The 252,040-nt window shown below is 37.6% G+C and overlaps 2 protein-coding genes across 6 annotated transcripts; both read left to right on the forward strand.

Annotated features, from left to right (window-relative positions):
* The first annotated feature begins 12,907 nt into the window (after positions 1–12,907).
* On the forward strand, positions 12,908–34,437 carry LOC114647612 (cytochrome b5 domain-containing protein 1-like). The gene is made up of 4 exons (XM_028796219.1): positions 12,908–13,028; positions 26,984–27,060; positions 30,187–30,405; positions 34,420–34,437. The coding sequence occupies exons 1-4, from the start codon at positions 12,908–12,910 to the stop codon at positions 34,435–34,437; spliced, it is 435 nt and encodes a 144-aa protein (XP_028652052.1).
* Positions 34,438–54,081: 19,644 nt separating this feature from the next.
* chd3 (chromodomain helicase DNA binding protein 3) lies at positions 54,082–235,136 on the forward strand. Of its 5 annotated transcripts, none has more exons than XM_028798343.2 (40): positions 54,082–54,631; positions 87,415–87,536; positions 88,806–88,979; positions 89,066–89,187; positions 90,814–91,064; positions 96,705–96,826; positions 105,113–105,272; positions 115,505–115,683; positions 116,132–116,368; positions 118,067–118,270; positions 121,224–121,435; positions 121,859–121,990; positions 122,116–122,206; positions 123,330–123,521; positions 124,675–124,875; positions 129,366–129,503; positions 129,592–129,713; positions 129,909–130,082; positions 130,478–130,619; positions 130,715–130,846; positions 130,972–131,089; positions 131,580–131,704; positions 165,189–165,420; positions 167,524–167,690; positions 170,250–170,427; positions 173,529–173,615; positions 176,158–176,243; positions 186,446–186,579; positions 186,890–187,034; positions 197,028–197,193; positions 197,300–197,415; positions 200,014–200,212; positions 200,337–200,423; positions 200,508–200,660; positions 212,615–212,723; positions 213,862–213,994; positions 215,229–215,424; positions 222,745–222,908; positions 223,517–223,643; positions 228,917–230,975. In XM_028798343.2, the coding sequence occupies exons 1-40, from the start codon at positions 54,469–54,471 to the stop codon at positions 229,120–229,122; spliced, it is 6,198 nt and encodes a 2,065-aa protein (XP_028654176.1). In that variant the 5' UTR covers positions 54,082–54,468; the 3' UTR covers positions 229,123–230,975. The 5 variants fall into 5 exon arrangements, with proteins under 5 accessions (XP_028654176.1, XP_028654179.1, XP_028654180.1 ...); XM_028798346.2 differs by lacking the exon at positions 228,917–230,975 and adding an exon at positions 232,803–235,136 and having other exon boundaries at positions 54,083–54,631; positions 87,412–87,536; XM_028798347.2 differs by lacking the exon at positions 228,917–230,975 and adding an exon at positions 232,803–235,136 and having other exon boundaries at positions 54,083–54,631; positions 87,412–87,536; positions 173,550–173,615.
* Positions 235,137–252,040: the final 16,904 nt, after the last annotated feature.

A 252,040-nucleotide genomic window follows, 5' to 3' on the forward strand; every position in this document is an offset into this window, starting at 1 on the left:
AACCTTTCAGGATGAAATTCTTCAATAAGATTTGGACATAATAAGTCTTCTTTTATTTGGAACTTAAAGTGAGGAAAACGTAAAAATGTACAAGAGCTGAGAGTGCAGGAACTGTGTTTGACAAAAGCATTCACACAAATGAGAGGTGAGAGGACCGTGGGCATGGTTGAATATGGTTGAGAGGAGGGCGGGACTTGAAAAAATCTCTTGGCTATAAAGATTTTCTTTTATAACAGAGAGATATATTACAGTATTATGGATGGGTGGAAGAAACATTCTTAGCCCTTGCAAAGTGTTGGTGTGCCAGCCTCGTCTCCCTCTTTATTCTGGTAGCGTACAAAGTAAATAGACACTTGATGGCACTCTGTACGTTGTATATAGAACAATGAACCTTTTGATTTGATTTCATTTATTTTTGATAGACTTGACCCTTCAGGAAATGTTATCAGAACATGCACAGAGTTTTGGATGAGGATGTAATTGTAAATAAATACATATGTCAGTAACATCAGTGCACAATTGATGGAAACATCACTAAGTGGTCATTATCAATGTCATCTCAACAAAGAAGACATCCCCAACCCCACTCAAGGCAAGTGTTGTGCTGAATTGCCAGGGATTGTAATATCTAGTGCTTTTAAACAAACTGAACAATAATGCTTCCAATTATTATGGAAGTCTTTATAGGTCTGCCGGGTGCTTGAACAGATTTTAGGGGGCCCCATCTCCTTGTCTCGACACAGAGAGCTAAAGGTACAACATAACTAAAGGAACAAAGCATATCAGAAAAGAACATTTTAAACATTTATTAAGGTAATGCATAAGGAAAAGCAAATAAAATGATTAAATAAAAGGGCAAGTAACATGTTAGTTTAGGTACTGCAAAAATGCCTTTATTGTTTATTTACTCTTATGTAACAAGACCTTAATAAAGGCTTCTTGTGGTCTTTATAACATTTATAATATCAATAGATCAGTTATTCACCTCTGTGTAGTGTGGCATGGTTAGTTGATGGTAAAATGACTTGTTAATATGAATGATTCTCAGCTCTTATACTAAATATTAGTTAAGCCAACTCAGACCACTCCAAAGTGAAGTTCTGTTAGCAGGTCACATTTTTCTAACGCTTTGAGGGTGTTATGAACCGTTTGTTAAGATCTTGTTACATATTAGTAAATGAATAATAGATGCATTTTAACAGTACCCAAAGTAAAGCGTTACCAAAAGAGAACATGCCTGAGCCAGGGACCAAACATAACAAGCACTTTAGTCGTTAGCATACACCAGGGACGTGTGGTCAGGGGAAAGTAAAAAAAAAATACTAATAATGATAACATAAAATAAACGTGTCCACTGATCTGTGCTATAAATTTGTTTTCTGTATGATTCCAATAATTTTGATCATTTTTATAGTCAAAATCACTGAATTGGTGCATTTCCAGTTCAAATACAGGGGAGAAACGTGAGATGCGGCACCTTCGAGCCTCACCTCACCTCGGACTGCGCTCTCGCTCACACACTGGGTTGATGCATGCAATTGGCGCGTGCCTGTTGCTGTCTCTCTGTATGTCGCCAATATAATGTTTGCAGACACATTTATTATACACCCTGACATTTCATAGTCTGGCTAATATCTTAGGCTTGCTTGATCGGCCATAAAACCGCAGTGAAAAGGCACAAGGTGAGGCAGACAGTACTGTGCCACACAGAAGGGGGCGCATGTGAGCCCAACAGATGCTCGTTGCTGCTGTTCTTCTACGCAGAGGCGCAAATAAGTTAGCAATATCAGAAAGTCAAGTGTACTGCAGCGGTCTGTTTATTTGTATTTTTTGTTCCGAATGTCTGCCAAAATGGAAGATTAAGATTTTTAAAAGTAAAGGAAAATAAGGAGGACTTTTACAAGAAAGCGACGGAGATTTTTGTGGAGATGGATAGGCACATGGACATCATTTACAATTAAAGGTAAGACCATAAACGGTTTTCAGTTTTATAAAAAATGGGATCAGACTAAGAAAAAAATGATCCAATTCTTAAAACCTAAATAAATTTTGACCTTAAATAAACTATTCTTTTGCTTTTCTTGTTACAATCTGTATTAAAATTGATTCAGGCATCAGAATTAAAAGCTTTTAAAAGCAACTAAATATTTCAATTAAGGTCAAAATTGAAATCCGTTTTTTTTGTACATCACTCTATACTTTCATTTGTATTGAATGATATGAATTGTGGAATTGCAACGGCAAATTTAGAACACATGGAGGGTGCAGAGCAAATGTGCTCTCTCCGCGCTCTCTCGTCACTATAAATGTAACGTTCTTTCTTCGCCAATATGTACATCACCTATCTGTGTGTAAAGAATGCTGATGAGATATGAAACATAACCAGTAGTCAATGTGCATGCTGGCTGCCAATTAAATAGTGAATAAGCTACTCTTTAGGGGTTCATATATTTGTAAATCTGACTCTGAAGGACTCAGTGTCTCACCAGCCATGAACCTCACTGCACGTCACTGGCGTACACTTCACACGTTTTTCCCAACAGAGATGTTGTCACGTCACTCAAGTCAAAGTTTATCAACTCTGTTGGCCCAGGCATCTTCACGTGATTGTAAATTCTGTGTGTGATTTTGGTAAAGACTGACTGCAGGGGGTGGAGTGTACCATGCTGGGACACAAAGGGTGTCCAGCTTGCTATAATTTTGTCATTATGTGTATTCTTGATATTATAGAAGAGAAGATTTTTGGAATTATACTTTAAATTCTTTATTCATGCAAACAAACTGTTAACAAAATCAAAGACAGTGATAAACAGTTTGTAAATCGCCACCACACCTCCCAGAATAACAGGCTGTGGTTAAGTCCTCCTCCCACTAAACACCAGGAGCTGCCAAATCTACCCAGTCTCACTGTGGCTCTAGGACGTGCCATCTGAGGTGTGTTGACATCACACATGCAATAGCTCTGAGGGGATTAGTTGTCTGTTTGAGGTAATTATTCTAGTCCTTGTTATTTTTCTATATGTTACATTTTCAATCAACCTATAATTTATATTGCACTATGTCAATAAGTTTGGTGGTATCTTTGAAAGTTATAAACCTATATGTAATTTCAGTTAATACTTTTAAATGTTTTTATGGTGCAGATTATTTTTTCAAAAAAGGACATACACACTTAATTTAAGAAGATGAAACCAGACTTAACTGGGTGTGATGGTCTTACAAGTCATCAAAAAGGATATCAGTGCTTAATACTGAGAATCTCCATATGCAGGACATTTAACTATAACTCTTAAATATCTGTACAGACTGTTAAGGGTGGCACAGGCGGTCTCTTGTAGTTTACCATGGTCACTGTCTGCATGTTATGTCACTGTCCATGTGCACTTTCTGGTTTCATCTTGCATCTCCATCCCTATGACTTGCAGGATAGTTTGACAGTTAACTCGAAATTCATTCCTGTATGACTGAGCAAGTCTGCATGGATTTGTGTGCATGGTATCCCATCCAAGACTGGTTTCTACCTTGTGCCTAATGCTATTGGGATAGGCTATGGTTTTTGATAAAGCTATTGTCACATTTAGTTAATAGGCAATACTAATTGTACATCTTTATTTTTATCACATGACTGAAGTCGTTCAGCATAAAGTTGCCCTCAGACTCCTTGCAAGAATGCGAAATCCCACATAAATGGTATACAGGTACACCACTGAAGTGAAGGCGGACATCTGGCCATTGCTTTAGTAAAAGGATAATTGTCTGTGTGTTTGTTCGGTTGCTATGTCTCTGTCATTCCAAACATTTTTAGTAGTAAAATGCATTGCATTTGTCATTCCAACAGATGGTCCACCACAAACAATAACACTGCTTTTATAAATCCCATATTGAATGGAATATAACAGACAAATGCATTGTATGGTGCACTAAAAAAACATTAATGCTGAGGCCTACTTTGATCATTTAGATTTCAACCCATCAATCCACTGATGCTTTTGGTCTACATTGATTACACAGATTTCAACCCATCTTAAATGGGTAGCACAGCTAGATAAATACTGTATCTAAAAGAAGATTGTTTTGGAGAGGGTGAGTATATTGGCAATAGGGTTTGCATGACTCACTATGTCTTTAAATTCTGATATTTGTACACTGTACACTGTAACGTGATAACCAGTCAAAATTTTTAGAACACCAGTTTTTCCTTGAAATTTAATCAGTTGAAATGCAATGAAATTCCTAAAATAATGGAAAGGTAAGCAGTAAACTGCGAGAGGTTTAAATTTAAAGGTTAGGTTAGCAAAAACTGAAAAATGGGAAATTTCAGAATATTACAAATGGACCCTTTCAGGGAAGAACTAATAGGTTACAACCTATAGATATTCTGCAGCGATTAAAGTAAATCAAGCATTGCAAGTTGAAGCAAACAATTTGCACAGGTGTCCCAACTTCTGCGGACTACTTAAAAAGCCTTGGTCTGCCTTAAAGCAGAGTTGGAACAGTTGTTACAACACCCTCTGAAGTACTTCTTGGACAATATTACACTTTAAAAAGGTGTAATGTCCATTGATAATGGCAAGAAAACAGCAATTAACAAATTAAATGTGAGAGAGCATTATTACCCTTAGAAGTGTAGTCCTTTCATTTCCAGAAACTGAAAAACAACAAAAAATAAAGTGTCCGTGAGTACCGTAGTGTACTGATGCTGGGGGATCACAAGTTTCCATTGTTTATAATGGTAGTGAGTCGTGGCTGGTGGCGAGGGAGTTGCGACTCTCATGCTCGAATTGCCAAGGGGGACCTCCCCTCACATCCTAGTGGGCCGTGAAGACATAAATGGGAAAAACTGGGTTATGACACCAAAGAGGTTAAGAAACACCACTGTAGAGGAAAATATTAAAATTTTGTAATATACGACATAAACCTGGCGGCACGGTGGTGCAGTGGTAGCGCTGCTGTTCACAGTTAGGAGACCCAGGTTCGCTTCCTGCCTCCCTGCGTAGAGTTTGCATGTTCTCCCCGTGTCTGCGTGGGTTTCCTCCGGGTACTCCGGTTTCCTCCCACAGTCCAAAGACATGCAGGTTAGGTGCATTGGCGATTCTAAATTGTCCCAAATGTGTGCTTGGTGTGTGTGTGCCCTGTGGTGGGTTGGCGCCCTGCCCCGGGGTTTGTTTCCTGCCTTGTGCCCTGTGTTGGCTGGGATTGGCTCCAGCAGACCCCTGTGACCCTGTAGTTAGGATACAGCGGGTTGGATGGATGGACAATATAAACCAAACGACTGCCCACAGAAAAGAGAAATATAATCCTAGAGGAAAAAAGACCTTTTTTGGTCTACTAACCATCATAAACCCACCGATTAAAGAGCTTTGAGCTGTTCTGGTTAATAATGCATAAAGAAAACTGATGGCTTCTTCATGAAAATGACTGAGAAACTCTATGTTCACACTACAATGATCACAACTATGATATATAATTCTATATAGTCAAAGTGGTTTACAAGATTGCAAGAAAAAAAAATTAGAAATAAATACAGTAAATACATACACAGTCAAAGACTAAAATATAATAAATAAGAATAAAGCAATACACACATAATGCAGAGAAACAAGTAACTTAATTCCTTAAATTCTTAATTCTGCATTAAACTGCACAATTCACCTCTTCCCTTCCACTCCATGTGTGGTAATGTCACACTACTAGAGGATTTTTGGACAAATGATGAAGTGGTGCAGAAGAGACAGAACATAGAACAGTTAAAGCCAATGGATGTAACCTTAACTATAATCTGCTTTCTTGTCCATTTTTTGAAATCACTTGCCCCAAAAAAGATTGCAGTGAGCAGGAGCCTATCTCAGTAGCATCAGGTACAATGGAGGATCCAACCCTTCACCTACATAGTATGTATAGATATGCTAGTTCACTCCATCTGGGCATATTAGTGGGGGAATTATGGAAAACTCTTATGGAGACAGAAGCTGAATCCACGTACACAGTGATTTCAGGCTGTGGTTTTGGAGCAACAGTCCCAACTTCTGTAACACCATGCCTTTAAATAATTAACTACATACTGTATATAAAATTTACACTTGACTCTGTAAAAGCAATATACTATTTGTGGTCCCATCTAGAGTGATGGATGGTCTCAATAGTATACGTGAACCTTCAACCTTTAACCACTAATTAACCTTCAGTAATACTGATGGTTTCCTCTTTGTGATTATATAACATTATTTCTATTTATTATGTGTATTTTATTTTATGTTCATATATTTTATTTCTATTTATGTTTTATGTTAATTGTTTTGTTTTTCTTATATTCTATCATTGTAAAGCATTTTGGCCACAGCATTACTATGTTGTTTTAAATGTGCTATATAAATAAATTGACAGTGAAAGTGTTTGGAAATAAGTATACCCTTGAGAGATGTGATTCAGCGACCCTCATACTCCCTCTCTACATGTTTTTCTTCATGAACAGAGCATTCTCCATTGTTTTTTTCTTAGTAGATGTGTTTTGTGGAAAAAGCCTATGATTAATAGACTCTCAGAATCTGAACAAAATGTGTGTGTCATTTTATTTTGTGATATGCCAGGACTAAAAAAGTGGAGCAAGAATGTGGTGTCAGTGCGATCTTATAGCTATGTATAGTGCCTAGCATCAGTACTTTGACCCTTTGGATTGCTTTTAAGCATTTTAAAATTAATAATAAAGCCTTTGCCATTAAGTGTGATATACTGTATATGAGGAGTGAACAACATTTTGAGCCTGACCTATTAAAAGAAACACCTTTAAACCAAACAAATTTCATTTTTAAACATAATCCCTTTTTTAATGTTCACAAAGCTTTTCTGTGCAATCAAATAAAATGTTTTATCTTGACATCTTCATCATTGGTAAAGCACATTCCATGTAGGAACAGTGAATTCAGAAAGTATTCAGACTCCTGCACTTTTTACACATTTTGTTGTGTTGCAGATTTGGGCTAAAATCATCCAAATTAATTTGTTCCCCTCGTCGAACAAATCTCAATGCCCAGATTGGCAAAGTGAAAACAGGATTTTTAGAATGTTATTTACAAATCTTAAACTGAAATATCCCATTGACACAAGTATTCAGATCCTTTTTTCAGTACTTAGCTGAAGCTCACCCTTTGGCAATGATTACAGCTTGGGGTCTTTTTGGGTAAGACTTGACAAGCTACACACGACTGGATTTGGGATTTGCTGTCATTCTTCTCTGCGGATCCTCTCAGTCTCTGTCGGGCTGGATGAAGCCTGTCAGTGGACGACTATTTTCAGGTCTCCTCAGAGATGTTCAATTCAAGTCCGTGCTTTGGCTGGGAAACTCAAAGACATTCCCAGAGTTGCCCCTAAGCCACTCCTGTGTTGTCTTTGCTTTGTCCCGTTGTAAGGAGAACCTGAGGCTCAGTCTGAACTCCTTAGCACTCTGTACCAGGTTTTCATTAAGGACTAGGGGGCCCCGCCTGCTGCTTGCTTTGCTCGTCCACCCCCAGATTTGGTTTACCGTATATACAATTTAAAGAGATTGTTGTTTTCATGAGAATTGTTACATATGCATTATTTTTACTTTTACTTTAAAACTTTTGTAAAAACAATATTTGGAATTAACTGTCCTTCAAGATCGCATTGAATTTTGATTCAGTGATTGGACTTACATCGTGACAACACATATCTGCCTGTGAGTGAATATCGTTTCTTTCTCTCTAATAAATAAAACAACTTTCTCGTATGTTTGTCCATGCTCTTTCTTCTTCGCTTTGTCGTTGACTTGTCATCTAGAACATATAAAATTATTGTCCTGATAAAATTTATAACAGCTGAGAGCGTAGGAATTGTGTCTGACAAAAGCATTCACACGACTGAGGTTAGATGACCGTGGTCTTGTTTGAAAATAGTTGTAAGTGGGGCGTGACTTGAAAGAATCTCATGTTAAAAGTCTCCGTCTCACGGGACTTCATACCACGCCGTTTTTGGAATCTTTTAATTCTCGCTGGCAACACGAATTAGACGATCTTCCATTCTCCTGCTTAAAGTTTAAATACGAACAATATATTCGATCTTTTTTCGCTGTTCCTTTTTTTCTCCAAGTAATAATTTCCATTTGTTTGCGCTAATGCGATCTTTCCTATCCTTTTTTTGAGTCTTTTGCATTTTTGTACTTCCATTATCTCTAACCTGCTGTGCATGTGTACCGCGCCAACATTTTTGAATTGTTTATGAATTTCCACTTTGTCATCTACTCTTTGTCCTTTATTTCCGGGTGTGTTTAAATCTCTTTCTTGCAGGACGTATAACACTGCTCGCATTGTGAATGCACGCTAAGGAGATGCGGTCGGATCAGCTGCTGGCTTGCTGCTGCTGGCGAGCTGAGTGTTCTGCTTGTTGCGCTGCGCGTCGATCATTTAAAAGCCTGTACAGCAGCTGTCCTTTTGTCTCACTGCCTTGTCTCGCGTGACGTCAAAATGTCTTCCAAGAAGATCACGTCTTGTCTCCCTCGTCTCCCTCCCAAGATTTTTTTTTATAATAGAGAGATATCTTTGTACTTTGCTCTTTTCAGTTTTCTCTTGGTCGTGTTTAGTCTCCCAGTCACTGTTGCTAAAAAAAAACAACCCCACAGTATGATGCTACCATGACCATCCATCAGCAATGGAATGTTATTGCACAGGTGATGATGAATGGTTCCCTCCAGACATGACACTAATCTTGGTTTCATCAGACCAGAGAATCTTGTTTCTCACAGTCTTAGAGTCCTTTAGGTACTTTTTTGCAAACTCTCAAGTGGGCCTCTTTGTGTTTTTAACCGAGAAGAGGATTTTGTCTGACCACTCTGTCAAAAAAGCCCAGATTGATGAAGTGTTACAGTAATGTTTGTCATTCTGGAAGTTTCTCCCATCTCCGCACAGGTTCTGTGTAGCTCAGCCAGAGTAACCTTCAAATTCTTGTTCACCTCTGTTACCAAGGCCCTTCTCCCATGATGGCTCAGTTTGACCAGGTGGCCAGGTCTAGCAAGAGTTGTGGTTCCTCCAGACTACTTAAATTTAAGAATTGTGAAGACAAATGTGCTCTTGGGAACCTTCTGCACATACACTGCAGGGATGTTGTTTTAATCATGTGCCTCAACACACCTGTCTCAATTCCTTTGACCTTGTGGCTTGGTTTTTGCTCAACTGTTTGACCTTCTGTAAACAGGTTTGTGTCTTTCCTAATCATGTCCAGTCAATTGAATTGACTCCAGGTGCACTCCAAACAAGGCGTACAAACATTTCGATGATGATCAATAGAATGGGATGTGCTGGAGTCAAATTCTAGTCATCGTAGCAAACGGTCTGAATTCTTGTGTCAATGGGATATTTTTTCATTTTTCATAAATTTGCAAAAAGTTGTAAAATACTGTTTTTGCTTTGTCATTCTGGGGTATTGAGTGTTGCTTGATGTGGGAAAAAATTAATTTCATACAGTTCTAATTAGGCATAATCTTAAGCCGCTTACAAAATAAACACCAGAGAATAGTTCTTTAAGGTTCAAGATCAATGATTTTTGTTCACTACTCATAATAGGAATGAACACAACCCTCATCAATCCTATCTGAATCATATTAGCAGAAACATCCCAATATCAAGACACTTCATTTTGGGAGAGTGGAACTCTTGTCAGGAAGGTGAAATGGACACTGAAAAGAACAGGTAAGGGCTACAAGAAATTCAAAATCAGGCTCTTATAAAAATGCAGTTATGAAGAAAAATCTGTAAGACTGCAAAGTACGGGCTACTTAGGTGCATCTATTACTCAGGCTCTGTTATTTAACAATATAATTTATCAAGGGCTTTTTTGGGTCTTGTGATGATTAAAAGCATGCAACTCATAATAGAAGCTGCTCATATTATTATCATCATCATTGTAAATATTACAGGTATAACAGATATTTTCTTGATTTAGTCACGTTAGCTGGTTGCCTCCTAAATCAATTCCCATTGCTCTACATGGTCCCGGACGTCCATTGGTGTGAGACCCATTGTTTTCATATTATCTGACATGAACCCTAGCCATGTTTTCTTTGGCCTGACACTGGGCATTACCCCCTACACCTCCGTCTTAGTGCACCTCTTCACCCAGTCATGCCTGTTCACCCTACATGCCCTAAGCTCCTTAGTCTGTTCCTGTTTAGCACAAAACCTGTTACCTCCACACCAAGACCTTCTCTTAAGTCAGAATTCATCTTCCTCACATTCACTGACCCTCCATACTTCCACCTGCTCATTCTCAATTTTGTCCTTTGTAACTTTGCTTCATGTTCTACCTTCCTCTGTATTTACATCTACAATCCCCATACTACCGAAGAAGCAGAACTTCCCTACTTTCTCTACAGCCACTTGATTGTTAATTTCAGAATCTGCACTTACTACACTGGCATTCTGCACTTCCTCACACACTTTTTGCAAAGGCTGCACATGCTGCCTGCAGACAACCCTACACACCACTATATATTTTAAGCATCCACTTCTGACAAACCGTGAATTGGACTGAGGTTTTCCCAACACTTTTACCACACACCTGTCCCCTTGTCTGTAACCATCATCTTGGTCTTTCCTGCATTTACCTTGATGCCTTTCCCTTCCAAACTAGCTTTCTATTTAAGTTTTGTCTCTTTCTATTGCACTAAAATATTTTTCCATTAATACAAGATTATCAGCATTCAATGGCAATTCTTTACACACTTCTCTCATTCCAATGCCCATCGCACTAACCTCTCAGGGCACCCTGTCCAGTAAATGCCTGCTTCAACTTCTCTAAAGCATGATGAAGATTTTTTCACTTTGGCAGATGCTTTTCCTGAAATTTCCAGACAACAAAGATCACATGTACCGTTCCCTTCCCAGGAGGTTCTCTCAACTGCACTCGGATCCCAATCTGGGTGGTTCGTCGTGTGGTGGGTGCAGCAATGAGCTGTTATCAGTGTACTATCCCAACCTCACTCTCTCAACCACACTCACTACCTGCTCCAAAAGCTTGATTGCTCAATTGTATCAATTCTCAACTGGATCCTTTGTAAACTGAAATGAGCATGCTTCTTTTCTAATCTTCTTCCACATACATAGTGTTGTACAGGTCTATCAAGCATTCAGTTCCAAGACCTTCCACTGTCTTCAACATTTCCAGCACCATTCCAGTTGTACAACTTGCTTCACTTATTTTCATTTTTTTCCAATGTTTTTGCAACCTATTCCTTTAAAAACATACAGCTTGGTCCTTCTATTATCTCACAATGAACATCACTAACCAACACATTTTCCTTAGTCAACCACCTCTCCATGTACTTCTTGCAAGTATCATTCTATCAAGCATGATTTTCCCTTCAGCAAGTTTCAACACACCTATTACTGTATATCCTGTCCTCCTTTTGACTTTGGTGATCCTAAACACTGTGAACACTAGGGGTCACTGTTGCCCCTTGAACCCTAACAGACAGATGCTCAGGCCACAAAATAAAAGCACCAAGAAGCATTTTAATACTTTCTCTTCTTGAAAACAGTGCCCAAAGCACCACAGCCATAATAAACAGGCATTTAAATACAATCAACAAGACAATTCTCTCTCCTTCTATCTCCTCCACGCTTCCCAGAAAGCGTTGTCTACTACCTCCTGACTCCGGCTCACTTGCTGGGTTCCCATCAGTCCTTTATATAGTCTTCGACCCGGAAGTGCTTCTCTCGTTCCGCCCACATGACTGGCTAGCACTTCCGGGTCTAATGAAGAACTGGCTTTTTTCTTCAGCCCGGAAGTACTTTCGGGGCTTCCATCCTCGTTACTACCTCGTACGTCTGGGCTATAGGGAAAGGATGAGTCCCCAGGTTCTTTGACATCTCCCCCTGGAGGCACCCACAGCACCCAACAGGGCTGAGAAGTCAAACTCCAAGTTCCAGGATGTCCTGCTGGAATCTGGGGCACCACTACACTGCGGAGGAGCTGTCATCTAGCATTTTGGGGGAGGCAGTGTCCAAAAATATCTGCCTTCCCCCATCTTCCCTCCATTTGGGCGTCCCTCACAGCACACTCCTCTTTCTTTCCTCATTCTGCTGTTCACTTGTTGACTTCAGTCTCTTGGCTTCTTGCACTCTCCCAACTGCTCTTCTAATATGGCAGCTTCCTTCCTTATTGATCACCCTGTCACTTTCCACCCTTATATTCTGCCACTTCTTACGGCATGTCCTCTTCTCAATTTCCATCTCTATCTCAGTACTCTCGACAGTCCCTGCATGAACAAGCCAAAGTCATGTCCGGTCAGAACAGAAATTGGGATAGATTGACCCAAAAGGACAGAGAATTATCTTTCTAATAAATGATGATTTGAGGTTTCAGAATGCTGGGACAAGGAGCAGGTTTCCGCAGATATTTTCTCTGTTTTAATTGGTAAAAAAACTAATTCTACTTGTAAAATAAATATAACTCAGAGGAAAAAAATGACAGAAATATGAATAGTGAATTCATTTTTTAATCTGAAAATTTAAAAAAATCTGTAGATTTCAGAACTTTTTCTTGGCACTATGCCTTGGGTGATTTTATTAGTGACAGTCCACATCCAATGGTAATGCCAGGAAAGTGTGCATTGTAGGCTCCAGGTGGCAATGAAATAATCCTCTATGTTTATGTTAATAGAATATTGATGAATTAAAGATCCATAAAGATTATCTATTTACAGTTAGGTGCAGCCAGTCTACGCTCCTACCTGCAGACATACAACGGGGATGAGCTGCTTCATCGCAGGGTAACCAAACAATTCCTTTGCAGCTGCTCAAGGCATTTTTTTTGGTGATCACCTGAACCTTTGCAGTAGTGACTGGCATAGAAAAAATAAAGTCAATTAAAAAATTGAGAGAGCCCAGAGGAGTCAAAAATGGGACTCCCCAAATATTATACACCAAGGGAGGTGTCAAGTCACAGTTGCATCAATGATGTTTGGGTGTCATATCTGGGTGAAGTGCATGATCTAACATCTCTGGTACAGGAGAATAAAGGTAAGATGGGTGTGGGGATGGATGTAGGGAATCGTACAGTGAGTTGTGGAAGTATTCATCCCCCTCAGTGTTTGTCCCATTTTGTCGCATTACAACCTAGAATTAAAATGGATTTTTGCAGCACTATTTGATTTACGCAACATGCCTACCACTTGGCAAAATATTTATGTGACAGAAACAGTAATTAAGACAAAAAACAGAAATCATGAGTGTGCATAGGTATGCGTCCCCTCAAAGTCAGTCATTTGTAGAGCCACCTTTTGCCTCAGTTCCAGCTGAAAGTCTCTTGGAGAATGTTTCAATGAGCTCAGCAAATCGAGCCACTGAGATTTTTACCCATTCCTCAAGGCAAAACTGCTCCAACTCCTTCATGTTAGAGTTGATGTGCAGCAATCTTAAAGTCATGATACAGATTCTCAATTGGATTGATAACTAGGCCATTAGAAGACATTTAAATGTTTTATTTTAAACCACTCCAGTGTAGCTTTAGCAGTATGTTTAGAGTTATTGTCTTGTTGGAAGGTGAACCTTCATCCCAGTCTGAAATCTCTGACAGACTGAAACAGGTTTTCCTTAGGAATTGCCCTGTATTTAGTGCCCTCCATATTTCCTTCAATTCTGACCAGTTTTCTTGTCCCTGTCAATGAAAAATGAAAAAAATAATTGAAAAATGAAAAACATTGCCACAGCATGATACCACCCCACCATACTTCATTGTGTGAATATTGTTTTCAGGGTGATGGCATTTCCCATGATGGCCAAAAAGTCAAGTTTTAGTCTCAATTGACCAGAGAACCTTCTTTCATGTGTCTGAGGATGATGTTGGGCAAAGTCCAAATGTGTTTTCTTATTTGTTCTTTAAGCATTGGTGTTTTTCTGGCCATGCTTCCATAAAACCCCACTCTGTGCTGTGTACAGCTTAATGTGGTCCTATAGATAGCTACTCCCCTCGTTGCTGTGGATCTTTGCAGCTCCTTCAGTGTTAGTATCCTTAGTGTCTTTGTTGCATCTCTGATTAATGCCCTCCTTACCCGGTCTCTGAGTTTTGGTAGGTGACCTTCTCTTGTCAGGTATGTAGTGGTGCCATATTTTTCCATTTTCTTATAATGGATTTGATGGTGCTCCATGGGATATTCAATGTTTGGGATGTTTCTTATAACCCAGCCTTATACTTCTCCACAACTTTGTCTTAGACCTTTTTGGAGTGTTCCTTGGTCTTCATGTTGCTTGCTTAATGGTACTGCAGAGTCACAGGCCTCTCAGAACAGGTCTGTTTATACAAACATCATGTGGCAGATCATGTGACACTTTGATTGCACACAGGTGGACCTTAATCAACTAATTATGTGATTTCTGAAGTTAATCGGTCAGATCAGATTTTATTTAGGTGTTTCAAAGCAAAGGGGGGTGAATTCATGTACACTTACAACTACAGTGGAACCTTGGTTTGCGAGTAACTTGGTTTACGAGTGTTTTGCAAGACGAGCAAAAATTTTTAATAAATTTTCCCTTGATAAACGAGCGAGGTCTTGCAGTATGAGTAGTTTGTATACGCTTTGTCTGCTGAGCATCATGTGATCACAACTGAGCTGATGGTTCTTCTCTCTCTAGCTGCGGGATTGTGGGCAATCGTCTCCTATTCTCCGTCTGAGTCGGCGTGCCTCACTCATAGTAAACATCCGTACGAGCATATAGTGTTTATTACAGCATTAGCATTGTGACTGTGTGTGCGCGCACGTGTGTATGTGTGTGTGCTCGCGCGCGCGTGTGTGTGCTGTGACGTGCGAGTCCCCGTCTTGCACACTAAAACACAAAGCTGAGTCTCAGTAGTTTAGCAACACCAGCTTTATTCAGCTTGAAACAGACACAGCAGTCAGGCAGGGCCCTGCGCATTTATAATGTTCCTTGTTCCTTGTATCACCCATCGGCGGCAGGCACTTATAGCATGTCCACGATCTTTTCGGATTCGCTTTTACGGCGAACTGCTACAGCGCTGGGAGACTGCGATTGCTTTGGGACGCTCTTCCGTGTGTCGTCCCGTTGGGTGGAATCCCACAAGAGTTTAGAAACTCACTCACACCAGCCATGATTCTTTTCAAAGGTAAAGTACAGGTTAATTTGTTTTATGTATTTTTACTTTATATTTTGTATTAATCATTTTTATATGAGTAGTTTTGGGTTGTGGAACAAATCATCTGAGTTTCCATTATTTCTTATGGGGAAATTCACTTTGATATACAAGTGCTTTGGACTACCAGCACGTTTCTGGAATGAATTATGCTCGCAAACCAAGGTTCCACTGTATATACAAGGTATTTGGTTTTCATTCCACTTCAACGATTTGGACTATATTGCTCAGTCCTTTACATGAAATCCAAATGAAAATCCATTTCAATTCCAGATTGTAATGCAACAAAACAGGACAAACACAGAGGGGGATGAATACTTTTCAGGGCACTATAGTTGCCACACAAACATAAGAGAAGCATGACCTGGAGAATTGCAATACTGTGATCATTTGCATGCTCTCAAATAGACTGGCGCCCCGAACAGGGTTGACTTGCATTGTGTTTCTCTTGACTCTGAAAAAAAAGGTAATTTTAGAAAACAAATGGAAAATCAGGTGATGAACCAGTAATTTCTGATTTGAGCAATGGTCATTATGAATACTTGGCCCTACCACATGCCATATGGATTGGCCAATGTGCCAGCAATTTTTCAATCCTTTATTAATGACATATTTCAGGACTATTTGGGACATTCTGTGCTGGTGTATATAGATGATATTTTGATTTTTTCATAGGGTATGAACTCTTTTATCCTTCTCATTTAAGGGCTAATAACTTATTTCTTCAAGACATCATGTAGTTATTCTGGTCATTGTAGGCCACTTTTCTGATTTTATTCCAATAATATTTTTGCCCACTGCAAAATCTTTGGTGATTTTTTTTTCCTTATACTAGGGGGCTTCGCCCCCTGCTCGCTTTGCTCGCCAACCCCTGTGTTTGGTTAATTGGCTATAAAATTTAATTTTTTTTTTTCTTTGGAATTGTTTCAATTTCATTATTTGCACTTTTACTTTAAAGCTTCATTAAAAACAACAATATTTTTTGAAGACACATTGTGACAATGCAACGTATAACTGCCTGTGAGTGAATATTGTTTCTGTTTCTCTAATAAATAATCCGACTTTTTCTAATGTTTGTCCCTGTGATTTATTGATTGTCGTAGCAAAAGCTATTCTCACGGTAAACTGTAAACATTTAAAAACGAATGGCATATGACGATCTCTTTTGGTGTGTAACGTAATTCGCAGAATATATACATCACCTTTTTTTTTGCCTGTTAAAATTTTCATCGCTTCTCCGTGATCATCAATATACACCTGACCGAATTGTGTATTCTTTGAAGTTTAACTTGTTGTTCCTTTAACTCTTCCGGGACCACAGATTCTCATAGCGTATGGTCCATTATTGTGTAAATCCACGTTTTGTGCATTGAATGATGCGAATGCGAAAAGACTTTGTTGTCTACTCTTTTTCTTTTATTTCTAACCTCGATTTGTCCTGCTATTTTTTAAATTACACCTGGTTCTGATGATTAATCACCTTTTGTTTGCGGTAATGCAATCTTTTCTATCTTTTCTTTGATACTGTAGCGACTGACATGATAAAGTGTCACAAAAGTTTTACTTGAACAATCACCGACTTCCTAACCCCAAACACAACTTTCTAGCCCCCCCTTACCGCATCAATCAGTACCCCGCTATCAGTCTTCTGTGCTGTACTCCGCCCCTCTCAATCAGACCTAACAGTCACTTAAAACCAAAAAGCCCTCAACCTGGCTAGGATGCTACAATACTTTCAAATTTTACTGCTTTCATATTCTGTACCTTTCTCTGCATGTGTATCGTGCCATCGTGTGTTTGAGCCTTTCGAATTCCACTGCTTTCATAATCTCTTATCTGCCTTTTTTTCTTTCCAACACATTTGGGTCTCTATTTTTCGTATTGTCTTTATACGCTTTATATGTGCTGAGAGCACATGATCTGTGTGTACTACGTGCTTTTACACCACTGAGTGTTTTTTGATGGGTGTGCTCTTATAATATGATATCTTTTGTAAGTAGGGCATGTCTTGCAAGAATCTCATGTTCCACGTCTCTGGGACAATCTCCTGGCACCAAGTCTCATGTTTACGGTCCCTGCAAGCCGCTCCGTGGCAAGTCTCTTTTGTCTCGTGGGTCTTTTAAATGTCTTCCGAGAACTTCCAAGAAGATCACGTATCGTAGCCTTGCTTTCCAGGATTTTTTTTTTTATAATAGAGAGATTTATTTCTGTCTCAATTAACTCCCAAGGTCTATTATTTCAGACCGCAGACCACAATTTATGTCAAAATTTTGGACGGGTTTTTGCAAGAAAGTTGATGTTGATGTTAAACTGATTTGATTTCAGGCTATCATCTTGAGTATAAAGGACTATGCATGAGGGTTAGTGAAGACTTGGAAAACTTTTACATTGCACTGTTAAATGATTTTTTGTCTGATTAGGTAGATATGCTACTTTTGGTTATTTGTAATTATATTGCAATTATTATATGTATTATTATTCATTATATATAAATAAACTGAATGTTTTTCCAAGTACCATCATTTACATTTAGCACCCGTAAACTTACCTCACCCTGAAAACTGTGTTGCTCATGCTAATTTAGAGTGCCTGGTTAAGCGTCACATCTTTTATATGTGGAACAAAACCTAGGAAATCCATAAAGGCATGAAAGGAACATGCAAATTCTGCATAGACATCTACTGGGCTAGAAATTAAACTTGTCTAGGCAATTGTAATTCTCCTTAAAATACACATCTTCTTTCCCTGAGTATTGACACAGAATGAGATAGTAAAGGTTTTAATGATAAGATTCAGGAGTTGAAATTTAGTCGGGGAACAAGACAAAATCAGAGCTATAATTGAAGGCAATCAGTTGTTAAGTTTAAATCGATAACCAAAAATCGAGGTACCAAAAACAAAAGCAGAGTTCTAAAGCCAAGAAGTTAATTATAACCAAGACAATCCTCAGCCATTTCCCAGCAACTGGTAGCCATGTCTTGGCAACAAGACTAAGAAAGTGGCAGTCCCCATATACATAACAACATGCTATACATTTTTTACTTTCTCAAAATATCTTGTAGGGAGAAATAAGTCAGTTTCCCCAGATTTAGTTGATTTTTTCTTTCAACGCCCTCAGTTCATCTTACAATTTTATTGTCTTTTTCCTAATATACATAATGCAGAGGCAAAAAAAAAAAAATGCATCCCAGCCTCCTGCACTGCTGCCTCCAGGCCTTTGAATCTTGGACTGATTCTCTATTTGACTAAATCCTGCATAAACTTTATCAGTTTAGTTTTATTCTTCTTACATGCACCTCCATTTTTCAGCTCAATAATGCAGATGAAAAATAATTATTTAAGAAAACTTTATATCTTTTATTTTTCCTCCATATTTTCAAAGAATGAATATATATGAATGCATTTAAATATAAAACCTATGACCAAAATCAAGATAAAAACAAATTCAAACTCAGAAACATTCCATAGTCAACAATCCTTTCCCTCACTTTTCTGAGTACTTTCTTTGCCTTATGGGTCTTCAGTTCAGAGTTTAGATGTCAAATAACGCATGCCGTCATCTCTCAGTTGATTCAGAAAGTATTCAGACCACTTCACTTTTTGAACACTTTTTTAAAATTTTAAATGGATTAATTTGACATTTTTGCCCATCAATGTGCATTCAATAACCCATAATGACGAAGTGAAAACATTTTCAGAAAGGACTGCAGATTTATTAAAAATCAAAAACTGAAATTTCTCATTCATTTAGTATTGAGATCCTTAACACAATACTTTGAATCTAATGGCGCTTGAGAGTAATTCCAAAGGTTTATCTAATAACCAATTAGCATTTATACATGACTAATTAAGAATGAACTAAAGTGGTTGACCATTAGGACACTGAAAAATAGGGCTTTGCCATCAAATGTGAATAATAAATTTAAAATCAGTTATTTTAGGTAGTAACAGCCTTTAGCAACATAAGCAATGTCTTTGCTATATTTCTAAGTCAATATAATGTTATTTTGATTAAAAATGGTATCAGCGCCTTTTTATTATTTGGTATACTTTGTTAATCCCAATGGGGAAATTATCTTTTCACATGGCCTATGAGGGTCAGAGCACAAGGTCAACCATTGTACAGCACCCCTGGAGTTATTTTTCCTTTTAAGGGCCTTGCTCAGGGGTCCGACGGAGTAAAATCCCTTCTGACAGTAACAGGATTTGAAGTGGGCTTCTAGATACACAGTGCAGAGCCACCATATAAAATAGGCCTGGGAAAGTTAACACCTTCATTTTTGCGATTAATGTGGCCTGTTTAACATATTAAAAATATTGTTGCATCCAGAGCCGGCAATGAGGCAATTGCGTTGGGCAGTGCTTAGATCAGGGCGGCATTTTCTTTTTTTCTTTTTTTAAACATTATGAAACTATAATACAAACAAAGTTAAGTGTGAACCTAAACAGTTACGTGCACATCCAGTACCATATTTGCATACAACCTTTAAATATTTTGAGAAATAAAATTTTATTAAAACATTTCAAATTGCATGTTTCATAATGCCTAGCCAAATGTCAGTACGTGGCACTGATATTCATTTCCTTGATTTATACATACCAACCTAGAGCATGGGGGGGTCATGAAGTCGCTGGAAAGGGATGGGAAGCACTCCTGGAATCTATGCAAAAGGAGGTGTTTCCTGTCTTGCTATATAATTGCGAGACCTGAGACGAAGATTGGACTCTTTCGGTTTTGTGTCTCATTGGAGAATCCTTGGGTACCACAGGTTTGACTTTCTTTCAAATGAGTGGTTGCTCACGGAGTCTTGAATAAAGCACATTACCTGCATTGTGACGGAGCATCACTTACAGCACTACGGCCATGTGACGCAATTCCCAGTGGGTGGTCTGGGTCGCAGGATCCTCATTGTTGAGGGCCCAAGTGGCAGGACCAGGCCAAGGGGATGCCCACGTAACACTTGGCTGTGGCAGATAGATGGTCATTTCTTGAGGGTTGGACTGGACCGCATGTCTGCCTGGGGGGATGCCAACCAGGATCCCGAGCTGTTTCATCGTACGGTGGGTGTGACAACGTGATGTAGCAGTGCATGCTCCCCAACCTGACCAGACCTGAGTGGCACTAAAATCTAAGATTAGACTCTAGTACCTCGGTATTTAACTTGTCAGTCTGCCAGATAGCTTAAAGTTCTTACTGCTCTAATATAATGAACAAAATTCTATAAAACAAAACTTTAATGATTATCCCTACTCATTATTCCAGTTTGCAGTATCTTTACTAATGTATACAAAGAACGCAATATTACCATCCAAGTAATACATGGTGTCAGTTTTTAAGCAAGGTAGCAGCTACAGAGATCTTTTTTAGTTTGCCAGGTGCAAATGTGTATGTAGAGCAATGTTTTCCAACCACTTTTTTGTGGTGGCACACTATGATTCTACCAACCACAAAAGTATTAAATCTATATGCTTGCTAAATTATCCAAAGGGGCATGACTATCAGAGACCCTGGCAAAAAAAAAGTAGCTTGGAGGTTGGTATTCAGAGACACAGTACTTAGTGAGCACTTTGGACACATTTTCCCAACTGCTTCGTCCCTTTGCCCACTCATACAGGTGGTCCTAAACAGCATATCTGGGCCATTCTCATTGCGCACCAGTTGAAAAACGCTTGTTTAAAGTATAATTTAATAAGTCATTGATGGTGATGAACAATTAGGTGGCATTTGCGGAACTTTAACACAAGTTTTAATGTATACCCAATTAAGAGATGCTTATTTCATTTAAATCAGTCTTTAGCAGTGCATTCAAACTCCACAGTTGTTTCAATACTTTAATTTTATTTTGACATGTCTGTGTCTCATATGCTATGCCAATTTGGGAACTGATACATTGGCCTCGTTTTCTTAGGAAGGCTTTCAGATTCAGAATGTGCTTGCTCAAGTAGTATTTTGTTAAAAGGTCAGGTTTCAGGTCATTGTTTAAGTTTAAACTATGCCGTTAAATTTTTTAAAAATCCTTTATGTTGATTCTACATTAATTTTGTGATTCAGTGTATGTTTACTTCATGATTTCTGTATTTATTTTATGATTTTTAATGTTAAATGCGATTAATCTCAATTACATACATTTATGCGATTCATTTTTTTGATTCCCATCCCAAATATATATATATACAGTACTGTGCAAAAGTTTTAGGCAGGTGTGAAAAATAATCAAACCTTTTGTAGAGCGACTTCAGAACATTTATTTAAAAGAAATCCATGACACTAGTCGCATGGTTTGTGACCTTGTGATATCACACACTGCTCCTAATTAAGATGGCAGCTTGCAACAGCTGTTAACCTAGTTTTGGATCTTGTCTGCAGAGCCAGTCAATTCATTTGGTGATTTATAATTATAAGTGCCAATGTGACAATAGGCTCAATGGCAATAACTCCTGGGAAAATTGGAAATTAAGGTCAAAGTTGTCTTATCTTAAATTAAGACTACAAAATGACAACAAAAGTTCAGAAGCAATGTCTCCATGAACAATCAGTTAACTTTGTGAGTTGGAATGTTAAAGGTCTGAATCATGAATTAAAGAGAAAGAAAGTATTCTCTCACTTAACAGGTCTAAACACTAAAATAGTATTTTTACAGGAGACCCACTTATTATGCAAGGACCAATTCCGGCTGCACAGAGACTGGATTGGCCAAATTTTCCATTCCAGCTTTACAAAGAAAACTAGGGGTGTGGGAATTCTTATTCATAGAAAAATCTCATTTGTAGTTTCAGATGTATATGATCCTGAAGGGAGATATGTGATTGTCATGGGTCATTTATTTAACTGTAAAGTATCTACACCCCCAATGTGGATGATAGGGAATTCATCCAAAACGTATTTGCATCAATTCCCAGTGTGAACACTCATAAAATTATAATGACTGGGGACTTTAATTGTGTTTTAAATGTGTTCGGATTCAGCGGGTTGGAAAATGGATGGATGGATGGATCCAGACCTAGATAGGTCTCCTGCCACAGGGGTGATGACATCTAACACTGCAAAGACAATTACACAGTTTGTAACTGATCACAACTTATCAGACCCCTGGAGATTTCTAAATCCAAACCCAAAAGCATATTCCTTCTACTCTCCAGTGCATCACTGCTACTCAATAATTGATTATTTCTTTATAGGTAATGATTATTTCTTTATAGTTAACAATTTCTTGCCTACGATTAAATCTTGCAAATAAGACGCTATTGTTATCTCTGACCACGCCCCTTTGATCATGGAGCTAAAATCATTATGCCCCACATCTTTTAGCTGGTGTCTTAACCTACTTTTATTAGCAGACGAGAGCTGTACAGAATTTATATCCAAGCAAATCAAAATGTTTTTTACAGACAAATACAGCCTCAGAGGTTTCCGCAGGAATACTCTGGGAAACTCTGAAGGCTTCCTTAAGAGGACAGATTATCTCAAAGGTATCAGAGTTAATCAGTGAAATTACCAGAATAGATCAAGAACATGCCAGGTGTCCAAATGAGGCACTTCATAGGAAAAAGCTCTGCATTCAGAACTCAACCTCTTGACAACTAAAGAAACACAGCAACTCATTTTTAAATCAAGACATCATTACTATGAACATCGAGAGAAAGCTAATAAGATCTTAGCTTAACAAATCCACAAGCAGGAAGTTCACAATGCAATCCCAGCAATCACCAACATAGACGGAAACAAAACCATTGACCATAAAAATATAATACACACATTTAGAGACTACTATAAGTCCTTATATTCTACTGAGTTTAAAGAAGACAAGACACAACCTAATGCATTTCTGGTTGCATTACAGATACCACAACTAGATGCTCTCAGTGCAGAGGAATAGGATAAACCTCGGGCACTATCAGAATTACTAGATGCTATAAAGTCACTTCAGAGTGAGAAAGCAGCAGGCCTGGATGGCTACCCTGCTGAATTTTATAAAAAAATTCTCAATTAAGCTAGCTCCTCTTTTATTAGCAACTTTTACAGAAGCTAGAGACAATCAAATTCCACTTCAAACCTTTCGCCAAGAATTAATTACTGTCTTTCCTAAGCAAAATAAGGACTTATTATAATGTGCATCATACAGACCAGTTTCACTTCTGAATAATGGCGTTAAGATACTCTCCAAAGTTCTAGCTAGAATGATTGAAAAAGTGTTTCCTTCGGTAATATCACATGACCAAACTGGATTTATTAAAGACAGACACTTACTGTAGCTTCCAGTCTTTGATGCCTGTTTAATGTAATAAATTCATCAACAAAGTCTAACACCCCGGAGATGATATTATCATTGGATACAGAAAAGGAATTTTATATGGTTGAATGGAACTACCTTTTCATTACATTGGAGAAATTTGGGTTTGACCCGAACATTTGTACATGGATCAAACTACTGTATACCAGTCCAGAAGCTTCAGTTTGTATTATCAACATTAATTCAGACTACTTCAAATTGGAATGTGGTACTAAACAAGGATGCCCCTTGTCACCACTGCTTTTTGCAATCACCATTGGGCCACTGGCAGTTCACTGTCGAAATGCTTATGAGATAAAGGGGATTATCAGAGAAGGACCTGAACAGAAACTTTCTCTATATGCAGATGATATGGTACTGTATATATCAGGCCCACAAAATACTGTGCCTGCAGTCCTAACAATACCAACAGAATTTCAAAAGATTTCTGGTCTCAGAATTAATTTGAATAAAAGTGTGCTATTTCCAGTGAATTCTCAAGCACACAATATTAGATTGGACACCTTTTCTTTTATCAACGCAGATAAGTTTAAATACCTAGGGGTAAACATCACAAGTAAACATAAAGCTCTTTATCAACAAAATTTTGTTGTCTGCATGGAAAAAATTAAGCAAGACTTGCATAGATGGTCTACCCTTCATCTCACTTTAACTAGAAGAATTAATACTGTCAAGATGAATATCCTTCCTAAGCCTCTTTTTCTATTTCAAAACATTCCAATATACATCAATAAATCATTTTTTAAGAAATTAGATTCAACTGTAACCTCATTCATTTAGAATTCAAAACATCCATGTATCAAAAGGGTGACCCTACAAAGACCTAAGGCAGAAGGTGGCATGGCTCTACCTAACATTCAATTTTATTACTGGGCCGCAAATATACGAGCTATAAAAACATGGACATTGACACAAACAGATGTCACAGGCTTGGTCTACAATAGAAATAAAATCCTGCAGTACTTCTTTAAATTCGTTGCTTTGTATCCCAATAAGCACAAGTCATCGTCAATATACCAACAACCCAATTGTGCTTCACTTACTCAGAATATGGAACCAATGTAGGAAGTATTTTAAAATAGAGAAGCTTTTCATCTGTGGCACCTCTGCACAAGAACCACCTTTTTCCACCCTCTCAAGCGTATGCAGATTTTAATATCTGGAAAACATTAGAAATTAAATCACTTAGAGATCTGTACATAGACAACGTCTTCGCATCCTATGAAAAATTACAATCCCAATTTAACTTTCCAGCAAAACATTTCTTTCACTACCTTCAAATGCGAAACTTTGTTAAACAACTCCCCAAATTTTTCTTACCTCCCACCTACCTCTATTCCGGAAAAAATATTGATCAGTCTTGAGGACTCAGACAGCATCTCCATAACATATAAAAACATTTTAAAGTCCCTCCCTTTCAAAGATCCCAGAGTACAGTGGGAAAAGGATCTCTCACTCAACATCTCAGAAAAGGAGTGGAAGGTAGCAATGCACAGAATTCACTCGAGCTCCATATGCACAAAGCATTCAGTTATTCAACTTAAAATTATATATTCGAGTACATCTGTCTCGTTTAAAATTGTCCAAAACGTTTCCAGAGCAAGATCCAACCTGCGAATGTTGCTATCAAGTTCCGGCCTCATTGGACCACATGTTTTGAGTGTGCACCAAATTAACATAATTTTGGACCAAAATCTTTAAATGCCTATCAGACAGCCTTGGTGTCACAATTTCTCCCAATCCATTAACAGCTGTGTTTGGTGTTCTTCCAGATGGGCTTACAGTGGAGAAGGACAAACAAACTGTAATTGCTTTTACTTCACTATTGGCACGTAGACTTATCTTGTTCAACTGGAAGGATCCTAACTCACCTAATTTAAGTCAGTGGGTAACTGAGGGTATACTGTATATTATCTGAAATTGGAAAAAATCTAATTCGCACTTAGAGGATCTGTACAAAACTTTTTCAAAACCTGGCAGGATCTAATCAATAATATTTTAGAATAAGCATTTAAATTGAGGAGGCAGATTCTCTCCCCCCTTTTTTATTCTATTTATTTTTATTAATTTATTAATTTTTCTGTTTAATTATTTTTATTAGTTTAAAGTTTTACTCTGTTGACCTAGCTCTCTTTCTCATGGGTTGGGGTTGATTTGGTTCAAACCTAGTTTTGTTAAACTTGACTTGCTTGTACGGAATGTTATTTTATTTTAATAAAATCAATAAAATGCTTTAAAAAATCCATTTGGTAATATAGGTGGCCACATAGGGTGCCATCACCTGAGGGGCGCCATTTTCATAACTCAAGGGGTCTACACTTTGGACTCTGAGGATGAATACCCCACTGCCTAAGGATCTATTCTTGATCCTGTAAACAAAACTTTGCAGTAGAGTTAAGAAAAAATAAGAAATTATTACAACTTTTGGCTTGAAATCTGTTTGCCTATAATTTTATTTCATGCGCTTGTTTTTTATTTCTTAGTTTTAGTTGTCTCCTAGGGCACTTGAACTGCTCACTTCTTCTTTTGCCTTTCATTAAAAATGGTGTCTGCCCTATCCTGATTAATTTATATTAATTAAAAATAATCTCTGAACACCTCCTCCCTATGCTACTCAAGGTATTGATGTCAATAGGACACTCTGGGCAGCGATCAACGACAAACAGACAAAACACTGGAAATGGAAGTGCCCTTTAACTGTCACAACTTAAGTGATGATCTTTTCTTGGCTCTTTTAGGTTTCTGATGTGTTTTTCTAACTTATGGAGTCTGGCATTTTATTGTTCTCTTTCTGCATGTCATTATGAATTAAGACTTCATGCTAATCAGTTATTTAAAGCTGGACTACCTATTAAGTGGCCTCCAAACTTGTGCTAGTAGTGGAATGACCTTTCTGAGGTAATTCCATTCTTGAGCCATCAAGGAAAAAATATACCAAAAATGTTTGGCTCCAACCAATCCTAGTTCTGTGAAAATTACTTTTGTTTTCCAGTTAAACTAGTTTACAAATCTCTGTGTCATCTTTTACTTCTCAGACGGATCTCTAAACCCATCCTTTTAAAGTACTCTTCACTACTCTGTGGAAAACTCTTACCAGTCTTATCAACCCACCATCAACATTTTGTAATCCATATGGGGTGCCTGTCAGAGATTTCAAGTGCGTTCATGCCCACTGGGCTCTCAGGACAAGGCAACTCTTTCCTTAGTTGTGTTGCTGATCATGCATGTTAAATTTCTGAAACTTTATAACGTTGTTTCATTTCCCTATGCATATATAATTTTTACTTTACTTGATATAAATACTTGAAAGTATACAGTCTGGAAAAGCGGGGCAGAACAGAAAATTGCACAATTATAAATCCGCTGAAAAGCTTGCTTATAAACTTTGCTTAAATGCAAAGAATAACCATAAAGTTCAGTAATGTTTATCATTTTTAATAATAAAGTTGTTGATGAGCCATACATTCTTCAGTTTATCATGTTGTGCATCTGCCCTGCACTACACAATTTAACTGAAATTAATTATTTCTTGCTAGGAAACATACTCATCTGGCCTATTATCACCTCTGCCGGGAAAGACATAAGTCACTGGTTTGACCCTGAGACAAAAGATGTAAGTAAAATGGTTTTGGGGCTTGTAATGTTCTACCAGGCTTTTTTCAAATGAAGATAACTGGAAGGGAAAAAATGTTATGGTGGGTCTTGGCTTTTCTACAAATAACAATACCGGGGATTGCCACTAGATGTCAGTAGGAGATCGTGTTGCTTGAAAGGCGCACGTGAGATTCCTTTGGACATTTGGCAAACTGTTGAGCGGGGGTGCAAAGTTCCATGGTGGGGCTGGACGACTGCGGCGGATGGGTCGTTTTGCTGCCACCAAATACCTTAATCTTACATCTTAAGGATACTCTGAGAGTTTTATGGAACTTCAGCCTTACTGTAATTAACTTCACATTGGTTAAGTACCCCCTAAGTAGATTTAATATTCCTCAGCAATTTACAGGATAGGACTTGATAAGTAGGATAGGCAGATTTTTTTATCCCAGAGAGAAATTTGCTTGTAGCAGTAAAGTACAAAATATAAAGCTCTGTTACACCGATACAAGAAAATTAGCCAAGGCACAAAAACTAACAACCAGTGCCATCATAAATGCATACTCAAGATTTGTACAAAGAAGAATAACCTTAGCACACAATAATATAAAATCAGAATTCAGCATTCCTACAAGTAATAGATCTCAAAATGCTTATCACTCTGGGAAAAAAAGAATTCTTAAATCTGTTGCTGTTTACCCATGGGAACCTAAATCTACAGCCTGATGGCAACAACTGATATTTAGGAGACAGATGATGGCTACTGATAGAATTGAGTCTGCTTTCTTTCAGACTTGTTTGTAATACAGCTCAGAGTTATATGTATATATCTTCTGCAGTCAAATCATTTTACTTCTTTAATGTTGTTATATTTTCTTAATGCTGAGGCTGTCAATCCGAAATATAAAAGCAAATCTAACGTAACAACAGATTCAATAAAAGCATTTTAAAAAAAATGTCATGTTGGTTTTGTCCACTTTAATACCAGAGAGTTTCCTAAGAAACTCAGCCCCTTCTTGCAAATTTGTTCTGGGTTAAGATCATCAGTTATCCTGTACCCAGACGTTTGTAGTACTCTACCATCTCCACACTCTTCACTTAAATTAGCTGAGATAGTGGGAGGGTTAGGAGAACCCAAATTCTACAGACGTTAAAAATATTTAGCTGTGAAAAGGAACAATCACTCAGGCTCATTAACAACGGTGCTGTTGCTTTACCACATGTTTGTTTGTTTATTGCTTTACCGTGTTTTACTTTACCACAGAACATATAAAAGAATTAGCCAATAATGAGACTAGACTTTTAGAACTTGCATTACACTAAAAACTTGAATAAGTTCACAGAAATATTACAGGGGTCTCTCTGTTTTGTGTGCTACTGAGTACAGATCAGTAAAACAAGTAAAGTTCTGTGCACTACCATTCAGGGTTGGTTACTGCCTTCTGCTTAGAAAGGCGTTCATTTGGATGAAGCAGTTTGACTAAATTAGTAGAATTCTGTATGTATGCTTTGGTTGGCCTAGTATTTAGTGTCCCCATAAGCTATGGGGGCAGTGTATGTGTATCTAGTATTCTAGACTCAAATGCTGCACCTAGGCATTGCTTATGCACAGTTTGCTTGCTCTCATGTCCGTGTGTCATTCTTTTGGGTACTCTTTTCTTCCTACATCCCTAAAGAGGTGCACTTTGGTTGACTGTTGTCCCTAAATTTATGACAGTGTGAGTTTGGACATGTATGTGTTTGACCTGCCTGGGGTGTTTCCTTCCTTCCCCCCTGTACTACTGGTATAGAAACAAGCCCTGTTGACCCTAGATTTGATTAAGCAGGTTTGCTATAAGTATGCAGCCCTTTTCTAAATTTCAATAGGGCAACATGCAGGCCATTTAAGGAAAGACTTCATTTCAAATTAAGAATCATCTTCAAACTGAAAAGCTGGCAGTCTATATGCCTGTCTGTCCATCTGTCATGTGATTCCTCACAAACTAATAGGACTAGAACTTGCTCTTAATTGAAAACCTATGACCTGATATGTTCTCCATCCATCCATCCATTATCCAACCTGCTGAATCCGAACATGGGGTCACGCGGGTCTGCTGGAGCCAATCCCAGCCAACACAGGGCTCAAGGCAGGAACCAATCCAAGGCAGGGTGCCAACCCACCGCAGGACACACACACACACACACACACACACACACACACAAAGCACACACTAGGGCCAATTTAGAATCGCCAGTTCACCTAACCTGCATGTCTTTGGACTGTGGGAGGAAACCGGAGTACCCAGAGGAAACCCACGCAAATATGGGGAGAACATGCAAACTCCACGCAGGGAGGACCCGGGAAGCAAACCCGGGTCTCCTTACTGTGAGGCAGCAGCGCTACCACTGCGCCACCGTGCCGCCCCTGATATGTTCTGGAAATTAAAAATGTTTAGGTAGTTGCAACCTATTTGGGGCTTTACAAGTTTATTGTAATTAAAGCCCGGTCCCTGTAAGCACATCTATTGATAATTCCCTGGGACACAATACATATGCATTCAGAATTCATACTCCAAGTTCTTGGCATTTTATTTTATGGATTATATGTCCACATATTTCAATAGTAAGTAAAATTTGCAGCCTCTGTGTCCCTCTGGGAGTAGGTAAAGGTTACAAACTTTCCACTGCAGCCCTTATTAAGCACCCCAATGTACTGTGTTGTATTTTAGCTTTAGATTTCAAATAGAAAAATGTAATATCTTGCAGTATTTTTACGTGTCAGTCAAAAAATGATTTTGTTGAAGTTTGTCGGGTTGGCTGGTTTGAATATTGACTAGTACTCCTCCCTCACAGCTCCCCTGACCTGCATTAAATGCCTGACACGGTCACTATGAGCAGATTGCACATTCTCCCTGTGTTCTTATGCTATTTTTGGCACGGCCTGTAATTCTATCTTTTATCTCAAAGTTATTTTGATGCTTCAACCTGACCTTTATTGAATGAACAGGAATGGGAATGTGTGCGACTGACTGATGCCTCATCCAGTAGTTTTATAATACCTGTCTCTCTCTTATGGGAAAAGTGGGTTCAAACATGAGGAAGATATTACTGGTGCTACAGTTGTTGTTAATAGTGATTAATTCTTATTATGTATATTTTTGAACAGATCCGCACCCACATTGACCCTATGACAGGATGCAAAAAATATTACACTCCATATGGCCGGTTTCTTCATATTCCACCTCCTTTACCCCGCACTGACTGGCAAAATGACTTTGGTTGTCCCTGGTGGAAGGACAGGAAGTACCACATTGGGAGTCTGACAATCAAAACAAGAAATATCCGCATTATAAATACACTGACATCTCAAGAAAACACTTTAGAGGTAAAAAAAAAAAAAAAAATAGTAATACTTCTTTGATTTCACTTTACATTTTTATGATAAGAGCAGAAAATATTTTTAAGTACCAGATTAGTTGGATTAGCCTCACACCTTCATCTTTAACTAATGCTGAGACAAACGCATGGTTGCAAGGTAACAATTCAGATTTAATGAATTTGTAAGCTTTTGATATTATTTAATAACTTGTAATGACACAATAATAATAGCAACTACTTCAATTTAAAAGTACTACTGTATGTTTTTTGAACTCTTTGACTTTATTTGACTTTATTTACAAGCACATTCTTAATATCAAAGTGATGTCTATATAGTCTTTGGTTTTATAATATAACAGACAATGTTTTAATGTTGATGTCACAATTTAACTTGAAAATGCCAACAAATAATGAGACAAAACTATTTGGAGTAAATTAAATTTCTAAAATATTGCCAGTTTAAAAACTGATATACCTGTTTGTATTTACTAAGTACATGACACATAAAGGGGTAGCACGGTAGTGTGGTAGTAGCACTGCTGTCTTGCAATAAGGAGACCAAGGATTATGTCCTGGGTGCTCCCTGCCTTGACTTTACATGTTCTTCCCTGTGTCTAGGTGGGTTTCCTCCCATAGTTCAAAGATGCAGCTTAGGTGAATTGGTGTTGCTAAATTGTGTGTATATTTGTTCACCCCATGATGCACCGCTGCACCGTCTAAGGCTTTGTGCCTCATGCCTTCTGAGATGGGCTCTAGCTGCCCTGCAACCCTGTCCACTTTGTATTTGTTTTTCTAATAGTTATTGTCATTTTGTGACCATATAAATTGCTGACAAGGACACTTGCTGCTCGTCATAAATTCTGCCATTGGTGTGTCCTGTGATGTCACCATACTACCCCTATTTAAGATGGTGGCATGCTACACTTAACATCCACAAATTTGGATTCCATTCTAAAACCAACTTTTCTTGAGAGTTAGTAAGGGGAAATTAAGAAATTGTTTGAGGACTTGAGCAACATTTATTGCAAATACGATAATTATGACTGATTTTGACAGCTTACTTTGGTTTTCTAACTTCTGCCATCCCTTTTCAGTCCTGATAGCCCCACTGTGTACTTCCACCATCTTAAATTCCTCTGAGTACCATTCTTCTGGTAGGTATTAACAACAGTGTGGGTGTGTGTAATTGATTGGTGCCCAGTTTAGAGGTAAAAAAAATGTAATTCAGAAAATGAATGGATGAAAATTTCAAAGTGAAGACATGTTGTAGCTGGAGCTGTACTTTGAATGATTTTCCAACCTCTCTTTCTTAGGCATACAAATTAGGTATACAGAGCTTAAAAATTATAATATGCATAGTGATAAAAAGTTCTGCTGCAAAATGTCGTTTATATTCTTATTAGCAACCTGTAAGGAGTGCAGGTGTTGTCCCTAAAAAGGTCTTCTCAAACACAACACAGACAATGGTCTTCCCTGTGCAAATGGGGAACCTGTACAAAATTTGTCAGATAGTTTCAGCATTACGGATTTGTACACCAATAAAACGCACAACTCATTCAGCTTTATGTATTATAGCCAAAGTACCCGGCACTGCCAGGTATTTATACTGTATCTACTCTATATACAGGTATATAAAATCCTAAGCATAAAAGTGCAATGGAAGTGCAACAGTGACGTTTTTAATGTCACGTTTTTTTGTAATGCTTTAAATCAGGCTTATTTTAAAGCCTACATATATATATATGTTTGGTATCATTCTTTTCAAAATGTATCGAACTTTAATGTGATGTGGTTAGATTTTCAGATTCTTATTCCGTTTTTAAATTATAAACTAAAAAATATCAAGAACTCAAGTCTCGCTAGACGGGACTTTGTGCTAAAAGATTTAACCACACCCAGGGCCGAAATAAAAGACAAAGAGTAGGACAGCTGCTGTACAGGCTTTTAAATGTTCAAAGCGCCACATGAGATGCAGACCATGTGGCACGGCGGCAGCAGCAAGCCAGCAGCTGATCGAGCAAAGAGGAGGTAAACAAAAGATTTGTTTCCCATCGAGACATGACTTTTTCAGAGAGATACTTTCACATCCCACGAGACAAGACTTTGTGCCAAGAGATCTAACCACGCCTGGGGCCAGAAATAAAAGACAAAGAGTAGATGACAAAGTAGAACATTGTAAAGAATTCAAAAACAGTGGCGCGATACACATGCAGAGCAGGTTAGAGCAAGTACTAATATACTAATATTCGAAAGCCTCAAAAAACGATAGTAAAGATCGCATTAACGAAAACAAACGGAAATTATTACTCGATGAAATAACGGAACAGCGAGAAGAGATCAAATATATTGTTCGGCTTTAAAGTTTAAGTCGGAGACTTGTAGATCGTCTAATTCGTGGTGCCATGAGGGAAAAGTAGTGTTTCTTCCCAGAGAAGAGGCGTATCCGTGAGAATTAAAAGATTTGTTGTTGGTGAAAGTGAAATCAACATATCCAAGCAGCAGAGATGTGAAGTGGCTGGCACGTAGCGCAGGCTGGGGGGGTTGGGGAGCAAAGCAAGCAGGGGGCAAAACCCCCTAGTATATATATATGTGTGTGTGTAGGGTTAATGTAATGTTTTGTATGAATGGATTCCATAATTGTGGTAACTCCTTGCTGGGTTGGAGCCATGAAATCTACTTTTCTGGTTTAGTGTGGTTTCACAAGTAGACATTTAATCCCACATTAATAAATTGTATGGCTTGTTGAATAATTGAATCACTGACATGGAATGTAAGCCTGGCAAAACTATTAGTTTTTGTGTTTCCTCTATTGAACCCTTATTTGTGATGAAACTTTTGAAACTCCATAAACTCTGTAAGTTAAGCTGAGTAAAATGTAATACACATGCAAAATTTCATGAACATCCAGTCAGCTGGTTTGGAGTAATGTGTGATTCCCCTTGCAAAATTCTTAAAACCCTTGAAGCCTGCTTTTTAAATTGCTTGAACAATAATGTAAATACTAAATTTCATGAAAGCAGGCATAGCCATTTTTGAGTGATGCATGATTTTTGTGTTGGTCCCCCTATTACACCCCACCAACCCAAACCTAAACTATATGCCAGATTAATCTCCATTGGCTGAATCATTTTGTTGTAATAATGAGGTTTTAGTTGTGCACTCCCCTGCCCAATATAATCCAATTTCTCAATGGAAGGTTTGAAAGGCTTTATATTCTACATTTTAAGTTCTATCAACAGTAACATACATAAAAAAATGTAAGAACTTTGACTCAGCTGTTTTAAAGTGATGGCATCCTTTGCTCCCCCAATATAACCACCCTAAATATTCAAAATGTCATGTAACCTGGATTTTAAATGGGTTCATCTTTATCATCCATGCTAAATTTCATTACAAACTGACTTAACATTTTTAGAATAACGCACAGTTTTTGGGTTGTCCCCTTATTACCACACTCCTTTCTAAAGAAGTTTTTAAAATGTCTTATACCTTGTGTATTGTAAGTTGAATCTACAGCGACCGTAATGCGAAATTTTGTGAAATTTGGTTCAGTTATTTTTGCATGATTGTCAAACAAACAATCGGACAAAATGTAATCTGAGGGTTAAAATGAAGTCTTAGTATGCAAAACAGGTAAATGAAATCACACACGCCAGTAAAATTTAAAAGACTGATTGAGGGCATTGCAATTATATTTATATAGTACAGCTATATATTTATATAGGCACAGCTTTTTTTTGAAGAACGCTGTATAAATTAAATTAAAATATTTTTAAGCTATCTGAAATTGTTTCCTTCCTAACTCATTGGCTTTTTTATTTTCAATCAGAAATGTTGAGGGCTTTCTTAATATTAGAGGCTTTTTCAGACTGACATGCATGGATGAATTATTGAAAAGACAGGCAAAGTTTACTTTCTTTCAGGCTGCCTTTTTTTCTTTTGTGTTTTAATAGGTGTGCTCAGAGGACACCATGATGGACATTCTGGAAAAATGTATCAAGTACAACTCTCACATAAATAGTTACACTTGGAAGTATGATAGTACTGAAATGGACATGTCCAAAACTCTAGAAGAGAACGGGGTGAGGGATGAGGATGACAACTTCTTTGCCATGCGCATGGAGAGGGATGACTGGATCCCAGCCATTCACTTGTATTATAACGATGATCTCACAGAGCTCTGAGCAGCTTTTCTCTGCCCTGTAGGTTTTACTGTGACTGGTCTAGTGATTATTCAAGATGCCTCCCTTGAGAAATGTCATTTGATGACTAATGACGGTTCACTGGAGCCAACTAAGCGTGCCTGAGTGTTCGCTGTTAGAAAGCGTGACAGATGACCCAGATAAGGAGAGGCACTTTGAATTAGTTTGTTTTCTAAATGACCCTAGTCTCAGGTGCATTTCTGAGTCTGCAAAAATAGAACACAGTGCAGGCCGTGGCCCTGCTATACAGTGGCTTGGCCTGGTGAGCTCTTCAAATTAATTATAAAGCTTTTCACTGTCCTTAATTATATAATACAGTGTACTGACTTTCAAGAACAGGTGCCAAGAATGTCCTGGCACTGCTTTAAAGGTGTCATTTTCTTTCTTTAAAAAGCTTCAATATGGAAGGCAGATGCCATAAATAGGTGATAGGATCCAAAAAATGATAAAATATTCTAAACAATATAAAATGATTTAGGACACATTGTATAATCTGTGGTGGGCTGGCACCCTGCCTGGGATTTGTTCCTGCCTTGCGCCCTGTGCTGGCTGGGATTGGCTCCAGCAGACACCCGTGACTCTGTGTTAGGATATAGCGGGTTGGAAGATGACTTACTGACTGACATTGTATAATGCCATACTATTACAGAAAGAAATTCTAACCAGAACATGCAAAATATATGACATTTGTACACAATTTTCAAATTTATGTAGTGGCTGGAGGTCAGTGCTCATTTATTTTTAATTTGGCTCACTGAAATATACACGTTGGTTTTAAGCCCCCATGTGACCGGACAGTGCATTTCCTGGTACAATAACCATCCAATGTTTAAAACCACATAACCAGCTTTTGGGCCACAGGAAATTGGACAGTACTGAGCACAACATGAAAAACAAATGGATGGGCAGCAGTCCATTGTGGCGCACACATATACTGTACATTAACTCTTATCTGACCAATTTAAAGTTATCAAGTGTAATCCGATAACTTTCTTTGTAAATCTCTTTCCTTAGTGTGTGTATATATATATATATATATATATATACAGTGGTGTGAAAAACTATTTGCCCCCTTCCTGATTTCTTATTCTTTTGCATGTTTGTCACACAAAATGTTTCTGATCATCAAACACATTTAACCATTAGTCAAATATAACACAAGTAAACACAAAATGCAGTTTTTAAATGATGGTTTTTATTATTTAGGGAGAAAAAAAATCCAAACCTACATGGCCCCGTGTGAAAAAGTAATTGCCCCCTTGTTAAAAAATAACCTAACTGTGGTGTATCACACCTGAGTTCAATTTCCGTAGCCACCCCCAGGCCTGATTACTGCCACACCTGTTTCAATCAAGAAATCACTTAAATAGGAGCTGCCTGACACAGAGAAGTAGACCAAAAGCACCTCAAAAGCTAGACATCATGCCAAGATCCAAAAAAATTCAGGAACAAATGAGAACAGAAGTAATTGAGATCTATCAGTCTGGTAAAGGTTATAAAGCCATTTCTAAAGCTTTGGGACTCCAGCGAACCACAGTGAGAGCCATTATCCACAAATGGCAAAAACATGGAACAGTGGTGAACCTTCCCAGGAGTGGCCGGCTGACCAAAATTACCCCAAGAGCGCAGAGACGACTCATCCGAGAGGTCACAAAAGACCCCAGGACAACGTCTAAAGAACTGCAGGCCTCACTTGCCTCAATTAAGGTCAGTGTTCACGACTCCACCATAAGAAAGAGACTGGGCAAAAACGGCCTGCATGGCAGATTTCCAAGACGCAAACCACTGTTAAGCAAAAAGAACATTAGGGCTCGTCTCAATTTTGCTAAGAAACATCTCAATGATTGCCAAGACTTTTGGGAAAATACCTTGTGGACTGAGGAGTCAAAAGTTGAACTTTTTGGAAGGCAAATGTCCCGTTACATCTGGCATAAAAGGAACACAGCATTTCAGAAAAAGAACATCATACCAACAGTAAAATATGGTGGTGGTAGTGTGATGGTCTGGGGTTGTTTTGCTGCTTCAGGACCTGGAAGGCTTGCTGTGATAGATGGAACCATGAATTCTACTGTCTACCAAAAAATCCTGAAGGAGAATGTCCGGCCATCTGTTCATCAACTCAAGCTGAAGCGATATTGGGTGCTGCAACAGGACAATGACCCAAAACACACCAGCAAATCCACCTCTGAATGGCTGAAGAAAAACAAAATGAAGACTTTGGAGTGGCCTAGTCAAAGTCCTGACCTGAATCCAATTGAGATGCTATGGCATGACCTTAAAAAGGCGGTTCATGCTAGAAAACCCTCAAATAAAGCTGAATTACAACAATTTTGCAAAGATAAGTGGGCCAAAATTCCTCCAGAGCGCTGTAAGAGACTCATTGCAAGTTATCGCAAACGCTTGATTGCAGTTATTGCTGCTAAGGGTGGCCCAACCAGTTATTAGGTTCAGGGGGCAATTACTTTTTCACACAGGGCCATGTAGGTTTGGATTTTTTTTTCTCCCTAAATAATAAAAACCACCATTTACAAACTGCATTTTGTGTTTACTTGTGTTATATTTGACTAATGGTTAAATGTGTTTGATGATCAGAAACATTTTGTGTGACAAACATGCAAAAGAATAAGTTATCAAGTGTAATCCGATAACTTTCTTTGTAAATCTCTTTCCTTAGTGTGTGTATATATATATATAATATATATACAGTGGTGTGAAAAACTATTTGCCCCCTTCCTGATTTCTTATTCTTTGCATGTTTGTCACACAAAATGTTTCTGATCATCAAACACATTTAACCATTAGTCAAATATAACACAAGTAAACACAAAATGCAGTTTTTAAATGATGGTTTTTATTATTTAGGGAGAAAAAAAATCCAAACCTACATGGCCCCGTGTGAAAAAGTAATTGCCCCCTTGTTAAAAAATAACCTAACTGTGGTGTATCACACCTGAGTTCAATTTCCGTAGCCACCCCCAGGCCTGATTACTGCCACACCTGTTTCAATCAAGAAATCACTTAAATAGGAGCTGCCTGACACAGAGAAGTAGACCAAAAGCACCTCAAAAGCTAGACATCATGCCAAGATCCAAAGAAATTCAGGAACAAATGAGAACAGAAGTAATTGAGATCTATCAGTCTGGTAAAGGTTATAAAGCCATTTCTAAAGCTTTGGGACTCCAGCGAACCACAGTGAGAGCCATTATCCACAAATGGCAAAAACATGGAACAGTGGTGAACCTTCCCAGGAGTGGCCGGCTGACCAAAATTACCCCAAGAGCGCAGAGACGACTCATCCGAGAGGTCACAAAAGACCCCAGGACAACGTCTAAAGAACTGCAGGCCTCACTTGCCTCAATTAAGGTCAGTGTTCACGACTCCACCATAAGAAAGAGACTGGGCAAAAACGGCCTGCATGGCAGATTTCCAAGACGCAAACCACTGTTAAGCAAAAAGAACATTAGGGCTCGTCTCAATTTTGCTAAGAAACATCTCAATGATTGCCAAGACTTTTGGGAAAATACCTTGTGGACTGAGGAGTCAAAAGTTGAACTTTTTGGAAGGCAAATGTCCCGTTACATCTGGCATAAAAGGAACACAGCATTTCAGAAAAAGAAAATCATACCAACAGTAAAATATGGTGGTGGTAGTGTGATGGTCTGGGGTTGTTTTGCTGCTTCAGGACCTGGAAGGCTTGCTGTGATAGATGGAACCATGAATTCTACTGTCTACCAAAAAATCCTGAAGGAGAATGTCCGGCCATCTGTTCATCAACTCAAGCTGAAGCGATATTGGGTGCTGCAACAGGACAATGACCCAAAACACACAGCAAATCCACCTCTGAATGGCTGAAGAAAAACAAAATGAAGACTTTGGAGTGGCCTAGTCAAAGTCCTGACCTGAATCCAATTGAGATGCTATGGCATGACCTTAAAAAGGCGGTTCATGCTAGAAAACCCTCAATAAAGCTGAATTACAACAATTTTGCAAAGATAAGTGGGCCAAAATTCCTCCAGAGCGCTGTAAGAGACTCATTGCAAGTTATCGCAAACGCTTGATTGCAGTTATTGCTGCTAAGGGTGGCCCAACCAGTTATTAGGTTCAGGGGGCAATTACTTTTTCACACAGGGCCATGTAGGTTTGGATTTTTTTTTCTCCCTAAATAATAAAAACCACCATTTACAAACTGCATTTTGTGTTTACTTGTGTTATATTTGACTAATGGTTAAATGTGTTTGATGATCAGAAACATTTTGTGTGACAAACATGCAAAAGAATAAGAAATCAGGAAGGGGGCAAATAGTTTTTCACACCACTGTATATATATATATATATATATATATATATATATATATATATATATATATATATATATATACATACAGTATATGTATCTTTATTTATTTAAGAAGATTGCATAATTTGATTTTAAACTGAAAAGTATTAAATACGACCAATGCAACAAATAGACGTCCAAACATTATCAACTGCTAAATTTTATTTCAGGAACTTAAACACAGAAAAAAAAAACAGTAATTGTGACTTGTGAAAATGTTTGGATTACACCCTCCACCCTGCCCCTTTTTTTTTATACACATCTATGAGTCTTGAGATGGGAATTTTTGCCCATTCTTCCTATCAAAGTCCCTGAAGTTCAGATATATTTGTAGGCTCTCTTGAATGCACGCTATCTTTTAGATCTATCCACAGAATTTTAATAATGTTCGGGTCCTGGGACCCACAGTCCAAAGACATGCTGGTTAGGTGGATTGGCGATTCTAAATTGGCCCTAGTGTATGCTTGGTGTGTGGGTGTGTTTGTGTGTGTCCTGCGGTGGGTTGGCACCCTGCCCAGGATTGGTTCCTGCCTTGTGCCCTGTGTTGGCTGGGATTGGCTCCAGCAGACCCCTGTGACCCTGTGTTCGGATTCAGCGGGTTGGAAAATGGATGGATGGATGGGTCCTGGGACTATGAAAGCCATTCAAAAAATTTCAGCATTTATTTCCTGAGGTAGTTCATGGTGGATTTCGGTGTTTGCTTCAGATCATTGTCCTGTTGTAGAAGCAGTCATGATATGATATTTGCATCCAGAATTTTCTGATATTGAGTGGAGTTCGTTCTTTCCTATATGTGTGCAATGTTCCCTGTGTCACTAGCTGTCACACAACCCCAAAGCATAATGGATCCACCCACATGTTTATAAATTGGTAAGATGTTCTTTTCATGAAGTGCTTTGCCTTTTTTCCTCCAAACATAACTCTGGTGATTGTAGACAAAAAGCTCAATCTTAACTTCATCTGTCCACAGCACTTACTTCCAGAAAGACTTTGGCTTATCCAGATGATCCAGATCATACTTCAGACGTTGCCTTTTATGACAAAGTTGCAGGTAAGACTTCCTCCTCATGACTTTTGCTTGGAGACTCAGTACACGCAAGCTCCATTACACAATAGAATGGTGCACCACAATTTCATTTTTGGCTAAATCTTCCTCCATATGCTTTGCTGTGATTCAGGGGCTTTATGGCACCTTTCAGCCTAAAAAAAACACATACATTTTTAATAATTTTTTCTTGACTTGTACTGATCATCTCTACTATCATTTCTTTATCACATTCCTAACAGTAGCAATTGCTAGCTGGCAACTGATATTTTTATAGCATTTCCCAGCAAGCACTATATGCATCATCTTACTGTTCTAATCCCCAGTGAGTTTGGAAAAGAGGAGCCCATGGTTATTCTGTGTTACCATAAGAGTCAGAATTTACCTAGTGTAGGAGAACTGGCATCCCAGCCAGATCAGAAGAGGTTCCATTACCCGGAGGGGAAGCCAGTGCAACGACATACAAGGATTGTCCGGTGGGTCATCAAAATAAATTTGTACCCGGCTGGTATGTTTTTATGGATAGACTGAGGAGTGGGTTGACAATTAGGAAACCTTCAGGAGTGCTTGGAGTCCAGACATGCAGCCCTGTTTGGGTCATTGGGAATCCATAGAGGGACCTGTGGGAGGTGGAACCCCCTACTTTTTCTATGACCCAGAAGTGCTTCCTCAAGGACACAGCGGGACACCAGAAGCATTCCCGAGTCTGACATCTAATAAGTCTGCTACCTCACATCAGAGGAGTCAGAGTCAGGAGGAGGAGGAGGGCAAAGCTTGTTTGGAGGAGTGGAGGGGAACATTTTATGTGATTTATTTGTGTACTTGTGGCTTATTTTGGAGAGGTGATTGAAAAGTGCCTGGTGAAAATAAAAATCTTTTATTCATGTGTGCTGTGTCACTGTGTCTGTGGTTTGCACTGTCTGGCAACCCGAAGGCATACTCATTTATACTGCTCCAATATGAAGCTACCAATTAACATAACATACACATCTTTAGGATGTGGAAGCAAAGCCCACATAGTTAAGGAAAAAAAATGTACACCATACAGGCTTTGCCCAGGCTGAGACCACTAGGTCCTTGAGGCTATCAAAGCAGCAATAGTAATAAACTCTGAGGCAACCTATTACACCTACTTATGTAAGGTTCCCATCTTAATGGACAGAATGTTATTTGTCCCCAGGGGACAATTTGGCTTTTTACATAAGCTCTTTAAATAAATATAGATAACTACTGTATATATACACACACACAACATGGTCTGAACATACAGCAGAATGACTTAAAAGAAAGAAAACTTCTAAATTGGCTTTCATAGTCACAGTGAAACATTATGCAGGCGTATTGCTGTTGGCATTAAGAGGCCCCAGTAGTGTTTCTTGACACACTTATGCTGAATAATTTGTTGGTTGAAAGTCCTCAGTATTAGTATGTCACAGAGAGGATGTGCAAAATTGTTCATTATAGGACTCACTTTTGTTTTAATTCTCTCGTTTGCTACTACCTCCAGGGGGACCGCAGTCCATAACTGAGCCTGTACTTTTATTTAGCAGTGGGTCTCTTAAAAAGTGATGTTACTAGTCCAGCACACCAGAGCACAGAAGACTGCACTGGCCATTAAAGAGTTGTAGGAGATGTGAAGGATGTCATTTCACAGATTAAAGGTTTTGGTGCAGATAAATTCTCTCTCCACCAAGAAACGAGGTCCTCCACCTGACTCCTCTGTCTCATCCCCTTTATCAATACACCCCATAAGTGCAGAATCATCTGAATATCTGCAAGTGACATGACCTGGTGTTACATTTGTAGTCAGAGGTGTACAGAGTGAAGTGAAGAGGAGACAGGAGTGTTCCTTGTGGTGCGCCAGTGTTGCTCTTATCCATGTTAGAAACACCATCCTTGAGTTTCACAAACTGCTTTCTGCCGAACAGAAAGACCATTATCCAGGACACCATAGGCTCATTCACTGGCATATCTCTGAGTTTACCCATTAATAAGGATGGCTGGAATGGTATGGAAGGCAGCTTTGTTCAGGTGAGAATAAACCTTGTGGAGTAGATAGATAATTGCATCCTCCGCTCCAATCTTTGTCCAGTATGCAGACTGCAATGGGTCCAGGTGGTCTACCACAACAGGACTCATTGAGTCCAGGAACAGTTTATCAAAGGTCTTCATGTTACAAGACTTAAATGTCACTGATCTGTAGTCATTAGGTGAAGCGGTGCCTGCTTTCTTGGGAACAGGAACAATGCAAGATGTTTTCCACAGCAGCAGCACTTTCCTGAGCCTTAGGGAGAGACTGAACAAGTGAATACACCACAAAGTTGGTCAGCACAGGCCTCAAGAACTCGAGGACTGACGCCATCTGGTCCTGCACCTTTTCCTGTGTGCAGCTTTCTCAGTTGTCTCCTTACTTGGTTTTCAGTTATGGACATCACATACTGATCACCTTGTTACTGGTCATTCCAGTTGATGTGGTAGGAGTTGTTGTAGTAGGGATGGTGTGAGGATACTAGTCATTAGAAGAAGGTGGCAGTGGGAGGGAAAATTGATTAAAAAAAACTATTAAATGTTGTGCTACACTTTCAGTGCTTCATATTTCCTAAAAAAAGTTCAATATTCACAAAATGATTGATTAGTGGAATGCTTCTCCAATATATATCTTCCAAACAATTCTATCTACTCTTTGAAATAGTGTCATTTGTGTCCATTCTGCACACATAAGTGTTAAGCAGTATTATAACACAAGTCACCTTGTCACTTAAATAGAATACAAAATGTATTTTTGTTATATACAACATAACATTCTCAAAGTATATTAATCCAAATCAGAGAAATGTACATATGTACGTATACTCATAATGATTACTTTAGATTTAGCTTAGTGTGGATTACATTATTTATGTTTTCTCATTGCGCACATCATTTTTCACCTAGCACTACAGAAATCAATTCCAGGAGGACAGCCTTACCACCAGCCTGGAGAAGTTCACACCAGATATCACAGATCCCTGCAGCCTTCACCCAAGCTAGTTCACCACCTGTGTAATCTCAGTGAAACTGGGTGGTTCACAGCTAATTGGAGGATCAGCCTCAAGAACTATGGAGCCAGAGATATCCAACGTCCTAGCCGGAGGATCAGCTTTAAACAACTACTCAGAGTAGCCAGCTCAGCGGGTCACAACTGCAGTGTCACCCATAAGGACCATTCCATCAGCTGCCCTGACTGCGACTCTCCGAGGAACAGATTCAGATGTGCGTAATGTTTTGATTCCTCTGTAAGCAGGACGTGAGTCGCTAGACCACAGATGGTGTGTCACTTGCTCATCTGCCCTCAGAGCCCTCACAGCCATCCTTTTCAGTTCCCGGTACAGACCAGAGTTGTCATTGAGCCGTGCACTGCGACTCCTCTCGATGATATCCAGGGTGCCCTGCAAGATGAAACTCCTTCTTCTGGGAACACCGGTAACACCAACACAACCCTCAGCAACCTTCATGGTCTTGTCATGGAAGGTCTCCCACATCACATTAGGATCGGCAGTCGTACCCAAATCTGAAAGTTCCTCACACAAACTGTGAAAACTCATTAGAAACAGCCTGGTCTTGGAGTCTGGCCAAGTCCAGGCTCATTTTCCTAGTAGGTGGTAACCTACTGGACCTAAGCTGGATCTTAAGAGTAGCAACAACAAGTCTGTGATCAGAATTCACAAACTGGGCACTTCTGTAGGCCCTGCAGTTTTGCAAGCGCCTCCAGTGTCTGCCCACAAGGATGTGATCGATCTCCTTCACCAGATCACCAGTATTGGAGTACCAAGTCCAACAATGCGGTTCAGGGTGCTGGAACCAGGATCCAGTGATTCGCAGCCCCTGACCTTTTGCAAAGTCAAGGAACATGGAGCCACTTTCACCACAGTCACCAGACCCATGGGGACCGAGACAATCCTCATATCCAGACCTGTGAGTGCCAGTGGCTGCATTGAAGTCACCCATAAGCAGAGGAGTGTCATCTCGTGGGCACCCATCAACGACCGAGCGAAGCTGCGAATAAAATGTCTCCCTCGCTGAGACATCACTCACCGTGGTCGGAGCATACACTGAGACAACAGACAAGGCACCCAGGGAATGCCGTAATCTGAGTCTCATAATACGCTCGTTGAGAAGAGTGACATTGGACACCATCGGAAGAAGCCAATCCGCTACAGCAACAGCTATTCCCCGAGTATGACAGCCATCAGACCGACCAGACCAATAAAAGGTGTATCCACCTACAGAGATCTGGCCAGTCCCCGGTCTGCGCTCCTCAGAGAGTTGTGTGGAGATAGTTTTGACCTGTTTGCGGAGAGTGTTGACCTTGTTGAGAGGTTTACTTACCTTGGAAGTGACATTCATGTCTCTGGTGACTCTTCCTATGAAGTCAGTAGATGGATTGGGAGAGCATGGGGGGGGGGGTCATGAGGTCGCTGGAAAGGGGTGTGTGGTGCTCCCGATATCTCTGCAAAAGGACGAAGGTCCAAGTCTTTAGAGTCCTGGTGCTTCCTGTCTTGCTATATGGTTGTGAGACATGGACGCTATCCAGTGACCTGAGACGAAGACTGAACTCCTTTGGTACTGTGTCTCTCCGGAAAATGCTTGGGTACTGTTGGTTTGACTTTGTGTCGAATGAGTGGTTGCTCATGGAGTCCTGAATGAGGCAAATTACCTGCATTGTGAGGGAGTGTCAGTTACGGCACTATGGCCATGTGGCGCGTTTCCCCGAGTGTGATCCGGCTCGTAAGATCCTCATTGTTGGGGACCCGAGTGGCTGGACCAGGCCAAGGGGTCGCCCACGTAACACCTGGCTGTGGCAGATAGAGGGTCATTTCTGGAGGGTGGAAGTGGACCGCATGTCTGCCTGGGGCGTTTCAAACCGGGATCCAGAGTTGTTTCGTCATGTAGTGGGTGCGGCAATGCACTGTACCAATGCATGCTCCCCAACTTGACTACAGAAATCTGGCCCATTCTGAGTGAGTATGAATGCGTATATGTTCCCTGTTACTGTTGTCCCATCCAGAGTTTGGTGCTGTCGAGATTGGTTCCATCTCCCTGTACATCTATACTAAAAATGAGTTCTAGAAATGAATGCTTGGATTTTGCATGAAATTTTATGTTTCATTGAATATTATTTTCTATTTTACTTTACATTCCCCTTAATTTCAGAGTAACAGGGCCTGGACATATCCCAGCAGCACTCTTTGGGCAAGGAGTCATTCAATCAGTGTGTCAACTCATGCACAAACCTACACTTAAACAAGGCCAATCTGGTATATTACCTAGACAAGTGTGGATCTACAGTTTCATTACCTATTCTGTTATTCCACAGGGAGAGACAGATTAAGTGGCTTACTCAGGGTCACACATCATGTCAAACGAGGAGACTGCTACGGCAGACTCATGGTTTAATATCCTTTGCTAAATCCACTATGCCATACTGTCTTAATAGAATCATATGTTAGTGTCTCTTACTTTTCTTTTTTTTTTCCTTTCCTGCATCTTCAGCTACAAGGCAGGAGCCAAAATTGCATAGGACAGCAGTATTCATTCCTGCGCTGACTCCAGGAAGATGCAGCCTATTCTGTTCTAAGTTTAATTTTAAAATGCACCAAACCCTGCATATATGCATAATGGTAACATACAACTTTAATTTTAACATATACACATTCTTAAACCTGCTCAATCTAATTCAGAGTTGTAGAGTGAAGGCCTTCCAACCGCTGGGTGCAAGACAGAAAACAGCCCTGGACAGGTTGCCAGTCCATTGAAAGGCACACCCACATTCACTCACACTGGAGCCAATTTAAAATTATAAATCTACCTGTTTTCCACATCTGTGGGGATGTTTAATGAAAGCCAGAGCAAAACCCACACAGACAAAGGGAAATGTGAAAACCACATACAGACTCCCTAGAGGCATGAAATTCAAACACAGGACAAATGCATACATGAGGCAGTACTGCTAAGCACTGTGCCACCATGCTGCCCCAAATTTTAATCATAATTATTACTTAACATGTATGATTTTAATTTTATAACATTTATTTAGGTACTGAAGTGAAATACAAATTAAATTACAATTCTTGATGACCTGTTATTTTAACACTGAGGAATTACGCTTACATCCGTATGAGGTTTGTTTAATGTTTCTATTCCTAAAATCCTGAATTTGATTATCAGGTTCAAATAAAGAATATGTGATGTTCTGGTTAAAAGCTCTTTTCTATTTTTGTTTTCAATGAAAGAACTGCAAAAACATGAGATGTGTGGGAAAAGAAAGCAAACATGTTAACTGTCATTGACACCTGTGTTTGGTTTTCAAACACCATTTACTTAGACATCTAAGGAGCATTCCATGCAAGACATTAGTTGTGCATTGTAATCATGGAAATGCCAACAATTCCTTGTTTAAACTAACCTTTATATATACAAATATACAAGAGTATCTTTATTATATAGCCGATAGCGTCCAAATTATCGGCAAGCACATTTATTTAAAAGGTAAAGTAGGATGATCTAAACATGACTAATGGAATATATTCATTGTGCTTAAACTCAATGTCAGAAGCTGTTTCCTAGTGCCTGTATCCTTTAAACCAGATAAGCAAAAGTCAATATAAAATGCCTTTGTTATATTGGTAATCTTATGGCATTCTTTCAAGGATATCTTCAACACAGCTGCATCTCTTAGAACAATATTTGCTTATTTAACACAGTTAGAAAAACCTTGTGAGCCTAAGAGTCCAAGACTCTAAAGTGTTATAAAAAGATTTTTTCCAACAGTACTCCCATTTTGTTCTCTTAGAACAACTAAAACAAACAAACACTTAATATTCATAGAAATCGCTAACTTCATCAGCATAAAAGACCATAATACTATGGGTTGTCTTAATATTTTCTTCCTTATAATCATTGGAGAAGGGTTCACTTGGAATAGCCACCATACTATTTACTGCAGCTTTATCATAAATTTTCAGGAAACATTTTAAAAGACAAAAACTATCATTACAACAACAACTAGTATTCAGTAGTCTTAATTAATAGGGCTTTCTACCATTCAGATAATATGTGCAACCAGTTGGTGAGACACTGAATGTTGTTTTCTCCATCAAACAACTGTAGTTACTTATAGATAGATAGATAGATAGATAGATAGATAGATAGATAGATAGATAGATAGATAGATAGATAGATAGATAGATAGATAGATATGAAAGGCACTATATGATAGATAGATAGATAGATAGATAGATAGATAGATAGATAGATAGATAGATAGATAGATAGATAGATAGATAGATAGATAGATAGGATACTTTATTCATCCCAAGGGGAAATTCACAAATCATTCTAATCATTCAGAACAAGAAAAAATGTGGTCAGCAAGTCATGATAGGTTCACAGATGAGTCAGGGATGTACAGTAGGTACAGCACTGTGTTTCGACTACTGCACAAGTTGCATCTTGATTAACAAGGAGCATGTTCAGAGCCATACAGCTGTGGAGTGTCACTGTCTTTATACCTATCTACTCCACAGATATTTCTTCAACAGCATCAGATATCAGGTTAGGAACAACTTGCAAAGGCTGAGCCAATTCATTGATTTTTTGACTATAAGGCGACAATGTGGCAAATGGAAGGATGACACCTACTCCCCTGGCCCATTCTGGAACTGGATATATTGTAGATGGTACTCCCGGGGTTGCCCTTCTTCTTCTGTAATAGGTTGACTGTAGAGGTGTCTGCTAGACTGTTATGCAAGGAATCACGCATGCCAAATAGCAAGTACCACACCAACCTTTTGGAAACTATGGATAAGCATGCTGACCACAAACACAGTTAGGTATTCTTGTGAAACAGGTTACATTTTCATGTGTTCTGAGACTTTGTTCTATGACAAAATAAGGTGGGTTTGTTTGATTCAGGGTTTCCTTTTTCACCCTCAGAAAATACATATCTATTGGACTAGAGCTATGAAGAAGCAATGTTAACTGCTCTGCCATTGCATCCTGCAAAGAAGAAAAATATTGATGTGCATCTTTAAGATCCAAGGGCAAAAAAACTATAATGTGAATGAAACAAGGTTTCAACATTTCTGCCAATTATGAAAATGGCTATAATGAACTAAAATCTGGCCCTCAAGGACCAAGCTTGGGAATCTACTGGTTTAAAAAGACAAGAAAAGACATCAGGAATGTCACAAAAGTGTATATTGTGTTTAAAAAAAGAAAAACAAAATGCACCAATCCGAAATATGGAGTTTAAGTATCATCCTTTGCACCAACAGTGCAATTTTAAGAAACACACACTGCACCACTTGGAAATGATACAACAACTACTTTGTTCTATGGGTACTGTGCAGGTTTTGTGGAGAATCAGAAATAGAATTTGTATTTTAAATTTCATTAATAAATACCAAAACAAATCAGCCTGTGTTATTCTGTAAAAAAAAAATAATTTAACCAGCCATGCCCAAGTATTCATAAATGTTAAAATTGACTACTATTTGACTACATCACAGTACCTTGATTTTAATTAGATGTTCTAATGAACATGACATGATCAAAGTCCTGTTTTAAGATTTAAGGCAAAAATAATCCCACAAGAACCTTCATAAAAATTGCACCAGTTTCAACTTGGTTGTACCTGGAGAGTTTCAGTTCTTTTAGATTATTATTAAATAATTGGAAATGTAATATATTACCTAATTTAGGTCAAGACAGCAAAATCTCCAAAGAAACTTTATTTAACATGCATGTAAATTATTTTACATCCATACAAATGCATGAAAAGTGTGATGAGCTTCATAAGACTATTTTCCTGTAAAACATAAAGCCATTTTGAATTTACAAAAAATGGAAATTTTGTAGACAAGCTTGTTTTACTTCTTTTGCTGTTCATGTTTTGTCTTATAATGATAACTCATCCTTTATGAAACTCTTTGTGCTTAGTGCTTGTTACAAATGCATCAATTTGCCTAGACATCAATTAACATTATTTTCTATTCATTTTTAAAATATAGCACTGTACAACCAAATCCATTTGTTTCTCAGCATTCCCATTAAAGGGACATTGGGACTTGAGCCTTCCCAGCATCATTAAGTACAAAGTGGGGAACAACTCTGTTTATTGTGGTGTCATCAATGACTTTTGGATGTGGAAAAAAAAAGAACATTTAGAAAAAGAAAACCCACATGAATAGAGACTGCGTGCTGATGATTCAAAGACAATAAGGCCAGATACATAATTGACAGTTCTTTTGACCTTGGCTTCAACTCAGCTATTGTCACAGCACTGTGCTGTATATGTGTTTGAACTGCGTATAAGCCATTGTGAATGTGTTGTATCACGTCAGCTTCTACCCAGTGCAATTACCAAATTGTTTTCATATTATATTAGTTTTTGATTTACCCTTGCATATATAAATCTACTCTCTATATATAAAATCCTTAGCCTAAAAGTGCAACGGTTTTGTGTGACGTTTTTATGTCACTTTTTTGTCATGCTTTAAATCGGACTTATTTTAAAACCTACATACTGTATATATGTTTGGTATTATTCTTTTCAGAATTTATTGAACTTTAATGTGATGTTATTAGATTTCCATATTCTTATTCCGTTTTTAAATTATAAACTAAAAAATATCAAGAACTCACATCCCACGAGACAAGACTTTGTGCCAAAAGATTTAACCATGCCCAGGGCCGGAAATAAAAGACAAAGTGTAGGACAGCTGCTGTACAGGCTTTAAATGTTTGAAGTGCCATGCAAGATGCAGACCACATGGCATGGCAGCAAGCCAGCAGCTGATCGAGCAAAGCAGAGGTAAAAAAAAAACTATTTGTTTCCCATTGTATCACTGTTTAAGAGGGAATAGATGCGAAGTGGCTGGCATGTAGCGCAGGCCGAGGGGGATGGCGAGCAAAGCGAGCAGGGGGGAACCTCCTAGTATATATATATATCTCCCTAATGTATCACAATCTCCTAACAATAATATAGTATTTTTAGCACTAACCACCACAATGCTACAATCTCTGAATCAAGGTTGGCGGAGGCCAGAGCCTATCACATTAGCACTATGACCAAGGAAAGAAAAAGTGTTGAATATGGAACCAGTCCAGCACACATCCCACTCGCACAGCACACTCACTTTGAGGCTAATTTATAGTTGCCAATTAAGTTAAAATCCACGCTTTAAGAGTTGTGGGAGGAAAACTCACACCAATTCATGGAGAACTGCAAAGTAGTAGCACTACCACAATGCTACTGTGCCATCCACAGAATCAAATAGGGGTGAGAAAGTAACATAACAACACCGTGAAAATATATCTAAAGGAGAAAAAGTTTGTGTAACTGTCTCAGACTAACAAGGATAGGGCATGTGCTACAGAAAAAATGCTGATAAAAGGTAGATCAATTGCAGTGAAAAAGATTTGTCCCATTCTGATTTCTTCTATTATTGCAAAATTTTGAGACTGAATAGTTACAGGCCTAAAATATAATATTAAATAAAGGACAACTGAGTGAACAGATGGCACATTATCTTAACTTGTCATTTATTGAATGAAAAAAGTTACTCTGCACTAACAAGTACAGTGTGAAAAAGTAATTGCATTTAATAACTGATCACAGCCCTTTTAACTGCAATGGTAATTTAAGTCTTTTACATTTTTCAAATCAATGAGGAGGATGTTTTTAAGCCCAGTCTTCCTTACAGAGCTACTTCAGTTCAGCAACACTAATAGGTTTTTGAGCATGAGCAGCTCATTTCAAGTATTACTAAAACACCTCTTTTCACAATATGTCTTAACTAGTGGTTTTAAAGTTCAGTCCTGGGACACCCCTGTGGTTGCAGGTTTTGCTACAATCGGTTTAACAATCAATTAGTTATTTTTAACTCTAATTGATCACATTTTTAATTTGCTGGTCTTATTTTTTCTCTTTTTCTGCATTTACAAAAGAGTAATGGTCAGAGATTTATATAAAACTCATCTCTATCTATCTATCTATCTGTTCAGGAAGGCTTTTAGCTCTGTTTGACTTTATTACCCTTCTCTCAGTTTACTTCTCTGTCAAGATGCTCATATAACCTGTGTGTGTGTGTGCTAGACCATCAATTATGTTGTCTGTTTCTTTTTTTTTCAGAATTCACTGTCTTAATCCTGCCCAGGATTGGTTCCCTGCCTTGTGCCCTGTGTTTGCTGGGATTGGCTCCAGCAGACTCCCGTGACCCTGTGTTTGGATTCAGCGGGTTGGAAAATGGATGGATGGATAGAAATAATTTCATTTTTTTCATAGAATTCACTTCTTAACTCTTTATTGGTATTTGTCTATTAATTCACTATTTTTGTGGAGTTTGTTTTTTTAATTGTATCTGAAAGACAATTAGCAAAAAGTGGAGTAGAAACCCTAGGACTGAACCTAAGTAATTAACTAGACTGACTAGCATAGTCCAAAACTTGATTTTGCTTCTTTGTATCCATTCTGATGTGGATTTTCTTTTGCATTTTGATCCACTGTCTTGTTGCTTCAGCTCAATGATAAGCAACCAAACATTCTCTGTGTTCCATTTCAGGTTGATTCCTGCCTTGTGCCCGATACTTTAAAGATAGACTCCAGCCACCCTTGGCCCAGTAATTGACATAAGATTTGGAAATGGGCTATTGGGAAAATTTACTAGTTGTTAATATTTCAATATTTCATGCACATACACTCATTAAGGAAATTATTAGGAAACCCTGTACACCTGCTTATCCATGCAACCTAATCGGCAAATCATGTGGCAGCAGTGCAAGCATAAAATCTTGCAGATACAGGTCAGGAACTTCAGTTAATGTTCACATCAAACACCAGAATCGAGAAAAAAATGTGATCTCAATGATTTCTACTGTGACATGAATGTGGGTGCCAAATGGGCTAGTTTGAGTATTTCTGTAACTGCTAATCCCCTGAGATTTTCACACACAGCAATATGTACAGTTTACTCTAGAAAGATGAGACCAACATCATCTAGTGAGCGGCAGTTCTATGGATAGAAATTAACTTGCTGATGAGAGAGGCCAGCAGAGAATGGCCAGACTTGTTCGAACTGACAGAAATGCTCTGGTACCTTGGATAACCACACAACACAACTGTGGTGAGCAGAAAAGCATCTGAGAATGAACAACACATCAAACCTTGAGGTGGGTGGGCTACAACAGCAGAAGACCACGCCAGGTTCCACTCCTGTCAGTCAAGAACAGGAAACTGAAGCTGCAGGGGGCTTAGGATCACCAAAACAGGACAGAATGAGAGTGAAAATGTGTAGCCTGGTCTGATGATTTCGACAGAGGCACACAGATGGTAGGTCAGAGTTTGGTGCAAGCAGCATGAATCCATGTATCCAACCTACCTTGTGTCAACAGTCCAGGCTGGCAGTGGTGTAACAGTGCGGGGAATGTCTTCTTGGCGCACTTTGGTCCTAATACCAATCAATCAATTTGAGTGGCATATCCTATTTGAGTATTTTTGTTGAACATTTGCATATCTTCATGGCCACAGTTTACCCATCTTCTAATGGCTATTTCCAGCATGATAATGCACCATGTCACAAAACAAAAGCTGTCTCAAACTAATTTGATGAACATGACAATGAGATCAGTGATCTTCAGTGGCCTTCCTGATCACCAGATCTGAATTCAATAGAACACGTTTGGGATGTGATAGAACGGGAAATTCACAGCATGACTATTTCAGCGGACAAATCTACAGAAATTGCATGTCAACATAGACCAGAATCTCTAAGGAATGTTGCCAACATCTTGTGGAATCCATACCGTAAAGAACAGAGGCTGCTTTGACAGCAAATGGAGGACCCGCTTAGTATGATGATCCTAATAATGTGCTCAGTGAGTGAATATCCTTCCACTCATTCATTTACTGTACTGCAAAAACAAAGTAACAAAATATATGAATTACATTTTCATACCTGCTTAATACAAAGTATTTCCACAATATGATTGATTCCTGAACTGCAAAGTCATCCTTGTAACTCTGAAGGCTAATATGCTGGTGTGATAGGAGAATTTAATCTGAGGACAGGGTTTCACTGCAGTTCTTTTTTCTCCAGTTCTGGTGCAGCCCCCTCTCCCCCCTCGCATACTTTGGAAATGGAACTCATAAAGGTGACTGCAGTCTGGAGCTGACATAACATTCCAGTGAGAATGTACTGTAACAATCCTTATTCCAGGGCTTGTTTCAAATAAATACTACCTCCATCCTGCTCTTTTTTAAGCTTACTATTGGGTTGTCATTAGTGGCTTTGAGTGTGGTTTAGTGGTTTTGGTCTTACACTTTCTTTGGCGACTAGAGCATAGCAGGTTCAAAATCTGACTCAAGCAAAGATGTAATCTAGTCAAGAATACTCCCTACATAAAAATGTGTATGTCCGTTAGTTGTGCTGTGCAGTACATGCAATACATAAAAGTTTGGGATTGTGTTTATTTGAAAATGCACCGAAGATTATGGAAGGATGATTATACAGTCCTGAACAAAACAGGAAGACTGAGATTTTTGCAATCTCAACTTTTCTTGCATGTGGCACTTCGGGTAGCTGCTGGGTGACCCTCATAGCCCTGGTCCACCTGCCAAGTCCCGCAGTTGGAGCTCTCAAACTAAGCAGGTGTGTCCCAATCTTAAGTGACGCGTTTTTAAAGCCCCCGCAACTCTTTGCATTCGCAGATTTCAGCCCGTCCATTCACACCCCTTTAGCGCTAATTTTAAATGCCCCTCCGTCTATTTTTATATTTTACATTGTAAAAGTCTTGAAAGTGTTGCTTTGAATTTATTTTACCTATTCCACCATTAAATAACGCCATCAGACTGTTACCGACTTGAACTTGTGTTTCTTACTTTTTTTCAGCCTCGCTAGTTCAAAAAGTTGCCAGTTGCCTGTGGTAATAACTAGTTAAATTTAAGTAACTGGAGCTGATGTAAGACTGAGCATGACTACTACTGATTATTCCCCCCTCCCCAATAATTTTACACGGGGTGGGGGATGAAAATAATATGAGGTAGCCATATTTGTTTCATTTGCATTAGTTTCTGCAGTGCAGATAGTCGTTTATGAAAAAGGAGCCTGATAATAATAATAATAATAAACTCATATTAACTTTGAAACAGGCAAACATTGTGTACTGCATGTCGCAAAGCGCGCGGGAGAAACGATCTTAACAAAGTGTATTGGGGGTAGGGAGGGGGCGCTTTTGAAATAATATAGTCAGCCATTTTTTATGTAAGGCTTTTTTTCTGGAGGGGGGGTTGTTAAAAAATAAATATAAGGGCGGCCATCTTTGTTTCTCTGCCTCTGTGTAAAATATTCCAAACGCCCCCCACTTTGCCGATTTGAATATTAAATAAATTTCATAATTGGCGAAAGGTCCGGGCTTTTTTCCCCTCTCTTTCGGGGCACAAGCGGCGGAATGATGTCCTCTCCGCTTCGGGATTGTGATGAAGATGAGGGCATGGCGGTTCACTCCGAGGGAGGAGATTTCGAGGATGAAGAAGACGAAGGAGCACCAGACGAAAACACAAGCGACATATACCCGCCGGCGGCGGCAGCAGAAACTGCAGCAGCGGCTCAAGGTACAGTAAAGCAGGGACGGGACGCCGCGGGAGCGCGCATAGAATGCCCCGAACCGCTCCATTCCATTTCTTCCACTCCCAACGTGTTCTCGACCGTTGCGTTTTCTGAAAAAAAAAAATCCAGCTACAGATACGGAGTTCAAGAAATATCCCTTTTTCTTTCTTTTGGAGAGGGGCTACTCTCTCTTTTCTCTGTATAACTTGACTCTCCGCGTGAGATGGGAGCTCAGTGTCCCTTTGAAACCTTCACCTCCTCTCTCCTCCCCTCTTTCTTCTCCACTCCAGTGAACTCCACACCACAGCTCCCAGCAACAGCGGGGTCGGGTCTCCCTCGTGCAAATTAGCAAGCTGTACAACTAGCCATCGCACACGGGGGGAGGGGGGCTTCGTGGGGTGCGCGGATGCAACCTGGAAGCTTGAGAAAAATCCGCTCGCCGATCCGGTAACATTTGAACAAAGCTTAAAAATGGGCTTGCAGTTCTTCATTTGTATAAAGTCACCCCCCCCCCCCTTTTTTTTATTAATCGTTATTTTACAAACAAAGGATGCGAAAATCGAATCCTATAAACTGAATTTGCGGGAAAAGATCAAATCTGAAGCTGGTGGAAATCTGTTTTTAAATATTTTTCAAGGTGTACAATTACTGTCTGAACGTATAGAATGCGCTCGACACAAATTATATCACCAGATCGTGTACCGATTTAATTCTTTCATCGGACAAAGAAATAAAGGGGGAGGGATTGTCGCAAGGAAAATGTCGTCTAATAAAATCTATACAGTGTAAAGGTGTGCTCTCTTGTACCTCGCTAATAAATTGCATGCGGAACACTATACACGGGTGCATACCCAGATGCCCTTCTAAAGTTTAAAGAAGTAAATCAAAAAGTTTTGGATTTAAGGGTCGTTTCCAACAAAGAGCGCACAGGCAACGGGTTTAATGTTCATACGCTTTTGCGTTTTAGGAAGGGATCAAAAAAGTAGCATATGCATTGACTGCTTTGTTTCATTTTTTCACGGTAATTATTTATGCATACATTACATATAGGTTTCGCATTATTTTGGTGTTCTTTCCAAATCCAGTCAGTACATTTTTTTGGTAAATAGTACTGCAAATAGACTTTTTTCATTGGATTGGATAAATTCACATTTTCCACCACACTCTACATAATTGAATCTGCCAACGCAGAATAGCAGTTAGGTTTTGTTTTAATAGCGCCGGCTACGTCATCGAGTCGAAGGGGATGTTTTCTAGAAAGGTAAATTTCGTAGATTAGTCGACATAACGGTAATTTACTGCTCTGTGCGAGAGTTCGCGTTTTGTGACACCGCGCACTTTCAGCGATTCCCATCCGCGTTACAGTCGGTTGTGCCAAGAAGGCTAAAAGGCTGTGAACTTTAGCAGCTGTGCGGGTGAAGAGCACGTGCGCAACCTGAAAAAATTAACATCAAACAAATCGAACAATGTCCACAGCTTGCATTTAATTTATGTTTGTCACACAGTGATCATAGGTTATTACGCCGTGTAATGTGAAATTCTTACAGAATGAAAAAGTCATGAAGCAATCTTAACTAAATGCATTAGGGGGGTTGGGGTCCAGCCTTTACTTTATACACCACTCTATTATAATATTTTAAGCGTATTCATAAAATCCACAATGGAGTAAATGCATTACTTGTATGGTACACAAGATGATATTTGATTTCTGCTTATACAACGAAGATCAAATGTTTATCAAACAGCATACTTGCAACCTTATTATCAAGCACACTCTGTTTTGGAGCTAAAACTTAACAAAAACATAATTTTACTAACTCTTTTCTTTTATTGTTCCCAATAGAAAACTGCACAGAGTATCAATTTTAAAGAGTTCACACATGGTTAGAGTCTTACGTTAACGTTATGTGACAAAGAGAACACAGATTTTAAAAAGCTGCCATAATCATTTAGTACATCCACAAAAGGAAAAACAAATGACAGATATTACACTCTGAAAAATCAGTATGGCCATTATTTTATGCAGCACAGTATTGCAGCTATCCTAAAATGCTTTTCCAGAGCTATAGTAAAATTATGTACAGTACACTTGTAATTTACAGTTAGATCCCAGACAGTTTATTCCAGTCTGGGGATACTTGTCCATATTATTATTCTCAAATTCAAATTAAGCATTGTACCTATTGAGCCTTTATTGTTTGTGCAGTATTTTATAATAAGCTCTTACATGGTCATTTTTATGTATTGTAAAATGGAAATGAAACAAACTAAGAGCATGACATTCATTCATTGTCAAAACACACTTAAGCTAGTACAGGTTTGTGGAGCTTAGCCAGGCTGTTTTGACACCACGGTAGGAACCAATCCTATATGGGGTACCAGTACATTGCATGCAATACTCATTAATGACAGATTACTTACCCTAACTTACTTTTCTCTTAAAAGCTGGGGTAAATCAAACCACTCAAAGTAAACACCCGTGCCTAAGCTGGGACTGAGTCAGGACTAGACAGCAGTGAGGCAGCAGCACTAACAATTTTGTCAGAATGTTATATGGCATAGATAGTGTTAATAACTGTTAACACTTCCTTTTTTATATTTCATTGTGTACCAATAATGTTTCAGGTCAGGTTGGGGAGCATGCATATGCAAAAATATCCTGTTATTGGTCAACAACAAAAAAGTCATAAGTAACAACAAAAATCTAAAGATTCTTCTAATGTAACTATCAGTTTAAAAATATCTGGCTCATGAAGTTATGGTATTTTATGCAAATGTATAGATAACAAAAACAACGTATAATTACAGTAATTCAACAAGTATACCAGCGACTAGGCATTCTGCTAAGCGCTTTTGGCTATTATTGATGACACTCATTTGGATTGCCACTGCTGCATGCACTAACAGTGTACAGTAGAGGACTCCCAGACTGCACCATTCTGAAAAGCAATTCTGCCCTTTGTGATATAAAATGTTTCTAACTTTATAGAAGGTAATGTTAGAATGACAACTGTCTGTAAAATTAAACAGTAGATGTTTCAAATAATAACATTCCCATAACTATTTGCATTTGCATTATATGGCACATGCAATACTTTTGCAAAATATTATGGATGCATTATAATGGCTCATTTGACAATCCAGTGAAAATTCTACAGCTATTAATTTCATAAGTGTGACAATACGTTTTAAAAACATATATTTATTCTCTTTCCCATAATTCCAACAGTGCAATCATAATGACTAAAAAATATACATGTGCACTTTTTGTATTTTATTCTCTGAGAAACACTTGCAGGATGCCCAAATTAAAATTGTTATGGTGTTACGGCACCATAGTCTACACAGGTCAGTGTGACTGGGTTCTCACTGAAGAACACATTACCAATAGTTTTTGGACGAAAACGAAATTTTGCTGATATACAAGTCAGGCAATTGGGACAGATTTCTGGGCTTACTGTGCATTGTTAACTTTGCTGTCCACTTTTTCTTTAAACATTACTTTTCTATATCAATTCTTCCAATGCTTCTCTGAAGAAAACAAGATATTAAGCTATCTTTATTTGTTCCTTACTGTATACCCAAATTATTCTAAATATTTAGAATAGAAAAGAAAAAGTTATATAATCAGTACAACTAGGGTGTTGTACAGTGTTAGCAATTATAGATGTAGTAAGGAGTCAAGGAAGATGACACCTGATATTGGCTAAAAAGATTACAAAATGCAAGCTTTTGAAGAAGGGGCCATGAATTGCCTTGAAAGCTTGCATATTGTAATCTTTTTAGTTAGCCAATAAAAGGTGTCATTTTCCTTGACTTCTCACTAGAATTAGTACACAAATGGTTCTTTTCAGAAATTATTTATGACAAAAGTTGGTTTAGCATTAAAATCCTTGCTATAAACTCTGAATAGGTTTAATGCAAAAGAGTATTGAAGTTGAAGGCTATTAATACGGACAGCACACATGAAAGTTAATTTTTGGCTCTAGATTGGCATAGTAAATAATTGTGAGTGAATGTGGGTGTGTATACCAATGTATCTTGAGACTGACCAGGGTTGATTCCTGCCTTGCACCCAATGCTTTTGGGATAGTTTCCAGTCTTCGTTATCTTCTAATTGGGCTGACTGTGTTTGGAGTGAATAGATGGAGGGATTTAGAGGATTAAGATTATTGACAAAGCTTTTGGATCACATTATAAGAAATGCACATTGTTTCACATGATTAAAAAGGTGAAATGCACCGTTTCTTTCTTGAATAATATTGATCAACCCATACGCAGTTAATCTAATTTTTGTTTGTATTTTTGCACACATACATATCGTGAATGAATTAGTGTTTTATTTGTGCGCTTTAAAACAGTGTTTTCATGAATATTTTAGGTAGCTTGTGTTTTACTGTGGTTAAAATGAGTGACATATAATTTCTTATAATTTTCCTGTACTCTTACATTTTAATATTTGGCAAAAGGTTGTGGTGTATATGTTAACTTCATTTTGATGAAATTGTTATAAACTTATGTTTGCCATTTGAAGAAACACCAATTTTCTTCTGTGATTTCTTTTGTTCTGAATGTCAGGTCATCTTTGAAGTAATAATTAGAAATAGTTCTTATACCGTTTTGTCTACTTTTTTCTTGGTTCTTTTGGCATAAAGGATAAGGTTGGTATTTTTTAGGTTGAAGGAATTTCTTCACAAACATGGTACTGTATAAATGCATTTGGCATGCAAAATTGTGTTCTAAAGTTAAGCGCTTTCTATACTTGTTTAAAAATACCTTGCCCACACTGGCGCTTTACAATGGAGGCAATGGTACACAAAGTACCACTGAAAAAAAATAAATTTGGACGCAAGCGTCAATAGGCTTTGTGTCCTAGGAACCAAGTTACCTGAACTATTATATAATATTTCAGTAATCTTTGCTGATCAATTTGATCATAAAATAGATCATTACGATTGCAATAGACGAGTTGAATTTATAATTGCAGAATTACGGTATTTGAGGGTTCCTCAGAGTGTCCTTCTCGTGCATGATTTGGCTCAAAAACAAATCAGCACATCGTCAATTCATAGCAGCAAGTTTTGAGTTTGACATTTTTCCTTCCAACCGTTTTAGCTCTAGACCATCCTCAAGAAACTGTGACACACACCCATTGTCGAAATATCGATGTTTCAGGTATCAGGGGACCCTAAAACATCAACATCTGTCGAAAACCAGAGATCAAAATTTTTGACAAATCCTCCCCCATAGACAGTAGATTATGGTGGGGAGGGTGCAAAGCAAAAGCATAAAAACTTACTGAATACCTCCATTTTTTAAACCAAGACAGGTGTCAAGTATTGACCTGTGCCTTGCAATTACACACTCATTGTAAAACAGTTTAAACATGTAATTTAAAAAAAAGTTGTGAGATTCAGCTATATTAAAGAACGACTAGCTGTGCACACTACCTCAGCATTAGTACTCTTCCACAATAACCTTTTACCTCATGGGGCACAGTTTCCTCCCGAAACACAAAATCACATAAAATGGTGTCTGCCATGTGATTGGTTTTGTTTTGATTTATGTTTGTATTTATGTGAGAACTCACACAATAGAATAGACAATGTATACTTAACTCGAGAAAAATAGCGCCAGCAATATGCAATGAAATGATAATTTCTAGATCCCTTTTGTTGTCATGACCATGTGTCCAAAACATGGAAGGCATGATTTCTTTTATAGAAACTCATAAAGAGCATATTTGGTAAGTTTTTTAGGCTTTTATTTTCCCCACATTATGGAGCTTACCCCCTGCACGCTTTGCTCGCCAACCCCCATTTTCTGCGCTATGTGCACAGCCACTTTGTGTCTCTGCTGCTCGTGTTGTGAAGAGGGGGGCTGAATGCACCCCAACGAGACACGGTCGCACCTCCAAAACCCCCTCTTAAACTGTGATACAATGAGAAAAAAATACAATTATTTTTTTAACCTCCTCTTTGCTCAGTCAGCTGCTGGCTTTCTGCTGCCGCCATGCCGTGTGATCTGCATCTCGCACGGCGCTTCAAACATTTAAAAGCCTGTACAGCAGCTGTCTTTGTCATTTACTCTTTGTCTTTTATTTTGGCACAAACTCTTGTCTCGCGGGATGTGAGTTCTTGATATTTTTTAGTTTATAATTTCAAAGCGGAATATGAATCTGAAAATCTAACAACATTGCATTAAAGTTTGATACATTCTGAAAAGAATGATACCAAACATATATAAGTAGGTTTTAAAATAGGCCTGATTTAAAGCGTGACATACAAACATCACATAAAATCGTTTCACAAAATCGTTGCACTTTTAGGCTTAGGATTTTTTATATATATATATATATATATATATATATATATATATATATTTACAGAACATAACTTTAGAACAAGTTCAAGCACTTTATTGTCATTGTGTAACACAAATGCATATATACTGATGTATCCTTTAAACTGTGACTTCATGAAAACAGCCTAATTTATTGGTAAAATTTGGTCAAAAATAAAAAGTGCAGCTGCGGTGGGTTGGCACCCTGCCCGGGATTGGTTCCCTGCCTTGTGCCCTGTGTTGGCTGGGATTGGCTCCAGCAGACCCCCGTGACCCTGTGTTCGGATTCAGCGGGTTGGAAAATGGATGGATGGATGGATAAAAAGTGCAGTAGGTTATTTATTGTATTAGCAATTTTTTCATATTGTACACAATTTTTACTTTTTCCTTCCTGGATATACAATGTAGCTGCTTATTAGGCAGTTCTTGATATTTATCCATCCATCCATTATCCAACCCGCTATATCCTAACTACAGGGTCACGGGGGTCTGCTGGAGCCAATCCCAGCCAACACAGGGCACAAGGCAGGAAACAAACCCCGGGCAGGACGCCAGCCCACCGCAGGGCACGCACACACACACACACACACACACACATACACACCCACACACCAGGGACAATTTAGAATCACCAATGCACCTAACCTGCATGTCTTTGGACTGTGGGAGGAAACCTGAGTACCTGGAGGAAAACCACGCAGACACGGGGAGAACATGCAAACTCCACGCAGGGAGGACCCGGGAAGTGAACCCGGGTCTCCTAACTGCGAGGCAGCATACAAACATTTACAACTAATTGAGTTTTATTTGTTTACTTGTTAGCTAGAAATTTTCCATGTACTTATACTGTAATTATGAAAAAACATCCAGGCACTTTATACACCACATCACTAGGAACTAGGTAGTTTTTTTCTTTTATGGACAATTGTAATTAAAAATATCTTCTGTTATGTTTTTAGGTACAAAAGTTTACATGTTGGCTAGGGTCTAAGATCTCACAAAAAACTGCATCAAATTGTTTCTACGTGTGATAGATGCAAAGAGTTTAACATATGACATCAACATATTTTCATATCCAAACATATCAGTAAAGATGTCATTTTATTCCTGTAAATCAAAATAATCTGTTGTTGTATCAGTTTCATTAAAGGACCAGTAATACCATATTTACTGAAATGGGTGAATGGTGTTTCTCATTTCTTTTCAGCAAATCAAACTCAAATTCTGATTTTATACATTTGATTAGTCATTTACACCCATGCTCAAAGCAAACCAGCATCTAGCCTTCACACATAAAATATGTATATGTGAATTTTTTGCAATCGTAAGGTATCAGTGAGAGATATTTATGACACTCTTATAATAATGCACAGCCCCATTGAGGCAGAGACAGAAAACCTACTTGAGCTTGTGAAGGTCAGCTAACTGTGATGGCTACAATAGTAATTGCAATTGTAATACAAGCTTGTCCACATTTTGTGTGCATGTGCTTTTGTATTTTCTACCTATGTTTCACCATGTAGTGTGCCAATATTGTTACTAGGCGGATACTAGGACATTTTTTAAAATATAATCCCGGTGATGTGTTTTGTAATAACATGATCCAAGATAAAATAGCATGAATAGAAGACAAACCTGTTTTAATAATTTAGTATACTTATCCCAACTTTCAGACGGCTGACAGATAGATAGATAGATAGATAGATAGATAGATAGATAGATAGATAGATAGATAGATAGATAGATAGATAGATAGATAGATAGATAGATAGATACTTTGTTAATCCCAAGGGGAAATTCACATATTTATTTTATTCTATTTTCACCACTCACTTAAATATAAATGAGTGGATGCTTTTATATTGGGATTGTCATAGTGTGAAATCTAACAGTGGATTACACTTGAGAAAGGGTTTAAATCATAGGTAGGTTGCTCTTATTATGGAAGGTAGCATTTTTCTCCACATATGCACACAGTATGGTCCTCTGTAGACTAAAATTTCTTTCTTTTGTTGAAAGACATGCTGTTAGATTGACTATTTATTCTCAGTTTGGCCTGGTGTGTGCATCCCCTTTTAGGCCTGAAGAATGACTTGCATCTGTTGGTCCAGCACCTCACAATTACTGAATTTAGTGTGGAGAAAATAGCCACATCATCCTAATAAAATGGAAGTATGGGATATCAATCTCTACTGAGAAAAGAATGGTGGGTTTAATTTCTTACTGTAATAAGGTGTTCCAGACCTACAATAAACTTTTTTTATTTAAACCATTTTTGCGTCTGTGTTTACAGAATGCCCAAACTAAAATAAACATTTGAGTTTTACATTTCAAAGTAATGCCCCATATGATCATTTAGAGACAAAGCTGAGCTTGATTTCAGGTCAACTACTAGTGGACTGTAATTCTACGTAAATTATTTTCAGTTGTTTGATTTTGTATTTTTATCAAGAGCAAACACGGATAGAACTTGACAGTATATTAACTCATGAGACATCTGAAACATCCACTAAACCAGGGTTTCTTAAATGTTTTTTGTCATGACCCAGTCATGCCCTTTGTAGTGTTTTGAGGCCAATTTCTTGTTGAATGACTGGACGATAGTCAAAGCAGTGGGTGGTTGCCCCTTTGGAGAATCGTGGCTGATCATCAGAGCAGAGCTTATCTCTCCTAGAAAATCATGTAAGATTGTCAGCAGGGAAGTGGTAATCAAAGATGATCATTAGAGCAATGTGAATTGCTTAATGAACCTGCAGCAACCTACAGCGACCCACTTAGCAAACCATCTAATGCCCATTACAATTAAATAAAACAGTAACTCACGACCCAAAGTTTAAGAAACCTTGCTCTAAGCCGTTCCCGGTTTATTATTATTATTAACGGAAATGATGAAGCATTTTTTCCCCAAGTGTTCTAAAAGTTCACAAATATAATTTTGAATACATATCTTTAGTAGAAAAAGTAGGGGAAATGTATATTTGTATATTTTCAATTCAGTTTTCATTTGATTAAAGAGAGTGGTTAGAGATAAAAGTAAAAACCATTCTTAACTCTTAAGAAGAAAAGTTTAGCACATCACAAATACCCTGTTGAAACAACTTAAAAGTTTACCATAGCATTTTTATTATTGTCATTCTCTCCATCAGGGTCAAATTCATGGTTGTAAAGTATTGTTTTTGCATTTAGGGCTGATAACTTTTTACATCAGGATATATCAATGCTATTAAAATGTGCTTTTTTAGAGGTGGTATTACTGACTTAAGGCCACTGAGTGAAGTGGAGGCAAGAATTGAACCAGCATCCATATAGTTTAAAGTCAAGTGCCTTGGTCACTACACCACACTGCCTATCTTAGTAACCCATTATCTTTTTTTAACCAGTTTTGGCCCAGCAATGTGCCATTTCCCTTTTACAAGACATCAACAGCCACAAAAAAAAATCCCTGTTATTTTCTGTGACTTAAATGCCCATCCCTGATGCTTCTTCTTGGAATTCCACTTGTTAAATACAAGTGTTAATGGAAAGAAAGTTATTCCATTTTATATTTGTTATCTGTCTTTAAAAGTAAGTTCATGGCAGACATTTGTTTGCTTTGGAAATGTAGTTTAAACTGGCATCAGATTGGTGAGACTTGTATTCCAATACAGATGAGCAAAAATGTGTATGTGTTGTTTGTCCAGGAATTGCTAGCCTAGCCACCAGTATGTCCAAAAAATATACAAGTGTTTAAGAGCCTGTATAGCAAGCTGAAACATACAGTAAGCTGACCGGTGCATACATCTTTTGGATCAGGTTTTTTTTAGTATTGTTGAGGAATGTTTTTTCACTTTCCATAATTCTGAACAAATAACATAGCTTTCACAAAGACTTGGAATAAGCATCCAGCCTAGTGATGCACTGGTTGATTCCCAGTCACTAAAAATTGGCTCCCTGGTTCACTTTTATAAAGCCAATCGCCACCACACATTTTTTTTTTGTTTTTTTTAAACTTGACCTTTGTTTACTTTTATGAGGAGTTTATGCCAACTACAATTATTGTATTTTTTATTCCTCAGAATAGTCCTTTAAACTACTGTAAGTCCACAGTTTTACTTTTGGCAGTGAGCATTAACTTCTTTCATTGTCCACTCATCTCCTCAGTCTTGCAATGCATACACTTGGGTTATATCTGTCAGATTACTATTACTAGTATACATTTTTAGTGTACATCTTACCAATTGCAAGGATTATTTTGTAGTGTTTATTGCTTTATGTGGTCTTCTTTTCTTTTGTAATAGTTTTTTACATGGCTAGTTCTTCAATTGCAATACTCATCACAAAGACAGAATTTCAGTTTCTCTCTTACATACAGAATCTTTCACCCTTTTCATCACTTTTTGAAACACCCTACAACCCAGAATTCAACATTGTGCAATTTTATCTTCGAATGCTTATACTATAAGGTTCATATTTATTTTTTACTTACATTGTGCTACCTATGTTGACATACCCCAATATATACTGACACTTTATCTACTTGATACTTATAGTTTTCCTCAATTAGCAACTCTAACTTGGCCCTGTATGAATGTAATTGTGGGGTGTGTGCATAAATACACCCTGCAGTGACTGGTGTCTTTCTTGGGTTGTGCCCAATACAGCTGGAACAGACTCCATCTCACCATGCAACACTCGGTTTGACAAAGAGGGGTCAGAAAATGAATGCCCATTTTTCTGTTACAGCTCTTAGTAACTAGTTAATTGGTATCCTGATCTAATTTACTACTTCATTTTAATTAACTTTTTCATTCTCTTAATTATTCCTGGTTTGTTATCTGAGATGAAAATTAATTGAGTTCAGATACAAGTGCATTACTACAGGCCATTCTGTAACAGAGATGCTCAGTCTGTTATTTTGTGTGAGTGCTAATCTTCAAATTATTACATTATAAAAAACTGTAAAATGGAAATATGAAGGACTGAAGCCCCATTCAAGGTTGTACCTCGTACCTGATGTCGCCAGTGTATTTTTTGGCCCTTGAGCTGGCTATGGTGGTTCTACATTGGATGCATGGACTTTGAAAAGAAAGAAAAAAAAGTTACATCCCCAATTTGATTCAGTAGAGTGAATTTACCTTTACTCGTAGAACAAAAATCTGGGTGTATATAAAGTGGAATATAACATTTTCAATGCTGAGCCTGTTTCAGGGAGCAGTGGATGCAAGGCACAAAACCACTTCTTGGACAAGGTGCTAATCCATCACTGAGCCAGTTCACAAAACACAGGGCTAACTTGGAATATGATTTAGACATGTGGAAGGAACTCTTGTCTATGTGAACAATGACCATACGCATGTGTTGGGCATATCTGCATCAGAATATGCATACCATCTGCACTTCACAACAGGCAATGTACTTGAAGCTAAGCATGTTTGGGCCTGGTCAGTACTTTGATGGGAGACCAACTAGAAAAAAAAATGGGTCGCTGCTGGAAAAAGTGTTGGTGAGACCAACAGAAGGACTTACCCTGTGTTCTGTGTGTGGGTTCCAATGCAATGAGGGGGACTCTGTGCTGTAAAAACGGTGCCCCTCCTTCTGGTGAAATGTAAAACCGAGGTCCTGAATCTCTGTGGTCATAAAAGATCCCAGGCTATCCTTCAAAAGGAATAAGGCACACCACAATGTCCTGGCTAAATTGCCTACCATAATCTTGTCCATTCTGGCCACTAATGATCTCCTGCCCCTTACTGGCCAACTATCTCTGTCACTGCTTCACTACCTAATAGCTGATGTGTGGTAAGCATACTGGCACAAAAGTGGCTCCCATTGCATGGTGGTTGGAGTGGCTCCCCGCTGTCTACATAAAGTGCTTTGAGTGTCTAGGAATGTAACTATCTATCTCGAATACTAAAGGGAGACACTAGATTTAATTAAAGAGTAATTGATAGCATATGTTGCCTGATTACTGAATCTGTGGGACATAAAACCAACTTCCACAGTGTCCGTAGTGAGCAACATACATTAAAAAAATGTAAAGATCTGTCAAGTAGCCAGTACATTGCAGGGCACACTCTGATATAGACCATTTTACAATTTCCTAAATACATGGCCTTGTCATGTAGGAAGAAAATCAGAGTACCCAAAAATTTGGGTTCCCAGGTCAGGGGGGAATCCACGGCCATGGGAGGAATTCTTAAAAATAAGGGTATTTTGTCATGCCAGTTACCTTCCTATGGATTTGTCATACTTCCACGTCAATCCGATTGATGATAGCAAAGTCAGCAATGTACAAAGCAGTGAGCTGTGCAAAAGCCGCAAGTCATTGCTCCGCCCACTCATTTCTATGCTCAGGTATATTTAGTTAGGGGTCAGATTGGTTTGGGATTGATGGTCATCTGATAGTAGCATTCTTATCGTGCCCCAGCCTATACCCCCCTTGTTAATTTCTCCGACTTTATTAAGATTTAGTATGGTGGTCCAAACTGTCAAAGCATCAAGGTACAGGCAAACATCCTGCAGTAAACAGAGTACAGAACAAGGGTATATAGCTAGTTTCAGTTCCAAAGATGATTGCTTTTGCTTTTCTAAAATTGTTTGGCTTGTACAAGAAACTCTGCCTTATTACATTTTGGGATAAACACTGTCTTGAGTTATTCAGTTTTAAAATGAAACTTAATATCAATGCTCAACACTGCATGTACATGTTTAGAGTGCTGTTACCTGTCATCAGCCTTCTTAACCTGCCTATCCAGAACAGAGACAGAGAGCTGTAGCCTATCCCAGCAATCATGGGATGCAAGACAGGAACAACACTTGGACAGGGTGTCAGTCCAACACTGGGTGACAGTGATCACATCAACGCACACAGTGATCACATCAACACACACAACAAAGCAAATTTAGAATTGCAAATCCGCCTAACGTATCATTCACCTTTTTTATTAGCATTTTATATCAAGTTGCAAATTTTAACCAGTTTTGGATTGCTAAAAATGCCCACCATTTGTGAATCTCCACTAGGTATTGCAGACATGGTATTCCTTTTAAATGTCTGTTATTTTATGTCACTTGCAAGTTGTAAATGGTTTTTCAGTGGAGTAATGACTAGTTAGCCAACCAGCTCGGGCAACATAATTTACTTGTACAAGTGACAAGACTTTTCTTTATAATTGCTCAGTGTTTTTTTTTTTAACAGACCTTATTAAGCATGTACATTACTAAACAATACTTACGAAATTAAATTTGGGTGTGTGGTTGACTGACGTACCTGGTAACCCTGCTGGGAATAAACCCCCCTGTAAACACTGGGAGAAAGTGTGGACATTACAACCTTTGTCACTATTCAAACCTAGTACGTATCGCCAATAAACCAAACTTCCAAGATTCTGACAAATATCAGCATGGGGCGCAAATCAGGAACAAGCCCTAGGTAGGTCATGTAAATGGGGGAAAAAAAAGAAATCGTACAGTTATTCACCAATAACATTGCAAAGCATCCCGCCAAGTCCTGCGTGATCGTTAAGAGATAAAAAGTGTGTTACTTTGGCGCAAATTAATCAAAGCTTAACTGACATGGGCGTGTCCGTATGCACAATGTATTTTATATACAGAATACTGACCAAACTTGTTCAAAAGGGAATAATCGGTCAGTGTTCTATTTTTTTTTAAATCGTGAAAAAGGTCAAACTGGGCTCAAAACCGCCCTGTCTGGACACGTTGCTCCAGGCAGGTTTAACGTGCGTCTGCAACGCAATGGTGGGTGGTCGCCTGTGTGCGCGCGCGGTAGGCCATCAGCTTTTCTTTTTTCTTTACTGGCGGCGTACATGTCGGAAAATCAATGCTGAAGACGTGGGGGAATGTCTAGCAGCCTGTCGGCGAGCGGAAGTGGGAGCGTGTGTGCACGCGCATGCCCCCTGGACAGGTGTTGGCTGGGTCAGTTTCTTAACGCAGTGAGAGGGCGCCTCATCTGCGATCGGTAGGCCACATTTTTCCTTCTTTTCTAATTTCTATGACTGTTTTCTCTCTCTCACTCGGTAATCCCCGCGTCCATCACTACCCCTGTGCCCGTTGTTCTCGACGTTATACGGTTGAATGTCTCGAGCTAGCTACCCCCTCCTTCTTCCCTCCCTTTCCCGCTCGCCCACTTTCCCTCTCTCACTTTTGCTTTATTATTATTTTTTTTACTAAGGAGGGGGGCACTGGGCGGGATCAGAATGGAAATTTCTAGCACTTACCAACTGGAGTGCGTATGTTTCCCGAAATGCCAAATATGTATGCATCGTGCACAGCTTCTTTCCTAATGTATATTAACTCTTGCGGGTCCGTAGCAGAGGTTCAGAGCTGTCGCGATGGTCGCATAGAAGACTTTGTTTGAATCGTTAAATTGACTGATTTGTGTTAGGTATTAATTAGGTTTGCTCCTTATGCATACATTTTTTTTCTCGGTTAACAATTTTCTTTCATTAGTGCACATAAGACCGTGAGGCCTGTTTTGTCACCTTGTTGTTGTTACTTGTACTAATGTGAATTATGATTAATTGATTAGTGAGGAGACGGACACTGGGCTGTTGGAATATTAACGGCAATAGTAAAAAGAAAGTACTAGGCCAAAATAACAAAACCACTAATAAAGAACGTTGAAATGTATGTTATTGATGTTCATGTAAATGGAATTACATCCTTGTGTTAAAACATTGATTTTAAAAGGTGCTAACCTAGTTAATCCATGTTCGGCTAAAAATCTGAGTTAGCCTAAACCGCCGTAATTCGGGTTCATTAGACCGGATAAACTCTATTAATCCCATGGGGAAATTCAGATGAGGTAGAAGTAAATAATAATCAAATAGCTGCATCAGATATTTCAAATATTAAAAGGTGCGCTTCCGTTTAAATGTTTAAATACTAAATATTTTTGATTGCAATAGAAATTTTCCCGAGTTTCATCCTGAAGAAGAGGTCCAAAGAGGGCTAGATTCCTAGCAAAGGATAAAAAATATGACAGTATTTATAATCACTGACCTTGAAAGAGCCTGAAATGATACACCACATGCTTATGTTTGAAATTTGTCAATTTTAGACACTAGTAAAGAAACAAATATCAAAAATATATTTGTGATCAGCCACCTCTCCCTTTTTTTTTTTTTTTTTTTTGAAGTTTTGGAAAAAGGAGTAACTGAGCTCTTGTATCCCATTAAGGGATGAAGTGTTGGGGTCAGTTGATGTGGCATGCATAACTTCAGATCCTTCTGATCAGGCGCCTATTGGTTTACGGTTTATGATAGTGTCATTTTAAGGATATTATATGTTGAGGTTTTCTCTTACCGGTCAGTCAAGATCTACAGGGGAAAAAAACTGAAGTGATTACAAAACATTTATAAGCATTTTTCATGAATACAAAAATAAGGAACTAAACAAACAGGGTTGAATTATGTACAATAACGGCTGTATTTCACTTGAAGCAGAGGTTTCAAGCCAGGATCCTGGGGGGCACCAGATGTGGCAGGTTTGCATGCCAGCCACATCTTCTTAAATAATACGCTACCATGGCTGTCCGTTTGTCTGTCTAGGATTTTAAGTTGCCTGTAGCTCGCACACCATTTGTCCTATTGACCTGAAATTTGGTACACATATACTACGTGACTCTACTATCCGCTTTCGGGGTGGTGATTGACCTCCAAGGTTATTCCTCTTTGTATTTTATTGTAGAATCAACTCTCGGCAGCCGCCAGCAGAGTGGCCATGAGGCACATGCGTACGGGCGGCGTTCTTATCGCTACCACCTTCGCTGTCACTTCCTACCTCTTCATATCATAAATCATTTTTGAGGCAGGTTGGACTTTAGTGCCAGCTTAAGTGAAAAATTAAGGAAAACATACTAAGCAATTGTAATACAAACACTGACTTAATCAGTTTTAACACGAAAAGTTGCTGACGAAAGAGGGGAAGAAGTGGGCCACTAGGGTGGATAAAAGAAGAGCTGCTCAGGAATCGGCAAGCGCATCAACCTCTGAGCAAACGAATGCTAAATGTACAGAGAAAGAGTATGAAAACTACGAATGCTCAAGTCAAGTGTATTCACTGCATGTTATCATGCAGTATGCCATTACTGGTTCTTAATAAAACATTTTATTTATATAGCTCCTTTCCCATTCTCAAGGCTGAATTCTTAATTCCTAATCAATTACTATTTGTAACAAAACATACTTCTTTTGTCTTATTTGAATTGATTTGCGTTTAAAGATTCAGAAGCCATTAATTCTTTCTTTATTTTTCTTTGCCTCTAATTCTTGCTTCTGATTAATTGAGCCAACAGATGGCTCACTAACTTGGGGGTCTCAAACTTGATTTCCAGAGAGCAGCCATTTTAAATTCCTCCAGTTTCTTAATTGGAGAGCAATTCTTGGTGTTAATGTAACACAGTATTTATTTCTGTACCTAATTAGTGCTCTCATTCTAACACAGCAGACATTTATATTTATTTGCTCAGCAGATGCTTTTATCTAAAGCAACTTATAAAAGAGGCCAACATAATTGAGTAAACATCAGTCTGGGGGACTGTTTGGGAACAAGTGTTTCAGGAGTGGTTACAGATTGATCATAAGTGAAAAGCTCAGAACATAATGCTGTCTGGTTACAAAAACTTAACAGCTTAGCCAGAAATTCACCAACCAACAGTGTCTTTTAATGCTTCTTAAACACATCGAGGGAGTCAGCAGTTAGAATGTATTTGGGTACTGCATTTGACCAGCTAGGAGTTGCACAGAGGTGGCATCATCAGACCTGAGTTGTTGAGTAGGAGCATAGGACCCCACAAGTATCTCTGTATATGTAGGTGCTTACTAGTTGACTACTTATTAAGCATCAAGAATTTGAACTTTAATATATGCTGCTACAGAGAACCAGTAAAGTGATTTGAAAAGAGGAGTGACAAGTGCCTGCCTTGGCTGGATGAACACCTGACATGCTGCTGCATTTTGAATTTTTTGCAGTGGCTTGGGGACACATAGCAGTACTCCTGCCAGTAGTAGTCCAGATGTTTCCAAAACTGATTTTCTTTAAGAGTGCCATTAAAATGTTTTGTGGACCAGAGAAGATGAATATTTTTCAGGTTTTCACATTTTTCTTTTGATATGTTTTATTGAAGTGTATATTGTATGATGTGCACACAATTTCAGATGGTATCAAATTAGTTGGCCATCTTTTGGCTTCCTTTGCATCATATTTTTTTGTTGCTGGTTTGAAAAAAAAGGAAACTGAGTACGTTTGTAATTTTTCAAGTTGGAAGTTATTTTTTGACAAATGATGGAATAAATTAATTTGACTAGGGAAATTGTATTTTTAACTGAAGCACGTCTAATACATAAAAAAAAACAAACTTTTCGTTTTCTTGCAGTTTAAAACTGGATCTCCCGAGCATGAATGCTCTGAAGGAATAGGTACAATGTATTTTTAACTTATAAAAAAATGCTTTGGTAAAGAATACAATTTTCCATGTATGTTATGAAGAAATAACTTTGGAGTAAAAAGTACCAGATTTTTTCTTTAAGGATTCAGAATCTCAAAAAAGCATGTTATTTAACATTAATGCCCAAGAATTTCCATGAGCTACATTAATTGGTTACTAATTAAAAATTACCTGGCACGAAACCCTGCAGTTGCATTGACCGTTGAGGATTTGAGTTTGACACCAACGTTGGAGTAAAATGTTGTTTTTTGCTATGGGGACTGCTAGCCTTTGCACCTCTAAATTTAGCAACATTTTTCAGCCTGAACCTTTGACTAAGGCAGGATGGATCCATGCTTTCATGTTGTTGATGACAAATTCTGACCCTACCATCTGAATGTCGCAGCAGAAATTAGGACTCCTCATAATAGACAATATATTTGCAATATTATGTTGGCCCATTTTGTTGAGCCTGTGTGAATTGTAGTCTTGTTTGCCTGTTCTCAGCTGATAGGAGTGGCACCCGGTGTGGTCTCCTGCTACTGTTGCCCATCTGCTTCAAAGTTTGATGTTCTGCATACTTCTGTTGTAACAAGTGGTTATTTGAGTTACTGTTGCCTTTCTATCGGTTCGAACCAGTCTGGCCATTCTTTTCTGACCACTGGCATCAACAAGGCATTTTTACCCAGGTAACTGCTGCTCACTGGATATTGTTGCTCTTTCGGACCATTCTCTGTAAACCCTAGAGATGGTTTTGCATGAAAATCCCAGTAGATAAACAGTTTCTGAAATACTCAGACCAGCCCGTCTGGCATGAACAACCACACAGCATTCAAAGTCACTTAAACCATCTTTTTTCCCCATTCTGATGCTAGGTTTGAAACTTTAGCAGGTTGTCTTGACAATATCTACAGGCCTAAATTCACTGATCCGCTTCCACGTGATTTACTGATTAGATATTTACGCTAACAAGCAGTTGAACTTCCATCCATCCATTTTCCAACCCGCTGAATCCGAACACAGGGTCAGGTGTACATAATAACGTTGCCAGTGGATGTATACATTTTATGTCTGCTATATAGCATTAAGGTAAAACAAGCAGGTTCTGTTTTTTTGAAGAATGTTATGGCTAGCACAGAATTGTATTTTCAGTACATGTGCGATTTTTCCCTTTTAATAGAGCTAACAATTTAGGATTAACAACCGCTCCTTAATTTTCTTTAGATGGAAGAGATTCATCCAACTCAAATGTAAAAATCCTTAAATCAGTGCATTTTCTGATCAAAAATTCCCTATTGTGCAGTGGTTTCAAATGCCATGTTGGGATTTTTGTGGTATTTCTGTTCTATTTAGTTTTTTCCCACATGCTTAGGGTCATGCTGGTTGGGTTAATTGGTGACAGCAAATTTTCTTTGTGTTAGTGTCAGTGTGGGTGGGTGGGTGTGTGGGACTAGGTCCTGTAATGTTTTGGTGTCCTGCCCAGTACTGGTCCCACCTTGTTTTAAAAAGTGCTAGGATGTGTTCTGTATTGGATTAATCTGGTTTAAATTGTTACTTAATGGGGAAAAAAATCTTATCTTACTCTTTCCTCTTACTCCTTGTTTTGCTTTTCCATGTCCAGAAATTTCATTTTTGCTCTAGTATTTCCTTATTAATTATTCTTTAATTACTTCCTAATAGTTGTCTGCTGCCTGTATATCTGGTTAAATGTTAGCATTTTCTCAGGTTTGTTGTCTTGGTATGATTGGTTGATTTACATTACATCTTACAACCATTTTGTAATGTTTTTCCAATGTTTAATACCACTCATTCATTTTGTAGCCCAATTATACTATTGTGGAATTCGCCAAGGGCATCAAATCTGACATTGTTGGTTATAACTGGTGAGATGGGGAAAATCCTTGACTCTCTGGAGGTTATTTTCTCCAAGAATTCTGCTGATTTCAGTTCCTGTTTTCCTCACCTTTTTTGTCAACTGGCCATATTTCAATTATATTAATGGAGTTTATATTGTATTGATTCGTTCATGCTCATCGTTAAATTTGCTCCTGTTTTACTGTGTTTTAAAAAAAAAATAGTGTGTGGCTATATGCAGTATCTGGTAGGGTTTACAAATATACCTTTAACAAGTTATAGATATAGAGCTGGTGATCTGTGAAGAAATAATATTATTGACTAAGGGTTGCAGCAGCACTGAGTGTAAGGTAAGAACCAACTCTAAATGAGGCGTACATCTAAGTTGCTTTGCTGCATCTACTTGAAAACTCCTCCTCTAGTAGCTATCATCCTTCTGTGTTAGAAATAGGCCTCTTTGATCTTGGCCCAGTCATCTAGACAATGAGTAAGGATAATTAAATACAACAAGTAAGGACGTCACAGATGTGAAAGACTAGAGCATGTGATGGCCTGGCCATACCAGATTCAGCCAGGCAGGAGACAACCCTGGTTGAGATTTAATTCAAATAAGTCTAAAGTTTTCACAGTAATCCAAAATGTGCAAGCAGTTTTGATTGAGACCTATGAGGTTTAAGAAATATAAATTTACTTTTATCGGACAGGTTACAAAAGTAAGTATGACAAAAATGAAGTAAAAAAAAAAGTAAATTAGTTTCATACTGAAAACAAGTCCTTTGCATAAACAAAAATCTATTTATTTTTTTTGGGATATGTCCACAGTGTTGCCATTTAATACTAAATATTATTAGTGGAAATTCAGTTGAAAACAAAAAAAGTTTTTTTTTATTTCAAAGCCTGATACAAAGGTGAAAAAGCAAATTTCCAATTGCCAAATCACATCATTTTACCTAGAAATTGATTACAAAAATGATTGTTGAATATTTTGGGACCTTGAGTTATGATTTCAGTTAAGGACCACATTTTCAGTTTAAGCCCAGCTGTGAAACTTAGTTACTACTACAAATGTTATAGAAATGTTGTGTTTTAAAGGCATTTATACTCGCTTGATTAGCAGCTTTTAATACAAGAGAAATAATTGTGCTTTTCAAAGCAAACACTCTTAAAAGCATTGCAATCCATATGTTTACAATATGGCTAATAATAAATACTAAGGGATTATAAGCAAGATTTCAGTCAGTAAAAGTCAATTTTCTTTTGAATTCCTGCAGTAATATTTCAGACCTATGTAAAGTTTTTTATTTTTTTTAAATAATAACAGGTAGGGTAAGTGAAAGAATTGGAAAGTCTTACTGCTGAAAACTGTTTGTAAATTACATTAGAGGTATTAATGGCTATTTAATTCCATTTAGAATAAAGTGTTGTTTTGTCTTATTTAGAAATTTACCGAACCTTGAGCACTTCAGACTAAATCGGCAACATCTCATAGTACGGCTCTATTGAGAGGACAAACAAGTACACTCCTGTATTTTTTTAAATCAGATGAGTACAAAGTAACCTGATTTATGTAAACGTTTTAGCATTTCTACACTGCTTTGAATGCTCTTTCAGACAGGTAAGAACACTAATTATTTCTGATGGGAGATTGTGTTGTCGTGTACATGCAAACAATAAGCAGTACTCTTGGCTTTTCAGTTGGGTCAAATTTTTTAAAGTTAACAAAATAGCACTGATGAAGGTAAATGTCAGATTTGATTTCAGTAAAAATGAAGTTCAGAGATTCAGCCATCTCAGTTTCTTAAAAGAAAACATCATGCATAAGACACTATATTAAAATCATCTGTTTCTAGGTACCTGGAAATATAAAGGTAACGTCAGGTCAGCTGAGGTTGGGGAGCATGCACTGGTACAGTGTGTTGCCACACCCACCACATGACGAAACAGCTCAGGATCCTGGTTGGAAACCCCCAGGCTGAAATGAGGTCCAGTCCCACTCTCTGGAAATTACCCTCTCTTCGCCACAGCCAGTTGTTTCGTGCCTGGTTCAGCCACTTGGGTCTTCAACAATAAGAATCCTGCAAACCAGGTCACCCTCAGGGAATCGCACCACGTGGCCATAGTGCTGTAACTGACGTTCCCTCACAATACAGGTAATGTGTCTCATTTGGGACTCCATGAGCAACCACTCATTCGACACAAAGTCAAACCAGCAGTACCCAAGGGTTAACCAAAGAGAGACCGTACCAATGGAGTCCAGTCTTCATCTCAGGTTACTGGATAGCATCCATGTCTCGCAACCATATAGCAAGACAGGAAGCACCAGGATGCTGAATACTTGGACCTTCATCCTTTTGCATAGATCACTTGCTCACCTACCAGCAAAAAGGAGCAGTCTGATTTTTACGCCTAAGAAGTTTACCATCGACTGCATCCTGGCACTGAGGGTTCTCATGGAGAGCAAAAGTGAATATCAGTAGAGTTTCTTTGCAACCTTTGTCGATTTTCGTAAAGTGTTCGACTCAGTTGATCAAGTGGGATCCCCTCAAGGTTGCTGGTAATCATGGCCGGCCTGTACACTGGTACTGTGAGAGCTGTGCAGAGAAGAGCAGAACCTCTGCGTTTTTCCCGGTTGATTCTTGGGTTCATCATGGGTGTGTTCTTGCTCCAACTTTGTTCAGTGCTTGCATGGACTGGGTGTTGTGCAAGGTCCAGCGGCTGTAGGGCATCTATTGACAAAGAAAGATTCATTGATCTCGATGATGCTATGATCTTCACTGAGTCAGTGGAGGCTTTGATTGGGGCTTTCAAGAGACTGAGTGAGGAGTCATAGTATCCTGGATAAAAAAACAGATTCAGGCCTTTAATGACCTCTTGGGCACAACGATCAGCAGTGTGTCTGTCTGCGGAGAGAGTGTTGACCTTTTTGTGAGTGTTCTTACCTCAGCAGTAACATTTCATGTCTCTGGCATGGGGGGTCGTGAGGTCACTGGAAAGGGGTGTGTGGCGTTCCCCATATCTATGCTAACATCATATAAACAGTAAAAATTGTAATTATGTACTATCACTCTGAAATATCTTGTACATTTGGCCAGGGCAAAGCTGGAACACAAGAAGCAAAAGACCAAACCAAAAAGGGATGCACCATATTGTGTCAGAAGGTGCAGACTGCTCATTGCATATTCAGTGTAACCATAAGTGCCAGTACTTATTTAAGAATAAAAGGAAATAAAGTCAGTCCTTTCATTTGTCACTTATTAAATCTGCTTAATCTAATTTAGTGCTGTGGTTGGCAAAGCCTTTCCTAACAGCATCAGGCACCAATTCCAGGAAAGAAGTTATTTGTATCTGGTCTGTTAGGATGCAATTGCCACATTTGTAATTTTCTCAAAAATTTAAGGTTTTACTGAATGTTACTCACTTGTATAATCTTTATATACTGCCTGTAATTTAGTTCTAACACTGTACAGCATTAATTTTAAGCATTTCCTTTTCTATTATTAGTCTCATGATAACTTTCATATTTCTAATGGTTTACATGTTATTTATATTTAGGCATTTCCTGGACATTTTCATTCAGCATAGCAAAAACTTGGGCACCTTTTTTTTTTTTTTCTCTTCATCAATTGGCATTTTCACTGGCTTGTGGGAGTCCAAACAATTCAGACAAATTTTTCCAAATTTAATTCATATTAAGCGCACCTTTTTTTTTTTTTTTTTTTTTACATAGTTTGCATATTTATGCCTGTTGCACATGTAGATGTCTGCTTAGTGTCTTTTGTTTGCATGCTTCTTACAACCATCCAGTGATCCACTTGGTGATTTGGCAGCTGCAAGGAACAGCTGGTTAGCACTTGTCGAATTTGTATTCTGCTAGTGGCCACCTACTGTCTCTTGGTGAGTTCAACCTCTGGTTGAAACTTATGACAATTTTGTAATATAGTTACTCTCTGCTAAATATTTATTAATACCTTTTGTTGCACTTTGGAGATGAGTACATACAGCTTGTCCGATACACAGCAGTGGTACAGCAGCTTGTGTCAGGCAGGCTGAACAGAGGCTAGTTTTCTTGTTTCTAAACTAAATTTGCAAATTAAATCACTTTTCTCATAATAATAACATTATTGGTCATTGGCAATGTTGGAGAGCATGCTTTCTTAGATAAAAATATGCGTACTTGGAATACTATTGAGAGTAGTCACTACGCTAGAGTAGTCAGACATTTTTGATACAAACCACGGAAAGAATAAGCCTATTCTTTTAAGCTTAGGACAATTCAAGGAATTGGGGTAAATGAAGTTATTCACATTACACCAGGGAGTAGCACATGAATAATCCTGCCTTACGAAACAATATTGAATGATCATCCTCAAATTTACAAACCCTCTGAAAGTGTAATGTAAATATATTGGGTATATGTTATTTATATAGTAAATTAAAATCAGCAAGGGAAGGGTTATTCTTTAAACAATTCACTATAATTATTGCAGTTATTTTAAAATTATATTTGGAATCTCTTTGAAAGTACACTGCTTGTAGCATGTGTGTTTTGGGCTTGGAGTAATACCCCACAGCTGAAGTCTTGGACATAGGATGTCAAGGGATATCTAATGACTGTCTTTGAATTTTGCTTTTGTGCTGAAGTTTGGCTTGTACTGTATATCCAACCTTTGCATATGGTGAGTGAGAGTAGCAGATGTTTTGAGATGTTTTGAGATTAATGGCAAAACTCCATTGCTAGAGGAAATAGGAAAAGTACAGTAATATTTGGCATACTGAGCAATCATGACCTGGGGCTATCAATAGTGTATGTCCCACTCTCATTTTCTCCATTCGTTAGAATATTAAATTAGGTAGCACTGGCAGAAGATGGCATAGAACTTGCCATGACTAATAACAAGGAGAGATGGCTGCTCACAGGTGAAATCACAAGTTTAGTATGTGTGATGGTAAGATGACTCAGTGGCATCTTAATATGCAGAGTGAACGCTACAAATATAGTTGCCTTGGCAATGCCCAGTGCATTAGTGCTCAGCACATTGGCTTAAACACCCAGATTGTATATTGTGTGAGATAAAGCTGTCTTATGAGTGATATACATGTAAAATAGACATAAGAGGTGTGGAGGCTACTTATTCAGTAGTTTCCTCACTAACAATTAACTGATATGATTTATGCACAGCCTGAATATGATGTAACTGAAGGGTCATCTGGTGCATAGCCACTGAATATTTAAAAAAAAAGTCTCAGTAAAGCAGAGCAACTCATTCAGATAGTTATAGCTGAAGTATATTATCTCAAAAATATTTCTTACATACTGTAGCTTTTATCAAGCTGTTTTTCTTTTAAACGTTTACATGGTGTTTTTTAATCTCAATTGCAGTACCATTTTCTTAAGTAATTTTTGCCTAAATTTAAAGAAAATCAGAGAGAGAGCAAAAGTGAAGTTTTGTTATGTTGGTAGGTATCATTGGACTAGCTTTAAGTATCCAGTATTGCTCAGAGCTGTTGTAACACTTTATAGAAACTAGAATCATATTGATTTCTTGAAGTTTAAATCAGCCCATTATATCATTTATTCACATGGAATTTTCTTTTAATTCACATAAGAATTTACATATTTTATCACATTGTTTCATATGTAGTTATTATTGCTAGATTTAATATTATGTTTGTTTCAGAACTTTTACTGTAGATAAACTGCATTTGTTTTTGCCATTTCTGCAAAAGTGAATGCTTTTTTTGGTTTGACTGAGTTGTCTATGTGAAAAGTATGGATTTTCCAAGTAAATGCCAAGATTATACTGATTGAACACAACATATTACATGAAATTTCAGGGAATGTCAAATTAGATGACTGCGTAGTGATTTTCCAGCACAGTTTCACATCTCCAAAATATTGTGTGCTTGCCATTTTTTCTGATAGCTAATAATGTGGTGCTGGATGGAGCTTCACAGGTACTGTGAATTCAGCAGCAATCTTTGTTTTTTTTCTTGTTCCCTTCTGTTGTAGTATGTGCAAGAAACAACATCAGACAGACATGCCTCACTTCTACTGTATATGTCAGGCCCAAAACACGTGTGCCGTATTCCTCATAGTTGTAATATATGCATTGTACTTCCAGGTGAGCACTCATTGGTTGTTAGTTTTTTCTCTCTCTCACATTCACACAAACATACATACTTACATACATGCTCACCCCAGTGATTTAAGACAAAATAAAAAGTAATTTGGTTTTGTTGGAGTATGTCATGGACTGGTTGGACTTAGCCGGTGGGTATGTCAAACTACATAACTAGTATTCATGGGAGCATGCAGTGAGGTTGCCTGCAGCTTGCTAAGATTATATATAGTAAATGCAGTCTGCAACTAAAAATCGTTGGAAATGTTCTGTGATGTGACATGACCTTAAAGTGACTGTTTTTGAGCTTTGTTCAATTGTCATAGCAAATGCTATTTGCAGAGGATACTGTAGTTATTTGGAATCAAAAGTCCATGGATTTCAGAGGAATATGTGGAATAAAAAAACTGGGGCTTCAGTCATGTGATGACATACCTGTTGATTCCAAAGAGTTGAGGAGCAAGCTTAAATGAAATACAGCCTACTACCTATCAGTAACAGTTTTAATGGACTTTTATGTCATGGCATCTCCTGGCAGATGATTCTGCATTTGGAGACTGATATTATGAATCAGTAGAAATCAAGCATATTAATTAAAGAAATAATTTATCCTATACCAGGACAAGTTTGATAAAACCTTTTTGAGTCAGTAATCAGGCAGGAGAAAGCTAGTCCATCTGCATCATTTATTATCCCTTCAGCAAATTCTTGGAGGGAGCATTTATCACAGCAGTCTCTTACAAAATTATCAGAATGGTCAGAGAAATAAGGGCAGAGGTACATTTTATAAATAACTGAATTTTCATGACCGTGCTCAGTTAATGCTTACATATCATACTTGATTGTTTAAAAGACATGAGATGCTTTAGCATAGAGCAAAGCCAGCCTAAAGTAAAAGCCTTTCTCCTGTATATGGGTGTAATCCTGTTATAATGAAACTCACAGTACTTAAAGATATTTTGTTATAATGAATATGTGGTAAATGCATATAGTATTGTGACCAGAGCCTCCAGCAAATCGCCATGTCTAATGGCAGTGGTGCAAGGACATCTCCGTAGCTGCTCTGGTAAACAGCAAAACCAAGGGCGGAGTGGTGGCTCTGAGGCTAAGGATCTGTGCTGGTATCCAGAAGGTTGCCAGTTCAAATCCCTGTCACTGCCAAAAGAGATCTTACTCTGCTGGGCCCTTGAGCAAGACCCTTAACCTGTAATTGCTCCAGGGGCTCTGTACAATGGCTGACCCTGTGCTCTGACCCCAAGGGGTATGCGAAAACGAACAAATTCCTAATACAAGAAGTTGTATAACGGGAAATAAAGAACAAAGAAAATAAAAAGGGCAAAGCAATTGGTTGTCCTCTGCAAGATAAGGGTTGCTGCGTGCCGTGTTTGTTGCACAATGTTTAACATTTAACACTGGGCTTTGATCTGCTCTTCCTCACACTCTCCTGATCTGTCTTCTCCTGACCGCGTCTGCCACAGCAATGAATCTAAGCCGCTGGTGTTCTTCTAAATTTTCTGTGGCCAAAAGATGTGGTATATCCTTCTGAGGCATGTTGTGTGAAAGGATGACAGTTTGGCAATGTTACTTCCCACTATTCTACAACACTTGGATCCATACAGTAGTACTGACAAGACACAACTCTGCTAGAGGCACAGTTTGATGTGTATACTATTCTGAGCTGATCTCCATACACAGTTCATAGTTCTGAAGGCATTTCTTTCCTTGCTGGGCCTGCTCTGAATATCTCTTCCGGTGCCTACATCTATTCTGACTATACTGCATAGATAGGTGAACGTGTCTGCGATTGGTAAGTCTTGCCCATTAATCTTCACAGGTGCTGGATTCTCTTTGTTTTGGAACATTGTCTCTGTCTTTTTCCAGCTTACTTTCAGCCCTGCCGCATTAGCAAAGGTGCTCAGGCTGTCTGTCTTCTCCTGTACGTGGTGGTGTGTGTGTGACAGCATTTCAATATTGTCTGCAAAGTCTAGATCTTCAAGTGTTGTGAAGGGTGTCCACCTAATGCCTCTCGGTGTGTCACTGGTGGTCTACTGCATAATCCAGTCAATGGCAAGATTGAACAGTGTGGCAGAAATTACGCATCCTTGCCACACACCAGTGTTCATTTCAAAATGCAAGTAATTGTACCCCACACTGCTGTAGAAGAAGACATAGGTACTCTTAATAAGCTTCACCAAATTTTGCAAAATTGCATAAACTCTCAAGATATGCCAAAGACACTCTCTGTGAATACCGTCAAAGGCTTTTTCAAAATCAACAAAACTGATGTACAGTTGTCTCTGCCACTTTGTACACTGCTCAGTGATGTAGTGTAAAGCAAAGATTTGGTCAGTACAGCTTCTCCCTTTCTGAAAACCTGCTTGTTCTTTCCTCAGTGACATATTTACTGCTTCGTATATTTGTTTGATGATAATCTTAGTTAGAATCTTAACTGGGAATGGAAAGGCGTGTAATTCCATAGCAGTTATTAAAATCACTGAGTGATCCATTTTTTGGAATTATGATTATAATTCTCTTATTCCATTCCTCTGGGACCTGAGCTTACTCCCAAATAGTTCCAAATAGAGGATGGAGGATCGCGGCTGCGCGAGTTCATGTCTGCATTGAAAAGTTCAGAGTTCAAGTTGTCATATCCTGGGGGATTTTTCACATTTTAGTGATTTCACTGCTGCTTTTATTTCTTCTTTTCCTGGTGGTTTCACTTCATTTAAGATGGGAGCTAAAGCAGGATGATCACCCGTGCCACGGCTCATAACAGCTCTTATTCTGAATGAAGTGTAGAGACTATACCTCCCTTCTTGATAGAGTAATAAAGTACCTGTAAATTTCCTTGAAAACCTGGACTCCTCTTCCTGTCTGTTGTGCAACTCTGTGACCCAAGCTTGACCATCCATATTACTAACCGAGAATGCTAAACCGGATGATGGACGCAGGCACATCCGGCAATGGGCCGTAGCTGCAAAAAGACGTACTGCGCAGGCGCAAAAAGAGTCCGCGAGAGTCGCAAATGAACTGACAGAAAAAAAAAAGCAAGACGCGAAAAGCACAAAGCTCAAATGACCGACATACAAAAACGGACAAGGCTCGATACAAACAATGCACGGCGTAGACTGAAACGGACTTTGCGCAAAGCGGAGGCGAAGAAAAAAAAAAGAAAAAAATAGCACGTCACAAATAATGGACATGCAACAAAAAGGCAATCAAACGCAAAAAGCAAAACATGCCCGTCGCGGACATCAACGCCACACACCTGTTAAACGCTTACGCCAAATGGCTGAAAACGCCTTCAATAAGGAATCCACTATTGAGGAAAATTCATTGGGATTAATGAATGTCATTTGCAATCATTGTCATTCACTTAACTTCACAGAAGAAACAACTGGCAATACAAATAATGAATTTACACGTTGTTGTCAAAAAGGTCAGATTAGACTGCCTCCTTTACATTCATATCCTGAATATCTAAAGAGGCTTCTAACTAACGATGTGCCTGAAAGTAAAAACTTTATGAACTGCATTACATCCTACAATAGTTCATTTGCTTTTACATCTAGCGGAGTACATATCAGGCCACCAAAAGGCAATGGCCCATACTGCTTTCGCATATGTGGACAAATATTGCATCGCATTGGAACAGTGCACCCTGAAACAAATCAACAACGCAAATATGCACAAATCTACATCCTAAATATCAACGCATGAACCTTCCTGAAAACAAACCATGCACGGAGCCTATAATGAGAAACGTCACTCATGTCATAAACAATCACCCATTAGCTAAGTCTATAAAAATGCTACATGAAGTTGAAAAGGAGGCAAATACAAAAGCAAATGCAGAAGTTAGAGCGGCAACTACAATTGCTTTGGTCTTGATAAAGGACAAAGAACAAGATCCAAGACGATACAATCTGCCCGTCGTTAATGAAGTGGCAATTGTCTTTCAAAGTAAAGATGGTGAGCCTCCATTTCACAGAGATATTGTTCTACATTTACGTCCTGATAAGAACAACACACCTACATTCCAACGCATAGACATTTGCTTTCCGCTTCTTAATACTTTAACATACCCCATATTATTTCCAACTGGACAGGAAGGATGGAGTGCTACAATTTCAAGAATTAAAAAACAACAGGCACAGAGACGATCACGTGTATCCATGAAAGAATATTTCTCCTACACACTCTCAGTAAGGGACGACTTTAATCCATTACTCAATGCAGGAAAGCTGACTCAACAATACATCGTTGACGTTTATGTTCGAGCGGAATCAAATGATCTGCAGTGGATAAAAAACAACCAGCCTTCACTTAGAGCCGATAAATACAAATCGCTGCTGGACTACATTAATCAGGATGCTGACGTCATGGAGCACATTCCAATAAAACATTAATATATGCCAAACACTCTATTTGTTATTTCTATGCGCATCATCCAAAGCTGCACACTATTCTATATCTAATTCATACATCTCGCTCTTTGTCATGTCCCAATGCCAGGGGTTGGCGAGCGAAGCGAGCAGGGGGCAGAGCCCCCTAGTATCTGTATAAAAAAAAAACAGCGCTTTTTAAACTGCAAAAATATTTTATATATTTGAAAATGAGAAGTTAGATGTAATTTTTGTTTTCCAATAGAAGTACAGGTATGAAAGTACAGAATGAAAACAAGATGTTAAATGTAACTAATTTTTAACAGAATACACTATGAATACAGAACGAAAACGAGACATTAGATGTAACTTTTTTTTGTAGAAATACAGGTATGAAAATACAGAATGAAAACGAGTCTTTAAATGAAGATGAAGGTGCAATTCCGAAATGCTTTCACCATGTCATTTTTCTTCATTCCAGAATCATATTTTCCAGGAGTGTTTGCTTTTCTTTCAGCAAAAACTGATGCCATTTCTCACATTTTTTTTTGTTCATCTCAAAGAAAACTTTGTGAAGCAATGTGAAACTCAAATAATACGGTATCCGCACTCAACATAACTACCCATGTGGATGCTCGGTGGAACACTGACCCAGAATTTTGGCAAGTGTGTAGATGCGACATCATACACGGAGCCATATAGCCCAAGACAGGAAATTTCATAACAGACTGTCTTCTCACTTTGAGACAACCTGTTGCACGGTTCCTGAAACTCAGCGCGGAAAGTGTATGAGCGGCACTAAGTATTTTTTGTATTGCATTATTATCTACGGTGGCCATTTTTTGTTGAAAAGCATTTGTTATACCAAGGTTTACATTTCACTAAAACAAGGTTCATTTAACATGATGTTCTATGAACATTTGTCTGGGCCCACAAAAAGTATTTGTTATTTTGAATATTTTTTTTTACTTCGTATTCACTATAGTGGGATTTAACCTCTACATGCCATCTACCATGTCTTACTGGGTGCATGAAAGAACATTACATCAGTCGGTTTCTTGACCCATTCCCCTGGAACATTTTGCTTGCTTACTTGACCGTTTCAGCAGTCTCTTCATGACATTTTAAAAACAAATGCTTATATATTTCATTGTGTACTGCAAATCAAAATACATAACTACAGTTATCTCTAAATTATTCTCCCACACAAATTATCTCATTCTTAGATGCGGAATTCAGTGTTCACAAAACCATTCATGGTTTCTGAAGTTGTTAAAAGTTAAATATTTAAATGTTTCCTTTGTAATTCTTGAACTGACAGGATCAGTGTCAATACTGCCAATACTGATGCTCTGTGCAAGAAAGGACAGAGCCGACTATACTTCCTTAGAATGCTGGCGTCCTTCAACATCTGCAGTAAGATGCTGCAGATGTTCTATCAGACAGTTGTGGCGAGCGCCCTCTTCTATGTGGTGGTGTGCTGGGGAGGCAGCATTAAGAAGAAAGACGCCTCACGCCTGGACAAACTGGTGAGGAAGGCAGGCTCTATTGTTGGCATGGAGCTGGACAGTTTAACATCTGTGGCAGAGCGAAGGGCGCTCAGCAGGCTCCTATCATTTATGAAGAATCCACTGCATCCACTAAATAGTATCATCTCCAGACAAGAGCAGCTTCAGCGACAGACTGCTGTCACTGTCCTGCTCCACTGACAGATTGAGGAGATCGTTCCTCCCCCAAACTATGCGACTCTTCAATTCCACCCGGGGGGGTAAACGTTAACATTTAACATTATACAAAGTTATTGTCTGTTTTTCACCTGCATTATTATCAATCTTTAATTTTAATATTATTTATTGTATCAGTATGCTGCTGCTGGAGAATGTGAATTTCCCATTGAGATTAATAAAGTATCTATCTATCTATCTGATGGAATTTGAACCAGGTTAATTGTACAATGCATAGGAATTTTGTCCATAGATATCGCAATGCACACATTCTGTACATATATAAATAACTAAATCATAATGAATAAATAAATATACGATGACAGACTATTTTATTCCTTAATAAAGCGTACTTATCATTTTTAGCATATTGGTCTGTGTTATTTACAAAACAGATCTGTCACTTTCTGGTGCATTGTAGCACCCACTGCTCTCATGAAGGCCATTCACCTAGTTTGAGATACTCAGCAACTTGCTCCGACAAAATGAAATAGATTTAATTTTGTCTTTAGATGTAGGAGCGAGCTGTGTGTGCATGAAAGCTGGCAACCAATGAATACTTATTGGTAAATACAGTGCGTTTTAATGCTGTGATGAGGAATAAGCAATAATGGTCTTTTGGACCTCGCAAACAAAAAAGACTTGTTTGTGTAATGTCTTTTGTTTTGTGTACTATGTCAGAATGGGGAAAAAAGGGATGGAGATTGCAGCCTAACTCGCCATTCCTATTAAACCTTCATGCAGCATGCTATTGAATGAAAAGTTGGCACACGATTGTTCCGTGTATTGAGTTGTGTAAGTAGATATGGTTCAACGATGAGCTCAACTGCAGGTGGCAAATCTGACATGCCCCATGACTAGAAGTCGCATAATGTGACAAAAACTTCATTCAACTCCCAAACCAGTAATTTTGAGTTGTTATCTATTTCTGTTTGGCAGAAGATGATGATGAGTTGGTTGACATCTTGGAAAAGAAAATTGTGAAGAAGAAAAAAAGAGGGCCAAAGAAGAAGAAGGACATTAAAGATATCAAGCCAACAAAGCCACGTAAACGCAAAAAAGTAGTAAGTTGCTATATCTAATTATGTGCTATTTATTTAGTCTTACTCATTTTTTATGTATCTGGCAGGATGCAAGTTATGATTTATTTTAGAATGCTTTCTCTGTAAAGTATTTGAATATCCTGCCACTTTTTTTTTTTTTGTTCACTGTAAACTGCCAGAAGAAGAAGAATTTTCTATGTACCATTCAATTTTTAGCTTGTGGGTGAGAGACAAAGCTTAGCAAACCAATAAATAAATCAAGTCATACTTGTCGTATTTACTGATGAATCTTTTAGATATAAATATGCTTTTTTACATTTTGAAGTCCTCCACACAAGTACTGTCCTGGAATGGGCATCGTTGAAACAGGCCGTTCTTTGAAATCTGTCTCATCCTTCCTGGTTATTGCCAAGTTCTTTGTATTATGCTGAAATTCCTTCCTAAGGGGAGACACAGGCATGATGTAGACTCTGACCTAGATGTGCTCTGCCAAGCAGACATTTGCTTCTGAATGTAGCGCTGATTGAAACATATAGAATTATGCAGTTGTGGTAGGATGGAACCTTCACGGCAGCTGTTCTCTTTCAGAATAACTTATAGAACACCAACTAGTTAATAAAAAATAACATGATAGAGATCACAGGGTGAACACAAAGTACTTCTAAACAGATAAGAAAACTGCTCTGCTCCGCTCCTCTGAGCTTTTATGCATGGTTCTGAATCCTGTCTACCACGTGTAATGGCTTGGCAAAGCACATCTCATCCTGGTCTCCCATCAGTTTCTGTGTTTAGACCTTGGCACCTCTTCTACCCTCCAACTAAACCTTTTCCCTAGTTTGGATCATGAATTTTAAAAATATCTTGTGGCTAGTTTGGCTCATGAATTTTAAAAATATCTTGTGGCCAGCTTCTCAGAGAATCTAAACAACATCATGTAGTTCATTCTGGACAAGCTCTGAAATTGCTTCTGGGATTGGGGAGGCTCTGTTGTTTTTTTACTACAGGAACAAGAGGCTAGAACTTACAGTGCACACAGTATACACATACTAGGTATACCATGATATTGTCCTCACTTCAGTAAACTTTCTAGCTCTGCAACTGTTCACACAGTCTATACAAAAATGTATACGTTAAACTATTAAAGGAAGAATCTTTGTATCAAGTACTGAAGGATATTCACTGTAATCCATGTTTGATTAAAGTCTCCTAACTTTTAAGAGGCATATGTTTCATACTCGGCCATTGTGCTAATTACTGCAAGTAAAAGTCATTTTATTTGTATTTTCCAAGGAGAGTGAAGATGAGTTTGAATCAGAGCAGGATTTTGCGGAGAAGTCTGACAGCGCAGCAAGTGACTATACAAACAGTGGGAAGAAACGAAGAAAGAAACATAAAGAGAAAAAAGAAAAGAAAACCAAACGGAGGAAAAAGAATGAAGATGGGGAAGATGAGGGCAATAAAGTGGTAAGTGGGTAAAAAGACATACTTTTCTAAGATTCTTAATGCCAGAATTTCTACCTGATATTTAAGTTGATTGTTTTGCTTTCCAGGTAGAACAAAAGACATCTGGCCAGCTGCTGCGGGACTGGGGACTTGAAGATGTGGATCACCTTTTCACAGAGGATGATTACCACACACTAACTAACTACAAAGCCTTCAGCCAGTTTATGAGGTGTGTTGCACACCAGTAAAATTCTAAATACATATTCAAGATGTATGGCTGCTTCACATATGTTACTATTGTGTTGAATTAGCAGGCGCTGTCCCACTTGTCGTCTTTTGTATATAAGAAGTGAATGATTAAAACTTGGTAGTATTAGTGAGTGTGGTCAGTTTTCCAACAGAAACTATAAGATTCCAGTACAATATTTTACACTGAATATATACAGTATACATAATATACTATACCTGCCTATATACAACACACTGTAAAAGATTGCAGTTTTCAAGTCCTGTTGAGTGCTGTCTAGAAGTACTTGCACATTCTTTGCAGTTGGCTGCTTTCTAAATAAGGAATAGTTAAGAGTGCATTTTTGCCAACACCGGCTTCTTTAATTTATCAATTTTTCTCTCCCACTTAACTCAGTTCAGGGTTATAGTGTCTGGAGCCTATCTTGGCAGCATTGGAAGCAAGTCATGATCCAACCCTGCATGCTATGCCAGTCCATTGTAAAGCGCACACACCCACAACCATTCATTCTTACCTGGCCAATTTAGAGTCCTTAATTCATCTATCATGTACATCTTTGGGATGTTGTGGGACAGCCTTGTGCTTAAAGTTTTAGCCGCCCTTTTAGAATTTAGGTTGGAGCCAAACATTTGAGTAAGTAGTAGTGTGGTCTACTTTGTCTTTCTTCTTCATTTTTGTGATCTCCTGATATGCATATAATTTTCTAAGGATGTCCACATCTCTTTTTGTAGATGGCCAAATATCAAAGATTAACAGTGTCCAGGAAGCTAATATCTAATACAGTGATTTACCTGGCCTGACTTTGGGTCTTCTGAAAGTTGATTTGATCCAGCATTATTTATTTATTTTGTCAGCAAACATTTACATTCTGTGATCTATATTTTCTTGCTGTTTTGAAGTATGCATTCCAGGAAATTTCTACAGTAATACATATAATCTCATCTGTTGATTTTAGGAGCACAATGATAGTTATTAGTCATCCATCACTTATGAAATCATAATACTTTTAAATTATAAAATACTTCAAAGAAAGTTCAGAAAGACACCCATGTTTCTGTTTTATGGTTACCATCCTGATCAGAATTTCTGGAACTTGTATAGTAGTTTCACATGTGTTGGTCACTCATATGTCAACTCTTTTGGTTTAATATAAACCCAGAAAACCTTGATTTATATTTTGTTTTTGTGTTTACCCTATTATTCCATAGCATAATCATAAATTTAACAAAATTTAAATTCTAGGCTTAATAAATTGCACCTGCATAAAGATAATGAACAGAAGAGTAAAAATAATTATATAGTATTTAGGCATAAATGGATTGGAATTGATCATTTCTGAATACAGGTATCTTGTATATCACAGTAAAAACAAGTCCTTTTCAGTTTGTATATTGGAATGTTAAGTTCCCAATTTCCTAAGTATATAAACAAGTGTATTAATGTGCTTTCATCAACTAACTATAAGCTTTAGGTAGCTTTTTATGTTTCCATTGAGCCACTGAAATGTAGGCGAAAAGGTTTCAATCAAGAAGATTTCTGTCATAATTGAAATATGGAATCTGCAGTCTGAGCTTTTCAGTAACACTTCACTTTTTTTGTCATTTTCAGACCTCTGATTGCTAAGAAGAACCCTAAAATACCAATGTCTAAGATGATGACTATTCTCGGTGCCAAGTGGAGAGAGTTTAGTTCCAACAATCCTTTCAAAGGGTCAGCCGCTGCTGTAGCTGCAGCGGCTGCTGCAGCAGCAGCTGCCGTGGCAGAGCAAGTCTCTGCAGCTGTCTCATCAGTAACTGCTTCACCTGAGCAGCAGCCTCCTGTGGCTCCTATACGGAAGGCCAAGACAAAAGAGGGTAAAGGTCAGTATGGAGTTTAAAGTTTATAATGTGGCAACAACTATTGTTATGAAATGTTCAGCATTAAGTAACAAGTTCAGATCTAGTCCCAGATAACACTTAAAAAGCTTCTAAGTCAAATGCAGTTCTCTTTAGATTGGGTTAGAGCAAAAACTTGCAGGAATTTGGCTTTTCAGAACCTAACGTCCTATGAAATTTTTATTACACTGGTTTTCAAAAATATATTTTTTGTTTTCTACTGGGAACTTCAGAGCAGCTCTGTATTAAGTTTTTTACACTGATTTCATATATAAAATCGGAATTAAGCTAGCAAGTCAGGTTTTTGAAGTACACATCATTGACCTTTTGAACATCAAAATAATATATCAACACGATATCTGGAGTTTGGACTCTGTCCCACCAAAATTGTTTTGATGTGTTTATTCTGAAAACAAACCAGAAAACGATACCAGAGACATGTTAAGCCATATTTATGTCAATTTACCCCAATATAAAAGTAAAGTCAGCGTGCCCAAAAATGTTGGAGGCACTCGCTTTTGCGCTTGTACTGCACATCCGTCTCTCTTTGCAAGAACCAACAGTAGTCACCCATCATGCTCGGAGTGAATTTTCCACGATATCAGTTTTCCATCACCTTTATATCTTGATGAAATCTTTCCCTATACTCATCGCTGATATCGCCCAGATTTGGTGGAAAAAAGTCAAGATGAGAATGTAAAAAAAGCATCTTCAGTGACTTTCTGGCTCCTATAAGCGGATACACTTTCAGCAGGTTCTCCACAAGCTCAGCGTAATTCTCTGCTCTGTGACTGCCAAGAAAATTCTGGACAACCTACACGAATGCTTCCCATGCTGCTGATTCAGTGGGCTTCAGTTTCCTTTTGAACTTATCGTCAAGCATCAGTTCATGGATTTCAGGAACAACAAAAACGCCTTCCTTAAGTTTGGCTTCAATTTTCTCGAGACCAAACTTATTACTTAAATGCTGAACAGCATGACCATTTCTGTCCATCGCCTTGACAAAATTTTCAAAGTAATGGTGAATCTAACAAACAGAATGTCCTGAAATGCAATGTTATGTTTAACAGTAAAACCTCAACCTACTGCACTGTCATGTCTGAGTTGTGTCATTATGCTTTAGAGTCATATAAGACTTCTTAATCAGTAACATTTTTTCTGCAAATTAAAAATTAATCATTTTTAAGTAAAATTAATAATGACAAGGTAAACAACTCACAGCTGTTAGTAACGTGTGGCGAATTATTTTATCTCAATGGCATCCCTAGTGGAATTACCGGTATTTATCAAAATGTTTATCTGCCTTTACTGTCCAGTCACCCTAGTTGTCCAAGACCTGGAACATCATAACTAAAAAACAGGATGTGCTGGATGAAAACGGTTTTCAGATTTGGAGTCAGCAAGTGAAACCTGTTAAAGTAAAGGTGAATGACTCCCAGTAGCAAAATTCTGTTGACCAGTGTTATTGGTTATGCTAGGAACAAATTAAAGTCATCATTTACTGTACATTCAGCATCTTATAAGAATTGATTACTTTTTTTTTTTTTGCTCATGTCGAAGTGAGTTCTTGGTTTTTCTTTCAATAATGACATTTTCGAAAGCTGAGTTTTACCATGGCCAGCAAAATAGTTGGCTGAGGTTTATAATATATAACATGTGAATTTGAATCATAGTTTCTTTTTTGCCTTTTGATTGCACAACCTATTCTCTTCATCAGTACTGTTGTCTATGGTAGAATGTTTTAATTAGGGTTTATTGCATTCAGTATTTTTTTTATTATGAATGCACAATGCATATAAAATACACTTAAGCCGCAAGAAAATGCTTGCTAGAAATATAAGTATTTTATTGGCACAACTTAAATGCATTTTTTACCAATACTAGAATTTGTCTGTGTTTATCAGTGTCAGTATTTACTTCTGTACTTTATCTTCAAAATGAAAGACTTATAATGAAGACTTAATTTACAAAATTATCATGCTCTTTTCTGCCATCTTGTGACAGAAAAGTGCAATGTAAGCTATTTCCTTTTCTGCAATTGTAACTAGTGCTGGGCGGTATACCGGTTCATACCGAAAACCGTTTTTTATTTTTTTTATGATATGGATTTTTCTTATACCGCAACACCGGTTTAAATTGCCTAAACGACGTTCGGAATGTTGCGCAGCGGGAAACTGTTCAAGTGGGGACCTTTTTCACTGCTACACCGCTAAACACAGATTTGTTGCACTAGGGCTCTTTTTCACTGCTACACCACCAAATAGTGGGCGGTAGCATAGGTATGCCGCGCAGTGAAAATGGACAGAGAGCATTCCGAAACTGAACTAAAAGTAAAGTTGAACATGATGAACAGAAGAACTTTTGCAGAAAAAAAGGAGTCACGTCCGTCGCCTGGAAATACTTTAGTTTTAAAAGGTCAGATGTGTAAACACTGTTTCTATACTACTGGATAATACTGCAAGCCAAGTTGTACTTGTTTTATTTGTTTTCAATACAGTGTAATGTACCTGGGTACTGTGTAATAGTGTGACGACCTGTTGACTTTAATTTCGACGCTTATGACGAGAATAAAGTCAACTTGTTGATTTTATTCTCAACATTTCTACTTTATTCTCGCCATTTATGGCAAGATTAAAGTCGACATGTTGACTTTATTCTCGTACTTTGTCATTAAAGTAGAACATCGTAAACTAAACTTCATCGTAAAATGAATATTTAATTTACTGGATTTTCTCAAACCCCGTCATAAGTTATATAGCACATTAAATGCTTTGTGTTAAGTGTTCCCCGGGCTGCTTAAACTGACTTCCTCTGCACTAAGAGGAGGCCCAGGCAGCGATCGCCGCACAGAATACATTCACTTCATGATATTCCTGCTCTCTGAACATTTAGAATGCTAAGATAAATACTTGATATAATTTTCATGGTGAAATGCTTTAAAGCATGTATTAATCATGTTAGGGCACCACGGCGTGGAGGTTGCACTGCTGCCTTGCAGCAAGGGTGTCTCGGGTGTACCCTGCCTTGCATTTGCATGTTTTTCTGGTGGGTTTACTTCAGTTTCCTTTCAAAGTCACGTAGAATGTGGGGTGTTGTTATGCTATATTGACCCTGCTAATGTATGTTTTGCTCGTATTCACCCTGCGATGTGCTGGCGACTCATTCAGGGATGGGCGCCACCCTGAATAGATGGCATAATTAAACATGTATAACGAAGATATTTTTAAAGTTCTGAACACTCTGTTGGCTAAGTTTATAACTAGTTTTAATTTCACAAAGACGTTTATCGTGTGGTGATTGGTTATGTGGAGAAAGAAAAATGAAAGATAGGAATTGGGGTTTTGGTACGTCAGATAGAGACTGCACGCGTGAAATAAAGAAAGCCTGCTCAGAAGAACATCCATTGAATTCTGTGTTAGTGTTTCCGACCACCAGATCACAAACCCAACATTTACACAATATTTAAGTTAAACCTGTGTGAGAGCCATTCATACATCCAGTTTTTTGGAGCCTCGTCACACCTGCCATAAAGTTCTCTACACTGAACATACACCTGGGGACCCCTTACTGTGAGGGAGCAGCACTACCGCCTCACTACCGTGCATGTTTAATACCTGCTTTAATGCATTTCATCATGAAAATGATATCATGTATTTATCTTAGCATTCTAAATTTTCAGAGAGCAGGAATATCATGAAGTGAGTGGATTCTGTGCGGTGATCGCTATCTCCTCTTAGTGCGGGAGAAGTCAGTTTAAGAAGCGTAGTGATTAACAACTGGGTCAGGGAACACTTAACACAAAGCATTTAATGTGCTACATTAACTTATGACGGGGTTTGACAAAATCTAGTAAATTAAGCAATGATTTTAGGATGAAGTTTAGTTTACGACATTCTACTTTAATTATAAAGTAAACTATGAGAATAAAGTGGAAATGTCAACTTTAATCTCGACATAAACGGCGAGAATAAAGTGGAAATGTCGACTTTATTCTCGACATATAGTTTGATTTTTTCTTCACCGTGGCCCTAATACGATTCTGTAGCGCTATACCACAAATAGCATTATAAATGCAAGTTTTAGTTTTGTTATTTATGCATATAGCTTAGCTTGAAGCAAGGTCCATATTAATGCAGTTTGCCTAAATGATGGTTCAGTTGGTAAAGATGTCATCACCAAGATTGCACTTTTTATTTTATTTTACTTTAATTTGGTGAATACTATGTAATGCACCTGGGCTTGAAGCCTTGAAGTAATAGTGCAACTATCAGTAATAATACTATTATTTATTTTATTGTTATTATTTATTAGTTTAAATATTATGCAATTTAATGATGGTAAAGTTGTTTAAAAAGTCACTTTAACGTGTCAGTGGACAGAGATTAACATTAACAGAAAGTGTAGTTGTTTTACAAAAAATATTTACTATTTATTCCTTTTCTAAGACATGTTCAGTGCAATACAACTTTTGACAAGCACTTCTGGATATTTTACTAAGTCTAAATGCCTCTTTGGATGGTTGAAAATATGTTGTCAAAATTATAGTTTAAGTTTTTGCAAAATTTGTTCAATAAAAAGGTTCTATATTTTGACTGCATCTGTCATGCAATGTGATTCCTTCTCTTCATTAGTGCCACCCCCTTGAAAACTATCACTTTATGGGGCCATGCAAACCTGTATTAATACTTGTGCGCACATTAAAATGTTTTTTTTGTACAATGTACAATGCACTTGACAGTGGAATAGGTTATTCTTAGCCAGTAACTGCAGTGGATAATGTGGTTAACATCCACTCATGCATGGGAAAAAAATACCGTTGAATACCGTGAAACTGGGATAATTTAGAAAAATACCGTGATATAGAATTTTGGTCATACTGCCCACCCCTAATTGTAACAAAGCTTTTTTTCATGTCAGAAATAAATAGCACACATGAAGAAGGCTATATAGTTGAAATAGTTTACAGAGAAAAGAACAAATGTTTTTGAATGTGGATATTCCAAAAATTAAACATAATTTATATTAGAGATATTGAAATGTACAAGATATTATATATAGTACTTGGCTTATTCAAAGCTGAATTTAAGGTAATGAGGAAAGCATTGATATTGTGAGTTATTGAATTAAGTTTTTTTTATTCACTTTGTTAGTAAACAGAGTTTAGTTTTATAAGTCTTTGTTCGGCTGTAACACTCATTGAGGCTGAAATTCCATCTTTATGCCATCGAGTTGTAGAAGCTGTTTTTACATAAGGTATATTTAATTTATGATGCTTTTTCATTCTCATTTTCTATTTGATCCTCTTGCCTGCCTTTTGATAGAGAGCTGTGTTATTTTAACTAATATTATTCAAAGGTTTATATGATATTCTGTAACAATTATTATAAATGTTAAAAACCACTTTTTGACTAAGTTCTGTATAAAATATACTATTAAAAACTACTTTCTTTACACAATGTTTTTAAATCTTTTGGAAAGAAACCCTTTGCTAAACGTGAGTTGTTAAATTTTTTTTCCCCCGAGTAATGTGCATCACAGGCCTAACTTACACATCATTTTTTAGAGAAAAGTCATTGGGTGCTTTTTCACAATAAAATGTATTTTCTTGTTTCATAAAATTCACAGGTCCAGGTCACAAAAAACGCAGTAAAAGCCCTCGAATCCCAGAGAAGAAAAAGCTGAAAGGAAAGAAAATGGCTCCACTTAAGATCAAGCTTTTGACTGGAAAACGAAAGAAGAGTAGCTCGGTGAGTTACTACTTTTTTGCTTTGTTTTTTTTTTTTTGAGGCTATGTATTGAATCACTTCAAGTGTATATTCTTACAGAAATGATTGAAATGTTTGGAGTTTTGTTGAAAATGGTACAGAAATTTTGAGAAATATGTTGCTTCTCCCATCTAATGATTAAATGTACACCTTGCTTAATGTGCTCTGGAGCAGTGCAAAAATGTAATTTTGATTATTTTTTAAACTGTTTTGCAATTAATAAAATACATATTAGCAAAGCAAAATTGTAAGTGCAACATTAAGTTTCACTCTCCAAGATAAACACATGTCAACCAGCCTAACTTTATGAAATACTTTGGCCATGTTTAGGGACATCAGCACCTTGGAGTGTTCAAACACAGGCTAACAATAAATTAGACTGGAGAAGTATCTGATTTAGTACTTCCTTTCCTTAGTAAATGGTGTAATAATATATGTTTTTAATTCTATTTACAAGAGTTTTTGCCAATACCTTAACATCATCATTTAAAAGATATTTTATAACAGTTAAACTTTTTTTGAGTAAAAATTTATATGGAAACATTCAGTTCTCTTAGCTTTGTAAATAATGTTGACAGTCATATTTGAATATTTCAGCTGGATTGCATTTGGTAACTGACATTCAGATAGCGCTTTCAATTTGAACTCTCACATTTGCTTGCAAAATTATGATTTTTTTTAACAATGTATAACTTAATTAGATAACTGTTTTATATCAGATTCATTCTTGCTGAATTTTAATAATCTTTAAATTGACTACATCTTTCCTTAATAGTCTTTAGCCTTGTGGGAATTTTAAAGTCAGTATATTTTATAATAAATGTTTATTTTATTTGATACATTTTCTTGCTTTTGATCTAATTTCTTAGTGGTAAATTAGTCTCTCATCATATTAATGTTTGGATCTAACAATCTTGTAATTAAATTTTCAACTCTCAAATCTTTCACTTTTCTAATACATCACTGTAATAACCACACCCTGACTGCTGTATTATGTATTCTTTTTGTTCTCATTTTTACTTCCAAAGCGTTATTAATTGTGTGTTCTTTATAATCCGTTCTTTTCCTCACTCAGTAAATAACAATCCATCCTGAGATGTTAACTGATCTTTCCCATTGGTAGACTGTATTCTTACTCCCTTGTAACTGTATCTGAGTGCATATCTAAATATTGGTACAGTGGCATGCAAATGTTTGGGCACCATTGCATAAAATTTCTGTTACTGTGAATAGTTAAGTGAGCAGAAGTTGAACTTGACACCAAAAGGCATAAAGTTAAAGATAACACATTTCATTTCAGAATTTTATACAAGATTAGTGTATTGTTTTTGTTTTATATAATTGTACAGTGAAAAATGGAAAGGAACGCTATGTAAAGGTTTGGTACCCCAAGATATTTGAGGTCCCACAGTTCTACTTTGCAGTGACACCTGAACAAATGTGACCTTCAAACGTCAGTGCTTAAAGTATGCAAATGAACATCTCAATGAGCCTGATGCATTTTGGAACCAAATTCTGTGGACTGATGGAAGTCAAAATAGAACTTTTTGGTCACAACGTGTAAAGATATGTTTGGAGAAAAAAGTGTGCTTAGTTCCAGGAAAAGAACACTTCTCGAACTATTAAGCATTGGAGTGGATCACTCATGCTTTGGTCTTGTGTTGCAGCCAGTGGCACGGGGAACATATCATTGGATGAACGAAGAATGGATTTTAAATGAATACCAACATATTCTGGAAGCGGACATCACTCCATCTGTAAAAAAAAAAAAAAAAAAAAAAAAAAGTTCAAGTTTAAAAGAGGATTGTCATACAGTAAGATAATGATCTTAAACACACCTCAAAATGTTCAGTGGAATACCTCAAGAAGTGCAAACTGAAGGTTTTGCCAAAGCCCTCACAGTCCTCTGACCTAAACATCATTGAAAATTTGTGGATAGGTCTCAGAAGAGCAGTGCTTGCAAGATGGCCCAAGAATCATGCAGAATTAGAATCCTTTTGCAAGGATGAATGAACAAAAATACCCCAAGTAATAATTGAAAGACTCTTAGCTGGTGTCACACACGTGCGCATGGGAAACAGCTGAAGGGCCTAAACACTAGTAATTCTACGCCAGGCCAGGGGGCAGCGGAGTGTACTGACTATCTCTCTTAGTCCCTTGCAGACCTTTCCTGGGAAATCCCGCCTGTTGCCAGCCCCAAGGATGAAGTCACTTCCTAGCACAAGGATGCCACTCCCAGTTCCTACACTGATGACGTCATTTCCCTTCCAGGCCTTTAAAACTGCCATCTTGCCTCAGTACAGGCAGTTCTGTTCTGGACTCTAACCTAAGCACATCGTGCTACTAAAAAAAAAAGCAATTTTGCAGCCGAGAAAATATTATATGGGTGGCTGCCCCAACTCTTTATGATGTCTCCGACTCATTCTTGTTACAGTGGCTACAAAAAGCATTTACAAGCTGTGATACTTGCCAAAAGGAATGTTACTAAGTACTGGCCATGTCGGGTGCCCAAACTTTTGCTTCATGGCCTTTTTATTATTTTGGTAATTTGTAACTTTGGTGGAAATAAAAATGTATCTTGCACAAAATACTGAAAAGAAATGGGTCTTCTTTAACTACATACCTTTTGGTGATCAGTTCATTTTCTGCTCACTTATTTGCAGTAATGGACATTTTAAGCAGGGGTGCCTGAACTTTTGCATACCACAGTATTATTTTATAACATTGGTGGTTAAATGGCAAAACTTCCAGATAAATTCAGCTTGCCTATTAAAACGCAGTGTCTAGGGAAATAATAGCATCAGAAATCTTAGCTTATTACTAATAATTTAATATGTATGACTGCCTCCATATCACTAATGTTGTGTTTTTAAAAACTTTCTCTTTCGTGCCTTGCTCCAACTGACTGATTAAATGCTGAGACTCATAAATGCACTGCTCTGTTGTATGACCAAGTTCCTACGAAGCCTGCTTCAAAAATGAAGGATAACACAACACAAAACATAATGTTATTCAATGGGACAATCCACCAACTCTTGAAAAACGGACATTAGATTAGCTCACAATAGAAATGTTTTCTGATTAAAATTTATTGAATATAGGACCAAGCTTGGTGAGCTTTTCCTCACTATAACGCCACTGCTGATAGTGATTTCATGGAGGACAACAAAAAATTACAACAAGTCACTTTCCAGCACCAGCCAATCAGGTATTGCATGACTGCTTATAGTGAGAGATTGTTTATTGGTTTGAAGGTGGTGATTTATGAATGGGGTGCCCAACATGCCCACTTTGTTGTTCATATAATAGTTTCTCCTTTGTAATAGTTTTCATAATCCTGTATGTCGATATACAAATACTCCCAAAACTGAAGTGTGCATCTTAAAAAAACATGTTTTATCTTGATTGAATCAATATATAACATTTTAGAAGGAAAGAATACTGAAAATATACACTTCTTAATTTGTAACTTTTTTTTTTTTTTTTTTTTTTTTTTACTGTTGGTGAAACTAAGTAAGTTTGTTATTCACTATTCTAATGTGGTAAAATGCTGTTTTGTAGATTTTTCAAAATGGACTTTAGTTGATGAGGGAAATAATGCACTTAAAATGATTTCCTACACATGTTCTTAGTCATGTTATTTTTATCTTGCCACTGTTTTGATTCTTTTACCAGTTTCTACCAATCCATTTAACTACCTGTTTTTTGTTTTACACACATTAAACTACTTCTCCTACTGCTTGTCTCAAAATGCACTGCCCGCTTTTTTTTATCAAAAATATCTTTCATGTACCCTTATTCTTTCTGTGACTCACCCATACCATCTCCAACTTACTTTTCTAACATTCATATTTAATTCTTTTTCCACCACTATTAGTACTTCACATTTTAAGCCCCTTTCTTATTCATCATTTTCTGACACTTCTATAAATATTCTCTCAGCATTGTTGTTCTTGCTTATGTCTTCTTAATTTTCTTTTTCTACCTTTTCCCTCTGTTTCATCTCTCTGTTCCCCTCGAAGAGATAAAGGAAAAGGTATATTCAAATATTTATGCAAACTTTCCTCCTCTTTTTAATACATTCATGTTTTTGTCCCTCAAACTTGGCCCTGTTATATCACACAAGATTTTGAATAGCCTCCAAACTTTTTATATTTTCATTATACAAATTGCATGTTATGTTTTCCGTGCAATCCTTAGCTAAATAACTTTCTGTACAAATTTGGCATTTTGCTATTTGGTGTCCCAGTGCAGTATGTCACTCCTGTACTTCATGTATGTCTTCTGTTATCAATTTCAAAACATATTGTCAATCTGTATAGTTGTCCATTAAATGTTGTTTGCCTTCTATCACATAAAGTTATCTTGAGTCTGTCTTTGTGTTTCATTTGCAATAAGTTAAACTGTATAAATCCTACATGTACATGTTATGATGTCTTGTGCATAGAGTTACTCTTGATTAGAAAAAAAATATTCTACTTGGACAGAGGACAATGTAGCATTGGTAAGATTACCTTCTTCAAAAAAGGCTGAATATCAATATAAATAAAAAGGCGATATATTTTTGAAATATTACCTTAAAATGTCTTCTTCTTGATTAATGTGTTTTCTTTAACTGAAATCCATCTTTCTTCTGGGTAACCTCTTTACTAAAGTGTGTCGTCTCCAGTTTTCTTTTCTTCATTTAAATTGGATGGCCACCTTTTGTTTCCAACATCTCAATCTATGTCTTCCCCCGGTTTCACCATTCTTCTTCTCTAATTCCAAGTGAATGTAGTATACATATTTAAACTGTAGGAGTGCCATAAGTGGCTGAGCTGACCTGCTGTGTCTCAGTCTCCTTACTGGCAAGCAATCTCATTCACCTGAGGTCTCACTAACCTCTTTTTGACTTGGAATGGAAAAAACAGAGATCTTTGCCTTCCTACTTAAGTCTTGGTGATAAAATAGAAGAGAAGCAATATTTTTCTAGGTACTATGAGACATCTTCACAAACCAGAACTTTTTCCTAGTCTATCTAGTTGACACTGTGACTGTCTCAGCTAGTTTACCTCTAAGTTGTGTTCAGCTGAAAGATGTGTGCCTGTCTTTGCTCAAACATCCATAATACTGTACAAAGCTCCAGATTGCTTGACATGACTACAAAGTTGATCTTTAACATTTGGGCTGTGGTGCTCAGAGTACAATAGTATGTGGTGTTAATGATTGTTATGGACTATCACACATATCTAATAGCAATTCACCACTCAGATTTCCAATACAGTAAGCCATTCCTTTCAATCATGCATTTCCAGATGTCTCTGTCATTCTGTATTTAAGCATTGTGATTTCCTATAAAGCCTGCATTGTAAAGATACAATATATTTTCATGTTCCAACCTAACTGAATCTGAACAGTTTAAATACTGTAATGTATATGTACAAATAACATCCACTGTATTTTTGCATAGCATTTTGCTGATAACCTTTGTCTCTTATTCATTGGAAGTCATTCACCTCTGTACATTATTTTTTTTCTTAGATGTTTTACCTGTGCTAATGAAACTGTTGCATAGCTTAATCTACAATAATTATACACCATTCCAAAGGCATTTCTGCTGTTGGTATACACTAATGTTCTGGTGATGTGCCTGCTCTCACTCCTTCAAGTTGTCTGTGTGAGTGTTGCTTAGTGACAAAGTAGGAATACTTGTTACTGTATGCAAGTATTTTTGAGAATATTTCTGCTTTATTTGAGTAAACACTGATGTCTACTTTTACGGTACATTTTTAAATGCAAATGGGTACTTTTTTTCTGAAACCTTTTGCTACACACATTCTTTATCACAAAATTAAACTATTAAAGGAATATGCTATGCAAATACATAGAATGTTGTACTTGTTTATCTAAAATACAAGCTTGGGAAGAGCAGTTGGCTTTAATAAGAACCACTTAAGAAAAATCCACATCTTTTGAAGAATCTAGGACACTAATGCTAATAAACAGTTATCTACACAATCATTTCAAGTACACTTTGCTGCCACCTCCATACCAGCGTATGGCTGGATGTTGGAGATGCACAGTCCCAGTCTCAGTCATTCTCTAAACTGATGTTGAATTCAGACACTGTTCTTATAGCAGCCTCTGAAGAGGGCAGGGCTATATTTTTGTTCTGGGAGCTGGGTTTTGGTGACATACAATCCCAGTGACAGTTATTTCCACAATTGATGCTGCCATGTTCAGACACTGTCCTCACGGCAGCCTGCTAAATGGGGCAGGACTGGATGTTGCAGACATGCAATCCCAGTCTTAGTCATCCTCAGTAATGATGCTGCAGCCTTAAGAAACTGCCCTCAATAGCATCCTGCTGAACAGAGTGGGGCTGATTCCCAGGCTGCCATGAAGTGCACGTGTGTTACTCATGTCTTCTCATGTTATTCTGGGCATCACAGCTCCACAGCAGATAGTGAACTAGTTGAAAAAGCCCAAGCAAAACTGAAAGGCCATTCCTTTGAATGTGAAACTAGAAGTGTCAAAGTCTAGGTTTAGCATTGTATTACATTTCTCATGCAAAAAATGAAGGTAGCCTGAGTTGTTGTTTGAAGTTTATAAGACCTTTTTTAACTATATAGATAACCCAGAACAGATATTGCATTTCCTTTTATTACATGGATACACTTAATATCAAGATTTTCTTGAGTAGTTTTTGTTTTATTTTCTTGAGTACCTTCCCGGAAAGGTATCTCTAATTTTATTTAAGTAAGGCTTTATAGAACCCTGGTCTATATTACTGTATGTCTTGGCTACCATAACATTTAAAAGAGAACGACCTTGTTATATTATCTATGTTCAATAATATAGCTGATATCAGGAGATGCAAATGAGGTCCTACTTTAATGGATTTTTTATTTTAACTGTTCTAATAAGACAACTAATAGACACAGTATCTAAAATATACCACAATATGACTCTCACACAGAACATTCTAAAATAAAAGGTCTCTCATAAAATGCATTTCAGTGTGTATGGCTTTCTGTACTCCAGCCATGGATAAAGATGGATTTTTCTTCAGCAATTAAATGGTTATACTGCCCAGTTAATGCCACCATTACAAAGCACTTTACTAGGTGAATAAGATTATATTCTGGTATGAAATTTAACCATTGAACAGGAGACCATTAAGAAATCCCACACAGCAAACCAAAGAATTGAACCTTGAAAAATATAGTTTACTGATATTACACAGTAAGTGTTAACAGTAATAACAAAGTAAAATGAAGGTGATATACAAGTACATTAAAGCTGAAGAACAAGGGAAAAATGAGAAAATTAAAGGTCCACTTTCAAGGGTTGTAGACTGAGTTAATCTCTTTATTTTGAGATGGTAACAGTGCAATTCTGTTGAAAAACAGAGACCAGGTTAAAGTGAAAGGTGGTTTAATTTTGCAATTCAAAATTGGTCCTATATATGAGCAAACAGACATGGCAATGGGCTGGTGCACTACTCCCTGTTCTGTCTATCCCCGTGCTCCTGAAATTGGACTATACAGCTTAGATAATGTTATTTTTTTTTTCTTTGCACATTGCAGTTTGTTGTTGCTGAGGCATGACAGAGTGAGCAAACTAACCACAGGATGGATGTGAACATTACATCTGAATCATAATTGTACTTCATGGAGCCTTTTTCATTATGTCAGTTTGAACATACGGGGAATGCTAAATTCAGTATAAATTGGTCTTTAATCATTCCTGTCAACTGGTAAAGACCATCTTTGTTTGTAGTATTGTTTGCTATATGACAATCTTTGCAAATTGTTTAATATCATGCTGTATCTTAGCAGTATCTGATTGTGAAAACCAAAATTAATCAAAATACTTAATTTAAATCTGGATTAAATCTTTATTAGAATCCCTGCAGCAGTGCTCATGTTAATGGTGTATATGTTTTGGGAATTCAGAAGCAGTGCATTTTGTTACAGCTAATAAAAAGCATGGTTCTAAATTCCCATAAATGGTACCAAAAAAGCATGATAATTTATATCCTGGTGCCTTTATATGTTAGTGATATATCCAGAAGAAAAATGTTGCAATACTATACTACATCAGTACCTCCACCAACACCTCTTTTATGTAATAAATTGACCATTCTGTGCACCTTACATAGTATTAAATAAAACCTGTACTAGTCCTTTACAATTTTTCACCTTCCCAGTCCAATTCTTTACTTTTTTTCCTGTCAGTTCAGTTTCTCTATAATCATAACCTCTTTGGGTATTTATGTTTTTTCAGAGTGATGAGATTGACTTTGAGGAAGAGTCTGATTTAGACAACTCCAGTGTCCATAGCTCATCTGTCCGCTCTGACACTTCGGGCAGAGTGAAAAAAGGGAAGAGAGGTCGACCTGCCAAGAAGAAAAAGAAAAGTAGGCTTGATGTTCGTCTTCAGTCAGGTGTTTATCATTGCTTTTTCTTTTTTCTTTAAGTTAATGAAACTGAACATAGGTCCTTCTTCTGTCATTTGTTTAGGCCTGAATATTTTTAGATCGACCATTTAAGTTTAAAGCATTACATTTTAAAATGATGTCAGTCTTTAGCATGCTAATTTGATTATAGAGCATGCTGAGATTTTTAGGTCATTTATGCAAGTAAAATATCCTTGAGAATATGGAGCTGGGCTACAATGCTAGGTTAGTTTCTGTGGAGTTGTTGACTTTTGTTCAATTAACAATCTAAGTCTAAATTTGTAGATCTGACAGTTAAAGTTGGAGAAGATATCTTGAGTTCAAAGACAAAGAAAATCCCATTCCTCCATTTGTGGATATACTTTAGATGGCTCCTTTAGGGTTGTATTAATTAGTAGTCCTTTTTTGTCTTCTTTGTACCCCATTTCCTCTTCTGTGTATTAAATCCTTTCATCATGCTCATCATGATAAATAAGAGAACTTTGGTAGTACTTGGCTATTCATCATTAAAGTTGTGCATTGTAGTTTTTTTTGTGATCAATTATTTATTGAGAGTAAGAAATGATAAATAGCAGTGTAAAAACAGGAAAATATATACAGTATATAAAATCACAGATGAGTAAAATAAAAAGAAATTACAATCTGTGTTTGAAAAACATAAACTTCAGATTGTTAGACGTTAGAGAGGTCATAAACACCAATCCCCTCCAAGACATCATGTCCCCAATCCCAAAATGCCCACTCACTTGTGACAGCAAACTACCAATCATGGCATGCAAATCATAATAGAAACAAGAAATTTAGATATAGCAAAGCTGGTTTTTGTCTTGGTGAAAGCCTCCCAATTTCTTATGCTATTTTCTGATGCCCCAGTAATTCTCAAAGCTTAGTCTTCTAAAAGCATCAAATTATAAAATGAAAACTTCCAGTGACTAAAGAATACACTATCTGGGTCACTCCAGCAATACACTAGTAGAAATTTTAAAGCAGTAGAAACAATGAAAATAACATGTTTGTGTAGCTGAGATATCAATGAAAGATAAATGGATAAATCTGGTAAGATCCATTATTGTGGTGATACAGGTATTTGAATATCCAGAATGGAGGTAAGGGACCTTGCAGAAGATTCCACAAATCATTTCCAAAAGTCATGCACAAAGGTGTCAGGCACATTATACAGGCAGAAATTACAGTGTGGGGAAATCAGCCTACCCCATAAACACTCACATTTTGTGATATATGTATGATGAATGTATCTAAATTGCACATACTGATAATCTAGATTTCTAGAGGAGGCCTTTATGCTGTCAAAAATGGTATCCCAGCAAATTTCTACAGCAGACAACAAATCCCATTGTCAGACTTTTTGAATAGCTAATGGATTAGCTGCAGCACTGCACAGCATAACATAAAATTCAGAGACAAGTCTGGAGTCAGAGCTAAGTGCAAAGGCAAATTTAATTAGTGGGTGTATAGGTAAGGGAGCAGATAGAACAATGTCCTTTGGTTTAATAGCCTGGAGATAGAAGAAAAAGGAAGAGCTTGGAATTTGCAACTCCTTGCGTAATAATTGAAAGGGTTTAAGGCCACTGGAATCAAAAATATGACCTAATGTACGAATACCTGCCTTATACCACACAGAGAAAGTAATCGGATGACCCCAATATTAAGGGCACAATTGTCAAAAAATATGAATATGAGTGCCACTTTGGAATGGAGTTAAACATGTGCCCCACCTGAGCCCAAATTGCAGCGCATGTCTAAGTGTGGATGAGAGTTGTAGAAGTAATGTCTTAGATTTAACGCCATAGAAAGGGAGAAAGGGTAAGTGAACACGAGGTACCATATTCTGTTATAGAGTTGAATCAAGATGGGGCAGCTCCCTCTTAGTATTCAGCTGCCAGTTAGCTCTGAGAACATAAGCAGCATGATATCACTCAAAGTCTGGAAACAAAAGCCCACCATTCCACTTAGCAAGAGTCGAGGTGTTATGTTTAAGTGCAGGCCTCTTTTTATTCCATAAAAATCTTCATAGCACCAACTTAACCTCATCTCAAAAACCTAGGGATGGGGCCATATGAACAATCATTTTAGTAATAGATAATTATGTCTGAAAAGATAAATTTAGTTTATTTCAGGCACAAAATGAATCCTTTATTGCTTTGAAAGTAATCCTGTAATTAACCAATGTAATTTCACTCATGGAAGAAAAAACTGTGAGACCTAAATATCGAAATGATCTGACCACTGGTATACTGTGAGGGCCCGTTAAATAATTAATGGAGATGTCCAGTGGCAAGAGAGCAGACTTCAACCAATTCATTTTATAACCTGAAAGAATGTGTATGTTGAAAAGATGGACAGTGTTGGTGGAATGCCAGTCACAACATTACCAAGATATAGAAGTATATCATCAGTGTACAATGAAATTTTATGTTCAGTATTGGCCACAGTTGTTGTTCTTCTTTCGACTGCTCCTGTGTGTTATCGTCTATTTACCCTTTTCTTTGTCAAGTTCGTTATTGGATTGGTCTACTCCTGCACCCTAAATAATAACACACACATACATAGATTCACACACACTCGGACCCTAACCACAACAGTACCCTACAAATGACTCACACACAGTTGGCTAACTTTTAGCACTTAAAAACCACACAAATGCTTTAAGTATAACACAACTTGTCACTCTCTCAGCACATCAAGAGACTTATTTATTATCGGCACGGACAACGTATGATGTTTTAAATAGACCTCAGACCTAAATGTTACATTTAGTCTCCAAGAAAATATTAAAACATACAAAGACTCAGTATCATTGACTATAGGCCATTTATAAGCCAAGAATACCTTCTTCTCATACTGTCCCCTAACTATTGAGTGGCGCCTCACTCTCAGCCTTAAAACCCCGCAGCACAGAGGTAATGGCAAAATCTCCAGCTACGCCAGGTGCTCTTAGAAATCTACCTTATTACTTCAATCACTCTAGACATTAAGACAAAGCATAGAAAGATGAAAACAAGTTACTATTTATTAAAGAACAATAATAAGTAATAGAAAATAAGATCGATAGTAAAGTCTGGGTAAAATAGACTTAAAAAATGCTTACTGAAAGGAATCTGTGATGTCAAGGATGAAAGTCCCAGGGCGGCGTTTGATTTAGCAGTCAATGTTCATGAGAATGCTGTTGACTGACGATCGGATGAAAACTGGTCACACGTGCCTTTGTTTTGTTCTCTGACGTCGCTCTTCCATCGTCACTGTTTCTCTTCTTCTCCTGCTCATGTTTCTTTCAAAATGAGGCATATTTATTATAAAGTTTCATGCCATGGTTTCACAGCACATGAATGTTCCAAGCACCTGATTGGCTGGCTGTCAATATGATGGATGAATTTTGCTCCCCAGGTAATAAAGTTCTTTGATATTGCCTCAGCCTTCATTTCCCAGGTCGTAAAACCCAATTGATGTCCCAGATGTCCATCCATAAAGTAATCAATAGCCTGAGGTATCAATCCAGGCTTCCTTTCCCAGGCTGTAAACAAATTAGCACTAAACTATGAACAACTGTTATAAAAGTCAGGTATAAGGGAAGAGGATATGCCTTTTTTATTATAATGCCTCCTACATCTGAATTCATCGTGTTGGGATTGAGCAAAATATAATACAGAATAAGATGTAGATTTTATACACCATAACATCCTGTTAGGGGTCGACACAGCGGATCATCTTTTTCCATATCCTCCTGTCCTGTGCATCTTGCTCTATTACTCCCACCACTGGCATGTCTTCCCTCGAATATCCATAAACCTCCTCTTAGGCTTTCCTCTTTTCCTCTTACCTGGCAGCTCCATCCTTAGCATCCTTTTCTCAATATATCCAGCATCTCTCCTCTGCACATATCCAAACCAATTCAATCTAACCTCTCTAACTTTGTCTCCAAACCGTCCAACTTTAGCTGTCCCTCTAATGTACTCATTTTTAATCCTGTTCCTCCCTGTCACACCCAAAGTAAATCCTAACATCTTTAACTCCTAACACTCTTCTCCACTGACTCCACCCTGCCTGTACTCTCTTCTTCACCTCTGTTCCACACTCCATGTTACTCTGTACTGTTAATTCCAGGTATTTAAACTCATCCACCATCACCATCTCTACTCCCTGTATCCTCACCAGTCCTCTGACCTCCCTCTAATTTATGCACGTTTTCTGTCTTGTCCCTGCTGACCTTCGTTCCTCTCCTCTCTAGAGCATATCTCAACCACTCCGGTGTTTCCTCACCCTGTTTCCTACTCTTGCTACAGATCACAATGTCATCCGCAAACATCAGATGACAGGGACTCCTGTCTAATCTCATCTGTCAACCTGTCTATCATCATTGCAAATCAGAAAGAGCTCAGAGCCAATCCCTGATGTAATCCCACCTATACCTTGATGCATCTGTCACTGCTTACAGCAGACATCACCACTTACACTTCCCTCGTACATATCTTGTACAACTCTTACGTACTTCTTTGCCACTCCAGATGTCCTCATACAATACTACAACTCATCTCATGATCACAGTTACTGGAGTGAAAGCAGAACTCAAACACAGCACCATAGCCATGAGGTCTAAAGCAAGAATAAAAAGCATAGGTGAAAGCGGGCACCCCTGCCTACCACCATGAAATAAATTAAAAGGGTAAGATATAGCTGAGTATGTACAAACTGTAGATGTAGAATTAGAGAACAATCTTTTTACCATGTTAAGAAAACCTACACCAAACCCCATCGTCATTAATATGCTCCAGGTAAACTTCCTGTTCACTCTATCAAATGTCTTCTCTACACCCAGTGAGAGCAAAGCAGTCGAAGATCTGACATTAGAAATGGCATCAATTATATGCAATAGTCTTCTCACATTGTCTGCAGCGTATCTTGTGTGTATAAACCCAGTTTGGTCTGGATGGACAATTTTATCAGTGATCTTTTGTAACATGACAGCCAGCACTTTTGCAAATCTCTTATATATATTTCTCTTCTGGTTCGTCCTGCTTCCACTTCAAAACCAGTCCCGCCCACAGGCAGCCGACACGGCATTTCTCGATTCCTATTCGTCCTCCTCCAAACCCTTCCCCACGTTCTTCCAGTGCGATTCCTGCATCAGAACTTTTCAAACGCGAACCTCACTTGCTAAACACAAGAAAGGCATTCTTCCCAACAACTATATGAGTGCCAGAAATGCAATAAGAAGTTCACTACACAGGATTGTCTGAATAAACACAACAAAACTCATTCACAACTCTTGCAATGCGACATCTGCAAAGCAACGTCTCCAAACCAACACAGTCTCAGCAGACATACACACAATTCTCTTCCCGTTACCACAGGTACTTCTTCACCTAATTTCTGTCTTCCCGTCCAAGAGTACAACATTGGGACTCCAGACCAGCAGTGCAAATACTGTCATGCACTATATTGGCCTGCTGAGCATAATACATCCAACAAGTACTCGAGGTGCTGCCACAATGGTAAAGTAGCCTTACCACCTTTGCGGGAGCCACCAGCTTCTTACATAGCAAACATCAGAAGCTAAAAATTATCGTGAACACTCTAGCGTTTGTTTCCATGGGTGCATAGATAACTCAACTTCCTGGCCACGAACCATACTGTTGTAAAATACATGGGCAAATTCATAACCAAATCTCTCCACTATACGCTAACACTTCTACCTCTCCAGGATATGGACAGTTGTATGTTTTTGACACAGCGCAAGCTACTGAAGTATGCTTACGACATATAGCAAACTCTGCATGCAGCGAAAATTTACTTCTCCGGCTAGATTCAATGCTCAGAACCATCAACCCCTTCGCTAAATCATACAAACACATGCATGAAATCACTCAGTCCAATCCAACAGCATCTGTACGAATGGTTTTCAAGGAAAACCCTAGGCAGGATTTACGACGATACAATGTCCCGACATATCACACCGATGTTGCAGCGATGGCGAACCACCTGCCGAAAGGGACATTTGCATATATCCCATAGGCAACTCCTGTAAACAGATTTCCACGCTCAATATGAATTGCGATCCTATGGTTTACCCACTTTTCTTCCCATACAGAGACATTGGTTGGCATAAAATTTACAACATGTTCCCGATAAAAGAACTGCCAAGCAAATAAGGCTTACTCAATGGCAATTTTATGCGTACAGATTAGCAATGAGGAATACATTTAGTATTTTGCACTCCAGCGGCAAACTATTCCAACAGTACGTCGTAGATGCGTATGTTAAAACAGAGGGCGAGGGTCTCAACTATCTCAGATTACATCAACAAGATCTGCTCGTGGAACAATACAAAGAACTATAAGACGCACTGCAAACAAACGCTGAAAATAGCAAAGTATGTGTAGGCAAAATGATCATATTACTGTCCACATTTCCAGGAAGTCCAAGATACATGCAACAAAACTATCCGGATGCCATGGCCATAGTACGTAAATTCGGAAAACCTGATTTATTTATCACTTTCACATGTAATCCTGCTTGGCCGGAAATTCTCCATGCACTGTCGGATACCCTAAGACCAGAGCACAAACCTGATATTGTAGTACGAGTAGATCTTTCAACTCATTATCTGTCTTCTCCACCAAAACGCCTATTCACAACTGCGTCTTTCAAGAAGTATTTATTTCTTCTTGATTTCTGAATTCCTTTCTCACCGTTTTCCGTTCCTATTCTTACACCGCCGTATGCGGGCTTTGGCTAATATCTTCATACAGTGGAACCTCGGTTCACAAACGTCTCGGAACACGTACAAATCGGTTTACAACCAAAAAGTTCGCCAAACTTTTGCATCTGTTCATGACCACACACTCGGTACATGAACAAGCCAATTTCCCTTTCGGTTTGTACGTGTTCAGTCTGTCCCTGTGCATTTCCTATGCAGCGAGCGAGAGAGAGACGGACGGACGCGCACACACACACGAGAGAAAGAGAGAGACATACACACACGAACGCAAGAGAGACGGAGACACAGACACACAGGCGCGAGAGAGACACGCACACACACACACACACACAAGAGAGAGACAGAGAGACACACACACATGCGCACACACACACACACGAGAGAGAGACAGACACACACACACACACATGCAGCGCGAGAGAGACATACAGGCAGCGCGAGAGAGAGGGCTGGACGCATAAGGTAGGAAGGCTTGTTTTTGTTTTCACTTCTGTTTGCAGCGATCGGTTCGTAGCGTGCATTGTTGCAATGTTACTTTTCTTGGTGGTTTATTAAATTACGGATTTTTTCAAATGTTAATTTTTTTCCCTGTGCTTAAAACTCATTTAAAAAAAAAACTGTTTTTAGCCAGCGGTTGGTAGCGCTATAGCACGAACTATTGCAGTGTTAGTTTTCTCTGTTGTTCAAGGTTTTCTCACTGTTATTCAATGTTTTTACATTTAGTTTACTATTACGCTGTGCATTCTATGGTTTAATTAACTGTATTTGTGCTTAAAAGCTTAAACAAATATATATGTTTACATACAGTTCATATGGTCTGGAATGGATTAATTGTATTTATATACAATCCTATGGGGGAAATTGCTTTGGTTCACGACCAAATCGGTTTATGACCAGAGTTTTGGAACGAATTATGGTCGTGAACCGAGGTTACACTGTATTTATGAGGGCAATTGGTCGTTAATTATTGTGTTGGGTTGTGTCCTTACCTGTTTTCAGCATAATTAGATCATGGATTGATTAATCATACTGTAGAGTGTAAGCCTACAGGGACAGATAACCAAGATCAGAAAGCTTTATATAACTTAATTGACAATCCGTCCAGACCAGGGGCCTCATGTATAACGCCGTGCATAGAACTCACACTATAACATGGCGTAAGCACAAAAGCGGGATTGTGCGTACGCACAGAAAAATCCAGATGCAGGAATCTGTGCGCACGCAAACTTTCACGTTCTTCCACTACATAAATCCCGATCAGCGTGAAAAGTAACGCACGTGCACGCGCCTTCTGTCCCGCCCCAACTCCTCCCAGAATTACGCCTCTTTGAATATGCAAATCGATATAAATAGCCTTCTGAGAAAAGACAATGGGAAAAGCACAGGAGAAAATAATAAGAATTTCAGCGAATACCAAGTGGAGGCAAAGGAAAAACGTAGTATTTGTTGGTTTAAACAGTGGTATAATCAACAAAAGAAAGTTGATCGAGTGACAGAGTGTCAGAGAAACTCGAAAGATCGAGTTCACAAAGTCGCACAGTGCCCGAAATAAAAAAGAAATCACATATCAAAGTCGCCGTGAAAAGGCAAGTCGTAGCCCACTGTCTGAGTGTCATATGAAAGCTTATTAGGGTACAGACAAAAAAAATAGGCACACAGCGGGAAAAAAGCACGAAATGTCAACTTTAATCTCGAAATTTCCACTTTAATCACGTAGTGTATTTTGCCATTAAAGTAGAACATCATAAACTTCATCTTAAAATCGTTTATTTTACTAGTTTCTCAAGTAGCACGTTAAATGCTTTGTTCTGTGTTTGATCTTCTATGTGCTCTATGTGTGTGAATCACTACGTGCTTTCGTTCTTTCTCTTTCTCCGACAGGACACAGAATCCATTACATTCGAGATATTACTGCTGTCTGAATAATTAAAATACTGAGATGTATACGTGATATCATTTTCATGATGATAGGAATGAAAGCATGTTATTAAACATGGGAACACGGTGGCGCAGTGATTGTTCATATCTCACGCAAGAGGCTTGCTGCGCCATGTGCGACCTTCGATGAAATAATTTATTACAGAAGTACTGTCTCTTTCAAACGTACTAACCTCCAATTCCTGTCCTTACTTTTCTTTCTCCAAAAACCCAATCGCCACACAATCAGCTCTGTAATAGACGTTAAGCCATTTGTAAGCTTAGAACACCGATTCTTCAAAACTTTTAAGGAACATTGAAATATCTTAATAGTACATGTTTAATTATTCTATTCGTCTATCCTTCCAGTGTCACATCAGCACCAGCAAGAATACAGCGCAAGGCAGGAGCTATCCATGAACTAGCTATACGCTGCGGCACCGTGTCCTCACATGTTTAATTATTAACAATACAGATTATTTAAATGAAGTTAAAGTTTTATCTGTATACTATAAGCAACATATTTTGCTGCATTTCATCTTAAAATGATATTGTCATCATACGCGCTTTATGAAGTAGCGCAGGTTGTGCAATATTATAACTGTAGTGTAAGTTTACAGTGGGGTAATTGTACTTATAAGTACAAACAGTTCTACAAGGAGCACTTGATGGACTGATTGAGTGTGTTTATAGTTCTTGGGATGAAACTGTTTCTGAAACGCGAGGTCCGTACAGGAAAGGCTTTGACGCTTTTTGCCGTGGTTGAGGTAGTGTGTACTTGAAACTGTATACCGATAATTCTCTTTCCGATCAGCTGCTGCTGTGATTCACACTCAGATACAGTGATATAAATACTCCAAGTGGTGCAGTGAGAGTAATATGGAAAAAGATGATCCGCAGTGGCAACCCTTAACGGGAGCAGCAAAAAGAAGAACAAGATGCAGTGAGCATAACAACGCTAATGCAGTTATGGTATTTGGAATACTATGGCTATTCCCTGGACCATTATATTGCTACAGGTTAATTACAATCAGATGCATTACACTAATAAACAATATACAGTTAATTTCAGTGTATTTATAAAGCCGCGAGAGAAAGTGTTTAATTTCACCATCTGATGGCGCCATATTCTGGAGTTAAATCTGTGTAAAATTGCATAAGTCTGTCATTGATGTATTTAGAATTGCTAGTTATTGTCCCCTCCTTATTTTAATATATATAGTTGCTAAGGAGTCATTCCTGCTGAGCCTCATTGTTTTCTTATTAATATTTTTCCAATTGTTTTAGCACTTCTTCCTCCCACTCCACCTGATTTGAATAAAATTTCCTTATCATCAGCAAACAACACCATTATATTGAATTTTTTCTTGGCCTTTGTGAAAATCTGATAAAAGTATAAAAATCCTTTTACAAAAGCCAATAAATATATTGTTTGTAGAGTTGCTTGTTGGAGATGCCTGATTACAGTAATACAATTCTGTGTACTACTGATAAATTATTTGGGAAGCCTAAAATTCTAAACTATTATTACCAGTGTTTACTGATATCTTTTGTGTCCAAATTCCAGCTGTTATTGGAGATGATGAACCTGATGGATATGAAACTGATCACCAAGACTATTGTGAAGTGTGCCAGCAGGGAGGTGAAATAATCCTTTGTGACACTTGTCCTCGCGCTTACCATTTGGTATGCCTTGATCCAGAGTTGGATAAAGCACCTGAGGGGAAGTGGAGCTGTCCACACTGTGTGAGTGACTTGAAACAAAATAAACTTGTAGTAGAATTATGCTATAGCAGGAAATATATATAGTAGGAAATAAATACATTGACTGAATTTAAAATTTCAGTGATTCAAGGTCTAAACTATTAAACTAAAATACCAAGCAAATTGTCAAAGTTTAAAAGAGTCTTTGCTGTGCTATGATATTATATGCTGCGTTGGGCTGTGCTGTAATAGAAGAATGGTAACTATGTATTTTAACCTGAAAATTTCTGTACAAAGAAACAAATGTTAATTTGCCAATTTAATTAACATAGACCGTATTGACAAACCAATATCAAAAATTTTTACTAATTTACACCTCTTATTTATGGTCAGAATAACATTTTTCTTTTCACTTTCATTTTACTAGAATGATATACTATTTGTTGGAATGTAGTAATTTTCTATTTGGGATTTTTGTCCCTGGGTGCAGGAAAAGGAAGGTGTTCAGTGGGAAGCCAAGGAGGATGAGGATGAGGACTATGAGGAAGAACTCGAGGATGAGTGTGAGAAAGAAGAAGAAGATGACCACATGGAATACTGCCGAATATGCAAAGATGGTGGAGAGTTGTTGTGCTGTGATTCTTGTCCTTCGTCTTACCATATTCACTGCCTCAACCCACCACTGCCTGATATCCCAAATGGGGAGTGGCTTTGTCCACGGTGTACGGTAAGAAATATGCACCTAAATACCAAAACAATTTCTCCACTGTTACCATCCGTTAACACTTTTCTGTGAGATAATGCTGTTTATTATACTCCACCTAATACAATTTGTCTGTGAATATTAATGCCATAAAACTTGGTATCTGCAATTTAAATTAAATTAGAATGCCGTTATTACATATACTGCATTTCAGGCAAATCCTTACATGTGCTGAAAAGGTTGACCTTTTATTAGTGTATAAATTAAACAGATGCTTTGTGACCTCTTTTCTAAACCATAAGGCTGTTGTTGTTTGGTGTGAGATGTTTTTCCAACTTCATGTCCATTTATTAAATCATCTTTTACAGATAAACCATATATAAGGTTAATCTTAGATTACTGTACAACTGATATTGGAGGGAGATTCCCTCTTCTTGAATATATTTTGGTTACAGTGTGAATAGACATATTGTCTTAATTTGTTATTCAAATTGAAATTTCTCTTTTACTGTATGTTTAACACAGATTGTATGTTCATGTACCTGTAAATTTGTGCAAGCTCTCTGAGCCTGTACTCAGTAAAGAGCACTATATAAAACAAATTGAAATGAAGTGAGACCTACAGGCACTATATGTGCAAACTGTGACCTTATCTTTCAGCCACTTTTAGTGTAAAGAACCTAATGCCAATCCTCACACAAATAACATACAGATCTCATTTTTCTATAATGAAGGAAATGCAATAAACTAATTGAACTAGAAAACAAAAATTTACTGCATAGGTTTATCAGACAGACTTTGCACTGATTTTTAGTACTTCAAGAATTAATTTTTACCCATTCTAAAATAAAAAATCTGGAGTGGTCTCCCCTAGACTTTCTCGTATACTCAGATATGGAGATGGATATTTGAGGAGTAAACTGTAAGAGAATGATTATATTTTTATATTATGTACATTAAAGAACCATCAACAACAAATCAAATTAATATATTGAATATTGTTACAAAAGTAAAAATTTAATAAAGCGGACTCTGCAGCTGCAAGAATAAAAGATAAAGTACCACTTCCAGTTAGTGGAAATCACCCAAAAGTTGATAGAAATCTGCATTTTGTACCCAATACTTGTATCCAAAATTTGGTTGACCTAAGTGAAAGTGTACTCAAGCTATCATGTTTGCATACACACACACACACAGACACAATTCCAAAAATGTTGTTTTCAGACTCAAGGAGGTTTAAAACATTGAACTTCATCAAAATCTCGAAATGGAATTTTTGGAGGATTTCAATACTTTCCTTATACTTTGTATACGAGCATGTCAGGGAGGTCTAAAACGTTGAGATTCATCAAAATCTCAATATCGAAATTTTTGGACGATTACAATACTTTCCCTGTACTTCGAGAAAGTAAAAAGTGAAAACCATTTGTCATGCATTTTCTGATGTAAGTTATCCTTTCTCTAAAAGCTAACAAAAACAAAATCAGAATTAAAGTATTATGCATAATAACAAAAATGTATTAGTTAATTTTTGTGATAATCTATTTTTCCCTAACCTCTTGCTCTCAATACATGTTATTTGCTGATTATAGGGGCATTGTTAGGCTCACCGAAGAGTGCATTGAATAGTTTTAATTTCTTTAGAAACAGCAGCACCAATTCATCTTGTGTCTCTTCCAACTTATGTTGTTTTCAGTATGACCTTTGTGATTTTAATTGCAGTGTCCCACGGTGAAAGGAAGAGTACAGAAGATTCTTCACTGGAAGTGGGGTGATCCTCCAACCCCAACCCCTGTACCTCGACCTCTTGATTCCAGTCCTGATGATCCCCCCCCAAAACCCCTAGAAGGTCGTTCGGAGAGGATGTTTTTTGTGAAGTTTGCAGGGCAGTCTTATTGGCATTGCTCCTGGGTATCAGAACTTCAGGTAATTTTGAAACCATGACAAAAACATTGCTCATTAAATTCATCCCTATCTTTTAACTCATTTAAAATATTTTTAAAAAGTTTCAGGTTTCATTTTTTACAGTTGAAAATGATTACTTAGTATTTTAGGTGGCGTGTTCCTCTTCCATTGATTCTGAAGATCTTGTATTATGAATTTTTTTATTTCAAAATTGGAGATAAATCGTTACGATTTAGAGCTAAAATATAGCCTTTTATTAATTCCCATTAAGAATGGTCAGATTAAAGTTCAGTCAGTCAGTCAGTCATCGTCCAACCCGCTATATCCTAAGAGCATTTACACAGTAAATATTGTAAATTCTAATACCAAGGCTAATATTTTTTTCACACATGGGCATAAGGCAGCAAGTTAGATTTTAAGTAGTTTGACTGGTATCTGTATTCTGGCATTTTTGTATGTGAGTATCTCTATTTAACATAGACTTGCTTTCATAAACTGAATAAGTGTAGAAAATAAATTGGAAACAAAGTAAGCAATGACCTAGGATGTTTCTCATAACTTGACAAGATTAATTAATTCTGTTACCTCTAGCATTCATATTGTTCCTTATCACAACATTCTAATTGTTTCCATCACCTCTACACCTTAACTCTTTTAGGGCTAATTTTTTTTTTTGTTTCTTTTCTCCCAGGGCTGAATATTTTTCCAAAAACTAACATTTTTTAAAAAAGAACACAAAGCAATTATTTAACATATCAAATCAACAAAAAATATTTCCTTTTGACAAATGTTACTGTCTTGCATGTTGTATGAGCCTGCATACTCTATGATTTCACATACATATCACATACATTTTACACAGCAAAGTCTGATCTCGCTCAAAGCAGCCAATTTCAGTCATTGCCACATTGCACTCCTTGCAATATGTGTTGCTTTGGTGCCTATTTTTCAATTGTCTGTTGCTGCATTTTCTCACATATATTGTTAGTGTGTACTGTAGAGAGACAAGTCACCCATTTGCCATCGTGCCATGCCACTGCCACCAAGATTTCTGCCTGCATGAAAACCGTATTGTCACCTCTTTTCATCTTCTGAAACTTTATGAACTTTATGTATGGCATTATAGCCTGGCTCACCCCATGGGATTTGCTTCTGTTTATTACAGAAGTGAATAAAACTTTGCAGCAGCACGTACCTAAGCCACCAGGGGACAAAACACATTTGGACCAATGCTCCCTGAAGTTATATCACCAGTTCTGTCCCATCTCTATTTGTAATGCCACAGCGCACTTCATCTCGTCTTTCGTTGTGGGTTTCCACTTTGAAAAACGAGAATGCGATGCAAACGCAGCCCGCGATTCAAAAAAAATCTCTGCCAACCTGTTTGTCTCGTCTGACAGTAGCTGAAAAGCAGCATCAGGAGAGAGCAGCCTGAAGTACAGCAGCTGGTGATCTGTCGTGTCCAACAGCAAGCCATGCCATCTTGTAAACTCCGGTAGCCAGATCGGCTCTCAACGGATCAATGTCTGTGTATTTATCCCATGCGAACCTTGCCGTAGATGCATCGGCTGCGCGAAGGCACTCAACTGGCAGCAGATTAGCTGGCGCGGCATCGGCTGGTGTCTGATCAGCTGATGCCTGCTTCTCACTCTCTTGCTCGATCTCCTGATCACTGCCAATAAAATCCGATTCTGAAAAATCAAGAGTCCGACTCCGCGATAATGCGCAAAACATCGTCTGCCGAGTGTTTTCTTTTCTGCATTTGCTTCGCTGCCTTTTCACATGTCGGTGCCATCTTGCCATTGTTTACATTTCGCAACTCACGCACATGCAAGGTTTAGTTGCCGAGTCAACGAGTCTAGCATTCCTCCAAGCACAGAGGGAATGCCTGTGACGTGACAGTGAGATTTGTCGACATTAACAGCTGATTGTCGCCCCCTATCCCTGGATGTCAACTTTTGTCGACATTCGCCTTCAACCCCTCCTGTCGACAAAAGTCGACATCCGCCCTAAAAGAGTTAATATACTACACTACTTTCAACTAAAAGTGTACCCCCCTTTAAAAAGAGACTGTATATGCAATAATTAGTAGCAAATATAATTTTAAATAAATTATTAAACAGTAATATTGTTAAAGTAAAGGAAGACTGTTCGTTTTTCTATCTTTAATGAAGACTGTTAGTTTTTCTATCTGTAAATGGCAAAAAGTACTCCCATGTACATTCTAATGAATTTCGGTTATTCCACTAGTTCAGTATATGATGATTAATGGAAAAAAAAGCTGCATCATTTCACATCATAATGCTATTTTTTCTTCAAAGCGCCTATGTGAAAGAGTACTTTTTATATTATAAGACAGGAAAAGGGGACTACTGGTAAAGGAAAAATTTGTATAAAATAAACAGCAGATATGTACTGTACAAATTTGTCAAGCTTTTTTATTTCAGAAGATACTTGCTTTTTTTCCTGGTTTATTCTCATGTTCTGTGGTTGAGCATATAGTACATTTTTGTTTTATTCTATTGCTTGTGTTTGGAGTTACATGTGATAGTTCTTACCCAGAAAATATAATCTTAAATTGGAAGCAATATGGTAAATTGTCTTTCTCTCCTCTGTATCCGGAGTCAAACTTGAAAGTCTTGTTTTAATCTCCAGTTTTTGTTCCATTTTAAATTGTGTTGCTGCCAAGGTTTGTGTGTTTTACTTATGTATAAACCACTGTTGTACTTTTGCATATTTTAGACCTTGATAAGCACAATTGGAAAAAAAATAAAAAATTAACGGCAACAAAAGTGCAGCCTATAGTAGTTATCACTGCAGCTGGAGCTTGTTGCATATATGGTTGGTTTGTGCAGTATATCCTTTCACCCACCATTTATTTTTAGATTGCTTTAGTCAAATGTCTATTAAATGTAAGGTGCTTGCAATTTCCAAATCATCAGATTAAAAGCTGGTGTCCTGCCTGGTTTCGCAGCTGGAGATTTACCACTCAGTAATGTTCCGAAACTACCAACGGAAGAATGATATGGATGAACCACCACCTTTTGATTATGGCTCTGGTGATGATGACAGGAAGAGTGAGAAGCGGAAAAACAAAGATCCACAATATGCTATCATGGAAGCTCGCTTTTATCGTTACGGAATTAAGCCAGAATGGCTTATGATTCATCGGATTATAGGTCATAGGTATGTGAAAAGGACAAGCACCTTTTGACTGTTGTTCTTCTGCAAAGTGAATTATATATGTACACCTTCTGGCAATATGGTCTTAAGTGGACAGGGTGTTTCTTTTATTAATTTCCCAACCCTTTTTATTTCATATAATTCATGGAAGAATTCCAGATGATTTTAATGGGCATAAAGAAGCTGTGAATTTTTTAAAGTGAAAGTAGGGGTTAGTGGGCATTCTTTGCACATACTGATTTTGTTTTTCTGCTTACAATCACTGAAGAGCGAACATTAACATTGACATACATTATTGTGACACAATACAAGGAAGTTTTATAGTTTCAGGGTCCTGAACATCATTACCTTCTTTGCTTCATGTGAGCTGAGTGCAGGGGTGCTGATTGAACTTGTTTTGTTGCTCATTGTGTATTTAATCTGCAGTGTGGATAAGAAAGGTGGTTATCACTATTTGATTAAGTGGAGGGATCTCACCTATGATCAGTGCACTTGGGAGAAAGATGAAATGGAAATTCCTGAATATGAAAATCAGAAAGTTGCTTATTGGGTGCACAGGTGAGCCTGTAATACTTAAAATTATTTTTAAATTTTGGAAAAAATGGACTACATTTAAAATGAGCACAAAAAACTCAGTGATGTAATGTGTGAAACAAGTTATTTGTATCATTGCTTTCTCATAGGGAGTTAATGATAAAAGATGATCCGGATATTCCAAAGAAATTTAGGAGGCACAGAAATGTTGAAGAGTCACCCCCCACTCCAATAACTGATGTAAGTGTGAAGTTTAGGATTTTTTTATATAACCCAAATTAGTTACAAGTACAACCTGCATTGGGTCACAGAGTTAACTTTCCTGTCCAGATTCAAAATTATTGCATTATACATAGTAAATACATTTCTGAAATGTTACTTTTATGAGTGAAAGTTTTTGTTAATTTGTTCAGGGAAAATGGCACTGTTGCTGATTGTGCCATATGTATAGATGAGAATTAAGCCAATATCACATTGCACAACATTTTTTCATGGAGTATGTCAGATGAGCCAATCAGTCACTGATTGTCACTGCACCAGGTCAGTTTACATGACGGAAATTGCAGCCCATTCCACGTTTACCAACTGAGCACCTAACTTTTAGTATAGTTGTGCTTGTCCCTTTTTCTGACAGCCAGCAGTATGCTGCCTAATATAGCCAGTGCTGTACAGGGTGTTAAAAGCTGCAGCAGGTTCAGCAGCAATTTCTACCCTTCATTTCTTTTTTCCATTCTGTTATGATGTAGTAAAATATAAGATATTAAAGAGATGCTCATTTCTTCTGTTTGTGAGGTCCACAGCCCCCATACTGTGAAGTTCTAAGCACGTGTTCCTTTTTCCTGTTTGCTACATTGTATGCATTGTACTGCTGGCTGGACGCTAATTGGTTCTCAATTCACATGTAAACAGCCCACAACGAAGCCCTTCCAACAAAAGAAAAAAATTAAACCTATCTGATTTTATCCTAGCTATTCACAGGCTGGCTGGCTGGGTTAAGTCAGTCGTCAGGAGTGTGCCACCGAATCCTTACTACTACTACTAACTACTCCGATTATGTAAATGAAGTCTTCAATTCAAAATCGTTGGAAAAAGTCATTTAATATAGCATAGCCTTTACACTCTGTTTTATTACTAATTGTTCAGTCACGATTTTTTATTGTGGTTGCATTAACTATACATTGGCATACTGTGTCAGTTTTAGTGTGGCAAGGTCTCCAGAATTACAAGTAAAATAATTTCTGATGGAATCAGTTGTGACAATAACTCACTTGCTTTGGTAGCAATACACTGAGAGCTTTAATTTCTTATGTGATATTTTTCTCTGCCTCTATCTGTCTCTTTCATATGGCACATTTTTTTGCAGCCAACAGTGAAGTATGAAACACAGCCAGGTTTTGTTACAGAAACTGGTGGTACTCTTCACATGTACCAGCTGGAAGGACTGAACTGGCTACGCTTTTCCTGGGCACAAGGTACAGACACTATCCTTGCTGACGAGATGGGGTTAGGCAAGACCATCCAGACCATTGTTTTTCTGTACTCTCTTTTTAAGGAGGTAAGTTATAGTATCCAAAATGGTGTTATTTTATGTTTACTTATAATGGTTAATATATGCATGTCACCTGGCTTAACAGATATTTGATCTTACTATGCATTAAATGAAGTCCAATGTACGGACTAATTGATTTTTTTATGCATCCATCTGTAGACAAGCATTACAGTTTAATGACATAAACTGTGACATACATAAGGGTGAAATTTTAAGTAGTAGAATTATAATTACATTTCTATAGTCCGGCAGTGATTCTACAGTTAGTTAAAGGGCAGATATTGTTATTAGGTTTATTAATTAGTCTCTGCTTTGTTTTTGATGTATCTGATCAAATCTGCATCCTTTTATGTGATAGTTCTGTATTTAGTGAGTTGTATAATCTATTCTTTCATTTTGCCTTAAGAGTTGTTGTAACCCCCTGCTCCTGCATTTGGTGAGGAGTGCTGTGCGAGAATGAAGTAGTTTCTGCTATTGTATTGTATTTCTGAGGTAGCAATGATATTGCTCTGTGAAGAAGATTACTTGTGTTCTGTTTTTCTCTCTGAATTGCCTTTCCCAAGATTTCTTCCTCTTTTTCCCCCTGCGAGGTTTTTGGGATTTTTTTCTTGTCTTCTTATGGAGTCAAGGCAGGGGGGGCTTTCAAAAAACAGGGAATTTTAAATCCCTTTGTGGCATTCCTTGTATAATTTTGGCCTATACATTAAATAAATTATTGCTGTAAATTTTCAGTGGATGAGGAAATGGTAACATGTTAAGAACAGGTCAATGTCATGGATATGTTTGTATTGATAAGTGTAAAATATCTTTATTTTATGTGCTTTCTGTGTTACCAATGCTGTCTCTTGTAGGTTAAAACCAAATGTGTCATAAGGTGGTTTTCATAAATACAGGAATAAAAGTTTGTGAAGTCCTTGCCTGTCTGTTGGAGTGGCAGTACAACTAAATCAATCTGACAGTCATGCATAATTGCTGATCGAAGCAAGATCACCTATAAATAAAATGCTTCTGAAAGTATTTAAATATCCTGAACAATTCTTTTAATTTTTTTGTCAAGTCCAGGACAAAGATGGCAACCTTTTCACAAAACTTAACAAGCCTAACACTTTTGCTTTATAATAATAATGATTATATCTTGTTTACCTGTTTTGTATCATAGGGACATACTAAAGGCCCATTTTTGGTTAGTGCTCCTCTTTCAACTATCATCAACTGGGAACGTGAGTTTGAGATGTGGGCCCCTGACTTTTATGTAGTGACATACACTGGAGACAAGGATAGTCGGTCCATCATCCGCGAATATGAATTTTCATTTGAGGACAATGCAATGAAGGGGGGTAAAAAGGCATTTAAGATGAGAGTGAGTATTTGTTTGTGGTTCACAATTGTTTCTTTATTCATTTTTAGATGTTTGTTGTATAACTTAATTACAACTATTGTCATTTTTTATTTTATTGTTATGAGGATACTTGTCATATGAAACTTTGCTTTGAATCTTGAAATCTTTTAAAATATCAAAGAATATATATTCAATTAAAACAGTTTTTAAAACCAAAAAAAGTAAACATTACACTGATTTTTATCTAATGTTTTTGCTGCCTGAAATTTAGTGATGGTAGCAGTTTTTGCATACTTAAATTTGCAGAAGTTGTGGTTTCTCTGTACCTTTGTTAAGCATTTTTAAATAGTGTCAGAATATAAAGAAGGAAAAAGAATTAAATGATTAATATTAATGCAACATCCATCAACATGTTTTTTTTTTTTTTTACCTCCCTTATTTGGTGCAAGAAAGGCTTCTTGTTCTTTTACTGTGTCTCAGGTCAGTGTGCAGAGACAAAAGAAAGCAAGACTTGCACTTCTCACACTCTCTTTGTTTCTTCAAATACCCTGGTACAATTGCAAGAGTAAGAGAAAGACATACATACTACACTCTTTCACACACTTACAACTGCGCACATCTGTGTGAGAAAAGATCAAGGCGTGTGTCTGACATACTTTCACTCATGATTAACCACAAAAGCAAGATACACACCACCTCATACTCTGCATAAGAAGAGATGTGTGCCTCCTGATCACTCGCCCTCTCAATCTTTTCTGCACACTGAGGCATGGAGAAAGATAGGCTTGTGTTATTCTCCTGCTCACTCTCACTCAGCAGAGCTGTGAAGAGAAGTGAGATAATCCCTGTGTGTGTTTTTTTTTCCTTTTTCTTTTTTAAAATCCTTGCCTTCATCTGTTAAAATATCATGCACAGAGGCTGAGTCACCCACTAAATAAGAATTCATAACAAAACGACGACATACCTGTTGATGGATAAAAGGAAGATCAATTTCATTTTATAATAATAAGGTTAATGATGTAGTTCCTGATTAAAAATGTATTTATATTTAAACTTCTATTATTGACACAGAGATTTAGTCAATGTTTTCAAGTATATCGGTAGGAATTTTAATATTAGCTTGAATTGAGAAACAAAACAACAACAAATGGGCAAGTTCTGTATTTTTCAAGTGAAAAGTTATTTCTTCACATTCATTGTATATATTAGTTTGCTGCTTAAAACTGTGTTCAAAAGTGAAATGTTTTTTTAATAAAGGCAGGAAAAGATCTGGTATTTTTTAATTGTATTAGAGGGCAAATATATGTGGCAAAATAATATACAGTGCAACCAGAAAGTATTCACAGCGCATCACTTTTTCCACCTTTTGTTATGTTACAGCCTTATTCCAAAATGGATTAAATTCATTTTTTTCCTCAGAAATTCTGCACACAACACCCCATAATGACAACGTGAAAAAAGTTTACTTGAGGTTTTTGCAAATTTATTAAAAATAAATAAACTGAGAAATCACATGTACATAAGTATTCACAGCCTTTGCTCAATACTTTATCAATGCACCTTTGGCAGCAATTACAGCCTCAAGTCTTGTTGAATATGATGCCACAAGCTTGGCACACCTATCCTTGGCCAGTTTTGCCCATTCCTCTTTGCAGCACCTCTCAAGCTCCATCAGGTTGAATGGATGATGCTGCCACCACCATGCTTCACTGTAGGGATGGTGCCAGGTTTCCTCCAAACGTGACGCCTGGCATTCACACCAAAGAGTTCAATCTTTGTCTCATCAGACCAGAGAATTTTCTTTCTCATGGTCGCTGAGAGTCCTTCAGGTGCCTTTTGGCAAACTCCAGGTGGGCTGCCATGTGCCTTTTACTAAGGAGTGGCTTCCGTCTGGCTACTCTACCATACTGGCCTGATTTGTGGATTGCTGCAGAGATGGTTGTCCTTCTTGAAGGTTCTTCTGTCTCCACAGAGGACCTTTGGAGCTCTGACAGAGTGACCATCGGGTTCTTGGTCACCTCCCTGACTAAGGCCCTTCTCCCCTGATCACTCAGTTTAGATAACCGGCCAGCTCTAGGACGAGTCCTGGTGGTTTCGAACTTCTTCCACTTACGGATAATGGAGGCCACTGTGCTCATTGGGACCTTCAAAGCAGCAGAAATTTTTCTGTAACCTTCCCCAGATTTGTGCCTTGAGACAGTCCTGTCTCGGAGGTCTACAGACAATTCCTTTGACTTCATGCTTGGTTTGTGCTATGACATGAACTGTCAACTGTGGGACCTTATGTAGACAGGTGTGTGCCTTTCCAAATCATGTCCAATCAACTGAATTTACCACAGGTGGACTCCAATTAAGCTGCAGAAACATCTCAAGGATAATCAGGGGAAACAGGATGCACCTGAGCTCAATTTTGAGCTTCACGGCAAAGGCTGTGAATACTTATGTACATGTGCTTTCTCAATTTTTTTATTTTTAATAAATTTGCAAAAACCTCAAGTAAACTTTTTTCACGTTGTCATTATGTGGGGTGTTGTGTGTTTCTGAGGAAAAAAATGAATTGAATCCATTTTGGAATAAGGCTGTAACATAACAAAATGTGGAAAAAGTGATGCGCTGTGAATACTTTCCGGATGCACTGTATACCATGATTGTGATTAAATAACTTTGACATGAAAAATAAATTTAATTAAACAGGGATAATTTTTGTCAAATTTTCTGTGTAGAATCTTTATTTTCAGGATTTTATATGTGAAGGGCTTACATTTTTTACATGTTTTATCTCTATTGGACTTACAAGGATTACTAATAAAATTTATATGGGAACATATAACATAAATCACATCTGAAAATAGTTTATTGAAATATGGATCATATTCATACACTGTGTCCAAATGTTTTGAAAGTAGTGAAGCATAATAATGGCACCTCTCCTAACCCTCTCTTTTTTCTTTTAGCAATTAGATGAAGTTAGCAAGTCATTGCAGCTATTGTAGTTAATGCATGTATTTTTGTTGCCTCCACATTCTGACTGCAGCAGTGCAGGATTATATTAGAGTGTTCAAATATCCAAGCAAAAAATAAAAACAATTTTTTTATATTGTAATGTGACATCTGAAAATAGGTTGTCTGAGATTGAAAAGTAAAAAAAATATGCTTTTGTGTTGAGGATTTACACAAAGGTAGCATGATGGAAATACGTAAATAATAGGCATGAAATGTTTTTAAAAAGTTGATAGAATATTCCATGGTTAAAAAAGACAAAGTGACACACGTCTGCCATTGAGCTGCGTTTTATATTTGTTTGGCTCTGGATGAAAGAAGTTAGCAGTAAACAGTGAAATCATTTTATAATAATAAAAAGCAACAATGTACAGTACCAATTATAATGAAAAATAATATGCATGTGGATGTGTATATAATACACTCAAATTTGATAAGTATCCTTTTTATATAATACACTACCGTGACTGCCCATTTGTCTGTCCAGGATTTTAAATCACCTCTAGCTCGCAAACCGTTTGAACTATTGACCTTGAAATTTGTACACATTTATACTACATGACATCTACTATCTGCTTTCGGGGTGATGATTGACCTCCAAGGTTATTCCTCTTTTTATTTTTATTTTATTTTATTGTAGAATCAACTCTCGGCAGCGACCAGCATGGCGGCCGTGCAGCGCATGCGTACAGGCGCCGTTCTCATCCCTACCACCTTCGTCGTCACTTCCCCTAGCGCTTCATATCTTAAATCATACTTGAGGCAGATTGAAGACTTAAGTGCCAGCTTAAGTAAAAAAATAACGAAAACGTACTAAGTAATTGCAGCACAAACAGACTTAATCAGTTTTAATGCAAAAAGATGCTGATGAAATAAGAGAAGAAGCGGACCTCTATGGTGGAAAAAAGAAGACTTGCTCAGGAAACGGCAAGCGCGTCAACCTCTGAGCAAATGAATGCTAAACGTACAGAGAAAGAGGAAGAAAACTATGAATGCTCAAGTCAAGTGTATTCTGTGCCATTACTGGTATACCATGTTTTGACAATTTTTGAATTGAACACTTCATGTAGATTGACAAAGTCATACAATATAGCATGACAACTTTTGCATCCATTCTCTCTAAAAATGTAATATTGCTTACTATCTTGAATCTTCTTCATAGTATTGATTATTATTTGTACCTCAATTTTTAATAGGTATTTTTCTAGTTCTTTAAGTCATTTACATAAATACTGTATTTTCAAAGAATTCACAAGAAGTCTTAGACATAGGAGAAGGGAAGAAATAGGTAGCTTTGTGTGATGTTTATTATGAATATGGGAATGTATTTATATAATGGATTTTATATATTTTTGACTTTTAAAGAAGTCATCTGCTGGCAGAGGTTAGTGAAAACATGTAATTTGTACATGCAATGATTTTGCATACCACTTACATGAGAACTCTTTACCATGCCTTTCAGTAGTTGTTCCCTGTTCATTTTAATCTCTTTGTTTTTTTTTTTATCCCAGAGAGAAGCACAGATTAAATTCCATGTCCTGCTTACCTCTTACGAACTTGTCACCATTGACCAGGCTGCACTTGGCTCCATTGACTGGGCATGTTTAGTTGTAGATGAAGCTCACAGGCTGAAAAACAACCAGTCTAAAGTAAGTTACTTTTGAAAATTCTGATACCATATTTTTATGTATTTACTAGGACAAAATGACTTATTTTTATTTCTTATTTCTTATCAAGTTTTTCAGGGTGTTAAATGGATATAAGATTGACCATAAGCTACTGCTGACTGGTACTCCGCTCCAAAACAATCTAGAGGAACTATTTCATTTACTAAATTTTCTCACACCTGAGAGATTCAAGTAAGTTACTTTGTTCAGTTTGACTAATAACCACTACTCATAGAGTATGCACTCAAATATTAATCAGTTGTAAGTTTTTTCAGTTTTATATGTTCTAATGTAGTCCTGTCTTACAGTACAGCTTTTTTTTTTAAACAAATTATTTTTTATTTATAACTCATTAAGTGGATTATTGTTATTATTGTCTTCCTTTAGTAATCTTGAAGGCTTCCTTGAAGAGTTTGCTGATATTTCTAAAGAGGATCAGATCAAGAAACTTCATGATCTGCTTGGACCTCACATGCTGCGTAGACTTAAGGCTGATGTTTTTAAAAACATGCCTGCCAAGACAGAACTAATTGTGCGTGTAGAACTCAGTCCAATGCAAAAGTAAGTTTTTCTCAAAATATCATCTTTGCACTTTAGGTGATGCCACTGTAGTGAAGTTTTTTTACATCCTGTTTCCAGGTTGCTCGGGTGACTGTGGGTTTTTATTATTCTTCATTAATTTCACAACTGTTTGACTCCATTTTGTAAAATATTCAGAGTTTATTTTTCACGAAAATAAAAGGGACTTATAGTTTTGTGTTTATATATTTGCATAACCCTTACTCTTATGCTGAAAGATGTTGGACTTAGCTAGTAATTCAAGGCTTTGCAAACTGAATACTTAAAATAGTTGCATATCTCTTTTTGTTATTTTTGTTGACTGATTTTTCCAAAGTACTAACACTGCTTGTATTGTGCCTACATTGTTTGCTTATCCAACATATTTTTGTTTGAAGGAAATACTACAAGTATATTTTAACTAGAAACTTTGAAGCACTGAACTCTAAGGGTGGTGGAAATCAGGTGTCACTTCTCAACATAATGATGGATTTGAAGAAGTGCTGCAATCATCCATATCTGTTTCCTGTGGCTGCTATGGTGAGTTTGCTTGTGCAGTCATGCCTATTCATTTTAAACTAATTATTTATGGTGTAAAATGCTTTTGTCACTGAATTATTTTTTCTTCTATTCAGGAATCTCCAAAATTACCAAATGGAGCATATGAAGGCACAGCACTGGTTAAAGCATCAGGAAAGCTTATGTTGCTACAGAAGATGCTAAGAAAACTGAAAGAGCAGGGCCACAGAGTTTTGGTGTTCTCTCAGGTTATACTGATTTCCTCTTTCATATTAGTTCATAAAAACATATTAGGAAAAGTGGGCAAATGAATGTTTAAATTTGTATAGATCTAATTCTAATTTTTTTAACCCCACTTTTTGTTCTTTTTTAGATGACCAAAATGCTTGACCTACTGGAGGACTTTTTAGATTTTGAGGGATATAAATATGAAAGAATTGATGGGGGCATCACTGGGGCTCTGAGGCAGGAAGCTATTGATCGATTCAATGGTGAGTATGTTTTTCTATGTGGTTACCTTCTTTTGTGTCAGTCACATTTCTAATTTCATTGTTCTGGTTGGTTCATAAAATGTCTGTTTTAGTTAAGATAATTTTACATCATAGATGTCACCATGTTTGCTTAGAGTTACTGACTTATTTTCTATCTATTAGAAACACTTGCTGAATACTCTAATAGGATAGTGGCATTCTATCTTTCTTGTAATATACTCTACTGAATGTTGGGTTATTAGTTGTAGTAAAACATTTCACAGTTCCATCAAGAATTGGAAATGCTGAACATAAATTTAATTGTAAATCATCTTAATCTTGACCTTAAATCCAAATGTGAAGTTAAAATTCCAGAAGAGGTCACTTTTGGCTAAACGTTTTTTATATTTTGTGATTAAATTGAAGTCTGCCAAAAGCAGTTTTGTTGGGCATTGTCTGAACATATTGAGATGCTTTATTAACAGCATGATTAATCTTCATATTGTTACAGCTCCTGGTGCACCACAGTTCTGCTTTCTGCTATCAACCAGAGCTGGAGGTTTAGGAATTAACCTTGCAACAGCTGACACAGTCATTATTTTTGACTCCGACTGGAATCCACACAACGATATTCAGGTTTGATGAATTTGATGAGTTTTGAATTTAGATTATTTTAGTTGTTTAGGGTAGCATTTCTTATAATCATGATTTTGGAATTGATTCTGTACAACTAATGTCCTATTTAGTTGTCAAAAAATAATCAAATTAAAAGAAATAAACTAGAAATTCTAACATTAACTAGCATAGGCTAGCAGTACAGCAAACCACAAAAAGTGACATCTCTACAAATACTAAGATGGTATATAAGAACCAATGTTTCATTACCAATTTGGTAGTGAAGTTCTGAAAATTTCCAGCCCTTTTTTTTTTTTTTTTTTAAATATATAAAGTATAAGGTTATTATTGTGATGCTACAGCACCAAACCAGCACATGCTGAAAAGAAAAACCGCAGAGGTCATGTCTTGAAATGCTTTGAGTTTGAGATTGGAGAACTTCAGTGTGCAACTGCAGAGTCATACTTGTTATTTAAAATGAAAACACATACTGTTATTGCCACTTTTACCACATTATGGAATTAGTTCAGAAACAGACTTGAGAGCGAAATAGTGTTACCAATCAGATGTGGTGTAATCATTTAACTTAATGTCACACATTTATTTGAGGAGATGAAAAGAAAACAAGATTAATCGCTTTTAATAGTGTCATACACAGTCCCAATATATGAATGGAGGCTTAGTATTCATTCTTGTATTATAATGAGCACTTCTACAGATGTCCATCTGTCCAAGAATCCGTCCATTTTCTAACCAATGTATACAGTTCAGGATCATAGAGGCAACCTGACATGCATTCATAGTTATGCATAAAGGACTGTGCTATGTAGGGGGACTGGCAGAGCTAACAACAGCTGCAGCAAATAAACATAGAGGCAAGATTCAAGTGAAGTGGCTATTTGGCTTATCTCCATCAGTGATGGCATAAATTGCTCCAATTGTTAATACCAGAATAAAATTATTTAGTATTTCAGTGCTTCAACGGACAATTATTAATATGACATATACTGTATCAACAGAAATACATATTTGCCAAAACATGCGTTTAGCAGGACCAGCAAAACGGTATACTTCATTGTTAAATACAAATCTACAAGTACTAAATTTGTGTTTATTATTTTGGCCGTTGAAGGCAAACTAATGTTCAGTACTATAACCCATAAGTAAAATTACCCATATCACATTGAAAAAATGATGTCTCACAGTTATCAATTTTTTGATTACAAGCAATGACAGCCCAAGTAATTTTCTAATTCTGGATTTGTACACAGACATAAGCAATAACAGTCTAATCAGCCAATTAAGAACACTTTTATATAAAAAAAAAAATAAATAAAAAAAAAACCTGTTTTACAGGAGGATTTATGTAAAACTGAAAAGTTTGATTTCACACAGGAAGCTTTAAAGTTGGAACAAATGTTAAAAAAAAAAAAAATTGGAAACGTAAAGCACCATGAATTTCTGACATCCATCCATCCATCCATTATCCAACCCGCTATATCCTAACTGCAGGGTCACTGGAGCCAATCCCAGCCAACACAGGGCGCAAGGCAGGAAACAAATCCCGGGCATGCCGCCAGCCCACCACAGGGCGCGTACACACACACCAAGTACACACTAGGGACAATTTAGAATCACCAGTGCATTTAACCTGCATGTCTTTGGACTGTGGGAGGAATCCGGACCACCCACAGGAAACCCACGCAGACACGGGGAAAACATGCAAACTCCACACAGGGAGGATCTGGGTCTAGTTTCTGACATTTAAACATTTAATTAATTTTACTTATCTGTTAAATATTTCTTGTTAGCAATATTATTTAACCAGTTAATGGTGCAAATATAAATCTTACAATAGCAAATGTTATAACAGAGTAGGTCACTGACAAACCAGACTATAAAAGCATGATGTTACAAAAACAACTTCAAAGAGTTTGTTTAAATGGAAATATTCTGAATTAGTTTAGAATGCACTAATTCAATATTTATACAGGATATATATTTGAATTTTTATATATAGCTTTGATTTCAAGCAATTTTTAAGTTATTGGACAGAAATAGTCAAAGAATAAACTTAAAATGTGCTCATGCTAAGATAAGTCAGACAGTTCATGATGACATTAAAATTCAAGCTTTGCATTATATTTTGATATTTAGTAATGCCAATACTTGTTTACGTAAATGATAGTTTGTTAACTACTTAATAGTTATACCAGTATTTTAAAGATGTTGTTACTATCAGTATTTATATATTTTATAGTGTATTACAGAAAAAGGCACACTATTGTTCACTTCAGTAATGCAGGTACTTTAATAAAAAGCCATTGAATGGGATTTTTTGCCATAGTATCAAAGGTTTATGAGAAACCTACTTACAGTTAGGTCCATAAATATTTGGACAGAGACAACTTTTTTCTAATTTTGGTTCTGTACATTACCACAATGAGTTTTAAATGAAACAATTCAGATGCAGTTGAAGTGCAGACTTTCAGCTTTAATTCAGTGGGGTGAACAAAACGATTGCATAAAAATGTGAAGCAACTAAAGCATTTTTTTAACACAATCCCTTCATTTCAGGGGCTCAAAAGTAATTGGACAATTGACTCAAAGGCTATTTCATGGGCAGGTGTGGGCAAGTCTGTCGTTATGTCATTATCAATTAAGCAGATAAAAGGCCTGGAGTTGATTTGAGGTGTGGTGCTTGCATGTGGAAGATTTTGCTGTGAACAGACAACATGCGGTCAAAGGAGCTCTCCATGCAGATGAAAGAAGCCATCCTTAAGCTGCGAAAACAGAAAAAACCCATCCAAGAAATTGCTACAATATTACAAATGGCAAAATCTACAGTTTGGTACATCCTGAGAAAGAAAGCAAGCACTGGTGAACTCAGCAACGCAAAAAGACCTGGATGTCTGCGGAAGACAACAGTGGTGGATGATCACAGAATCATTTCCATGGTGAAGAGAAACCCCTTCACAACAGCCAACCAAGTGAACCACACTCTCCAGGGGGTAGGCATATCGATATCCAATTCTACCATAAAGAGAAGACTGCCTGAAAGTAAATACAGAGGGTGCACTGCAAGGTGCAAGCCACTCATAAGCCTCAAGAATAGAAAGGCTAGATTGGACTTTGCTAAAGAACGTCTAAAAAAGCCAGCATAGTTCTGGAAAAACATTCTTTGGACAGATGAAACCAAGATCAACCTCTGCCAGAATGATGGCAAAAAAAAAGTATGGAGAAGGCGTGGAACAGCTCATTATCCAAGGCATACCACATCATCTGTAAAACACGGTGGAGGCAGTGTGATGGCTTGGGCGTGCATGGCTGCCAGTGGCACTGGGACACTAGTGTTTATTGATGATGTGACACAGGACAGAAGCAGCCGAATGAATTCTGAGGTGTTCAGAGACGTACTGTCTGCTCAAATCCAGCTAAATGCAGTCAAATTGATTGGGCGGCATTTCATGATACAGATGGACAATGACCCAAAACATACAGCCAAAGCAAGTCAGGTGTTTATTAAAGCAAAGAAGTGGAAAATTCTTGAATGGCCAAGTCAGTCACCTGATCTTAACCCAATTGAGCATGCATTTCACTTGTTGAAGACTAAACTTTGGACAGAAAGGCCCACAAACAAACAGCAACTGAAAGCCGCTGCAGTAAAGGCCTGGCAGAGCATTAAAAAGGAGGAAACCCAGCATCTGGTGATGTCCATGAGTTCAAGACTTCAAGCTGTCATTGCCAGCAAAGGGTTTTCAACCATGTATTAGAAATGAACATTTTATTTCCAGTTATTTAATTTGCTCAATTACTTTTGAGCTCCTGAAATGAAGGGATTGCGTTAAAAAAATGCTTTAATTGCCTCACATTTTTATGCAATCGTTTTGTTCACCCCACTGAATTAAAGCTGAAAGTATGCACTTCAACTGCATCTGAGTTGTTTCATTTAAAATTCATTGTGGTAATGTACAGAACCAAAATTAGAAAACAGTTGTCTCTGTCCAAATATTAATGGACCTAACTGTATATAAGACTATGAACTTCCGGGTGCTTTAAACTGGCAACCTGGCCCTGTTCTTCCATTGTTTGAGGTACCTGCTTAAAGGTACATTCTTCATTTTACCAGCAAATATAAGATGTCTGCATCTATAACTCTGCAGTGGTAATGGACATGAAATAGCAAGTATCTGAATAGAAAACAACACTATGTAGCTTTTCTACAGTAGTAACATGAAAAGCCTTGGTAGCTATGTGTGGGTAATAAAAATACCATAAAAAAGTTTCAGTCTGCATTGTAGCTTACTGTAAACAATCAATGCTGATTTATGTATGTTAATTGGAATACATTTTTGAGACTGGAACTGTCTCTGTCTATGTAAAGTGTGCATATACTATGTTTACATCAGTTTCCTTTGACAAACAGCTAAATGCAGGTTATGCTTCGTGCCTGTTCTAAATAGTCTTCATAATGACTAATAGTTAGGAGAACATTGTGGGCAGCCCCTGTGTGAGACTGGTGCCTTCTGCAAGATTTGTTCATGCCATGTTTCCTGTGCTGCCAGGATAGATTCTGGCCCCATACAGCCCTAAATTAGATTAAACGTAATCTGGAAATTGATACATATAACTTTTTTTCTGGATAGGGCTATGAAGACATGGAGCTTGTCCAGCAGCATCAGACACAAGAGTAATCATCTCTAAAATGGCCAACAACAGTCCATCTCAGGGGCAGACTCAGATCATTTAGCTCCAGTCACATTAGACTGATTTGTTCTTTCTTTTGATGTGGTTAAAGTGTCATACATCTTGTAATGATATATGAGGTAGACAGTAGGCACAAACTGTAAGAGATGAGAGAAGTTAGTGGATGCTTGTTTAGTAAGTAAACTGTCCAAAAGTCAGCATATATTTTGTTTTAGGAGGTGAAAATGATGAAGTGTTTTATGTTTGAAGAAGCCTTCTAGACAATGTTGTTTTGTTTTTCAATAGCAAATTCTTCAGAGATTTATAGAATTGTATTGTTGATAGCTTGAAGAGTATGGTTTTAGAAATGGTTGGTTTCAAGCATTTATTAAATATGTGCGTGCACTCTAATACAGTGGTGTGAAAAACTATTTGCCCCCTTCCTGATTTCTTATTCTTTTGCATGTTTGTCACACAAAAAATGTTTCTGATCATCAAACACATTTAACCATTAGTCAAATATAACACAAGTAAACACAAAATGCAGTTTTTAAATGATGGTTTTTATTATTTAGGGAGAAAAAAAATCCAAACCTACATGGCCCTGTGTGAAAAAGTAATTGCCCCCTTGTTAAAAAATAACCTAACTGTGGTGTATCACACCTGAGTTCAATTTCCATAGCCACCCCCAGGCCTGATGACTGCCACACCTGTTTCAATCAAGAAATCACTTAAATAGGAGCTGCCTGACACAGAGAAGTAGACCAAAAGCACCTCAAAAGCTAGACATCATGCCAAGATCCAAAGAAATTCAGGAACAAATGAGAACAGAAGTAATTGAGATCTATCAGTCTGGTAAAGGTTATAAAGCCATTTCTAAAGCTTTGGGACTCCAGCGAACCACAGTGAGAGCCATTATCCACAAATGGCAAAAACATGGAATAGTGGTGAACCTTCCCAGGAGTAGCCGGCCGACCAAAATTACCCCAAGAGCGCAGAGACGACTCATCCGAGAGGTCACAAAAGACCCCAGGACAACGTCTAAAGAACTGCAGGCCTCACTTGCCTCAATTAAGGTCAGTGTTCACGACTCCACCATAAGAAAGAGACTGGGCAAAAACGGCCTGCATGGCAGATTTCCAAGACGCAAACCACTGTTAAGCAAAAAGAACATTAGGGCTCGTCTCAATTTTGCTAAGAAACATCTCAATGATTGCCAAGACTTTTGGGAAAATACCTTGTGGACTGATGAGTCAAAAGTTGAACTTTTTGGAAGGCAAATGTCCCGTTACATCTGGCGTAAAAGGAACACAGCATTTCAGAAAAAGAACATCATACCAATAGTAAAATATGGTGGTGGTAGTGTGATGGTCTGGGGTTGTTTTGCTGCTTCAGGACCTGGAAGGCTTGCTGTGATAGATGGAACCATGAATTCTACTGTCTACCAAAAAATCCTGAAGGAGAATGTCCGGCCATCTGTTCGTCAACTCAAGCTGAAGCGATCTTGGGTGCTGCAACAGGACAATGACCCAAAACACACCAGCAAATCCACCTCTGAATGGCTGAAGAAAAACAAAATGAAGACTTTGGAGTGGCCTAGTCAAAGTCCTGACCTGAATCCAATTGAGATGCTATGGCATGACCTTAAAAAGGCGGTTCATGCTAGAAAACCCTCAAATAAAGCTGAATTACAACAATTTTGCAAAGATGAGTGGGCCAAAATTCCTCCAGAGCGCTGTAAAAGACTCATTGCAAGTTATCGCAAACGCTTGATTGCAGTTATTGCTGCTAAGGGTGGCCCAACCAGTTATTAGGTTCAGGGGGCAATTACTTTTTCACACAGGGCCATGTAGGTTTGGATTTTTTTTTCTCCCTAAATAATAAAAACCACCATTTAAAAACTGCATTTTGTGTTTACTTGTGTTATATTTGACTAATGGTTAAATGTGTTTGATGATCAGAAACATTTTGTGTGACAAACATGCAAAAGAATAAGAAATCAGGAAGGGGGCAAATAGTTTTTCACACCACTGTAGATTAGATTGTGTCTGAATAACAAAAGACAACTGGCAGCAGTAAAATAATTTTATGGAATTAAAAAAAAAAAAAAGAAAACCATTCCACTGACAAATTAGATTCACAAGCTTTCTAATTACAAATACAGTTGTAGAATGTTTTTGTAAAAAAATCTTAACATTTTGAATTTTCATCATTACATTCTCTGAAAAATGTAAAAGGTTAGTGATTTTGACTCTAGCAAATTGTCTTGTACATTTTCAGAAGTGTCTTTTTGGAATATGAGACACCTCTGTAGGCTTGATAGTAAAGCATTTTTTTAAGCAGTGGCACTTCATAAGAGCTAATTTTTCCAGCCAACACTTGTTTATTTGTTTTGAAAACATTGCACTTTCTGTCTTGTTTATTTCAACTTTATTCTTGGGTACTTTATAAAATGCCTTTGAAACGCACAGCAGGAGGGATTGTGGTTTCTTTGAAATTAAACTTGTCGTAGCTTTAATTGTTGCGGGACCACAGATTCTTATAGCGTATGGTCCATTATTATGTAAATCTACGTTTTATATATTGAATGATGCGAACACAAAAAGATTATTGTAGATGCACATATTTCGCCTGTAGTGTTTGTGGACTTCACTTTCACCAAACAACAAATCTTTTAATTCTCGCGGATACGCCTGTTCATTGGGAAGCAACACTACTTTTCCCTGATGTCAACACGAATTAGACGACTTTTTTGGGCATTCTTTTCTTTCCAACACTTTTCAACGTGCTGCTCTTTCTTCTTCGCTTAGTCGTTTTTGAAGTTCTATCCAACAACTGAGAGGTTAGTTGACTGTGATCTTGTTTGAAGATGTTTGTAAGTAGGGCGTGACTTGTAAAGGTCACCGTCTCATGGGACTTGCTTCCAAAGAATGTCAGTATGACGTGACTTGACCGTGTCTCTCTATATTTCTGTCTCTCTTCAACTCTGTCTCTCTTCAAAAGATCACATCGTGTCACCAAAAAGTCTCAGGTTTTTTTTTTGTTTTTTTTTATAATACAGAGATACAGGTATGAATACAGAATGAAAATGAGATGTTAGATGTAACTTTTTTTTTCTTCAGCGTAAACTAACACCATTTCTCACTTTTTTCTTTGCAATGAACAAAAAAAAAAAAAAAACTTAGAGAAGAGGTATGAAACTTGAACAGTACAGTGTCCGCACACAATACCCATTTGGGCATTGTACCTGTATGATGTCTCACCTGCACTCTCACCAAGACTACCTGAGATCAGAAGTTTTGTGACAGACTGCCATTTTTTTTGGTCAAACAAGAAAGCCTGTTGCAGGGTTCTTGAAACTCTGCGAAAGTGAAGGCGCCACATTAAGTATTTTTTGCATTGCATTATTATCTTAGATATCCATTTTTCGTTGAAAAAGCATACTGAAATGTATATTTCGGTAAAATGACTTCTGTTAAACATGATGTTGTATGAATATTTGTCCGGGCTAAAAAAAAAAAAGTATTTGTTTTTCTAAAATTTCTGCTACCTTTGGTATTCGCTATAACTGGATTTATATATAATACACACAGTATGTATACAGCACATTCAGAATCTATTTAGACCCCTTTAGCATTTTCAGTCTCTTATCTTGCAGCCTTATGTTAAAATCATTTAAAAAAAATTTCCCCCACATCAAGCAACACTCAATGCCTCAGAATGACAAAGCAAAAACTGAATTATTTGAAATGTTTGCAAAATTGTTACAAATAATGCAAAAATGTCTAAAATCTTGTTTTTGCTTTGTCATTCTAGGGTATTGAGTGTTGCTTGATATAGGGGAAAAATGAATTTAAATTATTTTAACACAAGGCTGTGAAATGTGAAAAAAGTGAAGAGGTCTGAGTATTTTCTGAATCTACTGCATTATGTCTAGATACTTGCTAACTGATAGTATGCTGTGTTTTGAAATTTAAATTTGAAATGCAGAACAGAATTATGAATAATTGTTTTGGCTTCAGTTGAAAGTACTGTTTCAAGCACACTATTTTAATTTGTTCATCTGGAAAAGTTCCCAATCTGTGTTGTATGTTATAAAGGAAACAACATGTAAGGTACTTGAAATTAGGAAAAAATTAAATTAATCTTTCAGCTAATATTAGATCACATTCAGTAGCTGTAAATTTTTTATTAACCTCCAACTGTTTACTTATAGTAGCATGCAAAGGTTTAGACATGTCAACAACAACATTTATTTATATAGTACATTTTCATACAAATGGTGTAGCTCAACTCAAAGTGCTTTACAAGATGAAGAAAGAAAAGTTTATAAGAAATAAACTTACTAAATAACAAAGAATAAAGTAAGGACCAATGACCTAGAGGACAGAAAAAACAAACTTCAGAGGGCTGGAGGAAAAAAACAATCTCCAGGGGTTCCAAGACCACGAGACCACCCAGCCCCCACTGGGCATTCTACCTAACATAAATGATCTAAATCAGTCCTCATGGTTTTCAGGCTTCACATGAAAGAATTGGATGATGATGGACATGTGGACATCTGGGGTACTGCCTTCAATCCTTCAATGTAGGAACTGCATGGTGCCTTCATCAGGTGGTGGTGGCACAGATTGCCACCAGAATAAAAACAGTAGAGAAAAGTAGGGATTAATATGAATTGTGGATCCGTGATGAAAATGATAATTCAATACATATATCGTTTATCAGTGTTGCACTAAAATGTGGCTATGACAAAGCCATGTTAAAATATTATTTAGTAAATAATATTTGATCCATTTAACGAATTAGGGAAAAATATTTTTAAGCCATTAATCCAAATCAAATATACAAGTTTCCAGAGCTGAATTCTCTAAACTTTTGTAGCTGGCTGAAGATTTAAAAATAATGATAAATTTAAGTTAAGGAGACCTGTTGAAGTCTTTGAAAAGTTCTTGAATACAAAAGAAAATTTTTGCTTGAACTGCTCATAAACCGATGCAAAGCCCACATATTATTGAAAAGGAACTGCAAGATTTTCAAACCTGGTACCAGTCCACTGTGCAGCTTACACAAACATGATCTGCCTGGATCTCACCACAAAATTCAGTGGCTGAAGTAGGCAAAACAACACTTAGATAAGCCTAGAGCATTTTGGAACCAACTTCTGTGGTCAGATGAAACCAAACCTGAACAGGTGTTGTGTTGTTTTTTTGTTTGTTTTTTTTTTAAACTTAGAAAATCAACAAAATGTTTAATTTGACTATGAGTGTACAAACTTTGCAGATGACTGTATTACATTGTTCCTTTTTTGATTTACTTTCATACAGTGCCTTATTAAATATATAAAAACTGTATTTAGGTCATTGATTTATGTTATAATAATCTGTGCTGCTTTTTTGAAATATAACAAAAAGGAATGTAGAGAAAAGCCAAGCAAAATGACACCTTTTATTGGCTAATTTTTGATTTGGTTTCTACTTCACCTAGAAACAAAAGTATATATTTCATCAGTTGTGAAGTATTGATGTGCCATTAAATTTCAGGAGCGGGTCTAACCTCAGGAAAAGCTGAAAACTTATTTTTTAGATTATAACATTGAATGCAGATTTAGCCATTGCAGCAAAAACAGTTGTACATGGAAGGTATTCTGGGAGCTTCCCCATCTTGACTTTTAAGGAGTTTCTATCATATTAGGAAAAGTTTATTCAGTTAGTGTGAACAGTCGTATAGTGTATGGGAGAGAGTGAAATAGATGTGGGGGGAAGTGTTATTGGTCATAGATTTTAGCTTTCATTCCTATAGCTGATGAAGGTTGCTGTAAGTATACAAAAAATATATGGGGGCATTGAGCCAAGCAACAGAATCCTTGATAATATCCAATAAACTGTTAAAATGTAACTGTCTCGTGGCTTTGCAGAGAATAGCTGTCTTGGTAGGAAACCCACACATTGTGAAATCTTAAAACATGTACTTGGGGATGGAGCTGTTTGTTCATATAAACAGATAATCTTGTGTTTTTTATAGCTGTTTCTGGCACTTGTGGTTTATTTTCTTATTTCAGTGATATCTGAACCTCATATTACAGATGAGACCCTATCATTTTTTTCTAAAATGTTGACAAAGTTCTCATAGTGTCAGATTATTCTCAAAATTTGCCAATCTCAGATCCTCCAGTAGGTGGAGTAAATTACAATGAAACTATTCATTCTTTTTTTATGCTACCTAATCCCCCCCCCCCCTTAAACCAAAAATATTTAATTTCTGTGTGATTTATGAGAGTGCAGATTTATTTATATATTTTAATTGCAAATCAAGACCATATATGATTTTTGCCTAGTGACAAGTATTCTTGTTTACTATTATGTATTAAGTATTAAATTATTTCTTCTCCATATGCCTATTCTCCTACTCAGTTTTTGAACCAGCCATAAATGGGATAAAGCTCCAATACAGGGACTCCACGTACACCTCGACAGGACCATTTTAAAACTGCCAATGAACATGGGGTTTTATCTGCATAACATTTTGCTGTCCCCTTATTAAAAAAAAATGTGTTGACCACATGTCCATAAAAAATCTCCTGGGCTTAATTAAACTTGCTTTTAATTGTACAGTCTGTTCCTATTTCCATGTGCAAGATCTGATATTCTGGTTTCTGGTTGAGTTTAAATCCCATTTTTTCGGCACTTATTGTAGTGCAGTGTGCCAACAACATTGGTCTCTATTGTAAAGTCAAGTACAGTAATCCCTCGCTACTTCGCGGTTCACTTTTCGCGGATTCACGACTTCGCGGGTTTTTAAATACAAGTGATTGCCCGCCTATCGCGGAAGTTATGTTCCAGACCCATCAGCAACAGGAGAAAATCCGCGATATAGAAAGACCATATAAATAAACATTTTTATAGTTTAAGCCTTAAAATACCCATCCCACATGCTTTAAACACATGTAAACTTATAAAACACACTTTGTTAACACATATGATATGTGGATGTCGGGCTAAGGATATGAGTAACATCTCACTATTATAAAACATTTTAACTTCACGCAAGACAAGACAGTGAGACAGGAAAATTGGTGATGTACAGGCTTAAAATTATTGACACGCAGAGCGACAAGCAGCACAAAGCCAGCACAAAGTCCACTTCTCCTTAGCGTTCATTCAGCTCCCCACCCCCCTTGACAATGCGAAGTGGCAGGAGCGTACTCCGCTTCCGGGGAGGGGGGGTTTGAGCGAAGGTGCGTTCAGCTCTCACACACACACACACACTCCTCCTTCCGAACGCGCAGAGCGACAAGCAGGCATTTTGGCAGAAGCAGCACAAAGTCCATTTCTGCTCAGCGTGAGTTCAGCTGCCCCCCTTCACAAAGCGAGTGCAGACACATTGACATCTGATCGCTGCGTGCAGTGTGCAGTGTTGGTCTGAGGTTTTTAAGAATGTAGAAAGTGTTTAAGAGCATAGGAAGTGTTTATAAGAGCGTGGGAAAGGTTAACAAGAGAGTGTGAAAGGTTTATAAGAGTGTGGGAAGGGTTTATAAAGCCTTAAAATATGTATAAATAATAAAATAAATATAGGTCGCTACTTCGCGGATTTTCACCTATCGCGGGGGGCTCTGGAACGTAACCCCCGCGATAGGTGAGGGATTACTGTACAAGTTTTTCTTAGGTACAAAACCTATGCTTTCAGGTTTAGTTTTTAACTAAGTTACGTTTATTCTTTAGCAGGGGTGCCCAATACGTTGATCGCGATCGACCGGTAGATTGGAAAGGTAGTGCAGGTAGATCGCGTTGCATTCAAAAAACTTTTTTTTTAAATGTTAGTCTATCATATATCCTCCCTATGGCATTTGCCACTTGGTTGACATACAGGGCAGCCAGTCTGAGATCTCTTTTCTTCTAACACACTGGTCATCCGGCACGCACGATCAAACGCGCGAGCAACTGCAAAACTCCGGCTGTCTAAGTGATCTAGTTAGCCTTCCAATTTATATCGACTAAAGAAGGGATTTAAAAAAAAAAAATTGTTGTTTGGGTATGGGCTGGATGTGGAATTGGAAGATGATTTTTTTTTTCCTACAATGTCACAATCGAAGTGCATTTGTCTGATCTGTCAATCTATCATTAATATTCCAAAGAAGGAAAATGTGGAAAGGCACTTTCGAACTGTTCATAAAAACTACAAAACTGACTTCCTTCCGAAAAGCGATTTGAGAAAGAGAAAGGAGAGGGAACTAAAATCGCAGTTAATCGGACAGCCGTCTTTTTTCACTCGGCTGAATTCAAAAGCAAAGCCAGACACACCGAAGCAAAAGGGGGCACGATTGTTACCATACAGTGCATCCGGAAAGTATTCACAGCGCATCACTTTTTCCACATTTTGTTATGTTACAGCCTTATTCCAAAATGGATTAAATTCATTTTTTTCCTCAGAATTCTACACACAGCACCCCATAATGACAACGTGAAGAAAGTTTACTTGAGATTTTTGCAAATTTATTAAAAATAAAAAAATTGAGAAAGCACATGTACATAAGTATTCACAGCCTTTGCCATGCAGCTCAAAATTGAGCTCAGGTGCATCCTGTTTCCCCTGATCATCCTTGAGATGTTTCTGCAGCTTAATTGGAGTCCACCTGTGGTAAATTCAGTTGAGCGGACATGATTTGGAAAGGCACACACCTGTCTATATAAGGTCCCACAGTTGACAGTTCATGCTTGGTTTGTGTTCTGACATGAAGTCAGAGGAATTGTCTGTAGACCTCCGAGACAGGATTGTCTCGAGGCACAAATCTGGCGAAGGTTACAGAAAAATTTCTGCTGCTTTGAAGGTCCCAATGAGCACAGTGGCCTCCATCATCCGTAAGTGGAAGAAGTTCGAAACCACCAGGACTCTTCCTAGAGCTGGCCGGCCATCTAAACTGAGCGATCAGGGGAGAAGGGCCTTAGTCAGGGAGGTGACCAAGAACCCGATGGTCACTCTGTCAGAGCTCCAGAGGTCCTCTGTGGAGAGAGGAGAACCTTCCAGAAGGACAACCATCTCTGCAGCAATCCACCAATCAGGCCTGTATGGTGGCCAGACGGAAGCCATTCCTTAGTAAAAGGCACATGGCAGCCCGCCTGGAGTTTGCCAAAAGGCACCTGAAGGTGTCTCCGACCATAAGAAACAAAATTCTGTGGTCTGATGAAACAAAGATTGAACTCTTTGGTGTGAATGCCAGGCACCGCTCATCACCAGGCCAATACCATCCCTACAGTGAAGCATGGTGGTGGCAGCATCATGCTGTGTGGATGTTTTTCAGCAGCAGGGACTGGGAGACTAGTCAGGATAAAGAGAAAGATGACTGCAGAAATGTACAGAGACATCCTGGATGAAAATCTGCTCCAGAGCACTCTTGACCTCAGACTGGGGCAACGGTTCATCTTTCAGCAGGACAACGACCCTAAGCACACAGCCAAGATATCAAAGGAGTGGCTTCAGAACAACTCTGTGAATGTCCTTGGGTGGCCCAGCCAGAGCCCAGACTTGAATCTGATTGAAAATCTCTGGAGAGATCTTAAAATGGCTGTGCACCGACGCTTCCCGTCCAACCTGATGGAGCTTGAGAGGTGCTGCAAAGAGGAATGGGCGAAACTGGCCAAGGATAGGTGTGCCAAGCTTGTGGCATCATATTCAAAAAGACTTGAGGCTGTAATTGCTGCCAAAGGTGCATCGACAAAGTATTGAGCAAAGGCTGTGAATACTTACGTACATGTGATTTCTCAGTTTTTTTATTTTTAATAAATTTCCAAAAACCTCAAGTAAACTTTTTTCACGTTGTCATTATGGGGTGTTGTGTGTAGAATTCTGAGGGGAAAAAAATTAATTTAATCCATTTTGGAATAAGGCTGTAACATAACAAAATGTGGAAAAAGTGATTGTTTCCTTAAGAGGCATTAGTTTCTGGAAATGTGTTCTTTTGAATTGCGGCGTTTTAATTAACCTGAATTTAAATAATTATAAATAAAAAAGGTATTATCCCCACCCCTTATGCGATATGACAGTTACAAGATTACACGAGAAGCATAAAGGATAATCTAGCTCTTTATTGACGGGTTCACGCGGTATTACAAACGGGAAGCTTATGACAGACATATCAAGCATGTGGGTATCTTGATCTACTCAGTCTTGCCGTCTTTCGCTTGCCACGCTGAAAGGATTATAACCAGATGGAAAACATAATCTTCCGCCCGGCCTCGGACGGAAGACATAATCTTCCGCCCAGCAGCTTCAAAGTGTTGGCCGTAGTTCCATCCTTATATTCTGGTTGCTCCATGTGCAGGCTCCTTCTCTTGGATCCAAACAAGGACAGGAAAGGACTCAAACCCCACCTTCAAAAATGCAGGAATAGCACAATGCCTACATACAGTTCTCATTCTCCCAACAAGGAAAGTGTGCTGACAGAGGACAGAAATATACTAGTCTGTCTTTAGGCTGACTATGAATTCTCCAGTTGTCTTTTGGCTCTCTAGTCCTGTGCTTGGCTCGGCAATTCTAAATGAAGATGCGGTGCCCCTGTGTACCATACTTGGTCTGCCTGTATGAATGAGTCCATAACAGTGGGCACAGAGAACAGTGACATTAAACTTAAATAACAAAACATAGTATAACAGTGATGCGCTGTGAATACTTTCCGGATGCACTGTATGTGGCTTAATTTCGCTATTCGTAGTAAAATTTTAAACTTGTAGCGGTGTATCAGCAGCAAAAAATATAGGAATACAGAAAATTTCACTGGGTTTGAGATTTCTCGTTTCTCAGGTATACCTTCAGTTCTTATATTATTTCTTCTGCACCCATCTTCCAGGGCCGCAAGTCTGTCTCCGAGTTTTTTGCATTCGGAATTCGCAGCTGTAGCTTTATCATCGGCGTTGGACGCCAATTGTTCCACTTTTTCAATTCGAGCCGTGAATGCCTCCTTAACATCCTCCAGCTGATCTGTAACGTCATTTATCTGATCGGCAAGTTTTTTCAGTTTGGATCTATTTTCTTCAATGTGTTCCTCTAATTTCTCCAAAATGCCTTTAAAGGTCGCGTCAAAACGTTTAAATAGACGCATTTCCCGGTTTTTGTTATCCTTCTTAAGCTCACTTATGGCCGTAGCCAGTGTAGCAATCATCTCTTTCATTTCAGACAGTTCGCTTTGGCTTTCGTGCTCTGTGAGTGGAATTGCAGCTCCTGTTACAGCAGATGCTGTGGGCTCGCGATGAGTAGATGAGAGCACGTACTGCAGGGCCTTTTCTAGTCTTAAATGGTCCTCAGAAATCGGCGACCCATCGTGGCCTGTATCACTTGCACCCTCGCTCCCATTTTCACTCTTGACAGGAGACAACGCCGTGGAGCAAGGTCTTAGGAAGTCTGCGCATTCATCTGCCTGTTCCAGGTCAGTCTCCGAGAGGCCATACCTCGTACTCGGGCCGGATGTCTGTCCAGACTTTGATGCAGTTTTAAGTTTCTTTTCCGGTTCTTTCTGACTTCTCTTTTTGTTACTCATGTTTATATATTGTAGTGGAAGTTCCTTGGGTCGGGTAAATACAGGATACCTCTAAATAATAATAAATATGTGGGAAAATAAAGCCGCTGCTAATGGAGCTCCGCTTTAGACGTCCATCTCCTGCAATGGACGAGACCAACTCTCTAAAGTAATTGGAGATGACTTTAAATTTGATACAGAGATAGCAGCAGCTTATCGCATACTCAGATCAAGCACCTTTAAACCTAGGTCTTTTATTGTCCGCTTCTACTATGTAAGCTTGATGTGTTGGCACTTCTCAGACACAAGTAAGAGATCATATTTGAAAATAATCTCATTAGTATTTTCCCCAACTTCTCACCATTAAAAAGCTGCTACAGAAAGCCGATATCAAATATAGCTTCTTGTATCCCGCCAAACTGAAAGTGGAAGTTCAAGACAAATATTATGTATTTTCAAGCAAGGAGGAAGCTGAAAAGGAATTAAAGAAGCTGTTCCCAACACTCTTTTGAAAGTTAATAAGGAGCCCCTATTCTGTCATGGCATGGGAAGGACCTATTATATGCTGTCGGATCAACTTTTAAAGAGACTGTTATTATAATTATACATCCTTTTATTTACTTGGACACTATATGTTTATGTCTTTATTACAGTTATAGACATGAGTGTGTGTAAGTAATTAAAGTAGGGTTTGATTTTTTTTTTTTTTTTTTTTTACTACCTAGACTGTTTAATATCATACCCTTGGTTTATTGCTATTTCTACTATTGCATTAGGATCTACTATGTTTATCCTAGACCACTTTTTTAAAATCATTCCCAGGGTTCATTATTTTATTATCTTAATATCTTAAAATTGCTGAAGATTATTTTAAGCTTAAAGACTGTTAATGATTATATTTTTGGCAGATAGTATTTAGACTTTAGCTGCAATAGATATCTGCTTTGTTTTAATTCTCAAACGCTGGTGGTGGGGGGCTTGTTTTGTTTTGGACGTGCTCTGTCTCTTAGTATGTCAGAGGACTGGGACATTGCGAAGTGGGATTTAGCCTCATGCGGGGAGGCAAAATGGGGGGGTGGTGGGATAAAGGGGGGAGTGATGGAGAGCAGGCTATATCTAATCTATTCTTCTAAACCTTATAACTATAAATATCAACATAACAATAGGCTATATGGCAATAACTCGTGGGGAAATTTGAAATTAAGATTAAAACTGCCTCACTACCAGTTAAGACTATAAAATGACATTAAAAACTCAGAATCAATATCTCCATGATGGGACAGTTAACTTTGTGAGCTGGAATGTTAAAGGCCTGAATAACGAATTAAAGAGAAAGAAAGTATGCTCTCACGTAATAGGCTTAAACGCTAAAATAGTATTTTTACAGGAGACCCGTTTACTAAGCAAGGATCAGTCCAGACTACAAAAACACTGGGCTAGCCAAATGTTCCATTCTAGCTTTACAAAGAAAACTAGAGGTGTGGGAATTCTCATACACAGAACAGTTCCATTTGTAGCATCAGATGTAGTATCGGACCCTGAAGGGAGATGTATGATGGTCATGGGCAACTTATTTAACAGTAAAATGATTTTGATAAATGTTTATGCACCCAATATCGATGATAAGGAATTCATGCAAAATTTATTTGCATCCATTCCCAATGTGAACACTCATAAAATTATAATGGCCTGGGACTTTAATTGTGTTTTAAATCCACTCTTAGATAGGACTCCTGTGATAGGGGGGACGACATCTAATACTGCAAAGACAATTACACAGTTTGTAACTGACCACAACTTATCAGACCCCTGGAGGTTTCTTAACCCAAACTCAAGAACATATTCGTTCTACTCACCAGTGCATCATTGCTACTCAAGAATTGATTATTTTTTTATAGATAATAACTTCTTGCCTACGATTAAATCGTGCAAATATGACACAATTGTTATCTCCGACCATGCCCCTCTAGTCTTGGAGCTAAAATCATTAAGCCCCTCACACTCACCTCGCAGATGGCGTCTTAACCCTCTTCTGTTGGCAGACCAGAACTGCACAGAATTTATATCCAAACAAATCAGCTTCTTCCTAGAGACAAACACACCCTCAGAGGTTTCTGCAGGAACACTCTGGGAAACACTAAAGGCCTTCTTAAGAGGACAGATTATCTCATATCTTTCCCACAGAAATAAATTAGAAACCAAAAAAGCGTTGGAGCTAAGAAGCGAAATTACTAGAATAGATGAAGAACAAGCCAGGCGTCCAAGTGAAGCTCTTCATAGGAAAAGGCAGGCCTTGCATACAGAACTCAACATCTTGACAACTAAAGAAACTGAACAACTTATTTATAAGTCAAGACATCATTACTATGAACACGGAGAATAAGCTAATAAGCTTTTAGCTCAACAAATTCACAAACAAGAAGTTCGCAATGCAATCCCAGTAATCACCAACATGAATGGAGAAGAAATCATTGACCATAAAGATGTAATTTCCACCCGGGGTGGGTAAACGTGAACTTTTAACATTATACAAAGTTATTGTCTGTTTTTCACCTGCATTATTATCATTCTTTAATTTAATATTATTTATTGTATCAGTATGCTGCTGCTGGAGAATGTGAATTTCCCATTGGGATTAATAAAGTGTGTGTCTGTCTGTCTGTCTATCTATCTATCTATCTATCTATCTATCTATCTATCTATCTATCTATCTATCTATCTATCTATCTATCTATCTATCTAATGCACACATTTAGAGATTATTATAAAACCTTATATTCCACTGAGTTCAAAGAAGACAACACACAATCTAATGCATATCTGGATACATTACAGACACCACAAATAGATGCTTTAATTGCTGAGGAACTGGATAAACCTCTGACCCAATCAGAACTACTAGTAGCTATAATGCTTCTGGTTACCCCGTAGAATTCTATAAGAAATTCTCCACTCAGCTAGCTCCTCTCTTATTGGCAACACTTACAGAAGCTAGAGACAATCAAATTCTACCTCAAACTTTTCGTCAAGCATTAATCACCGTCTTTCCTAAACAAAATATGGACTTGTTACAATGTGCATCATACGGACCAATTTCACTCCTGAATAATGATGTTAAGATACTCTCAAAAATCATAGCTAGAAGGATGGAGAAAGTGTTGCCCTCGGTAATATCACAGGATCAAACTGGATTTATTAAAGGCCGACACTTATCTTCCAATCTCCGACGCCCATTTAATGTAATATATTCACCAGCAAAGTCAAACACCCCAGAGATATTACTATCATTAGACGCAGAAAAAGCATTTGATATGATTGAATGGAACTACCTTTTCACTTCATTGGAGAAATTTGGGTTTGGCCCGAATATTTGTGCATGGATCAAACTACTGTATACCAATCCAGAAGCTTCAGTTTGTATTAACAACATTTGTTCAGACTACTTCAGGCTAGAACATGGCACCAGACAAGGATGCCCCTTGTCACCACTGCTGTTTGCAACCGCCATTGAACCGCTGGCGGCTCACTGTCGAAATTCTTATCAGATAAAGGGGATTACCAGAGAAGGACTGGAACAGAAAATTTCTCTATATGCAGATAGAGAAAAGCCAAGCAAAATGACACCTTTTATTGGCTAACTAAAAAGATTACAATATGCAATCTTTCGAGGCAATTCAGGCCCCTTCTTCAGGCAAGATGTAATGCAGAAACTGGAGTTCCCTATGTTTATATACACACTCTAGGACAAGAAACAACATTGGTAAATATCCATCCATTTTCCAACCCGCTGAATCCGAACACAGGGTCACTGGGGTCTGCTGGAGCCAATCCCAGCCAACACAGGGCACAAGGCAGAGAACCAATCCCGGGCAGGGTGCCAACCCACCGCAGGACACACACAAACACACCCACACACCAAGCACACACTAGGGCCAATTTAGAATCACCAATCCACCTAACCTGCATGTCTTTGGACCGCGGGAGGAAACCGGAGCGCCCGGAGGAAACCCACGCAGACACGGGGAGAACATGCAAACTCCACGCAGGGTGGACCCGGGAAGCGAACCCGGGTCTCCTAACTGCGAGGCAGCAGCGCCACCGTGCCGCCCTGGTAAATATTTAAATGAGAAATTTTAAATGTAAAAAAATAATAGATTCATTCAGGCTAGTGTTAATATTAACAGGAGAGAAAAGAACAATGTATTATCAAGATCTCTGGATAAGATAACTGTCCAACAAAGTCTTTTGAAGTTTGTAATGAGTTTTTTCAAAACAATGTGGGTCTGTAGACAGGTTGTCTGTCATTCTGAGAGATGTAAACACTCCTCATATCTGGCCATAAAACTCTTGTCTTTATTCAATCCATGTTGTAAAGTATTAAATTTTAGCATGAGTTTAACTTCCCATTCTTTTCTCTCTTTCTGTGTTTTGAAGTTGCCCATGAGCACTGTGACTTTAAAGTCCTTCTCACAGTGTCCATGGCTGTTGAAGTGGGCCGCCACAGTTTCTCCCACATAGAGTGCAGTGTCAGGACATTTCATGCAGAAAATTAGGTAGACTGCATTAGATGATCTGCAGGAAAATGATCCCTTTATGTGATGTGGTATAACGTATAACTATGCGGTCTGTGTCATAGATGTGGGCACATGTTTTGCATCTTTTCTGTAGGCATGGAGATGTGCCATTTTCTGTTGGTTCACTTAGGGAGCCTCGGACAATTAGTTGTTGAAGGTTTGGTGGTTGTCTGTATGCCAGGAGGGGAGGTTCAGGAAATACTTTTTTCAGTGTTTGGTCATTGTTTAGTATTGGCTGAAGTTCTTTTATAATTTTTCGAAGTGTTTCAAGATGTGTGTTGTAGGTGACAACAAGGGGGATGCGATCCTTGTTGTCTTTGTTTTTATATTCCAGAAGGTTGTCTCTGAAGAATTAACGTTGTTAAGACAAATATCCTTCCTAAACTTCTTTTTTTATTTCAAAACATTCCAATATATATCAACAAATCATTTTTTAAGCAATTAGATTTAACTATAACCTCATTTATTTGGAACTCAAAACACTCACATATCCAATGAGCAACCGTACAAAGACCTCAAGCAAAAGGTGGCATGGCTTTACCTAATTTTCAGTTTTATTACTGGGCAGCAAACATACAAGCCATAAAAACCTGGACACAAAAAAAAGAACATACACAGGCTTGGCCCGCAATAGAAATAAAATCCTGTAGTACTTCTTTATACTCCCTGCTCTGCGCTCCAATAAATGCAAGTTATCGCAAATATACTAATAACCCAATTGTGCTTTACTCGCTCAGAATATGGAACCAACTTAGAAAGCATTTTAACTCTTTTAGGGCTAAATTTTTTTTTTTTTTTTTTTCTCCCATGGCTGAATATTTTTCCAAAAAGTAACCTTTTTTAAAAAAGAACACAAAGCAATTGTTTAACATATCAAATCAACAAAAAATATTTACTTTTGACAAATGTTACTGTCTTGCATGTTGTATGAGCCTGCATACTCTATGATTTCACATACATATCACATACATTTTACACAGCAAAGTCCTGCAAAGTCTGATCTCGCTCAAAGCAGCCAATTTCAGTCATTGCCACATTGCACTCCTTACAATATGTGTTGCTTTGGTGCCTATTTTTCAATTGTCTGTTGCTGCACTTTCTCACATATATTGTTAGTGTGTACTGTAGAGAGACAAGTCACCCATTTGCCATCGTGTCATGCCACTGCCACCAACTTTTCTGCCTGCATGAAAACTGTATTGTCACCTCTTTTCATCTTCTGAAACTTTATGAACTTTATGTATGGCATTATAGCCTGGCTCACCCCATGGGATTTGCTTCTGTTTATTACAGAAATGAATAAAACTTTGCAGCAGCACGTACCTATCACCACGCTGCATAACCTGTCCAAAGCCACCAGGGGACAAAACACGTTTGGACCAATGCTCCCTGAAGTTATATCACCAGTTCTGTCCCATCTCTATCTGTAATGCCACAGCGCGCTTCATCTCGTCTTTTGTTGTGGGTTTCCACTTTGAAAAACGAGAATGCGATGCAAACGCAGCCCGCGATTCAAAAAAATTCTCTGCCTACCTGTTTGTCTCGTCTGACAGTAGCTGAAAAGCAGCATCAGGAGAGAGCAGCCTGAAGTACAGCAGCTGGTGATCTGTCGTGTCCAACAGCAAGCCATGCCGTCTTGTAAACTCCGGTAGCCAGATCGGCTCTCAACGGATCAATGTCTGTGTATTTATCCCATGCGAACCTTGCCGTAGATGCATCGGCTGCGCGAAGGCACTCAACTGGCAGCAGATCCGCTGGCACGGCATCGGCTGGTGTCTGATCAGCTGATGCCGGCTTCTCACTCTCTTGCTCGATCTCCTGATCACTGCCAATAAAATCCGATTCTGAAAAATCAAGAGTCCGACTCGGTGATAATGCGCAAAACATCGTCTGCCGAGTGTTTTCTTTTCTGCACTCGCTTCGCTCCCTTTCACATGTCGATGCCATCTTGCCATTCTTTACATTTCGCAACTCACGCACACGCAAGGATTATTTGCCGAGTCAACGAGTCTAGCATTCCTCCAAGCATAGAGGGAATGCCTGTGACGTGACAGTGAGATTTGTCGCCATTAACAGCTGATTGTCGCCTTCTAGCCCTGGATGTCGACTTTTGTCGACATTTGCCTTCAACCCCTCCTGTCGACAAAAGTCGACATCCGCCCTCAAAGAGTTAAGATGGAAAATCTTTTTTATCTGTGCCACCTCTTTCAACCCTCACAAACATATCCAGTTTTTAATACCTGGAAAAGATTTGGGATTAAATTGCTCAGAGATCTTTATATAGACAATATCTTTGCATCCTTTGAACAATCCATCCATCCATCCATTTTCTTCCGCTTATCCGAGGTCGGGTCGCGGGGGCAGCAGCTTGAGCATAGATGCCCAGACTTCCCTCTCTCCGGCCACTTCTTCTAGCTCTTCTGGGAGAATCCCAAGGCTTTCCCAGGCCAGCCGCGAGACATAGTCCCTCCAGCGTGTCCTGGGTGTTCCCCGGAGCCTCCTCCCGGTTGGACGTGCCCGGAACACCTCACCAGGGAGGCGTCCAGGAGGCATCCTAATCAGATACCCGAGCCACCTCATCTGACTCCTCTCGATGTGGAGGAGCAGCGGCTCTACTCTGAACCCCTCCCGGATGACTGAGCTTCTCACCCTATCTTTAAGGGAGAGCCCAGACACCCTGCGGAGGAAACTCATTTCAGTCGCTTGTATTCGCGATCTCGTTCTTTCGGTCACTATCCATAGCTCATGACCATAGGTGAGGGTAGGAACATAGATCGACTGGTAAATTGAGAGCTTTGCCTTACGGCTCAGCTCCTTTTTCACCACAACAGACCGATGCAGAGCCCGCATCACTGCGGACGCCGCACCGATCCGCCTGTCGATCTCACGCTCCATTCTTCCCTCACTCGTGAACAAGACCCCGAGATACTTGAACTCCTCCACTTGAGGCAGGATCTCACTCCCAACCCTGAAAGGGCACTCCACCCTTTTCCGGCTGAGGACCATGGTTTCGGATTTGGAGGTGCTGATTCCCATCCCAGCCGCTTCACACTCAGCTGCGAACCGATCCAGAGAGAGCTGAAGATCACGGCCTGATGAAGCAAACAGGACAACATCATCTGCAAAAAGCAGTGACCCAATCCTGAGTCCACCAAACCGGACCCCCTCAACACCCTGGCTGCGCCTAGAAATTCTGTCCATAAAAGTTATGAACAGAATCGGTGACAAAGGGCAGCCCTGGCGGAGTCCAACTCTCACTGGAAATGGGTTCGACTTACTGCCGGCAATGCGGACCAAGCTCTGGCACCGATCGTACAGGCACCGAACAGCCCTTATCTGGGGGTCCGGTACTCCATACTCCCGAAGCACCCCCCATAGGATTCCCCGAGGAACACGGTCGAACGCCTTTTCCAAGTCCACAAAACACATGTAGACTGGTTGGGCGAACTCCCATGCACCCTCCAGGACTCTGCTAAGGGTGTACAGCTGGTCCACTGTTCCGCGACCAGGACGAAAACCACACTGTTCCTCCTGAATCCGAGGTTCGACTGTCTGACGGATCCTCCTCTCCAGGACCCCCGAATAGACTTTTCCAGGGAGGCTGAGGAGTGTGATCCCTCTGTAGTTGGAACACACCCTCCGGTCCCCCTTCTTAAAGAGGGGGACCACCTCCCTGGTCTGCCAATCCAGAGGCACTGTCCCTGATGTCCATGCGATGTTGCAGAGACACGTCAACCAAGACAGCCCTACAACATCCAGAGCCTTGAGGAACTCCGGGCGTATCTCATCCACCCCCGGGGCCCTGCCACCAAGGAGTTTTTTGACCACCTTGGTGACCTCAGTCCCAGAGATGGGGAAGCCCACCTCTGAGTCCCCAGGCTCTGCTTCCTCATTGGAAGGCATGTTAGTGGGATTGAGGAGGTCTTCGAAATACTCCCCCCACCGACCCACAACATCCCGAGTCGAGGTCAGCAGCGCACCATCCCCACCATATACAGTGATGACGTTTACTGCTTCCCCCTCCTGAGACGCCGGACGGTGGACCAGAATCTCCTCGAAGCTGTCCGAAAGTCGTTCTCCATGGCCTCCCCAAACTCCTCCCATGCCCGAGTTTTTGCCTCAGCAACCACCGAAGCCGCATTCCGCTTGGCCTGCCGGTACCTATTAGCTGCCTCCAGAGTCCCACAGGACAAAAGGGACAGGTAGGACTCCTCCTTCAGCTTGACAGCATCCCTCACCGCCGGTGTCCACCAACAGGTTCGGGGATTGCCGCCACGACAGGCACCGACCACCTTACGGCCACAGCTCCGGTCAGCCGCCCATTCGGACTCAATGTCCCCCACCTCCCTCGGGACATGGTTGAAGTTCTGCCGGAGGTGGGAGTTGAAGCGACTTCTGACAGGGGGCTCTGCCAGACGTTCCCAGCAGACCCTCACAACACGTTTGGGCCTACCAGGCCTGACCGGCATCCTTCCCCACCATCGAAGCCAACTCACCACCAGGTGGTGATCAGTTGACAGCTCCGCCCCTCTCTTCACCCGAGTGTCCAAGACATGTGGCCGCAAGTCCGACGACACGACCACAAAGTCGATTATCGAACTGAGGCCTAGGGTGTCCTGGTGCCAAGTGCACATATGAACACCCTTATGCTTGAACATGGTGTTCGTTATGGACAATCCGTGACGAGTACAGAAGTCCAATAACAAAACACCACTCGGGTTCAGATTGGGGGGGCCATTCCTCCCAATCACACCCTTCCAGGTCTCACTGTCATTGCCCACGTGAGCATTGAAGTCCCCCAGCAGTACGAGGGAGTCCCCAGTAGGTATGCCCTCTAGCACCCCCTCCAGAGACTCTAAAAAGGGTGGGTACTCCGAACTGCTGTTCGGTGCATACGCACAAACAACAGTTAGGACCCGTCCCCCCACCCGAAGGCGGAGGGAGGCTACCCTCTCGTCCACCGGGGTAAACCCCAATGTACAGACTCCAAGTCGGGGGGCAATAAGTATGCCCACACCTGCTCGGAGCCTCTCACCGGGGGCAACTCCAGAGTGGTAGAGAGTCCAGCCCCTCTCAAGGAGATTGGTTCCAGAGTCCAAGCTGTGCGTCGAGGTGAGCCCGACTATATCTAGATATAGTCCTTTGAACAATTGCGTTCCAAATTCAACCTCCCAGCTACACATTTCTTTCACTATCTTCAAATTAGAAACTTTGTTAAACAGAAACTGCCCGATTTTCCTCATCTCGTACCCTCCACCATGCTGGAAAAAAATACTGCTCAATTTCGATGAATTAGACACCATTTCCGTATTATATAAAATCTTATTAGAGTACCTTCCTTTCAAAGATCCAAGAGGACATTGGGAAAAAGATCTCTTAATATATCAGAAAAGGAGTGGAAAGTAGCATTGCAGAGAATTCACTCAAGCTCCATATGCGCAAAGCATAGAATTATCCAACTAAAAATTATAAATCGAGCTCATCTGTCTCACTTAAAACTGTCCAAAATGTTTCCAGGGCAAGATCCAACCTGCGAATGCTGCATCCAAGCTCCTGCCTCACTGGGTCACATGTTTTGGGCATGCACCAAATTAACATCATTTTGGACCAAAATTTTTAAGTGCCTTTCAGACAGCCTTGGTATCATAATTCCTCCAAACCCATTAACAGCTGTTATCGGTGTTCTTCCACACGGACTTGAAGTGGAGAAGGACAAGCAAACGGTGATTGCATTCACTACACTTTTGGCACGCAGACTTATTTTGTTAAATTTGAAGAATCCTAACTCTCCTCTGATAAGTCAGTGGGAAACCGATGTTTTATATTATTTGAAATTGGAAAAATCAAATTCTCAGTTAGAGGACCTGTACAGAATTTTTTCAAAACCTGGCAGGATCTAATCAATAATATTTTAGAATAAGAAGAAATAATTATTTCCGCATTTCTTTCCCTTCTCCATTTTTTTTATTTGCCTATATATATTTTTTCCTTTCTTTTGTTTATTTTTGCCCTATTAAAAAAACCCTAAGCAATTCTCCTTTGGCCATGCTCTCCTTCTCAAGGGTGGGGTTTGATTTGTCTTCAATTCTTTTTTTTTTTTTTGTATAAATTGATCTATTTGTATGGAATGATTACAATAAAATTAATAAATAAAATTTAAAAAAAATATATATAGGAATACATTTTATTAGGGTTTAAAAAAAATGTTAGGGGCGCGTGATTAAAACTGTTATGAAAACCCGGGTTGCAAATACTTAAAGGTTGAGAAACGCTGCATTTAGGGAAGATGTTGAGGGTGATTCACCCGCATCAAAAATTGCAACACTGTTTCACCTAAAACTCCTCTACAGTGGAGGATGAGATTTTGACACTACAGGATGACATTCAGCTGAAGTATAGGGCTCATGGACAGTTTTGGAACTTACTCACAGAGGAAAAGTACCCAGACATGAGGAAATGTGCTACCTCTTTGACTGCATTACTCAGTTCTACTTATTTTATGCGAGTCAGCCTTTTCCCACATGAAGATTATTAAATCCAAATACTGTATTGACCATAAATGTATTGAATTGTTATTGTGCCATAAGAGTTATTCAGTTATGAAAGGTACAACAACATATATTTTATGTATAAAGTATACTCAATATATATATATCATTTTTAATGTGGGTAGATCATTTTGACCTGGTCATTTTAAAAGTAGCTCACAAGCCGAAAAAGTGTGGGCACCCCTGTTTTATAGCATTTACTATGAACAGAGACCCAGACTGCTTATGCTAATTTACAAATGTAACACTATAACAGAATTGTATAAAGTGTACAGTAGTGGGGTTATAGAAGATCTTAATGGTTTGCATCAGCTTCATTCAAAAGACATATTTGGAGTACAGTATACTTAAAGCAGAAAGAAAATAATCACTCTAGGAATTTAAATAGATGAAAAGCTGTAACTTAAAATAATTTCTGAAGAAAAATAAATTGTAAAGACCTTAAAATAAACAAGGTGAAGGTCTGAACTGTAGATGGCTCAATGTTTTTACCAGGAGTGTGAGGTCCCCCCACATATGTATGTTTAAAGGAGGGTTTTGAAATTGGCCTTTAAACATTACTACAAGACTTAAGAACTAGTGTTATAGTTGTACCTCCTAGTTCTAGTGATGATGCTTGCCACCGCATTTTGGGTAAATGATTTGCAGTTGTCATTTAATTTTTTGGGACAAATATTTTAAAAGAATGTTCAGTTTCAGTTGTATTAAGAAATCACAGGAAAAGCAGGTGATTGGAAGCTGTCCAATACTACATTAACATTCTACATTATTTAGAAAAAACAAAAATTCAAGTCTTTAGAGAATATAGTTAATTTTAGTAGTATTTCACTACTATGTTACTATTTCCACATACCGAATTATTTTATTTTATTTTTTTTTACTAATTTAAGGACAAGTACTGTAGTTATCAATTATTTAATGTTTCCATTTCTTGAAAATATTAATGACATAGGGAAGTGGTACTTTTAGGTATGGGAATTAGTTAATGGTACATGTCAGAGTACTTTTTATGTTTTTAAACTGAGGCAGAATTGTATTGGCTCCTGTATTGAGTTGATGCCCAATCTTAATTCATACAGATATGATTTAACACAATTATCTAATGATTGATCATGCCGAAAAGTATGAACTAAACTATTTAAGAACTGTACCTGCCAGTCCAGCTTGAACAATCTGGTCAATTTTATAGTAAGCCATGTCATAAACACTGCTTAAATTTTAAGGCATGATGACAGTATTTCCTGCATCAAGGATTTTTAAAATGTTAACAATATAAATTAGCTCTGCCCTTGTGGCAGGGGTGAAAGTCAGTCTGAATCGTGTTAAGCAAGCTGCAGGAGTTAAAAATGAAACTAAAGTAGTCCGTGTACTACTTCTTTTTTAAGGTAAGAAAAGTATGTTTGAAATTGTGATTAATTTGTATATTGCCTATCAATACAAAATCATTAGTAAATACTAAGAATAGGTACTGCATGTAGTTTGGTTGGGACTTGGTCTGAAAAAGAAGTAGCTAGTTTTATTTATAAATCCGTGATCAAATCTCCTAGTCTGGTATTAACTGAGTGTTCATAAGGAGTGGCATAAAGCTAGGTTTTTAAAAGAAATTTCCCTGTCCTTGTTATTGTACTCTTGTCATTTACTGTTAAAAATGTCACAAAAACAATCCTGTTAATTCTAGAAGGAATTAACTTGGTGGTATAAAGTTAGTTTTAGTCAAGTTAGCCACTGTTCAAAATAATGTGCATGTTTTTTTTTTTCCCATTAATTTTAAAAAGTATTCAGATTGAGCCAGATAAAGAACATTTAATGCTTTGGTAGTAGCTTATCCTCTCACTATTACTGCTTTCAAAAGCTATAATTCTGAGCATGTTTCAGGTGCAAGAAATTGTAATTTACTAATTGATCACTATTAAAAAGCATGGTTTGATTCCCTTTCTTGTACAGTAATCCCTCGCTATATCGCGCTTCGCCTTTCGCGGCTTCACTCTATCGCGGATTTTATATGTAAGCATATTTAAATATATATCGCGGATTTTTTGCTGGTTCGCGGATTTCTGCGGACAATGGGTCTTTTAATTTCTGGTACATGCTTCCTCAGTTGGTTTGCCCAGTTGATTTCATACAAGGCAGATGGCTGAGAAGCTACCCAACTTACTTTTCTCTCTCTCTCTCTTGCGCTGACATTCTCTGATCCTGACGTAGGGGGATTGAGCAGGGGGGCTGTTCGCACACCTAGACGATACGGACGCTCGTCTAAAAATGCTGAAAGATTATCTTCACGTTGCTCCCTTCTGTGCAGCTGCTTCGTGAAGTGACATGCTGCCCGGTGCTTTGCATACTTAAAAGCTCGAAGGGCACGTATTGATTTTTGATTTTGTTTTTCTCTGTCTCTCTCTCTCTCTCTTTCTCTGCTCCTGACGGAGGGGGTGTGAGCTGCCGCCTTCAACCGCGGTGCTTCGCATACTTAAAAGCCAAACAGCCCTATTGATTTGTTTGCTTTTCTCTCTCTTTCTGACATTCTCTGATCCTGACGCGCACTCCTTTGAAGAGGAAGATATGTTTGCATTCTTTTAATTGTGAGACGGAACTGTCATCTCTGTCTTGTCATGGAGCACAGTTTAAACTTTTGAAAAAGAGACAAATGTTTGTTTGCAGTGTTTGAATAAAGTTCCTGTCTCTCTACAACTTCCTGTGTTTCTGTGCAAATCTGTGACCCAAGCATGACAATATAAAAATAACCATATAAACATATGGTTTCTACTTCGCGGATTTTCACCTTTCGCGGGGAGGTTCTGGAACGCAAACCCCACGATGGAGGAGGGATTACTGTAGTCTAAATTTTGCTTTTTTTCTGGTTTTAGCTTAGGCATTTATTGGCAGTCAAGCAGTATATCAAATGTAAATAAATTCAATTCTGCCCACTACATTACATTAAAGATATGTATTCAAACCTATTTTATTTCGTTATCTCAAACTGTTCTTCCTGGTCAGGGTCGTTGTAGCAGCATGCCCAGTAGATCAGCCCAGACTTCCCTGTCCCCAGCCACAGACTGCTGGTCTTCCTGAGGAAGAACTAATTATTCCCAAGATGAGAGAAATAATCCCTCTTGTATGTCCTGGATCTGCTGCAGGGCCCCCTCAGTTGGCTGCTCTCTTTCCAGAGCAGCAACTCCTGGATAATGAATAGGTCTTCTGTAATGTACTGTACTGATGAGTGTGTCAGGCTTTTCAGAATTTATCACAACTATATGTAATTTGAACATGAAAACCAAAACTTTAGCAGATTGTTTCCATGTCTATGTGAATATTAAAATATATTTATTGATAGGTAATGTAAAAGGTTAATTAGGGGGTTTGTTTCATGAGTTACTGTGATATAGCGATTCTGCCATAGGGAAGAAAGAACAACATTGCATTGTGGTATTGGGGTATGCATTATGACATTTTAATGGCAAACAGTGTACTTTAGTTATAGCAACAAATAACTTAATGGTTTAATGCAGATGTTAAAAAATTGGGCATTATTGTTAGGTCTTGTTGGCAGGTTCAAAACAGTGGAGCTGATATAAGGTTAAACTTGTTTCTTGATTTGTTTAGGAAATATACAATTATTTGTGTATGCTTGCACAAAAGAAATGGTGTATCATTTACTAAGTTAAGTAATAAAGTGAAATCGGCCATCAAAATGTGATAGCTTTGTTTCTTAATGAGCAAGTATTTAATAAATATTTGATTTGAAATGTTTACTAGTTAATTTTAATATGTACGCTATTTGCAGTACTGGAATCCTGCGGAAAATAATACCTTAATTTAAGGTCAAATTACAGTATGTTTTCTGTAAAGGGACTAATTGGCACTGCATGAATTAGTATGAGTATGTGCACGGCAATGCTCCGCAGTGTTCAGGGTTTAATGCCTCGTGTTATTGGGACAGGGCATAGAATTTCAACAATCCTCGTTTTAGGAAATGAATGAAAGGAGTAGAATTTTTGTTTAAGGTCAGGTTAATTCTGTTAAATTATCCAAATTTTGAAATGTCACATCAAAGGGGAAACTTCGCAGCTGCTCAAGCAAGCCCCTCATTTAATATATTTTAGTTTTTGTAGCTGTTTTGAAAGTAAGCTTTTTAATGTGTGCAGTCTATCCACATTGCAAACTGTGGTCACTTTAGTTGGACAACATACATAAAATAACTTAACAGTGAAAAAACTCAAATACAGTTCTCTGCACATTTGCTTTTACAGTCTGTAATTTGCATTTTGATGTTAATCACCAGAAATCTTTTTGTACTTGAGATATGGGTGAAAACCAAACAAGAATAGCAATTTTGTCAAGGGTGCAGCTTGTAGTTGACATTCAGTCATTGTGTTTTTTTTTACATAAATCGTGTCAACTGTGAAATAAATGACAATCCGCAAACAGAAAAAATAAATAAATAATGATGCACATCAGATAAGAAAAGGTTATGGTCAGGTTTACTGTACCTCATGATCTGTCTTTAAAACTTATCTAAAAGCAAGTTAAACAGTGAAGAGGTTTTCAAAAGGATTAGTCCTTTTAATTTTATGAAAAATCAAGAAATAATGCATGCATTATTCAGTCTCTACTACTGTTATTTAGAAAATACATCAGTCTGTAGAAGTGATTTCAGTGTCCCAGCTGATTGCTCTTTTCTCTTTTTATAATTGTTAAATATGTAAAGAACAAAGCACAATAATCTGGACAAAAGTGACAAAACTCTTCTTTAATATTTTCAGTAGATTTTAAAAAAATGAACTAGTTTTACTCATTCATTTCTTATCCAAAAACATTTAAGCAGAAATTCTATCAATTTGCCCATTATACTGTGCTGGGTGACAGGAAATTAGAGTTTCTCCCAGCAAGACACCAATCTTTTACAATGAGTACTTGTAAACATACCCACTTACTTGTCACTGAGCCAATTTAGAGTTGTCAATATGGAGGCAAAAATCTAAGAAAGAATTTGCAAACTGCACATAGACTATAACACCACCAAAAATGACCAGACTGTTTTCAAATGTATGATAAATCAAGTTAACGATTTTGCCATCCATGGTCAGAAATTTTGCAGTCCAGAATTCATGAAGAATTGGGGAGAAGTGTAGAGAATATATAAAATCTAAAATATTACTGTAAGTTTTAACTATCGGCTATCCCTACATTTCCACCCACTTGCTACAAAATCCACTGTTCAGTATACAGCAAATTTTTTCTTTGAAACCTTTAACTACTTGTATGTTCTCTATTTGCATTTTAAAATTTAGTTTCAAATTATTGCACACAAATTTAATGTAGAATAACCCATTTCCACTCCAAACTCCTTTCTGTATTGTAGAAATGTATTGTAAAACTGCACTACTGCTAAAGAAATTTCATCAAAGCTATACCAGTGCTTTCACAACAACACATTTGATTGTCTGAAACAGTTCTATAGTTAGATTTTCAGTGAATAAAAGTTTGCTTTAGAATACATGTTTTATCAGTTTTCTACCTACACTACTCCTCCTCCTCAAATTTTGGATGTCTGAGTACCATTGAGGAAGCCGTAGGTCCACCATTTTGGAATAATACTAGATGTTACACCATTGCCCTATAAGCTCTCTAAAATGATTCCTTTTTCATTGCACTACAAGCCCATTAAATATGAATCCACTAGACCTATGCCAGCCTTACTTTTATATTACAGTGAGATTAACATGTATCAGACTACTTTTAAAATTAAAAAAAAAAAAATTAAAATGAGTCAAGTGGAATTTTTTTAGTGTATAAAACATCTTTCTTATCACTGCCATCAGTTAATAATCCTTAAATTAACTACCAATCCCATCATTAATTTTTGGCTGTCTACTTAACATTTTAATTCTTTCCTTTGTTTTTTGTTAAATATATTAAAAACTGTATTTAAACTGTGTTTAATTAGGTAAACCACAATATAACACATTGTAGTCACCTTCTGAAATTTAACTTAATTGCTGTTAAATGTGCTTTGCACTTCTATATACTTTGCTCCATATAGCCTGGTGAATGTGTGTTTAGAAGTTATTAATGGGTTGAGTGATTTTTGAGAGATTTTTTTTTTCTTTTAAGAACCATGTAGTCTTTAAAATGATATTCTTAACAGAGCTTTGACCCCTTTTCTCTCTTTCCCCTGCCCTGATATTTCACAGGCATTTAGCCGCGCTCATCGTATAGGCCAGGCCAACAAAGTGATGATCTACAGGTTTGTGACACGAGCCTCAGTGGAAGAGCGGATCACACAGGTGGCAAAGCGAAAGATGATGCTTACTCATTTGGTGGTACGGCCTGGCTTGGGATCTAAGACAGGTTCAATGTCTAAACAGGAGCTAGATGACATTCTTAAGTTTGGCACTGAGGAACTCTTCAAAGATGAGAATGAGGGTGAGTTTTCCAAGAGCATCTTTTTAAATAAGCAACTATTCTGAGGGTTGTCTGCCATTTAGATGCAGATTTGTCAGCAGTTTAGGTAATTTAATGAATACAAGACTGAACACATTAGTTGGTAAAATATTTGAGCAAGTTTTATTTTTTTATATATAAACTAAAGCTAGACATGAGGCAGGTGAATAAATTATGGATAACTATTTCTATGACCATTGCTATATATTTTATCTGTTAAAGTTAACATGACATTCTGAAACTCTGCTTAATCCATTTAAAGTAGAAATTGATAGCAATATATTGGCCATAAAATGTTCTCCCTCAGTTAAATACCTTTTTTGCTACCTTTTAGTGATGTTCAAAGTTTATATACCAGCAAAAACTCCATAAAACAAACAGATAAATGCTGGTGTTTAAATGCATAATACTTTATAAACTACAGGTTTCAGACTATTACCAACAGCCAGTTAGCTTGAAAAAAATGTGAATGCACCACCAATTCTCATTAGAGCTAAGATTTGTTTATTGTTCAAAAAGGGCAACAGTTAAAATGTCAAAGTAATAAAAACTGTACAGAGTGCTTTTCATTAAAATACAGAAGCAGAAAGACAAGTTTTTTTTGTATCTTGCAATGTAAAAGCAGAAAAAAGTGGCAAGGGTCTGTTAATTTCCAAAGCTTTTAAGCTCTATTATTATGATGTCAGAATGACTTAAGAATTTCTGGTAAAGCAAATGAGGAAATGTGCTGGTAATTTTCAGGTAGAAATTAAAACCATAATTATAATTGAAATATTATTACATTTTAGTATAGTGATTACTGATAAGTAAGATTTTGGTAATGAAGAAACGGGAAACATGTAATAGAATCATTAGCATTGCATGTCTCTTCAGAAGCGTTGTGTGTTGCCTAATCATAATTCAAGAATATCACTGTACTAAGATGCAACAATCTGTGTCCATATTTTAAAAAATGTCCTTTCCTTATACTATGTACATTCTCAAGAGTTTCAGTGTCAGATGATCTGAAAATAATATTGCAGTTTTGGAACATGTGGCAAATATGGTAATTACTAAGTGAAACGTGTTCTTTGGCAGATAAAAGTCAGCTTATGCTACAGGGAACTTGGAACAGTAACAGTAGCTGTAACAAACTTACCAGCACCTAACTTGATAAGCACATCACTGATCTTTATTTCCTTAAACATCTTTTCATCATTTTATTTTGAAAACAGTATGACATAACAACTTGATCTTTATAACTTTATTTTGAAAAATGTATTTGCTTTGTAAAGTACTTTGTGATGATGCTTGCTTTAGAAGATCCATCCATCTAACCATCCATCCATCAATTCTATTAACCAGCTTATCTAGGACACAGTTACAGGGCAGCTGGAGCCATTCCAAGCAATTATCTGGCTCAAGATGGGAACAAAACATGGAGGGGCCACCATTCTATCAAAGGGTGAACATGCACGCACACATTATGGACAAATTAGCAATAGCATTTCAGCTATATTTCATGTCGGAGGAAACCTCACCAAGTTAAGGATCCACACACAAACATGAGGAGAACATGCAAACTCCATGCAGGGAGCATCTAAGGTGTGAATTCTTTATTGCCAGGCAGCAGTGCTTCCACTGCACCACCTTGCTGCCTGCCTTGGATGATTGTAATGTAAAGTAAATTCTGATCGAAATATTCAATCCTTAAATGCTTAAAAAGCAATATTAAATGACTCAGAAGCTGTTTTTAATATATATTTACATTACAACAGCCAAATTTGTTATAATTAAGTGTGATAGGAAATCTTTCAAACTTGCCTCAATTTACTCTGCTTTAATTTATTAATTTGGAACAGTGTATTTCTACCATTCTAGAGTAGGAAGATTGAAAGCGTGTTGTTCCAAGAGTGGCTTAAAGAAAAATGGTAGCCTCAACATCATATTCATTTCTGTAAGCATTTTCTAATTGCATCAGGTAGCAAAATTATGGAAAATTATTTTGCAGTTTTTCTGCTGTGACATTTACAAATGCTAATCAGATGTCTAACTTGTTTTATAGCATTATTTATCCAGAATTAATTTACTCCCTCGTTTCAATAGGAGAAAATAAAGAAGAGGACAGTAGTGTAATTCATTATGACAATGCAGCAATTGAGAGACTACTGGACCGCAACCAGGATGCAACAGATGACTCTGATATGCAAAATATGAATGAGTACCTGAGCTCTTTTAAAGTGGCGCGGTACGTGGTTCGTGAAGAAGATAAGGTTAGTAAATTTGATATGAGCGGTCTGTGATTTAGTTTTTGCTCAAAAGACGTGCAGGGATTGGTTTAAAAAGGTCTAGTATATTTATGTTTATCAGCTTTTAAATAATGGGTTTATTACCCAAACAGAAAAACAGCATTCAGACTAAGTCTTAAAACATTGTCAACATAAATAGATCCAGGGACCTTCCCTCAACACCACCACTTTCTTGTAAAGTTTTTTAAATAGTATTTTATATTAGTCTAAGAACCCTAATCTTCAAAACATTAAATTTAGGATTTTTCACATCATTTTAATTTGTGAAAGTGTTTTCCCATGGATCTGTCCAGCAATCCCTGTTGTCCACTTTGCCAAACAAGCATCCCAAGCACTTTTTGTGAATATTTTTAGGAATGTCACCCAGCCACAGCTTTTTGGCTGTCTATTGCTAAATTTCTGTCACCTGTCTTTCGTACTAACATCCCTTTCCCACTGCATTTTTTTTTTCACTCAGCTGCTCATTTCTTCATTTCTCTCCCTCTCCTCTGTCCAGCAGGGGCAGTTTTGTCAAAGCATCAAATGAAATCTTTCTATTTTCTTTTTTGTTCTTGGCAAGCTTTTCTATTTTTTTTATTTTTCTCAGTTGTACTCTTTTGGTACATTCTGGTACAACTTCTGCAAAGCCAGTTGGTTTGTGGTTGCCCCCACTCTCTCCTCCACCGAAGTTTTATCTCATTGTGGCCTGATCTCTACACAGCATTTTATATAATTTTTTCTCAGGCAGTTTTCTTTTTAAATTAGATTAGATAAACTTTATTGATCCCATGGGGAAATACTTTTTACTGGGGTAAATTTTATGGATGGGTTGGGGTGATTAGTATTTTACTTATTGTGTTTATCATTGTGTTCTTTTAACTTTTTTTATGAGAAACCTGTTGGTGATTAATATTTCTACGAATGAAACATGGACCTCTAGTCCTATAATAAAATCCAAACTAAAAATCAATTTCAAGATAAGGAGCTGTTTGCACTTCTTATGTTTTCTAAATAGTTATTTCTTTCAGTTGGTGTAGAAGACAGAATGTGTTTTATTACTTCTGGTTTCTCATTTAGAGCAAGTGGATCTTGACTTTTTTTGCAACACATTGAAAAATACAGCTTGACATGGATCACATTGCTAACTTTGTCAAATAAAGGTCTTCAATGAACAATTAATGTAATTATGTAAAAGCAATATTTTGTAATGGTCAGGAGTTCTGATTGTCACCATGCATTTCTGTCTTTGATGGTGTTCTTGCAGAGGGTATATCCTAGACTTTGGCTTTCATGCCTATGAACCCAATTTGCTTGATGCCCTGCCGAGGTTGCCGCGCTTCTCTTTCTTTCTGCTACTTGGTTTTTTGAGATCAGTTGGCCATAAACACACAGCTACATGTCAGCTTGCCATCCTTTATTTACACATAAAGTTCAATGATCAATAAGCACAATACTTGATTAGGAATTCTGAGCACAAATGTATCATATCCTAGGAGATTATAAATAGATGGGCTTGCAGGAACTGTGATTTTATTACTGTAACCTTTTTTGGCTATAAGTCAAGTGGTTACCTAAATTTTTTTCATTTCCATGACATATCCAGTTATAATTGCTCAGTAGATATTATAGGTCTACTTTTTCTTTCTGACATTCTGGTGGCTATCAGTAGCTTTCTTGATAACTTTGCCTTAAGATTATTGTCGTCTTATTGTTTTTTCTTCTCTGTCACTTGATTGCCTTTTGTGATGTGCTTGACAATCAGCAGTGGTCACTGCTCTTCTTTCTTTCTTCTAATATGCTAATCACCTTCTGCAGTTTGCTTGATGCACAACAAATATCTATGTTGTTCCTTTTCTTTTCTGTCATGTCACTTGGTTTTGCGATCACTTTGCCATAATAAACACACAACCAGAAGTCTCTAGGTCATCAGGTCACGTTATAGCAATAGTAGTTAAAAAAAAAACCATAAAACGATACTTTTTCTTTTGGATTAATTTCTTTTGTGTGCAGGGTGCTCTTTCTCTGTTTTTTTATTTTATTTAAAGAAAAGATAGGTAGACATACTTGTCCCAAAAGGATATGTAGCTTTTTACAATAATAAAATAAAAATCCCCCTCAAACACATGCAAGAATTACAATAAAGAAAAAAATTAACATTTTTGGTAATAATAAGAGAGCAGTCACAGTGAGGCATTATAAAACTGTATTGCTGTAGACATGAAGGAACCCCAGTAGCATTTCTCTACACACTTTTTTGGGGCTTAAAATATTCAACACTACAGTATTCCTCTCTGCTTCAGTTAGTTTTGTTAAGATTTCCATGGCTCTTTTTGTAAAGAAGTGCTTTATTTGTTAATCCTCAAAGTTATTTTATATTTGAATCTAGAAAGTATCAGAACAAGATTTAAACAATAAATAATGGGCATTATGATAGTTGTTTGATTGCTGGGAGACTTCAAATGATGATTCATGATAGCATGACAGTGGCACGGTTCACGCTTAAGTTTTTATGGTTTGATAGCCACCTGTTTGAATTTTTTACAGATTGAAGAGATTGAGAGAGAAATTATTAAACAGGAGGAGAATGTTGATCCAGATTATTGGGAAAAATTATTACGCCACCACTATGAACAGCAGCAAGAGGACCTAGCCAGGAATTTGGGCAAGGGCAAGCGAGTCCGCAAGCAAGTCAACTACAACATTGCTGCACAGGAAGATCAAGGTAGTATCTCAGTTATAATTTGAGCATATATTAAGAATCAATCCGTTAGGTTGTCCTGTAATAGTTGTGCAAGTTTTTGGTGGTCCAAGTATCTTAAACAGAAAAGTTCAGTTCTGTTTACTATCATGGGTCTATGCTAATTGGAGGATGAATCAAGCTGATACATTATTTTCATTTTTGCATGCCTAAATTATTTGGAGCATGTCCCCTTGAATTGTCTTTATCCACAATACTTTAAAACTTTCCCAATGATTTAAAAATGGTTTCTAAATATAAAACATACAATAGATGAACTACTAAAGTGAAAGCACACTTATTCATGTAAGTACAGGGCTGGCTCTAGCATTTTTATGCCCTATGTAAAACTATAAATAGCACTCTCTTACATCAATTCTGTGACTCCACAGTGAAACTCATTATGTCAAAGAATGTAGGATTATTGCTGTTTTACACTTTGATATAGTATTACCTATATAACATTTGTTTGTAAATTGGTAGTTCAAAAGGATTGTGAATATATAAATGAGTTCATGTTTATGTATGCATTTTATGTGGACTATAGGAATAAATTTACTTTAATCAATTCTACAATTCTTGGTATAATATACCACAGAAAACTACAGACATCAGGTAAATTAATGAAAATGTGAGCATTTTAGAACTGAGTAAACACAAATATATTAATGTATAAATATAACAATAATATGATAATTATTTGATGGTAAGTTTATTTTACAAACAGAATGCCAGTTTTAAAAAGTAAATTATATATTGAAGTTATTTACAATTATAAAAATGCAATCTTTGAAATTCAAAATGGCTTTTTCCTTGACTTCATCTTTGCAAATTTAAAAACAATTCCTTTTCAATCTCCACTGATGTGGTTACTTAGAATTATATAACTCATAAGGACGTATATAAAAACATTTTATCTTTATATAAATAAACCACATATTTGTGTATATAAATATACAGGGAGATTCAGTCAAAAGAGGCCCCGAATATTCTGTAATAACTTTAGCTAGGACAAAGCAATCTGAACGAAACAACATGCAATGTGCTCATCAGTATATGGAGCATTGAACAAGCTGGGATGCCCCTGCATCAGACCGATGAGGTAGGCACCAGACAGCCATCGTGATGTTTAATCTGTTTGCAACTTCTGGGTACATACCGCCCATACCCCTTCACTCAGTCACTTAGCTTCTCATCAGGATAGTGGTGTACAGTATTGAGCAGCGCATCTTCATGGTGCAAACCTGTTGGGTCACCAATTTGTTTAAGCAGTGTCAGAATGAACTGGATGATCATGAGTTAGTGGTGGCTCTGAGGCTAGGGATCTGCACTGGCAATCGGAAGGTTGCCGGTTCGAATCCCGTAAAATGCCAAAAGGGACTCTGCTCTGTTGGGCCCTTGAGCAAGGCCCTTAACCTGCAATTGCTAAGCGCTTTGAGTAGTGAGAAAAGCGCAATATAAATGCAAAGAATTATTATTATTATTAGCAAGATGGGGCAATGTGTCACACATCAGCAAGGAGCATGTCAGAAACTGAGTCCTTCCTTCGGCAACAGGGTAATTTCAAAGGGGCTTTGGCCACCACGGTCGCCGGATCTGACACCACCAGACTTCTTCCTTTGGAGTATGCTCAAAGGAAAATATCGCAACAAGCCTCGCACTGTGGAAGATTTGAAAGAAAAAATGAAAGTGCTGCTAATCCCCCCTGAGACGCTTGCCGATACGTTCAGGAACATGGAGTGCCATATTTAAAATGTGTCTGGCAGAAAACGGAAACCACTTCCAGCATCACATGTAATGCAATTTATTACGCAAATGTCAAGGTATATAGCATTTTTTTTTGGTTCAGATTGCTTCATCCTAACAGGAGTTACAACAGAATATTCAGGGCCTCTTTAGAGTAAATCTTCCTGTATAACGTTACACAAATGAATATTACATTATATAATCAAGATTTTCTATAATTTTCACAAATTTTACAAGTTATTCACATTAATACTAATATAGAATAATAATTATGAATATTAAAACAGACATAATATTAAATTTGAAATTCAAGAAGTACCAAGGTTGTATAGTGTATGCTGACCAGTTCAACGATTAGGCAGCCTTGGAGCATTTTTGTTCCTCACCTGATGCGGTGCCAGGAATTCAAACAAGCACATAAATGATCCTTCCAAAACCGAAGATAATGGCAGCACATTGTTTTGGAAAAACATCTGCATATATCCAAAGTATGCATCAAACCAATGCTTTAATAAGGATGGAAAACTAGATGAAGAGCAAACTTGGTGAAAGGGAAACAACACAAAACAAAAGTAGCTACAAACTTGCACCTGAAGAAAATAAAAGTTTAATTGAATTCTGTGTAAAGAGAACCTCTCTGAAGCTGAGTTTGGTGCATTCTAGGAAGACCACTCGTAATGGGCTTGTGTATGTCTTTAGACATTAAGAGCAAAGGCTCCTAGTGTTATAAAACAATGTAACTGGGTTAGTGGGAGTTGAGAAGTTGTATTGACTGTTGGTGTTTATAAGTCAAAGTCTGTACTGTTTAAAGAACTAATCTGCACCCCCAAACATAGTTTACTACTTTAGGTGACCACCTAGTTTTTTCCTAAATATAGAACAAGCTCTGAGTATGTGTACATTTAAATAAAGAAACTCTGCTGCTTTATTGGGCCTACTTCTCCCCATTTCATCTCCCAACTGTAGACTCAAATATGTCATTGAAAATTGTGGCTTTAAAACAACCAGTGATACATTTCTTTCTTTCATAATCTTGCTTTGTTGTTATCCAACAGAATAACATTATCAAATCTGTTTAATCTAGTTCATGGTCCTGGGGGACCTGGCTAGTATCATTTTATAATGTTAATCATTTTTTTCTCAGTATTAGAAAAACTCTTGGTGGTTCTAACAAGCCACCCTTTGTATAAATAACAGCACTGCCAATAATAGACAATAGATTAAGTTTTTAGTTCACTGGCACGTTACTGTAAAAAACAAAAAGTCACATATGTGACCATTTTAGCTGTGAATGGTGTAGGCCAGATGGCCTATTTACTGTGAAATATGTACTGTTTCAGACTGGCATGATGATGTTTCAGATAACCAGTCCGAATACTCGGTGGGGTCTGAAGAAGAAGATGAAGACTTTGATGAAAGACCGGAAGGTACGTGGCATCTGATCAAGCTTCACAATGCTGGTAAAAATTGGCAATAAAAGTATATCTTCCTTTAAATGAGGTGTTGTTTTGCCTTGCTACTCTGTCAGAACTCCATTTATTGGAAAGCTTTTTCTTTAATGAGTACCGTCTGATTTATGCTATATTTTTTTAAAACTTTTATTTTTCACAGTGATTTATTAAAAGTCATTTGAAGCCTAATTAAGTAATTAAAGGTGTAATATGATTGCATGTTCAGCATTCACATAAGCTTGATATTTGAATGAGTCAGTCTGAAAAATTAAGCGGAGTGGTGGCTCTGAGGCTAAGGATCTGCGCTGGTATCCCGAAGGTTGCCGGTTCGAATCCCTGTCAGTGCCAAAAGAGATCCTACTCTGCTGGGCCCTTGAGCAAGGCCCTTAACCTGTAATTGCTCCAGGGGGCGCTGTGCAATGGCTGACCCTGCTCTCTGACCCCAAGGGGTATGCGAAAAAACTAACAAACACTGTTGTAAGTCGCTCTGGATAAGAGCGTCTGCTAAATGATGTAAATGTAAATGTAAGTAGTGTTTCATAACAACCAATATGGTAGCCCTTGAATTTATTAAAGGATAAAGCCACATCACATATACCTGTTCACAAGTAACAAGTAGCGAATGATTAACTGAGTACTATTTTAGTCTAACATAATTCTTAGTATAGTAAAATTTATGCCACTCCTAATACATATGGTGAGTACTTAGCATATGCATTGCAGTATAATGAAAACTTTGTCTCTAGGTGCAACTAGGAGTGCACCTGTGAAGCTAAGAGAGACATCACTGTTGCTGAAAAAGCCCCTTCCACTAGAAGACTTATGGATGAGTGGCTTATCTCCATTTAGCTCAAGGGGATTGTCAGTTAATGCCAAGGTTGCGAGTTTACATCTCACCTCTGCCTTCTCAGGGAGGACTACAACCTGTGAATGGGCGTGTTGCTCTGAACGTTTTCTTCACTGGTCACACTAAACTTGTGCGCACACATAAAATAAAGCAGTAACAGTAAACACTAGCAAAATTGTTTTAAATTAGAAATAAATATATAAGCACAGAATTTTTAAGTAATAATCAAGCAGTGCATGTATATTGAGGCATCAAATGATTAGTAGCATTTGAATTGATGAACTGTTATTGCAGACTGGTTGGTTGTTCATATGCTTATTTAATGAAGCTGAATGTGTGTTTGTATTAAAGGACCATAAGTAAGGTAAAAATGATTTGAGGGTTCTTAGTTTATTGGGGGGGCTGGCTGGGCTCTTCTTTAATTCTAGGGTTGACTTACTGAAAGTGGAGGAATTCAGAATAAGATTATCATCTTTCAACAGGGTACCTCCTCTCTTATCCCTCTACACTGAAATAGTGATGGAGTAATGTTTTCTGTATCGTACTGCATGATGGGGTGATATTGAAATCACCTGGTTCCTGTGGTGATTCTTTGCCCTTTTCATTCAGGATAGAGTTAGATGGACTTTGTAGACTGTTCAAAACATTTACTGCTGTTTGTAGTCTCCTGAAAACAGTCCTCATAGAAGACATTCAATGGTTATATTTGTGATTGAATAATTCTATACAGTATTTGTGCGTATATTTTACTTTAAGCAAACACAAAGCACTCCATTGTTAAGTGTTAAAATTATGCCTGCATAAATGTACACTCTTATTTAATCATATTTTTGCCTAAGTAAAAATGATTTACATACCAAAATTCCTGTCCATTATAGTCCTTCCTTTTGTGTAATGCCCTCCCTCTTGATCTCTTTGCACAAAGCTAGAACCAACCCTGGACAAGCCTATATAGTCATCCATGGCTAATCCAGAATCCCCAGTATACCCAACATTCAGTTCTTTGTAATACAAGAGGCAACCTTTGTTCTCAGGAGAAAGATCCACAGACAATGACCAGGTTGTAATTGAAATCTACTCTTCTGGGGTTCTGAGGCCGCAGCACTAATCAATATAGTACCATGACACCCTGAAATACAATATGAGAAAATAGTTACCACTTGACTTTATGTTGTCAAACATGCACAACAATGTCAGAATCAATTAGCTTAAATACAGTGAGAGAAGTATGTTCCACAAGTGATGCTGATGAGGCCGTTGACTTAGGGACTACTTTGAGACCCTACTATTTTGATGAATCTGCTACAAATGTTGTTATAGACATTTTTGTTACAATGAGTCAGTACATAATAATAAACAGTTTTTACTAGTAAGCCACTGTTACACCCAGACCCTTTTAATGAAAATTTAAATGTGAATCTCCATTGAATGCCCACAGTCAGGAACACTATCACCTGTCCTAAACTACAACAAACCAAAAAAAAAATTTTCAAAATAAATAAAAAAAGAAATAAATAAAATGCTTGCCTGCCATTTTAGATGATTTTGTATGTTGTGGACTGTAAAGTTATTAAAGTGAATCCTTATGGAAAATAACTTTATACATGGATGTATTTTTCATTTAATTTGTTGTCATTTTATTTTTATGATCTTATTTTCTCCATTGACTAGGCCGCAGGCAGTCCCGGCGCCAACTGAGAAATGAGAAGGACAAACCCTTGCCCCCCTTGCTGGCAAGAGTTGGTGGCAACATTGAGGTATGTGAAATTTTAGCATTTTCTGATTTAATACCACATTTAAAGTAGTAATATATGCAGGGTTTTATATTGTTTAAATTAGACTGTCATGTGCTGTTTGAAAGGAGTGATATGAAAGCTTTGTAAAAGCCTTTTCATTAGGTTGTTTGCAGCCTCTTGTTTTTCTTTTTCAGTATGGTTTGTTTATTTGTATATATTAAAATGTATTTATTTTTAAATGCTCTTTCTAGAGTGCATCCTGCCCAAGTTACAGGAGCAAGTCGCACAATTTCCTTTTCAGCCAAAGCACAGAACCGTGCCAGCAGCAGTTAATCAGTTTTTCTTAACTGTCACAATTTTACTCAACTCAAGAAAAAACTGGTTGGCCTGGCCCTGCTCCATACTTGAAACTAATCTAATTAAAATAGCATGAGAATTATGATTTCTGAGTCATAGTTGTACAAGTATCGTGATCAAATGATTTTGTTTAACTTATTCATACAGTATGAGATTGTCATTTAAAGATCTAGTTTGTTTGGCTTGTGCTTAGTGTGAATGACAGGGGGCACCACTGAGGCTCAAAACCCCAGACACACCTCACCAAAACAATCCTGGGTGCCACATAAATGTTTTTATTTTACAAAGTACCTTTTTCGCAGTCAACTCCACAGTCTTCCAAGTACCAATCCTCCCTTTCCTCCTCCCAAGTGAGCTTTGCCTTCTGCCTATGTACTCAGTCTCAGCTGGAGGAGGCTGGATAGCTTGCTTTTATGTTTTACTCAGGAGTACTTTTGGTACCAGGGCTTAGCCCAACAGAAGCACTTCCGGTCAGACGGAAGCATCCTTCCCCCTGCAATGCCCTCTGGCAGCACTCAAAGACCCAAATAGGGTCGTCTCTCAGGACTATGACTCCCATGGATTCCTGTGGGTGTCCATGCCAGATGCACGCCAGTACAGTGCTGCCATCTATCATACTGGGGGAGGAACTTCTCATGATAAACAACCTTCCTCATCCTAGCTGTTAATTTTATCCTTTGAATGGGAGAGCAATCCAGCCCCATCCCAGCAAGGTTATGCCTCCTTCCATGCTGTCCTTACTTTATAGCTTCCTGACTGGGCAAGGGCCCAAAATACCACTTACATTAATCAAATAGATTATTCATAATATTCATAAAGCTGATATTCATCTTAACCTGCATGTCTTTGAAATGTAAGAAGAAACTTGAATACCTAGAGAAAACACATTTTAACATTGTATGAAAATAACATAAGAGTTCTGCATTCACAGTTCACCTGGGATGCTGACTACTGCAATATCATATTGTCAAACATTGTCAATATCTCATTCTTATAAATATAGTTTATGGCCTGGATGTATCATGTACTGTATGTAGAAAAAACGCAATTGTGGTATTTATTTATTATGCAGTATTTCCAAGCTGCACAACCACGTTTTTGACACAAAGTTGGATGCAATCTATTTCCAGCCTCTCCCTTTTGCTTTACTCCTTACACACAGTATTGTCGCAATATACACTGTATCATGTAGTGATTAAGAATACGATTGTAATGTACAGATAATTTGATCTGCTTGCTTTAATTCACTTTTTTATATAAACAAAATTTTAATTGTATTACATTAAAGCAATATTTTGCCATTAATGCATTCAAATTCTAACTACTTCAAGCCCCTATTAAAAAAACTAAAACAAATATGGCCAGCAATTTTTTTAGTTTGTTCTTGGTTTGTAGTGCCTTAGTCCATTCCTGATGTTGTTGGCTAACTACTATAGCTTTTTCCCCTTATTTGCCTATGCCATTTTTCCTTTTAATTATTTGCAGAGTCAGTAAAAATTTGCTTTTGCATAGATAGACTGTCATCCCTCCACTGTATCAGTATTTTGCCTTCCAAATGAATCCATAAAGCTTGCACATGCAAAATATTAAATCAACAGATTATGACCTTTACTTTTTAAAATGCAGTATTTCACTCACTGCCTTGATATTTTACTTTTATCAAATTACTTAAGGTACATTTTATACTACTTTGTTATATTTTTATATCTTTATAAAATGTGCTGACAGTGTTGCACAATGTAGGTCAATTTTCAAAATGAAGTGTAATGTATAAAATAATGTTTCTTTGAAGTTTATTAATGACTAACTTGGCCATTTCTGACTGAATGAGAAATAAATTTAGCATGTGGACCTTCTGTTGTACTGTAATGTCCTTTTGCAATACACATGCCAAAACTGCATAAAATATTACCAATGTAGTATTTCAAGTGAATTACTGACCTTATTCTCAGTAGCACAAAGTATCCTGTAGATTCCATTTGTTGGTGTTGGAGAATCAGAGGGGTTGATTAAGTGTGCTGTACTGCACAGATTAGTTGTTTTAGGAAAAATGAATGATCCCATTTTATCATTAAAATTAAATACCCAAAGCTGTTATCAGTTACTGTTTTGTATTTCAGCAGAAGACATGTGTGATGCACAAGCCTGTCAGTTTTGGTTTTTATTAATTATCTTCTTGTAATTTTCTAAGACATTTTAGAAAGTTCAGTAAATTATAGTCGCAACGAGTACATGCTGATGATATGAAAAACACTAACAATAATCTCTTAGATGAATAAATGTAATTATTGAAAGTAACAGCTGCCCTGCAACCACAATGTGGATAGACTGGTCAGGTAATGGAAAGATGGAAGACATAATCAGCATACTATTAACAGCATATCCACACACAGATGCATTACATTTTATGACTATGCACTGTCAAAGCAAATTTACAGGTAAATGCCATTATTTTCCATAAAATTATAACACCATGGTTACTAAGGCACCACATTTGCTTGGCCAACATTAAAGGAACAGCAACAAAACAGAATCAGTCTCACTTTTACTTGATAATTTCAGAAACATGAAGTCACCCTTCAGTTTGTGGAGAAAAACTCAGCACAGTTTACCACGGTTAAGGTATAGATATATTTCAGTGCTCTTTAATTTCTCACTGTGATGCCACCAATTTCAATGGAGAGGACGGAATAGTTAATAATACTGTATACATAGCATTTCCAACGGTCTGATGATTTGAATTTGAGACTTTTATACCATTTGTTCTCAATAAATTTCTGTAATTTTACTCTTTTATATTCTCTATGTCTTTCTTGTTACTGTTTTTACTACTTTGTTGATTGAACTGAAAATTAAAGCGCATATGCATGGTGGCATTTACAGGAAAGTTAAGTAGCCTTGCTTACAACTAAAGCATAACATGTCTTACTTACCATACTACTGTATAAGTTAAAGCACATATTTCATGCATCCTATTAGCTGCTGTTGATTACTTTTGTGCATTGTCTCGTTCTAAGCAGTGATAGCTCCAAGGTTCCCCCGCCCCCATAAGGCAAACTTTGCAGCAAGCCGCTTATAATTTTATCTATCAACTATTTTTATATCGGTTGTGGAACAGTTCATATTTAAACTAAATAAGTCTTATTTACTACATCCTTAACAAAATCTGAATTTTATCTTGGGTCCATCTATAAGAATTTTGCTAACTCCAGAATATCTCCTTATCAGCTTAATGTCACAAACAAATTTAACCAGTCTGTAGTTGTTTACATTAAAAATAACAGTTTATCTGCATTGGTTCATAAATGTCTCTATTTTTGACATTTCCTATTTTTGAAAAGGGGCCTTGCATCATAACTTATATAGTACATATTGTGCAGTTATCTGCCAAACATACCTTGAATCCCTCCCACATATAATTTCATTACTAGATTGTGGTACCATATCAAAAGCTTTTTGAAATTTCAAGTAGATGCTGTTGTTTGTTTTATTAGTTAAATATTTTTTATTTACTTCTTTATAAAAGCTCAGTAGATTAGCATTATAGGAATATCCCCTGTCTAAACCTGCTTTTACTCCACAAACGCATTTGTGTTGCACAACAGTTTACCATATCTTACAAAAGTACTTAAATGTAATGTAAGTTATCCATTGCGTAAGTACTAAATCTTTTCATATAATGAGGCAGTGTTTTGTTATTTCTAGTATTTTGGAATTTTCAGAATTTAAACCATTTTCTAATGTTGCAGCTAACGTTTATTTGTACCAGAACCATATAAGCCAATTTGAAATATTATTTAAAAAACATAAAGGTAGTAGGTACTGCTGAAACCTATTTTTCCAAACGTAGTGTTGATAACATAGAGTATATCTATGTCTCTGAAGTAATGTGAATAGTAATAATGTGAATGTGTGCATGTATATTTAAGAGAAAAATAGTTACATATTTATACTGTACTTTTTTTTATTTTCATATGTATTCTGTTAGGAAAGTGGTATTGGTAACCTGAATTTTTTTTTCTTTTTTAAACTAAAATACATGTTTCTGACTGTGCCAGACATTCATTCATCTTCTGTCTCAAGGGAATTGAATGTATGCCGTTATAGGATTTATATTTATTTTTACATTTATATTAAGTATAGTATGGTGTAAATATAAGCCCAACTTTACCACTGAGGAAAGTAGATAATATCAAATATAATGAGAAACTAGTGTTTTGTTGGTGTTTTTTTAATTTTATATTTCAATTCTTGATATATATTATTCTTGATATATATTATTTCACAATAGCATTAGTATTTCTTACTTTAGATCATCATAACATGCAACAAAGACCTGCAGTTTAGATGTATGCAAATATCTGAATGTGTACAAATTTATAAAAGAAAATTATGCAGTCACTATTTGCGAAAAAGTGCTAAAATAAACTCCAACCAACTGAAAACAGAGAAAAAAATGCACGTTCCTGTTTACACCTTGAAAGACTAGTAATACACGGTTTAATTAATTTAAATTTCCAAATTTATTTTATAAGGGGAAATTATTAATGTTTTTAAAATGTGCCTATAATTTTTGCTTGCCTCTTTCTAGCTGATTGTTAGTATCTTTTCCCTTAATTGTTTAATACTGTAGCATATACCGTAGAAACATTATTCAGACAACAGTTCAAAACTCTTTTTATAGCAAGAAACATTACTGAAAGTATGTGCTTTTCAGTGGTGCAACTAAACGTAGTTTCCTTGATTTCAGAGGTTTGTCTTGCCAATTAAACTGTTTTCCATTAGAGCCTATGTCCCATGAAATAATAAAGAATTTGACATGATCAAGCTCTTCTTAATATGACAGTATAGTTTTACATTTTAGCTATTGCTCTTTAGTGTTAATAAAATTTTATGTTAAACTAAGCAGACATTGAATGTAAGATTTTTCTTTTACCTGTCCACACTTTGCAGCACTGCTGAATGTCCAAATAATGGTTTGAAGTTTACCTTTTGTCTCTAGATCATACCGATTTCATATATTATAGTAGTAGTTTGAAAGGTGCAGGTCTATTTTGGTTTTCTCAGAAATCCAATTTCCTGTTTGTGCTTTTTTTTGTTTGTTTTTTTTTTTTAATCTTCATCTTAAGGCAAAAGTAAATTCAGGATATTTTCTTCAAGCCGAGTGATGAGCACTTTACTCATGCTAATGCTCCATTCCAGACCTGGCAGCTGTGTGTTTTCCTGGGAAGTGAATTAAAGAACTTATCATTTCCCCTCATTCACACAGAGAGAAGCACAACTGCTCTGTTGAGCAGTTTTGTGAAGGTGCAGCTTCTGCTTTGAGTTGGTCGTCTTTGTGGCCTACTTCTTGATGCCTTCACAGTACATGTCTCAAACATCTGCTCATGTGAAAGCCAGGGAATTGGTAGTAGGAGCCATGAGCTAATTGGGCATTTCTGACGGCTTCTTCTTGTTGGCTTTATTTGTTGTATTTTTCTTTTTAGCACTTCATATCTGCCATCTGGAATCGATAGACCTAGATTGCACTCCACTTAAGTGTCACCAAATTCAACTATGTCTGTTATAGGCAGCAATAAATTTAAAGGATGAGTTTGCTGTTTTTGAGTGTAGAGAAAAGCCAAGCAAAATGACACCTTTTATTGGCTAACTAAAAAGATTACAATATGCAAGCTTTCGAGGCAACTCAGGCAAGATCTTACCTGAAGAAGGGGCCTGAGTTGCCTCGAAAGCTTGCATATTGTAATCTTTTTAGTCAGCCAATAAAAGGTGTCATTTTGCTTGGCTTTTCTCTACATTCATAATGGCTAACACGGTACAACACCCTAGTACTACTGTTTTTGAGTTGAAGCTATTTCCTCACAATCATGGTATATATTAATTTACTTCATGAAATTGCATTCTAAAGTGAAGCATATTTTACAAATTATGTAAAAAAAAATAATAATAATAAAACTAGCCTGTTTTATATTTTGTAATTGGAGCTAATAGGTCCTGAGGTCCCAGTTTGGGGGGAAAAATCCTTGAAACTTACCAAATACGTCCACTTTGAGTAGCAAAGGTTTCGATTTAAGAAAACATGCCTTCCACATTTTTGAGGCATGCTTGTCACAACAAATGTAAGCTGAAAATAATACATTTTATCACAGATTCTTGATACTATTTTCTTGAGGTAAGGATACTTTTCATACTCACTTGTCGTCTTGGCCGTTGTGGGTAGAGTTATGACAGGTCGTCTTCACCAAGCTATATTCTTCTACTTTTGCTTCTGCAATTCTCTTTCATCAGTGGTTATATTCTGCAATGGCTTATACAGAGTTTCTCTGTACTTTGTACACTATGGACTGAAGTGGGCACTTGTGTTTTGTCCCTGAACCCAAATGACAACCAAAAAGAACAAAAGTAACAAAAGAAAAAGCTTTTATTACCAAACCAAGTGAATAGTCAAACTAATTATCCCACAAACACATAGGGGCTTAAAAATAAAAATACCTAAGCCTTTTGACCCTCCCATTTACCCCTCACATATTCATTCACCTCAAGCCTCCTTCATTTTTCTAGCCTCTTAGCGATGGCCTATGCCCAACTGTAAGGTCCACTGTATAATGACTGTGGGGGTCTTTTAAGAATAGATCAGAAAAAAATTCCTGGGTAAGTTTTCACAGATGTTTCCGGGTTACCTCATGAATGTTCAAAGTCTGAAGGATACCCCTGAGCAGCTCCTCCTACTGGCACTAGGTTTCCCTGAAGACTTGTTATACTACAGAGTGTGACTGGGTTGATCAGACTGTCTATCCTCCCCAATAATCTTGCAAATCTAACTTCCAGTGTTCTCTAGTAGCATGGAGGACATGAACAAGGGAAACAAATTGATTGTTGTTTTCCACATTCACAACACATAATAAATTTGAACTGAACCAATTATCGTTCATTGTGGTGTATTGTGCACGTGCACAATAAATAACAAAATACTCAGAAAATGAAAAGGGCAAATATGATAGAGCCCAACTGCGATGAAATACATTGACGTACTACAAACCAAGTTGTTTTAAAGCATGATGGGTTGCTGTTGGTTAGGATTATTGTAATTAAAGAGCTCTGGACAAAGTTTTTGAGTCGGTAAATTTATACTCAGTGACACCAAGCAATCAGTAAGTACACAAAAAGAATGTGCTAACTCCATGCCGGACCTCGTTCTGTGAAGCAGGAATGACAGCTCTGTGCTACCTCCTAGCCTATGCTAAAACATCTGTACTAAATTTATTAAACTTTATCCCAATTAACTATTAAGTGCATGGCTATAACATCTCTTCAGTTATTGTTACTTGATTTCATGCAACACTACTTGTGTACTCACTCGCTTGCTAGATCAGCAAAGTACACAAATGTATTTTCATACCAGTGGCAGCAGGCAATATCTTTGTGAAATGATGAAAAAAGCTCCTGTATAGTAAAAGAATGCGAGCGATCATAGGTGTGACTTCTTTCATTTATTTTTGACTAGTTGTTTGCAAAATAGAGACAGCAAGTCATATCTGGGCATCAACATTCTGTAATTCCAGTAACTGTGATTGGCGATGACCTGTCAAGGTGAATCTATACCCTTGGCCCTGAGGTTGCCATAGAGGAAGATGAGCAGCAAAGTGAAAGTAACAATATGTGTACAGTCTCAAGATGTGGGTCAATACTGTTACATTTTTGACTTAAAAAATGGCATACTCAGTAATTTTTACTGCTTTTTTTCATGTTCTGTCATTGACATAATAAAATAATGACCAATTTAAAACTATACAGAACTTTGTTCAATTCTTGGCTTAGGTTGTCTATTTGGAGGCTTACTCCCACTACCTCAGAGAAATCAATTTTCAAGTTAATGGTGGCAGTTTATCTGCCATGAGTGAAATTAGGATGTGTGCATGAACGAGTCATGAATCCCACCTAGAAGACAGTTCTTGCATTGTGCCAAATGAGGTGTTAAAAAGGTCAGAAATGCCCAGCACAAGAGCTGTGCATGTATAGAATAAGGAAAGTGTTCAGATTTGGCAAAACTGTTCTGACTGTTGCTGAAAAATAAAGAAAGAACATTTTACTTTTCTATACTGCCATTTGACACACAATTTTTATTGCTGAATAGAAAGCACTGCCAGTTTTTATTTAAAAGCTGTTGTTCCTAATTGTGGTGAATAAGAGAGTAATAGAGCATTTTGTGCTTCACTCCATAACATTTTAAACATTAACAATTCTAAAAATTTGCACCATGTAATCTGGATGATTCTGTCATATTTTTGTGAATGTAGTATTTGACTATTTTAGATGTATCTAAATCAAGTAAGATTTTTAGTTTTGCCCAAATTAATCACAGTCCCCACTTTGCAATCTTTAATTATCATCACTGAAACTGCATTCTGATCTCTTTTTTTTAATCTTGAAATTAAAGTAAAAATACACAGGGCAGATTTTTTTTGAGGGTGTCAAGTTAGTAGTGTTTTAAGTTACTGAACAATATCCATCCATCCATCCATTCTGTTCCGCTTATCCGAGGTCGGGTCGCGGGGGCAGCAGCTTGAGCAGAGATGCCCAGACTTCCCTCTCCCCGGCCACTTCTTCTAGCTCTTCCGGGAGAATCCCGAGGCGTTCCCAGGCCAGCCAGGAGACATAGTCCCTCCAGCGTGTCCTGGGTCTTCCCCGGGGGAACTCCTCCCGGTTGGACGTGCCCGGAACACCTCACCAGGGAGGCGTCCAGGAGGCATCCTGATCAGATGCCCGAGCCACCTCATCTGACTCCTCTCGATGCGGAGGAGCAGCGGCTCTACTCTGAGCCCCTCCCGGATGACTGAGTTTCTCACCCTATCTTTAAGGGAGAGCCCAGACACCCTGCGGAGGAAACTCATTTCAGCCGCTTGTATTCGCGATGTCGTTCTTTCGGTCACTACCCATAGCTCATGACCATCGGTGAGGGTAGGAACAGAGATCGACCGGTAAATTGAGAGCTTTGCCTTACGGCTCAGCTCCTTTTTCACCACGACAGACCGATGCAGAGCCCGCATCACTGCGGACGCCGCACCGATTCGCCTGTCGATCTCACGCTCCATTCTTCCCTCACTCGTGAACAAGACCCCGAGATACTTGAACTCCTCCACTTGAGGCAGGATCTCGCTCCCAACCCTGAGAGGGCACTCCACCCTTTTCCAGCTGAGGACCATGGTCTCGGATTTGGAGGTGCTGATTCCCATCCCAGCCGCTTCACACTCAGCTGCGAACCGATCCAGAGAGAGCTGAAGATCACGGCCTGATGAAGCAAACAGGACAACATCATCTGCAAAAAGCAGTGATCCAATCCTGAGTCCACCAAACCGGACCCCCTCAACACCCTGGCTGCGCCTAGAAATTCTGTCCATAAAAGTTATGAGCAGAGTCGGTGACAAAGGGCAGCCCTGGCGGAGTCCAACTCTCACTGGAAATGGGTTCGACTTACTGCCGGCAATGCGGACCAAGCTCTGGCACCGATCGTACAGGGACCAAACAGCCCTTATCAGGGGGTCCGGTACTCCATACTCCCGGAGCACCCCCCACAGGATTCCCCGAGGAACACGGTCGAACGCCTTTTCCAAGTCCACAGAACACATGTAGACTGCTTGGGCGAACTCCCATGCACCCTTCAGGACTCTGCTAAGGGTGTAGAGCTGGTCCACTGTTCCGCGACCAGGACGAATATTGAATACTGAATACTGAACGAATATACTTGTGAAAATGTTGTTTTTTGTTACATGGACATTGCCTTGCATTTTTTGTAGGTTTCAAGATTTAACTTTATGAACCAGTTGAAATGAATGTGTGATAACTCCCCCCCTTTTTTTTTTGGGCAGGTCCTAGGGTTCAACACAAGGCAACGAAAGGCTTTCCTGAATGCTGTAATGAGATGGGGAATGCCTTCTCAGGAAGCCTTCTCTTGCCAGTGGCTTGTGAGAGATCTGCGTGGAAAAACCGAGAAAGAGTTCAAGTAAGCTACATTTTTAGTCCATCTTCAGATAAACCATTACAGATTTCTCTGTGTAAATTATTTATACTGTTTGTTTCTAATCATAAGGAAATTATGTGGACATCTTTGGGTAACTGTTTTTAATGCAGAAGGAGCCAGGGGGGAAATGTCCCCTGCTTGAACAGAATAAAGCAAGTTTATTATGTTAACTTTAAGCCATAAAAATAATTATACCAAACAAGAGAAGTTACTGTCTCATAATGTGCTTCTTGCCTTCCTAATTTACTGTATATTTTAAAACTTGCTTCTTCTCCTCCTCCTATTCTCATAGGGCTTATGTATCCTTGTTCATGCGCCATTTGTGTGAACCAGTGGCAGATGGGTCAGAGACTTTTGCAGACGGGGTACCCCGGGAAGGTTTATGCCGGCAGCCTGTCCTCACACGCATTGGGGTCATGTCACTGGTCAAGAAGAAGGTAAATCTGTATGGCACTTTTTTCCAATATTGCTTTTGCAAATGTCATAGTTGCAAGCAGCATTAAACACATTTTTTTCTGTGTATTCCATAGAAACGCAATAGAAAATAGAATCCAATCAGCATATTATCCTCTTAAGAAATAAAGGACTAATTTCTGTGTTTTGTGATGGATACATAATTATTCAAATGCTAAAGTATCAACTCCCTTCCTCTCTGTTTCTCTTTTCTGTGTATACTCTCATGGTTGTCAATACTGTGATTTCATTTACAGGATTAGGAGTCCTTAATGCTTTTGATGGTTTTATTGTACTTTATTAACTCTTCTCATAGATCTTTCCAACATTAAAATTGTGGAACTTAGTTTACAGCACTTGCATACAATTTTGTTTTTTGTTGAGTTAGGAAATTAGTTTTAAGCATCCATGCGGCTTTTTTCTCCACATTGTCTGGTAACTGTCACAGATCCAACCAGTACTTAAAACTGTATTTCTTTGGGTTGTATGTCATGTGTCTGTTCACAGATTGGTTGCATCTTAGTAAACAAAATATGACATAACATTTTTACATTTTTTTAAGATCCTTGCACATATGTTTTTAAAAAAAATTTAGGACTAAATATTTTGCTTCCATCATTCCAATTTTTAATCTATAAACTCTTGATGCAAATTATCAGGGAGTTGAACTACTAAAGGCCATGACATATTCAGCAACTTTTCCAGAGATTTTCACTAACAGACTTAATTTACATAATTTTAGCAAGTCAAAGGCAGTTGGCAGTAAGCTCCTGTAAAGGGCAGTCGTGTAGTCCAACATACCCATTGACTCATAACAGTAAAACCAAAATTTTTAGTCGCAGCAGTCTCTATGTGCAATAGAACTGACATCCAATGAATGCTCCTCTGGAAGTACATTGCATATAATGCAGCAATAAGGAAGGTGGGATTTTTGGACCTCACAAACAAAAGATAAATCCATCTGTCTAATGTGTCGTGTTTTAGATACCACAGAATTGAAAAAGCGCTGGGATAGTTGCTGAACTTCCCGGACCTGTTAACCCTTCATGCAGTTTCGGCACTGTTCTGAATAAAAATTTTATGTGAATGAAGAAATATAATTATTTAAGAACACTTTTGCATGTCAAGGTCCATCCTGAACTTGGGTAATTTCATCATGGACTGAAAATTGGATGACCAAATCAGCAAAATGTAGCCATTGGAAAGTGGAAATATTTTAGTCTTTAAAAGTTCATATTTAAGAAATTATTTCTGTATGTCATCTGAGTTCAGAATAAGATCAAGATGAGAAATCAGTTACTCAGAAATTAACATGCCACTTTTATTCTTTTAAGTTCTTTCTAATTCTTTTTGTTTCTTAAACAAATAAAAAATAAATGGAAGGTCTAATTTCGTGAAATTAGACTCCATCCTCAGGGTATGAATGTAAGATGGATGGTGTATTTTGACATCCTTAAGTAATAATGACATGTAATTTATTTGTGCTGTTAAAAACAGTCTTGAGTAATCCTAGAAATAATAATTAATAAACCATTTTGCATATTTTGTGTGATTTTTTTTTTTTCCCCATTAGATATTAATTTAACATTCATGAATTAGAATTGTGTGTAAATTTCTGCAGTTAAACCATAGGTGGAGTAAGAACTTTACCTCCAATAAAGTACCTCCATCGTAGCTGATCTGGCTGCTAGGTATAATGGACTTTTCTTGCGTAACATCTGGTTACAGATGCTTAGCCTCTACAAGCAGAACAAGCAAGAGAGGATCCAAATTAAGTTTGAAGCACTCCACACACATTTGTCTTGTGACAGAAGCCCTTATCATTTGAAAATTGCTGTCAAATAAATCATATAAAAGGAATATCACACTGAATGCATTTTTTTTTTTCTCGAAAGCTTGTTAAGGGTAAATTATGCAGTAATGTGAGTAGTGTTGTGACTGTCCGGGTTCGCTCTGTGCTCCTTGGCAGCTTGGACCCGGACCCTTCGATAACAAAACCATCTTGTCAGTCAAGCAAATGAGGATACAAACAAGCAAGGGATATGTGCAAAGTGCATTAGTGCTATGCAAATTTTCTTAATAAATAAAGTCAATAAAAACTCCAGGGTAAAATACAGTGCTTTTTAGTGGAGGGTAAAAGTCATAATGAATAATCTGAACACTTAAAATACAAAACAGGAAGGGAAAATCACATTTGTTCCCGCTCTTTCCTGGTCCTTGGACCCTCTAGCATCCCTGAATGCAGCCCACTGCACCCTTCTAATCTGCCATGGACTTGGTGTTGCCACCTCCATCTGTCACTGCAACTCTTTCTCAGGCACTGAGACTGTCTGGATGCCGCCATGTCTCTATCTCTTCCTTCCACTTGCTTCCTTGACTTCTCTCAACCTCTCCCCAGCCCTGTTTTTGTCAGCTTTGCAGTTTGCGGTGAGTGGAGCCACCACCCGGAGTTCCTCCAGCCCTTAACAGTACTCCCAGTAAACAAAATCAGCAGTTGTGGTGCTGTCAAACTAATTTTTCCATGATTCACCTACCTAAACTCTACGATCACCTTCTTTCTTTTTCATCCATTTTTTCTCCCTTTCCCTTTCTATTATACTTCTCAGGATTCTGATGTGCTGGTGCTAACTACAAAGCCTGGAGTGTTAATGAGGCAATCAATTGAAATGTATGCATCTGCACTCAGTTGATCACCACAATTCACAACCTAAAGCTGCTCTACCGTTCTATCACACACACCTGAACCCCACATAAGCCTGAGCGCGCTCCATTTATTTATTTTATTAGTTTACCCAACGTCACGGACTTTTCTCATGACAGTAGTACAAAATGGTTTTAGCACTTTTCCAACTCATTTTTGTATTATAGCTTGCAACAGTTTGCAACATCTTAGTGCTTATCTGGTCTTTTAGTTGCCTGCTGTTGTTTGCCATGCTGTTATTATGTAAATTAATATTGAGTCATGAATATGGCTATGTGCTTTTAAAATTTGCAGTGGGGAAGAACAAACTCAGAAAAAAGAACTCAGGCCAACTATTAAAAAAGAGAGGAATAATAATAATTCTTTACAAGAGTAGTGTTTTACTACACAACAATAAATGCATGTACATGCACACACATAACTGGGATGAGGTGAAACTTGGTTCCTTAAAAATCTGCATTTAAATGTACAAGTATTATTCTGGATTTTACCTTTGTCAATACTCTCCAACGTCATTAAACTGCACAAAAATAGTTAAACGTGATCATTTGCCACTGTGCGTCCAAAAATAAACACGAAGCCTGTGATCATTTACTTGCATTTTATAAATAACTTTTTCATGTCTTGTGAACTAAATAACATCCATTTCGTTTTTAAATATCTGATGTCAGCCACCAATAATTGGTGGTATGAATAGTGGCAGCTATGTCTATAGCAAATAGCTGCATTAAAACTAAACTGATATTTTATTAATATTTTTTTTCTTGGCTGTGCAATTGAGCTCAGCAAATGACCAGGTATGCATGCATCTTGCCTTATACCCAGTGCTGCTGTGTAAAATAAGTATTGCATTATGTTGTTACTTTAAAAAGTAATCTGATTACTTAGTGCACTTTACTTTTAACGTGTTACTGCTCCTGACATTGTGCTGCTAAACTTAGCACTGTATGTTCAATTCATCATCAAATTTTTTTAATTTCTGACATATTGAGACTGATTATTTCAACCAGGAGAATGAATAATGTGATCATCCGAGCATTTGCCTCAGGAAATTGATCTTTGTGGATGTTTCTACCTGTGGCTGCTAAAAGAATGTGCAAAGCTAAGCAGGTGAAAAGAGTGCAGTGGACATGCACAGACTACAAAATCCTTAACTGTCCACATAACTGGGTTATTTGCAGAGGAATATACCTAAGTTAACAAGGTTTTTCAGAGACCAATAGCCTGGTTTCTCTAACCAAAATAAGGAGTTTACATGGCATTTTAGAAACTAGGTTTCTGTGAATAACTGCGATTATGGCACATATAAACTCACGGAATGTCAACTCTCACCTTGTTGAGCACATCATGAACACCCTTCAGGAAATGAAATAGGAAGTTCTCAAAACCCCCAAACAGCATTGCAGATTAGGAGCCTTTTTAATTTTTGTCTGTTTGTACCCCTTACAGATGACTGAGAAGTCACTAATTTTGTAAGTGCTTAAAAGTGAAAGCAGTGATGCATAACTGACTTTTACGCTCAATAAAAAAACTTTTTTCTTAAGGCATTGAGAAGCTTTTGGACAAGTGATATAAATGGTCCAAGAAGCGGAGAGAGAGCTTATATTGATATATTTCTACCTATATACAGTATGTATTGTAGTTGTCTGAGGGAACAATAGGCTTGTATAGGAAGAATTTTCAAGGTGCCATCCTGGATGTCCCTGCTTACTTAAATTTCAACACAGAACACGCAAACAATGGTAGAAAAAGGAAAAAAAATAGTGGCCACGCAAAGTAAAGTGATTGCTGTTAATCATTATCATTGTAAATCATTTTTATAACCCAGGGACTGGAAGGGGAAAATTCAGTTGCCCCCCCAAGCATTTTCTCAGTACTGTAAAGGAAGAAAAAGGCAACCGTTAGTGGCAGTGTCCCTTCTTGACCCAGGGTGGTATCACATATCTGTAAAGAACTTGGAGTGGGTTTCTCAGAGGCACATATGTTACAATGTATACATTTATGTAAATATAAAAAAATGCAATGTTGGTGAGCGTAGAGTATGGTGGTTTTGTGTTAAGAATTTATTTTCTAACACAAGTTAACTTTAATTGTTAACTTTTGTTTTTAATAATAACAAATCGAATACCTGTCTGAAATCCTCCATCTTACTCCCTTTACCAAAAAATTCACCCATAACCTGCCTGAATGACTATTCCCTGGTGTTGAAGTGTTTTGAGAGACTGGTCCGGAGTCATATCATGTCCTTCATCCCTCCCACCTTTGATGCACACCAATTTGCTTACTGGGCTAACAGGTCTACTGAGGATGCTGTTGCTGCTGCTCTCCATGCTACCCTGTCTTATCTAGAGCACCAGGGCAGCTACGCGCGTCTCCTTTTTATTGATTTTAGCTCTGCTTTTAACACCATCATCCCTCACAGATTGGTGGGCAAGCGGCTGGGACTCCCGTATTCCACCTGTATATGGATTAAAGACTTCCTGACAGACCATACTCGAAGGGTTAGGGTGGGCCCTCACATCTCCTCGGCCATCAGCATCAGCACTGGCTCTCCTCAGGGGTGTGTGCTGAGCTCCCTGCTCTTCACTCTGTACACACGATTGCACCCCCGCCCACCACAGCAACACCATTGTCAAATTTGCAGACGACACCACTGTGGTGGGGCTCATCTCTGGGAGGATGAATCCGCCTACAGGGCACTGAATGTCACCTAATCACCTCCAATGCAGCAGTGCAATAGATGACATCTTGTGCAATAGTATTCATGTGCAATTAAGGTCTTATGTTGAAAGTTTGTGTTCTACCTTATTTCTTCTTATCCTTTATGCTTTTTTTAATTATATTTTATTTATATTTTGACACCGCAGGGACTGTGCCTAATTTTATTTTTAATTTTTAGGTTTATTTGTCATATATAGGTTAACACAGGGTCAACATACAATGAAATGTGTATGATGAGAAAAACAAGTCACTCAGCCTAGATCCGATAAAGCTAAAAAATAATTTAAAAAAAAATGACAAGTTAAAAATAGACAAGCCATATAAAATAAAATGTGTATGTTTTTAAAGAAGTTATAAAGCAGTATGAGTTGAATGAGCAGCAAGTACAAATGACAGTTATTGCACAGATAATGTTTTATAAGTACAGATGCATATTCCATAAAGTGCAGATGCATGTTCCAGTCAGTATTCAGAGTGTGTGCAGGTACAGTTTGTGTGTGAGTAGTGCAATGTAGATGTAATGCAGTGTAGGTGTAATGTAAGTGTATGTACAGTAAGTGTTCAGGTGTTGCTGTTGAGGAGTCGAATGGCCTGGTGGTAAAAACTGTTCTTAAGTCTTGTAGTCCAAGCAGCCAGACTCCTGTATCGTCTGCCAGACGGTAACAAGGAGAACAGCTGGTGTGATGGATGGCTGTGGTCCTTTATGATGCTGCTTGTCTTACGTAACCACTGATGGAGGTAAATGTCTTCAGTGGCTGGGAGACTCTTGCCTGTGATGTGCTCTGCTGCCTTCACCACTCTCTGTAATGATTTTCGACTGCTGGCAGAGCAGCTCCCATACCAGACGGTAATGCAGCCCATCAGCAGACTCTTGACCACACTCCTGTAAAAGTTTGAGGTGATGTTGGCATTCATGCCAAACTTCCTCAGCCTCCTCAGGAAGTAGAGCCGCTGGCGAGCTTTCTTAACCACAGTGTCTATGTGAAGGGTCCATGAGAGATCCTCGGTGATGTTTACTCCGAGGAACTTGAAGCTGTTAACCCTTTCAACTTCTACGCCACTAATGTAGATGGCCTGGTGTTCTCTGCCTTGCTGTTTCCGATAGTCCACGATCATCTCCTTGGTTTTGCTGACGTTAAGAGACAAGTTGTTATCCAGGCACCAATTACTCAATGCCAGCACCTCCTGTCTGTAGGCCGTCTCATCGTTGTCAGTGATGAGGCCTATGATGGTTGTGTCGTCTGCAAACTTGATGATGGTGTTTGTGCCGTGTTTTGCAACACAGTCATGGGTGAACAAGGAATACAAGAGGGGGCTAACCACACAGCCCTGTGGCGCTCCTGTGTTTAAAATGAGTGATGAGGACGTGTGTTTGCCGACTCTCACTCTTGGGGCTTGTTTGTGAGGAAAGAGAAAATCCATCTGCAGATGGTCGTCCCCAACCCAAGGTCGTCAAGCTTCAAGACGAGTTTTGAGGGGATGATGGTGTTGAATGCCAAGCTGTAATCTATGAACAGCATTCTTACATATGTTTTTCCTCTTTCCAGGTGGGTGAGGACAGTGTTTATTTTTAGCGCAATGGCATCCTCTGTAGATCTGTTTGCTCTGTAAGCAAATTGGAGAGGATCCAGTGTGTCGGGGAGGGAGGAGCAGATGTAACCTTTGACCAGTTGCTCAAAGCACTTCATAATGACTGATGTCAGTGCAACCAGGCGATAGTCATTCAGACAGGAGACCACCAGTTTCTTTGGGACAGGAATGATGGTGGATGCCTTGAAGGAAGTGGGGACCACTGACTGCCTCAGGGAGATATTGAAGATGTTGGTGAACACACCTGCTAGCTGGTCAGCACACGCCCTGAGGGCACGGCCTGGGATACCATCTGGTCCTGGAGCTTTGCGAGGATTGACCTTTTTGAAGGACCTTCTCACGTCAGACGTTTCAAGGATCAGAGTGACAGACTCACTGCCCCCTTGAGGATATAGCACCTGTTCTTTGTTGGCTGCATCAAAACGAGCATAGAAAGTGTTGAGCTCGTCTGCAAGACATGCAGTGGGCTGAACACTGACTGTGTTTTTCTTTTTATAGTCAGTGATGCAGCACAGTCCATTCCACAGGCGCTTGATGTCAGAGCTGTGGTAGCTTGACTCCACTTTGTCCCTGTAGTCCCATTTGGCCTTCTTGATGGACCTCCGGAGGTCGTATCTGGCTGCTTTGTATGCATCAGAGTCCCCTGAGCCAAAGGCAGAGGTCCGCGCCTTGAGCTTAGCCCGAATCTCCCTATTTACCCAGGGTTTCTGGTTAGGATATATGCAAATGGAGGTTTTAGTGACAACATCGTCAATGCACTTGCTGATATATCCTGTGACAGAGTCTGTGAATTCATTGATGTTGCCATCAGCTGCATCCTCAAACATCTGCCAATCAGTTGTTTCAAAGCAGTTCTGTAAGACCCCCTCAGCTTCACTGTCCCATTTGTAGATGTCCCTGTAAAACGGTTTTTCCTGTTTAAGTCTTTGTTTATATGCGGGCAGCAGCAATATAGAGCAATGGTCTGCTTTTCCAAAAGCTGGTCGAGGGAGGGGTTTGTAGGAGTCCTTGAATAAGGTGTAACAATGATCCAGTGTTTGATCACCTCTTGTGGGGGGAGAGATGTGCTGATAGTATTTAGGGAGAACTGTCTTCATGTTTGCTCTGTTAAAGTCTCCCAACACAATAAATGCTGCTTCTGAGTTAGCGTTCTCTAGTCCACTGATAATGTCATACAGTTCTGTTGTATTTGTTACAATGACAATAAAGATATTCTGATTCTGATACTCGCGGATAAGTCAGGACTTGATTTTACGGTATAATTTCTGGTATTTTATAATGTCGGTTGTATAAGTCGAATGCAGAAAACTCACGCTATTGGTACAAGGGATTATGATATGCTAACGCCCACCTGAGAGAGTAACCATGGAGCACGCTGCCTTTTTTCCATGTGGGTGCGGCAATGCGCTATATCAGCGTGTGCTCCTAACCCCTCTCTCTGTCTATTGTGCCCAAACTATTCCAAAGCAATGTTTGCACTGATTATTGTTTTTTGTATCTCACACCCTCATACACCTTTATTGTAAGAGCATCCCTTATCTATGATGGAGCGTTTGATCAGAAGAAAATATGAAGATGGTTTTAAATTAAACATCGTCAAAGTAGCGAAAGAAATTGGTAACTGCGCTGCAACAAAATTTGACGCATCTGAGAAACTGGTGTGAGATTGGAGGAAGCAAGAAGATATAAAAAAAAAAAAAATAGGTGTTGCATTTTTGAATGGGCGTATAAGTCAGGGTCTGATTTTATGATCGATTTTTTGGGTTTCAAAACCCGACTTATACGCGAGTATATATGGTAAATTATTGTTCATTCCTAAACTTAACCTGATGTTTTTAGAATGCAGAGAACAATTCAACCTGATAAATTAAATCAAAGTCATTATTAGGTATACAGTAATCCCTCGCTATATCGCACTTCGACTTCCGCGGCTTCACTCTATCGCGGATTTTATATGTAAGCATATTTAAATATATATCGCGGATTTTTTGCTGGTTTGCGGATTTCTGCGGACAATGGGTCTTTTAATTTCTCGTACGTGCTTCCTCAGTTGGTTTGCCCAGTTGATTTCATACAAGGGACGCTATTGGCAGATGGCTGAGAAGCTACCCAACTTACTTTTCTCTGTCTCTCTCTCTTGCTCTGACATTCTCTGCTCCTGATGGAGGGGGTGTGAGCAGGGGGCTGTTCGCACACCTAGACGATACGGACGCTCGTCTACAAATGCTGAAAGATTACCTTCACGTTGCTCCCTTCTGTGCAGCTGCTTCGTGAAGCGACATGCTGCACGGTGCTTCGCATACTTAAAAGCTCGAAGGGCACGTATTGATTTTTGATTGTTTGTTTTTATCTGTCTCTCTCTCTGACATTCTCTGCTCCTGACGGAGGGGGTGTGAGCTGCTGCCTTCATTGCAACTGCTTTGTGCCGTGGTGCTTTGCATACTTAAAAGCCAAACAGCCCTATTGATTTGTTTGCTTTTCTCTCTCTCTCCGACATTCTCTGCTCCTGACGCGCACTCCTTTGAAGAGGAAGAAATGTTTGCATTCTTCTAATTATGAGACGGAACTGTCATCTCTGTCTTGTCATGGAACACAGTTTAAACTTTTGAAAAAGAGACAAATGTTTGTTTGCAGTGTTTGAATAAAGTTCCTGTCTCTCTACAACTTCCTGTGTTTCTGTGCAAATCTGTGACCCAAGCATGACAATATAAAAATAACCATATAAACATATGGTTTCTATGTAGCAGATTTTCACCTTTCACGGGGGGTTCTGTAACACAACCCCCGCGATCGAGGAGGGATTACTGTATTTCATCTTTTAGATTTCTGATAAAGTAATTTAGCATTGCTGATATACTTCTGTAATTTTCTTCTAGGGTTTAATTTAATCTATTTTTCAGGACAATGAAGTGTAAATTGTGTCTAGACACATAAATTTAAAAATAATGACTGTTTTTAATGGCAGGTTCAAGAGTTTGAACATGTAAATGGGAAATGGAGCATTCCAGAGCTGATGCCAGAGATCAATATGGACTCAAAAAAATCCTCTAGAGCCTCTTCACCCGCCATTAAAACTGCAACCACTACACCAGACCCTAGCTGTTCTAACACACCTTGTACCTCAAAACCAGGTAAACATCAATATGTCTGACTCAGACTGAGCATTCTCTGTATGTGAAAATAAGTGATGACCTGACAGTCATCTTTTTTTTTTTTTTTTCTTTTATTGCTTTAAAGCTACTCCTGCCCCAAGCGACAGGATAGAGAAGAATGGAAAAGATGGTGAAAAAGAGGAGTCTGAGAGTAAAGAAGATAGAGAGTGGCCTATTATTAAGTGTTCAGATGTTACAGAGGTATATATTCATATTTACTTTAAATGAATTCATTCAGGTATTTAAATTGTAGGAGGGCATGGCTACCTGAATACTCAAATATATATTTTGTAAAAACAAACAAAGAGATTTAGTTTACTGCTTATAACAATACTTACTGTTTTATGGTGGGCGCCATAAGGAAGATAAAAAATAAGTGTAAAAATGAATCCACACATGTCTTCCTGCAAAAGTAGCTTAAATAAAAAATGTACATAAGCATAACCATGTTTGTTCCAGAATTTGAAGATTTCCTAAAACTCATTAAGCAGAAGTTATATAGTAATGGCTTATGGGCCATCTGTCTGGTAGATGCTACTGTTGAGATCATGGATGGCCTTTGTGTACAACATATTACAGCTAACACTGAAATATTTATCAGGTGATTTTTTTTTCATTATCATAGTGAGAAATACATTTCTTCATGAAAGTTTTATGAATGATACATAAAAAAATATTTTTAGGGGTTATCTTAAGATTTTTATGCAAATACTAAGGTAGACTAAATCGAAAGCCAGCTTTTGTATTGATGTGATACGATAGCTTTCTAAAGCCAAACAAAATGTTGGTCATCTAGTCATAGGACTGGAGATAGAGGGGAAATGAAGAGGTTGCAGAGATAGAGCTGAAGGAGAAGATCATTGAGGCTAAAGAAAACTACAGGAGAGTACCAGAGGTCAAGCTGATCACATGCAACAGTTTTGACTATGACTTTACTGTTAAGAGTTTACTCACCCTGGTACCTTTCAGCTATATGGAAAGCATCATATGTGGTAGCTATCCCCAAGACAGTTTAACCAAAAGTCTTTAATGAACCGGAGTCTCTGACCTCACACATAATGAAGTTAGAAAGGTTAACACTGGCTCACTTGAAACCCGAACCTCTGCAGTTCACATATCAGGGCCACTTAGGAGTAGACAATGCTGTCATCTGTCTGTTGAACAGAGCCTATTCCTGTCTAGAGAAACAGGGTAGCATGGTGAGGATATTGTTTTTTGACATCTAATGTATTCAACACCATATAGCCCAAATTGCTGGGGGAGAAGCTCTGGTCAATGAGGGTTGATGTGTCCTGGATAATAGAGCACTTAATTTTCAGACCACAGTTTGTGATGCTTAAGAACTATATATGTGACCTGGCCATGAGTAGCACAGTGGTTCCACATGGATCTGAACTGACTCCCTTTCTGTTTGCCCTATATACTTCATAGTTTAGATATAATACAGAGTCATGTCATCTACAGACATTTTCTAATGACAAGCATAGTTTGGTGTATCAGCGTTTGACAGTAGAATAAAAACAAGACACTATTGAAGGACTTTGTTGAGTGGTGCAAACTGAATCACCTGCATCTCAACATGGACTTAGGGAAGGTTAAGCCTACTTTGCCCCAGTTCTCATTGGTGAATGAAGATATACTGTAGTAGTGGTGGAGACATGCAAATGCCTTCAGGTGCATCTGAACGACAGGCTTGAATGAAGTACCGACACAGAGGCTATATACAAGAAGGATCAGAATCATCTCTATTTCCTGACCAGACTGAGGTCATTTGGTGTATGCAGGCCACTCTTACATGTTTTCTATCAGTTTGTCATGGCCAGTGTATTTTTCGATGCAGTAGTGTGCTGGGGAAATAAACTGATCTAAAGGGCTAGTTCAATCTTGAAAGTCAGGTTAGACTCACTGGTAGGCCATCCTGGACAATGATATTCACCCTTTGTATGAGGTTTTGGCTAAACAGAGGAGTGCATTTACAGGAACTGCAGTTTTGGTGTTACATCTAGCATGAAGAAGGGGCCTGAGCTGCCTCAAAAGCTTGCATTTTGTAATCTTTTTCGTTAGCCAGTAAAAGTTGTCATTGTTCTTGACATCTCACTGCATCCATAATGGCTAACACAGTATAGCACTCTATACCACTACAGTAGTAATAGACTGAGACGATTGCATTGCTCCAAGGAGTGCAATTCAAGGTTGTCTCTACCTTTGCCCAAGCAGTGTTTTAGTTTTAAGATTTTTTTTTTTTTAGTTTTTATTTAGTTTTAGATTTTTGATATTTTCTGATTGTATTTTTTATGTAGTTTGTTTTTCAGCAATTAACGTTTAGTTTTTTTAGTTTTGTATTACTCACTGAAAATATCCTTAGGGACACAGTTTTGCAAATGTACAAATACAGTTTTCATTATAGTGGTCAAATTGTATATCATTCTTGCTGTATCTGTTAACTTAATACTTATAGTTTTCTTATGATGATATGACAGTTCAAGTATTTCAGTATAATCAGAAAATGTTAAGAGTCCAATAAAAAGTGTGCTGTGATATAATATTTTTACTTTAACCTGCAACAAGTTTAAGCAAATGGTTATTTAATTTCAAAAATGCTTTCATCTTTATTTATATTTTTTCCACAGTTCTTAATAACATTGGTCTTGGGTAATTTTGAAATTTAATTTGTCCATCCATTTCAGTTCAGTAATTCAGTTCATAAATTTGATTCATGTGTGATCATTAGTTTCTTGACAATTTATTTACACTATAATGTGTGCTCTTTTGCTTTCTTCATTTCTGTGTTTATGGTAGCCCACAGAAGAGCATGCCTCCTCAGCGTATACTAGTGTCACACAAGAGGAGCAGACAGCCGTAACAGAAGGAACCAAAGAAACACTACTAAGTGAGCAACAGAAATCTGAAGAAGTCATGGACACTGATATAGGTGTTTCACTTCCACCATTGAGACTAGATTCTCCTCAGGCTTCTCCCTTTAAAGAAGAGGCACGTGGTAGGGATCATTTCATCTTAAAATACTTAAATATACTCAAATATTCAATATTCTAATGCAATTAGATGTCAGGTTGTGCCCCAGCACCTTTAAATGTCATATCATGAGTGTTCTTATGTTGCAGAGTCTGAGAAGGTGGAGCATAAAGCTGAAACTGCCACAAGTGAGACAGCAGATCTGAAGGAGCAACAATCCTCTTGCATTAAGCAAGGTGACAAATGAAATAAGCCTTATGATATTCCTATAATTAGGGGAAAAATGGCATATTAATTTCCCTCCCTCTGTATCCCTGCAGAAGAAGTCAAATCTGAAAAAGATAATGGTAAAGAAGTAAAAATGGTTACAGCTTCAATAACAAAAGAAGAGGTTGGGAAAACCAGCATGAAGAGAGATGAAAGAACTGAACGGCCCAGGTTCATGTTCAACATTGCTGATGGGGGCTTCACAGGTAACACTGGCTTTTTTTAATATGACCATCATTACTTTAGAGTGACAAAAGCAGACAATGAAAGAGGTGTACTTTTGATGTTTGGGCAACGATCTTATTTAATTAACAGGTATTTGCATCGATGCATTAACTCCTAATATGTACAACATAATTCTTGTTACTGCTAAGATGTTTACATGTAAATTCAAGTTATCTTTACATACTTTACCCTTCCTGAGAATCACTGTAAATTCTAAGTGTCACCATTTGAAGAGTTTGTCTAGCAGTGTAGCTAAAGGTAGAACTTTTGGAACCCTAAATTCCTTTCTTTTATTATTATCTTTATGAAAGTAGTGTTGAAGCTATACCTACTTTTTTCAAAATATGTATAAAAAAAAATGCACATAAATTTAAAATGTTTTTTGCTTTTTGTCTTATGCATTACAAAAGAACAATTAACAATTTTTACATTGTATTTGGAAACTAGTTGAACAAAATGAGAAAAAGTTTTTAAATTATCTATATACTTGTTTTAATGTACCTAAAGTGGGATTTGACTTTAAAGTGGCTTATTTTTGTGCAGGAAATTTTTATCAGTATGTATGTAATATTCCAGAAGAAATGTTCAAAATGAGATAACACAGTAGTATCTGTTGGTCCTCAACATTTTAATATCTCTCTCTCTCTCCCAGATGTTATTTTGAACCCACATAAGGATCAAATTGATATCTCCACTTCTTATATGAAGTTTAGTTTTTTATCTGAAGATGGTTGCAAAAAACTAAATTCTCATAATCTAACAAGCAAGTGAATTAAAATTATTTATATTGTATAGTATACTGTTCACATATAATGCAACTATGTGATTACATCTTATATAGACCCAACCCACAATAGTTGAGAATGTTAAAAAAAAAAATGCTGAAAAAGCAATCTGAGTACATGCTAACTTCAAATTAACAGATACTGACTCTTAATTTAAAAATAGAACAACCAGTAGCCACAGTGTTTCTAAATTTGACAACAACTGTTCTACTGTAAGTACTGGTAATAAGTGAAAAGTGTATGATTAAACAGTGTATGCAATTAGTAGCTGCTATCTTTATTGAAAGCCCTCATCTAAAGTATTGAGCCTCTATAACTAAATTAATTACAAAGATTTCTATCCCTTAGTAGGCTTCTATGCGTGGTGTTAGTCATATTCATATGTGGAAGACCTGCTCACACATGTATGTGGTAATAAATAATACCATGTGCACAGCTCACTTGCAAATTCTTGGAAGAAGATAATGAGTAATGAACAATCTATAGTCTTTGTCCACATTAATAACAAAAGGAGATTAAAAAAAATTGCCAAATATGCAGCTCAGGTTGTCAAGTCTTCTTGGTAAATTTGTTTTCAGGATTTTGAGGGGCAAGGGATAGATTTGGCAAAGTCCATACTTTTGTCTGAATACAATTTCTTAAAAGCAGAAAAATGAACAGGTTTTGCCTATTGCAACTGACTCAGATCATTGTAAAGTTTGAAGAATGGCAAGAAAGATAAATTAGCAGTGCTATACCAAACTTAAAATGAGCTCACGTGAAAGCTTTAACTATCCTCTTCTTTTGACTTGGCAATGAAGCGTATGAACAACACACAAACTGCCTGAAGGCATTCTTGCAGCTACTGCCAGTAAGTGCATTTTGCTCCTTGTCTTACCAAACATGTGTGATGAGGTGTTGTAGGAAATAATCCATTTTAGTTGTTCTGCTACTGGAAAACCAGTGTCCACTTTCCTTCGACTAAATGTGAATTTCCCCTTGGGATTAATAAAGCTATCTATCTATCTATCTATCTATCTATCTATCTATCTATCTATCTATCTATCTATCTATCTATCTATCTATCTATCTATCTATCTATCTATCTATCTATCTATCTATCTATCTATCTATCTATCTATCTATCTATCTATCTATCTATCTATCTATCTATCTATCTATCTATCTATCTATCTATCTATCTATCTATCTATCTATCTATCTATCTATCTATCTATCTATCTATCTATCTATCTATCTATCTATCTATCTATCTATCTATCTATCTATCTATCTATCTATCTATCTATCTATCTATCTATCTATCTATCTATCTATCTATCTATCTATCTATCTATCTATCTATCTATCTATCTATCTATCTATCTATCTATCTATCTATCTATCTATCTATCTATCTATCTATCTATCTATCTATCTATCTATCTATCTATCTATCTATCTATCTATCTATCTATCTATCTATCTATCTATCTATCTATCTATCTATCTATCTATCTATCTATCTATCTATCTATCTATCTATCTATCTATCTATCTATCTATCTATCTATCTATCTATCTATCTATCTATCTATCTATCTATCTATCTATCTATCTATCTATCTATCTATCTATCTATCTATCTATCTATCTATCTATCTATCTATCTATCTATCTATCTATCTATCTATCTATCTATCTATCTATCTATCTATCTATCTATCTATCTATCTATCTATCTATCTATCTATCTATCTATCTATCTATCTATCTATCTATCTATCTATCTATCTATCTATCTATCTATCTATCTATCTATCTATCTATCTATCTATCTATCTATCTATCTATCTATCTATCTATCTATCTATCTATCTATCTATCTATCTATCTATCTATCTATCTATCTATCTATCTATCTATCTATCTATCTATCTATCTATCTATCTATCTATCTATCTATCTATCTATCTATCTATCTATCTATCTATCTATCTATCTATCTATCTCCTGACTGGTGGTTCATTGTGCAGCCTAATGCACAGTACACAAACTGGAAAATACAACTTCTTCAACTTGTTTTTGGCAAGTTTAAAAAAAAATCTCCAAGTTAGTCTACACTGTATTTGCAGTATTCATGAAATATCCATCCATTTGTTTTCTCAATTAGTTCCTGTTCGGGTCAAATGTTTTAAATAATGTTGATTTAATGTGTGAAATAAATTAAAATCTTAACCTTTTATGAGAGATGCTTGCATAGAGTCCAGTATTTACAGATTTTTTTTTTTTTTTGCTAGGGTCAGACATTTCAACTTTTCAGCTTGATGTTTAGTTCCCTTGAGAGGGTTGTTTAGTAAGGTGATTTTTGGTATCATACAGATATTATAACCACATGCTGCTTTTGTCTTGCACCCAAGAGCAGGTCTCAAAATTTGACCACTACTCCTTTCAGTAAGCTTGTATTCAATTTTTAGCTTGTGGGCCACAACCTTAAGAGCTTTCTCTTTTTCTGTTTTATAAGATGTTTGAGAAATGTCTTATAAAATTCCATAAATTCTCCTTTCTCCATTCAATATAGGCATTACACTAAATCCAAGTGAAATGGCACGTCCACATGGAAGTATGTAACTATGTTCGCCCCACAACCCACATGAAAATGCTATAATGATTGGTTGATAAAATGTGCCACATATTTAAAAATTTTATAGATTGATGGAGCAGCTCTAACCAACAACAACAACATCATTTACTTATATAGCACATTTTCATACAAATGGTGTAGCTCAAAGTGCTTTACAAGATTAAGAAAGACAAATATAAAAATAAGATTAGGCAATACTAAGTAAGAAAGAATACAGTAAGGTGCAATGGCCAGGAGGACAGAAAAAACAAACAAAACAAAAAAACTGATTGCTGGAGAAAAAAGAATCTGCAGGGGTTCTGAGGCCATGAGACCACTCAGCCTCCACTGGGCATTCTACCTAACATAAATGATCTAAATCAGTCCTCATGGTTTTCAGGCTTCACGTGGAAGAATTAGATGATGATGGTCATGTGGACATCTGGCCTTCAATCCATCATTGTAGGGACTGCATGCTGTCTTGATCAGGTGGTGGTGGCACAGATCGCCACCACAGAAAAAGAACAGCAAAGAAAGTAGGGGTTAGTACAGTTTGTGGAGATATGATAAAAATGATAATTAAATGCATATACTGTATAGAATATCAGGGTTACACTAAAATGAAGCTATAAGAAAGCCATATTAAAATAATGGATTTTTAGCAGTTTTTTTTAAAGTGCTCCACTGTATTAGCCTGGCGAATTTCTATCAGTAAACTGTTCCAGATTTTAGGCGCATAACAGCAGAAGGCTGCCTCACCACTTTATTTTAAGTTTAGCTCTTGGAATTGTAAGCAGGCACTCATTTGAAGATCTAAGGTTACGATTTGGACCATAAGATGAGAGGCATTCCAAAATATAGCATGGAGCAAGATTATTTAAGGCTTTGTAATCCATAAGCAGTATTTTAAAGTCGTTTGTAAATGGCTCAGGTAACCAGTGTAGTGACGTCAAAAGTGGAGAGATGTGCTTGGATTTCTTTTCCTAGTTAAGATTCTGGCAGTTGCATTCTGCACTAGTTGTAATCGATTGATGTCTTTTTGGGTAGTCCTGAGAGGAGTGTGTTACAGTAATCTACTCGGCTAAAAACAAAAGCGTGAACTAATATTTCAGCATTTTACAAAGTTATTAAAGATCTAATTTTTGCAGTTCTCCCACACCAGAACTTTTTAAATGAGATTTCATGGGCTCTCAGGGTGCCGTTATATGATACGTCTTATGAGCTCTTCTATGAATTTTGATGGAGAAGTGGCTGGGTGCTTTGCTTCCTTTTCTGTAACTATCAATTTTTTTTACAACAACTTTGAGAGGAGCACAATTACTGTATATAATTTTGGATTGTGCTAAAATCCAGCATTCTCTCTTCTATAAATGCATGTGTTTGCTCAAACATGTCACGAATTCTTGAAGAGACATGGTTTTCCTACTGCTTCAGTTTTCTTTTAAAAGCCTTAACTCATTCATGTTCGGAAATGCTGTTTGTATTTGCACAATGCGTTGTTTTGTTATGCTTCTTTGTTTCACTGAATATGACTGTAGGGTAATGGTACAGTGATCACTTTTTCATCTCATAAAAAGTCAGTTAAAATCTGGCCTCTTGTCTTTGAAGAATGCCTGTAGCTTCTCACCAAAAGCTAATCACCTTCATTTTGTAGCTCTGGCTTTCACAAAGTTATCTATGGTTATAGCTATATCCAGAAAGAGAGAAACCTGGATTTCATTTTGTTTGTGCACGTGTGTGCTGAAAACAATGGACACTGTTGAAACAAAGCGAGGAGCAACAGTCTTTATTCATTGGACCACTACAGACTGTCTGCTGATCATTGCCACAGATCCATCGGTACACATGCTAGTGCAGTTGGCCCATCTTATTTGACATCATAAAGTTATCCATTGTGTCAAATTTAATTTTTTTCTCATTGTAGTAATGTGTAATTCTTTACAAAATAAAAATTTCATATGTATGTCCCTTTCCAATTGATAGCAAACGCAGTTAGATGTGACAATTTTGGTTACCTTTTTTTAATGGTACACTGAACTTTTATATGTTCTGACATGGATGAGATGTGATGCACAGTGGAATTTTCGATGATTGCTTGAACTGCTCCTCTCCAAATAATTCCTTCATAATTCCAGTTATTCAAGGCAAAATCAAGGTTTCTTCACTACCTTGAATTTTCTATTCATTGAACAATTTGTTTTGGATAGAGTGTATGATATCCATCCATCCATTATCCAACCCACTATATCCTAACTACAGGGTCACGGGGGTCTGCTGGAGCCAACACAGGGACAAGGCAGGAGACAAACCCTGGGCAGGGCGCCAGCCCACCGCAGGGCGCGCGCACACACACCCACACACCAAGCACACACTAGGGACAATTTAGGATTGCCAGTGCTCCTAAACTGCATGTCTTTGGACTGTGGGAGGAAAGCGGAGCACCTGGAGGAAACCCACGCAGACAGGGGGAGAACATGCAAACTGCACTCAAGGAGGACCTGGGAAGCGAACCCGGGTCTCCTTACTGCGAGGCAGCAGCGCTACCCGCTGCACCATCATGCCACCCTTAGTGTGACATTTTTAGGAATTTCCTATCCACATCAGTAGTTACCTTCATGTCAGCCTGAGTACTAGTCAATTCATTTGCTTGTTCTTCTTTTCCAACACATCCACACGCCTGCCTGCATTTCCCAAATTGACCACTCAGTGACACTATTTTTAAAGAAGCTGACCAGGAGAAGGAATTATTTTTTCACAAAAACTGAAAAATAAACTTGAAAACACAAGATAATTTCAGAGCACACAAGTTTTCACATAAAGCGGCTTAGTTGTAATCATAGTCAGAATGGAATTGCAAAATGTTATTTACCAAGAAAATGCTTTTTAGTAACCAGAGTTAAAAAAAAAAAACTAAAGCATTAACAGAGTCTGTGCAAACAACAAGAGTCAAAACCAGATTATCAAGTACTACATCTTCTATGAGCACTTGTTCACTGGTGGAATTCATATCTTAGACAAAGAGGTTTACATCACTGCACTGCATTTTATATATCCGGAGAATACACCTTAGCAACCTGGTAAAATCCCATAATAGCCATATTAACTCATAGTGGTTCTCAGCATTGACACAGCTAAAAGTATAAACCAAAAAAATAAATAAAACCCATCCGAAGCAAGGAAGTAAATCTCCAGCAATGTGGATCCTGTGAACGGAATCAACCTTGGGGAATTGTGTCACATGGCCGCAGTTCCGTATTTGATGCTTCCTCACAATGAAGGTAATGTACCTCATTCGAGACTCCATGAGTAACCTGTCATTCGACACAGTCAAACTGGCAGTACCCAAGGATTCTCCAAAGAGACATAGTACCGAAGGAGCCCAGTCCTCGTCTCATGTCACACAACCATATAGCAAAACAGAAAGCACCAGGACTCTAAAGACTTGGACCTTTGTCCCTTTGCAGAGATTTCAAGAGTGCCACACACCCCTTTCCAGCGACCTAATGATCCTCCAAACCACAATACCCCCAACACCCTCCCCCCCCCCCCAAAACCGTGCTATCCAAAGCTGTCTGCTGACTTCATACACTGCCAAAGTAAGTAAGCCTCTCAACTAGGTTGACGTTCTGTCCGCAGATAGCCACATTGCTGATGGCTGTGCCCAAAAGGTCATTAAAGGCCTGGATGTTGGTTTTAATCCAGGACACTCACAAGCCCAAACACTCTGACTCCTTGCTCAGTCTCTTGAGAGCCCAGATTGAAGCCTCCATTGATTTTGCGAAGATCACAGCAGTCAGTTGGTATAATAACTCCTGTCCCAAATGGAACCAAAGATCCCTGCATCCTTCCCAACCCTCTGCTGGTTCACCACCTGTGCAATCTCAGTGAGACTGGGTGGTTCACAGCTAATTGGAGGATCAGCCTCAAAAACCGTGGACCCAGAGATGTTCAATGTCCTATCCAAAGGATCGACTTTAAACAGCTGCTCAAAGTACCCAGCCTAGCTTTTCACAACTGCAGCATCATCCATAAGAACCATTCCATCACCCGCCCTGTCTGCAACTCTCCGAGGAACAGATTCAGATGAGCGTAATGCTTTGATTCCTTTGTAAGAAGGACATGGGGAACTAGACCACAGATGGTGCACCACTTACTCACAGATTCCTCTAACAAGCTCTATCTTCCCTCAGAGCCGTTGTAACCGTCCACCTCGGTTCCCTGTGCAGACTGGAGTTGCCATCAAGCCATGTGCTGCGACTCCTCTTGATGATATCCATGGTACCCTGCAAGATGAAATACCTCCTTCAGAGAACACAGACAACACCAACACAACACTCGGCAACCTTCAAAGTCTTACTGCACAAGGTCTCATGTCACATTAGGATTGGCAGTCGCACCCAAGTCTGCAAGTTCCTCACACAAGCTGTGTGCAAACTCATTAGACACAGCCTGATCTTGGAATCTGGCTAGGTCCAGCCTCATTCTCCTAGTAGGTGGTAGCTGGATCTTCAGAGTAGCACCAACACGTCTGTGATCAGAATTCACAAACTGGGTGCTTCTGTAGACCCTGCAGTTCTGTAGAAGCCTCCAGCATCTACCCACAAGAATGTGATTGATCTCCTTCACCGCACCACCGGTATTGGAGTACCAAGTCCAACAATACGGCTCAGTGCACTGGAACCAGCGATCCGCAGCCCCTGGCCTTTTGCAATATTATGGAACATGCAGCCATGTTCACTATGGTCACCAGACCCATGGGGACCAACACAATCCTCATAGCCAGCCCTGTCAGTGCAAATGATCGTATTGAAGTCCTCCATGACCAGAGGAGTGTCACATAGTGGGAATCCATCAACAACTAAGCAAGGTTGTGAATAAAATTTCCCTTGCTAAGACATCACTCGCTGTGGTCGGAGCATACACTGAGACAACAGACAAGGCACCCAGATAGTGCCTTAATGTGAGTCTCATAATGTTCTTATTGAAAGGAGTGACATCGGACACCATCAGAAGGAGCCAATCCACCATAGCAGCATCTACTCCCTGAGTATGACAGCCATCAGGTTGACCAGACCAATAAAAGATGTATCATCTACAGAGATCTGGCCAGTCCCAGGTCTGTGCACCTCAGAGAGTGCATCTACTAAAATGCAGAGTTTATGAAGCTCCTCTGATACCACAGGAAGATGATCATCATGCTGGAGAGACGAGAAATTCCACGCACCTAAATGGATGGGCTGCCTCAAATTGGGACTTGAGTGCTGTTGTGCAGCATGCAACACCTCAACATTACACTAGTTCCGATCCCCAACAGGCCTGACCTCATTGGCTCTCCAGCAGTTTAAACTATTCCGGGGATGAGGCTCCCGAGGGCTTTCCCCCATCCCCTTCGTAATACAAGCAACCTTCCTGTGGGCAGCCTCAGCAGAGCTACTCTTCCAAAGAGCAGAAAAGAGTCTTGTCCGCCATTTTGGAGCTGCATGAAATTTTTATGGTGGCTGGAATGCCAATCCTGCCTACACCCCCCAAGTTTTCTGTGCAAGTTGGAGGACAACTTGCAAGATCTGATTCAGTTTTACATCATACTCGAGACAAAAAAATATTCAAGCACAAAAAATGCTTCAAATATTTTTCAAGCTGACAAAACAGGTTTGTCTTTTCCTAATACATGACTTGTCCTGGAAGGTTTTGTACAGTTGTACAGTATATGGCAACCGACCCGAAACTCTCTGATGTAAACCTTTACTTTTGGAAAATGAAATAAAGCCTTAAGTAAGTTATCTATATTCATACTTTCTACATTTTATCCGATCAGCATTAACTGAAAATTTCATATCTTTTATAGCTAGCTGTGGATGTTTTGTCAAGCTCCTGGAGTGTTTCCTTCAGCGACTGAAATATTAATGAGAGCTTTTACCCTTGATCAGATGAAAACAAGGGGGCTTCGCCCCCTGCTCGCTTCGCTCGCCTACCCCCGGCGTTTTGAACCCGTGCCTGCTGGGCAGCCACGTGTGAGGATGACGCACGTTTAATACGGAGTGTTCGTCCGTGTCACTCTGGGGCCCTCCACTGTTAATACGGAGCCCCGTCCAAACTATTATGCGGTGCATAGTGGAGTACTGTGGACCCTGTAGTGTTTCCCGTTTCAGTTTGTATTTCGGTTAGTCGAGCTCTTGTTTTTGAAGCTTTTGAATTCCGGTCTTCATTATCTGTAACCTGTTGTCCATGTGTTTGGCCCACTCGTTTAACCTGTTTATGACGTTTTACTTTGCTTTCTACTCCGTCTTTCATTTGTGACCTCGCTTTATTTTGCTTTTGTTACAATGACACATGGTCCGTGGTGATTATATTTTCCCTTTTTCGAGTAATAATTTTCATTTGTTTGCGATACTGTGATGTTTATTGTACTGTTAATAATGCATCACTGTAATGTGATTCACCTATGCTGTATAGTTTGGACGTGTGAGGATGACGTATGTTTAATACGGAGCGTTCGCCCGTGTCACTGTGGGTCGCTCCACTGTTAATACGAAGCTCTTTCCGAACTATTATGCGGTGCATTGTGGAGCACTGCGGACTATGTAGTGTGCCTGGTTTGCGTCATTTCAGACGCATGTTGTAGGCACTTGGGTTCATTAATTATATCCAGGCAGGCGCGTGTTTGTATCTCGGTCACTCTAGCTGTGTCGTGTTGAATCCGTGCCTGCTTTGCTTATGCAGTTTGAGACGCGCGTTGTAGGAGTCCACGTTCATTAGACCTACGCATTAGTGCCACTCACAATATGGCGGCGACGCTTGCGCCTTCCGTATTATGTCGGTTCTTACCATGCTGTGTAGGCGCCTTTGCCTTTTGTACTTCACTGCGCGTTCTGACGCCCGATGTAGGCGCCTGAACCTTCAGGTTCCGCCTCCGCTGTATGGTGTGGACGTTTAACTGTCGTTGTTTCTGCCTTTATATTCTGTATCTTGATGTGCATGTGTTTAGTGCCTAGGTTTTTTTTGTAGCTGTTGCATTCTAGTTTTCATCATCTGTAACCCGCTCTCCATGTGTCCGTCCCCGTTCTTTAATCCCTTTATGAAGTTTTACTTTGTTTCCTACTCTGTTTTATTTCTGACCTCGCTTTATCCCGCTTGCGGCATGTCAGACGGTTCGTAGTCTCTCTCGTTGTACTCTGGAGAGGGGGGCTTTGTTCTGTAACCTGCTGTCCATGTGTTTGTCCCTGTTCTTTATCCTCTTTATGACGTTTTACTTTGTTTCCTACTCTGACGATTCAGTTTCTCCCGTTTTGCTCTGGTGCTGGGGGGGGCTGGTTTTGTGTGGTGCCTGCGCACGTGCGTAGTCTCTCCCGTTTCACTATGGGGGGGGGGGCTTTGTGTGCTGCTTGCACACTATGTCTTTTGCGTCCACGGCAGGTCCCTGCGTCCATATCCGGTTTACCATTCTCGTTTAGTAATATGGATTGTTTTAGTGAATGTTGTAAATTGTTTTTCAATACATATATTTTTAACAGACCCTAAAGTTGGCAAAATTGTGTGTTGCAGTAAAAAAATTCGTCCAAATGAGAGTTCAGCGAGGCATTTAACATTTGTAATTTTACTTCATAGTAAGAAGTATGATATGATATGTAACTACATGTTTAAAAATTGTGCTATTTGCCATTACACACACACACATTTTTTTCTTTTATTTAGTTACTGTAGCTTTATTTTTTGTGAATTTAAAGATTTTATAATTACTTTCAGTTGTTGTGAAGCTACCCTATAAGTTTTGTGATGTTCTGCAGATGAGATGTGAGAATAAAGACACTTTTTTTCTATTTGAGGTCAAGATTGAAACCTTTAAAAAAAAAAAAGTGTTTCGCTATTGTGAAAGTTGCAAGTTGTTTTTTTTTTACAGTTGTAAATAGGTATAAATTAATTTGTCCCCCTAAGTAATGCTAAGTGAAGCTTTATTTATAGTTAAAATAAAATAAAACTTCTCTCTCCCAGCAGCCTACAGTAGCAGTTTGTTGTCCTTGATAAACAGGCAGTGTTTATATTCAACGGTGTAAATAAAAGGCACTAAATTAAAATATCATGAAGTAAAGCATATCTCTGTAGCTGTTTAGCATGAGAATGCCTTTCAATTGAAATGATTGTAAATGCACATAGCTGGGATGTGAAAACAGAATAGTTTAACTTTGCAGAGGACTGCATAAAAATGTCCTATGAAATCTGTTAGGGGATGGAAGGCAAACCGGAGAAAGCATGGGGGGGAAGAAAAAAGAAACGAACAGAGCAATAAATGATTAAAGCAGTAAAGCTGCAAAACAACTAAAAATGAGTGTAATGAAAATTTTCATAATGAAATGTTTTAAATAGAATAATGAACGCGTGACACATCTATCTTGATTCAAGTTCACATTTGTCTCACTCTTAGTGCTATCCAGTGCTTTGTCTGCAGTTTGCTGAGTTAAGTATGAATTCTCAGAAAGGACATTACTAATGAATGTAGATCAGTTCATTTCACTTTCTTTATAGTATGTAATTTACTGTCATTTTTCTGCAGAACTTCACACATTGTGGCAGAATGAAGAGAGAGCAGCAATTTCCTCTGGCAAAATCAATGATATCTGGCATCGACGGCATGACTACTGGTTGCTGGCAGGTATTGTGCTGTATCCTTTGTTTCTAATACTCCATACTTGTGTTTTCACAAAATATGGTTGAGGCAGCTTTATGTAGCCAAAGACATCACACTGATATTGGAATTGAATTCTTCATGAAAGTAACACAATTTGCCAGAATTGGCTTTCAGAAGCGAATCCAATCCAACACCTTTTCTTTATGTATAATATATGGATTTATACAATGTGATGTTTGGGGTTCTCATCTAGTGTTTCGAAGAGCTTTAAATATACAGTATTTTATGTCAATATAAGCATTGGTGGTTATATTTCAGAAATACATGAGCAAATGAGTGCTCTTTATAAAGCTAATAGAGTTTTTTAGCATCTATTTTCATTTTATTCAGTAAGGTGTAAATGTTTTTGTGTTCTTTATTATAATAAATATTTTACTGTAAATAGAAGAAAAGTCTCAATGAAGACATTTCTCATTTGCTCATAACCTACTGTACAGGCCTTTAGATGTAAGGGGAAAAACCCAGAGTAACTGCAGAGAGACACAGGGATAACCTGAAGATTCCTTAGTGCCTGTGTTGGTATTTGAACTTACAACTTTTCAGGGTCTGAGGTAGTCACACTAATCATTTTCTCACTGTGTCAACTAGGCAATTAACAGTGAAGTTCAAGTAACAAGGTAGACATCCACTAACACCAAGTACTATTTTCTAATTACGTTATCATAAATGACCTTTCATTCAAATATTTAGAACATATGAATATAAAAATGTGTCGATTTTCATAGGAAAATAATACAAGTGTATACACCAGCATTAAGTTCTGACAAAGCTGATCAAAACGAACAAAGGAGCCAAATGTGTATGTAAACAGCCAGTTCCATTACCCACAAGAATTGGTTTATAACTAAGAAGCTGGTGCGAAAACCTACCGGAACTTTATCCCTTTTACAACAAATGATTGGTTATATCTGCCATATAAAAAGAATGTCTGTTGTTTTCAATTTTAATAAATTAATGTGCAAGTTCTGGTTCCTTTACTGCACGATTCCTATACTCTTATCATTCAATAATTAAAGAAACCTACACAAAGGTAATTTTAAACACTTTAATACAATGTTATGAAATTATGACTCTGATATCATGGATGACTTGTTCCTTGACATTGAATTTAGTCATGGCTATGCCAGGTGGCAGGATATTCAGAATGATCCTCAATTTGCAATCATCAATGAGCCCTTCAAGACTGAGTCAAATAAGGGAAACTTTCTGGAGATGAAGAATAAGTTCCTTGCCCGGAGGTTTAAGGTGAGTTTGAAGATAGAGTGTATGTGATGCACCTTCTTTTTCTAGTTATTTGTTTTATACAAATGTTACTATTCCTTCTGTTATAAACAGATCACCATACAAAAATGGTATATTATCATCTTGGCAAAAAACAATATTAAATATATTTTAACCAAGCAAAATCTTTAAGAAAAATGAAAAAATTGACCAATAAGAAATTAGCTAATGTGTGCTTAAGATTACAATAACTCAAAATAATGCAAAGTTTGAGAATTTGGGACCCTGGCCATTAACCACCAGTTATTTTCCATTTGGCAGATGGAATATTTTCTTGTGGATTTATCAATATAATTAAATACTATAGCACCATGAAGCTTTCCATTGAGTTTTAACTTATTTCTTCTAGTCGAATTGAAAATATTGGTGTTCAATTGTGATCCAGTGAAAAAGAAGAAAAATCTTATTAGGTTTATGACTTATAAACACATTTTTGTTATTCAGTAGATTTATAATGAGAGCTCTCTTAATGGTAAGAACAATGCCTTTAGCCTCTGAAGTGTTCTAGGCATTTAATGATCAAAACTTGTTTTAAAGAACATCTCCAAAGATTACTTAATTCCCTTCTCTTTCAGTGTTTTTGTAAAAGCTCTGTGTAAAGGAAAACTGCATTTTGCAAATTACTTTTTTTTAAATTAAGATTATATGTTGGGATTAAGACACATAAACCGGTTTTAAATGTACTGTAAGTAGTTCCAATATATGAGTAATAATGTGGAAAGACATTTGTATATGAGGGTATTAGACTCTCTGCTGTTCCAACACAGACACTTTGTGGTGTTGAATAGACATGTGCAAATCCACAGACAATGCTTCTTTACTTTGGCAGTGGAAACTAAGAACTATGTGATAAATCCTCAAGGATCCTCTAAATGCAATGTGTCTGACTCCCCCACCTGCACTCCTCAGTCATTCTTTAGTCTTTAAATTACTGAATACTTTTTGTAATATGTCAACCCTAGGCAAATGACCCCCAATCTCTATGTGCTGCTATGCTTTCTTTAACCATTTTTCTGTTTTCTACATGTCTGCTTTTCTTGTAATCTTACCTCATCATGCTTAATGCTAAAACACGCTTCCCAGCTACAATATCAAAGTATGAAATACATTTTTATATAATGCTCTGAAATACCTTATTTTAAAAGTTTTGTTATACATTTGTGTGGCTTATGTTTTTACTTTTCCTTTTCTTGAATAGTTGTTGGAGCAGGCTTTGGTGATTGAAGAACAGCTCCGGCGAGCTGCCTACCTCAACATGACACAGGACCCAAACCATCCAGCCATGGCTCTCAATGCCCGCTTTGCTGAAGTCGAGTGCCTAGCTGAGAGTCATCAACATCTTTCCAAAGAGTCACTAGCAGGAAATAAACCTGCTAATGCTGTGCTCCACAAGGGTAAGAGGAGGTACAGAAGCAGTAAATAAACACCTCCTGTTCATGGGTTATGGGAACTAAAACAAGAAATGTTGCTATTTCCAGTTATAAGTGATTGGAAAATGCAGTACTTTAGTAAAATGTACACATTTTTACATTTATTATAATTAAATTATTTTTGCCAAGTGGCTTCAGTATTTGGTATGGATCTTCCTAACAAATCTTTTCTGAGTGCATTATGTGCCCGGCTGTAGTTTGTTGTAAAGTGAGGAGAAAAAAGCAGCACTGAACAACGTAGGCCTCAGAGCAACGTTAAACATTTTTGAATGGTTGCAGTGAGAGGATGCACATATATTTCTGGTGGACTGTACAGAGGTTAAGAAAGATTGTTTTCATTCACCTATTCTACAGAAATTGACGAACTTGCAACATTATTGTCTGCATGGCTACTTAGCCAGCTTATCTTGGTGAGAATCTTGAACTCTGTGAAGCCACTTACTCTGGAATTTAACAGGAATTTCTAATGGCTTAATGAACTGAGTGTTAATTGAAAATCCTAGATAGCAATAATGTGATCAACCCTATAAGCGAAAAAGCTTTATAAAATTTGGTTCTTTTTGCTTGGCACATTTGGTTCATCTGGTATCTTCGTTCAAATGACTAACGTAGCTGAAAATCAATTGCTTGATTGTTGACACAATAAACATTATGCAGTTCCAGTTTTATTGTTGGTATTTTAATTATATTCCAAAACCATATTGTTATAAGTTTACCAAAATTTCCCATTTCTGAGTAATTAACGTAAAAGAGACTTTTTTTCCTACGGTTTACTTTTTGAAATATATAGAACAAAGTTAAAATGTAGTTTTATGGAAAGCTGTATAAATAAGTGGTGTTTCAGTCAGAAGTGTACCTTAAATGTATAGGACAATATTATTTGTTGAGAAGTTCTATACATTTTTATGCTCTTTTAGGATTGTTGTATTAAACAATATTTCCAGCACAGTTGGAAGTTAGCGTTTTACTCCATGCTACTCTGTCTAGCAGAAGACAGGAAGCAAAGCAGGATTGCTTTTTTCTCTCTCAATTTTCTCCTTGTATGGTAATTTGTATACAATTTCAGTGCTAATATCATTGTCCTCAGTCTTGCAGTGATGCAGTTCTACAAATACAGTATACCCATTGTTTGATAAAATTGATATAATGCTTAGTACACTAGATTGCAGTCCCTTAAAAGTTAATGTGTATTAAAAAATGTTCATTTTGTGAGCAAATGTTGTTTTATTTAAGTAGTAGGGGAAATTCACATACTCCAGCAGCAGCATACTGATAAAGAAAATATTAAAGAGTGATAACAATGCAGGTATACAGACGGACAATAACTTTGAATAATGTTAACGTTTACCCCCCCCAGGTGGAATTGAGGAGTCGCATAGTGTGGGGGAGGAACAATCTCTTCAGTCTGTCAGTGGAGCAGGAAAGTGACAGCAGTCTGTCACTGAAGCTGCTCCTCTGTCTGGAGATGATACTGTTTAGTGGATGCAGTGGATTCTCCATGATTGACAGGAGCCTGCTCAGCGCCCGTCGCTCTGCCACAGATGTCAAACTGTCCAGCTCCGTGCCTACAATAGAGCCTGCCTTCCTCACCAGTTTGTCCAGGCGTGAGGTGTCCCTCTTCTTTATGCTGCCTCCCCAGCACTCCACCGCGTAAAAGAGGGCGCTCGCCACAACCGTCTGATAGAACATCTGCAGCATCTTATTGCAGATGTTGAAGGACAACATAGTTAGCAACAGAGTTGGTACTAAATAAACCGAAACTCTTGATATTGTTCAGGCCTTGCAGCCTCATGCTTAAGACACTGGACTGTAAATGAAAGTTTCCTATACATTCCTCACTGTGACTCAGCGCCCCAGAGTCAAACCCAGCAGCTTCCCAGACTCAGTAGGTAGCGCCCAAACAACACAACACAACCTGTAAACTAAACTTCAGGACACAATACAACCGCCGCCCGAACACGCACACCACCGCATATAAAACCTTCATTTAGTAATGTTTACTAAGGTTGTATATATGCACGGATGCCAGACGCAACGCAACCTGTGCCAAAAGCACACTCGCACTCGCACAGCGCCCCAGAGTCAAACCCAACGGCTTCCCAGAGTCAGTAAGTGGCGCCCAAACAACACAACACAACCTGTAAACTAAACTTGAGGTAAAGCGTGCACGCCAACAGGGTGCCATGGTGACATATTTAAACATAAACATAGAATAACTAGATGCCTCATGACTTGCAGAATCGTACATCAACGTCGCCGCCATATTGTGAGTGGTACTGCTGTGGAGTGAAGTAATGAATAATGTGCTGCTTGGGATTGTTCAAACCGCTGTACACTCCAAACCAGATCCCGGGGGATTACATTTCATAGGTAAGGCTGAACAATTGTTTTGGTTATATTTGGCCATTAGAAAATCCCATTTTATAATCTTTACTTTAGCTAAGGTAGCAAAGCTATGCATTTATGTGCTCAAGTGAGCCTCCAAACAACGTTTTGGCTAAACGTATTTAGTCACTAACTATGTAGATTGTTGTTAGCTGTTCACATTTCTCAAACTTAATGATGTTTTTTTCTCAAGGAGCACATTGAGGAAACACAGTTTGAAATTGGCAACCATCATTTTATGCTCATGTCTTTAGTTGTGTCTGTCTTCCACAAACTAAGGCTGCACCATATTGCCAGACTGAATACTCTCAAATTACAGGATCTGAGTGAGCGAGAGGAGTGTAAGTCTGGAGGAGATCAGTGAGGTTGTGGAGAGCTTTAAATGTTAAGAGCGGTATTTAGTATTGTATTCTGTAGTTAACAGGGAGCCAGTGAAGTTGAGAGAGAATAGGTATAATATGTAATAGGTGTAATATGTTCAGTGGATTTACAACAGCAGGATATTATCCTGGCAGCAGAATTTTGAAGAAGTTGTAAGCGATGGATACGTTTTTGTGGGATGCCAGATAGAATAGCATTATAGTAATCTATACGTGAAGTGACTCGGGCATTAACCAATACTTCAGTACTGTGTTGCATAAGAACAGGACAAAGTCTGGAAATGTTTCGAAGATAGAAGAAGGCAGTCCCCAAATTGTTACTTATATGGGAGGAATGATTAATAATAGTAATTATAATTATTATTATTTAATAATTGCCATTATTAGTGTATAAATGGATATAAATAATTGCATTTAAACGATTCGCCAAAATCTGTTGTATGTAAACGATACTGTTTTAAACGTTATTGTTTTTTCATCAGAAAACCCAGTTTCCACGTCTACCTCTATTAGTTTAAATGGCACTTTTGCCACTCGCAATAAGGCTGATAAGCTGATGTATCGTGTCTACTGGGAAACACAGTGAATGCGCTGTCTATCTATATATGTCTATGTATTTAAACTTGAGGTAGTGGTGACTACTGACAGTGCCAGCAGTCAGATACTCCACAGTGCCTGCGGTCAGTGTTCTCCACTCCACAGTACCAGCAGCTACTCCACTACACAGTGCCACAAGTCAGTGTGCTCTAATCCACTGTGCCAGCACTCAGTGTGGCAGCTGTCAGTGTGGCTTATTTGAATCACATTAAGGTAATTCAGTATTAAAAGTAAGTTCAATTATGATTCCTAGCTTCTAGCTAACAACACACCCATAGAAAAACAAAAACGAGGCTGCATAGATAAAAACAATGAACGAAGGCGCCTACAATGCGCTTCTGAAACACCAGAGCTAAAGGAGTCACGGCTCCAAAAAGAAACAGCTTTAGTACAAGTATATTTATTTAATTAAATGAAAACTTTCCCAGGACGCTCCCAACCACCATGGTTTTTCATCCCTACAAAGATTGGAGAGAACAGAAAGTAATTGCCATTCTTGGATTTGCAATTCTTTAGAGAATCGGGGGTTTACTGGTGTATATAGAATACACATAAATATTTGAATAGACATAATTATAAAATTCTTTGGTAAAAGTATTGTTACCACTAAGGCAAACATCATTCTGCTTTGTGTTGATAGTTTTTTAAGCTAAAAATGCTTACAAGAAATCTACAATACTCAGTACATCAACAGTGAAATGATGAAAATATAAGTGGTTCTCCACTTCTACAAGTGCATATAGAGCAGAAAAATAAATATCCATGAGAAGGTAGTGCGTGCACAGGTTTATATATGTGCTACTACTTTAAACCAGCATGAATGCTAAAAAAAGCATAAGCTTATACCTGATAAAAGCATTTTTGCTTCAGCCTGCACCTGCTAAAACCACATCTTCAATGTGATAAGTCAATGCAGGTGCAGCATCTCAGATTATCCGACAGATTACTGACACACAGGTTTATTATTTAAAGCCACATTTGTCACAATTTCTTGCCTAATTTCTATAGACATGTTCCATTGTTTTGCTTTGGTAAAATCTGATCAGAAGTACTGAAAGCAATGGGTAATGTTGGGAGTCTTTTGATTAACGTGTCTCTTATGTATTCTGTGGAAGAATACAGTACTTCAGTGCCTTGAGAATATGCTCAATTTTCAGGGGGAATCACATTTCCCTTCTCCTTACAAAGTCTATGGCAGAGTACTGCAATAAAGATTCCAGCCAATAGGTGAACTTCAGATCTAGGAGGAGCAATATGGATTCTGGCTTTACAGTGGAAGAGTGGACAACCACTTTTTTTTCACTCTCTTCATTAGAGTTTATCAATCCAGCAACAATTATATCCCAATATACTGAGCAGTTGTTTGCCTCAAGGGAATGTTAAAATATGTGCTTGTTCAAAATATCATTCATTGTAGCCACACATGTATAAACTGGGGCAATTTAATTAGTCCAACTAAATGCATATCTTATAACTACTGTATAGTAGGATGTTCAAGTAAATAGAAGAAATCCATGTGAATAAGTGGAAGAACTGTAAGAGTACATAATTTAAATCTGTTAAAAGTACACTTGCTTCACCTTTAGACATAAACTGTAAGAAATAAACAAACATAGTGACAGTAATAATAATAATAAAATTACAGTGCATCCGGAAGGTATTCACAGCGCATCACTTTTTCCACATTTTTTTTTTGTTACAGCCTTATTCCAATATGGATTAAATTCATTTTTTCCTCAGAATTCTACACACAGCACCCCATAATGACAACATGAAAAAAAGTTTACTTGAGGTTTTTGCAAATTTATTAAAAATAAAAAAAACTGAGAAATCACATGTACATAAGTATTCACAGCCTTCGCCATGAAGCTCAAAATTGAGCTCAGGTGCATCCTGTTTCCCCTGATCATCCTTGAGATGTTTCTGTAGCTTAATTGGAGTCCACCTTTGGTAAATTCAGTTGATTGGACATGATTTGGAAAGGCACACACCTGTCTATATAAGGTCCCACAGTTGACAGTTCACGTCGGAGCACAAACCAAGCATGAACTCAAAGGAATTGTCTGTCGACCTCCAAGACAGGATTGTCTCGAGGCACAAATCTGGGGAAGGTTACAGAAAAATTTCTGCTGCTTTGATGGTCCCAATGAGCACAGTGGCCTCCATCATCCATAAGTGGAAGAAGTTCGAAACCACCAGGACTCTTCCTAGAGCTGTCCGGCCATCTAAACTGAGCGATCGGTGGAGAAGGGCCTTAGTCAGGGAGGTGACCAAGAACCCGTTGGTCACTCTGTCAGAGCTCCAGAGGTCCTCTGTGGAGAGAGGAGCACCTTCCAGAAGGACAACCATCTCTACAGCAATCCATCAATCAGGCCTGTATGGTAGAGTGGCCAGACGGAAGCCACTCCTTAGTAAAAGGCACATGGCAGCCCGCCTGGAATTTGCCAAAAGGCACCTGAAGGACTCTCAGACCATGAGAAAGAAAATTCTCTGGTCTGATGAGACAAAGATTGAACTCTTTGGTGTGAATGCTAGATGTCACGTTTGGAGGAAACCAGGCACTGCACATCACCAGGCCAATACCATCCCTACAGTGAAGCATGGTGGTGGCAACATGCTGTGGGGATGTTTTTCAGCGGCAGGGACTGGGAAACTAGTCAGGATAAAGGGAAAGATGACTGCAGCAATGTACAGAGACATCCTGGATGAAAACCTGCTCCAGAGCGCTCTTGACCACCGACGGTTCATCTTTCAGCAGGACAACGACCCTAAGCACACAGCCAAGATATCAAAGGAGTGGCTTAAGGACAACTCTGTGAATGTCCTTGAGTGGCCCAGCCAGAGCCCAGACTTGAATCCGATTGCACATCTCTGGAGAGATCTTAAAATGGCTGTGCACCGACGCTTCCCATCCAACCTGATGGAGCTTGAGAGGTGCTGCAAAGAGGAATGGGCGAAACTGGCCAAGGATAGGTGTGCCAAGCTTGTGGCATCATATTCAAAAGGACTTGAGGCTATAATTGCTGTCAAAGGTGCATCGAAAAAGTATTGCGCAAAGGCTGTGAATACTTATGTACGTGTGATTTCTCAGTTTTTTTATTTTTAATAAATTTGCGACTTTTCCGGATGCACTGTTTGTTTTGGTGATCAATAATTTAAAACAGAAATTCCACAGGCTTAGAAATTCAGTTTTATGTTAGCAGAACAGCACTGTATGGTTTACGCGGTGAGATGAAAATGCATGCTCTTTTCTGAGACTTCATATGTTCTTTTAAATAATGTCTTCTAAAGAGTTTAAAACCTAACCTATTTCTCCAAGGTGTAAAGATTTAGTTTGTTTGCTTCCACCTACATTTTATAGAAAACTTTGTTACATCTTGTTTTACTGCTTGTCACTGTCATGAGAAATACTATTTTTGCCAGAACAGTTCTTCACTTGTCATTTCTGTAATAGTTTGCATTTCTTTCTTAACTTTTTTTCATTATAAAACTGATGTTGTTCACCAACACTTAAGTTACAATCTAATCTTTACACTTCATATATTATCCTTTTTTTATTAACTTTTTTCCTTGTTTTCTGGCCTCCTAATAGTCCTTTCATTACATCCTTTATTCATGATGGTATGAGTTTTCATTTCCACAGTATATTAGCTTTAGAATTAACTAATAAAAGCTCAGTTTTCATATTTTCAAGCATTTCTTCTCTCTACATTAGAATATATACATTTACCCCATTCATTGGTTCTATTTCTTTTTACTTGTTTGTAGTTTTTCATTGTATTTATTGCTTATATAAATTATGTGCATTTTTGCTTTTTAATGTGTCCTTGAAATGTTACGAAGGGCACAAATAAAATTTATTAAGAACTCGACTCTAAAAGGCCTCAGGGCATTGACATTCCCTTTTATGTTTTTATTATAGTCTTGAACCAACTAGAGGAGCTTTTGAGCGATATGAAGGCAGATGTGACACGCTTACCTGCAACCCTGTCCCGTATTCCACCAATTGCAGCTCGCCTGCAAATGTCTGAACGCAGCATACTTAGTCGTCTAGCCAACAAGGGCAATGAAGCTCAAGCTCCTCCGGTATGCATATCATCTTTCTTTTCTTTGATTTTTTTTTTAATTTAATCCCCTACAAGACCTTGAGGTACATAAGATGAAACAAAATACATAATAGAAAGTTATCTCTTTTTCTTCAAAATGATTTAGATGTAAGAATGTAACGCCATTAAATCTAAGTCATTTTTAATACAGATACCGTATAGCATACCATTCAGAAGTAAGTGCAGTTTCTGCACTTAATAATTTTTTTCCTCCTGTTTTATAATATTTTTAGTGGTCTTTGACAATTCCTTGCCTTAGTAAACTTAGACTGAAATGTTAACAGGGAGTATTTCAAATTTTTGAAATTAGATAACTTGATAAGTTAATAAGTGTTTTAGATTGATAATAAGAAACAATATTTAGAATGTTGTGTCTTGTCTACTTTTGAAATTATATGAAAATCTTTTACACTTTGTGATGACCAGATAAATAAGTTTGGTCACAGATTGTATAGCATCAGTTATATTTTTAAGCATTTCATAGCAAGTTCTATTGCTGTGTGTTTTGCTGCACATTTAACAATGTAGTCTTTCTCAAAATCCTTCTAAAAGTGGAAGACTAACTGAATCTTCTCCATCTCTTTATAGCCTATACCTCCGGGTCCTTATGCCACACCGCCAAATTTTGGAGCTTCTTTTAACACCACTTCCTCTGGAACACTGTCTGCAGGGAGTGGCAATTACACACAAATGCCTACAGGATCCTTTGTGTCAGGTCAGTTCTCCCGTATTTATTTATCATTCATTTATCTCCAATAAATAAAAAGGATGTGAGAATCCTAATTTTCATGAAAAATTCTCTTTGCTCTCATACTTAAAATAAACTATTACTATTATATATCTTTTTGGTGTCTTTTTTTTTCTTTTTCCTTGATTAAAAATAGAATGAATAAGATTCATCCTTTAAAATAAAAATACATCTTATCCAAATACACTATTTAGCCCACTGCCAACTTTGGTTTTAAAAAGACAATTCAGTTACAGTACACAAAAGCAAATATTTTAACTGAATATCTTCTTCTCATTGACATTAATTTTCAGCTGATTCTTTCTTCATTTGATCAAGAGTCATTTGAAGTATATATTGCTGTTTCATAGCTTTCCCAAATTCAGAATCCCTTAAAGTTGCACTCAAAACAGAAATATCTTGCTACATCTCAGTCAGACAATGCAACTTAACCAAAGAAGAAAAAGACCAAGAATCTGCAACTGACTTGGTAGCTTTGTGTGTGTTATATTTGTTAAATTGTGTTAGGCTATGTCAACCAGACAATGCAGCTCAACCAAGGAACCAAAAAAAAAAAAAAAAAACAAAACAACTTGGTAGCTTAAACAGTGAAAGGTTGTTGTGTGTTTTATTTGTTAAACTGTGTTAGACTATGCAGCTTTGTGTTTTGTTACACTGTTCAAAATAAATACAAAAACATACAATTGTCATAGTGAACACTTCATCCAAATAAAACAAATTCCTCTTAGATTTTTTTTCTTGTTATTTTATGGAAGGTACATTATTTGGCTAAACTTAAAATGAGAATTTATGTATTGGATAAAACCTTACAATTTGAACACGTGCAGGTATGAGGGTAGGTATACAAGGAATAAATTGATTATTCATAGTGATCTTGTCACACTGATGGAAGTACTTTGAGATTTAAAAGAAAAAATATTTTTTCCTACTTTGTTTATTCATTTGTAGCATTTAGACAACTAGCAATTGAAAAACAATATTTATCTAATAGATTTTTTGATTTGCCTCTAACTGAACATTAACTGTAATTTGAAGCCTTTGTTTAGTAATGCACTTTCATTTGCAAGAATGGCATATGTATATCTCGCAATCGAGATTTGATTTGAAATACTGTCTAAACATCTATGTCATCTGCAAATTTTAGGAGCAAGCACTTATCATTTCATATGTTTTTCTCTATTTTTTTTATTAATCTGAAAAAAATTATACAGTATATTGATCATTACTACATATAACTTACATAAATTTGAATAGACTACTGCTTTACTCCTAAATCATACTGAAATGCCCTGAAAAGTAAAATCAACTAAAATATTAAATGACTATCTCAGTATAAGCAAACAATTTTGCTTTAATTTTTGTTTTTCTTCTGGAATGGGAAAAAATGGGAATCAGCAACTAGTGGTACTGTCTCACAGTGCCTAACTCCTGGGTAGAATCCCAGCCTGGGTGGCTTGAGTGGAGTTTCCTTGTTTTTACAAGTTTTGCGTGGGTTTCTACCAAAATTTCCCACAGTTTCTATGTCCATAGAGACAATGAGTAAACTACTCATAGCTGTTTGTCTCAATGTGTCCTACATTGGCATCCTATTTAGTGTTACTGCTGGGAAAGCTTTCACTTCCCCACCACCTTATATCAGTGTTAGAAATGCATGTTGTAGAAGTTACATTTATGATGGTATTTGTTGAATACATATATTAAATCATACTTTGTGTCCATCTAATCTATTTTTTAATTGAATTGAAGCTCATGAACTGCACTTCCATGTTAAAAAAAACAGCATGCTCTGCCATATAAAAATACAGTAGTACCATGAAATCTGCACTTGCATACTTTTTTTCCAATGCTAATTACATTCTCACAGTAAACAAGTCTGTAGTCAATTATTGATGTTTAACAGAATAAAATGCCTAAAATAATATTTACATTGTTCTTGACAGTAATTCATATATTATACAATTTATAATAAAGCTAGATGCAGCACGTTTTGCAGGGACCAAGCAAAATTTTTTTTCATATTTTGTTTAAGCCGAAAAATTCAAGCATACACTATTGTAAAACTAGCTAAAGTGTAAATGCTTCCCTGGTGTAAATGTTGGCGACTTGAATTATAATGAACTGTTTTGCCAAATTTAAAAAACACAATCTCTATAGATATTTTTATAGTTATTTTTACAGCTCCAGCAGAAAAAAACACCAAAAACTTTCAATGTGACATTCATGAGTGTAACTAATAGTTTTTTGTGCAGCATTACCTTATGGGCTATATAGTAAAAAGTAGAAATATGCTTTTTTTTTTTTTTTTTTTTTTTTTTCTTTTTTTTTTTTTTGAAGTTTCAGTAGGTATAATAGTGATCTATGTTACAGAAACCGAGATGAGGTGATGTACACATTCCAAGTAGTACTTCTAACTTATGGCCTGGAGATGTCTAGATATTGCATGTCATAATACTGAACTTTTTATGTCCATGGGAGTACAATGTTTAGTGCTTTTGTTTTTGAACTGAAAAATGCACTGCTTGTTGAGGCTGCATTTTATGTTAAAGAGCCATGTTGAGAGCTTCCTCAAGGAAGACTATACGTTTTGTGTCAATACTGTATGACATTCCTGAGGATGACGCAGATTCCCTGAGAGGTTCGGTTTCATTTAAGTTATTATGCAGTATCTGTATGTAGAAAGAACAGCATATAACATAGCACTTTTAAAAATACATATTAATAATAAAACTCCTTCTTTTTCTATGCTTTTTATGTAAAAGTTAGTTCTGACAGCCTTAGTCTATAAAAATGTTCTTCACTGTGTTTCAGTATTATTAATAAAGTGACAACAAAAAAGATTTTATTAACAAAAAATGACCAGGGATCATTTCCTTTTACAATTAAAATAACATTCTTTTTTAAAATTATGCAAACTGCATTTGATCTAGCAGTACCTAAATGGGTATTTAAGATGGAATTTTCATTCTTTGCTAGTTAACATCTCTTTTTCTATGTACAGAAATACCCTCTGGGTATTTCTTTTTTTTTTTTTAAAGGACTTTAATTTAAACTCAAAGACCAATACAAGTATGTTCATAAATGACGAGCTAACAAACCCATATATATTATAACTTCAATGCTCTTCCAATTGACTTCATCACCCTTTCATAATGTAGCAAAATATGTACCTAATAGAAGACTTTTTTTTAACTGTTAATCTTACAACATCTTATTATTTCAGTGAACAGCTGTTTTTTTGTGTGCAGAATTTGTATCCTGTAGGTTTGTGATACAAATGTACCATAGTTGTGAATGGATTCTGGAGAAACCAATAAAGAAAAAATTGAGCATCTACAAACACAAAGTTTATTCCAGAGTTGTGTACCCTATTTTCCATTACTAGAAGCAGCACTGTTTGAAGCAATCAAACCGCTGAGTGGTTTTTACTGACTGCTTTCTGTGGTTTTATGTTTTTCGTGCCTGTTTTACCATGTTCTGGGCTGTGGTAAGCACTGAGATGCTTTATTATTGTTGTTTTCCTCTTTAAATGGATCGCTAAGATTTTACAAACGTTTTGGCAAGATTTTTCTCTGGCATTCTTATTTTTACTTTTTCAGTGGTTTGTTTTTAAACACCATTAGCATGGATAAATATTCAAAACTATCACAGTGTGAAGGTTCAGCTATATGCTACAACACCTGACTGCACCTGTAATTCATTATTTTCATATCGATACGTGTCTTGCCCATCCCCATTTAGCTTTCCTCACACAGGAGCAATAAAAGTTATATCAGTATACTTTGCTTCTTATTTGTAGTCATGCACAACATGAAATGGAATTAGATCTGAACAAGTTATAAAGGTTGTGTAAAAAGAGAACTATAATAGGTATATATTCATGCAAGGCAGTTAATGGATGGTCCTTTATAGATCATTGTAAACAAAGCAACTACAAAATCTTGCACCTGATATTTTCTATCTGCAGTTTAAATATTTCTTGGCATATGAACTTGATCTCAGTTAGACATGTGTCTTATAATCACTTATAACAGCATAAAGTACAATTTGTTTTTTGATTTTCCTTTTTGAATTGGAGTATAACCCCTTTGAATATTTACAGTCTCACTGCTGCACAGTATGTGTAAGCAAAGTTCTTCCAAAAATCATTTCCTGTCATGATTAGCCTGGTTTTGGTGAAAGCAACCAGAGTTTGTTGCTTCCTGCAGAAATATATATGTTTTTACAGTTTCCTGTGTCAGCAAACAGTTTTGTGAAGTTTTCTTAGAAATCCGCAAGCACATATCCTTCCTGATGCAAGCAGCTCATGAGCTACACATGTGCTGTAGGGGTGAGGTAACAGATTGGGTGATTTATGTGGCATTAAAATAAACAAGTGTGTGAGAAAAAAATGACAAAGTTCAAGCTGCACATTCTTGCTGTTTACAAACAACAAGTGGGAAATATTACAGGTTTGACTGAGCAACTACTCTCTTACACATGTACCTTCTTTGGATTTATTGCGTTCTAGTAATAATGTAAAGTTTAGAAGATGTTGAGGGTGATTTGAGGACAGCTTGAAGTATTGATTGCTCTGGAATATTTCTTGGGGCTTTAGTTGCAATGTCAGTAGCATATGTCCTGTGTCCAGTAGGAGAATAAATGTAGTTTGCGGTCTTTCAAGGAATGATAGGTTTTCATAAACAAAATTATATGTTTGGCAGATTTACATCATCCAAAACCCTCTGTTTCTGTTATATTTTCACTTTTGTAATGTACTTGATATGGTTTTGTGTTGTTAACCATAAAGCTGTCATTTTAATTTTCAACACTTAACACATTATAAAATCACATAATGTCCCAGTACTGCAGACATAGAAAAAATAATGTTCCCTATAACAAGGTGCTATACAAATTGTTTTTCTAATTTAAGTATTTTTATAGATTGAATGTTCACTCCTAACAGTTACAAATTGATACATACAGTAGCTCAAAATGTAAGTGTGTCCCATTAGTGCTGGAAAAATAAAAAGAGATAAAGAGAGGGAAGTCATTTTTTCCTTTCTCCAGCTTAGTACTCCTAGGATTCTGGGGACTTCATGACCCTACTGGCCAGCCCACAAATTATTGAAGTCCAGGACTGAATTTTTGAATAGCTTTTTCATTAAAGATTTTGTCTTTTTTTTAAATACATGCTTTTATTAAAAAAAGTCCAAAAGCTCTTGACCTATTCCCGTATACAGTGTGACTTGTCTGTCCCACAGAAGCCAACGTCAGCCTGAAGACCAAGGAGCATGACATTCTCCAGCGGCAGAGGGTGGTGGACCTATGGAAAGATGGAAAGTCGGAGGGCTCCATCGGACTTGAGTTGAGGATGCCCAAGTCAACGGTGCACAGTATCATAGTGAAGTACCGGCTTAGCAACACTGTTGAAAACCTGCCGCGCAATGGCAGGCCGAAAAAACCTTGAAGCAAACAAGATGGACAAGTGTTAATATTAACCCAAGAGTATTTCCACAGAAGCAGGCTGTGGTCCCAGAAAAAGATCTTCAGTGATTTGGGTTTTTTTCCCCCATGTTGTTTTTTGCTTGTTTTCTATCATTTTTTTTAATAACATAAAACTATATACATATATTTGACTGGGAGCTTTAATGTATGAAGAATTGAATCCTGCTGAGAGTATATTGTAAATTAGGCAAAGATTCAGTCTTATGTGGAAAAGGAGGATCAGTAGTCAACAATTCTGCTCAAACAAAGGACGCCGGACGTCCCTGGCCAACAGCATTGATTTTAAAAAGAACAAATTCACTCCAGGAAGCATCTCTTTTGATATGGCAACTGCCACATGCCCCTACTCCCTTACTATCTCTCTGTCCCATGCTTTCTTTCCCATTCCCTCAGAAAGCTCAAAAGATTTATGAGTTCACATATTAAGCTCCATTTATTTTTTCTTTTGTGTGTACATATTTAAAAAGTAGCCTCATTTTTGTGTTGCTCTCCAATTATTATTGTATTTTTTTAAAAAAAAAATTTATTATTATTTTTTAGTTTCTTCCTTGGCCTTTCACTGAGCATTTGTCACGTTCTGAAAGGAATAAGAAGGAAGTGGTGCTAATTTGAGAACATTTGCTTCAGTCTGCAGAATTTTGCTGTTTCATTGAACTACAGAAATGTGCATTTCTGACTTTTTCATTTAAGAAAACACTAAACTTGAAGAATAGGGGCAGAAGTTAAGGAGCTGTGATCTATCTTTGTGATTGTTCCTTTCACCCTGTGAGATGCCCTGATTATTCTGTAATGCTTTAGAAGCAACTTTGATATCCAGACCCCTCTGAACCTCTCTGTACTGTCTCTTTTGACATTGATCATCTGGAATATACAGAATCAGTTAAGGAATGGCAAGGACATTTTTTTGCATCAGTTATTGCCAAATATCAAACCTGCCTCAAAGAACCGGAATTTTATTACAATTAATTCCTCTTTTATCAATATTCTTGAAAGGCTCTTTTGGATACACTGCGTTGAGGTAGAGGCAAATACAAAGGTGATTTTTAGATTAATAAAAAAATTACTCAAATCAGGCAACACTGAGGGGAATATTAAGATCATCTGTAGTGAAACAGTTCCCTGTTCTTTTACAGGAAAAACTCACTTTGCCAAATGTTACTGAAACCTGTTTTATTTCTGGTTGTGGCCTTTATTTCAGATTAGTAATATTCTTCTGCTGATGCATGGAATTACTAAGAGAGATACAGTGCAGCACAGATTTAAATGAACATGTTTAGTTCCTTTTTTCTGGAGGATTTGTGCTCTCACAACATTTATTATATAGGGGAAGCTTTTTTTTTTTTGTTGTGGATGGATTTTTCCCCCCTGGTAGGATATTTGAAAGTTTAAGTCTACAAAGGGGAAATTCATTAATTAGAAAAACCTATCTAAAATAAATGATAGAGCTATCAGGTTTAATTGGCACTCTTTTGCATTGCATTGGGTGATATTTTTCTTTTTTTTATGCTGAAGAGTTGCTTCGCACATGTCCTACAAAACATGATCTGCTTTTAGAAGCATTATCATTGTACCTGTGCTGACATTGCTGATAATGAGATGTCACTTTACAGTGTTCTCACGCTAATGCCATCAAACTTGATGTACAATACCTACTCTCCATCATCTAAGTTAGTGCCTTTTTTAATAAATACATTTTGTTTTCCATTTGGATGAATCTGAACTGCATTACAAGGTGTCTCTCTGTCCGTGCTGCACTGCTGTATAACACTGCATTGTATAAAAGTATTGTTTAAAAACAATAAACCAAACTTCAAATAGTGTTATGTTTGTATTGTGCTGTATTGAGTTAAAAAGAGATAAAGAGGAGAAAGTATTTGTCTGTTATAATACCTGTGAATGAAATCCAGATTTTTACCCTCATAGGAAAGGAGAAAAAAGCTGACTGCTACTTAGCTGCATCAGAGCAACTCTCTTTTGGATGAAACGGCCACTATTTTTGCTGGGTTTTTTTATATCTATAATATTGTTGTTGATATATCATCAGTATTTAACTTAATAGAAAACCTTGCAACTCCCCACATGTAACTGACCCTTGCTGTCCGCAAACTCCTGAAGTTGTGTCTTTGGTGATTAATGCTTCACGAAAATGTGCGATTCCGATGCAAACTGATTCTTAGAATTTTATTCTGGAAAATCTTTATTACCGTACTAATTTTTGAAGGGATGGTGCAGTCAAGTCACCTGAATAATGTGCTTAACAGGCAATACTGAGTTCAATTACAGTATGGTGCTTAACCTATCTTTTTAGTTTACATAAACATGAATCGTTAAAATTTGCACTTCTATTTTGTTTTCACTATAACAGCTGCTGCATAAAATGAAATTGTTACCCCTTAGTAAAAACACTGTGCAAGAAATACTTTTTCCTGAAATTTTTTATGATCTTGTTTTCAGTGGTCTTCATCACTAAGCCATGGATGCAATTTTTCATCCGTATAAAACCCTACCCTTTCTCTCTGTACCTGATAGCAGTTGTGAAAAATTATGGTGTGTCGTTTAAGTGGAGGTGCAGTAGATTCTTGGACAATGTTTAACTATTACAGTCAATATATTTCATGATAGCTGAAATAGTTAGGACTGTTATAACTTTAGGACTTTCCAGATTAGGACCTGTTTGAACCCATGTGGATGCTACCCATCACTCAAACACTTCATTAAGTGCATGTGGCTGAATCTCTTTAATATATTGATTTGTTTCAACGGTTAACATATTAGTCAATTTGTACAAGTGCCAAACCAAAGTTTGTTTCATTTTTCAGATGACTGTAGTTCAGATGTTTTGAGTTATTGTCAGAGTTAAAGATTTTTTGATGAACCTGTGTTTTAAACCTTTAGTTTCTTCTTGATGATGTTCATATAAGTGCAGACAGAACTGAATTAACAGCAGCTTTTTAGATACAGAGAAATACCCGTGTGGAGTTTGTACACTAACATCGTTTGAGTTTTTTTTTCCTACCTTATCCCAAAGAATTCAAAATTAAGTTAATTAGAAAATTTAAATTGTCCCTGTATTTGAATAATTGTGTCCAACAGTGGACTGGCTCCCTGTCCAGGGTGGCTTCCTGCTTTCCATTTGCAAAATCCCTAGATAGGTTCAGAATTCAAAAGTATACATTGGCATTTGAACTTGTGCCCACTGTTCTCTAATTCATTTTTAATGGAAATTGTTAGTAGTAGTTCATTTTCAATTATTTGGTTGTTTATTAACAATGAGACTAAAACGTTTGTCAACAGGAATTTTGATATTCTATCTGTCTCAGAGCAGTAAGATAGCATCATTATGTTTTCATATAAAATGAATCATTCACTGAGGGTTACCTTTGATATTAAAGAATAATCATTAGAAGAGGCTTAAAGGACATAAAGGCAGTGCACAACAGCCAAGTTAGGTTACATATAGTCAAGTCCTGTTCTTGAATCATGATTGCAGTTGACATTGTTTCTTTTCCAGAAGGTGATTGATGTTACTGAATGCAAGAATTGAAAGACAGCAAAATGTGCAGAGAAGATAATTAACCCATAATCATTTGTTGAAAACATACACTTAGTTTTCATCATTTCATTTTGCTCTTGTTTCCACAGCACTCAATGGTCCCATGGTGGCAATCAAGAAAGAGAAGGAAGGCGATGGGATTGAAAGAAGGGAAATGAGAAGTGGAGAGATCATCTGCATCGACGACTGATACCCCATCCTCTCTTTATGCACACTGTGGCCTAGTCCTATCCTGTCCTGTCTTGTTTCATCCCCATTCCATTCCATGCTTCCTAGCCCTTGCTCTGCCACTCTAATCATTGGATACACCACATCTATTCCTAATTCTGATTCTTATTCTTCACTTAGAATTAAGGAGTTTTTGGCAGTGGGTTATAAGAAGGTTGTGGGTGTTTTCTGGGGTTGGCAGTCTGTTCTTCTCAGCTAAACCTGAGAGTTCCAGTTGTGTCTTCTGGCATTGTCCAAATGTGTACAGTCCTATTTATCACAAACTCGGAGTGCTTGAGTTTGTATGTATTTCAGAAATAGCTCAATTCAGAGTATTATATAAGTACCATAATATTTTCCCTCCCTAACTTGCACTCCCTCGACCCTCAAAAGTGAAAGCAGGTCCATGCAACTTAAATCTACTTTTTATGTAATGTTACCATGACCCTGCTTACTTGAGAACATTAAATATTTATGCAAGGTGACTGTTTTTGACTTAAAAGTAGCCCTTTTTTGGCAAGTAGCAAAAACGTATAGTATTGGCAACTGTTCACTAAATGATAAGGTGGTTATATGACCTAGTTTTTTAATTTTGAAGACTAAGAAAGAGGCGCATTAAGTATTCAGTCAAGCTCCGTTAAAGAAGAAAAAAGGCAAGCCATTGACATAAAGCCATATTCAATAACGCTGTTCTATTGTGACACGGCACAGGAAGCAGCCGAGAGCCTTCAGCTGCACTGTACAGAATGCACTATATAATTTTGTAAATATGCTTTTAGGATCATTGTTGCACTGGTTATGACATGGTGAGTTAAAGCCGCTGCTGTCCCCAAGGTTTTCTAGTGGCAGATGTCGTCCAGCTTAAGAGGTTGGGAGCTCATTGAAAGGCCACAAGATTCACCCTAGTGTGTTTTTTTTCTGTTTTTTATTCATTCAGTATATGGGGTGGGGGGGTTGGATTATTGAGTGTTTTTGCAGATATTTACAAAAATGTTGGGAGGTTAATATTCTTCTGCAAATAATGCAAAACTTTAATTGTACCACTAGTATTTATTTGATACAATAAACACTGAGAGGTTCTGCAGTTGATATCTTTTTCTAGAGGCAGTCTTGCTTGCCATTTTCTGTTTTCATTTTGCTTCTGAAGTCACTTGGAAAGAAGAAGGTACGAAACCATTTCTTTTGTCCTGTCAATTGAGTAAGTATATTTGTACTCCTGGCACTGGACAAAATAGTGTACCAAAAAAATAAAATACGTTTTGAATTTATAAAGACACAAAAAAATGTAACAAGCGTAAATAAAGGGAAATGATCTTCTCTTTATCTGTTTAAGTGTTCCACACCAAGTACAAGAAAAATTCTTTGCACTGCTCTTTAGCATTCCTCGTTTTGTCCTTTCCCATTTCATTGTGCCTTTTTGCCCATATCAGATGTATTTCTTGGGGCAGTGCTAGGTTTTACTAAAATAGAACACATCTTTAAATGTTCTGTTGCAGTGTTCCACATAGCAATTTAACAAGCAAAAGTTTATTAAGGAATAGTCACCTTTACAAACTGAGATCAAAATGATTTCAGTTGAAATTGTCACAAAGTGAATGAATAAGACAAGTAAACTTTTCAGCCAGAAGCACTTTCAGTACTATCAAGATGAGATTTCTGAATATACACATGTAGTCATTATCAAATACTTGAGGCATAGCCATTTACAAAGGGATAACACAATTGTTTGACCTTGACTTAATGAGTATCCTTTGTGCAAAGAAAGATTTGCATTTTAGTTACTGAAAAATATCAATTTGAATTGAATGCTGTACAGTTTCTTGATTTGTCTGTCTTTGTTAATTCATCCAATTTGCCCACTATATTTTGAGTCTAGATATTCTTGAGGCTTATTAAGTGGACGATCAGCTTCTAAGGAGGAGAATGTTAGAAACTGCATTTTCAAACTTGTCTGCAGTAACAGTACACGTGTGAAATCTGGCGCATAGGCAGCAGGGGGAGTGGTGGGGTTTACAGTTTGTTCGCATCTAAGCTTAAGCCAGGTGCATCCTGTTGGTATTGGTCACTGGCATCCAGCCAGCCTCTGTTGTGCAGTGTTATGCGATTGCTAAGCATTTAAGCCAAATGTTATGAACGATCATATGTTCACTGTGCTTTATAAAACTATATCAGGGATAGAACCACCTGAGATTCTTGTTTAATATAAAAAAGAAAAAGATAGAGTACTCCAACATGATGCACTTTGTCCAAGGGCCACAAACTTTCGAACTCTTGGATTTAAAAAAAAAAACATAAGTGACTTAACATTTCAAATTTATATTGTGTTGTTCTTCACTTCCCAAGATGTTTAAAAGCATTTGTTTATTGTGTGCGCGTGTGTTTGTGTTTGTGTGTATGTTATGGACGCAGTGCACTTTTTTTTGTTTATTTGCTCTAAAGGGATTTGGGTCACTTTTCCTTCATGATAATTTTGTAACTGTTATTGATGTTTTATTGTCCTAGGGCGGGGGCGGGGAAAGGCTGTTTAAGGTTAATTTCTTCAATATTATTTTGTCAAGACGTTGAAAGTGTTTGAGGTGTAGTTGAAAACAAAAAGTGCTGGCACCAAGCAAACTGTTAATAAATGCATCTTTTTTTAAGAAAATAAAATTAAATGACTACAGTACTTTGAATCATTGTTTTTTTTTTTTTTTAATACATCCTCTGGGATATGTTCATTCAAGGTCAAATTAGAAATTCTCAGTGGTGACTATATTCCTGTTTGGAGGTGCAATTAGTATCTTGTCATGATTCTTGATGCACTGGTAAATTTGGTTTCCTCCCATGGTTCAAGTCCAATGTACACTCTTCTGTTGATTGATAATCTTAAATTGGCCTAGTATAAATTGCAGAGCTCTGCATTCGACTAGTGTTCCTACCTTGTGCTTAGGCTACACATAACACTGTAAGGAAAAAGTTTATCTCTCCATTGCCCTCCCTGCTTATTCCAGTTCAGAACTGAATGATGAAATTAATGTAATTCTAATCTAATAATAATTATTTCTACTACTGTGTAGTTGCAATAAAGTAATGGGAACTACGTTAGAATTTTCTCAGTGTTCTTTTTCCCCACAAGGCTTCTGAAACTGGCAGCATAACTATACAAGTTGAAGCTGGGTAAAACATACATCAGGTATGCGGATTTTTGTTTTCATTTTAATACTTTCTTCCTTGTGATGTTGTGTGAAGGGGCCATGTGTTGCTTGTCGCTTAGACATGCAAGTAAGAATTTCAGTTTGCATTTGACAACCCTACTATTAGTAAAGCAGCATGTTGCTAAACACCCCTCACTCCATTTCATTAGCGTAAATACAACTCTTCAATTGTTGTGTGTATAACAAATCCTACTTTTATAAAAAGGCAAGTGTCTCTGTACCTGTGTGTCCATTTGGTAGCAATGTCTTTGTTATATGCAATTTTGTGTATACTTTCCAATAGATAGTGCACTGCAACATTACCACTGAATATGCTGAGGTCTACGTTGATTACTTGACTTCCAATCCTTCTTAGACATGTAAAAAAGCTAGTTAGAATATAAACTGTGTGAATGTTCAGATGTTGATAAATAAATTTGATTCTGGCATTAGATTTTGATTTTGTGGTTTTGGTGACCCAGGGCTGCCTGTCTTTGAATTTTGAAAACCCTTCCTACATACCAATAAAATAAATTGGGGACAACTCAATAGTCCAGACATCCAGAACTACCACTTTTTAATTTTAGACAATGAAACTACAGACTTGCAAAGCCCAGTAGACTACTAAATGTTTCAGATATTTGGTTCATGCATTTTTTTTTTCTAATCAAAAATAATTTGATAAAAACAAAAGACCCAATTCTTCATTTAAGATCTTAACTTGGGTGTTGCTTTTAAACGCAAGTTGCTTATAGCTTGCTACTGTCTAACACACACCCATTAGTGAACAATATAGTGATTGTGCTGCAAGTCAGCAAGACTAACAAAAGAAACAATAGCATTAGCTGTATAGTAAATGGGGCAGTGAATGTCAAGAATGTCAAAAGTTGATCATATCACCTTGTCATTTCCTGCAATATACTGTAAATAAGAATATTTAATGCATACTTAGTTATGGATTAAAAAAAGAGTGGACAAGGTGATTCATTCCAGTACTGCATAATAACAGTTACAAGTAAAGCATTAAATAATTACAAGCAGTATTATGACAAAAGTATTATGCAAAGACTTCCAGAAACCATAAAGGTGGCCCTTTGTTTTCAGGTAAAACTTATTTTAGGATTGAAAAGTGAGAAAGCACAGTAGCATTAGACAGTTTACTATACTAGTCAGCCTGCAAGATCTGACAAATGCTGATACAGTGCTGACTGATTTAATGAAATGTACAACATGGAAACAAAGATGTACACTGATGCCATAGATAAGTCTTTAACTGACTGGGCTTGCTACCGTTGAGAAAATGACCTAAAATATTCAGCAGTTTGGTCTAAAACCAAAATTTGACAAAACATTATTAATGCAATATTTCAGTTAATTTTTGATAAAATATTTTTGTGTACATTGGAAAAAGACCATGCATTAGTATTACGTAATCCTTTAAAAAAGTCATCTGCTAAAATATCTTCTTCCAAGATGCCGATTTTTATATTGTGATACAAGAGTACTATGCTGTAAAATGTTGCAGGTAAAACACCTGACCAGCCCCTCAAATCCCCCGGTAATATATAAACTTGAGCTACCATAAGGCATACTTAGACTACCTGGCTAAAAAGATGGCAGTTCAGAAGACTGCCATATGCATTTACAAGTTGTCCACCCCCTGAAAATAAGGCCATCCATTTTAATTTTGGAAAATGTAAGTATTACTTATTTTCCATTGATAGCCGTTGCAATTTTAAAATGTCACTATCCGATATATTGCCAAACTGCTTAGCAGAACTGCAGAGTCCTGGCTTTAAGTTCTAGTGGAGTTGGCACCGTCTCCCCATATCTAAATGTATTTTTTCTCGCCATCTGTTTATCCTCCCATATGCAAGCATAACTGAACACTCTAAATTAACCCAGCATTATTGTGGGTGTTTTCATGGGCTTTTCCTATATTACATTGGTACATATTGGAAGGACTGATGTCACCTTTGCTATTAGCTAAATGGGCTTGATGGACTGAATGGTCTCCTCTTGTTTATCAAATTTCTTATGTTCTAGGTATTGAAGTGCCTCCTGTCTACCACCTTAAAAGTATTTCCACTTCATTCCCACCAGTGTTCTTGAGTGTGTGATTCATTTTTAAATAAAATTGATTAATAAGAATTATTTCATAATTTGTCTAGCAAAATGACACCTTTTATTGGCTAACTAGAAAGATGAAGAAGGGGCCTGAGTTGCCTCGAAAGCTTGCATATTGTAATCTTTCTAGTTAGCCAATAAAAGGTGTCATTTTGCTTGGCTTTTCTCTACATTCATAATGGCTAACACGGTACAACACCCTAGTACTACAGATAATTTGTCTAAGAATTTTGAAGACCTGGATTAAGACTCCACAGCCTTCTCTCCTGAACTATAGAGGTTTAATGCCCTTAAACTATCAGCAAGCACAGGACAATTCCCTGTTTGCGTCTGTAGCCAAAACTGCACACACAGCTCTAGATGTAATTTTACTAGCATATGTTACGGTCTGAGCATAATGTCTCTTGGTGTTTTTTCAGCATTTTTGTTAAAGTATAACCTAACATTGTATTTGCCATTTTTTCATTTTGTTAACATAAGTGTCTTTCAGAGCATGCATCCTGTGAACAGTGTTACTCATCATGTTTATATATATATATATATATATATATATATATATATATACATATACACACAGGTGGTGCTGGTCATAAAATTAGAATATCATGACAAAGTTGATTTATTTCAGTAATTCCATTCAAAAAGTGAAACTTCTATATTAGATTCATTCGTTACACACAGACTGATGTATTTCAAATGTTTATTTCTTTTAATGTTGATGATTATAACTGACAACTAATGAAAGTCCCAAATTCAGTATCTCGGAAAATTAGAATATCAATTAAGACCAATGCAAAAAAAGGATTTTTAGAAATGTTGGCCAACTGAAAGGTATGAACATGAAAAGAATGAGCATGTACAGCACTCAATATTTAGTTGGGGCTCCTTTGGCTTGGATTACTGCAGCAATGCGGCGTGGCATGGAGTCGATCAGTCTGTGGCACTGCTCAGGTGTTATGAGAGCCCATGTTGCTCTGATAGTGGCCTTCAGCTCTTCTGAATTGTTGGGTCTGGCGTATTGCATCTTCCTCTTCACAATACCCCATAGATTTTCTATGGGGTTAAGGTCAGGCGAGTTTGCTGGCCAATCAAGAACAGGGATACCATGGTCCTTAAACCAGGTACTGGTAGCTTTCGCACTGTGTGCAGGTGCCAGGTCCTGTTGGAAAATGAAATCTGCATCTCCATAAATTTCGTCAGCAGCAGGAAGCATGAAGTGCTCTAAAACTTCCTGGTAGACGGCTGCGTTGACCTTGGACCTCAGAAAACACAATGGACCAACACCAGCAGATGATATGGCACCCCATACCATCACTGACTGTGGAAACTTTACACTGGACCTCACGCAACGTGGATTCTGTGCCTCTCCTCTCTTCCTCCAGACTCTGGGACCTTGATTTCCAAAGGAAATGCAAAATTTACTTTCATCAGAGAACATAACTTTGGACCACTCAGCAGCAGTCCAGTCCTTTTTGTCTTTAGCCCAGGCAAGACGCTTCTGACACTGTCTCTTGGCTTGACACAAGGATTGCGACAGCTGAAACCCATGTCTTGCATACGTCTGTGCGTGGTGGTTCTTGAAGCACGGACTCCAGCTGCAGTCCACTTTTTGTGAATCTCCCCCACATTTTTGAATGGGTTTTGTTTCACAATCCTCTCCAGGGTACGGTTATCCCTATTGCTTGTACACTTTTTTCTACCACATCTTGTCCTTCCCTTCACCTCTCTATTAATGTGCTTGGACACAGAGCTCTGTGAACAGCCAGCCTCTTTAGCAATGACCTTTTGTGTCTCTTGACCTCCTTGTGCAAGGTGTCAATGGTCGTCTTTTGGACAACTGTCAAGTCAGCAGTCTTCCCTATGATTGTGTAGCCTACAGAACTAGACTGAGAGACCATTTAAAGGCTTTTGCAGGTGTTTTGAGTTAATTAGCTGATTAGAGTGTGGCACCAGGTGTCTTCAATATTGAACCTTTTCACAATATTCTAATTTTCCGAGATACTGAATTTGGGACTTTCATTAGTTGTCAGTTATAATCATCAACATTAAAAGAAATAAACATTTGAAATACATCAGTCTGTGTGTAATGAATGAATCTAATATACAAGTTTCACTTTTTGATTGGAATTACTGAAATAAATCAACTTTGCCATGGTATTCTAATTTTATGACCAGCACCTGTATCTATACATATTAATAAAAGGCAAAGCCCTCACTGACTGACTGACTGACTCATCACTAATTCTCGAACTTCCCGTGTAGGTGGAAGGCTGAAATTTGGCAGGCTCATTCCTTACAGCTTACTTACAAAAGTTAGGCAGGTTTCATTTCGAAATTCTACGCGTAATGGTCATAACTGGAACATATTTTTTGTCCATATACTCTAATGGAGGAGGCGGAGTCACGTATCGCGTCATCACGCCTCCTACGTAATCACGTGAACTAAAAACAAGGAAGAGATTTACAGCACGAGTCAAACGCGGGAACGAAGGTAAATGACGTTAATTTTTGACTGTCTTTTAATACTGTGTAAGCATACATATTAACACATGTGCAATTAAACGTGTGCATTTACGGGGTGATTTCTCAGGCTTAAAAGCTCGCCTTTTATCAAACGCGGGAACAAAGGTAACTGACGTTCACTGTCTTTTAATACTGTGTAACCATACATATTTACACATGTGCAATTAAACATGTGCATTTACGGGGTGATTTCTCAGGCTTAAAAGCTCGCCTTTTACTAAAAAGGTAAATGCAAAACTATTTTCAATCATTCTATGATCTGCTTCTCACAACTGAAGGCACCGTGGCTGATGTTACGTCACTTGCTGTCCAACCATAAGCGTTACCTGGTAGGTAACCGGACACTCACTTCACTCCCTTTCGGGAATCGAAGCTCTGAGGTTTTCTTTTGTTCTTAATTAAAATTTAAAAGCAATACTTCACCGCTGCTAAGCCCCTCTAGCGCTGACGTCCGAGGTTCGATTACCGTAAGCAACTGCAGTGAGTGTGTAATTACATTCACGGCATTCGTAGTCTGATTCACAATCTGATTGTATGGGTGGTTACCTACCAGGTAACGCTTATACTTGGCCACCAAGTCAGGTCGAAGTGATCACTCGAGTAAAGGCAGCTTCACAAAAAAACATCCTTAACAAACTGTTATTAGTATATTTTCCCTCAATTTAAAAACGTTTTATTTTCTTCTTAATAAAAATTTAAAAGCGGTACTTCGCCGGTGCGAAGCGCGTGGATTTGACCGACTGACACATACAGACATATTCATGAGTGCAGGTACTTCGGAAAGAAAGCACCATGTAAACCTAAAGTTTAAATTAAGTTCATAGACCTACAAAACGTTGCCATTCATTTGAGGCAAGATTGCTTTTCTTCTGTACAACTATACGTTGCATTCTCAAGAGTGTGCTTGCATGGCTTCAGATATACAGTGGTGTGAAAAACTATTTGCCCCCTTCCTGATTTCTTATTCTTTTGCATGTTTGTCACACAAAATGTTTCTGATCATCAAACACATTTAACCATTAGTCAAATATAACACAAGTAAACACAAAATGCAGTTTGTAAATGGTGGTTTTTACTATTTAGGGAGAAAAAAAAATCCAAACCTACATGGCCCTGTGTGAAAAAGTAACTGCCCCCTGAACCTAATAACTGGTTGGGCCACCCTTAGCAGCAATAACTGCAATCAAGCGTTTGCGATAACTTGCAATGAGTCTTTTACAGCGCTCTGGAGGAATTTTGGCCCACTCATCTTTGCAAAATTGTTGTAATTCAGCTTTATTTGAGGGTTTTCTAGCATGAACCGCCTTTTTAAGGTCATGCCATAGCATCTCAATTGGATTCAGGTCAGGACTTTGACTAGGCCACTCCAAAGTCTTCATTTTGTTTTTCTTCAGCCATTCAGAGGTGGATTTGCTGGTGTGTTTTGGGTCATTGTCCTGTTGCAGCACCCAAGATCGCTTCAGCTTGAGTTGACGAACAGATGGCCGGACATTCTCCTTCAGGATTTTTTGGTAGACAGTAGAATTCATGGTTCCATCTATCACAGCAAGCCTTCCAGGTCCTGAAGCAGCAAAACAACCCCAGACCATCACACTACCACCACCATATTTTACTGTTGGTATGATGTTCTTTTTCTGAAATGCTGTGTTCCTTTTACGCCAGATGTAACGGGACATTTGCCTTCCAAAAAGTTCAACTTTTGACTCATCAGTCCACAAGGTATTTTCCCAAAAGTCTTGGCAATCATTGAGATGTTTCTTAGCAAAATTGAGACGAGCCCTAATGTTCTTTTTGCTTAACAGTGGTTTGCGTCTTGGAAATCTGCCATGCAGGCCGTTTTTGCCCAGTCTCTTTCTTATGGTGGAGTCGTGAACACTGACCTTAATTGAGGCAAGTGAGGCCTGCAGTTCTTTAGACGCTGTCCTGGGGTCTTTTGTGACCTCTCGGATGAGTCGTCTCTGCGCTCTTGGGGTAATTTTGGTCGGCCGGCCACTCCTGGGAAGGTTCACCACTGTTCCATGTTTTTGCCATTTGTGGATAATGGCTCTCACTGTGGTTCGCTGGAGTCCCAAAGCTTTAGAAATGGCTTTATAACCTTTACCAGACTGATAGATCTCAATTACTTCTGTTCTCATTTGTTCCTGAATTTCTTTGGATCTTGGCATGATGTCTAGCTTTTGAGGTGCTTTTGGTCTACTTCTCTGTGTCAGGCAGCTCCTATTTAAGTGATTTCTTGATGGAAACAGGTGTGGCAGTAATCAGGCCTGGGGGTGGCTACGGAAATTGAACTCAGGTGTGATACACCACAGTTAGGTTATTTTTTAACAAGGGGGCAATTACTTTTTCACACAGGGCCATGTAGGTTTGGATTTTTTTTCTCCCTAAATAATAAAAACCATCATTTAAAAACTGCATTTTGTGTTTACTTGTGTTATATTTGACTAATGGTTAAATGTGTTTGATGATCAGAAACATTTTGTGTGACAAACATGCAAAAGAATAAGAAATCAGGAAGGGGGCAAATAGTTTTTCACACCACTGTATATGTATATATATATGTATGTCTATATATAAATATGTAAGCTTATAAGTACTGCCTTACTTCTCTTTAAGAAAGGAAGATGTAATGATACTTGATTTAAACGATTCCATGTCTTCCTGGGTTTGCGTAGCTTATTGTCAATATCTTTACACCTGTTTTTAACACTTATTTACTGAAACGGGCTTTCACGAAAAAAGTTAGGGCTTTGCTACAGGATACACCCTCCACAAGTTAAGCAAGTAAAAATAAAATATATATTTCTGTTTTATTTAAACCTTTTAAGTTCGTATGCATAGCCCCATTTGGCTGTTTAATTTTTTTTTTTCTTTCTTCAGTAATATTTAACCTCCTTAAAGAAAAAGAACATATCCATTTTACTTTTTTTGTATCTCTTTAGTAATATTTTATTGTAAAAGAATAACCAGTATTTAAACCTTTTATGTTACTTTATACATTTATTTTACACAATGTTGAAAAATTAATAAGAAAGCTACATATTTTGGCAGCTGCTGCTTTCATTTTCAATGAAATGAAAAAAGCTCACCAAGAGAAAACGTCAATGAAGAAGAAACAGTTTGCACTATCTAAAAATGAGAAACCCTCATTTATAAAAGTTTGCTGCAGATGACTTAACTGAAAATAAATGAATAGTTCCTATGTGTATAATACATATTTATCTATTTTACTTATGCCTTTATTCCACCAACTTACAACATCTGAGGTACAATTTGTTACATTACTTTTGTTTTTTGCAGCACAGGCAGGTGGTGACTTCCTCAGGGTCACACAGTGGTGTCAGTACCAGGATTTGAACTGACAAGCTCCGGGTTTACTGAAATATTACTGAACAAAGAAAAAAAAACGAAAATGGGCAAATAGGGCTATGCATACAGATGTCCATCCGTCCATTATCCAACCTGCTATATCCTAAATACAGGAGCCAATAAGTACATATCTTTATATACAGTATATATATATATATATATATATATATATATATATATATATATATATATGTGTGTGTGTATATATATATATGTGTGTGTGTGTATATATATATATATATATATATATATATATATATGTAGATATGTAAATTTGTATATGTATATATATGTTTATGTGGATGTGTATATGTGTATATACGTATGTATATGTAGATATGTATATGTATATATATGTTTATGTGTGTCTGTGTGTGTATATTATATATATATATATATATATATAAAAGACAGCAACACTCATAACAATGACAACACAATTACATTGACAATCATGTTACGTTATTTTTAAAATGTTTCCTTTTTTTTTTTCTCATAACCTCTTTAACACACTACTTCTCCGCTGCAAAGCGCGGGTATTTTGCTAGTATATATATATAGTATAATAAATCATTGTTTTTGCCTGAATTTAGCTCTTTGCTTTTCTCTATTTTAAACAGCAAGTATCTGCTCAGTTTGAAAAAGATCTAGGGTTTTGTGTCCTATGTGAACTTAACTTTTCTAACTATATTAATAAATTCACACTGAAACAGAGGTAAACCTACAGCTTGTGGCTAAACAAATACAAAAAAAATTGTGTGGAGTTAAAAATCACAAAAACATGATGGCACTGTGGTTTTGGATTGGTACACTGGCACTCCAAGGGTCTCACAGTGTTTGTACCCTATATCTTGTACTGAAAACCATTCATCACCCTAGCCATTAGTCCACACACTGCTGATGAAGTATCATTGTTAATTCAGAAGTAAATTTGGCATTTTCTGTTCTCATTGGAAAATGTTTCAAGTCATTATTTGGAATTGTTTCAAAACATTGGTTAGCTTCAAAAATAAATGTGAAAATCAAATGGAAGTATTGTGTACTTCTTCCTGGTCAGCACAAAATCATAACACTTGTGCATTTGAGAAGACTTCTATTTTATTTTACTGCTGTTTATGCCCATAGCTGACAATGGAGTAAGAACAAAAGCTTGGTTTGCATAAAACTGTCACAGTGTAAAATTTAAAATGCCCAAAGATATCTGGTGTTCTTTTATGATTTTAAATGGGAATGGTAATAAATAGATAGTTTTTAGTATTGTTTTCTTTTATAAATTATTTCTAAGCATGCCATATATCTACAGTAAGGTGACCTGTCAGCTGTAGCACATGTCACATTGCCCAAATAGGAGTTTGTGGTAAAAATGGAAATTATGGTTGCTAAACTTTGCAATATTTAATGTTATCAGGAAATGTTAATGGTTCACTTTAAGTCATATATTTATACTGTATATAATATTGTGCACTGAACCATGTCTCTGTAAACAAGTCTGCACAATGCAGTGAAAAAAATCAATGCAACAGTTGATAGCAACTTTTTATCAAATTGTACATGTAATAAGTAACTACAGACCGCAGGGCCATTCTTTAGCAAAGGTTTATTCCACAAATGCAACCATCTTGGACCTCCATGCAATATAAATACATATCAGCTAAAATAATTTTGAATTGAGCACAAAGTTATCTCACCTTATGTGTCATTGAACAATTGTTTATAAATACAAGTAAGCATTAAAGCCAGAATCTGAGATGGGAACTGATCCAAAAAGACCCTTTGTCCGTATTATAATGTTGATAGACTGATGCGTTTAGAACTCAGTCTTTCGTCAGAGCCAATTGTTACAAAAAGGTCCTAAAATAATAAATATGACAGTTAATATCTACAGTAATTATATACACTCTACTGAGCAAATTATTAGGACCACTACACTAAAATTGGGTAATGCCGTCTTTTGCGTGGAGTTCTTGGCCACTGAAGAACACTGAACTCTGTCATGTTCATGAAATCAGTTTGAGATGACTTTTGCTTAGTGACATGGTGAGTTACAATGCTGAATGTAGCCATTAGAAGATGGGTAAATCGTGGCCATGAAGAGATGCATATGGTCAGCAGCAATACTCAATTAGGCCATTGCATTCAGGCAATGATTGATTGGTATTAATAGGCCCAAAGTGTGGCAAGAAAAAAATCCCCACACAATTACACCACTACCACCAGCCTAGACTGTTGGCACAAGGCAGGTTGGCTACATGGATTCATACTGTTTGTTCCAAATTCTGACCTAACCTCAGTGTTCCTCAGCAGAAATTGAGATTCATCAGGCCAGGCTATATTTTTCCAGTCTTCAGTTGTCCATTTTTGGTGATTCTGTGCCCAGTGTAGCCTCAGCATTCTGTTTTAGCCTGACAGGAGTGGAACCTGACATGGTCTTCTGCTGTGGTAGCCCATCCACCTTAGGGTTTGTCATGTTGTGCATTCTGAGATGGTTTTCTGCTCACCACAGTTTTACAGAGTGGTTATTTGAGTTACCATAGCCTTTCTGTCAGCTCAAACCAGTTTGGCCATTTTCTCAAGAGATCATTGTGTCTGAAAATTCCAGGAGATAATCAGTTACATAAATACCTAAACCAGCCCACCTGGCACCAACAAGTTTGCCACAGAGATCACATTTATCCCAATTATAAAGTTTGATATGAACAAGTTCCAGGCCTGTGTCTGCATGATTTTAGGCAGTGTGTAGCTGCCATACGAGTGGCTGTGTAGATAAATGTATGGATAAGCAGGTGTGCTTGTGGTCCTAATATTGTGCTCAGTGATTGTATTTGCTTACAGTGTCCTTCAACCAGAGATGTTGAGAAATATCCTTTCATATGGTGTAAAAGTGTCTGGGTGTCTTTCTGGTTGCTTTATCTCCGTCATTCCAAAAGATTGCACATGACAAGCATTAACATTACTTTTATGAAATCCCTTACCAAATGGCATGTAACAGAGTCATGTACATCACATGGTGCACTGAAAATGTTAACACTGAGGTCTATATTGATTACTTACTGTAGATTTCAGCCTGCCTTAGATAGATAGCCCAGCTATCATAAATAAAGAAATAATCCTAATTGAGCATTGCCTCTAGAATGTCTCAGTTGTTACACAGAGGTATTCAGCTAAATTTAAATGAATAAAACACCATAGTATAAAGTATGTCACATATCCGCCTATGAACATGTTAAATGTAGACTAGTGGACATTTTTATATCAGTTCCCTTATGGATTCCAGCTTAAATGATTGTTAGGATATAGCGGGTTGGTAAATGACTGACTGAAATGACTGTATTTAGGGTCGTCAACAGAAATATTGATAAGTATCGATTTTAAAATTACTTATTTTACATGGCATTGATTCTACAGCCTACATTACGAATGCACTTCCAGTTTGCACTGCCGTTTGAAAGTTGAGTCTTGTTGGCTGGAGTTACAGCCCCGCTTCCGCCCACTCACAGGTGTTAATAAGATGGAAACTTCAGCACCATCTGAGCCTTCACCAACTTCACTACTTAATTCATAAAGAGGGCAGCTAGAGTGGCGTATGGAAATGCTATGGCTTTAAATGGGATGGATGGAAAATCACAAGATACATGAAAGTCTGTATGCAAGATTTGCTACCGCATAATAGAAGTAAAGAGGCTAACAAAACCAATTTAGTCAGACACTTGAAGGATCAACATGCGAGTCGTACAAAGAATTTTGAGGGGTATCTTATTTCTAAATTACAGAAACATTATGTTTAAACTTGTAAACTGTTGCATTTGAAGCAACAATGTGATGTTTATTTTTTCTACAGGTTTAAAAGTTTTTTTTTTGTAGTCAGTTAAACGTTTAAAACGTCAAGACAGGGGCCTGCAATTACTTTTACCTTTAGGACAGCTTCATTCTGTTCTGTTCATTCAGCACTGTTTAGCACTAGAGCGCCATCAGTCCCATAAAGTGGCACGTTACTTGAGGTCCAAAAATTGTATTTCATCACATTTCCTATATAATGTAAGGCACTATAACTTTTGAGTGCCCAATTGTATGGACTGTGGTGCTACTCCTCTGTGTGCTCATATGTTTCCAGCTGTGCTTCAGAGCTTCTATTTAGAATGTCAGAGCTCATTTGCAGCCCAGCAAAAGCACACAGCAGCCTCACGGACGAGCACATGGACATGCTAGTCTTGCTTGCTAAAAATGTAAATGTACAAAGACATCGTAGTTTATTTACACAAAATTAAATGTGCACTGTTGCTTTTATGCAAAATCTTTAAGCGTGTTAGTGGTGTGTTTGTGTGCTACCTTTCTGAACAACTGTTTACAGAATCCCAAATTCATGTTCTTTTTACTTGAATGTTTCTTTTAATATTTTGATGTATATTGTTTGAAAGATTGCAGTACTTATTCAATTAACATTTAATGATATACTGTATATATAACATTTCATTATACTAACTTAGTAATAGCATTAGTTTTAATCAGTGTAAAAAAAAAAAAAAACTGTTCACCGAATTTAAACTTTATTACATTTTATTGTTTACAGAATTCTACTGCTACTTTTTGCAAATGATTTATTTAAATTCACTTTTTAATTGAGTTACTTTAGCGGGTATCAAAAATGGTATACTGTATTAAATTTCAATACATTTCTAGTATGGTATTAAAGCTTGAAATTTTAGTATTGTGACAACCCTAGATGTATTTGTAACATTTATTATTATTTCTTTTATGGCTAATGTCATTATCCAAGGAGACGTACGACAGTTTAGATAGAATTGGTTACATTTCCTTGTTTTTTCAGTTGGAGCACAAGCAGGTGAAGTGATTTGCTCATGGTCTTGGTGTCAGTAGTGGGATTTGAATCCACAACCTCAGAGTATGAAGTCCAAATCCTTAAACAATTGTGAAAGGCAGTATGACATTGTGGTTAACTCTAAATATAATAAAAAAACCTTTTTTTCTATTAAATTGTAAGGAGGTCTGAGATGATTGTTGGTAAATTGAATCTGTTTTGCTACAGAGTGATTCTGCTAAATAGAGCAGATTCTTTGTTTTAAAAAAAGGTGGTTTCCTGAGTCTTCTATATTTTAAAGGTCCAGTCCAAGCATACAGAAGTATGAAGAATGTGACAAAACCATGTTCTCTTTCCTAAAGAAAACAGATTTAATTAAATTAAGAATATGACAAGAAGTAAAATTCAAGGAGTGAATGGCCTCCAGATGTGGACAGAATTGAAAAAAAGAAGTGGTTTGAAAGTCAGCTCTTGTGAATGAATTCTTGCTTCTTTCATTTCCCCTCGTCATACTAGTAGACATTTCTCAACCAAAGACACATGTTCTTTTTTTTTTTCTTTAAGCATATGAATAATGAAGAGAGATGTCTTCTGAGGAGTCGCCTCATTTTTTAAAAACACATATGTGAAGAAGGAAGACTTTCCGTCCTTGCTCAAATAAACCAAATATTAAATGAGCAAGTCAAATCGTACAAATCTTTTTGAATGTTGGTTGTTAATCAACTGTGATTTTTTTAAACTAGGTTTTAGAGGTTCTGAAAAGCCATTTTCCATTCATTCATTGGATTCAATGCCATATTCTTCAAATGTTCTATACATCTGCTTTGTGGAGTGTCCTGCTCTTTGGTCTGATTTTGTGTTTTTGTAATTGTGGACGTTTACCTCCACAAAGTCATTCCTGATGGAGGATCGCAGGAATTGTGGGAAGGAGGGGTCCTTTCATCGGATTGGCTGGCCCAACACTGTTTCAGCCATGGAATGGCCAAATGGGGGAGGCTGCTTGATGGATGAGGTCTCCAGGACTCTATAAACATATCCAAATCTTCTTATGTGATATCATCTACTGTTAAATTCTGCTCCGTACTTCTAATATTTTTATTTTTATACTGTGTTGAGGATTTGTTCTGTTCAGTATTGTATTTTATTGACCCCCTTCTTTTTGACATCCACTGCACGCCCAACCTACCTGGAAAGGGGTCTTTCTTTGAACTGCCTTTCCCGAGGTTTCTCCCGTTTTTCCCTACAAGGTTATTTTGGTTATTAAGTTTTTCCTTGTCTTCTTAGAGAGTCAAGGCTGGGGGCTGTCAAGAGGCAGGGCCTGTTAAAGCCCATTGCGGCACTTCTTGTGTGATTTTGGGCTATAGAAAAATAAATTGTATTGTATTGCATACAGGAACAGAATCATTAGGGTTGACTAAACATTTGAAAGTGTGCTCTGTGCAGGGCTTGTTATAAAAAGCTTCCATCAGTGATTAGTTTTGTTCTTTCCACTACTGTAGTTTTAGTTCTAGCAGTCTAGTAAATGAATCCTCTAATGCATAATAACAGAGATTGTTCATACCTTAAGCACTTAGAATGTTTAATGGTGAAGTTTGCCAAAAAGATCTAATAAATATTCTTTTAAAATGATAAATTTATTTTTACACTTGTATAATTTCTTTCTTTTTTATTTGATATGCTAAAGTTCATATCTATCTTAAGATCCTTTCAACACACCATTAACAGAAATTAACATATTGAGGACTTTACCCTTACTGAATATTGGAATACCAGCTGAGCTCGCTCATGTAACAGAGCTATAAAAATCAGGATAGTGAAGGCAGAAAAAGTCAAATGAAAACCTGACTCATTCTCACTCTGAATGGTGTGTTGTGAATCAACATGAAAAAGAAAACAAAAACAACATCCACTGTGAGCAAGGAAACTATAGTGTTGGCTAATGAAAGCTCCCCCACAGTCTGTACCACAGTCCCACTAAGCTGACTCTCCAATGCGAAATAATGAAAATGAAGCCGACAAAGAAAATTAGAGCATGGTAGGAGGGAGCAAGGAACATCTCCAGACACATGTTTGTGTCAGCAGATATTCAGTAAACAAAGAAGAAAAAAAGTTAAAGGCATTTCAATGTTGAAAAAGAAATAAGGTATGGTACACAATGTTTTGGCTGTACAGCCTTCACGTGTGCAACTGAAAAAGAAAAAGTAGGTAACATAAATAGGAGAGGGAACAAAGCCAGAGCAGATTAAATTAGTCAAAATGGTGGACGGTGTGAAAAGCTGCCATTAGAGAAGATTAAAGGAGAGATGTTAAAACAGCTACGGTGGGTTGGCACCCTGCCCAGGATTGGTTCCCTGCCTTGTGCCCTGTGTTGGCTGGGATTGGCTCCAGCAGACCCCCGTGACCCTGTGTTTGGATTCAGCGGGTTGGAAAATGGATGGATGTTAAAACAGGAAGGAGCACATTACTCAATTGCTCGTCAAAGTGGATGTCAAACTTGATGACTGAAATTGCTGATTTTGTCACTTTGACAATGTCATATTATATGACTCGGAAATGCAGTTGGTAACAAATTATGCTGCTCTGTGACAGCTTTCCGGCACAGTATCAAATATCCAAACTATCATGCTGACAACCCCAGTGCTTTACAAAGGTTTTTTTAAATATAACAAGTTCAGCTACTATCAAGGCCCTTTTATTTTATCCCTTTTCCATTCTGTCATGGTATGAGGAACATAAATCATTAGACAGATGAACCTCTCTTCTGTTTACACTCGGCCATTTTACTTCCCGGTGCGTGCTAATTGGTTATCAGCTCTGTCACTCATACACACACACGCCTGCCCCGGTGACTTAAAGTATAAGTTTGCTATTTTTCAAGTCAAAGCAATTTCTTCACAAACATGGCATATACAGTAAGCGTTTGGCATGTGAAATTGTGATTTAAAGGTAAGCAGTTTCTATAAATTTAAAGAAATGCAGAGCTTGTACTGGTGTTTTATAATGGGAGCCATGGGCACGGAGTACAACCAGAAAACAATTCCTAGTACTATGTATTTTGAGGGGCGGCACGGTGGCGCAGTGGGTAGCGCTGCTGCCTCGCAGTTGGGAGACCTGG

This window comes from Erpetoichthys calabaricus, chromosome 3, assembly GCF_900747795.2.
Source record: "Erpetoichthys calabaricus chromosome 3, fErpCal1.3, whole genome shotgun sequence".
Lineage (NCBI taxonomy): Eukaryota > Metazoa > Chordata > Cladistia > Polypteriformes > Polypteridae > Erpetoichthys > Erpetoichthys calabaricus.

Coding starts and splice junctions, on each gene's coding strand:
- LOC114647612 (XM_028796219.1), top strand. CDS start 12,908: ATGGGACTCCCCAAATATTATACACCAAGGGAGGTGTCAAGTCACAGT. Junction 13,029..26,983: donor TCTGGTACAGGAGAATAAAG/GTAAGATGGGTG, acceptor ATTTCTTGCTAG/GAAACATACTCATCTGGCCT. Junction 27,061..30,186: donor TTGACCCTGAGACAAAAGAT/GTAAGTAAAATG, acceptor ATTTTTGAACAG/ATCCGCACCCACATTGACCC.
- chd3 (XM_028798342.2), top strand. CDS start 54,469: ATGATGTCCTCTCCGCTTCGGGATTGTGATGAAGATGAGGGCATGGCG. Junction 130,620..130,714: donor TGTTTCCTGTGGCTGCTATG/GTGAGTTTGCTT, acceptor TCTTCTATTCAG/GAATCTCCAAAATTACCAAA. Junction 200,213..200,336: donor CTTTAAAGAAGAGGCACGTG/GTAGGGATCATT, acceptor CTTATGTTGCAG/AGTCTGAGAAGGTGGAGCAT.